At 45.2% G+C, this 252542-nt stretch overlaps 2 protein-coding genes across 2 annotated transcripts; both read left to right on the top strand.

Moving 5' to 3' along the window:
* Positions 1–14548: 14548 nt before the first annotated feature.
* Positions 14549–40558, top strand: ALLC (allantoicase). Its single transcript, XM_082427089.1, is given in 20 exon segments — positions 14549–15737; positions 17977–18027; positions 21307–21432; positions 22063–22183; positions 22432–22800; positions 22803–22938; positions 23183–23265; positions 24101–24135; positions 24139–24177; positions 25365–25466; positions 25470–25485; positions 25488–25496; positions 34005–34051; positions 34055–34160; positions 34569–34642; positions 35643–35693; positions 35697–35751; positions 38382–38479; positions 38483–38506; positions 39509–40558. Coding segments are annotated over 20 exon segments (2142 nt in total). The 5' UTR covers positions 14549–15647; the 3' UTR covers positions 40019–40558.
* A 19-nt stretch (positions 40559–40577) lies between these two features.
* Positions 40578–188967, top strand: DCDC2C (doublecortin domain containing 2C; the record flags this gene model as incomplete). Its single annotated transcript, XM_082427088.1, is given in 12 exon segments — positions 40578–41041; positions 51589–51640; positions 66248–66324; positions 71063–71191; positions 75776–75777; positions 75780–75912; positions 88312–88387; positions 88592–88676; positions 94820–94929; positions 101556–101618; positions 136126–136173; positions 186894–188967. Coding segments are annotated over 12 exon segments (1362 nt in total). The 3' UTR covers positions 187017–188967.
* Positions 188968–252542: the final 63575 nt, after the last annotated feature.

Below are 252542 nucleotides of genomic sequence, written 5' to 3'. Positions count from 1 at the left end.
GGCTGGTCCTCTTTGTGCCCTGCGGACTGGAGCTCAGGCCCCGGTGCTGTTGCTGTAGGTGCCACAGGGGCCAAGGCAGCGGCTCTGCTCCGGGGATCTGCGGGACCCGCTGCACCCACGGGCCTGCGGGCCAGCCAGGCAGCCCTGCCCACAGCCCAGGGCCCATGACCTTGAGCTGGCCCAGGTGCCTGCCCCTCACAGGACAGACAGATCCAGTCCCGGGGGCCTGTGCAAGGGACCTGACCAGGTGGTGACTGCGGTTGGGCAGGGCGTCCTGAAGCCGGAGCTTCTCCAGCATCGCCACGACGGCCTCGGCCCATGCGACTGCCCTCGGTCACCTGGACAGAACTGCCCTGGTTCTAGGGTGGGTCAGGGGTGCCCCGCCCCCCGGGCTCTTCACCGGGGTCAAGTACAGCCCAGGGCAAGCCGGCGCCTCCCTGGGTCTGGATTCCTCGCTCGTAGGGGAGGAGTTGGGATGGGGCCACTTCTGTGCCCTCGTGTCGCCTCGGCTCTCAGGTGAAACCAGAGAGCCGACCCACGTCCCCTCCTGTCGCCGCCTCCGCTGAGCCCTCCTCCGAGGCTCTGTGTCAGCACGAAGCGCAGGAAAGCACGCCGGCCTTTGTCTGCGCCCGGGTCACACACCTCTACAGGACGGTGACGGTTTCAAAGCGAATTTGATAGGACAGGCGCAGCCGGCAGGAAGCCAGAAGCACAGCCGCTAATTGAATCCCCCAGCTCGGCAGGAAGGGCCCGCGGGGTGGGCCGCGGCCCCTGATTTGCAGCGCAGGAGGGAGGCGGTCTGGTTGAAGGGAGAACCGGGATTTATTAGGTGCTGCATCGAGGCGTGACCGAAAAGCTGGTACGCGGGCCGCTCTCTGAGCCCCCGGTGCAGCGTGGGCGGAGAGGATGGGCGGCGGCGGCGCAGGCGCGCGTCCACACTGCCACCCAGCGGCCGCGGGGGGACGTGCACCCGCGAGACGATGCTGCAGGGGTCCCGGGCCCCCTAGGCTGCCCGCCGCACTGAGGCTCTGGGGGTTCGTGTGTGTGTGTGTGTGTGTGTGTGTGTGTGTGTGTGTGTGTGTGTGCGCGCGCGCGCGTGTGTGTGTATGTGTGTGTGTGAGAGAGAGGTATTGAGAGAGTGGGGATCAGTCAGAAACGGAGAAGGGAGACAGATGCAGAAGAACAAAGGGACAAAGGGCAGCAGGGAGGGGAGGAGGGCCCCCCAAGACCCAGCAGTGCCAGACCCTTCAGGGAACACTCAGCCGTGCTCCGTGTGGCTTCTCATCGAGGGCTGAGTGTGACCCCAGGTGGCGGCAGCCATGGAGACGTGACAAACAAAGAGGAGTCGGGAAAAGCATTGGTCGTCTGACCGTAGGGGTCACGGCGAGCTCTAGCATGGGCTTCCACTCCTCGCCCTGGTCCCGGTGCCCCTGCAGCACGGGGCGCCGAGCGGGGTCTCCGGGGGCTGCAGCGAGAATGGCAAGAGGGTGGATCCTCTCGGGCGGGGGACCCGTGGCTCTCCGCCTTCTTGTCCCCGGGGCAGCCTCTGTCTGTCCGTTCCTGCCTCTGTCTGTCCGTTCCTGTCTCACCCAGACTTGACAAACGGCTTCCGCGTCTGCTGCCCTGGGGGTCTGGACGGCACGCCCACCTAATTCCTTGGGGGCGGATGGCAGGCGAGGGCCTAGGAGTGGTCACCAGGGGTAACCCAGTTTAATCTAGCAGATCAGAACCAGGTGGTGTTTCTTAGCTGTAAGCAAGAAAATCGGAGTCTGGCTAATTTAAGCAGAAAGGGAATTTGTTGAAAGCTTTTTGGCAGTTCAAAGGAATTTTGGAAAGACTGGAGAATGTCTTGGGTGCTACACGGAAGGGAGAAGCCCATACACCATGCAGGGCCTGCAGGGTCCCTCTGCCGGAAGCCGGCTGCAGACAGGAGTAACTGCCCTGCACGCCCGCACCGAGCTCCGCATTCAGCATTGGGATCGAGTCTGTTTGGGTACCTAGATCTCCAGGCCAATTATGCGTGTCTGCCCAGGTTGTGCACTGCACAGATCCAGAGGCACCACACAGAGAACATTCCACACACAGTGGCTTTGTATGTGTCTGCGCCCTGGATATGAAGAAGGCTGGGAAAGCTTGCAGTTTGCAGTGTTGATGGTGGGACACTTCACAAGGATGGGGGTATCCCAAGCAGACCATATCAGGTAGCTTAAACCACCCCCAAACTTAGGGACTTTAAACAGTAACTCTGTGTTACCCATTAACTGTGATTCCAGAGGTCAGCAGCTGGGCAGTTTTTCTTGTGGCTACAGGGGCGGCGGAGCGTCCAGAAGAGCCCACCCACTGTAGCCAGCACCTCCCATTAATGCAGGATGCACGATCGCTCTCTCGTCTCCTGGGAAGCCTGGGGACATGGATGGTGGCTCTAAACTTATCCTGCAGGTGCCTCTGCGTGGCCCAGCCCTTCTCACCAGAAATCCTCTGTATCCTGACAGGACTAAGACGGGACCATTTAAGGCCCTTCCGAAGCCCCGGGAACGGCCTCAGAGCGGACTCGGGGCTGCTGCCCCGGGACCACCGCTCTGCGTGCTCCTTTTTCTGAGCCCGCTGAGTGGTCCGGCAGAATGTTCTACAGTGATGGAAAGGCTCTGAATTTGTGCGGGGCCATTGGGCACGTGAAATTTAGCCAGTGAGACAGAGCGTCTACATTTTACATTTCATTGAACTTAAATTCACTTACATTTTAATTTAATTTTAAATAGCTCATGGCTGCATATCAGACAGTACAGCTTGTAGAACGTTACTCTCAAAGTGTGGTCCACAGGTGATTCGCTGCACATGAGCTCTTTGGAGCCGGGCTCCAGGCGTGGACGTGAGGGCCGGGCAGGCTTTGCTACTCTGAGCATCCTCCGTGGCTGTTCCCCATGCCGGGCCTGGACTCAGAGAAGCGGAGGACGACAAGGCCCTCCTGCTGTCTGGACCCACTGGAAGCAGTGGCCCCGAGCACTGCGGCTGCCGCCTCGGGAGAGGCCGTGGGCGACAGGAAATATCAGGATAGAATCACATCGTTAATTTATTGAAACACAATCTGCTACATTAAGAAGCACAGGACGAGTTTTGTTCTTAAGAATTTCATCTGGAAGGGGAGACATGTGTCCCCTGAGACCAGAGGGTCCAGTGGGAGCCGAATGGGGGAGGGCCAGGCAGGTTCTGGAGGGGGATGGGGGCAGCCTCTCCCGACGGTTTGGTTTCATCCCGGAGGACTGGGGTGCAGGGGGGAGCAGGGCAGGCCAAGACCCGGTAAAGAGAACCCAGGAAGGAAAGTGGGAGGGGTTCCCGAGGCAGGAAACCCCTCCAGGCATCAGGGGCTCCCTCGCTCCGGCACACTTGGTGCTCTGAATCCCTGCTCGGTTCAGCCGCTTACGACTTAGGCTCCCTGGGATAACCTTGGCCTCAGTTTCTCCATCTGTGATAACACCGCTCTGCAGGGTGGTGTGATGATGTGTGATCACCTGTGCCCCTCGTGTGTCAGGTGTGGCCACGTGTGTCAGGCATGATCATGTGTGTCAGGTGTGGCCACGTGTGTCAGGCAGGTGCTCAGCTGTCCCCGTCTCACCGGAAGCCCTTCCCCAGACCCCAGGCTCCCAGGGCTGGGACACGTGTCTTTCTTGCACCACAAGGCACAGGTGTGCTTTCTCAAGGTCCACGAGGCCCTTTAACCCCCCTGGAAGCTCTGTGTGCGTCTGCACTTTCCCGGCTGAGGGTCCTTCCCACTCTCAGTCCCCCAGGCGCTCTTCTCTGCTGGGAACCACTGCTGGGTGTGCTGAACACATGCTCTCACGGAGGCCTCCTAGAGACAAAGCCCAGGGGACCCAGGAACCAGGGAGGAGGGGCTTCAGGCCAGGTTGCTGTTAGGAATGGGGGGCGGACAGTGGCACGGTCAGCGACAGTGGGGGGCCCAGGTCTGCCTTGGCCTCGCACAGAGGTCTTGCAGGGGAGCCCTTGGCTTCTCCAGGGAGGGGCCGCTCAGCTTGGAGCTCCAGCTCCCCGCAGCCCTTGTGACATCACACAGGTGAGGCCCGTCCCCGGGAAACTCTGACTCCCCGGCTCGGGCCCCTATAAACTTTCTCCTGCTGGCACCTGAGCACCATGGGACCTTGGCTGGCTAGTGGGAAGCAAGAAACCCGATTCTGAACACTGAACGTCAGGACTCCTGGTGAGCTTGGAGGGCTGTTTATAAACTACTTGCTATTTTAAAGTTGTTATTGCAGAAAGAACAGGGCGACAGAGAGGAATTTATCAGCACAGCAAGCGTTTGACCCCTTTGAGAGGTGACGGTGGGACGGATCTCCGCAGACGTTTGGTGTTGGGGGTGGCTGAACGCCGGGAACGGTGTTTGCGGAGCTGGGAACAGCCCGAGTGTGCTGAGTGGCTCTGGGCTCTGGTCCTGCTCTGCCGGGGTTTAAGTCACTTTGGTTTGTACAAAAACACTAAAGAACTAAGCCCACAGGTGAAATGAAACTTTGTCCCAAAGAACAGCCACACATCCGAGGGAAACTTGAACAAATCCCCAAGCACGTCCACCAGGGATCTCAGTGCTGACCTTGGGCTCCTCCACATCGCTACTTATACGCACTCTAGTTTTGTCCCACACTTGAATAAACTTCTTTTATTTCACTATAAGTCTCACCCTTTTGCCCAGAGGCTTTTTTATTAGCACTCATCACAGTGATGACAAAAGCCACTGCTCTTGAATGGGAATTGGCAGGACAGCCTGGCTTCCTCAAAGGAACACCATCCTCCCACATTTCTTAGACTCACCCCGTTGCACCTTCCTATGTTAAGGCAAATCCCAAAGGAAAACAGCTTTTGACTGTGTGAAACATCAAGATTATGCTTTTTCCACCAAGAGAGAATAATGGCCTCACTGCATTGGAATAACCCATTATAATGCTCCTCGCTTCTGATGACCAAGTTGCAGTTTGCATGAAAAGCTTTAGCATATTTATTAAACATCACAGCCTGGCCTCAGTCACAGCCCCTTTTAGAGGGCATCTTGCTCTTTGCCTAAAATTATTTAAAAGCTAATTTTATTTTATTTTTAAAAATAAATTTATTTATTTATTATTTTTATTCTTGGCTGTGTTGGGTCTTCGTTTCTGTGCGTGGGCTTTCTCTAGTTGTGGCGAGTGGGGGCTACTCTTCGTTGTGGTGCGCGGGCTTCTCATTGCCGTGCCTTCTCTTGTTGCAGAGCACGGACTCTAGGCGCACAGGCTTCAGTAGTTGTGGCACGTGGGCTCAGTAGTTGTGGCTCGCGGGCTCTAGAGCGCAGGCTCAGTAGTTGTGGCGCACAGGCTTAGTTGCTCCGCGGCATGTGGGATCTTCCTGGCCCAGGGATCGAACCCGTGTCCCCCGCATTGGCAGGCAGATTTTTAACCACTGCGCCACCAGGGAAGCCCCTAAAAGCTACTTTAAAATGAACTAGTAAGGGATTCCAGATTTAGACAGATTTAGAAGTAGATGCCATAGGTGGTCTGAGCGGGTGGTCGGGTCTGGGGCCTCCTCCCCGTTTCCCTACAGACCTGGCTGTGCCATCAGTAGAGATGGTGGGGGCCGTGAGCAGAGAGTTTGGTGAGCCCGCAGCCCCTGGGTCCCAGAGCTGTGGACCCCCCACTGAGGGCAGAGCACTGGCTTCCCTGAGACACCGCAGGTGATTAGACTAAACCCACCTGGATCAGCCAGAACTGCCTCCCTCTCATAGGGTCTATGATCTTAGTCACAGCTGCAAACTCTCCTTGCTGTGTAAGGTGACGCAGGCACAGGTTTCCGGGGCTAGGGAGCAACATTGCTGGGGGGCCTTCTGCCCGCCACAGGGCGGACGGGCTGTGCCAACACCCAGGCTTCCGTGCATGTCTTTGTTATTGGGATCACTGGTGTGCCCTGGCTTCTCTCTCCTCCTGGACTCATTCCTTGCAGTTAGGAAGTGTGTGTTTATGGGTCCCCTTATTGAACTCAGACCCAATGAACTAGGGAGTCTGCATATGGGCAAAGTCTGACTGGACACCAGTACAGAGTCCCCGGGCGCCGTGTTTGCATCTCCAGAGAAGACGCAGCACCCCCGTCTGTTTCTGGGGAATCTCAGCTGGCCTCACGTTTGTTCCCTCAATGCCCACACAGCAGCCCCCCTCCAGAGGACCTCTCTGCCCCCTCCCACCCTCCAGCTCCGCCCACCTCATCCTGCCCACTCTTCTCCCAGCGTTCTGTCTTTGAAGGCAGGTGGGTCAGTTTAGATTTTCGTCCTCCGTGCCCAGTGGTACACAGCTGGCCGTCAGGAGATGCTCTGGAAATGGATGGCTGATGAGCTACACAGACCGATGACGGGGTGCCTGAGGCCCGTGGGCGGGACGGACAGATGAGATCCTTGTGGGGGGAAGATGCCGTCCTGCCTGTGTCCGGGGGGTGGTCTCAGGAGTAGGTGGTGTATTTTCTTCTCTCATTTTGTGCAAATATGGGACTTTTTAAAAGGAAAACAAATAAATGCATGATTAAAAGAATGCATTATTCTTTAGAGTTCCCGGAGCGTTTCCTCCGGCTTTGGGGCTGAGGCTGAGCTCTAGGTCCATGGCGGGAGGCGGCAGGGGTGCAGGAGTGACCTGCTCTGAGGATGTGCGTGTGGCCGCCACCCAGTGAGCTGAGAACAGGGGCGACGCCCCCTCGCTGGCTCTTTGACCAATGCTTCTCAGAGGGCAATGCTTTCAGCCTCCAAAGCTGCTGGGGGAAATTTCCAGAGCCTTCCTTCTGCCAGAAGCTGTGAGATGGTGCAGAGAGAACACCCTGCCTGGCTCTGCCACTTTGGAGAAGTGGGCACCAGGCACTGCAGGCTTCTCACCTGGAAAATGACGGAGTTGGGCAGAGTTAGAGACCCCCAGCCTGGCTGTCCATCAGTCCATCCCACGCTGTCGATTCTGCTTCATCTGTCTGGGGTGCAGCCAGGACCTGAGGTTTCAAAAGCCCAGGAGGTGATTCAGAGAAACCGACCAAGTGGAGAACAACTGCACCCTCGAGCCGCTGCCAGCGTGGGGTCCTGGCCAGCAGGCCTTCTCGGAGGCTGTGCACGGACCACAAGGGAGGCACACAGGCGCCTCAGGCTCTGGTTCCCTGGCTCCGGACAGGACGGTCTCTGCAGTGGGTGTGTGGGGGGCAGAACATGACCTGGCTCGTGTTTTTTTTTTTCTAATAAAGTTTTTTAAAAATAATTAATTAATTAATTTTTTATTTTGTCTGTGTTGGGTCTTCGTTTCTGTGCGAGGGCTTTCTCTAGTTGTTGCGAGCGGGGGCCACTCTTCATCGCGGTGCGCGGGCCTCTCACTATCGCGGCCTCTCTTGTTGCGGAGCACAGGCTCCAGACATGCAGGCTCAGTAGTTGTGGCTCACGGGCCTAGTTGCTCCGCTGCATGTGGGATCTTCCCAGACCAGGGCTCGAACCCGTGTCCCCTGCCTGGCAGGCAGATTCTCAACCACTGCGCCACCAGGGAAGCCCCGACTGTTTTTTTTTTAACCTAATAAATAGGAAAGAAACTAATCCCATGTATAATTGTAAGTAAATATTTGTATATCTGGGGTGCAGTCGGGAGACCAAAGCCTGGTCTGTGACCCCCATGTGAGTCGCACCTTCCCGAGAGCTCGGGGACCTGAGGGGCCAGGCTCTCTGTCACAGTGGAAACAGGGGTGAAGGGGTGCCCAGTGACCAGTGCCCCTGGCCCTCCAGGCCCTGCGGCTCCACAGCTTTGTATAATTGGTCCCTTTTTTCCTGTAAGGTCTTTTCTTCCCACACGGCGCCTCCCAGGGGTGTGAACGATTTGGGAGTTGTCGGTGCAGCAGAGAGGCCCTCTGGCCTCAGCTCACACCCCCGACTTTCTCCAGACTCTTTTCCAAGTGGAGAAATAATCAGACCATCGGCTGGGGTCTTGGAACATCCCAGAGCCAGGTCATGGCCCGGTGCATGGACAAGGGCCATGTGGCCATCCTGACGCCCATGGCCGTGAAGCCAAGACAGAGCCCTCGAGCGATGCTCTCACGCCGTCTGCCGGCTGCGCCTGTTTCCCAGACGGTAAAGGCGAGGTGAGGTCACCCTCCCCGGTGAGAAGGTGGCAGAGGTCCCTTGGCGAGCCGCTTGGCCGGGGCTGTGCTGACCGCCAGCTCAGGAGGTGGGGCTGGGAGAGGCCTCGTGCTCATCCAGGGAGGGGACAGGGGCTGAGCGGGGCTGGGAGGTCAAGCGCTGGCCTTCCAGAACTGGAATGAGGCCGCGGTGCGGGTTCCGGGCACCTGCGTTCGGATTGCGGCTGAGGCTCTCATGTGGGTGGGGTCCTCATCATCAGCCCCCAGGGGGGGTGACCCAGGAGAGGGAAGCTCGCGGAAGGAGGACGGGCCCAAAGCCACAGGGCGGAAGGCATCTGTGTGAACAATGACACGGCTCGCCCGGCCCAGGTGGGGAGGAGGGCTTCTGAGGACCACCCAGGGGCCTCACCGTCTGCTGGCCGCCCTCTCGGGAGCCGAGAACTCGCTCGTCCACGGGGCACCCTGTCCTGGGGGACTTAGATGTCGGGGTCACAGAAGGCACAGGAGTGAGGTCATCCTCACTCCCTAAGGCACTGCGGCCCCGCGCTGGGCCACCTGGGACCCTGTCACCCCTCGGGACCCCACGCCCTCTCTGAACACTTTCCAAGACGTGCACATCCTGCACGGTATCCTCACGAGAAACCCCGCATACAGCGGAGGGAGGTTAGCCCGCCGGGCCCCGCAGCTTGGCCCGTGGGCAGGATGGAGACCTGGGCTGTCTCCGCAGAGACCTGCCCGCCCGGGCCTCCCGCTGAGCTCCTCCCCCCGCCCCCGCCCCCGCCCCCGCCCCCGCCCCCGCCAACCCCTACCACCTCCAAGACCATCTCTAAGGCTGGTGCTCCCAGGTCTGGAGCCTGGGCCCCGAGCGCCGCTCTGTGGACTCTCTCATCCTCCTCTGGTTTCAGTTACTGACTCTGGGCCGAGCCTGCCCTTTGAAGGCTTTGCTCGCAGACGTCTCACTCCCGCGCCTTGTGTCCGCCCCCCTCCGCCCCCCTCCGCCCCCCTCCGCCCCCCTCCGCCCCCCTCCGCCCCCCTCCGCCCCCCTCCGCCCCGCCCCTCACGTCGGTCACGCAGGCCTCTGGCTCCTCCCTGTCCCCCTCCTCCAGCCGCTTCCTAAGCGTTTCTGAACGTGCGCCGCTCGGGCATTCACCATGTCCTCCTCGGATTCCTCCAGGATGCTCTCCTGCTCCAGCCTGGTCTTTGTCTGGCCCACCCTTCACGCTGTCTGCGAGGGGGCAAAGCGGACCGTTCCCCTCCTGCCCCCAACGCATCCCTGCAGGACGGCCACGACCTCGGAGCTCTGCTGTTCCTGCATCCCTGCCACTGGCTCATGTTTGCTGCGTGTCTCTCCCTTGTGGGGCCCTTGGAGAATGAGGACGGGGTCTTTTTTTTTTTTAATTAATTAATTTATTTTGGAATGCATTCGGTCTTCGTTGCTGACCGCAGGCTTTCTCTAGTTGCGGCAAGCGGGGGCTACTCTTCGTTGCGGTGCGCGGGCTTCTCATTGCGGTGACTTCTCTTGTTGTGGAGCATGGGCTCTAGGCACGCGGGCTTCAGTGGTTGTGGCACGTGGGCTCAGTAGTTGTGGCTCACGGGCTCTAGAGTGCAGGCTCAGTATGTGGGAAGTTCCCGGACCAGGGCTCAAACCTGTGTCCCCTGCTTTGGCAGGCGGATTCTTAACCACTGTGCCACCAGGGAAGTCCCCAGCACTGGCTCTTATCTGCCTTTGGTCTTTGGTCCTTACAGAGTTCTCAGGAAGCAGATGGTGGGCAACAAATATACAGTGGATGGAAGGTGGTGACAGGCCAGCAGTAGCCGACATCCTACTGATGATTTTTAAAGCTTTTGTGTGATGTACAGTAAGACCGGGAAACTATGCCCGAGGGCCGAATCCAGCCTGTCGCGTTTTTATACAGTCCGAGAGCTAAGAATAGATTTTACACTTTGAAGTGGCTGGAAAAAATCAAAAGAAGACTATTTCCCGACGCATTAAATTGATATGAAATCAAATTTCAGTGTCCACATACTTTCACTGGGACACAACTGCATTTTACCGTTGATATTGTCTACAGCTGCTTTTGTGCAAGAGGCCGTATGGCCTGTTGCACAGAAGTATTTTTTTTTTTAGAGATTTATTTTTATTTATCTAGGCTGTGCTGGGTCTTAGCAGTGGCCTGTGGACTCTCAGTTGCAGCATGCGTGCAGGATCTAGTTCCCCGACCAGGGATCGAACCCTGGACCCCTGCATTGGGAGCCCGGAGTCTTACCCCCAGACCACTAGGGAAGTCCCGAGGCCAGAAGTATTTTGACCCAGAAGTATTTGCAGCCCGGCCCTTAACAGAGCGAATCCGACAGCCCCTGGCGGTGGATGAGCATTGGCTTTGGAGGCTGCAGAGGACGGTTTGAGCTCACTCTCCTGGTCTGGACCGAGCTGGGCTGTATGAGTGTGGTTTCCGTGGGGAATGTGGGGACAGTCACGGCCAACTTGTAAGGAGGCCGTGGGAATTAGAGAGCCTGTGTCATGGTCTGAGCACCGTGCCTGGCGTGTAGTAGTTCTCCAATGGTAGGACGCCAAGTAGATGGCTTTGCAGTACTGCTGAGGCTTTCCTACATTGATGGGAGGTTGTTAAAGCCTTCCGAGACTATTACTGGAAATGGATATTACGTCCAAGGTCCTTCATAAAAAGGGATAAAAATAACGAATGCTCTCCTCTAACGTGCATGGACATGCTTTGCATCCACACACCTGCACCTTGACTAGAACTTTCTATAGCGATGGAAATCTCTCTTCTGGCTGTTCAGTACATACCTGGCTTCTGAGCACTGAATTTTAAATTTCATCAGCTTTAAACTTAAATGGTTTAAATGACAAATGGTTACCATCTTAGCTCAACCATGGAGCATGTAGACACTTCAGCAGCATTAAACCTTGTGCGTTCAGTACCCAGGACTGAGGGTCTCTATTTAAAGGTCTGAATGCTTTGTCTAAATACAGGGTGGTAGAAGAAGGTGTGACTGGCCGAAGAGAAAATGGTGGCTGGATTTCACATCCCCCAACCTCTGCCACCGCTTTGTCTATTAAATCGGGTTAGGAGTTTAATTCTCCTTTGACATTTACCTCTATCCTGGCTCCTCTACAGTATTTCACAAAGGTCTGTTTTTCTTTTATCTCATTGTAACACGTTTTAAACACACTTGAGTAAGCGGGCTCTTAACTGCTAATGGAGCTTTGCCATGAGAATGATAAAGCGTTAAGGTCACTAGATCTTGGAGTAGCTGCAAGGTCCCTTTGTGATGCCTCCGTTCTAGTGAAGCTTGCAGGCTCGGGGAGAGAGCGGATGTCAGCTCCAGGGAAGGCCCAGGAAGATGCTATGGGGAATTTCTGCCCCAAACCAAGTTCATTCTGCCCATTAAGATAGGTGTTTCCAAATGCCAGAGTTCGTTAGGAAAAACAAAGGTTAGCCTTGGAAAGAAATTTCCACCTGTTTTTCAGGTGCTCTTTGATGAATATATATATCTGTATATGTATTTTCATGAGCTTGAGGAAAGCATGTTCAGCCCATCTGAGAAACAGGCCATGTTAAATGGCCCTGCGTGTTGGCCCCGGACATTGCCTGTAACACACGGACGACACGGGAAAGGTTATGCCTGCTTTACACGTCAGCTATAGAGGGCGCTGCTACGCTGACTAATGTGGACCCAAGAAGGGCTTTTAATTCATTTATTTTCCAAATGGAAACATGCATTTCCAGAAGGGAGTGTTCTTTTTTTTAAATTTTTATTTTATATTGGAGCATAGTTGATTAACAATGTTGTGTTAGGGAATGATCTTTTTTTTTAAAAAAACTGCTGAACTGAAGGGTTTTATTGTCTAAATGGAGTGGCAGTTTTCGGAGGGTGGGAGTAGAAAAACCTGAACCAGTGATACCAATATCTTGAAAAAAAGTGTGAAATGCCTTTTTTTCCCCTTATCTCTTTCTCCCTTGAATCTGCAGCCTTTGGTCCACGCATGTCACAAGGACTGTTTGGTGTAGTCCCAGGCACATCAAAGAAAAAGATAAAAGACAGCAAAGATGCAAAAGATGCCCTCCACCCCCACTACTCTCTGGGTGGCAGGGAGGTAGAACGATGCCCGCCCATGTGGTATCGCCTGTGTTGCCATGACACCTGCTTCTCCCATCCAATGGGGTACCGAGCCAGTAACACTACATCCCTCACTCAGGCAAATGTTTGGATGCTCTGTCCTGGGGCATCTCGAGCTCACTGCAACTGACTGAGAAACAAAGTCGAGCCTTTTTGAAACGATGGGTACCTCAAATGTTCTGTAATTAGTTAAGAAAAAGAAATACAAGTCTTTGTCGAGTGTGCATGACTGGCCTGGCCCTGTGGGTTTTGTACTGGATACAGGACAGGTACTGAGCTGTCACGGTTGGGGGCGTCTGAGTGACCCGCCGAGTCTGGGACGGGCCCCCCTCCTGGCCCGGCCTCGCCCTGCGCCTCTGAGCCCCCATTGCCTCGGAGAGGCCGGCAGAGCTGAGCAGAACAGGTGTCGGAGCTCTGACGGCTGCCCCAGAGCATCGTAGGGAGGCTCCGGAAAGAAGAGGCTTGATCAGCTGATGTGAGGGTGTGTGTCTGCCTGGCGGGTTAGTGTTGCCCGTCGTTTGGAATTAAAGGTGGTGATGGAACTTCCCTGGTGGTGCAGTGGTTAAGAATCCGCCTGCCAATGCAGGGGACACGGGTTCGATCCCTGGTCCAGGAAGCTCCCACGTGCCGTGGAGCAACTAAGCCCGTGCGCCACAACTACTGAGCCTGCGCTCTAGAGCCCGCGAGCCACAACTACTGAAGCCTGTGCTCTAGGGGCCGCGAGCCAGAGCTACTGAAGCCCGCGTGCCGCAACTGCTGAAGCCCGCGCGCCTAGAGCCGGTGCTCCGCAACAAGAGAAGCCACCGCAATGAGAAGCCCGCGCACGCAATGAAGACCCAACGCAGGCCAAAAATAAAAATAAATAATAAATTAAAAAAAAAAGGTGGTGGTGGCTCTGTGTGTGTGTGTGTGGTGTGTGTGTGTGTGTGTGGTGTGTGTGTGTGTGGTGTGTGTGTGTGTGTGTGTGTGTGGTGTGTGTGTGTGGTATGTGTGTGTGGGTGTGTGTGTGGTGTGTGTGTGTGGTTGTGTGTGTGTGTGTGTGTGTGTGTGTGTGGTGTGTGTGTGTGGTATGTGTGTGTGTGTGTGGTGTGTGTGTGTGTGTGGGGTGTGTGTGTGTGGTATGTGTGTGTGGTTGTGTGTGTGTGTGGTGTGTGTGGTGTGTGTGTGTGGTTGTGTGTGCGTGTGGTGTGTGTGTGTGGGTGTGTGTGTGGTGTGTGTGTGTGTGTGGTGTGTGTGTGGGGTGTGTGTGTGTGTGTGGTGTGTGTGGTGTGTGTGTGTGGTGTGTGTGTGTGGTGTGTGTGTGTGTGTGGTGTGTGTGTGTGTGTGTGTGTGTGTGTGGTGTGTGTGTGGTGTGTGTGTGTGGTATGTGTGTGTGTGTGTGGTGTGTGTGTGTGTGTGTGTGTGTGTGGTGTGTGTGATGTGTGTGTGGTGTGTGTGGTTGTGTGTGTGTGTGTGTGGTGTGTGTGATGTGTGTGTGGTGTGTGTGTGTGGTATGTGTGTGTGTGTGTGGTGTGTGTGTGTGTGTGGGGTGTGTGTGTGTGGTATGTGTGTGTGGTTGTGTGTGTGTGGGTGTGTGTGTGGTGTGTGTGTGTGTGTGGTGTGTGTGTGTGGTGTGTGTGTGTGTGTGGTGTGTGTGTGTGTGTGTGTGTGTGTGGTGTGTGTGTGGTGTGTGTGTGTGGTATGTGTGTGTGTGTGTGGTGTGTGTGTGTGTGTGGGTGTGTGTGTGGTGTGTGTGATGTGTGTGTGGTGTGTGTGGTTGTGTGTGTGTGATGTGTGTGTGGTGTGTGTGGTTGTGTGTGTGTGTGGTGTGTGTGTGGGGTGTGTGTGTGTGGTGTGTGTGTGGTGTGTGTGTGTGTGTGTGGTGTGTGTGGTGTGTGTGTGTGTGTGTGGTGTGTGTGTGTGTGTGTGGGGGGGGGGGCAGTGGGGTGGTGCTCCCCGCCATGGTCTTCTCCGGCCAGAAAACATCCTGCGAGGATGGAAAAGTTCTCTGTGCCATCTGACACGGGAGCCACGTGTAGCTCCTGGGCAGTTGAAATGCGTCCAGTACAAGGAGGAACTGGAATCGTGATTTATTTACTTGTAATTAATTTAAAATTTACTAAGTAGCCGCACGTGGCCAGTAGACTCCAGGTTGGACCTCAAACTTCTGGACCGGTGTCGCCCTCCAGCTCCCGGGGCCCCGGAGCCCACCCGCCCACGTGCAGTCTCTCTTACTCCTTCTCCTGGCGTCCCAGCTCGGGTGTCCCCTCCTAAAGGGGGCTCACGAGGTGTGTGTCCTCTGTGCCCTGGGAATGCACCTCTGTCACTGCATCTCCTGCTGTGTCTGCGCCCTGCTCTCCGCTGTGAGCCTCTGGAGAGCAGGTGTGACCCCCGCGCGTGGCCCCGGGCCTGGATACCGGGGAGCTCCAGCCACGGCTGCTGGATGAACAAGCGCTAACGGAATGAACACCCCTTAGGCTATACTGACGTGTGCCGGCACTGCGTTGAGAGCTTTCAAATATCAGTCATGTGAGGACATATCTGGGTGGAAATAGTGTTCACTTCCCAGCTGTGTGGTTTGGACAGTTTACTTGGCCTCTCAAAGAGGCATTCTCTTCATTTGTAGGATGTGCATGATACCGAACTTGCACGGTTGTTCTGAGGATTCAAATGAGATAAAATAAATGAACTGTGCATGACAGTATTGTAATCTCAAAGAAATGTTAGTAAATTCCTTCTTCTGTAGTTTTCTTTTCCACCATGAATACTAGGAAGAAACGGTGGGAAGGAGGGGTCACCCTTGGCTCAGGAGTGGGGCGACGTCGGCTGGCCCTCCCTCGAGGCCTCGCTCCATTTCTCTGAATCTGCTTTCTCAACTCAGAAATTAGGGTGCTGGGAGTTGCTGATATGATCTCCCGTTGCTGAGTCCTCCCAGATGGAGAAAGCTCTGTGACTCAGTCTCTGCTTGAGAGGCCCAGGCATCTGTGGATGTCTGTTCCCACCGCGGGGGGCTCCCAGGGCGGGCGTGCTCTGTCCTCTGTCCTCTGTGCCCACTTCCAGCAAGGACCTGCCACCCAGTGGCTCAATCCATGTTTTTTGAAGGTATCCAAAAACTACTAAAAGCAAATTGTTCTTTTCTAAATTAAAATATTTTTTCCTCTTTGAATAATAAACCTTTGCAGTTTGTGGCTGTAGAATCTGAATATTTTATTCTTAGCTACTTCAGATGGAGGCCGTGCGCTAATTCCCTCCCATTTCAGCGTTTGTGCAAAGTCGCCCAGAAGGGACCCTGGAGCTGGCGGGCCTCCTCCGGTTGGAGGCACGTGTGTCGTTTCAACGGCTCAAGCCTCGGTCCGGGGGGCCTGATGGGGGCCTTGCTCGCTCCCTAGGACTTTCTCCTTGCAGGAAGCATGGCTGAGTCTCCCAGGGAAGGAAAAGTGGCCAGGCCTGCGGACTTCACCCAGCTGATTGACATGGCATCTGAGTTCGTAGGAGGAAAGGTCAGTGGGTCTCTCAGGGAGAGAACAAGTACTTAAAGCACCCAGGCCGAGGTTCCAGCTCACTTAGCACCGCAGGGACCTCGAGTAGAAGAGCACGAATCAGGCCGAAGGGCGGCCTCCTCGAGAAAGCCCGTTATTGCAGAAGGCCTCCGAGAACTTCTCTTAAATTGGCGACAGTTATGAGCAAAGGCAGCACTGCCCGAGGTTTAAACAAAAAGACATTTTGCACCTGTGAAAAGAATTCCCCGTCCCTCTGTGCTCTCCTACAGTAGAGATGAGTGGGCCTCAGACTTTAGTAGGAGAATCACGTGGAGAGCTTAACATGGTGTGCGAGGCGCCAGGTAAGGCACAGAGGGAAAGACCCAGGCCTGCCCTCCAGAGCTTACACTCTGCCCGGAGACGGGCAGACCAGGGCTGGCATCAAGGCAGGCCAGGGCGCCGCGTGGGGTGGGGAAGGGGGGACGACCATGTAGGTAATGGTGCCCTAAGGACTCCTCCAGAGGGGAGGGAGCTGGCCTGACTGAGGATGCAGCAAAGGGAGTTGACGTGGGGCGTGAGGGGCAGGAGCCTGGAGGCGTAGGTGAGGGCCCCTGTGTCGAGGGTTTAGGCCCTGGAGCAGGGGAGGGACTCCCAGGTCAGCTCCCCTGTGCTTCGCTCGCTCTGCTACATTCTCAGGGGCAGGTGTCAACCAAAAAAACCCCTGCACAACCTAAAAGTTGAGTTATGTTTTATTTGGCGGACAAAACTGAGGACTTAAGCCCAGGGCGCAGCCTCTCAGATCGCGCTGAGGGACCGCTGTGAAGAGGTCAGGGAGGGGCCGGGATCTACAGGGGTTTTTGCCACAAAGGCCAGGCAGCCGGAACATCAAAGATGACTGTTCATTAAAGAAAACCAGACATCTCAGGTTAATGAATTCAGCCCTTTTCTATGCATGGGAAGAGGCAAGAGTCTGGGCTCACTGGAATCGTTCCATTGATCCGCACCTCAGCTCCCTGGGGCCAGCATCTTGTGCTTTCCCATCCTGAGTCCCCGCAGGGGGCCCCGTCTTCAGGGGGGCGCTGCAGGGGCTGAGGGCTTGGTGGCGGGCATCCTGTGTCCATCCTGAGCTCCGTCAGGGCTCACCGTCTGGGCGGCTGTAATGTGACGGCTCGATGGCCGCGACATCCTTTGCTTACTGATATGGCAGCAGCATTTTTTCATTGCTACAGGTCACACAGAGCAGCGGCCCCACAAGCCCGGTCACAGCTCCAAAATAGCCAGGTCCTCCCCTGCCTTTTAGGTTCTGGCTGGGGTCAGAGGCCAGGACACTGCGTCCCTTCCAGACCACGGGCGTCCCTGGGCCCCAGGTTCAGTAGGGTGGTCAGCAGCCAGTTTACACCTTACTCTCACAAATGGTCTGCTTTTCCTATAAAAGGGTCTCATCTTCAAGGAATTCATGGAAAAGACTCTGACAAGCACCGGCTTCTGGTAACTGACTATACTGCTGAACTGAATGAATAAGCATTTTCAGAACTCTAATGGAAAACTGATGAATTCATAAAAGTGCCAACAAAAGATCAAGATAAAAAAAAATTAATTACATGGGACTGAGTGAACTGATGAGGATGATTATAATTGTTGTGACTTTCTGTTTGAATAAAAAAAAAAAATCCAAAAAAAAAAAAAAGTTCTGCTTCGGGAGTTCCCTGGTGGTCCAGTGGTTAGGACTTGGTGCTTTCACTGCCATGGCCTGGGTTCAATCCCTGGTCCCGGAACTAAGATCCTGTTAGCCTAGCAGCGTGGCCAAAAGAAAAAAAAAGTTCTGCTTTGGTTAAGGAATCACCAGACCAAACTACCTGCAGGGCATCCTCTGACGAGCTGGCTAAGCCACAGGGGGAACCTTGTGCCACTTTTTTTTTTTTTTGCCCTTGCTCTGTGAAAGATTCACAAAGCCCAACGTCCTTTGTTCTTGAAAATAAGTTGGTTTATTTTCTTTCCAAGTGTAAGAAGTTAGCACTTTTGCATCCAGATGGTAAAGGGGATTAAGAAAAAAGGGTGGGAAGGAAAGATTAAGGGGGAAGCAGGCAATGAAATCTAAACATTTAAAAAGCATTGTGGCTTCATTGCATATTGTTTCTCTTCCCCTAGGCAATTTCACATTTTCTTTTTACTGCATCTCGTAATGTTTCACTAGGGAGTGAAATAAAATGGTTTGTAATTTACAGTTATTTTATCCTTACTTCTTTCTTTCTTTGTTTAGATTTTATTTGCAACAGATGACTTTTTTGCTCCTGCAGAAAACCTTATAAAGCTACTGTAAATTGGCCTCTGCAAAGTGCTGGGGTGGGGTGATCCACGAAGCCCTGTTAATTAAAATCTCCCTGTGTACTTGGGCTGGGAGTCACATGATACGAACCAGTGAATTAGCATATTAGACCAGCAGAAAAGTGTAGAAATCAGCCTCCACTCATGCTAAGACATGGCAGAGACAGACGGGGACCTGACACAGGAATTTGGGACCACTTTGCTCTACGGGGGAAATCACTGAGATCTTCCTGTATTTCTCTCTGCCCCACGTGGTGTTCATAATCCGTGATGGGAAGAAAAGTGGGGCAGATCTTGAATTTTTTTGAAAATGTTTTACCTGCCCAATTATAAAAATGTAGGACATGTTTATTAAAAAGAGAAAATACTGATAAATATGGGGAAGAACTGGAACTGCTGGAACACTGCTACCCTGTCCCACCAGTGAGAGCTGCGAGAGTTCTCTCGCGAGGGACGATGGACGCAGGGGCCCGGCAGCGGGTGTGACTGCCGTCAGGTGGGGTGCGGGCTCTGGCCTGGTGATGTGTTTTCTGGCCACCTGGCCACCCTGGTGGCACAGCTGCTCCTTCTGGGCAGGACCCGGCCAGGTCCAGAGCACGCTGAAGTCTGACCCTCTGAGGACACCTCGTATATGCTAACTTACCCGTCGGAGAAAATGATCATAAAATGAGGAACAGAGATGTTGATTAGCTTGCTCTAGGTCACACAGCCGTCATTGTCAGAGCTCTTACGATTTACCATACGTCTATCTTTGAAAAAATTGAAATGCATCCACACCTTGACTTTGCTATTCCACAGACTTACCTTATTTGCACAAGTACACAAAGATATGTAGAAAATAATTCATTCCGGTGTTGCTTGAAGGGGAAAAAGCCAACCTCGATGTCCACTAGTGGGGAACTAGTTAAAGAACCCTGGGGTCTTTCAGATATGGAATGATGTGGCCATCAGAACCTGAGCTGGCTGCCCACGCGCTGGGACAGAGGTCCAGGCAGGCCATGTGTGCAGGAGACATGCTGGAAAGGGTTCACGCCAACTGTGAGGCGGGGTGTCTGTGAGGAGCCGGGCTTGGGAAAGTTGGGGAGAGAGAGAACGGGCCTTATTTCCTATACTCCACTCTAGTGTGTGTGTATATATATATATATATATATATATATATATATATATGTTCTCTCTATATATACACACTTACATATATTCACACTTACAGACCACTTAAGATGTGTATGTATGTATATATACATACACACACACACACACATTCTCTTATTTGAAAAAAAAAGGATATTACAGATAAAGCTAAAGCCCCTTTCACCACCAATCCAATGCCCATCGGCTCCTTCCCTTTGTAGAATTAACACTATGATAAGATTGGCATATTCTTCTAATATATTATGTGCTTTTATTTATTTTTAATAAATTTATTTATTTTATTTATTTTTGGCTGCACTGGGTCTTTGTTGCTGCGCGAGGGCTTTCTCTAATTGCGGCGAGCAGGGGCTACTCTTCGTTGCGGTGCATGGGCTTCTCATTGTGGTGGCTTCTCTTGTTGTGGAGCTCAGGCTCTAGGCATGTGGGCTTCAGTAGTTGTGGCACGCAGGCTCAGTAGTTGTGGCTCGTGGGCTCTAGAGTGTAGGCTCAGTAGTTGTGGCACACGGGCTTAGTTGCTCCGCGGCACGTGGGATCTTCCCGGACCAGGGCTCGAACCCGTGTCCCCTGCATTAGCAGGCCGATTCTTAACCACTGCGCCACCAAGGAAGCCCTATTGTGTGCTGTTAAATACCTATGTCCATATCCATGTATAGAAAATAGTACTGCTCTTTATTTTTAAAAGTATATACATGTTATCGTAAAGCACTTACTGTTCTGCCAGCGCGCTTCCTCACTGGGTACCCGTGAGCCACCATCCACGCCGATGCACAGAGATGGGGCTGGCCCTTACCTGCTGGGTGGTAACGCACCACAAGCCTGTCCTCCGTGGATGCGTGTTTAGGGCGGTTACTTTTTAACTATGGTAACCGTCCTTGTGCGGGTCTCTGCGTGTGTGCAGGCTTATCCCTGGGACTGGCCTTTGGTTTTCTTTGCATTTGAGACCGTATTTGTCACTGCAAGTCGAGTACCATACTGTCTTCTCCCAGCCGCTGTCAGGGAGTGTGACTGCACCTTCCCTCAGGCCCCCCGACCCATCTCAGTCACCATGACAGCAGTAGCAGCACCACCAGAGCTCAACTAAGCCCCCAAAAGCTTGAGGCCTGAGTGGCCTGGGGTTAAGGGGTGGCGTCGCCCCTCTTCTCGCGCTGGGTTCGGGACAGAGCTTCGCAATTCCTTACGAGCAGAGGAAGGCTGGAGTGTGCATGTTGAAGGTGTAATTGGATTGTAATAAAATTCAAAATTCCACCAAGTTTGATATCCTGATGCTGACAGACACTGGGCGCCTCCCGTGTGCCAGGCACCACGGCACGCGCTTCCACGCTCAGGAGGAGACTGAGGCACGGGATGGCCGAGGGCTCCGTGCTGGGCCCTCGCCTGGGGGGCGAGGCCGTGGCCCGCTTGCTGGACCCTCCGTGGGAGCCCTGCCCAGGCCCCACTGGCTGTGCCAGGGGCTTCACAAGCGTTACTTCAACTTGGAAACAGTCTTGGAGGGATGTGCTCACCACTGCTGTTCTCCGGTGAAGCGGTGGGACTCAGCCGTTTGTCTAAGGCTCCACGAGGGGCCGAGCTGAGCCTCCCCCGACCCTGCCGCCGGCTTCCGTGATGTCAGAGTGTTCGCTTTCACACGTGGCCACGGAGCAGCTCGGAGCACCGGGCGCTGAGGGCTCAGCTGGACCCCAGCATCGAGCCTACTCTTCCTCTGACGTCGGCTGAATTCCTGGGTACGTGGTCTTTTCGGGGTTGCTTTGGGAATCCGACTGCCCTTTCTCGCTTTGCTCGACGGCCTTTTGGGAGGCACCTAGGTTGCAGTTGGGAGTTGCACCAGTGATGGGGCTCATGGAATGAATCCTATGTGGTCTTACCTTTTGCTGTCAGTGGCTAATTCTGTGAATGAAGACCCACAGACAAGGAGGACTTCTTTCTCTGAAGGCAATACAGAGATAAGGAGGCACCCCCTGATTTGGAGCGGGTTCCCTGGGCGTGAAGGTGGGGCAGACACCACCGCGCCTGCTGAGGCCTCGCCTAGAGCCCCTGTCTGCACTGCCCATCTGTCCCTTTAGCCTAGGCTCTCGCATGGATGTTAATGATCCACTGTCACACGTCTTTGCTTTAGACGGAGGGCCCAAGTTTTAAAGAACACGAGTGCACTGAGTTTGGGAAGTGGACGTCTGGATGGCAGACCAGAAGGAAAAGGATCCCGGGTAAGATGATACTGACTCTGTTCATTCACTCCTGCAAAGTTTAAAACCAGGGGCTGTTGGAAAGCAGTGTACATTTGGGGTCGATTTTAACCTGGGGCCCTTGGAATGCTCTGTCGCCTCTGATGTCCCTTCTGACCATCAGGCTCTAAGAATTCAGGAGAGGTCGTGCGAGCCCTGGTCATCTGTGCAAACAGGAGGGTGGAAACACTTTGTTAGGAAAAGGAAAAGCTGATGAGGGCCGTGGATGAAGGCTCCTGAGCTGCGCAAACATCACTTGGTACGTGCGTTGCATCTGGCTTCAGCACCGCTCTCTGGAGCAGGTGTTCTTGTCCCACCTGATTGCCATGGAAACAGCCTCATTCACTTAGCCCAGGTCACATCACTGGTAACATAAACTGGGAACTGAGCCAAGAGCCATCCTATCTTCTATGTAACCTTAAGATGCTACTTTCACTCACTGCTACTCATCAATCAAAATACAGTTAAAGAAATGCCTGTAAAAGGAAACCAATCCAGCATTAGGCTAATAACTGGGATTTTTTGCTACCATCTCAAGTATTACAGAAATATTGGCTATTTCTAATTTTCTATATTTCTGTGGTACTCCAGACCTTATGAGATTCGAATACGTCTGGAGGTTTTAAGGTGGGCCTGTATCTGACTGCCAGAAACCAAGAACAACACAGCGCCACATTGATCAAGAGTTCTTAGACTTAGCTGATGCCAAGGAGGGCGTCCTGGCTGGGGCTGTAGGAAACCCCTGCAGCTCGAGATGGCAAAGAACACGATGTTTCTAGGAGACCCAGCTCGATACCGAGCGCCGGCCGAGCTGGGCTGGGTGTTCCCTACACCAAAATCACAGCTAAACTTTTTGTTTGTTTGTTTGTTTTGGCCGTGCAGCTTGTGGGATCTTAGTTCCCGGAACAGGGACCGAACCCGGGCCCTCAGCAGTGAAAGCACGGAGTCTTAACCACTGGACTGCCAGGGAATTCCTACAGCTAAACTTTTTGGAAGCCAATCTCGTCCTTGATTCGCAGTTGAAGACCTGAGACTCAGAGAGGTCAATTTGCCAAAGACACACACAACTCAGGAAATGATAAGTTTGGAATCAGAATTGCTCTCAGAATCCAAGGCCTGTTCACGTTCTGGTCTGATTAGAGTTAAGGATTCACGTGGGGAACGGTGGTCATGTACGGCCACGTCAGGAGAGATCTTGAAGTCACGGTCAAGAATGAACCCACACACGTCTTTCTGTGATGGGAGGAGCGCGTTTCTGGTGTTTTGTTTTCGTTGTCGTTTTGCTCAATCACGTGCTTCGTCTGCCGAATTCAATCTAAGGCAGGTGCTGCTGTTGTTTACGTCTCCAGGTCACGACCGGTGTATCATCCAGCTGGGAGTACAGGGGGTCATCGGGGCTTCGATGTGGACACTTCTCACTTCACACGAGGAGATCACGCTCCTCGAGTGTCGATTCAAGCAGCAAACTTTGAAGAAGGTGCCTCGGGAACCAGTGGCCCTACCCCGGGAAGGAGCATCGTGGGGTGGTGAGGCCCCTCTGCCCCCGCCCTCACACTTCCCACCCAGACAGGCTCAGCAACTTGTCTAGAGGCCCCTTTATTGCCACGGGAGCTTTACCGTGAGATTCCCACTCAAGTGCTCTGTGATTTTTGATTTTTAGCTTAACAGTGTTCTTCGACCCGACTTAGATTTCATTATTCCCACGCTCTGCAAGCCACCCCTCCCCACCCCATGGCGCCCCTGCACGTCACCGTGAGGTTTGGTGAGCAGGTTGCTGGGGCAGGTGGCAGGGGTGGGCTGCCCGGACCGCCCGGACGATGTGAAGCCGGGTCTGAGCCACCTGTGCGGCCAGCGTACCTGCCCCCTTTTGGCTGCCCTGGTCTGCGTAATGACATGGCAGCCATGGGCTTTCCAGAAAGGGTTCCTTTCCACACCCTGGAATGCTGGGCCATGTGACTTATAAGGCTCTTTAATTGGCATCCTCCGAGGTTGGTCCCAGAGTTAATTTTTTAGAAACATGTACCATTAAGTGCATGTCTATACATGTACTTGGGAAACAGAAATCATGTCAGTTAGCAAACGTATTTTGGAAGCACTCTGTGCACAGCACTGTACGAGGCTCCGTGGACATGAATGGGCTCACCTCCTGGAAGACAGCTGGGGAACCCGAAAAGTCACATGATGATAGGAGGGCTGCTCCTTTACAAGCAGGAGTGACTAGTAGACAATGACTAAGATGCCTTCAGCAAGCCCTTCAACTGTCCACGAGTGCTTCTATTTCTGAATCGCCCATGTATCAATTCTAAGGATGCCTTTGGGGGAAGTAGTGTTTCTGGAATTGACTTACAATATTCCAAAACTTTACTAATCAAGCTTTCTGAAAACTCTAGTCATGTGATAAATTTGTTGAAGTTTGACTGAACTTGGAAATGATATTTATTATTTAATGAGCAGATGTACCACCAGATGTTCTGCACCCCTTTTTGAAGTTACCATCGGTAATTTAAATACTGAGGAACTTTAACCTGTGTGTCTGTTACTTTGATCATCTGATACTTTGACTTAAGAAACGATGTCTTTAGTGTTATTTGGCAAAATGAAAATGACCACACAACCCACTAAGAGGGTATATATATTCTCTTTGATTTTGAACACAAACCGTAACCCTAATGGTCACTCTAACTTCAGATAAACAACCAGAAATACCACGAGAAGTTAGGACATGAGCCACAGCCAGCCCTGAGCAGTCTGAAGCCATTGCTGAGGTAGGTCTCCCCAAGGAACGGGGTCTTGTCAGGGGCTGTTAGGACAGCAAGGGAGCAGCCCTCCTCGCCCGGCCACGCACTCAACCTGGCACAGCTCGTGCATGTGTACTTGCCCTGTGTGACCCTGAAGATGTTTCTGGAGAGGTTTGTGCAACCCCTGTACCACGGCCCATGTGAGGTCTAGGGCACTGCTTCCCACAGGGCGGTCTGCTCGCAGGGACCCCGCTGCAAAATGATGCCCGATGAGGTAAATACAGAAATTGACGCCTTAAATACTTTTGATAGCAATTGGACAAAGTAACTTTATGCCTGATGAATTTAATACAATAAACAATTTGGCTTGTGTTTTGGTACATTCTTGTTCTTCCAAGTTTGTCTAGTAATTAATTTACATTGTGTTTTACAAAAGCGCTGATGCAGCGCTGGCTGGGAAATGCATAATGGTAACAACAAATGGGCCCTTCCAGTTGAGGAGCACTGATCTCGGGAAACTGCTGCGAGCTTCAGGCTGACGCATTTACGCCACGGTCCATGGGAAGAGCCCGGGCTTCATGTGAACATTCACATCACGTTCCGGCTGCTTCTTTCTGTGAGCCTCAAGGTGAAGGCATTTGGAGGCTCTTTCCCAGCCCTCCGGGTCCATCCCCTTTCACCACCACCCAGTGGCTATTTTTTTTTTAAATTAATTGATTTATTTTTGGCTATGTTGGGTCTTCGTTTCTGTGCGAGGGCTTTCTCTAGTTGTGGCGAGCGGGGGCCACTCTTCATCGCGGTGCGCGGGCCTCTCACTGTCGCGGCCTCTCTTGTTGCAGAGCACAGGCTCCAGACGTGCAGGCTCAGTAGTTGTGGCTCACGGGCCTAGTTGTTCCGTGGCATGTGGGATCTTCCCAGACCAGGGCTCGAACCTGTGTCCCCTGCATTGGCAGGCAGATTCTCAACCACTGCGCTACCAGGGAAGCCCCCCAGTGGCTATTTTGATCAGGGTGAAAAAAAAAAGCAGGCCTTTATTCTGTTTATTACAACTGAGACTTGATCTTTATTAGTATTTTTATTAAAGTGTTCCATTAGGCATCCATCATTAATTTTTATTCCAAAATGTCCTGCCCTGTAAGCCCCACACGGGCATTAGAATGAGAGAATTTATTGTTGCCTAGAGCCATTACTAACATTTTTATATTTACTGCTAGCTAAAGTCCAGCGACTGGAATTGTTTGGTTCCCATGACAGAGCTTAAACCGGGAAATCCTGCTTCCAGCCACAGTTGTTTTCCTGTCAACTCCCGGCAGAGGTGAGGTCACATACGACTCAACCTTTCCCTGGTAAATATGATGTGGACCCCTCTCCAGCGCTGTGGCTTCTTTAGCTAATGTTAGCAGGTTTTAAAAATACAAAATGAAGTCACCCTTTCCTTCTTGCTCTAGCATTTTAGGGTTATAATTTGCCCTTTTAGTGCGCTAGGAAATTCTTGTCTTAGTGTCCCCATCCATAGGGAGTTAGGAAAAACTATCAATTAAATTAGGATGTGATGGAACTAAGTTGTATTGGGTTAGATATCTCCTAACAACTATTTCACAGGTATATTAGCAGTTGAAGTGCTATGTACAAATAACCCTCATTTTATTTTATTTAACAGCTTTATTGTAATTCACATAACATGCAATTCACCCAGTGTACGATTTAAAGTCTATGTAAATGATATATACATGCAACCACCACTGCAGTCAACTTTAGAACAGTTTTTATCACCTCAGAAAGAAATCTGATACTTTTTTTTTTTTTAAGGCCTGGCACAGAATAAGCATTTAATACTTAGTTATTATTAATGATACTCCATTTTTAAAAAATATTATTTAATTAATTTATTTAGGCGGTGTTGGGTCTTCGTTTCTGTGCGAGGGCTTTCTCTAGTTGTGGCAAGTGGGGGCCACTCTTCATCACGGTGCGCGGGCCTCTCACCATCGCGGCCTCTCTTGTTGCGGAGCACAGGCTCCAGACGCGCAGGCTCAGTAATTGTGGCTCACGGGCCTAGCCGCTCCGCAGCATGTGGGATCTTCCCAGACCAGGGCTCGAACCTGTGTCCCCTGCATTGGCAGGCAATTTCTCAACCACTGCGCCACCAGGGAAGCCCAGAAATCTGATACTCTTGAGCTATCAACCTTCATCTCCCCCAGCCCTATGCAACCACTAAGCTTCTTTCTGTCTCGATACATTTGACTACTCTGAACATTTCATATAAATGGTCTTTTGTGACTGTCTTCTTTTACTTAGCATAATGTCTCCAAGGCTCATCCATGTTGTAGCATGTGTCAGTACTTTACTCCTTTTTTTGTGGCCGAATAATGTTCCGTTGTACGGATAGACACAGTGTTTATTCGTTCATCAGCTGATAGACATTGGGGTTGTTTCCACCTGTTGAATACTTATGAATAATGCTGGTAACATTCCTGTACAAGTTTTTGTGTGGACATATGGTTTGCATTTGGGTATACACCTAGGATTGGAATTGCTGGATCATATAATAACTCTCTGTTTTTAATTGTTTGAGGAATTATCAGACTGTTTTCCAAAATGGCTAAACCATTTTACATTCCCACTAGCATTGTATGAGGGTTCCAATTTCTCCACATCCTCCCAACACCTGTTATTTTCTGAATTTCTGATTACAGCCATCCTAGAGGATGTGAAGTGGTATCTCACTGTGGTTTTGATTTGCATTTCCCTCATGACTAATTACGATGAACGTCTTTTCAGTTGCTTACCTGGCCATTTGCATATTTCTTTGGAAAAATGTTTATTCAGATCTTTTGCCCATTCTTAAATTGGGTAAAAATCCAACGTTATTATTTTATTATTAGTCTTTTATTACTGAGTTGAAGAGTTTTTCGTATATTCTAGGTACAAACCCTTTATCGGATATGTACTTGCAGATACTTTCTCCCTTTCTGTGTGTGTCTTTTCACTTGCTCTAGAACGCCTCCTGAAGCACAGCAGTTCTCAATTTTGATGAAGTTCCACTATGTGTTTCTGTTGCTCATGCTTTTGGAGTCATACCTAGAAAATCATTGTCAAATCCGAGGTCATGAAGAATTACCCCTAGATTTTTTTCTAAGAGATTTATCATTTTAGCTCTTAGATATAGGTTTTTGATCAATTTTGAATTAATTCTTTTATATAGTAAGGTTTCAACTTCATTCTTTTGCATGTGGATATCAGTTGTCCAAGAGCCATTTTTTTTGGAAAAGACTCTTCTTTCCCAGTTGAATGATTTTGGCACACTTGTGAAAAATTAGTTGACCCATACATACATGGGTTTATTTCTGGACTCTCAATATTATGTGTTTATCTTTATGCCAGTCCCACACTGTTTCGACTAACGTTGCTTTGTAGTAAGTTTGGAAGTCAGAAAGTTCGTCTTCCAAATTTGTTCTTTTGGAAGATTGTTTTGGTTATTTGGAGTCCTTACAATTCCATACGCAATTCTGTATTTCAGAATCAGCTTGTGAATTTCTACAAAGAAGACAGCTGGGATTCTCATAGAGATTGCATTGGATCTGTAGATCAATTTGGGGAGTATTGCCATCTTAAAAATACTAACTCTTCCAATCCACGAACATGCGATGTTTTCCCATTTGTTTACATTTCCTTAATTACTTTCAACAACATTTTGTAGTTTTCAAAGTATACATTTTGCACTTCTTTGTTAAATTAACTCCTACATCTTTTATTCTTTCTGAATACTATTGTAAATGGAATTGTTTTCTTAATTTCATTTTTGGATTGCTCATCATAAGTGTATAGAAATACAATTGATTTTTGAATATTAATCTTGTGTCCTATGACTCTGCTGAACTTGTTTATTAGTACTAATGGATTTTTAGTGGAATCCTTAGGATTTCTATAGACAAGATCATATTATCTGTTAATAGAGATAGTTTTACTTCTCCCTTTCCAATATGAACGCCAGCTTCCTTCCTTCCTTCCTTCTTTCCTTTCTTCCCCCTCCTCTCTCTCTCTCTCTCTGTTTCTTAAAATCTCCAGTGCAAAGTTGAAAAGAAGTGGCAAGAGCAGAATCCTTGCCTTTTTCCTGATCTTGGAGGGAAATTAGTCTTTCACAATTAAATATGTTGTTAGCTGTGGGTTTCACAGATGCCCTTTATTAGATTATGAAAGTTCCCTTCTACTCCTTCTTTGTTGAGTGTGTTTATCATGAAAAGGTGTTGGATTTTGTTAAATACTTTTTCTTTGTCTATGAGATTATCATATGGCTTAATAAAATGTCTTTTATTCTGTTAGTACAGTGTATTACATTAATTGATCTTCAGATGTTAAACTTGCATTCCTGGGATAAATCCCACTTGGTCATGGTGTATACTTTTTTGTAATGTGTCGCTGGATTTGGTTTACTAGTGTTTTGTTGAGGATTTCCATGTCCCTGTTCATAAGAGCTATTTGCCTGTAGTTTTCTTTTCTTGTGATACCTTTGTCTGGTTTCAGTATCAGGGTAATACTGGCCTCATGAAATGAGTTGGGAAGTGTTCCCTCTTGTTTTATATTTTGGGAAGATTTTGTGAAGAACTGATATGTATTTTTTGTTTACTAATTCAATCTATTTACTTGACATTGGTCTTTTCAGATTGTCTGTTCTTGAGTCATTTTCGGTAGTTTGTGTCTTGTGAGAATTTGTGCATTTCATCTAAGTTATCTGATTTATTGGTATATAATTCCTCTTTAATAATTCTTCTTACATTTGTAGGTCAGTAGTAATGTCCTCTCTTACATTTCTGATTTTAATAATTTGAGTCTTTTCTCTTTTTTCTTAGTCAATCTACCTAAACGTTTGTTAATCTTTTCAAAAAACTGGATTTCAGTTTCATTGATACTCTCTATTTCATTAATTTCTACTCTAATCTTTATTATTTCCTTCCTTCTGCTTGCTCTAGGTTTAGTTTGCTTTTTTTCCCAGTGTCCCAAGGTGAAGGTTCTAATTTTTTAATATGGGTATTTATAGCCATAAATTTCCCTTCAATCACTGCTTATTGGACACCATAAGTTCTGGCATGTTGTATCTTCATTTTCCTTCATCTAAAAGTATTTTCTATTTTACTTTTTGATTTCTTCTTTGACCCAATGGTTTAGAGTGTGTTGTTTATTTTTCACATATTTGTGAGTTTTCCAAATTTCATTCTCACTGATTTTTAATTTCATTTCATTGTGATTGGAGAACACACTTTGTATTATTTCAACCCATTTGTTTATAACCACATATATGGCCTATTTTGGAGGATGTTCCATGTGTACTTGAGAAGAATGTATATTATGCTGCTGTTAGGTGAAGTGTTTTATAAGTCAACTAGGTATAGTTGGTTTATAGTGTTCTATTTCCTTGTTGATCTTTTCTCTAGTTTTTCTATCCGTTATTGAAAGTGGAGTACTGAAGTCTCCAACTATTATTGTTGAGTTGTCTATTTCTCCTTTCATTTCTGTCAGTTGGTTTCCTTTATGATTTGGGTATATGTTATTAGATGCATATATGTTTATAATCATTATAGTTTCCTGAAGGATTGACCCTTTTATCATTATAGAATGTTCCTCTTTATCTCTAGTAACATTTTTTGTTGTTGTTGTTTTAAAGTCTATTTTGTCTGTTATCAGTAAAACCACTCCAGTTTGTTTGTGGTTGTTGTTTGCATGATCTAATTTTTCCATCCTATTACTTTCAATATATTTGTATCTTTGAATATATAGTGTGTCTGCTGTAGGCAGTATATAGTTAAGTTTTGCTTTTCCATGCAGTTGGACTATTTCTGCCTTTTGATTGTTTAATACATACTTTGTTATTGTTTGTTATTATATAGTTGGAGTTACAGCTACCATTTAACTTTTTGCTCTCTGTGTCTCATGTCTTTTTTTATTCCTCATTTCCTCCTTCACCGCTCTTTTAATTGAATTTTTATAAACAGCATTTTAATTTATTTAGTAATTTTTCCCACTATTTTATTTTTACTTTCTTTCAGAAACATTAGTCTTATATAGCTCTATTTCCATTCCCCCCTTTGGTGGCATTGTTGTTTTACAAAGCACACCTATAAATGTTACAAACCCAACAATACACTATTACAATTATTTACATAATTTTATGTCTTATGAAGAAGCTGAGAGAAGAAAGGACAGCAAGTTTATTTACATTTACTTAAGGTTTGTTATATTCGCCTTCCTATTTATCATTTCTGGTTGTCTTCACTTGTTCCTGTGGATTTAAGTTACCATATGTAGTCATTTTCTTTAGCCCAATACAGCTGTACTCCCAACAACCTCCTTTGTGCAGTTACTGGTAAATATATTACACATAGATCACATTTTTATTTATCAAAAGCCCAACATACAGTATATACATATTATTTTATACTATTGTTTTTTAAATCACTTAACAGAAGAAGGGACAGGAGCCGTGTATTTATACTCTCTCTTACAATAATTATATAATCACCTTTACAGGTGCTCTTTGCTTTTTCACGTTTAGCTGCTGGCCGTGTTACTCTAGTGAAGTCAATTTCACCCTCACAGTGTGAAGCTTCTGGTGCTGCCCCTTGGGGGGCACAACCGTGGGGATGCCCACAGTGACCCTGAGATGACAGTTTGGGCGGAGCTCTCTTTGACTATCTCTTTCCTTAACCACATTCACAGTTAGCTCCACTAATTGCCATCCGATTGCTCTATTTTTTCAACAATGCCCTGGGCATAAATTGCTCCACGTACCAATCCAATTAAATTTGGGTTTCTTTGAAGTGATAGTTTTTGCGGTCAGTGTTTGAGATTTGTTCTGATCCCAGAAAGGCTTCTTTGAGCTCTTTCCCTGTTCTTTCCAGCCAACTGTCTCGCTTACAGTTTGTACGGCAGTTTTATAGTTTTATATATATATATATACACACACACATACACACATATATATATCTGATGAATGTATTAGTCTCAGTCTCCTCTTCCAGCTTTTCACCATCACCACCATTATTTTTGAGGGCACCCTTAGGCTTGAACTTCTCCATACTCTGTTCCACGTGAAGCCCATTTACTGGGAAGAGATTTGGAGCTCTCTGTTCTGGGACCCGCTTGTCCCTGATCTCTGAGCCCTGGCTCTGGTGCTGGGGGGGGTGGGGACAATGGTGCACTTCTCTCTGACTGACAGCCCTGCTTTAGCAGCTGGGTGCTCAGTGGAGGGGGGCAGTAGCCTCAGGTCTTCTTGGCTTGTCTCTCTCAATGTGGACCCCCTGCCTTGTGAACTGAAGACACAGGCGATCATGGCCCCAGTATCTCAGTGGGGCTGTGTGCAGGGTAGAGCCCCGTCTCCCGAGTGGGGGCTGGGTGGAAGGAAGGTGCCCCCTCTTCTCAGCCACACTCACCTGGAACTTAGCCTCGCAACAGGCGGATGGGGCAGAATGAGAACCCTCCTGGGAAGAAAGCCCCCAGCTGAGACCTGGGGACCAGCCCTGCGTTCGTGGCTGCACCTGCGTGGAGGGGAGACTCCACCCCATTGTAGTGGGAGGAGGGAGTGAAGGTGCTGGCCTGGTTCACATACCACAGACTCTCCCTGGTCTTGCTGAGTTTTAGTAGATTTTTGGAATAAATGTGGCTTCATTTTCTGTGTGCCCTTAGGACTATTCCCAGAGACTTTAAGTGGTTGCTTTTCTCCTAATTTTCACGAGCTTCCCTGGGCCAGCAGAGATCCATGTGCCATCATGCTAGAAGTGGATCTCTTGACCCTCACTTTAGATGCAATGTGTTTCTGGTTATCATGCTTTAAAGTAAGACACCAACATGTAGAGACTCGAACACGTTTAGTGATATTGATTGCTCATGGAAACCATCTGTTCTAAAATCAATGGAAGCAACTGAAAGAGCAAAGCCAACAGGAGAGATTTAGGACTTTTCCCATTTGCTAATTCAACAAACACTCATGGTATAGCTGTGTTGAGCCAGGGGCTAAGCACTGGCCGTACAATCACTTCCCAGATGATGAGTAGGGCAGAGGCAACAGAACGCAAGCTTCCTGAAGACGGGGGTCATGTGTCTGGGTTGTCCTTTGCTCACGCCCACTTCCTAGCACAGGCTGGGGGGACAGAGAAGATGCTCAGTAGCCATTTGTTGTTAAGACTGAATTGACAGGCTCCTTGCCCTTACAAAGTGAACAACCCAGGTGGGAGATGCACAAGAAAAATCCTGCAAAAATAGTGATAAGTGTCACAACAAAAGCACTTAGTAAAGCCCTGAGAAAGTTCTATTTGGCAATTTTTGATAGCTGAAATAGCAACTTCATATGTTCAACCCAGTGTGTACAGAGCTTAGGAGTTGAGGGAGGGTCTGAAAAGGTATCGGGTGGGAGCCCTGCTTTGTGGGATTGGTCCTTGAAGTTTCCTGCACACATTAAATCTTGTTCTTGACTGGCAGCCTTAATAGATAGAAGGTGAGGGGTGGGCATGTCTGTATGCAGATTTCTCCTCCCCATCTCCCCCGCTGCACCTTTAACTGCTCCATGAGGATTCTACCTGGATCCAAGTTTAAAAGGGAGAGGAAGCAGTAGGAGACCCCAATGGGACACCTGGGGTGGGGATGGGGTTGCTTTATTGAGGCTTCCTTAAAGTACCAAGAGGCATAGCTAATATTCCATGACAGTTTTGATAAAAGTGAGGCTGGATATTAGTTCTGTAAAGAAGAACCTCATTTTTTTAAAATGTAAAACCAGCTTTACGTTAACAGACATTAACATTCTATACCATTAAAGCAGATCATAACGTTCAATGAACCAGAATAGTGTTGTGAATTACTCTCGCTAGTATATTTTCTTGGGTCTTATGCCAACACAGTCTGGTTTCATTTACTGTAAATATCAAGACTTCCACTGTTCTACTGAAATTTTTTCAGATCACTCAATTTCACCAAATTTTTCAGGTACAAATATATAGGGCTGGCTTCAGCAGAATACTCTGATGAATGATTTTGAGCTTCTATATAAAAAAGCTTGGCTTCCACCTTCTAGGAAATAATCAAACAAATAAAAAGCATTCATTTTATTAGAATCAGATAATGTGAATGGATCTTGGTGGCTATTTTCTGCTCTGCAAACCTAATCTCAGGCTGCTGTGGTTCTCAGCAGCTTTTTGATTTTGAGAATATTAGCTTTAGTATTCTCAATTGCATTGCAAAGCAATGTGTTGTAAAAATAAAAATGTAAGGCTCTCATGCGAATCGATGTAGGATTTAGCAATGCTGATTTCTGGCACCAAACATTCATCTGTGGTGAATTTCCCAATTGCTTTTTGGACTTCCTGGAGTTATTAGTTCAGCAACAACAAAACAATGCAAGCACCTACTATGCGCCATACAAAAAGCATACAAGACAGGGAGCTATTCTGGCCTTCAGAGATTTTATATTCTGGTGTTGGGAGACTGTTATTATCAGGGACTTAAATTAAGAACAAGATCACTTCAGATTGTGATTAGAACGACAGAGTAAGTAAGCAGGGGAGATGATAAAATTAACTTGCGGAATCAGACAGAGGCCGTGGGGGGGTGGGAAGGAGATAATTCTAGAGAGAGGGAAAGCCTTTCTGAGACCACGACACCAAAGCTGAGGCCTAAGAACGGCAAGCAGTCTTTTGGGGAGCTGGAAAAGTTGTCCTAGGACAACGGGATGGCAAGCGCAAAGGCCCTGGGGCAGAGGGCTTGGTGTATTTGAGAACCAGAGCAGGCGGGTGTGGAGAGCTCTGTAGTTTATGATCTGCAAACCGCCACTTTTCCAAGTAGGAATAACTAAACTTTCCTTTCCTTTTCAGATGGCAGAATTGCACGTCTTACGGTGTATGGTACTGGACAAAAAGACTAGACTGCCAGTGACCTTAAAGAACCATTCGACCTGGTGACCATCGTTTATGGGGGTGCCTGTGTAGGATTTAGCAATGCACATTTTGGGCACCCAAACAATATAAGAGGTGAGGCGATGCTGTAGGAGCTGGCTTTTACTTGGGACATCTGGGCGCCGCATTAAACACCCCAATACGGTCTGAATTACTTAAGAGCAAGGGGCCATCTCCAAGCACGAGAGTGGATGAGATCCATCATCCACATATAGGATTTCATGCCTTTATGAGGCGACATAAATCAATAGCAATTTTCCTTCCTAACTTTGGCTTAAGCAGTTGCTATAAAAGGAAAAGTAAAATTTACTAACCCTATGGTTGTATGTGAATGTACTGAAACATTAACTTTACTGAAAATAATGTATGTAGCAATGCTTGGGTGCATGGAATCTGCAATTAATCACACCAGTGCATCCATTCTCACATTTAACATAAAATGGGATGGTCCTGTGATATCCCATTAAACGCTGTTTTTGGTAGGAGTCGGCATGGCAAAGTCTACGGCGGACGGTTGGGAAACAGCGCGAAGGCCGGACAGGCCACCGATACTGGAGGTGAGAAGTGAAAACACCATGGCCTAATGCTTCCTAAAAAGTAAAGGGTTTTTTCATGTGATGTGAAGGCGACTCTTATTTTAGAAACCTCTTAGGCATTTTTCTAAATACTTATTACGTCTCCACGTTTTCCAACTTCCCTACTGTTTCATTATAATATCAGGGCCAGACTAAAGACCCAGAAGGCCAAACTTGCTGCTTAATGCTGGCTGTTCTAATGCATTGTTGGAATTATCCCTCTGTTTTTTTTTTCAGTAAGGAAACAAGAATATCTACAATTTAATGATACAAAACCCACGAATAAATTTGTTGGCTGATCTGGAGAAAAAAACACCATTTCATCATTTCTAGTATCTGTGTATCCCTGGGTGAGACCACTTGTGTGAACCTGTGACAGGGGGCTCTAGAGACAGCCCAGTTGTTTAATTTGGCCAGTAACTGACTTGAGGTAAGGCAGTAAACAAGGAAAGGAAACACAAGACCTTTCAATGTGTAAATCTCACTGCAAACATAATCGTAAACACCCCTTTCTTGGGTTAGTTTTTGTGTCACCCAATGCTTCAGATGTAAATAAACTCTCCTCGCTAGAAACTAGTGTTTGGAGGCAGGTCATATATTGGTATAGTTTTGACCAAAAACATGTCTACTTTGAAAGGTCAAAACAAACTGACCACAGGATTATGGGCTGGGTTAGATTAAGACCCTTTCGTGTATAGCATCCTACCTGAATCTATAATTGACATACAAAATCATATCAGAAATTCATAAAAATTTACCAAGTGCCCAGAAAACTCCTGAGCTGGCACGAGGCATTTACGGAATGATAACAAAGAGGCACTTTATACAAGAAGTAATTTACAAATCAGGTCACAGGAAATACTCTTTTATAGTAAGAAATAACAAGTATTGATACATACCAACATTTTCACATGCTGGTTTTAAGGACTGGTGTCTTGAGTGATGCCAAGCTGGTTTACGTTTTTTTCCTTCTGAATTCCAGAATGAAGAGCATGGTGTTCTCCTGGTTCTGGGTTGTGAATGGGCAGTTTTCTGACTGGCACATCCTGAAGTAATAACTCAAATTGAGATCGATACAAACTATTTCAAAGGTAAATGCAATGCCATGAGGAAGTGCCTTATAATCGGTGTGTTGGTTATAAAGACAGCAAGTTCCTACGGGGGTGGGACTCAGGACAGCGGCTGTGGACCTGGCTTCCACTCGTAGGTGTGCGGCTTTGAGCGCGTTACGTTAACCCTTTGTGCTCTGTTTCCCTCTTTATAAAACGTCAGAGTTGAACTAATGACCACAAAAGTCATGAGATCCTATGATGCTGTAAGGCTTTTCACCACAGGGGCCCTGAATTCCACATGGAAAAAGCCTATGAAACACTCCCTGGTTAAAGTCATGAGAAGAACTGGGTGGGGCTATCCTCTCACGGGGAAGGGTCCCAAGCAGATTGGTGACCATTTCTTCTCTGGGCCGGACTTTGAAGGCAGTGATCTACACATTTTTAAAATTGTGCACTTCCATTAGTAAAAAAAAAAAAATTTGGACAAGTACCCTTAATACTCTGTATTTACTTTCTTGTGAAATAGATACGTGTATCATCATATTAAGAAAGTTCAAAAGAGTTTACTGAACTTTTATAACTGTTAGGTGAAATTTTGATAAGTACTGGGGTGGGTATCTCACGATTGCTTGGCCGTCTCTGAATAAATACAGCAGTTTATACTCATACATTGGATGCCTGATTTTTAAATGTCTTGTGAATCATTATGACCTCACTCAATTATGAACTGTTTCATCAAGGCACGGTATATATTTAAGGTGAAGTTCATCACCAATGGTAGTGGATGTAAATTATTTCAAGAAATCTTGATAATTTAAACTTCTGTCTGGAAGCCTGTGGTTTAGATCTCATTAGCAGTCATTGTTTTCACTTTTCAACATGGCTGACCAAGGGCTCATCCTGAAGGTCAGGAGAAATGTTAGCTCTGCTATTTTCCTGTTGTTCATGGATGTTTGCAAATCATCTCTCGTCATATCCTTTTTTTTTAATTTTATTTTTTTAAATTGAAGTACAGTTGATTTACAATGTTCTGCCAATCTCTGCCGTACAGCAAAGTGTCTAGTCGTATCTTCAATCCATGGTTCTCTGCATGGATAGCTTAAAATCACTTGTTTATTTCTGTGAGGGATAGTTTATTCAAAACCAGGTAACAACAAGCAAATCCACGTAACCAGGGACCCCAGACTGCAATATGCCACGGATACACTGCTGGTGGTCCTTGGGGTATCTCTATCACCACGATGACAGTCACGGGACGAGGGAGCATGCCAGTATTCAGTTATGATATCAGCCACGCAAGGCTTAATATACATATACACACACGTGTGCTTACGTATATTAAAGGATTAGAAATAGTCATCCTAGTGTTCTCCTCCCGCACCCCATGAGCGTGTTCACCCACCCTGGAGACCGCTGTTTCAAAGAGTATCCTCTTCTGCCAGGGTTTTTGATCAGCAGCTTCTCCTCTGTTGATCTTCAAGTCTTAGGGACCCCTATAGAAACTCTCCTCACGACGAGTGTGGGACCCTTTCTCTAAGATCCCCTCACCCCACTGGGCACACGATTCTGATGAAATTCCAAAGAGAGGAGAGAAACTCAGGACCATATATTTTCACCTAGAGAACGCTTAGAAATCCTTGAATACGGCGCCTTTGGTTGCTGCTAAGCCCTGGTTAGTTTAGCTCAGTATTTCTTCCTCTTCTGATTATACGATTTTATTTTTTATATGATGCCATAAGGAAAATATTTTCCAGCCTCATAATAATTTCAGACGAGCCATGTAACAGTTTGCAAGTAATTAAATATGCAATCTAGGAAGCTTACCAAATACATTCACCTTCCAAAGTAAAATGCCCTACATTCAAACTCAAATGCACCAGCCTATTAGCATATGCCAGGCTTTCCTGATTCCTGTGAGAAACACTCATTGATTTCATGAGGCACTCCAACTCCCTCACAAACTGGTAGGTTCCTTCTTTCACATACTTTATACCTTTGCTTTTGTTCAGAAAGAACATTGATCTGTTTTTTTGCTGGCTTTTTTTTTTGGTGCACCGTTTCTGGAAGTACTGCAATACCAGGTCGAGGCATGGAATGGACAAAGCAAGCTCCTGTTGCATCTCCTGTTTACCACAGTCCATGAGATATTATATATCGTCCTCGGAGAGAGGACGTATCAGATATTAAACTGATAAGAACAGATACTACACCTGATCTTAGCCAAAAGGCTGAGAAGTGATTTTTTGCTGTTTTTTTTTTTTTAAACTTTTGGGTTTGTTTGTTTGTTTATTTATTTATTTATTTATGGCTGTGTTGGGTCTTCGTTTCTGTGTGAGGGCTTTCTCTAGTTGTGGCAAGCGGGGGCCACTCTTCATCGCGGTGCGCGGGCCTCTCACTATCGCGGCCTCTCCTGTTGCGGAGCACAGGCTCCAGACGCGCAGGCTCAGTAGTTGTGGCTCACAGGCCTAGTTGCTCCGCGGCATGTGGGATCTTCCCAGACCAGGTCTCGAACCCGTGTCCCCTGCATTGGCAGGCAGATTCTCAACCACTGCGCCACCAGGGAAGCCCCTTTGCTGTTTTTTTGATCCAGTTAAAGAAGCTGATATTCTATAAACCGAACTGCGCTGAGTGCAGAGTGGAGAAGGTCACTGTTTATTTTGTTCCGATAGGCAATTCTCCTGACAGCTGTAGGCTGGATGGCTGCAGCCGGACGACTCAGGAGGAGGAAGACATGGTCAAGCAGAAGTGGGATCTTCTGGGCCATAAGTGAGAGCCACTGCTTCCAGTCACAAAGGTTAGAGTGGTATCTGATCCACCAGGAGCTGTGTAGGCTGGCCCTCCCCCTGGGCCACTTCACTCAGCCTGGATTTCGAAGGATTATGCTACAACCCCAAAACTTCTGCTCAGTTTAACAGTAAAATGAATGAGCTTTTACAAAACGCATCTGCACTTTTTTTTTCTTTTTTTAGAATTCTGCCGTAGATAGCAGCAGGAGGGGTCTACTTTTTTTTTTTTTTTAATTTATTTGTTTATTTATTTATGGCTGTGTTGGGTCTTCGTTTCTGTGTGAGGGCTTTCTCTAGTTGAGGCAAGCGGGGGCCACTCTTCATCGCGGTGCGCGGGCCTCTCACTATCGTGGCCTCTCTTGTTGCGGAGCACAGGCTCCAGACGCGCAGGCTCAGTAGTTGTGGCTCACGGGCCCAGCCGCTCTGCGGCATACAGGATCTTCCCAGACCAGGGCTCGAATCCGTGTCCCCTGCATTGGCAGGCAGATTCTCAACCACTGTGCCACCAGGGAAGCCCTGCATATGCACTTTAACATAATAAAAAGACGGGCTCTGATTTCTCCTACTTTTGCACCTCTAACAATCAAATTTTGTTTTAGACCATCTTGTCGAAGGATATAAACATGGAAAAATGTTTCTGTATTACATTAACTTTTTAGGAGGGGCAAGTAGCATATTTAAAGCTATCAGGGTATGTCCCCCTGTGGGATGGATGCTGAGATGTTCCAGAATCGTTTTTTTTGGATCACAAGGGAGGGAAGTGGTCATTTTCGGGTCAGAGCCAGGGGTGAGGCTTGTTCCCCATAACGAAGGGTGAAGGCCTCCGGCAGACACCCACGTGCCCCCCTTTTGCTTTTGCTCGTCAGTTTGTCCATTTAATTAACTATTAAAAACAAACACCACAGGGACCTGAGTATTCATGTTGGTCTCATTTGGACATCCTTTCCCTATTAGCAGATTGCTATGTGGTAAGCCAAATTATTACCATTGAATAACTTTTACTTTTTAAGGCCCCCAAGTCCAAGCCGATGGGCAGCCTTGGGCGCGTCAGCCCAACTGGTTACTCCAAGGACCTGTACGTCTGCTTCTCTTTTCAGCTAAACCCCGACGCGAGCCACGTGTTGGACAGCCTAATCCAGGACCTGCAGGACAGCATCGCCCACGCGAAGTTCACCGTCGCCCCGGAGTGGGGCGTGAGCCGCCGCCTCCGACTCAAGGGCTTCCGCAGCTCCATCTGCCTCCTGCGGCCCCGCCCGCGACCCCGCAGGAGGCCCGCGACGAGGTCCTCAGGGAAGGGCGGGCTTCAGAGCGAACCTCTAATCCCACGCAAAACCGGGGTGGTTATACAGTGGCTCAGTCAGACTCTTCTTCTGAAGGGTTTTCAGCACCCGAACCTTAAGAATTTTCTAGCAATTACTGTTTTGAAGATCAATATAATTCTTGGTGATGTAATAAAGTGGTCACTTTCACACATTGGTATCTGGCCATGGAGCTTTTGGAAAAATTGGCTGCGGCTGTGAATGGCGGGATTACTTTTTTTTTTTTTAGCAGTACCAGATATTGATATTTATAGTATCAGTATTCTGTGCCTTCAGAGGTATTTCAGCAGGTAATACGTAGCCTATTGTCTTTAAAAGTTTGTTTAAGCCCATCAAAGCCACTGGAAAAACATATTCCTAGAATCCTTCACTGTCCCAGCTCAGAGGACTGGCCTCTCTTCACCTACAACAGGGCACGACTCTCCCAAGGACATACAGGCCCGTGAATTGTCCTTCCCCCAAATGAAGGTGCGTCCTGAAGCTTACACCTTGGCGATACCACGTGCCAGCTGCGCGTAGTATTCCAGTTTCCCCCACGCTCTGGACGGTTCCTGACAATTCCTCCCTGACGCAGTTTTAACTGTCAAGACGGTCCTGCTACCCGCCATCTCGCCACGTCTTGCGCGTCGGAGGGCGGAGGAGTGGTGGGAGGGGTCGCGGTGGGTGCCCAGGGCCGCCTCCCCTGCCCTCCCGCCGCCTTCGCGGGCGCCGCGCCCCGTCCCTTTCCCCAGCTCTGCCGTCCTCACCTGCCCGGGCTCTGATGCGCGTCACCCGGCCCGGTTCTGCTTTCCCCTCACGTGTCCCCTCCCGGGCGGCGGCGCGCTCCGGTCACAGTCGCCGGCGGCGTCAGCGCGGGCAGTGGCGGCGGGGCCCCGGCGGCCTGGCTGTCCGGCGGCGGAGCGCATGGGCGGCGCCGGGCCGCGGGGAGGCGCGGGCTGCGGGCTCGCGCGCGCCGCACGTGCTGGTGGACCCCGCGCCAGCCAGGACCATCGTGGTGTGCCGCAGCGGGGACCCGTTCTACGTGGGCCGCAAGTTCGTGCCGTCGCGGCGCCGCGTGGCCGCCTTCGAGGCGTTGCTGGAGCGGCTGACGGAGCAGGGGGAGGTGCCCTTTGCTGCGCGGCGCCTCTTCACGCCGACGCGCGGGCGCCCGGTGAGCGAGCTGGACGCGCTGCAGGCCGCCGGCAAGTACGTGGCGGGCGGGCGCGAGCGCTTCCGGAAGCTGGAGTAAGTGCCGCCGCGCCCCCTGGCCTCGGTGCCCGCCCCCCGGCTCCATCGCCTCGCTCCGGGGGCTGGGGACCGCGACCCGGGTCTGCCGCGGCCTGGTGGCCTGTCCTGTCCCCGCAGGGCTGGGGTCCGCGACCCGGGTCTGCCCCGGCCTGGTGGCCCGTCCTGTCCCCGCGGGGCCAGGGTCCGCGACATGGGTCTACCCAGGCTTGGTGGCCCGTCCTATTCCCCCGGTGCCAGGGAACACGACCCGGGTCTGCTCAGGTCTGGTGGCCCGTCCTGTCCCCGCGAGGCTGGGGAACGCGCCCCACTTATGCCCCCGCCCAGCGCCGCCGTCCCGTATGGACTTTCTCCGCGAGGCCTCCTCGGGCCGCAGTGCACCCTGCACGCCCCGGACATCGCCCCTGCTCGCCTTGTGGGGAGGGCAGACCAGCTACTACCTCCCGACCCATCAGTATTGGAGAGAATTAGGAAGAGGATGGGCAGAGGGGGCGGCGGGTGTGGCGGTGAAAATAGGGTGCCCAGGGTCGCCTCTTTGGAAAGGTGACCTCTGCGCGAAGGTCTGCAGGAAGAAAGGGAGTGGCCACGCGGAGGGAACCCGGGGGAGCACGCCGACAGGCAGGACGCGGAGGGAACCCGGGGGAGCACGCTGGCAGGCAGGACGCCGAGCTGGGTTCCAGCTTGTCCAGGCTGGTGTCCCGGGACCTGGCTGGGCACGCCTCCTTCCCTGAGGGCATTTACTGAGCTGTGCTGTCGGCCCCGCTCGCCGCTCTCTATCCTGCTGGTTCAGACCCTGCAGAGGACAGGCGCCCGTGATTTCTGAAATCCTGGCACCTGACGCAATGCCGGCCTACAGTACAGCCTCTGAACGCTGGCCTGGGAGCAAGGACACCCGCCCCAGCGTCTGCTGACATCAAGACAGCATCCGCGGACAGATGGCGGCTGTCCTGGTGAGACAGGCCTGTGTATCAACGTCAGGGCCACTCAGGAAGCCATAATGGAAATTGGCCACATTCAGGCTGTCAGTTGTACTTGTGGGTACCCACCCAAAGTGTCAATTTAATTCTTCTTTGTTTAGCTTGAGACTGGTATTGCGTTCTCTTTGAGATCTTACTGCAAATGGGGTTATAGCACACTCTTCTGTTTATACTCTACTTTTCTTCCCCAGAGTACCTCAGTCTTTTGTGCACTTATAATCCTTATAATTTCTCTAAGCTTTCTTGGTAACTGTCATTATACAAATGTCATTGCAACCCAAAGGTATCTTGCAGGTCCTTAACAAAAGCTATCGTGCGCGTCTTCCCGTAGGGCAGCCTCGGGGCTGCTGCAGAGGGCCTTACAGTGTGTGTTTTGGGGAGATAAGAGACAAACAGAAGTAACCACAAAAGAGAAAGCGGTAACCGATAGGACAGAAGCACAGGTTTAATTCTGTCTAGGTGAAGGACCTCAGAAAAGGCTTCCTTTACAAAATGGAAGGGAGAAAATTGTTTTGTTTCTTAATCCTCCCTGAATTCCTGGGCTGCCTTGGCTTCACTCATTTCTTGTGTCTGCCTCTAAAGATGTTATTACTGTTCCTTACATTGTTGTTAACTCTGTTTCTTTTATTGTGAGATATATCATATATACAGAAGAGTGTATACAATTGTATGTATAAAGAATAGTAATAAAGCAAGCCTCTGTGTAAACTACAACCCAGATTAAGCAAAAGAGCGTTACCAGTGTTTTAAAAGCCTCCTACCTCCACTCCCATCCTTTGCCCACAGGTAACCACTATTTTGGCTTATTATCATCTTTTCATAGTAATCTATCCCTGAAGGATAGATTATTTTCAATGTTTTATGTATTTTATGTAATTATATTGCATATATTTTCTGTTACTTGCTTTTTCACACAATAATATGCTTCTGAGACTCATCCATGTTAATAGCATGTAGCTGTAGGTCATTTGTTTTTACTGTTATGTATTGTTTCATTGACTGATATACTGGTTTATTTTATCCAATCAGTTGATGGATAATTTGGGTCCTTTTAAATTTTATGCTAAAATAAGCAACGCTGCTGTAAACATTCTTTTACCTGTCTCCTGGTGCACACATGGGTAAGACTTTCTCTGGGAGAGCATGTGAGTTATCAATTGGTGCATATCCTATTAGTGCAAGCTTATTGGAGTAAAACAGCATTTATTATCTCATAGTTCCTGTGACCAGGAAGTCCAGAGCCGCTTAGCTGAGTGGCTCTGGCTCAGAGACTCTTGTGAGTTTGCAATCAAGATGCTGGCTGCAGTCATATCTGAAGGCCTGACCGGGGCAGGTGCTTGCAGGCTCACTCACGTGGCCATGGCAGGGAGCTTCATTCCTGCCGTGAGCCTGTCCACGGGAGATCTAGCAGCTGGCTCTCCCTAGCGTGAGTGATCCAGGCTGAAGCCACAGTGTCTGTTGTTACAGCTGCTTCTCTGTTGGGCTGTCTTCTCTTTTCCTCTGCCTAGTTATCTCTGTGTGCTGGACATTTTTACTCTTAAAACTTATTTGCAGAAATAATTTGAGGCCTGAGATAATATTATCTTTTGCCAAAGTGGATTTTTGTTTGGCCAGCTGCCTGTGTCATCCCAGTTCACGATCACCTAATAGAGCTTCAGCGTGTGGGACGGTTTGGACTGACCAGGTGTCTGGAAGCCAGTATGCTTCTCACTCCTCAGGTGCAGCCAGTGAGGTCCCAGTTCACTAACAGCGTGGTTCACAAGGACCCCCGTCGTTGGTGGGTCCTGAACCAGTGCTTTTCCTGTGGCCACAAAAGGCTGTCAAAACCATGGTTCACCCTGTCAGCTCTCTGTTCCCAACAACAAGAACCCCTGGACCAAAGTGGCCCCAGATGTGGGCCTCATGTCTTTGGATTTCCTTTCTTTCCTGGAGTGTGGCAATTCCTCACTATCTTGATAGGTGTCTTATGTTTGAAAGACATGTTTTTTAGTGCGTCCGGTTTTATTTGTTTCTTAGTGGAAAGGTTGATTGGGGTTACTTAGTCCATGGTTCCCAGAGCAGAGGTCTTCTCGCCCTTTTCCTTCACGTATATTTTTGTTATGATTCTGTGGATGGCAGTGTCCTTTAGACCATGAAAGGTATTTTTCATTGTCTTCTAACTTGGTGGTTGCTGATGAGATATCAGCTATCATCGTTCACTTCTCTGAAAGTAATATTTTATCTCTTTTAGCTTCTTAAAATATATGCTGTTTGATTCTGGGTACTGTGCTTTAAACGATATGTCTAAGTGCAGATTTATTGAATTATCTTGAGTCTCTGGTGTGGTAACTCAGCCACTGTCTCTTCAGGTGATGCCTCTGTCTTATGTTTTCTCTCTTTGCTTTCTGTATCCGGGTCGATGTGGGTTGGCTTATTTCATTAGCTCTAACCTCCAAGAGTCCCCCTCTTTTTCATGTATTTCTGTCTCTGTCTTTTATCTTTGTGCTATAATCTGGGTACTTTCGCCTAGATTTGATTAATTTTTTTCTGCTGTGTATACTATGCTTCAAACCAATTTATTGAATTTTAAATGTAAATCATTCAGTTTTTCATTTCCAAACATTCTATCTGGTTCTTTTCAAATCCTCCATGTTATTCTCTCAAGTGTCTTGGTCCTGCATGTATTTTAAAGCTTGTCTTTTATTGAAATAGTGTCCTTCTGTGGTCTGTGCCTATAATCCCAGTATTTGAAACTCATCTCTGTTTTCTCTTATTTCACCTGGTTTTCTCTCATGATCCTTTCTGTCCTTGTTAGTTTACTTATTTTTTTGACTGCAAATGACTCCCTTTCTATGGGTTTTTTGTTTTTGAGGAAATTCTTTAAGGACTGAGATAAAGGTGAGATTCTCCAGAGAGGATTTCCATTTTCTTCTCCCAAATGCCAGGAATGCTTCCTCTCCAAAGATACTCCAAATTAAATCAGTAACTTGAGTTTTTTTGGACCACCCAGATAGTGTTATTTTGTGAGTTAGCTGGCTTGTGATTCAAATTCTTAATGGCCTCTGCAAGGATGCAAACTTGACATCTTACTGTTTTTGAAGAAAAATCATAAGTGACAGACATCACGGTTGCTAAGAGGTAGAGAGTTTGGATTAATGCCATAACATTTTAGAGTTACATTTATTCCTGTGCTAATCCTGGTATGTATGAGAATTCACTGACAAGAATGTATTCCTTTGTAGATGTTTGATTTTGTGATTATTTTTTCAGGGTTAGTTGCTGCATGCTACACACTGACTGTGTCCCCCTGAAATTCATATGTTGAAACTGAATCCCTCATGTGATGGTGTCGACCTGAAAAAAATGCACAGTGTAAGAGCTGTGAGTTAAGTTTATTCAGTGTCTCACTGAGGACTGTAGCTGGGAGCCTCTCAGACGGCCCCAGGGAACTGCTCTGGAGAGGGTGGGGGAAGACGGTGTTTCTTCGATCGTAGTGAAGGAGTGTGTGCACTCAAGCACCCATCACAGGAGGAGGTTGCTGCTTGTCCCGAGGAGCAGATATCTCAGTGAATGATTTTCGTGCTTTTCTAAGCATGAAAGATGCAAGAATCCAGGTTCATAAAAAATTTCTTTTTTTTAAAATAAATTTTAAAATTTATTTTTGGCTGCGTTGGGTCTTCGTTGCTGTGTGCAGGCTCTCTCTAGTTGCAGCGAGCGGGGGCTACTCTTCGTTGCAGTGCGCGGGCTTCTCATTGCAGGGACTTGTCTTGCTGCGGAGCACGGGCTCTAGGCACATGGACTTCAGTAGTTGTGGTGCCGGGCTCAGTAGGTGTGGCTCGCAGGCTCAGTAGTTGTGGTGCGTGGGCTTCTCATTGCAGTGGCTTTTCTTGTTGTGGAGCACGGGCTCTAGAGCGCAGGCTCAGTAGTTGTGGCGCCGGGCTCAGTAGTTGTGGCTCGTGGGCTCTAGAGCGCAGGCTCAGTAGTTGTGGCTCACGGCTCTAGAGTGCAGCCTCAGTAGTTGTGGCACGTGGGCTCAGTAGTTGTGGCTCGTGGGCTCTAGAGCGCAGGCTCAGTAGCTGTGGCACACGGGCTTACCCCTTCCTCCAGGTGAGGACACAGCGAGAACACACCGTCAGTGAACCGGGAAGTGGGTCCTCAGCAGACACTGAATATATCGGTGCCTTGATCTCAGACTTCCAGCCTCCAGAACCGTGAGAAACGAATGTCTGCTGTTTAAGCTCCCCCTACCCCAGTCTGTGGTGCTTTTGTTAGGGCAGCCTGAACAGACTCAGACGTTGCATATGCTGGATTCCGATTTCCTACCAGAATCCGGTCTTCACTGTTGTTTTATGACCACAAAAGAAGGTTTCAGCAAAAATTGACTTTAAAATCCTTTTCAACTTATGTGTGATGAAAAGTTTAGTTTTACCCCCAAAGCGTTTCCTTGTAAAATTGGCATGTGCTCCGTCTGTGAGCAGGTGAGGAAGGGAGCTTGCGAAGCACCGACTGTCACGCCTGGGCCACGGTCAGTAAATTCTTTCCTCTTTCTGTGGGTTGAGGCATTTTCTAATAGATCCTGTGAGACTTGTCATTTGGTAGAGAGATTTTCAGTGTTTATTTAAAATGTTTTGGACATGTGGCAGAGATATTGAGAAAGACTTTGAGGTGTTTCTCTTCCCAGATTTCTTAATGTTGATGATTATCTTCTGTAGGGAAAGGAATGTGATCCAGTTCACTGAGCAGGGAGGGGAGGTGGAGTCCCACGTGGTCGAGACCCTCTGTTATTTTGCATTTTCCACGTACCTTCATTGCTATCAAACGGATGGGAGAGATTTGCATGTGAAGTTCAACGTGGAGAGGCGTTTGGATTTCGTTTTCTCCACTACCTTTTAGATCAATGAAGTATGAAATCGGAACCCAGACTTTGGTGAATAAAGCTCTAATTTTAATTTTGTCTTGATTTATACTGGTACCAGTGAGCTAGCACTTGTTGGAATGTATGTTCTGTACTTACTGAGCCATTGAACGGTTAAAATTAATTTTCACCAGCAAATAATCTTCTAATTGTGCCACCAGCAGATGAACTTTGAAGTGCAACCTGTTGATACATTAACCGTCCTGGAGGGTTTCTCATGGTTGTAAAATGGTACATGGAGAAGACAAACACCATAACATCTTCCCCAATCCAATCATCATTCAAACATTTCCTACATTTTCTGGAATAAATTAATTTGAGAAGAGAAACATAATTTTTTCTCTATAAGACAAAATATTACAGGCTAATAATCACTTAAAACATGTGTCCCGTGAAGCCTGGAATTAATGATTTCTTTTGTAGAGAAAGTCATATTCACAACAAAATTTATATCAGGGCATTGTGTGTGTGTGTGTGTGTGTGTGCATGTGTACATGTATGTGTGTTTGTATGTATGTACGTATGTGTGTGTATGTGTTTAGGTGTGTGCGTATGTATTTGTGTGTATGTGTGCATGCGCGTGTATGTGTGTGTGCATGTGTGTGTGTGTATTTGTGTAGGTGTGTGTGTATGTATGCGTGTGTGTGTGTATGCATGCGTATGTGTGTGTATCGTGTGGATGTGTGTAGGTGTGTGTGTATGTGTGCGTGTATGTGTGTATGCATGTGTATGTGTGTGTATGCATGCGTGTGTGTGTATCGTGTGTATGTGTGTGTGTGTATTTGTGTAGGTGTGTGTGTATGTGTGCGCGTGTGTGTGTATGCATGTGTATGTGTGTGTACGTGTGTGTGTGTATGTGTGCGTGTGTGTGTATGCATGCGTATGTGTGTGTATCGTGTGTATGTGTGTGTGTGTGTATTTGTGTAGGTGTGTGTGTATGTGTGCGCGTGTGTGTGTATGCATGTGTATGTGTGTGTATGCATGTGTATGTGTGTGTACGTGTGTAGGTGTGTGTGTATGTGTGCGTGTGTGTGTATGCATGCGTATGTGTGTGTATCGTGTGTATGTGTGTGTGTGTGTATTTGTGTAGGTGTGTGTGTATGTGTGCGCGTGTGTGTGTATGCATGCGTATGTGTGTGTACGTGTGTGTGTGTGTATTTGTGTAGGTGTGTGTGTATGTGTGCGTGTGTGTGTATGCATGCGTATGTGTGTGTATCGTGTGGATGTGTGTGTGTGTATTTGTGTAGGTGTGTGTGTATGTGTGTAGGTGTGTGTGTATGCATGTGTGTGTCTGTGTATCGTGTGGATGTGTGTGTGTGTGTATTTGTGTAGGTGTGTGTGTATGTGTGTAGGTGTGTGTGTATGCATGTGTATGTGTGTGTATCGTGTGTATGTGTGTGTGTATTTGTGTAGGTGTGTGTATGTGTGTGTATTGTGTGTATGTGTGTGTGTATGTGTGTAGGTGTGTGCGTATGTATTTGTGTGTATGTGCGCATGCGCGTGTGTGTGTGTGCATGTGTATGTGTGTGTGTATGTGTGTGTATGTGTGTAGGTGTGTGTGTATGTGTGCGTGTGTGTGTGTATGCATGTGTCTGTGTGTGTATCGTGTGGATGTGTGTGTGTGTATTTGTGTAGGTGTGTGTATGTGTGTGTATTGTGTGTATGTGTGTGTGTATGTGCGCATGCGCGTGTATGTGTGTGTGCATGTGTATGTGTGTGTGTATGTGTGTGTGTGTATGTGTGTAGGTGTGTGTGTATGTGTGCGTGTGTGTGTGTATGCATGTGTATGTGTGTGTATTGTGTGTATGTGTGCGTGTGTGTGTGTATGCATGCGTATGTGTGTGTATCGTGTGGATGTGTGTATTGTGTGTATTTGTGTAGGTGTGTGTGTATGTGTGCGCGTGTGTGTGTATGCATGCGTATGTGTGTGTATCGTGTGGATGTGTGTATTGTGTGTATTTGTGTAGGTGTGTGTGTATGTGTGCGTGTGTGTGTGTATGCATGCATCTGTGTGTGTACGTGTGGATGTGTGTGTGTGTATGTGTGTAGGTGTGTGTGTATGTGTGCGCGTGTGTGTGTATGCACGCGTCTGTGTGTGTATCGTGTGGATGTGTGTGTGTGTGTGTATGTGTGCGTGCATGTGTATGTGTGTGTATGCATGCGTCTGTCTGTGTATCGTGTGGATGTGTGTGTGTGCTCCGGGAGACCCCAAAGAATCGAATTACAGTAGGAAGTTTTCCTATTTACCTTAGGACTCTGTTGTTGGGACTCACAGTGAAAATGCTGCTTCAATCAAACTATGGCGGCTCGTTGCCACCGCAGCCTGTACTCTGACTCTCCTTACCACCCACCTGTACCCGAGGACCGGTGCATAACCGGGAAAGGGGCAAGGTGTGTGCACAGACAGGCACGCCAGAGGAAGAGGAATGTGGTCTCAGAGCCGGAAGTCCTGGGGTGAACAGAGTCCTGGCTTTTCCCATCTGGGAGGCATTTAGCAAATCAAATCACCTCGCTGAGACTCAGCTTCCTCATCAATAAGACAGGGCTAATTAGTATCTACTCCAATAGGGTGTTGTCAGCGTGAAAGGAACACAGTGCTTTGAAATGCCTGGCTTGATCTGGTGGTTGGGTTGGCCTCTTCCTTTCCTTTATTCTCGGGAAGCAACAGGAGGAACATTGCACGTTAGCATCTAGTCTCTGCTTCCAATTCCTGCTGCCCACACCCCCAGGGAGACCCAAGTCCAGCCAGAAACCTCCTGCAGACACCCGGTTTAAAGACTTGGGGCCACTGGATCTCTGAGGAATTACTCGTTCCCTCTTTCCGTTCTATTTCTGTGTTTTTTGGAAGGCAACATTGAAACAATAAATAACATTTTGTGGGGGTTTTTTGGATCTTTTTATGCCTTAATTTCTGTGTTTATTTATGCCTTTCGTTTCCATTTAATGAGAGTAAGTTGTCTCATTTAGGGGATTAATGTTCGTCATCAAGTATGGAATTTGGGAACTTAAGACTAAAATACCTATTTGAAGATGAGCAAAGGGGGCATGGAAGGGAGCTGTAAGCCGAGGGCGTGATTGGAGATTTGCAGGCTCTTTGGTTCACATAGTTTTCGAAGGTTTGAATGGGCTGCCACATTTTATAATGGGGGTGTTCATGTAATATGAAATTTTGCTTTCCATTTAAAAAATAGAGGATTTTCGGGACTTCCGTGGTTGCACAGTGGTTAAGAATTTGCCTGCCAATGCAGGGGACACGGGTTTGATCCCTGGTCCGGGAAGATCCCACATGCCGTGGAGCAACTAAGCCTGTGCGCCACAACTTCTGAAGCCCATGCACCTAGAGCCCGTGCTCCGCAACAAGAGAAGCAACCGCAACAAGAAGCCCGCGCACCGCAACGAAGAGTAGCCCCCGCTCGCAGCAACTAGAGAGAGCCCGTGCACAGCAACAAAGACCCAACGCAGCCAAAAATAAATAAATTTAAAAAAAAATAAATAAAAAACCAGTGTAGTTAAAAAAAAACAAAATAATAAAAAATAGAGGATTTTTATTGTTTAAAAGGACTTAGTTTTATTTATTTATTTATTTATTATTATTATTTTTTTGCTGTGTCGGGTCTTAGTTGTGACATGTGGGATCTTCCGTTGTGGTGCGCGAGCTCAGTAGTTGTGGTGCGAGGGCTTAGCTGTCCTGCAGCATGTGGGATCTTAGTTCCCCGACCAGGGATCGAACCTGCGTGCCCTGCATTGGAAGGTGGATTCTTTACCACTGGACCACCAGGGAAGTCCCAAGGACTTAGTTTTTAGTTGCCTGCATTTCCACAGCAAAACAGTGCCCTGCAATTATGAGCACCTCCACTAGCCACAGTCCCCACCATTCCCTAATACCACCCTTTGCAAGCATCATCATTTACTTGCCCAGCCTCTGTAGGCATCTGAGCTTGTGACTCTTGACTGTATATTAAGTACTTAAAAATGTCTTTTTCCTTTCATCTACCGACTCTTAGCCAATCCTTCTCTGACTGTTGCTAAAACCATTGTCAAGAACAATCTCAAATACATTAAAAAATTGTTTTAAATCAGGAAGAAACCCTAACACATATAAATCTTAACATATTATTTATTATCATTAAAAATATCTGTTCTGTTTTTGAGGCACATGGAAGGCTCTCCAAGAGTCCCCAAGGGTCACAAATTCTAATGGCGGGGCTCATACACATTTTATTCCAGTGGCTCTTTTCAGCATTCAGTGTTGGCAGAATGAGGACAGTGATGGCATTCTGTGAGACAGGAAGGGACAGTGCAGGTGAGAGGGAGCTGGGCGAGGTGTCTGGGGCTCTGCCTTTGGCCAGTGGTGGGCCCTGGAGCCGTTAGTGACCCAGTAAAGTTCTCTTTGATTGGTCTCCAAGGTTCCTCTTTGATTAATAGTGTTGTATGAGGAAAAGCAATGCCACTGAAGGACAGTTTTCCTGGGTGATGCCCACGGTAGCCAGTGTGAACATTTTCCTGCAGTGACATTGCTATTGTATATTGATGTGAGCATCTATGGTGCTCTAGATTTTAGTTTTAAGTTGCTGTGGAGTGGCATATTGTAATGCCAACAAGGAGTCATCTCTAAAGAGGCTCAAATTTTCTATCTAAATATTTACCTTCTAATTAGGTTTTTCTTTCTTTTGCAGTTATTTTAATATAGTTCGCAGCAAACCTGCAAAGATGAGAAAGTTGAAGGAAGTAAGTGTTCACTACTAACTACTAAAGATGGGATAAATTGGATGATTTGGTAAAAATTAAAATGTCAATATTGACTAATTGAAGTTTGATAAAAACAGCATTTTGTAGGGAATGCCTATAAAGGCATGCTGCTCTTGAAGCCGGAAGTTGCTGTGCAAGCTTGTTCTGTTTGTCAGAGCACTTAAGTCACTAAGATGATGGAAGTCAGTAAGAACGTTTGAAGACCACGGTTAGGGAGAGACTCATCTTTGAGATGCAGAGTGCTAGCATTTATTAAGACTTTTTACTCCTCTTTTGTTTTGGGGATTTGGAAAGACAGGTTACAGGAAAAGTTATTATTATTTTTTTTTAATAAATTTATTTATTTATTTATTTTTGGTTGCGTTGGATCTTTGTTGCTGTGCGAGGGCTTTCTCTAGTTGTGGCAAGCAGGGGCTACTCTTTCGTTGCGGTGCGCAGGCTTCTCATTGCGTGGCTTCTCTTGTTGCAGAGCTCGGGCTCTAGGCACGAGGGCTTCAGTAGTTGTGGCACGCAGGCTCAGTAGTTGTGGCTCGTGGGCTCTAGAGCGCAGGCTCAGTAGTTGTGGCGCAGGGGCTCAGTCGCTCCGCGGCATGTGGGATCTTCCCAGACCAGGGCTCGAACCCGTGTCCCCTGCATCGGCAGGTGGACTCCCAACCACTGTGCCACCAAGGAAGCCCAGGAAAAGTTATTTTAAGTTACACGATGTTGAAGCTAATTATAATGTTAAATTTAAAGATTTGCTCTGTGTTCTCAACATTTTTGTACTTGATAGACATTTGAAAGCCTACAAGATGGAACCTTCCATCACTCTGTTCACATCACTTGAGTCTTAGCAAAACAACAACAACAACAACAACAAAACAACCCAAATTTCATATGTAAGTTAAAAGAGATCCACCTTTTAAATAAGCAACAAAAATCAGGTTTGAGCGAGATAGCCTGATGATGATATTTAGAATGCAAGTTGATTTCTACTTTTTAATTTTGTAAATGGACTTTTTGTGGAGTGTTTCGAAAGTGAGCTGTTTTTAGAGTATCTACTTCTCTAAGTGGTGGTTTTGCTATTAAGTTCTCTCCTCTATGGAAAGGAGATGAGTATGTGTCTTAGAGGATTGTTGTGAGGATTACATGATAAACTATACATAACGTACCAGCACTAGATAAGTGTCGGTTCTCGTCCCCCATGTCTTAAAGAAGCAGGGCCTCTCTGTGTCCTTGAACTCCACCCGGTGCTCCAGTAAAGGGCAGTCTAGCAGCTCTTGCATCGCCCACAGGTACCAGCCTGCAGAAGCATTTAGCTGTTTCCTTTGCCTCTGCAATTTAAGGCTGTGCCGTGAATCAAATCAAATTTATTACCTACCCACCTTAGACTGTAACTTGCCAGGGGCAGGAGGGCGAGTTTCCAACAAGAAAGCAATTCTGGCAGTCGTTGAATTTCAGGGCTACTACCTTAATAAATAGAGAGGAGATGGTATATGATTATCCTTAGCACCTAAGTCCCTGCATCCCCCTCTCCTGGTGGGGCGGGAGTGGGATTGAACACAATTCTGAAGAGTACCCCTGGAGGGACTCTGTTCAAGTTTGAGTCTGTGTTTATCCTTTGTCCATGTCAGTGATTTAAAAACATTAGACATGATTATAAGGTAACAGTTAGCGTTTTAGGACAGGAAGGGCACTTCTAGATTATCTTATCAAAACTCCCTGTTTCTAGTTGAGGATGCGGTGATGGGAGAGGGTACGAGGGTACCAGCACTGAAATGCCCTCAGGGACCTCATCCTCCCAGGGTCGGTACTAGATTGCCCTGCACTCATACTAATGAGACTATAGTTGCCCAAAGAGTTTTGCAATTGTTCTTTTGAAATTTACACTCTTTTCATTAAAACAATCTGATTTTACAGTCGTTCTTGCTGAGAAAAATGTCAAAAATGCTGTGCAGAAAAGCTCAGTGAGGAGAGTGAAGATCATTCACAATCCTACCTCCCAAAGATCAGCACTCTGCATTTTGCCATGTCCATTTCCAGTTGTTTTTCTCTGCACAAGTTGCAAATATCTGTCTATCTGTCATCTTCACAGATACACACATATATACAATACATGCATTGATATGTATATATTTACAGAAACGGAATCCATCAATACGTACTATTTTCTTTTTCTTTTTTTTAAACTTTTTATTTTATATTGGAGTACAGTTGCTTAACAATGTTGTGATAGTTTCAGGTATACAGCAAAGTGATTTACATACTATTTTCGTATCTGCTTTTTATTAACTATATCATGACAGTTTAACATAGTAAAGGATCTTATGCCACGTGATTTTTAGTGGCTGCAAAATATTCCATCACGTGACTCTATCATAATTATTTAACCCATTCCCTGTCAACAGACCTTACATCCTTCTTCTTTTTCATTATTGTAACTAGGCATTGGGATGGACCCTGATAGAGCCATCATGATTGTTTATAAAGAAGTGGAGTTACACGCACAATTTTTACCTCTTTAACATTTACTTCCAGAAAGTTTCTAAGAACATGTATTGCTTCCAGTGGTGCCTGGGAACGCCATCACTGCCCTCGGGTGCTGTGGGGTGCTGCACAGTGTGGAGGCCTGCAAGGTGCTTGATGGTCACTACCTCGGCCCCCTCTCCTCTGGTGGCAGAAGTGACTCCCTAAAAGTGGCTTGTGATGACTGCTGCTTGCTATGTAGTATCTTCGCGGACATTCATCTGTGATGTAGCCATCATTGAATGAAATGGGGCCACCACCAGGAGCTTTGACCAGGACACAAGCTGTGGTCCAAGAAATCTGCTGGTTCCATGAGGAGCCCATGAGAGCAGCCTGCAGTTTAGATCTGTGTCCTGCTGTCCCATATGAGGATGTAGAGCTGCCAGTCACGGGGCTGAAGTTCGTCAGTCACTTTAGTGGGTGCCTCTCTTTTGTCCTCCGTACTGCTCACATAACTACTAACTTAAACTCTCTTTGTCACCTCTCACTACTCACTACCGCTTACTAAACCACGTTTTAGCTGCTTTGTGGTTTGTGGGGACATACCCATGATTCGGGAGATAATATAATACTTAATGAGCTAAAAGACTTGTCTTTTTAAAAATTTATTTATTTATTTATTTATTTTTGGCTGCATTGGGTCTTCGTTGCTGCGCGCGGGCTTTCCTCTAGTTGTGGTGAGCGGGGACTACTCTTCGTTGCGGTGCGTGGGCTTCTCATTGCGGTGGCTTCTCGTTGCGGAGCATGGGCTCTAGGCGCGCGGGCTTCAGTAGTTGTGGCACGTGGGCTCAGTAGTTGTGGCTCACGGGCTCTAGAGCGCAGGCTCAGTAGTTGTGGCACTCGGGCTCAGTAGCTGTGGCTCACGGGCTCTAGAGCGCAGGCTCAGTAGTTGTGGCTCACGGGCTTAGCTGCTCCGCGGCATGTGGGATCTTCCTGGACCAGGGCTCAAACCCGTGTCCCCTGCACTGGCAGGTGGATTCTTAACCACTGCACCCCCAGGGAAGTCCGGGGGAGCAGGTCTTAATATCTGCCACTTAAAAGATGAATCCAGAGTTCAAGACAGGTTAAGTGACGTGTACAGTTAGGCAGCTAGTTAGTAACAGAACTTGGTGTAAAACTAGAGATGAATCCGGGATCCCCCCACCCCCTTCCTTGGGGAAAGCCTCATTACTGCACTGTATAACCTGTGCATATTAAATGGGTTTCTTCTGTTTAATTCACAGAATTAAATTACGTGAATTATTTCTGGTGGATACATGAGCGCTCACCTTACAGAAAGAGCCGCACTTTGTGCAGTGGCGTGGGACAGACCGGCTGGTGCCGTGCCGCGTCGGCACAGTGCGGGCTCTGCTGGGGGACCGGAAGCAGAGGGTCAGCGCCACGGGGCACTGGTTCTCCAGGATCTATGCAGAGGGCTGTGGGAACCGATGCCCTGTAGGATGCGCTGCAGGAGGGGGACCTGGCCCTCCGCAGCGCCACCTCATTCTAGGACAGTGGAGAACAGCTTTGCAAGGACTAAAATCTCCCCAGGCCTTGTGGGGTGTCGAGGCCACGGGCAGCCCCTGCTGCACCTGCTCCAGCCGGCTCGGTGAGTTCACACACTGGGCCTTAAGGATGTTTATAGCAGCATGTTCTTTTTTTTAGTAATTGCAAAAACCTGGGAACCACGTGAATGTCCATCAGTAGAGGAACGGTTGAATGATTCATGACTTGTCATACTGTGATTAGATCTATAGGTATTGATCTGAAATAATACCTCTCGGAATGTTGCTGGGATTGAATGAGATGGTGCTGGGCATATTGCAAGAGCTCAGTAAATAGTTGAAATTAATACTCATACTGCCTTTAAGTCTGGGTAGCTCACCCTATCAGAATTTGAGATCCATGAATGCTACCGATTTGAATACCAGTGCAAACTCTTAGAAACACTAAATATACTGTACTGTAAACTTTGGCCAAGTCCAAATGTTCAATGTTTAAGTGTTTTACTAAGTTATTCCGCCTTATTTTGTGACAGTAACACAGAGTAGAAGTACCTAGCTTTTTGTAGAGTACTCTTTCCCAGAATTTCCGTTTTGGTCAAAATATATTAGTGGGGAAATTGAAGACACTGCTCAAGAGACCTTGATTCAGTAAAGAAATTTACTTAAAGTTAATTAGAATGCCATAATAATATACTTCATATAACCATAGAAATTACTTATAAAATGCTTCAATATAATGAATTTGGAATTACGTTTCATTAAACGGAGGGGCAAGGAAAATTAGACTCGAAAACAGTGCTCTTGGGATCTTGAGTTTCCATGACCGTGTCACGTTGATTTAATGAGAAAAATGTCCTTGCTCTTAGTTTAATTCAAGGAGTTCTGTTGTTACATCTTAGAGTTTGGGTGTGTAATGTCAAATTGTATAAATTTAGGCAGAATTTAGAAGACCTCCCCTGTCCTTTTCTTACAGTTCTAAGAACAAATGAGCCCCAATTCAATATTTTTTTTTGCCCATGAGGACTGTTTTCTGATTCTGTCCTTTCAGTGCATTCATCCTGGTAAATAGCATACTAATGGTAAAACAATTAAACCACGAATTTAGACCTTATTTATCTCAAGTTGTCATGGAAGAGAAGGAAGTGAGTCCCTGAGGTGAATTTTCCGAATAACGGCAGTTACTGATGATTCTAAGAAAAAAAGAATTTTAAAATTAACTTTTACTATAAATGTCTATAACGTGTTTTATGTGATTCCCTATCTGATTGAAAAGCAAAGGGAATGAAATTTAACAGCGTTTTGACTCAAGATTTGGCTGAGGTACTTTGCACTGACTGAGCCGATACCCAAGTCCATCGTATTCTCTCGGTGGCCTTGCCATTGGCTCTCGTTTTGAACGGTCCTGAACACATTTTTGGAAGCTTCTGTTTCTGTTAAAAAAATTACTATATAATTCATGCTCGTTGTAGAGAAATGAGAAAATGTATGTCATTTAAAAGGAAACACATAATCCTATCAGCCAGAGATTAGCCACCATGTTTTTCTATATGCTTCTAACCTATGTGGACATATATGCATGTATATGCAGTTGACCCTTGAACAATGCAGAAGTTAGGAGCACTGACCCCCTGCACAGCTGAAAATCCATGTATAACTTTTCACTCTTTTAAAACTCAGCTACTAATAGCCTACTGTTGACTGGAAGCCTTACAGATAACAGAAACAGTTGATAACATACTTTGTACGTTATTTGTAACATACTGTATTCTTGCAGTAAAGTAAGATAGAGAAAAGGAAATGCTGTTAAGAAAATCATAAGGAAGAGAAAATACATTTAGAGTACTGTACTGTATTTATTGATACTGTATGCTTATGTCACCTGTTTACATGAATCGTCTGTCAGTATAGTCAATATTGTCTTATATGATGCAAAACACTGTAGATGTTATACATGTTACTAACACCAGACATCAAAATGAAAAGATAATATGAAAAGGAAATTCATATTTATTTACATGTGTAACGATTCATGCATTGATAATGAAGAAGAAGCAATATGATTGCTTTATGGTAGCCTGGCTTATACACTAATGAATAAATTGTTATAAAAATTTTATGGCACACATTATTACAGTCATATTCATAATACAGTATTGGAAATATTGTTGCATTAAAAAAACCCACTTCCCTGTGATGATCGGCTGATATGCAATTTCTCCAATTAAGAGAGAGAAAGGCCTATGTACAGTAATGTAATTTTTTTTTTTTTAAAATCATTTGCATTATTTTTATTTTTTTTATTTTTTATTTTTTTGATACCTACATTTTTTTTAAATTATTTATTTATTTATTTATTTATTTATTTATTTATTTATTTATTTATGGCTGTGTTGGGTCTTCGTTTCTGTGCGAGGGCTTTCTCTAGTTGCGGCAAGTGGGGGCCACTCTTCATCGCGGTGCGCGGGCCTCTCACTATCGTGGCCTCTCCCGTTGCGAAGCACAGGCTCCAGACGCGCAGGCTCAGCAATTGTGGCTCACGGGCTTAGTCGCTCCGCGGCATGTGGGATCTTCCCAGACCAGGGCTCGAACCCGTGTCCCCTGCATTGGCAGGCAGATTCTCAACCACTGCGCCACCAGGGAAGCCCGGTAATGTAATTTTTTGAAAGCAAAGTTGTATCAATAAAAATAGAAAGAAAGCTAACACATTATTAATTTTATATTAAATATCACACACCTTATGCCTATATAAGGATAGACTAGTATCTACATATATTTTATGCATTCGTGACATACCTTTTTATTGTTTTGATATTTCTAGGCTATGAAGTTTATGAGTTTTTTCAAAATGTCACAAATGTCCAAAAAATTCTCCAATATATTTATTAAAAAATTCGCATATAAATGGGCCCGTGCAGTTCAAACCTGTGTTGTTCAATGGTCACATGTATATACTTCTTACTTTACAAATATATTAATTTAAGCACAAATGAGAGCATATTCTATGTATTATTTTTTATAAATCCCCTTTTACTTAACAATGAATCATGAAATCTTAATATGTCAACAAATATGCTCCTATAATAATTTTTAGTGGATTCAGAGTATTCTATTAAGTGATATATACCATATTTTTTAGCTTTATTGAGGTGTAATTGACAAAAGTGTAAGATATTTAAAGTGCACAGTGTGACGATTTGATGTATGTATACGTTGTGAAAGGATTCCCTCCACCCATCAAGTTAATTGACACATCACCTCACATACTTATCTCTCTCTCTTTCTCTCTCTTTTGTGAGAACACTTAAGTTCTACTCTCTTAGCAAATTTCAATTACGCAATGTGATGTTATCAATTAGAGTCACCATGTTATACATTAGATCCTCAGACCTTATTCATCTTATAACTGAAAGTTTGTACCTTTGTACCGATCTCTTCCTATTTCCCCCACCCCCAGCCCTGGCAGTCATTTTTCTACTCTCTGTTTCCACTTTCTGCCTCCTGCCCCCCAGATTCCACATGTAAGTGACACCATGCAGTATTTGTCTTTCTTTGGTTTATTTTACTTAGTATAATGTCCTCCAGTTTCACCCATGTGTTGCAAATGGCAGACTTTTCTTCTTTTCTATGGCTGAATAATATTCCCCTGTATGGATATAACATATTTTCTTTTTCCATCCATCCATTGGTAGACACTTAGGTTGTTTCCATACCTTAACCATTGTGAATAATGCATCAGTGAATACTAACTGGAGTACATAGATCTCATCAAGAAAATGGTTTCATTTCCTTGTGATATATACCCATAAGTGGGATTGCTGGGTCGTATGGTAGTTCCAGTTTTAAGTTTTTGAGGCATCGCCATACTGTTTTCCACAGTGGCTGCACCAGTCTACATTCCCACCAACAGTGCAGGAGGGTTCCCTTTTCTCCACGTCCTCACCAACACTCGTTATTTGTTGTCTTTTTGGTGATAGCCATTCTGACAGGTGTGAGGTGATATCTTACAGTGGTTTTGATGTGCATTTCCCTGATGACGAGTTGTGCTGAGCACCTTTTCTTGTACCTTTTGGCAAGTTGTATGTCTTCTTTGGAAAAATGTCTATTCAGGTCCTTTGCCCATTTTTAAACTAGGTTGTTTGTTTTTGTTTTTTGCCATTGAGTTGTATGAGTTCCTTGTATATTTTGGATATTAACTCCTTATCAGATACAAGGTTTGCAAATATTTTCTTTCAGTAGGTTGCCTTTTCATTTTGTTGCTGGTTTCCTTTGCTGAGTGGAAGCTTTTCATGTATTAAGTTTGATGTAGTCCCACTTGCTTATTTTTACTTTTGTTACATCTGCTTTTGATGTCAAATCCAAAAAATCATTGCCAAGATCAGTGCCAAGGAGCTTACTTACTCCCTATATTTTCTAGGAGTTTTATGGTTTCAGGTCTTATGTGCAAGTCTTTAATCCATTTTGAGTTGATTTTTGTGTTTAGTGTAAGACAGGGGTCCAGTTTCATTCTTTTGCATGTGGCTGTCCAGTTTTTCCAGCATCATTTATTGAAGAGACTATTCTCTCCTCATTGTATATTCTTGGATCCTTTTTGGAATATTAACTGACTGTATACACATGGGTTTATTTCTGGGCTTTCTATTCTGTCCCATTGGTCTCTTGGTTTGTTTTTATGCCAACACCATACTATTTTGATTATATAAAGATATATTTACAGATTATATTTATAGATTATAAATGCCTCCATCTTCGTTCTTCTTTTTAAAGATAGCTTTGGCTATTCAGGATCTTTTGTGGGTAAGCTGATAATGGGGGAGAGAATAGGGAGAATTGCTTAGAACGATCTTAAGTGGATGAGAAAAGATAATAAGAGTAATAATAGCTGCCTCTGGATTTGCCTATTCTGGACATTTCATATAAATAGAATCATACAATATATGGTCTTTTGCATGTGACTTCTTAGACTTAGCATAATGTTTTCAAGGTTTATCTATGTTGTAGTGTGTATTGATTTTTTATTCCTTTCTATGGCTGAAGGGCATTCCGTTGTATGAATAGACCACATTTTATTTATCTATTCCACATCTGACAGACATTTGGGCCTTTTTGTTTACAGCTGCGCTGGTGGGTGGGAACTGGTCCTCTGTCTCATTCTTGAAGTGATTTCTTTCCTTGTCATCTGAAACCCTGCTCTCTTCTTATTCCCTCCGGTTGTTTCTCCTAAATTTTTCTTGTGGCGTCAGTGTCATTGTCTGTCCTTGGAGTTACAGGGCACTGTCACTTGGATGTCCCAAGGATACCTCAGATTCAGCATGTCCACGTTTGAACTCACTGGCCTCTTCCCGCAAACCCAGTTGTTATTTTGTGTTCCTTTTTTCAGAGAATGGAGCTGTACACTCAACTCCTAAAACCAGAAACCTAGATAATCGTCTTAGCTTTTACTTCTCCCAGGACCCCCCTCCCGCCCCGTCCCTCCTGTGCCTCCTCTCAAGCCCATTCAGTTACTGAGCCCCATGCTTGCTGAGGGCGCCCAGAGCTCCTCCTAGAAAGAGTCGTGTGCCTTCCACCTGGTCTTCCTGCACCCAGCCCATCCCTTTCCAGTTGGATCTCATCAATTCCCTGGTTCAGACACTTCATGGCATGCCTCTTTTCTCCAAGGGGATGGGGTCTACACTGCTAACGGCGGATGTGAAGGCCCTCCTTGATCTGGCCCTGGCTTTCTTCTTCAGCCTCGCCTCTCACCACTCCTCCCTCTGTGTCCAGTGTCTAGTCTAGGCTTTTCCGTTTCCCAAAGGCCTTGTATCCGCGGGGATGTATCCAAAGTCCTCTAACAGGATTGTGCGTATGCTGTTCCTCCTGCCTCATTTAACATGTCTTCCCATCCTCAACGGACTGACTCCTTCTTATAAATCAGGTCTCCACCTAGAGGCCGCTTCCACCAGGAAGCCTGCTTTGTGTCGCTGTGAGGATCGAGTGCGCCCCATGCCGGCCTCCACAGAGCCCTCATCACAGAGCTGCGTGCGCTTGTCTCCTTGTTTACAGATCGCTCGTCCAGTGGTCTGTGTCCCCGTGCCTCCCAGCCCTCCGAGGCCAGGTGTGATGCCGGTCTTGCTCGCCTTCGCGTCTCTAACACTTAGCACAGTTCCTCCCATGGAGGGGTGTCCTCGCAAATAGGGCTTAAATAAATGAATGCAACGATGACCGAGAGTGCCTTCCAGGAGTCCGCAGCCGGGCAGAATTTGGGGCAGGTACTCTCCTCTCCTTGGGTTGGTTTTATTTGTGACCCTGCTTCCGAGTGGGGACTCCTGGGATGGCCAGCAGGCTCCATAAACCGCGTGCTGTCTGCCGCTGTGGGCTGCTTTCTCTGGGGGCCAGCAAATTTGGAGTCACTCAGAGCATCAGTGCCAACCTGTAAATCCATCGTCAGCGGGGAGCTGACATCCATTCTCCGCGGAGCGGGGCACGTAAATCAGCTATGGGCCTTTTTTAAAAAAAAAAATTTATTTATTTATTTTTGACTGTGTTGGGTCTTCGTTTCTGTGCGAGGGCTTTCTCTAGTTGCGGCGAGCGGGGGCCACTCTTCATCGTGGTGCGCGGGCCTCTCACTATCGCGGCCTCTCTTGTTGTGGAGCACAGGCTCCAGACGCGCAGGCTCAGCAGTTGTGGCTCATGGGCCCAGTTGCTCCGCGGCATGTGGGATCCTCCCAGACCAGGGCTCGAACCCGTGTCCCCTGCATTGGCAGGCGGATTCTCAACCACTGCGCCACCAGGGAAGCCCAGTGGGCCTTTTTTATTTGACGTTTTGTGTGAAAAGGGCCGCGTGGATGTTCATGGAGGGCTGTCGGAGGAGGAGGATGGTGCAGAAGGAGCAAAAAACCACTGCTGTCAGCTGGGCTCTGAACTCACTGCAGGCTCCTTGCTGAGCACCGGAGAGCGCGTCCTCTCACTTTGTGTTACTCATATCGCCAGCAAACCTGTAGCACAGGCACTACTTTTTTTTTACCTTTTTCCTTTAGCCAAATTTTATTTTATATTTGTATTTTTTATGGAAGTATAGTTGATTTACAATATTGTGTTAGTTTCAGGTGTACAGAAAAGTGATTCAGTTATACATATTTTCTTCAGACTGTTTTCCATTATAAGTTATTACAAGATATTGCATATTGTTCCCTGTATTATACAGTAAATCCTTGTTGCTGATCTATTCTACGTGTGGTAGTTTGTATCTGTTAATCCCAAACTCCTAATTTATCCTCCCCCTGCTTTCCCCTTTGGGAACCGTAGTTTGTTTTCTATGTCTGTGCATCTGTTTCTGTTCTGTGTATAGATTCATGTGTATATTTCTTTTTTAGATTCTACAGACAAGTAACCTCATGTAATATTTGTCTTTCTGTCTGACTTACTACATATACACCACTTGGATCTGCGTTGCATGCACGGAGAAACAGGTTTAGGGAAGCGAGACAACTTGACCAAGGTCACACAGGGAGAAAGTGACGGAGCCAGTCCTGGAATCGCGGATGACTCAAAATAGGCTCCTAAATGGTATACTGGTGTAGGTTCAAATCTCCATTTTGCCAAAAACTATAATAAAATATTTTTTGTTGGCTTATCATGGCCAGGACGCTTGATAGCTGTGTGTTCTTGGGAAGATTATACAACATCTCTGATTCTTTGTTACCTGGTTATTTTGCCTGGTGATTTTGAGGATTAGGTGTGAATGCATATAAAGGTCTGAGTGCAGTGCCTGACACATAGTTGGCATTCAGTAAACCATAGGCGCTACCTGGGGAAACACACCTTTGGTAGCCTTCAGTGTCTTCCATCACTGAGGTAGATTTGGTTCAATTACCCTGGACCCTTGTTAAAGAGCTCTAAAGCCCGTTAAGTCCTGCCTCTCAGGGCAGGTGAATGACACGAGTCTTGAAACTGTCATCACCATCAGACAGTAACAGAAAAGCACGTTTGCTTGGTACTTCTTTGGAGATTATTATGTGGAGTACAGGGGAAAAAGTCCAAAAGCATGCATTTAATTGCTGGAGTCATTTAATTAGGCAGGTGATATCAGGGTTAATGAATCATTAACATGTAAAAAAGCAATTAGTTCATTGTTTCCATAATTTTATGCAATCAAGCAGAAAACTGCTTCTTAGGGTAGCTGTACCTTAATAGAATTTTGCAGAGGATAATTTCTGTTGTTTTGTTTTCAAACTAGGTCTGCAAATTCACGGTAGTTGTTGATATTCATGGCATTGATTTTGTCACTATTAGTACGCAAGTATATATAATTTTATATATAGTATTACAGTAGGGTAACAATGGATGTAGGTGTGCATTGCCACAATCTTCAATGAGCTCACTTTTTCTGGGATTCTTTCCAGAGTATCAGAGCTGTTTCTCACTTGTCATTCATTCATTCATTCTTCATTCATATTCATGAAATACTTATCAAACTCCTACCATGGGCCGCTCATTGTTCAGGCACTGGGAATACTTTGTTGAACATGACAAACAAGGTCCCTGCTCTCAGGAGGCTTACACTCTACAAGGAGGAATCAATAATAAGCAAGTAAATAGGCACAAAAATATTAGGCAATATCAAGTGCTGTGGTGAACATACATCAAGGCGCGTGATCATCAGGGAAGTCCTCTCTGAGGAGCTGGCATCCAAGTTGACTTCTTAATGCAAGAGGGAGCAAGCCGTGCAAAGATGTGGGAGAACATTCCAGGGTCAAGGTCTTGTGCTTGCGGGAACAAGCTTGGTGCTTAAAGAGCTGGAAAAAGGCAGGCATGCGGGGTGGTGTGGGGAGGGAAGAGGGCAGAGAGGCAGCGGTGCCAGGCACATGGCCGCGTGGGCTAGCTGAGGAGTGGGGACCTACTGGAAGTGTGGGTCTTTCCACCACTGGGGCTTTAAGTCAGAGAGTGATCGTGTCCTGATTTGTGTTTACAAAGGCTCCTCCACTTGCTGTGAAGAAAGGACTGTGGGGGTGGGGAGATGAGTTAGGGGAGGGAGGGGGAGGCTTGGCCAGCGGGGTGGCAGGAACGGGATGGCCCAGGATGCAGTTTTGAGGTAGAACTGAGAGATGGGCTGATGGCTTAGTTGTGGGTGTCAGGCAAGAGAGGACCCACCGGTGTCTCCCAGGCTTGGTAGTTGAACAAGTGGGTCTAGGGTTGTGCCATGTTCCGAGATGGGGCGTCTGGGGACGAGCAGTTGGCTGTGGGTAAAATCAGCAATTCTCTTCGGGCTGTGATCCAACTGAGATGCCGAAATCGTCTCTCTCTCCCTCCCCCCGCCGCCCGGCCCAGATTCTGCGTGTCTGTGTGTGTTGGGAGACTCTCATATTTACTAGACTGTGTATTTATCGTATGTGATAGGTATGGCATTGTGCCTTTTGTAAAATGTTATCTCATAAAAACCCTGCAAGGTGTATCATCCCCATCCCCAAATTAATAAATTGTAGCTCAAAGGTGAAATGCTTCTCCAAAGTCACACAGGTAGTAAGGGGTTGGGCTGGAGTTTGAACCCTGGTCTGTCTGATCCCGGAGGCTGTGGTTTCTCCTCTCCCAGGCCACCCCCCAGACTTGTTCTGCTCCCTCCGTGACTGAGGCTTTCCATGCTTACAGCGAGATGCTGGGGCAGCTTCTCCACAGCGCCTCCGTCTTTCCCCTCTCACCCCCTCGTCCCCTTCAGAAGACAAGGTAGCACCGCTCCCGGCTCCTCACTTAAAACACAGCGCTGGGAAAGCCTGCCTTCTCTGTTAGCGGGCTGCGCGGCTTGCTCCTGCGCTCGTGGTGAGCCCCGAGGGTACTGGTTGGGTGTTATTCTCGGGGAAGGAACCGCTGTCGGTGACTTCGACTCAACTTGGGATAATTCAGTGGACCTGCGCCAACATCAGAGGTTGGCTGGCCTGTCTGTATGTGACTGGGCGGCCTGGCGGGTCAGGGAGGTGCAGGGAGGCCGGTGGGAGGCCCGGGCGGAAGCCCTCTGCCGCGGGGCCCTCCCTTCTGGGCCAGGCCAGCCCTGATGTGAGGAGGGGGGACACGGGGCTGGCGGGGGGCAGGCCTCGGGGACTCTTTCCTGCCTGGGTGTCTGGGCCCCGGTGGGTGTGAGGCCGACGTCGAATGGGGCCCCAGAGCTGGCTCAGCCCCTCAGGCTGGGTTCACAGAAAAGAGAAGAGAAGGGTCAGAACACGCTGGGAAGGCGTCCTCGCCTGCCAGGACATCCTGGCTTGAACCCCACGGCCTGCGTTAGAAACCCCGTCCCGTCTCGGGGCCCCAGCGGAGGTCACCCGGGCTGTGGGGGCATCCTCAGCGTGAGCCACTCGGCCCCGTGCCGGGCGCCTTCAGCAGGGACCTCGCCGCCCCCTGGGCCGCACAGCCCTTCAGCGCAGCCGCCCGCATCGCCCGGGCTGGACTCCTGGCCACCGCCCGGCACGGGGCCCAGCGCTCCCGGTCCGCTCCCGGGTGCCCCCTGCGGTCTCTTAGCGAGGCTGCCCCGCCTTTACCTGGGTTTTGGGTCGAATGCTGTGCCTACTGTTGGTATTTAACAAGCGTTTGTTAGCTTGAACTGAATTGTGAGGCTTCTTTTTTCTTTTTTCAGATCAAGCCGGTGGCACATTGTGACATAAACGTGCCTTCCAGGTGGCAAGCGTTCCATCATTTATCCCGACAAATCATGTGAGTACAGCGGGGTGGTGGGGTGAGAAACCGCCGCTTGTCGAGCTCCTTAAAGACGTTACGCCCCTTCTCCCCCCTCCTCTTCCTCCCCCTTCTCTCTCTGACGCCCACCCTTCCTCCCCGGAGCCTCCTGTATGATTCAGCCTTTCAGGTGCTTCATGTTCTTCCCTCGTGAACCTTGATTTTGGAGAAGCAATGCCGTTGCCCTGCCGCGGCTGCCACTTCACGTGGGGTGGAAGTGCACAGCTTAGTCTTAGCTTTTTATTTATTTTTGCTAATCTAGCCATTGCAGCTGCTGGATGGTGAAAGGAAATGCAGAAGTTATGTTCCCACCGAAGCCCCTTGGCGGGGGAGACGGGCTGTCTGATGCTCAACGCGCCCTGGTCAAGGTTGCCTGGGGGCTGGCTGCCCCGGGAAGCGGCTGGTGGCGCGGGTGTAGGGGTGCCAGGGGACTCTGTCCCGGTTAATCGGGACCCCTCTGTGGGCCGGCCTGCGCTATGCTTGGGGTTGTAGAAAGAGAACACGCTTGACTCAGGTCAAACATTGGTTCAAATCCCGCTTTTCACCTTGTCGGCTTTGTGACCTGCACACGCTTCCTCTCTCTGAATTGGCGTCCTCATTTGTAAACAGGATGGTGACATGCACCTGCGAAGTCCCAGGAAACCCCGCCCAGTGCTCGTTAAGGGGCAGGAGTTCTCCAAATGGCAGCCATTTCCTCCCAATCCTTCATATGTTGTGCCGTTTTGGTTTTTTAGGGATGAAAATCCCTGACTTGAGGTTCCAGACGGCACCTTCCCTCTTACCCGGTTCTGTTCGCAACGGAAGGAATTTCGGTGAGTTTCCAGGGTCCTGGCTCTATGTCTGAGGGGCGGCAGCACAGGCTAGTCCCAGCCGTGGGTAGCAGAGAGCCCACATTCCGACGAGTCAGCCTTCACGCCCCTGCTGACCAGCCAAGGGCTGGGGGCCCAGGAGGCTGGGGACCCCCTGCCAGACACAGCGGAGCCCAGGCTGGGAAGCCCAAGGATGGAGCAAGCATGACCTGCTTATTAGCTACGCTGTTCCTTTCACTTACCTTCCAAAACCCAACCGTCATTTCTTTAAAATACTTTTCCTTAGGCCTCTGCAAGGGAGCCACTCACACGTCTGAGATCCTTCCACTGTGCCTTTTTATACGTCTGAGAGCTGTTGTGAAATCATGAGAGACACAGTATTTCTAAATTTTATGAAGGACATCTCTTTCTGGAGAATGGATAGAAATCTCAGGGAACATTATTGGCTTGTGGGTCCTTTCTGGCAAAGACACGTATCACTAGACATACATTTTTTGGGGGGAGCCTGACCCCCGCTGTCAATGGTTCTCACTTATTTTGATAGACTTTTTTTTTCTGTTATAAACCAGTTATTCTTAAGGCATGTGCTCTATTCTTTATATGGTGTGCTAGAAACTCCACTAGAGGGACCCAAATATCCATCCAAATGCAAGGCCTTTTCTCCCAAGGGAAGACCTGATCATGTTTGCTTGGAGACCTCGTAACTTAAAAACAAACAGAAAATAGTTATGATGGCTTTCAGAGTTTTTGATGTTTGAGGCGAAAGGTGTTTTGACCCTTCCCGGTAAGCCGGGAGCTGGGGTACAGGGAGTGGGGGGTTGCTGAGTGTGAGTTCTGTAGCAGCTGGATGGTGGAGAGAGAAGCTGTTCCCCCTGACTGTCTGCGTATCCTCAGAATTCAGCTGGTCGAGACCACGTTCAGGGGAAGCCGCCAGCCTGGAGGTGGAGGCTCAGGTCTGTGTCCTGGTCTGTCGTTAACTAAGCTGTGTGCTACGGTTAGTGGCATCCACTGCCACTGCCACCACCGTCACCACGTCACCTGGCAAAATCCATTCCTAGATCCAAGTGCTGTTTCCTACTTTGAAAAACTCAAAACATTTCCTATTTAAAAAATTTAAAGTATGTCTTACTTAAAATATCTAAAATATTACCTATTAAAAATTAATGAGCACATTGGGAGGTGTGTTGGCAAAGTTGTTTTATGCCTTTAACCTCTCTTATTTCAAAGTAATTTTTAAAAAGTAACTATTTTTTATGGCGAGAGTAACTTACACGCATGGTAAATATATCCTTTTAAAAGGTATACATTAAAAGTAAATCTTCTGCCCACTTTATATCCCCAGAGGCAACTGTTAAAAGTTTCCGGAGTGTCCTTGTAAGACAGGCTTTGCATATTCAAGGATTTAGAGGCGCATGTATGCTGCAAGCGTTGCTGTGTATCTTCCTTTTTCTTTCACCACAGAATTTAATATGGTTTCTTATTAGCACATATAGATACGTTGTGCTTTTAAAAATGGCTACCTAGTATTACAAAAGCGGTCTGTACATAATTAACAATGATGGGCTTTCACTGTGTGTCCAGGGGCTGTGCGTGTCCATTACTCTCTGTCACAGACTTTCTAGGGAAACAGTCTTTGGGTGTATTTCTTGGGGTTGGTCATCCATCTACCTGGATCGTCAGGTGGAAGACGGGCTGTCTGATGCTCAAACAGCACAGACCTAAAATCTGGCAGAGCGAGAAGGGTCTAGTTCATTCTCCAGCTCAACCGCAAAACTTATGGGGATATGTTAAGTCCATCACTCCCTCTAAACTTGAAATTTCCTAATTTCTTTATTGTTAACATTTCTTTCTTTATCGTTAACAATTTAAAAAATCCTTTTCTCCGTATTTACATGCTTAGTATAAAAAAGTGGACATCTAGAAATGTGTTAAGAATAAAATAAAAATCACTCGTTATCCTTCTCCTCAGAGACAGCCACTGTTAACTTTGAGGGCCGCTTACTTTTAGTTCTCTCTGTACTTGCTGTTGTGTTTTTTTACAGCATTAATTGTATTTGATCATTTTCCCCCTAAATACAAATTCTGCATAAACAATTTTTAATGGCTGCATTAGTTATTATTGTATGGCTGTGCTATGATTTATTTAACCATTCCTCTGCACTTGGACATTTAGGTTGTTTTTATATTTTGGTTTTTGTAAATACAGGCATACTTTCTACTTTGTTTTATTGCGCTCTGCTTTCTTGTGTTTCGCAGGTAATGCTTTTTTTCTTTTACAAATTGAAAGTTTGTGGCCGCCCTCTGTTGTCAGATGATAGTAAACATTTTCTTTTAGCAATAAAGTATTTTAAATTAACGTACGTACATTGTTTTTATAGACTACAGTATAGTGTAAACGTAACTTCTCTGTGCACTGAGAAACCAAAAACTTTGTGTGACTCGCTTTGTTGCTGTGGTCTGGGGCCAAACCCGCGATGTCTCTGAGGTTTGCCTGTGACCCTGCGAGAGACGTTTTTACAGGTTCACATATACGTGCCCACGTTTCCGTGGGTTGGATTTCAGGGAGTGGACAGACTGTGTCAGTGGCTCCTGGTCCCACACGTCTCCGTGTCTGTGTCCCCAAGTCACCCTTCAGGAAGATCGTGCTCACTTTTACCCACGTCAACCGTGTATATGTGTGTGTGTATCAGCCTGCGAGGGCTGCCAGAATCTGCGGGGGACACAGTTCAGTACATAGCAGTGTGCTTAGTTCCCCGCACTCAGCGTGAGAATCTGTATTAAATATCTTAAAAATGTAGACAAAAACACAACATGGCTTTGTCTCCACATTTGTTTCTTGTATTATTAGCCGTCTGTGTTTGGAGAGACTTTTTTGGCGTGCACCATTTAGGAACACGGGTAGGTGGAAACCTTGCAGCAGATCTTCAGGGTAGCGGTAACATCACAGACAGGCTGTGCTACGACTTGCACAGAATGCCCCTTTCGAGGTTTGTTTTGGGGCAGAGGCTTTAAGTATGGAGAAAGGTGGCCTCTGGGGTGATGGCAAGCCTCTTTCCACAGAGCCTTAGCTGAGAAACCTGATTCTTTTTGTTGTGCACAAACGTGTTAACTTAAAATTTATATTTACTCTGAAACAAGAGATGTATTTCTCCAATTTTAAATTATTTACATTTAAGGAAAAACAGCAACAATAAAACAACAGTAATCATAAATAACAAAGTAACAGATTGAAAGCCAGCACTGGTAAAGTTGAGCTCCTGTATTGTTAAATGCTATCCATGACTTTTAGACTTAAAGAAATAGCCTCATATTTTACAATATTTTAATAAGAGTTTGAAACTGTTGCTAAGTGGCTTTGACTCTAACACCAGAGAACTAGCAGCTTTGCCCTGGGTTTTGTGCGGACCCCAGCCGTGTCCCCAGCCCCAGTCCATAAAAATAAGAAAACAAACCCACCAGGACCACAGGGAAGCTGCCTTAAACTGCGAGAGTGAAACCAGCGGTTTCTATTATCCTTCCAGAGGATTGCACGTTGTTTCCTCCGGGACACCCTCTTGGCTCCACGGAGGGGACAGTAGCTGCATTTTTAACGCCAGATTTCCCCGTTTGTTTTCCACATGGACACAGTTTTCTTCCATGTTACCCGTTGTCACGGAGGCGTATTTTTTAAAGAGGAGAGTTTAGTCCTGTTCATCGGGGTGTCTTCTATCCCATGAGGCCGTGTCGCCAGCGTTTCTGGCCCCTCCCTGGCTCTGAGTGCTAGGGGCTCGGGGGCTGTCCTCCGTGGGATGGCGTGTGGGCCACCAGGGGCTGCTCAGGGCTTTGGAATTGGGTATCTTTCACGGATTCCCAGTGTTTTCCCCCGAAGTGTGAGGCCCTAACGAAGGCTTTTCCTTTGGTTCCTGCAGTGTTTTCACAAATGGAAGATTATTTATTCCACCTGTAAAGATTGTTATACCCAAATTCAGCCTGATGGGGTGGAACTGCGTGCTGGACACGATCCGAGAGAAGGTCTTTCCTCTGAGAGGCATTCGAAAGTAAGGCTCTGGCCCAGCTCCGGGGACCCGGAAGGAGGGCTCGTTCTGTGCTTTTCAGTGAGAATTTCCTGCCCGGCCAGCAGGGTCTGAAATGATTCCTCGTGAGCTCTGATTTTAATTCTTCAGGCAGACAATAGTTCTTCAGTCTTTGGGCCATACTTATTTTTAACAAATTCATTCATTCATTCATTCATTCATTCATTCAACAAAGCTTAGCGAGCATCTGCCTCACCCTCGGCGTGGTGAATACAGCTAACAAGGCTGAGATGTGGTCGCCCCAGTCCCCCGGGTCCCCCGTGCCCCTGCCGGGTGGCCAGTGATTAACATTCAGTGAGATGCTCAGGTGACGTCATGAGGCCTCTTGGGCAGGAGAATTTGGGGAGCCATGCAGGGGAGCTGGCATCCGAGTGGTGATGGGGCCCGTCACGGGGGGATGGAGCCCTTGGATGGAGGAGGTGGTGTGCTGCGCTGGCCGAGCAGTGTTGGGGGCCCCACTGGCCTGGACCCCGAATTTGCAGTGGGACACGCTGCAGGGCTGTGGTTTCCTCTGACGCTCGGCAGCCTGGGACGAGGGAGGGGAAGATGGATACACTCGTCCCTGGTCGAGGGTGGGAAGGACCAGCAGGGGAGGGGGTCGGTGTGCGAGTGACTCTAGGGAGGGCCTGGTGGTCTCAGACCCCGGCCTGGCGGTTGGAGGAGGGCGGGAGGGAGGGAGTGGAGGGCGGCAAGGCTGCAGGCTGTAGCGGGAGGTGAAGAAGACCTGGCCTTGGGAACACACGGGGCGACGAGAAGGCCCAGGTCTCGCCACAGGAGTGGGTGGGAAAGCACAGGAGGACACAGACCTTTAAAGCTGAGAAGTCGGGTGATGTGGAGTGAGGCCGAAGGACCATTAGAAGCGTCGCCCTTACGGACAGTGGTGGTCCCAGGCGGCTGGCGCTGGGGAGGAAGAGCAAAAGCATTCAGCCCCTTCTCACTTCTGTGTCAATTAACTGTTTCTCGGGGGCGAATTAAAACGTAAAAGATCTATTGACAGTCAAGAGTTGTGATACCAGCAATGAAAGCGGATGTGTCTGCTAGTGAGCAGGACATAACTGTCGGGACATTTGGAGCAATGGGATACTCGCTAGCCTGGTGAGGGTGGTGAATAACAGTGAACACCAGTGTTCCAGGAGGACAGCTGTTTACGTAGTAGAAAGGACTGTAAGTGCCCAAGTGACTTCAGGATGCAGTTATAAATATTAGTGTTTTATCCTTAAAGAAATAGGGGCAATTGTCTGGAGCAGATGGACTCGTGCATATTTTTGGAAGAAGCCAGAAACAGCAGTGGAATTAATCATAAGTATCACGTATAAAATCACAAGTATCACATAGTGCTGAAAGGAAGAGATAAAATCTTTGTAAGGGAGAAGCAAGCAAGGAAATAGGATATTTAGAGGGAAAATAGGACACTAGATCAATAAGCTTATTTCTTTTTTTCCCTGGACTTAAATTAGTTCTCTGTGGTTGAGTTTAGAAAAAGTACAGAGCTTGGAAATAAATGCTTAGAAAGTACAAATTTTCAATAGTAAGCTTGAAAGGGTGATGTAATATGCACATTACAGGTTTTTTTTTATTATCAACGTACATGTTATCTTTGAACGGAACCGACAGATAATAGTCAACATACGTTTGAAAAGTCATTTGTATTTATCTGTATTTATCATTCCTTAGATAATGTTAATATGCTTCAGTGGAGGTTTCTACTATACCTTTTTCTTGTGTCCGTTAGAGACTTAGCCAAGTTCTCAGTGGTATTAAAATTAGTTGATTTATTGGATAGTTTTGAACTTTCTGGGATATATATATATTCCAGAGAAACCATTAAGATTCTGTGTGGGTCTCTGTGTGAGAGATTATTGCTGATCTTGGTGTTAGAAAAATCTGTTTTTCACAGACGTGTGTTGCGTGCTGATTGCACGGTGGGCACCACGACGCACATGGGAGGCCCAGCCTGGTCCGCTCACCCCCGTTGAGCTTGTGGCCCCGCAGGGAAGGCAGAATCAAACAGAATCACAGTGGAGGGCAGAGTGTGTAGGAGAGGAGCACACCCAGGCGTGGAGCCCAGTCTAGGAATAGCCCAGAAGAAGAGGTTTGCCTTGAGAGCGGGGATGAGTAGAGGTAGGAATAGCCCAGAAGAAGAGGTTCACCTTGAGAGCGGTGGATGAGTAGAGGTCGGGGTGTGCTGGGCTTGGGAGGAGATGCTGGTGCACCCCTGAAAGCGGGCACCCCCCAGATCTGCACCCCGGGTGCTTCTCTCGCCTCACGCTGGTCCAGCCCTGGTTGGGAAATGCAGTGTTATGGGTGATGCGTGGCCGTGAGGCTGGCCAGACGCGGTTCCGGAAAGGAGAGGCGTTAGCACGGGGAGGAATTGAGGAGGAAAGAGGGTGAATTTCTCACGTCCCGCAGCCCTGGGCTCTGTCCGCCTGGCAGAGCTCTCTACCTGCTGGAAGAGAAGGGTGGTGAGCGGTCCCTGCCAAGTTCTGAGACTCTGAGATACAACCGTTTCCACCCTCAAGGTTTGATTCAATCCGCATTTGTCGGGCACAGGTTGGGCAGTGCTGGTGAACCTAAACTCTTCTCTCTGCTTTTTCACCATCTGTGGACTCTTCCAGTTACAGGTCTTCCCTCTTTCTTTCATTCTGTGACACGAATCTTCATTATTTCTACCCGTATTTCTTCCTTTCTACTCCTAATTTAACTTATTTTGGGGATTCTTATTATCTGCTTGATGGCACTTCTGCTCATTTTTATTTCTTAACTTCTATATGTTCTATTATCATTCCCTGCTGCTTCCTGGGAGAGGTCCTCTATTTTACCTTCCAAACAGTAATTTGTGCTTCTTTCTTTATCTCTTATTTCCCTTATTTCTTTTGTAACGTTTTCCACGTTTATGTTAAGTTCCTGGTCCACGTGTCCCAGCACTTCTGCTTCCGGTGGAGTCTCCCAAGGCCCCACCCCCGGCGCCTTGCGGTCCAGCCCCCAGCACCCGAGCTCCGGGGGAAGGCTGTCCTCGAGGCCGCAGCCAGTCCGTCCTGCCGCCTCCCTGGGCCCCTCGCTGCCGAGGGCGTCTGCAGCTCCCTGACTTGCTCCTGGGGACGCTCGTGCCAGCTGGGAGCCCTCCAGGGATGGGCACTGATTGTCCCAAGGTGACAACAGGAGAGGAAGGAAGTTCCAAGCCCTGCTTCTCACCTGCAAGCCCTGTGTTCCACTCCCTGGGGCGTCTCACAGTTGTCCCCTGTCTGGAGGTTCTTCATCTTGGTCCTACAGGGTGACCCGAGGCAGCAGGTCCAGGAGCTGCGCTTGTTAGAAACGGATGCTCAGGCCTCATTTTAGACTCACTGAATCAGAAACTCCGGGACGGGGGCCCAGCGCCGTGTGTGAGCCAGGCGTCTGGTGGTTCCCTGCTCGCTGAGGTTGGGCGGTGCTCAGGGGAGGGAGGTTTGAGTCCTGTGGGTCCCACCTGTTCCAGGTGCCCTGCATCCTTCTCTCCTCTCCCTTCCCGTGCTCACCGCTGTCATTCGTGAGCACGTTGTACACCCTGCGATAGCCCTGCATCTCCTCCCCCAGGTGAGGTGCTTTTCCTCCGTCACATCCCACCCACGATGGCCAGCCGCCTGTTGCTAAAACACAGTGCTTACCCCACACTTCCACGCAAATCCCCACTCACTCCGACTAAATTGATGATAAGCTCCTCCCCCTAGAATTCCAGGCTCTGGGATTCAACGTTCAAGTTCCATGTCTGCATTTCACCCTTCGGTGACAGTCAATCCCCTGTGTTCTGGCTTTTTGCAGAGGCCCCTTCTGCTGCCCCAAAGGCTTCATCCCATCTTCACATGAGGAACTCCTACCTACCCTTGTGCATTTCACCTTAGTGACGCCTACAGTTGCCTTTAATCTTTCTCCTCTTAGAACGCCGACACTTTGCCCTTCTCTGGTCATACTTGCTTTTATAGGCTTTTGTACACTTCTTGACTTTGGGGAAGCAGTGGCTTTCTTATTCATATTTTTTACGCAAGGCCGTGCCTACCTCATTGTATGGTGCCTAACAGATGCTCAGCATTGAATGAATTGAATATTTTCTTAAATACATGAATTATGAATTAATACATGCCAAAAAAGAGTGCAGAATAAAACGTAGACAAACATTAGTCTTTTTGTGCTTATAAAAAGGCATATTATTTGCTAATAAATGCCGGGTTGTTATCCAAGTATTGTTATAACAATATAAGCCAATTTGTATTAATTTTAACTTATTAGTTAAAATTAATTGAACACCAACCAACAGCTTAAGATGTTCTCAGGGCCCTCTGAATACTTGTACATAATTAAAGATATACTTTAATTAAAAAATCTAAAAATGGAAAGCGAGCCTAACCCTGGCAGAGCCGCTCCCGCAGGGCTCCGTTAGCCCGTTTGGGTTACGTTTGCTCTCGGAGCATCAGCTGTCCTGTGGTCCACACACCAGTCGCGTTATGTACCGGGTGCCCCCAGCCCGATGTCAGGGCTCTTAAGTCTCCAGCTCATTCTTTCTGTCTTTACTCACAGATTATTACTATGAATGGGCATCTTCTGGACAACTCAAAGGATTTGCAAGACAACCATTTTTACGTTGCGGCAGGACTGGAGGCCTTCAAGTATTTCCCTTATTGGAAGTCCCCAAAGGTCCCCAGCGAAGCCCAACAGTGAGCACATTTCATTCCCTCCCTTCCTGCTTGGTAAAATTTGCCTTTCCCCCCAGCTCCTCTCCCAAATATGGTCAGTTTAGGTATCTGCTATTTTTCTGTAGTGAAACTTGATATTATCATTTTATATATGATGCAGTTTTTTAAAAAAAAAATATTTTCTTGGCTGTGCCGTGCGGCATGCGGGATCTTAGTTCCCCGACCACGGATCGAACCCGTGCCCCCTGCATTGGAAGTGCGGAGACTTAACCACTGGACTGCCAGGGAAGTCCCTATGAGGCAGTTTTGAATTTTCAAAATCTTTGGCGTGGAGGAACCACTGCTGTTGGATAGAGTCACAAGGACAGTGAGATCCCGTTTTGAGTCTTTCTCCGGGGTTCCTGGGGTCTCAGAGGTCAAGAGTCTAAACGTACAGGATAGAGCTGGCCCCAGGCCACGGTCATGGTAGCCCACGCTCCATCTGGCACAGTTTCGTTTTCTTAATTCGACTTGCTTTTCCTTATCTAAAACAGAGTGTGTGCAAGCTGGCAGTCTCTCCTGGTGAACAAAGCAGTGATTTTTATAGTAGGTCCTGGACCCACGTAACAGGGCACACCCCGGTGTGTGCACCTGTGGATGCGAAGGAATGGCCGGGAGGAAGATGAGACGGTGGGGACTCTTGTCCCGCCCCCTGAGATAATGCGATGGTTGTCCCCGCACTCCCCGGCTTGCAGCTAGGATAGGGCAGGCGAGCGCCAGTAGTGAAGGCACAGTGCTGTCCTGTAGGCTCAGGCCTGGGGGCGCCCGGGGGTTTTTCCCTGGGGTAGAAGAGCCCAGCATTTGCGCTCTGAGTTGCGTCCTGTGTCCTGCGCTGATGCTTACAAGGGCAGAGCAGACTCTGTATGTGCAGAGAGCCCTTCTCATGGCTCCCGGTCCTTGAAGTCACGAGATGAGGTGATCTGGTTACATTCTCAGGGCAGAAATACACTTGACACCTCCTTGGTTTTCAGTGTCTCACCCACCTTGCTTTTCAGGGTGTATCTGTATGAAAAACCTCAGTGTTCCCAACTCCACATATCCGTAGGTCTGTAGAGTCCAAATCCCTTCCTCACTTTCCTGATGTGCTGGCCAGATACAGACACCTGTTTGTGAGTCCGGGGCTCTCGGGGCCACAGCTCCAGATGAGCTCCTGAGTGTCTGATGCCGGCTGTCAGGGCTGGGCCAGGCTCAGCGGAGGGGCGGGAGGAAAGGCTGACCTGCAGGACTGAAGTTCTGAGGTGCACACTGACCCAGCTCCTCAGTTTTGGTCCCAGATGAAGGCCCCGGGATTAGGACTGTGGCTGGGCTTGTTGCCTCTGGGTCAGCCGAGAAGGCAGGCGTGGGGCATGGGAGGATAGGCCGGTGGCCAGCAGATGCGCTCTGCCAGGGGCCAGGCCTTGAGCTGCGCGGGACCCTGCCGTCCCCACTTCTCCAGCGCTGGGGTGTCGGGCACGCGGGGGCGTGTACACACGAGCCCGAGTGTTCCTTCACTCGACGGTCGGTACAGTTTTTAAGGCGGGCACCGAGCACTGCTCCCCATCTCCAGGTCTTGCTGAGACAGGCCAGCCTGTGGGATTTCTCCCCCTTGGCTGCTTAGCCCCCGGGGGTGCGTTTGACCCACACTAATGTCAGGGCTATTTGAGGGCTTGCAGGAGCCCTCCCTGTCGGGCTTCTCTGTCGTGCTCTTATGGTCACTGTGCTGAGAACGAGGTGTCAGTTTTCATCTCGCTGTGGGGCAGGCAGGTGGCTTCAGCCTTGCAGGTGGTAGGCCTTCACCCCACCCAGAGGTGCCCTGCAGGAGCTCTGGGTGCGTATGGGAGACTTGAGGTGCCACGGGGGATACAGTGTCTGGGGGACCTTATGCCTATTTTGGCTCCTACGCTCTTAGGTTTTCTACTCTAAGGCTCCCTTCGTCCTGTTGACAGATGGTGACCCCCCGCAGCAGTGTGATATGCAGGCAAATGCTTAGGTTAGGGTCCTGGCTGCGCGCCTGGTGAGCGTGGCTATTGCCTGACTTTATGGACATCTTAGTCCGTTGCTGATGGTCCTGACAGCGGGGTGGGTGGAGATACGGTGGGGCTGTCGGACTGAGTTGAACGGTTCTCTCTACTCTGTGTCTGCTGCCCCCCACACGAGTTCCTCTGCCTTTCAGTGTGTTTTGTTTCTTCCTGTCGTCTGTTCACGTGTTGAACCCTGACCTGAATCTGCTGGTTGCTTAAATAGCTTTCTCCCTCGCCAGAGAGGTTGGGCTTGGGATGAGCAGGGTCGGTAAGAGGCTGAGGTCCAGTCACCACGCGGGAAGTGGACCATGCAGGTGCTGGTCTGCTGGGGACCCACGTCGGGGAGGCCTTTCCAAACGTGTACAGCGGAGATTGGAGTCGGTGAAGAATGAGATGCAGCACGTGGACCTGCGTGGCCGTCGGGCGCAGAAGGAGAGCGAGAGCTCTGCGGCGGGGTAGAAAGAGGACGGACCTGGTTTGGGGTGGATTTTGGTCTCAGCTCTTCTGCAGATCAGCTGCGGGGCATTGAGTAAACCCTCATGTCCGGAGCCCGGGTTCTTTACCAGTCCCGGGGGAGCAGTAACGCTTGTTCTGCACGTCATCGCAAGGGCTGTGCGACGAAACTGTGTTTGCAAACGTGATTCATCCACCGTCAAAAACTTAAAAATGTTAGGGTTCCCCTCCTCGCCGCCCCGAGATCATATAGAGGCTTTGGGACAGAGGTGCCTGTAAACGCACGGCCTTAGGCCAGACGCCCGCCCTGCCCCCCGCCCCCCGTAAGTGAGGAGCCATTGGATTTTCAAGGGTTTCAGGGAAGAGCCAGGGCCCAGGAGGCTCCAGCTGGGAGCCCTTGGGGACCAGTCCACTCTGGCCAAAGGCGTGGGCGCTCATGGCACAAGCATGGCTTCCCAGGCATCGGGGGTGTGTTCAAGGGCCAGCTGGGGTCCACTTCACCCACCCCCCCACCCACCTACTGGCCCCAGACCTGCCCTCCAGCACCTACACTTGCACCTCTTCCCATTGTCACAGTCTTTGTCATTTGCACACCATAATCACACACACCGGATTACCTCTCCTTTTCTTTGTTAAGAAACGCACTTTTTAAACCTTATTGTGGGTTTGATCTGTGAGAAATGTTTTTATAATGCAAAAGCACGTGTCAACTACACTGGAGCCTGAGCCAAAAGGAAAAATCGATAATACTCATCCTGCCTTCATTTAAAATTTTTATATTTTGTTCATCGTGCATTACTTTTTGCATTTTGATTTTTCAAGTGCTGCATTCAAGTCATGTTTATCTTGATGACCGGCTTGATGACCGGCTTGGTGCCCCCTTAAATTTTGCACCCAAGGCCAGTGTCTCACCTACCTCTCTTAGCCCCTTCCCTGCATCATCATTTAAATAAAGCTTTAAAATACTAAAAAAAAAAAAAAAAAAAAAAAAGATTTCAGGGAAGGAAAGTGAACAGACTTCCTTGGGGCCCTTTCTCCTGAGCCTGGGAGCCGCTGTGGGTGTGGGCTTGTGTCCTCTGGGGACGGAAAGCTCCTTCCTCGTGGTCGGTGCCTCCTGAGGCTGACGCAGCAGTCGACATTTTTGTTCAGGTGTTTTCGGCTGGGCTTCACACGTTTCAAGCTTGACTCTCTTTTGTTTTTCAGAAAGTACACAGACATTGAGAAGTATTCACGAAGAAAGAAAAAAGTGAGTACTTGTTAAGAAGAGATGATGACAGCCATGGCTGACCCTGGTGTCTTTTGTACGGCTGATTCGTTGTGTTGTGCGGTGGAGGCTAACACAACATTGTAAGGCAGCCACGCTCCAACAAAAATTAATTAAAAAAAAAAAAAGGACACACGACAGGCCGGCCCCGCCGTTGTAGAACAAGCTTCTCGGCACAGGCTTACTCCTGTGAACGAGCCGAACAAGGCATCAGGTGTATCCTTGGAGCTCAGAGTCTAGGGCTGGGAGGCACACCGAGGTGTTACTGATGCAACACCGTGAGTGTGGGGATAAAAAGACACACAGGTCTTCTGGCACTGGAGGAGCCAACGGCCTGGCGGGAGCTGGGGGGAGATGTCAGGCAGACTTGGCAACTGGAGGAAGGCACGGAGGGTGTGCTTGTGCTCGTCTGCACACACGACCTGATACTGCAGCACAGAGCACAGGCCGAGCAAGACAGGTAGAAGCCAGACCTTGGCGGCTCCGACGGGCCCTCATCACCTGTTTACATGATGAAAACGTCCCAAACCAGCTTATAGAATCAGTACTTGAGCGGCTCTACTGCGCGAATAGTCATTCAACAAAGCTGTTGAATGCCTACCATCTCCTTCCCGGCTTCCTAGTCCCGTCCTTCTAGAACTCACCGGCCTCGAGGCTCTCCAGGGTATCGATCTGTTCTTTCCCGATATCTGGCAGCCAGCCTTTGGGTTTGCTTTCCTCCAGTTGCAGCCCAGATTTCTTACCCACCACGTATCACCTTCCTGCAAGGAGCTCTGGCTTCCTTACCCCTAGGGGCCACCTTGCCTTCGCCTGCTGAAAGCCTGGCCTTGGAGCCCAGCCCCTCGCTCTGTCTGCACTTGCCCTGAAGGAGCTCAGAGACCCTGCAGGGGATACCACAGCTGACCTGACCCTCTTCACACCGGATTCATGGCCACAATCCTCACCCAGCCGGCCTGCACCTAAAAAGCCTCACTACTAAAAAAAATACTTTTCTGAATAAGTTTTGCTAAATGTTGTTAGGGATTTTTGTACGTCTGTTTATAAATGAGACTAGCTTAGAATACCTCTTTCTCTTGTTGTCTGGCTTTTGGTGTCAAGGTTTTTCTGAATTAACTCTATTGTTATTTTGATAGCTTCGTAGCATTATTATTATTTTTTAAAAAATTTACTTATTTATTTATTTATTTTTGGCTGTGTTGGGTCTTCGTTTCTGTGCGAGGGCTTTCTCTAGTTGTGGCAAGCGGGGGCCACTCTTCATTGCGGTGCACGGGCCTCTCACTGTCACGGGCTCTCTTGTTGCGGAGCACAGGCTCCAGACGCGCAGGCTCAGTAGTTGTGGCTCACGGGCCTAGCTGCTCCGCGGCATGTGGGATCTTCCCAGACCAGGGCTCGAACCCGTGCCCCCTGCTTTAGTAGGCAGATTCTCAACCATTGCGCCACCAGGGAAGCCCATTTTGGTAGCTTCTTGAGCTCAATGATCATTTTATTTATTCTCGATTTTCTCTAAGGATTGCATTTAGTGTTAAGTGTTTGTTGGATGAATGAATGAGAATCACTGAGAACACAAGAATGATAGACATGATTCTGCCCTTGGGGTGCACTCCATCTCGTGGGGACGGACACGTGGACTTATGCCATGACACAGAGTTTGTATAAATGGGTCACGTGCATAGGATGATGGTTTGTAGGATGCGGAGTGACCAATACGTGGAGCTCAGCACAAAGGTGCAGGTCGTGGAGTGTGGTTCAGAGAAGGGGCAGGTAATCCCGGAAGGGGGAACGCCTGCATGAGCGCACGGGATTCTAGTCCCGCAGAGTTAGTCTTTTCTGCCTTCCCCAGTGTTCGCATGAATTTTGAATGATGACTGTTATTTAGCGTGAACAGTGCAAGCTTGAAATCCCATCCTTTCATGGTTTTGGAAACCTCTGAGCACACAGGTAATTGAATCCATCTGCTGAAGCTGTAGTGCGGGTTTACCGCTACCTGCTTGTGTTATGTCCTCATTTCATTGTGTTGTTGTTTTGACTTTGGCTCCTTATAGGTAGGGATGTAATTTTCTTTTCATTATATGTTTAACATTGGTCTAAAATTTGAGCATGTTTGTTCCGATATTGTCTGCATTTCCTTTTCTCTTCTGGAAATCTATCACTGGACAATTAATGGGTTTTGATGATGATATTTAATACTTTGGGGTCTTTAACAGAATGATCACAAACATGGCATAAACTGCAGTGTAAAAATGTGTTATTTTAGAAAGATTAGATCTATCACTGAAATTCTTCTATGAAGTCAGTGTGACAAGAGCATATAGCAGGCATAGCAAGCACATTTTGTTCTAGAAAACGGAAAGTCCTAGAAGAAAACAAAGGGCATTGACTTAGCAAAGGTTGGTGTACAGATACCTGTCAAGGGCTTCATGGTATCCATCGTCCCTTTAGTCAAGGTCTGTATGGTACGTGGATCTCAGAACTGAGTACTGAAGGAATCCTTGCCCCATTTGAGGAGTGGGTTGCGTTGCTGAGAATGGAAACTACTCCACATGCCGGGGTCCTTTGTTTGGCTGCAGAAGCCTGGATTTTAGGATTAGTCACGGCAACTATATTACGATAAATATATTTGTTCCTTTATTTACTTGTTCCCAATTTTCCACTTCTAACTTATTAGACTTTTATCTATTTTCTGAGTGAACCACCTCAGCATCCTTTTGGAAAGTGAGGGGAGGAAATTTAAAAATCAACCTGGAAACCCAGGACTGCCCCTCGATGGGGACATGGCCCTGCAGCACATGAGGGGCTGTTGTGGACCCTTGGTCACCTTCCCATTCTAAGGCTGTTAGGTGGGCAGAGTAGCAGCTCCCTGTATGATCGAGTGCTGAGTTTTCTTTTAAAAAATAAGTATTGTTTTAAGACATTTTTAAAATTGAAGTGTAGTTGATTTACAGTGTTGTGTTGCTTTCATGTATATAGCAAAGTGATTCAGTTATACATATGTATATATATATATATATACATGTATATTCTTTTTTGATTATTTTCCGTTATAGGTTATTACAGGATACTGAGTATAATTCCCTGTGCTACACAGTAGGTCCTTGTTGTTTACCTATCATGTATATAGCAGTGTGTATATGTTAATCCCAAACCCCTAATTTATCTCTGCCGCTCACTCACTATCCTCTTTGGTAACCATAAGTTTGTTTTCTATGTCTGTGGACCTATTTCTGTTTTGTAAATACATTCATTTGTATCATTTTTTTAGATTCCACATGTAAATAATATCATACGATATTTGTCTTTCTCTTTCTGACTTACTTAGCCTAGTATGATAATCTCTGGGTCCATCCATGTTACTGCAAATGGCAGTATTTCATTCTTTTTTATGGCTGAGTAGTATTCCATTGTATATATGTACCACTTCTTCTTTATCCATTCACCTGTCAATCAGTGGACACTTAGTTTGCTTCCTTGTCTTGGCTATTGTGCTGCTATGAACATTGGGGTGCGTGTATCTTTTCGAATTAGAGTTTTGTCTGGATAGATGCCCAGGAGTGGGATTGCTGGATCATATGGTCTAAATCTGCAAGTGTTTTCTTAAATGTACCGACAGTATAAAGCAGAGACTCTTTCCTGACTCTTCTATGAACTGAACACAAATACACACAGAGCTTTTGACCTGCAGACTGTCAGACTTGAATGGAGGCATCCGTTGATGTGTCTGGTGGTCCAGGAAACCTTCATGTGCTGGAGATACAGAGATGAGCTGAGTGTGAGTTTCTGTAGTGGGGAAGGCAGACGTGCCAGTGAACAGGACACAGTGACTGTAACAGTCCTCACCAGGAAAATGGAACCTGTTCCCTGGTTCAGCCCAAGCCCACACATCATCCTGGATCCCACCGGCATCAACCCCTCCCGCTTGCATAATTCCAGTAGGGCAGCAATCCCTCTGCTGTTAAACTGCCCAACTTTCAGACGCACCTGTGTCTCTCCATCAGCACTGCGCAAAGAGTCAGGAAAACCACAATACCTGAGATGGGAAAGTGGGATGCAGGTGGCAGGCTGGGAAGGCAGGCTGGGACCATCATGAGGGCTGGAAGGGCAGGTGAGACACTTGTATTCATAGGGATCCTGACGTCAGCAAGGGAGTGAAATGAACAGATATGCACTTGAGAATCACTGCTAGTGATGGAATAAAATGTACGAACTGAAAATCGAGCAAGAATAGCAATAGCGGAGGAGAGGCCCGTCCTGACGCCACTGTAATGCTCCCAGCGAGTGGCAGGTGGGGTGCAATTGGGTTCAAGAGCTGCCGTGTGTCACTGATTCTGTGACAAGCACTTTCCCCATCTTTTTTTTTTTTTTTCTTTCCCCATCTTTGAGGCTCTGAAGTAGGGGCACATCTTAGGCTGATGGCATCTTGGCCGTCGTGCTGCAGGTTCATCTGTTGTCGCGGTGAACTTGGCCACAGCTGCTCACGTTACCGTCTCTCCAGCTGAGGAGGTGCACGGCTGACATTGCACATGGTGCGTTTACTTGCTGTGTAAATGTCCTCAAAAGGATTTTGCTGGGATTAGGAATTGAAATGAAAGTTATTATATACGTATGGAAAGTCATAAAGATAGAAACAGCAACATGTGCTGTTATTTGTTATTAGTGGGGTATATTCTCCTTCAATTCCATATGTTTTTGCAGAACAACAGCCAATTCTTTTATGGACCCAGGAAAGGGAGATACCCACACATAGCGGAGCTGTCAGCTTCAATAACCTGTTACTGTGTAAAGAGCCATCCTTGGGACTTGCCTGGTGGCGCAGTGGTTAAGAATCTGCCTTCCAATGCAGGGGACACGGGTTCGAGCCCTGGTCAGGGAAGATCCCACAGGCCGCGGAGCAACGAAGCCAGTGCACCACAGCTACTGAGCCCGCATGCCACAACTACTGAGGCTGCGCGCCTATAGCCTGTGCTCTGCAACAAGAGAAGCCCCCGATCACCGCAACTAGAGAAAGCCTGCGTGCAACAATGAAGACCCAACGCAGCCAAAAATAAATAAAAATTAAAAAAAAAGCCATCCTCAAACCTAGGGGCGTAAAACAGCAATAATTTGTTATTTCTCTAGGTTCTGTGGGTTGGCTGGGTGGCTTGGGCCAGTTCACCGGGTTACTTATGCAGCTGCATTTAGCTGGAGGGTCCGCTGGGCTGGGTTGTCTAAGGCCATATCACCACATCTGGAAGCTGGTGCTGGTTGTCGGCGCCTCTGTTTTCCTCCAAGTGGTCTCAAGGTCCCGGGGGGTGGAGAAATAGGCTCTCCCTCGGTGGAGAAGTGCGGCAGGGTACTCACTTTTCATACTGCCTGTGCATCGGGGGAGGGGCTTTGTGGCCAGGGGCAGCCCACCACACTTGTTTGCATTTTGTTGCTGAGATTGGTGCAGAGGGTTGCCTCCCGTGCTCCAGGCAAGAAAGCACCAGCCTCAGAATGTGCAGAGCAGCTCAGAAGAGAATTCCAGGAATAATGGAGGACTGCTCTTTCTGTCCCGTGGAAAAGCACAGGCGGCTTTGAGGCAGAAATGGTTCAGAAGAGCCAGACTCAAGATGTAGAATCTTGGGAGGATGCAAGTAATTTATTTGTTAACTGTCTCCCCTTCCTTTTTGCACAGGTGTGATATTGATAAATATCTATGTCTAAATAGTTCCAAAAGGCCTTTTTCAGGAAGTATAGATAGAAGAAAGAACTTCTAGGTAATAAGGAAGCAGCATGACATGGTTTAAATGGCAGGTTGATTTCTTTATTAGTGACACAGGAAATGACCACGTGTCTTACAATTCTTGGCATTGATTCGGTGAAATGGGAAGGAAAACAATGGGAAGGAGCACGGGCACGTCTAGATGGCCGTGGAGTGTGAGAAAGTGGAAAAGTCAGGGAGGACTCCAGCTTTCCTGGGGCAACACTGGTGGATGGTGGCATCAGGAGCAGAGACCTGGGCCCCCGGGGAAGGAGGAGGAGGATTTAGGTGTTGGTACGTGTGTGTGAGGAGGTGCTTTGTGCTAGATTAGCACACTCACCAAATGAGAGGGAAGGGGAGATGTGCGAGATGATATCCATGAGAAAAGTTTTTGTTTTTGTTTTTGTTTTTGTTTTTTTGGAGCAGAGAAAGGTTCACTGCAGGGCCAAGCAAGGAGAATGGGTGGCTCGCGCTCAAAACCCGCCGAACTCCCAGAAAAGTGTTGTTGATGTCAAATAGAATCCCGTATAACATGTAGTAGAGGACAAACCTGCTCCTGTGTTTGTGTGGGATTATCATTGTGGATTCTTTAATGAGTAAAAAGACGAACCTTCTCTGGATCTAACTGGATGCCTAGGAAGTGGGTGAATCTTATCTACATATTATGATAACAGATTTTTTTTTTTTTCTTAGTAAACCAGTGGCTCCCACCCAGGGAAAGCCCAGGGCTTTAAGAATAAGCGTTCTGGACTCTGACTTCCCCGGTTGGAATCCTGGCTCTGCTGAACCTCTCAGGGTCTCTGTCAGTGAAACGTGGTTCCCACCTTTTACTTCCTGTTTCCCCCCCACCAGGATTTCTGTCATCAGACTTGCTTCAGTGGGCATGAATTTCTAATTTAAGCTAATATAGACACCCTAACAGAGTTTTAAAAAAATTGAAGAGTGAAGCTGTTTGCTTCTTACATCTAGATTTCCATTGAGAACAGAATGAAAGATTTAATCTTGATTTAGCAGAACTTTAAATCACACTGTTAAAAATGCCCATTTCCAAGAAAATGGCAAAGAAATCATATGGGTGCATTTTAACTGATTAGCACACTTGAACCATGTTTGGGATGCAGTCTGCCTTATTTGATTGGCTCAGTTCACTTATTGGTTGATTCAAATATTTGAATGTTGGAACACACATCATCAGGAGGCTGCCAGTGCCTTAAATGGTCCAGTTAACAGGAGCCATGACTCTTTTAGTCCAATGAAAGTAACTGAATGCAGCTACTCTTATTTGTTACATCAAATTCAGTTTTATAGCAACTGCATTTATGGTGCAGTTACCTTCCAAAGAGGGTATCTATTACCTTCCACAGAAGTTAAGGTTAATTTAATAAGTGCTTAAAATTGCATTCATATATTAAAATGAATATTTTAGGGTGCAAGCCTCTGTAAAATATCAGTAAATAGTTAAGTATTGTATTTATATCATACCCACAATCAGAATGTTAATATTACCTACTTCCCTTTGGCTAGAAAGCCCAAGTGTTGGTAGCAGACAGTAATGAACTGAGGTCAAGCATTGGCACCCTACGTGTGAGTGCGTGTGGGGTCTGACGCTCACGCTTTAATAACCGGGTGGAGACTGTGAAGTTGAGCGTGAGGTGAATACTTTGGAACTGACGTGTGCAGGCTGGTGATGTCAAGTCCACACCACAGCGCACAATGGTCAGGCAGTGTTTGTTGCCATCTTCCAGCAGCCTGGAGATGCAGCAGTCAGGTTCAAGTGTCAGCAAGTCTTCTGTGTTAATAATTCTCAAAGCAGGGACTGTTCCATTGGTGGAAGACTTTGACCCGCTTTGGAGCCAGGCCGCTTCCTTGGGAGCCGGGGAGGTGCCTTTTGCCAGCAGGCCTGTCGTTTTCTGCCTGAGGACGGATGGGCTCTGAACTGGCTTTTTATGTTCATCAATTAGACGCTGTCTGATTCGTCCCAGGTTACCTTGGGAGGCTGCCTTTCATGTACCGGAGCCAGATGACCTCTTACAGTGGCATTAAAACAGCTAGATTGATTGACGGGGGCTCTGGAGAAAAATAATATTTCTTAAAGCACCACAGAGAAATAAACCCAGTGTGCCTCAGGTGTATTTTCCAAAAATATTTTTAATAGGAAGAAGGATGAAGGAAATTGAAAGGAAGTACTGTGGCCTTTGTAAATAGAGCCCACGATGATGTCAGAGGGGCTGGGGACGTGAGGTCGGAGGGGAGGGGTCGGAGGCGTGACACTCATTTCCTCGTGTCGGAAAGCAGTGGATTCTGGTTCCCGCTTATCTGCTGTTTTCCGAGAATGGCTGTAAATCCGTGTGGCTCTGACAATTAAAAGACACCAGAGTGTCCACACGTGCCAAGCGCCGGGTGTGTGAAGATGCAGGCCGCCCTGCCTCGGTCCTTGGGGAGCTTTTGGGCAGAGAGAGAGAGTTACATAGTGGAAACTGCAGGCCTGTGGCCGTGGAGCTGTGTACAGAGTGGGCTGGGAGCAGGGCCGGGTTTCTCTGTAGGGAAAAGATGACATTGGAGTTAGGATCCGCAGGTGAGTTTGCCAGACCCCAGAGGAGGGAGCCCTTCTGGAGAAGCACAGGGATTTGGAAGCGCTGGCCTGTCGGGGAACAGCGAGGCGTGTGGGCCCGCAGGTAGGGGCCCCTGTGCCTGGATGCGGTGCTGGGAGTTTGGGCTTCGTCCCGAGGGAAGCAGACCTGGAGGGCCTGCAGAGGAGGTGTGCATGCCATCCCCTCCTGGACCTGTGCCCCTTCACTGGAGACCCCCTCCTTGCCTCCCGCTGGTCCACCACCATTTCCCCACGGCTCTCAGGATGCAGACCTGCCCACCCGTCACGTCCGCCGCCAGCATTTCATGGAGTGCTTCTGTCTGCCCCGCCAGGTTCTAAAACCCTTACTGGGGTGCAGCTCTGCAGACCTCATGACCACCCCAAAGAGGCGGTATTATCAGTCCTGCGTCATCGAGGCGCCCTGGGACAGCGTGGTGGGGTGATGTGCCAGGCGCAGAGCCGCTGAGTGAGGGATGGGAGGCGCTCAGCGTCGAGCACCTACTGTGTGCCAGGTCCGGGGTGGCCAGAGGGATTGTCTAAGCAAGTCTGAGACACCGGGCCTTTGCACAAGGCTGCTTCTTCCCCACCGGCAAGTCCAGGATCCGAGCTCCACCCAGGCTCTTATGTCCCCTTTCCAGTTCCCGTCACACACCTGTGCTGGGGACGAGCTGGGTGTGGGCCTGCCTACACCTCAGGTCCTGTGTATCTCGTCCCACTCGCTAGGTGCGGGTGGTCACACTTGCTAGGTATGTGGGTCTAGTCGTACACTTTGTAGGGTCTTAATGTATTTCTTGGGAGTTTATTACATGTTTTGAAGTGGAATTTGTGTAAATATTTTGTTTTCTTTCTATACTTTTTCCAACTTATATTACATTTCGCTCTGTTTAAATAATTAAGATCATCTACTTAAATGTGAGTCATTTACAGCTGGTTTCAAAGGTGAGTAGGTCAAGATTCATGCAGGAATCAAAGCGCAGTGCAGGGAGTTGGGTCAGAGCCGGCAATCTGCTCGTCCTGCCGGTGGCGTTGGCTGGAGGGACGAGGAGGAGGGACGAGGAGGACGCCCTGGAGAGGCTGGTGGCCCAGGTCACCAACCAGGGAGACAGTGGCCCTGGGATCTGGCTGTGACGCCTGAGATGGGACATGAGTGTGTAGGGTCCAGTCAGGGACACGTAACCTTCACCTAATTTTGCAGAAACACCAAGCCAACCTCAGATTCTTCCCATAAAACAAAAGAAAACAGGCCTGTGTTCTTCAAAAATTCAGTGTCATGTAAGACGAAGAAAGTCTGAGGACTGGGTCCAGGTAAAAGGGGATGAAGGGGACACGACACCTGAACACGATGTGTGACCCTGGACTAGTCTGTGCTCGAGGGAAGGTCCACAAAGGATGTCATTGCATGGAGACCAGATGGAGTATGGATGGCGGATTAGCTAGAAAGCCTGCGTCAAGGCCGATTTCTTGAATGGGGCGACCGTCCTGTGGTTCTGCAGGGGCGTCTGTCTCTGTTGTCAGGAAACCACCCGAAAGTGTAAATAGATCGTGTGTCTTCAGTACTCATCTAAGGGACTTAGCCGTAAATGTGTGTGATTCATGCAGCCTCTTCCTCAGTAGTTTAGGGAAAATACGTGTTTAATGCAAACATGAAGGGAAGCTACTCCTGGCAGCCCCTCGCCTTTCCTTGTCTGGAGAGTGCCAGATTTTCACCTATTCTCTTCCTGCTCTGTCTGCATCTTCCTGCTCAGTGCATTGGATCGGCAGACGTTTACTGAGCAGCTGTTACGATCACTGAACTGAACACACGTACGTATCGAGAGCCTGCTGTTGGTCTAAGGCCAGGAATGTGCGGACGGTGGGCCTGGGCCCTGGAGCTGCGTGTGGAGGTGTTACAGGACCCGGCAGGGGGGCCCTGGAGGTCAGGTGCGGACCGGGATTTGAAGGATGAGGGGTCTGAGGTCAGGAGGCAGGGCAGGGAGGGAGTTCCAGGTGCAGCTGAGCTCTGTAGGAAGGCGTGGGGTGTGCAAAGGCTGCGGTGAAAGGGTGTGAGGAGTGGGCTGTGCAGGCAGGTAGGCTTAGAGCTTGAAGGGCGTTGGAACATCTTCATAAAGTTGGGCCCACTCCCTGAAGTGTTTGAAAGGTGGGCGTGATCAGATTCACAGCAGCCCTGTTCACTTATGCATTCAGCAGGTACTTACTGCGTGCCTACTATGTACCAGGCACTGTCCCAGGCTCTGGGATCCATTATGAGAGAAACAGACAAACACACACAACCCCTGCCCTCGTGGAGAGTCTAATGCCTCATGGAGACAGGTGAACAATGAACGTCATAAATAAATTATCTGTAGGTTGAGTTAAGTGCTGGGGAAAATATGGAGAAGGGTAAGGAAGGGAACTTCTTAGTTTTTTTGAAGAAGGGGATTCCAAGGCATTTTATGCTTCCATATTTTTTTCGTTGTCCTGTCGGCATACGATTCCTCTTGTCTGATGGATTGCTGAGGTCAGTGGTAGGGGAGTGCCCCATTGTGAAAGGGGACAGAACACTGGCAGGGGAGAGAACTGCTGCAAAGTGTCCCAGGGAACCAAGGAGTTAGTACCTACTGCAAGGTCTAACTCTCGAAGGATGGCACCTTCTTTGTTAACTCAGAGAAATTTAAAGTGGGGGGAAATAGGGAGGGAGCCATCAGGGTGGCTCTCGCCGAGAAGGAGAGGCTTGAGCCAACGCTTGACAAGAGGCCAAACCCATGCAGCTCCGGTTTCCCTGGATTTCACAGGAATGAGGTGTTTCAGAATCTCGCATTCCCTTCATGTGCTTGTTAGGCAAAGTATGAGATTAAACAATAGAACTGGTTTAATGACGTGATGCCCGCCTTCACCTGCTGTCCTGCTCCCCCGGGAGTTCTGTTTCCACAGCTCCTGGGGTGACGGGGGCGGGTGGTCCAACCGCGATGGGTGTGGTTTGCTCTGGGCTCTTTGCTCAGCATCCTCGCTGCTTTTGTGTCCTGGTGATGAGGTGGGTAATATGTCCTTGTCACTGTCCTCTGAGTGCTGTTTCAGAGACAATAAAATAAATATATGGCCTCTTTATCTTAGAGGCCAAAGATACGGAAAGTGCTTGTGACAAGGAGATGTGAGTGACACCGAGAAGAATCTAGTAGGTTTCCCGAATCCCAGCCCCCAGCTGCCTCTAAGGCACAAGCACCATATATCATTTTCTGTTTCTAAAACCAGTCCTGCAAAGATCTTGTTTCCTATATTCATGAACACAATTTCAACTTGTAGGAAAGCCTCCTAAAATAGGTAGAAAGATTTTGCTTGGCTCCTATATGTGGTTGAAGGACTATTTTCACACTTTAATTTCCACAGGGAAAAAAACCCTAGTAGTTTGCATAATACACATATAATGCCATATATAAATGGTACAAGGTAGGTGTTTTTAGTTTGACATTTTCTTAAGTGACACAGAGAGCTCACGAGAAATATCTATTTATATAGTTTTGCCTGTATTCATTTCCAAATACTTCAGTAAAGATGGAAAAAAGGAGAACTAAAAAAGAGGGTTTGTATATAAAGATGGGATATATCTGGGATAGAATTGGAATAGAATTGGGATGGTGCTAAGAATTAGTTCATCTTACACTGTGATCTAGTTATGCTTTGTTATTATTGTCTATAGATTTCTTTAGAAATCTAAGTTCCCTTCAGTTGTAACCCAGACACACCTGCCATGCATCAATTTTTTTTTATCAGAGATGCTCCATCCTGCTCTGGTTCCAACAGTGATAGTTTGGTGGTTGTTATGGAAGCGATTTTTATTAGGCTGTAAGGAGTATCTCTAAAGCCGCAGCGACCTCTGCAGACCTGCCTGTCCCCCTTCTAATGCAGACCCTCCTTTCCCAGGCACCACGCGGCCACCTTCATTTGGGAAGAGAATAGCTTCCCTTCCTGGTGAGGTGCCGCCCCCTGGGAGGAGGGAGGGGAGTATTTTTGCCACTTTACAGAAGAGGAATGGAGGCGACAGCGTGGTCCAGTTGGTGCGAGAAGGGGGGCCTCTTGGAGGCACCTGGGTCCCATCCCACTGTTCACTCTAGGAGCATGTGCTTTCCCTGGGCCTTCTCAAAATAACCGATTAGACTCACTGTACGTCTCCGTCCCAACACGCTTTTTGTTCTTCGTTTGTACCTTAGGAGGACCCCAAGGTGAAAGAAACTCATAAATATGACAACATTCCGCCCAAAGCGCTGGATTCTATTTTTATTTTTTTATTTTTTTATTTTTTTAATCCTTTTATTATTCTTTTTTAACAAACGGCCCCAGGGATAGGGGACCAGGGGAGGGGGGAGGAGGGGAAGCGAGGCCCCAGCCCCGCAACCCCTCCCCACCCGCCCCTTTCCCCCTTATATATTTATAATCTATATACATGCCCTGGGGGGGTGGGGGGCAAAGGGCACTCCCTCAGCGGGGTGGGGGCAATCCAGGCTCCTTGTCCCCTCGGGACCCAGGCTCCTCTGCCCTTCGGGACGGCCCTTCTCGAGAAGGTGGCCCCGTCCGCTCCCAATGGATTCTATTTTTTACGCCAAAGAAGGAAAGAAGAAACCAAAGGCAGAACGTTTAATCCAAAGCGGGGCAGATAATGTGAAATTCTGTGTCGCTGTTGGCAATTCGAAATGCTGCCGGGTCGGGAATCTGCTTTTCCAGACCAATTTCATCCTGCAAAGATATGACTTGTAATGATCTGATTTAAAAACCTGACTCGTAACTGTCTGACCTGTTAATAAATTGTTCGGCATGTAGGGCCATGGTAAGGGGAGTAGAGAAGCAAAATTGCAGGGCTGAGGGCGATGGGATTCTCCTACTAGGAAGCCCTCCAAGATAAACGCGGGATTTAAAAGTAATTCTGTCATCTCTGTGGACCTCTGGGAGGGCATATTTTCCCTTAAGGACCAATGACACTGAAAACAGCCAACAAACATATCAACCTTTTGAGGGAAACATGAACATAAAAGCCATCCGAACCCATTGTTCGGGTTTACTTTTTTGAGTATGAGAGACATTTAAAAGATTAAACTTCAGAAGTGATTTTAAAATGAAATAATTTAAAATACACTCCTTTCAGTACTACTCCTATTCTTACTACTGTTGCTACTACCACTAGTATTACTGTTACTACCATTACCAGTACTACTGTTACTACTACTGTTAGTAGTTAACAGTAGTTTCTACTATTATCAGCTCTGACTGGGGGCCAGGCTCTGAAGGAGGTGCTTTCTGTGACTGTGTCATCTGTAGGTGTGACGGATACTTACAAGACTTAAGTCCCGTGGTTGGTCGTGGAGAAGAGAGGGAGATGGCGGGAAGGAGGGCTTCCCTTGCCTTCTCTGCAGCATCTGACAAGTTTGGAAGTCATTTCTCTTAAGCTGTCTTCTCCCTTGGCTCTCAGTACCACACAGAGCGACTCAGGTTTTCTTCTCTTTGCTCCCCGTTTCTTAGCTTCCTGTGTCTGCTTCAGGCTACAGAGCTGGACGTTGCCCTATCGCTTTTCTCTGGCTGCTCCCCCTCTCCTGGCCCTCCCATCCCATGACAGATGCGTCATCCTGCCGTGCACCAGGCGCTGGTCCGGACACGCAGGCGTTCAGGCATGTTCCTTCCATCCTCGGAGCTCACGGCCTGGCAGGCGAGGCAGACGCGTGAGCACAGAGGCCACGCTGTTCTAATCCGCCCTCACGGGGGTCATCACGGAGCCTACTGAACCTATACTACCTGAAATTCTGTAACATTAACAGTAATAGAAAATTTAATCACCGAGTGAAATGTCTTTCTTGGGAAAACATACCCTCCAGGAGTGGCCTGGGCTGCGGGGGAGAGCGTGGCATGCTGGGACTCACATTCCAGCTGTGGCCCTCATGAGCCTGTGACCGGGGCACATTCCTTACCTGAAAACGGATGTCATCGGCGTGTCTGAGGATTGCCATGAGTATTAATACCAAAGGCGTAGATAGAGGAGCCCCTGGGGCACGTGGGTTCCACCCTCTCCTCTCCTCTCCCATCCCTTATCCTCCAGCCCAGGGCTCGGGGGAAGGTTCTTCCGGGACCGGGGGCCGGGAAGGGCAAGAATGGACCCCGTGAGGGGTGGGGAGGCCCAGGGCTCTTGACTGAGGAAAGGGATGGGCTGTGATCGCAGCTTCCCGTTTTGGGTCATCGAGCTCGTCAGTGGCCACATGTGCCTCCTTTTGGATGTTGGAGGCACTGGCTAGCCCACTTCTTTTTCTCCTGCTGTCACCTGTTGCTTCTGATATGGGTGAGGATAAACTTTTCAAGAACCTTGGGATTTTATAGGCATTTAATATTGATACATCCAGTTGTAGTGCTACTTAGATGATTTTGTCTGTCAACCAAGCTGAGTGGCTTACAGTGTACAGATTCAACCCCTGTGTCGTTAAAGCCCGGCTCTTGAATATATTTTGAAGTAATGCATCTGTGTGTCCTTAAAATCTGATGTTGGTGTCTCGTGGTTGCTTTGCGTTTATTTCTAACTGAATGAACTGAGCGCACACTTGTCAAACGTTCACGGTATTTTGTCTCTGGCCTGAGTCCGATGGGGGTGGGACACAGGGATGACGGTGACTCCCAGGGTCTGGGACCTTTGTGGAGACAGTGCAGGTGTTGAGGGCCACTGAACCCAGCACCTTGACTGAAGCAAAATCAAGGGTGGTGGGGAAATGGAGGTGAGGTGGTGTGTGGGTCCCGGGGTCCCTTGGCCAGGCCGCCTGCCAGTGACACAAGAAGCTCCAAGGATGCTGAGTTGTAACTCTGGTTTGGGTCAGAAAAGGTATAACGAACATTGGTCTGAAAACCCTGTCTATATTATTTTTCTCCAGATGGTGACGTGTATAAAGCCCAGACTCCTAACAAGGAAACCCAAGGAGCACCAGAAGTTAAGGAGGCCCCGGACGTGCATGTGGAGGTGCCTGTGGACCAGGTGGGTGGCGGGCCCCGCAGGACTGTGCCCACCTCCTTCTTACTGGTGCTCCGTCAGCCCTGCCTGCGTCTCATCCCCAGCCCCTCCCCAGAGCTCTCCCTGGCCTCTAGAATGTTCTTTGTCCCCTGCAGTTAGCTACTGCTCATCTTTCAGATCCTGTGCTGTGTGTTTTCCTGTCTGCCCATCTTTCCCCCCGAGGCTCTTCTGCTGCCAGGACCCTTCGTAGCACACGTCACAGTTTGTGACGGCATATTCAGCCGTATTTGGTACTGGCCCTTTTCTGCACTAAGCTGTAAGCTCCATAAGAAGGCGATGGTCTGCTTTGCTCACTTCTGTAGCCCCTGTTCCTAGCAGAGGTCCTGGCAGGTAAAAGGCTCTTAGGAATCATCGGTGGAAGGATGGGATGATGGTATAATCAGACCATGTGGTCGGGAATCATGCGTCTGCCCCTTCCTAGCTTCCCGACCTCAGGCCTCGGTCTCCTTGTGCATGCGGTGGAGGCGATGTTACCGTGCAGGTCAGCCTGAGCACCAAGTGAAGTAGTGCACGCGTTAGTGCCCGGTCCAGGGCTTGGCGCACAGTGGGCCCTCTCTCTCCGTGTCCCTCCTCCTGGCCTCACGGAGGAGAGAGGTGGAGTCCTGCGCGGGGCAGGAGGGGTGGAGGGGAGAGGTGAGGGGGAGAGGGGCTGACTTCGAGGCCTGGTGCCTGGACAGGAGCAGAAGCAAAGGGCCCCAGGCCCGAGTCGGAGGCCTGGGTTCCAGCTGGCTCTGCTCCCCCCCCACCCCAGTGCACCCAGCAGGTCTCCAAGGCCCCCGGGCCCCAATCCTGGGCCTCAAAGGGAGTCTGTGCCAGGTAAGCTCCGAAATGCATGACTTTGCCTCTGGTATCTACCTGGAGGCATTAAAGGTCCATTTCCAATTATTGGCTTTTGAGAAAATAATTTATATTCTGTATAAGGTCAGTATTAGCGTTTGAGTCCCATTTTTGTTCCTCTTAAATAAAGTAGGTCCCAGCCCTGTGCTTGCCCCAAATCACAGGAACCAGCGAGCCTTCCTGCTCCTCTTTCAGTACTAATCACTCTTCACCTTGTCATTTATTTTTAACTTCTGCAGTTTTTTCCCTGTGATATGTTTTAAAAATGTCATAACTCTGTCTTCATGTAGTAGCCTTCCACTTCCTCTTGACATTTTGAGCACTTTTCTCATATGTCCTTTTGTATTTCCTAAATTACTAGTAATATTATTCTTTTCCTTGACATGACAAAAAATGACCCAAAGATTTGGTCTTCTCTTAAAACCCGAACTAACAGTTTAAAGAATTTTATAGTAATAATATTAAGACATTTTAGGCAGTTACTTTTTTATACTAAATTTATCATCCACACTTCCACCTCCAACATGAATTATTGTTATTGATCTATTATTGTGTGTTTCCTGGGTTGTACACTGAGAGTGTCTGGCACAGTTTTAAACGGAGGTAAAGTCCTAGTGTGACAAATAGTGTTTCCGTAACTGTTTGGGAACAGTAAACGTAAATTTCCGTTGCTAGCGTATTTGAGTTCCATTGTATTCGCGGCTGTGGAGTGAGATGGATTTCCCCAGGCTGGTGTGTAGTGGGAGGGAAGAAGAGGTTTGATGGGGGGAAGCGGTGTCCACACCACACAACAGGGGCCGCACACCTGGAGACCTGCATGAGAGGTGCTGGCCTTCATTTGTGTTCTGGTGCTGGGTAAGCTCTGGGAGCCACCGGTTTCCTTCTGGAAGGAGGGGAGGATACTTGTTTTCATGCCCTTAGGACTTTCTGGTTCATAATGAAAACGGTTTGGCCTTTATATTAAACTACTTGATTACGGTGGTGCCTTTTCTCATAACCTGGAGCGCTTTTCTCATGCGTTTGAGTGACTGGCTTTAAGCTGTGGGCGTCTCATCATTTCCCGAATGGCTGGTAGCTGCAACATTGCGCTTTCTCCACTTTTGTGTTGCCGGAAAGGTAAAATGTTACAAAATATAACATCCCAACTAGTCAATTTATGAATTTGGAGTCAAACTGAGATGGGCGAAGGGAACCTCAGGAACGAGGACCCCTCCGGGTCCAAGGGGGCAGGTGTGGTTTGTTCAGCCTGTTGGCAGCTGATGACGCCTGTGAATAACAGGGTCGCAGGTCAGGGTTGAGGCCACTCAGACCGTCCTGCAGCAGCCTCGGCCTGCGACACTGCACTCCCGCTGCTGCGTGAAGGTTGAAGTTGAGGTTCGGATGAGTGTGGAAGGTGGGCTGTCCCTTGTTCCTGCCAGGTGACATCATGTGACATCCGCTTTTTCTGTGATGGTGAGCGAGGCTGACTGTGGCCTCCTAACCTTCCCTTCACTCCAGTGCCGAGAAGCTTCCCCCCAGGACTTCTGAGTCGGTCAGGAACTCCTTGGAGCTGTGCAGAGAGGGCAGGGCAGCTGCGTTGCAACACGGGGCAGGGGTGTCAGGTGCTCAGCGGTAAAGAGACGTCATCACCTGCTTAGACTGTTAGTCTTCCTGACGGGCCAGGAGGGCTGTTACCGGTGCCTTTTGACCTGCGCTCTGATTCCTAAGATGCTCCCATTTTTCTGGCTCTGTCTCCTGATTGTTTTCTCTTTAATTTACCCACAGAGTGATACATACTCCCAACCAGATGTGTCACTTTTTCTGTCCTCCTACGTCAGCCACTTGGTTTTCCACCACCTGACACCTCTGCAGTTGATTTCAAAGAGCCGCTCATTTTCCTGCCTATGTTGGAAGGTGCATGCTTACATTCCAGGGCCTCTGGTCGTAAAAGCTTATTCTTGAGAACAAACTTGACATTGAGACCCTCGTAGAATTCTGTTGACACCCATCTTTGGCTCATGAGAGAATCAAGATCGAGGTGCCGGATTAGAGAAGCTGTGCTCTGAGTTAATGGAGTGATGTCAGTGCCTGTATCATGAATGGTGAAGCTCAAGCCACTGAACCCTGTTTGTCCTGAACCAAGCGGTTCCTGAACAGGACGAAAGGCTAAGCTGTGGAAAATATAATGAAAGTGCAAGGGAGAGAATGCTAGGGATTGAGACTCTGGCTGCGGCATGACATTAGAAAGCGTTTTACTGAGGGTCAGCCATGGTGACAGGGACTAAGGTCCGTGGTCTTTAGTCACCTTTTTCCTCTTCTGTGCTGCACTGTCTCCTTTTGAGTTTGCACTTTTAAGAAATTATGATTTACTTTCAGTGCCTTGTTTCTCATTGGCTTTAGTAGCGGTTAATGTATCCCCTTGCCATCCACCGCCCCCTCCAGCCTTTCTTTATCCGAGCTTGAGTGGAGGACAAGGGTGATTGAGTTAACTGTCTGCTTTATCAGCTTTGATTCTCCCAGAGTGTTGACTTTTTACACCAGCTTCTATTTTAAAGTCCTGAGTTATTATACGTCAATGTTAAGGAAACAATTTTTAGCACTTGTAATATGCACAAAAGTGACATCCAGATATTAAGACATTGATGTTGAAGTTCTGTCTGATTTAAGGGCTACATTTGTCACAAAGTAATGTCTTCTGCCAGATTTAAGATTATATTTATTTATTTAATATTTTTAAAATTAATTAATTAATTTATTTTTGGCTGCGTTGGGTCTTCATTGCTGTATGCAGTTTTTCTCTAGTTGTGGCGAGCGGGGGCTACTCTTTGTGGCGGTGCATGGGCTTCTCATTGCGTTGGTTTCTCTTGTTGTGGAGCACGGGCTCTAGGCGCACGGGCTTCAGTAGTTGTGGTGCACGGGCTTAGTTGCTCTGTGGCATGCGGGATCTTCCCGGACCAGGGCTCGAACCTGCGTCCCCTGCATTGACAGGCGGATTCTTAACCACTGCACCACCAGGGAAGCCCCCTATATTTATTTTTATAAGTACTTTAAAAAGAGAAAAATGCCTAGAATTGCAGTCTCTGTTTAGCCAGGACCCTGACCTTTGATCCCTTTTGGGGGAAATAGTTCAGCATCTCTCTACACATGCTCAACTCTATTTTAGCAGAGTAGCTTTACGATATCATCTTGCAGCAGGCAATAAGCAGGTGTATAAACCCCAGGTCTGCAGTTGATGCATGAGAAGGCTTGACTGAAATCACAGTGGACTGAGTCCAGGTCTGACCTCTGCTGAAATTCACTCATTTTCAGGGAGTCCCAGGGAGTCCGACAGGAAGAGAGAGGGCCTTTCCTTAGATTCTCCAGCAGCTACCAGAGTGGTCACCTTCCATTGTACTTCCCGTAATTCACTTCACTCCAGAGACAAGCTAAGAATAAGACACTAACTGAAGTAAAACCAAAATAATGTGGACTAATTAGGAGAAGGTCCGTCTAAATTTGTGTCATCTCTGAATTGTTTAATTAGAAAAAACATAACGCAGCTTTAAAGCTTTGTTACTTTCAGCTGCAGAGTGGCTCAGACTAAGCTCGTATCTGTCCCTGGGGTTCCCACATCAATGAATAAATTAAAAAGTGTAATTAGCACTACTAAGATGCCTTTAGCTGTAAGGAACAGAAAACCTACGGAGAAGTGGCTTACACAATAGGAGACGCTTACCACGCATGCCCTAGAGGTCTAGAGGCTCCCGGCAAAAGCTGCAAAGGTCCCAGAGTTGCAGCCCAGCGGCTTGTGGGGTCACTGAGGGCTCGTCTTCCCAGGGCTCCCCTGCCTTCCTCAGCACGTTGACTTTCGGCCTCGGGCTTGTTTCCTTAAGACGTTACTTAGGCTCTGGGCGGTACACGGAGACACGTGAACATCCACAAGAAGGAGAGAGAGACCGTTTCCTTCCCTGAGACTTCTGCAAATAGTGAGAAAAGTCTTTACTACGTATTGCTGAATCAGTGAACGAGTCAGTGATTGGCATCACGTCAATTATTCTGTGAAAGAACGTGCTTTTAACTTCTCTTTAAGTGCAGTTTGAGCAGCCCCAGCGAGCTTTCTCCGTCACGGTTCCTTCTCTGTGTAAACCATAGGGAGGGAATGCTCATGCAGTCAGGGTCTGAGTTCTCAGAAGGTTTGGGTGACTGAGGTCTGGGCTAATGGGATCGACTGTATTGAACACACTTGTCTACACAGCCGCAGAGCTCAGCGCTGCACATTCGGGGGTCAGCTGGCAGGAGCTGTCGGGTCACTAACATCAGTTCTGGTCACTCGGTAAGAGCTGGCTTCTCCACCCACTTTAGCTCAGGTGTAGCTATGCGACCTGCTGTCACCGATGATGCGTGACACTTCCAGGCAGAGGCATTAAGAGCCAGCGTGGACTTGGCCACGTGCCTTCTTTGCCTCTGAGGTCTTGGAAATAGCAGGGCTCGGAGTCTCCTGGGTGGTTGATGAACGGGAGGCCCTCACCAGCCCACCTGTTCCCACTGACACAGACATGTAATTGAAGGAGCCCCGATGGGCACCTTTGTTTTGGCCCCAGAACCGAACGATTTGCCCCTGGCGTGGAGAGAGGTTCCAGGATACCAAGTATGATAGCTTGTTGCCTTTTGCCGGCAAGTTATGACAACCGGGAGATTATCCACAAGGGGGGTGCGCACACGACCAGGTGGGAAGCAGGACCAGCCAGGCCGTGGTGGTGTCTCTTGGGCTCAGAGGAAGAAGGTGCTGCTCAGGGTCCCCAAGGGCGCGCTGAGAAGTACAGAGGTGTCTGCAGTGACCACTCTCTCTGTTTTACACAAAAGTGATGTACAGTGTCTCAAAGTTTTCTCCAACAATTTTATTAAACAGGTTTGTTACCAAAAGTGGCGTCCGGCTGTTCGCTGCTCCAAAGCCAATTCTCGAGGGCAAAGTTGGTGGAAAGGAAAGTTTGCTTTATTCTGGAGGCTGGCAACTGGGGGTGGGCGGTGGGAGGGTGGACTCGTGTCTAAAGGCCGATTCCCTCACCGCTCACAATCAGGGGGCAAGAGCTTTTATAGACGGAGGGCGGGGGCTTCATGCAGAAACAGCACAGTCGGCTCTGACGGTCATCTTGAAATTGGTCATTGGTGCTCTGACCAGCGTCATCTTGGTTGTTTTAAGTACAGTTAGTCTTCAGTTCCAGGGTCGGTTTGTTCCCATTTCTTTGAGGCCAATTCTCGGAATTGTGGCAGCTTGTGTCATGGCTACAGTCTGGTCATCATGGAGTTAACTTCTCCCACCTGGTGGGGTTTTCAGTGTCTACAAGACGGCTCCCAGGACACGGCTCAGATTATTATCTATAGCCCTTGAGGAGGAACTAAAGGTCCTTGACTCTGCTAATGACTAAACTATTATTATTTTGTCCTGTTGGACTGTTTTCCTTCGCTTTGCATTTTCTCACTTCTCTGATTAAAGTTATTCTTTGGCTAGAGTTTTCCTGCAGACAAAAGGCAGGCGGAGGACATGGAGGGGGAAAGACTATAGGGTCCCGCTCCATTTCAGGCTGGCCCTTGGTTGGAGGAGCCAAAGGTAAAAATGCGGAGCAGACGCAACCTTGGACTTGAAGTAACCACTGCGGAAAAACTGGTGACTTTTCAGCTTTACCTGTAGAAATGGTCAGGAAGTCACATGGCTTCACGCGCTCTTTGGTTCTTTAAAGGACTTTGACACAGGTTTACTGCGACTAAATCTAACACATGGTGTATTTTCTCCCCAGAAACCAGCCGAGATCGTGAAAGAAGAGACACATAGTCACATGCTTAATTTTGAAAGCAACAAGGTGAGTTAATTCTACTTTTATTTTGTACTTGACGGCTTGAGGCTAAGGCGCCTTTTTATCCTTTTAACATGTTGGGTGGAGCTCTTGTTTGATGGAGAAGGGGTCAGAGAGCCAAGTCATTCCAGGATACGAATCAGCATAGGGTTGGACCAGAGTGTTTCTCTTCTGCAGGCTGTACCTCACATCAGGTCTCTTGTGTGCCAGAAATTACAGGAGTAGTTTTCATGGCTTCTACACTGGTCTTTACCACCATTTACAATACTTCCAGTCACAGACTGAAAAGCTTTTTTTCCCAACAATTTTCAAGATATATTTTTAGAGGGGGAAGAAGGAGAGGAAGGAAGGAGAGGGGAACTGTGGCAGCAGGCGTGGGGAGGCTCCGTTGTCCCGGAGACCTTGGACACTGGTTTTGTGGGTTGTCAGTGCTGTGTAGACGGCACGTCTCGGCTGAGGACACGAGCAGCACACGCGCTATAGATGGCAGCATGAGCTCGCGCAGAACGCGCTCTGTGGTTTGTGTTTGTCCAGTTGCTTTACATGTGCCGTCAGTGCAGGAAGCATGTTTCCTCCACGGTACGTGATGAGATTACGTGACTGATCTGTATAAAATATGTGTATTGGGAAAACAGAATTTACTTTTAATTTTTTAATCGAGGGATATTTGACAACTAAAACTTGTATATTTTTAAGGTGTACAATTTGATATACGTATCCACTGTGAGATAAGCACCGTGATCAAGCTAATTAACATAGCCTTGTGTGTGTGTGTGTGTGTGTGTGTGTGTGTGTGTGGTGAAAACATTCAAGACAAAATTTACTTTAAATATACAATTCATGTAGCGAAGAAGCAGACTTTTGGGGGCTAGTTTTTAAGATTCTGTCTCTGGATCTTCTTTTCAAGGTGGTTTCTTGCTTTTAAATTTCTGGCCCCAGGCAGGAGGTCATGTAACACATCTGGGCTATTGAGTCTGTTCTGATGGCAGACTGTGAAGAAATCTGTGGATGTGATGGCGTTGCAAGTGATCCTCTCCTGCCCTGAGATGTGCCCCACCCTGTCCTGGCTCCGCGTTAAGAAGAGGGAGCAGAGTCGGCTCCTGGGTCTTGCCCACCTTGGAAAGGGGTGTTTGTGGGAAAGGACGTGGGCCCTTAGGAAGTTTGTTCGGGTTTTTCAGCATGAAAGGAGTTTATGATCTGAAACAGACAGTTAGAGGAAATAATCTTTCAGACGATTCTCTTTCCTTCCTTATAGTCTTAAATATTTCTGACCAGGAGGAGGTGTCAGGGAAAGGTATACTGTCTGTGTCTGGATGGTTAGGGAAGCCTTAATGTGGAGGGACGAGGCTGCTCACGGCGGCTGACGAGTGTAAGACCGTGTCTGGGGTGGGAAGACGGCGGTCCCGGGGCACTGGGGGTCGAGGGGCGGAAGGTCACCTGCTTGCTTCGGGGCCGTGGAGGAAAGGGTGCTGTTACGATTCAGCCACGGAGTAGCCGAATGCCATGTTTTAATGGAAACATGGCACCGGTGTATTTTGCCTGCATTGAGTTTATACTGTCATTTGGATATCTGTGCACACTGGCTGTGGACATTCATCATCTGTGCTGTGCTGACTTGTTCTGTAAGTATATCTCCTCGGGCCTCTGGGAGCATCTTGTGCATTAGCCGCTGTCATCAGTCAGTAGGCTTAATTTCTTAGCGTGAATCAAAGGGTTTTTCTCAATGCCAGCAATATCATTGGAATAATGGCAAATCCAAGCGCCTCGTTTGCAGATATCTGGGTTAAGAACCTAAGCTTTTGGGGAAGGAAGGTGATAAGGAGCAACTGAGCCTCCTTCTCTTGCCCAAACACGGGTGACTTATGTCGGGCAGAAGGGCTGGATCGAGCAGACGCATCTTCACAGAGCCTTTGCCGTGGGCTGGGCACGTGCTGGCCCCTGTCACTCACGTCCCAGCTCACCCACACATCACTCTTTCAGGTGGTGTCAATCCCCGCTTTATAGACTCAAAACCAGTGAGATGGAGAGATCTGAGAGGGAATCTGCCGCGCCAGCAGTTAGGAGGCAGGGTGCTTGGCTTTGAACCCAGTTTTGAACGATTTCAAAGCGTGTGTTTCCTCCCCAGCGAACCACGCGTCTGATTCCTCAGAGGAGACATCCCCTGCGTCATGCTTCCTGGTCTGCCCCTCCCAAGACAGGTGCTCTGTGATGTTCAGGGCTGGGTTCACGGTGTGTGACTCTCCAGGATGTTTTAGTCCTGTCAGGTCCACAGGACTCCGTCTCTGCTTCAGCATGAGCTGAACAAAAACTTCTCTGGTGTGAAACGCCCCGTGGAGTTGAAGGTCGTCGGCCCTAAAATCTAGCCTATGCTTTTATGGGCTCAGAAAGAGAGCAAGCATTGTATAAGCATGGCAGTAGCTAGTAATACTAATAAAGAGAAATATTACTAATTAACACTTCCTGGCCGATAGGCCACAGTGATCTGTGTCTCTCAGTGAACTGTGGTTTTATTTGGCATTTCACTTGTCTGTTCACTTGAAAAATTGATCCTGTGATATTTATTTGACATTGAATGTATAGATTTCTCAGGTATGTGGCTTCTGGCTTGACCACCTCTCCCAAACAGATCGTGAAATCCTTAAGGGGCTGATATACATCCTTTACGGTGTCTAGGACAGTGTCTTATATGCAGTAGGTGGTTCATAAATTTTGTGGACTTGCTTCACGTTACCTGTGACTAAGTTGCTTAAACCGAAGTATGTGATCCTGGGGTAAAATGGTAATGACCTTGCGAAGTTGTAAGACAGCATATTGTTATGAACATTATTTAAAAATACATATTTTATTTCTGATGTTGGATCACAAGGGTTTCTGTTTCATTTTGTTAGGATTTTTTAATGGTAAACTATATATAGCATAAAATTTGCCATTTTGACTGTTTTTAAGTGTACTTTAAAAAATTCAATAGTGCCATTAAATTCAGGGACATTAGGTACATTTTCAGTGTTGTACAAGCATCACCACAGTCTATAGCCAAGCTTTTTCATCTCCCAAACAGAACCTCTGTGAGCATTAAGCACTGTTTCCCCGTTTCCCCTCCTCCAGACCTGACTCTGCTGTCATTTATGCATTTAAAAAAACCTCCGACCAAAGGAGCTATTTAGACGTAGGTATTAGGAGCAGATCCCACTCACCCCGGCCCAGGGAATTTCAGACAAGCGCATTTATTTTGTCATTATGTATGTCACGGGCACAGAATTGGGTGAAATCAAAATCAAACACCAAAGTGGACCTGTGCTGTGACATTCCTTCATTCTCAGAATGCTTTGAATATGTTAATTACACAGTCAGGACAACTCATCTGACACTTTAATAATATTTTTCTTCTTAAAAAATGGAATGTTACCGACATCAATTAACTAATTTGAAACTTTATGTGAACTTATAAAGATGACATGTGTACCTTTCCCCTTTACCTATTTCAAACTGCGTTCCTGACACACATTTTTAATTAAATTGGGTGCTTGAAAACTGTCTGCATTGAGGTAGACTGCAATTTCTCCAGTCCTTTTAGCGCCTGATTTGTTTGGATCCATTGATTGTAAGGCAGTTTATGTGCAAGCAGCACTTTTTAATTAAAGCTGCCTGCTAAGTTTGTAAAACAATGTATAAAAATTTTGAAAAGATTCAGTCCCTTTCCAAAGGGCCATGAAGATGAATCTGCGGCCCATGTGTTTAGGGCTGTCCAAGCCTGGCAGGAATTCCTGTCTGTGGGCAGGTTTGCGCAGAAGTGGTCCGGCCTCTGGGACTCTAAGCCTTTTAATCTGACTCTGAGATCTGGATTATCAACATTTTAATCGGTTTTTAGCTTTTCCTACCTTCGAAAAGGTTATACATACAAAAATTTCATGGGTAATTTTATGTATTCATGAAGCAAAGAGGGAGAGAGATTGACTTTAATATTTTGGGTGCTTGAGTTTTTCTTCTGTGGAGATTATCTTGGCACTTTCTACCTCCTTTTGTGCTGTTTCCTGTGATGGATTAAGTTTCGTGAAGGAAGAGTTCATTTTACTGTATTCTGAGCGCCTTTCGCGTCGCCTGGCACGCAGGAGTATGTGGTCTTGAATTTGATCAAGCACCTTGAGCACAGGAGGTAACTATTGTGTAGTTGTGGTGGCAGCTTCAGGGGCAGTTTGAAGATCTCTGGCCCAGAGGCGGGCTTATGGCAAAGCCAGGGCCGCGAAGTGATTCCCAGTAGAGAGGACTAAAACTGCAGCTGAATAGTCAGTGAATCTCCAGAGACTGTGTCTTAAGAAGTAATCAAAGCCTCGACCTTTCTTTACAGGAGAGTTAAACTCTCTTTGGAAAATACCATAAAGTCAAAAGACAATCAAAGTATGGAAGAAACTATTTGCAACACAAATTAAATTTTCTTAATTTATATAAAGAGCTCCCTAAGCCATTACTATAACCCTATAAAAGAAAGGCAAATGAGACAAATAGGAAATCCACAGAGAAGAATACAGATCTCCAAAAGATGTAAGAAAGTATATCCATGTTATTCCTAATTAAAGAAATGCAAATAATAAACAATGAGTTTATTTTAAAACTTAGATTGACAATGTCCGGCGCTGGGAAGATGCAGGAAGGCAGTGATGTTTCTTAACAGGGCCAAAGTGTAAATTGGTGCAGCCTTTTGGGAAGGGAATTTTGCTCTTTCTATTAAAATTAAATCCGCACATATTTTTTTTTAACCATTTCCTTTGCTAGGAATAGTCCACAAATGTACTCATAAATAACAAAAAATAGAAACAAATGAGATATTCACCCTTTGGGGTTGGTTGATTCATTTATGCTCCATTCACACAATGGAAAACACTGCAGCTGTAAAAACAGTAAGGTAGACCCATGTGTACTGAGGGTCAGGGCTCCAAAATATTATATTAAGTGAAAAAAAATCAAGCTGCAACCGAGGATATAATATGCTGTATTTGGTATAAAAATACGGAGCAAGACGCACATAAAAAACAAAGAGTTTAGAATGGGAAAGGGGTAGCGCTTGATGAAATGGAAGGGAAAGAGGAGGCACAAGACCGCAGACACGGTAGCAAGGATGGGGTCAAGGCTTGAGACCCAAGTCCTGAGTGATATTTACAACAAGAAAGAACTTGACCCAACCAGGAAGGTGAGAGGAGATAGGAAAGGTTGGGGATTTATCTGACAATATCCTTCTTGCAGATAGTTGATTACTATATTTATTTTTTTAATAATAGGAAAAAGAAGATGAAAGGCTTTATGAAGATAATGAAAGGAAGGCTTGTATCAACAGATTCTGTAGTTTTGTGTTTCCTCTTCTGAAGACAGACCTTACAAGATAATCAGAGGATTCCAAAACCTTGTCAGGTGCTTTTTAGAAATACAACGTCTTTTCCATCATACACCATCGCTCTGTTCCCCAGAGGCAGAAAACGGACTCAGAGGAAAAGAAACGCTAAGGCACTTCAAGCAGGTGGATGGATCCACTCTAAGGGCAGATAAAAAACAGGGCAGGGAAGAGTCCTTTAGGGTCATGCATCAGGTGACTGCCCCCCAAGTCATCTGCCATCAGGCACCCGAGACACTCACCCGGGTTGTCCAGAAATTCAGGGAACCCACACCCTCCCTGCTGTGGGGCTCAGGATGGAACGTGTCCCCAGGGTGAGGGCACCGGCGGAGGGCAGGCTCCCCGTAGCCACGAGGCTCATGGCCCCCCGGGAAGGCAGGGCTCTGGCCAGGCAGCTGGCCCCCCGTGGCCGGCGGAGGCACGTCTGGCTCTGTGGTGTTGCTGTCCAGGAGCCGTGTCCTAGGTAGAGTCAAGCTCTCTCTGTTACTTGTTAAATGATTAAGTGGTCATGATGATTTTTGTCTGAGCACATCAGATTTTATTTATTTATTCCTAATTTCACTTAGATTCCTCATCACTCCATAAAAATAAAACAAAACAAACAAAAAAAACTTGGGCCATAAATACTAATATTTGGGAAGGTTACCTAATCAAAACCAGCACATGGAAGCCACTTGGGGTTTGACATCAGATTGGCCTAGAGCTGCATGCTCATCTGTCACTCACCCTCTGTGACCTTGGGAAAACCCCTTAATATTTCAGAGCCTCAGTTTCCCCTGCTGCAGGTTTGTTGTTCGATAGTTTATAACCAAATCAATATTTTATCCATTATTAGCTCCAGGATTAGAGCTAATATGGATAAAATATTCTCGATGCTATGCTTTTTATTTATGTTATTAGAAATAACGAATCGTAGGAGAATCCTGGCGGTGTCTGGGGAGAGAGCACACACGTGAGCTACAGTTCTGTTTGTGAATATATTTCTAACATGCAGATGTGCACGCAGCCACATAAAAGAGCACAAATGCCAGTTTTAGTGCCTCTATTAGTATGCAGGTGTCCTTTGTTAAGTAATTTTACCTCTTTGCACCTCATTCATTCAATCAACAATTATTTTACCCATTGGCAGGTTTACTTACCTCGAAAGAATCAATTGAGACAATGGATTAGAAAGTTCTCGAAAAGTATAATATATCTATGTTTAAAACGATGTTTATATTATTTATATTTAAGCTAAATAATGAAAGTACATGTTTTCCAACTGGAAAGTAGACACTGGGTTGTTCCTAGTCTGAACTCTTGTTGAAATCAGTGTAGTCAGTTTTACCTGGCATTCTATCCTTTGGAAGGAACTCTCAGTGATCAGCCTGTGCTGGAAAGATCATAGTGTGTGTTCCTGGTGATGTCCCTGTAAATTTAAGTAACATCCACTTGGCTTTTATTTTTATTTATTTTTATTTTTATTTTTTTTAAAGTTGGCTATTACAGATCTTCTAGTTTTTTTTTTTTTTAACTTATTTATTTATGGCTGTATTGGGTCTTTGTTTCTGTACGAGGGCTTTTTCTAGTTGTGGCAAGCGGGGACCACTCTTAATCGCGGTGCGCGGGCCTCTCACTGTCGCGGCCTCTCTTGTTGCGGAGCACAGGCTCCAGACGCGCAGGCTCAGTAGTTGTGGCTCATGGGCCTAGTTGCTCCGCGGCATGTGCGATCTTCCCAGACCAGGTCTCGAACCCGTGTCCCCTGCATTGGCAGGCAGATTCTCAACCACTGCGCCACCAGGGAAGCTCCCCCACTTGGCTTTTAGTGTCCAGTGATTCTCTGGAAAATTTATCATTTGTTTGGTGTAGGTGTTACTGGCTCTTTTAATGGGAATGTTTTACCAAACACAGTGGATGAAGAGTGTAGACTTTGGACACGTGTCAACTGTGTCGTGAACGCAGTTTCACTTCCCTGAGCCTCAGTTTCTTTATTTGGAAAACTGGGATAATTTCTAACTTGTAAAGTCAGTATAAAGATTAGAAATAGTCGTGAAGTGCCATATACAGTGTGTTGAGAGTTAATTATAGCTACTATTATTACTGTTATTCTCCAGTCTCATCATGGTTTCTAGCAGAGGTTTCAGGTCCTGCGAAGCAGGAGTTTGAATTTATATTTTCATTTTTCTCAGCATCAGGCACATATACTCATAATTGGCATTAACTGTATTTTTAAATTGAATTTTCTTCTATGATATCTCATGTTTTAACATTAAAAATACTTTATCAAACTATAAACAATTCATGTTTATTGTAGAATTAGTAGCAAATACAGACAAGAAAAAAGTAAAAACATTGAATTCCTGTTTAGAATCTGATTTCACTTTTGTGTATATTCTTCAAGACTGTTTTCCTTTTATTGTTTTATGTAGCATATTAAAGGGATCGTGACTTTGCTGATAATAGAAAAGTTTATTTGAACAAGCACCATGAATCAATATTGAGGATATTTTTAACATTTAACATTTTTTCTCAATACACTCGGAATGCTGATTTTATTCATTTGAAATAAATTTAAACATTTTGAACAAAGCTGCCATTCACATTAAAAAAAAAAACCAAAACACCAAAAAAACTGACTTATGAATCAGGTGCTTGCATTGAATTCTTCCAGAGCAACGTTCCTAGTTTCCCTTCTTGGGTGTCATCTGTTTTGACCATTTAATCTCATGCCAGCATTAAAAAAGACAGTTTTATTTCTGTTTTACTGGAATATTCAATTTGATTTCTCATTGGTTATATTTTTGTGATTGTAGTGAAAAATTGAGAGCCTTAGGAAGAGTACAGTTGACCCTTGAACTGCGTGGGTCCACTTATGTGCAGCTTTTTCAGTAGTAAATATTACACTACTGCACAACCCCGCCGTGGTTGTTTGAGCCCGTGGATGTGGAACCTCGGATCGGGAGGACTGGCAGCCCTAACCCACAAGTTGTCCAAGGGTCAGCTGTAAACAGTTGGCAGAATTTAGCCAGTAATACATTTAAAAATGTAAACTAAAGTTTAAGTCATGAAATAGATGTGGAATTACTCTGTTTCTATCCTGCATTGGCTGATAATAACTGAAACCCAACATCAACAAAGGACACTCAGACAGCCTGGTGTGCAGGTTGGTGGTCTGATTTTGTTCTGCATTGTAGGACGTAATCAGAACACGTGGACCACTCTTGACTGATGGGCATCCAGACAGGTTGCCATAGTGACAGGTTCTGAATACAGAGTGTGTAAGAAGATGAAATGAGAATAGTGAAATTTTTTTTCAAAGGCTTCAAAAATCAAGCATAATCTGATTCATAAGTGTGCTATCAGTGAAAAAACATTTCTTAGATAAGGTTTTTAGCGTGTATATTCTTTGATTGATGAGATGCTCTGTCACCTTGTAGAGGTGCATTTTGTACGTTTTACGACAACGTTATGTATGATTAGATCAAGTTGAAGTCCCTTCAAATGCATGTTGAAGGCGACATTAGGCCAAACCTCAAAACCTGTTGAGCATTATGTATTAAATGCTGTCAATGGGATGGAAAAATAGTAGATACTGTCTGCTTTTGAAGCATTTATAATTTAGCCCACTGGAAAAGCAAGAGAGAAAAAGTACCCAGCAACACACGACTAGAGCTTACCTCTGTTTAAATTTATTCCTTGGGACATATGTAAACTTCAAAAGATGTATACTTGAGTGTCACTTGTTCTGTTAAAATCTTGATGGTTATAAATTGAAACATTGAGAACATAAGCATAATTTGAGAATCTGCTCTCTAGCGATTGATTTGACAGTGGAGCGCTGAAGATCATTTTGTCTGTAGGGTATTGCCCTAGGCTAGAATTAATGTAAGGCATCCTTCAAGGGCAAGGCTTGTATTCTGCACGTGCGGTGGACTTCATAGTTTAATCTTCTTGTCCAAGAATGCCTTTTAATAGTGCTGGGCTGTCGAACCAGAAGTAGCAGTGCCCAGGTGAGAAAAAGTGGCCAGGGTATCTTCAGATGATGGCTGGCCTTGCCGTGCGTGGGTGTGTAGCCTCAGCCTTAAGTAGGTTGCTGGTGGTCGCTTTCCTCCCTGAGCCCACGCTTCCTTTGAGCCGGGGGGGCCGGCCCCCCATCCTTCCCCTGAAGAAACGCGACTTCTAAGTTTTCACTTCTGGCCCGATCTTCTGCTCTTTTCCTAATGCTGTGTCTCTAATTAGTTTGCGAGTCACCTCTTCCAAGAAAATCTTAAATTACCCTTTCTCGTCATTTCTTAATGCTCTCTTCTTTTGGCAATCATGCACACTATTTTAATCACGTCATTTTTTCTGATTACCCTCCAAGTTATTGTGTGTGTGCTTACAGGATTTTCAACAGCTCTCTCTTGCATGCCTGCTGTTTATTTGTCCTACGAGGTGGCAGCTCCTTCTGTAGGGGCCGTGTCTTCTGTGCAGAGTCTCCCCCTCCTTCTCTGCCAAAGAGCATGAATTGTTCAAAAAATTCTTAACTGAACAAATCTGGGCCTCCTAGGACTAGAATTTGGCGTGAGAAGGAGATCTTGTCCCCTCATAGCTTTTAGTCTTCAGTGTTTCACGTGGTTGAAAAATTGGAAATTTCAAAGCATTATGACTTTGGGTGGAGTCATAATAACAAGAAAATTGGAAAACAAAATAGGACAATGGGTAATTTTGGTGCAATAGAGAACAGGGGTTATCTATCATTGATGAATGCTATGTGCTTATTTTCTTATAAAAAAGTCATGTTCTGTTTTGCATTTTGGTTTTCTTGTCATTATGACTCAACTTCAAATCAAAACCTCATAAGATGAGAGGTTTTGAAAGAAATGGGCTCTTCCTAGCGTGTGTACCTCTGCTTCAAGTTGGCTGCCTAGGCTAGGAAATGGTATACTTCGTCCCAGATAAGATCAGATAAAAAAGTGACTTGCTGATATGTTTCTAGCTGTAAAATGAATGATAAGACAGTGAAACCTTTTAAAAAATAATCAAAGTAATGGTTTCTGTCAATTGACATAAATCATATTTAAGTGATTTAACATACTTAACAAATGCTGGGCTCAGGACATGAGGCATTTTACATTGCCTGCAGCTACTGCTGAAAACACCATTAAGCATCTTGCTGAAATAAAATGCATACCAAATCCAAAACAGCAATTTACTCTTGTTGTTATCAGGCAATCAGTAGAGGGATTTCATTTAATTACCTTGGTCAGAAATGCCAATAGAGCCAGGGAGTTTTCGATCTCACATTGTCTCTCACTCAGGATCTTTGTGACAAAATGAAAACAGCATTGATTCTTTAATTGATTTTTGAAATTCATTGCCTGCCCAGTATCTTTACTATTTTTTTTCTTTTTATTATCTTGATACCACTTTGTCACTACAGCTAAGTGTTTTATTGCTTCCCTAAGAGACAAGGTTAATATCGAACAGCACTGGAGTCTCTAAAACTAAGTGTAAGTCATCAATAATGCTCAGTGGGATACGGTGAATTAAATATTAAGAAACAAAATTTTTAGAGAATTACATGGCTTCAGAAAAATATAACGCTTGGAGTCCTCTATGCATAGGAGGTTCATTTGGATTCAAGCAAAAAGAGAAATGTTCACTGTTGAATAGAAGAGGTGCTTTATCTTCAACACAACTGTAGGTATATATTCTTTATAACACTCTTCATTAATAAAACAGAAGGTATTGAATTGATGTCTGTTAATAGAACAGACGCGAATAAACCAATCTAACTTTTCATACAGTGGGCTCCATCCAAACACTTTTGTTGAATTCATGCCAATTTTAGAAATGACATTTAGGGACCTGAGGAAGGAGATGAAGTGGCTGCAGTCTGGCCTAGAGAAGTAGCAAATGAAACAATACCAGCAAGTTATAAGAGGAACGTGCTCTGGGGACCTGCTGCCCAGCATGGTGATTATAGCTAATATCTGTGTCGTATCCTTGGAATTTGCTGAGAGCGTAGATCTGAGATGTTCTCACCCCACGCAGAACGAGGTGATGATGTGAGGTGATGGATGTATTAATTACCTCGAGTGGGGGAATCATTTCATAACCTATACATCCATTAGGTCATCCTTAGAAAACATGACGCTGTGCAAACTAAATATATACAATTTTTACTTGTCAATCACACCTCAGTTAAGCTGGAGGAAAAGATCAGCAAATGTGGGCCAGTTTCCACCACCACAAGCTTTGGTGCCTTTGCCCCTGGTTCTAGGCTAAGGACTCACGAGGCCCTCCGAGTGCCCCTTTTCCAGGGAACTCAGAATCCCTTTCAGCGTCCGTGGGGCTGGAGCTCCCTGCCGCTATCCCAGCAGCGGCCTGGGCTCCCTTCCTGCCACCCTCCCAGCAGACCACCTGCCCTCTAAGCCGCTGCCTCTGGGCAGAGGGCAGAATCAAGGCAGCGCTCGTAGGATGTGCTGTCACTGGGCTCTCTCTCTCCGATGGGCTCCCGATTTGTTTGTTGACCTTGACATTGTAAAAAGGAAGGAGGGAAAATGAAGCCAGATGCTCAGGTAGGTTCACTGCTCCTCACCAGCCTGTGTTTGGCCGTCCATTTAGTAGTTTGTTTTTCTCATTCACCAGTTGTCCACAGTATTATCTGTTATAGAAAATTGATCTTAAGCAGATGAACAGAACTCTTACTTTGGGCCATCTGCTAGAACCCAGATGAGGACAGCACTGAGATTTTGCTGTGAGCAGACTCTTAATTAAAAGTGTCAGCAGAGGTCCCTCCACGGGGTGAGAGCGAGGAACTTTGCGGAACTTCTGCCCAAGTAGCAGGAACAGGGCACAGAGCAAGGAGGAATGATCCTTCCTAGAGCAGCGCGTGGTCCTCTTAGCCGTGAGCCTGGCCCTGGGATACGGGGCACCATTTCTGTTCTCCATGTGTGGGCATCTCATCACACTTCTGTTGGCCTCAGGTGGAGGTTTTTTTTTATTAAAATAGGACCACATAATACACAAACCATTGCAGTAACAAAAGGAAAGCATTTTATTCATATTTACTTGGTTTTCCACATGTGTTGTAGAGATGCTGTCTATAACTTTTAAAACATATGAGTTATTTTTAATTGTGAGAATTATGTGGTCCATCTACAATGTTTCTGTAAGGTACCAAACAACCTAAGGTTTAGGTCTGTGTAATGTAGTCAGGGCCATAAGTATAATTTTTGGAAACAAAAAGTAACATTTTAAATTTTCATTTCTGGGAAAGCTTAATGAGAAACCTTTATTGGCTGCCTACACCACATTCTGGAAAGGTACTTTTAGGTGAATTTATGACTTAGCTACCTGAAATTGATAGCCATACTTTGGAGGAAAAAATATCTTTTCCCATGAGGAGTTTAGTGGAGAGAAAATCAGATACGTGAAGAGGAAAGGGGCTGGGAGGTCCACGGGCACTTTGAACTGACAAGTGAGATTGTTCAGGGCCCCTTTTATTGATTCCACATATCTTCGGTGAACCTGGCAGCTTTTCCCCAAGAGAGACCTAAGATAGCAGGGTCCTTGGGACTCAGAGCTGAGGTCTGCTTTTGAGATTGCATGGAGGTACCATCCCCGAGACCATGTAATAGTGATTCAAGTCAAGGCGTGTCTCTTATTTATTCATCTTCAGGGTTTGTCTATATTTGAAGGAGGGGAATCCATGGCAGTGCAAAAAACAGTTCTATAAATAAAATTCACATTTCTGCTGTAAATAGAATGAGTAGGAAGGGACAAGCTTTTTTGAAGTTGTAATATATCAAAAAGCAGATTTACACCTTGCGTTGAAATGCGTTCAATAATGCATTTCACAGATTGGTAAATATTGTAGGCACAGAACGTGTATGAATTTTAGCAAGCTATGCGTTTATTTGGGGTGCAGCAAAATGATCCCAAAAATCCTTCAGGTCCATCCTCTGTGTCGGAAGCCTGTGTGACATTCAACATTCTCTGTCACTACCGTCCAAACATGTATCACAAAGTCTCCACACCTATACCTGGTAAATAAGCCTGCGTTAGACCAGCCGTTGACTCCCTGACCCTGCCGTCTGTCTGTGGAATATATTGGGTCTATGGGATCTTCAAATGCTGTGCCAGAAGCACTCCGAGAAATGATTCTTCTCCTGTCCTTTCCTACTACGGCGGAAGAAATGGAAACATCTCTTTGCTTCTTTCAATACTGTAATCTTTGGTAATTTCCCTATTGCAACAGAAGTATTTTAAACCAACTCCAAATCTCCAGTGAGGGTATACTCCATGTTCAGTATCTATTCAGGTGTAAAAGACTCTGTGCAAAGTTCAGACACAGAAAGATGCAGTAAGATGCAGACTTATCACCTGATTCGTGAATTGCTGCTCTCCTGAGTCTGGCAGAAAGGCTGCAGGCATGGGGAGGGAGAGGCTAGCAATTGGGAAGGGGGTTAGGACTGTATTTTTAATGCAAAGTTTCTCTTCTTTCTTGCTATATATAAAAATATGCAATTAAAAAATAAAAAATCAGGTTGAAAATTAAAGTAATAAAAAGCTATCTTCATAGGTGAAGCTGGTGACTTCTTTTTCCTAATTCTTATTCAGAAATTCTCCTTGCAAATGGTGAGCTTGGAAGTTGTGACTGAGTTTATTTTAGGTCTTGGAGGTTTGGTGTGTAAAGTGATAATGGACTCAGGGTATCACTTATAGAACTAATGCACAAGCATCTATTTTTTATAATATGCTTGGTGAATTAAATGGTACTCTATCAAATTTTGATAAATACTTTAGTGTGGTTCTCAAACTTATTATTCTCAGAACTCCTTTATACACTTCAATATAATTGCGGATCACAAAGGGCTTGTACTTACGTGGGTGATATCTATCAGCAGTTACTGTATTAGGTATTAAAGCTGAGAAATTTAAAGCCATTTATTTATTCATTAAAAAATAGCTATAATAAATCAATTTTGCCAGATCCAGGCAGCTGGATCTCATACTTGATTCTGCATCACTTTGCTGCTATATGATATTTTGATAGAAGTAGGTGAAGAATATGTACTTGGAAAAGAGAAGAATGTTTTAAGAGCTTTTTTAAGATAATTGTGGATATTCTTTGATACTATACCAAAACTCGACAAGGGATGATTTCTTTTTTTTCTTTTATTAAAGCATAGTTGATTTACAGTGCTGTGTTAATTTCTGCGGCACAGCAAAGTGATTCAGTTATACATATATATATTCTTTTTAAAATACTCTTTTCCATTATGATTTATCATAGGATACTGAATATAGTTCTCTGTGCTCTACAGTAGGACCTTGTTGCTTATCCATTCCATATATAATAGCTTACCTCTGCTCACCCCAACTTCCCACTCCATCCCTCCCCCAGCCCCCTCCCCCTTGGCAACCACCAGTCTGTTCTCTGTGTCAGTGACTCTGTTTATGTTTCGTAGATAAGTTCATGTGTGTCATATTTTAGATTCCACATATAAGTGATATAATATGGATTTGTCTTTCTCTTTCTGACTTACTTCACTTAGTATGATAATCTCTAGGTCCATCCATGTTGCTGCAAATGGCATTATTTCATTCTTTTTTATGGCTGAGTAATATTCCATTGTATATATGTGCCACATCTTCTTTATCCATTCATCTGTTGATGGACATTTAGGTTGTTTCCAAGCCTTGGCTATTGTAAATAGTGCTGCTATGAACATAGGGGTGCCTGTATCTTTTTGAATTAGAGTTTTGTCTGGATACATGCCCAGGAGTGGGATTGCTGGATCATATGGCAACTCTATTTTTACTTTTTTGAGGAATCTCCATACTGTTTTCCATAGTGGGTGCACCAACTTACATTCCCACCAACAGTGTAGGAGGGTTCCCTTTTTGACAAGGGATGATTTCTTAAAGGTTAGCTGCAATTTGGAATCAGAAACCGTATCAGTGAACTGTTTATTCTTTGTTACATTAAAATCCATTGTAATAATCTTGCACTTTGAATGGATTTTTATTCATGCATGATTTTGCAAGATGATGCATTGGTGATTTGGGAAATATTGGTTCAGTAAGTTATGCAAACATTGACACGGTTAATTATATAATATTTAAAAAAAGATCATATGCAGTAGTATTTCCAGGAATATCTTTAGAAAATACTTTCAGTATTGGGAAGCTGTGAAACACTGTGAATTGTTTTCACTGAAGTCATAACCTTGTTTTGTTCAAGAAAGCATCTGCCTGGTACCCATGACTGAATAACTAGTTTGTCTGTTGTTGGTCCTTTCAAGTAAAGCAGTGTTCCATGAATCTCAGTCTTTCTGGGGATGAAACAACCTTTGAACATTGTTCCTGGCCCTTCCAGCACACGTGGCTGCCACCTGTCACCTCACCTGCATTCATTTACTGACCTAGAATGCTTACTGTCCTTTGCTTTGTGAATAGCTGCACGTGAAGATCTCTGCATTGCCTTTCACATCAGGTTTTCCACACCAATAACCAATATGCACTAATTCCACCCCCTCCCCTCTACTGTCTCATCAGCCCCTGGAGATGTGGCTTGACCCCTGGTAGCCTAGCATTACCTCTCTCATAACCACTCACCCTCAAATTCACCGCTCAGTTCTTCATCTACTCTATCCTTGAAATCGTTGGGAGGTTTTTTTTTTTGACACTGCCTGTCAACCCGTAAGACTCCTCTGTCCCCCAGGAAGACCCTGGTTTTGATCAGCCCGCTCACATCTCCATCCTGGCTCCGCCCTTGGGCAGGGCCTTCGCCTCTCTTCCCTCCCGGTTCTCCTCCTGGTCCCTCACTCTGTAGGGAGTTTACCCTGATGACTCTGGAAATCACTTCCGTTGTGTTGACTCCCATTCGTGTGCCACCTCTGTTTCCAGTCCCTTGTCTGTGATGGGATCTCTGGTGGCTTCAGTTCTTCCAGACCTTCCGGAGCAGGGAGAGGCTCACGATGTTTGCGAGCCCCTGCCTTTCCGTCTGGATGTGCTGCTTCCTCTCCAGGAAGTCACGTCCCAACCCCTACGTTCATCCTCGTCTCCGTCCACGGCACCTTTGCGCTTCCTGTTGCCCAGGCAGAGTCTCATCCCTTGCTCTTCCTTTGCTTCACACCCGTTTCCAGCGGGTCCTTCAGGAAGTTCTTTCCACGCCCCTTGCTCGGTCTCTGTCTCCTGGGGGACGTGGGTCAACTCCTAGCCTCACACTGTTCTTCTGCCTCTGTTTATGCCCCTTGAATTGTGTCACCGCTCTGTTCAACAACTGTATCATCCCCCGCCTAAGTCTCATGGCTTCTGTGAAACCAACCTTGTCCACTCCGAACTTTGGTCATTTCTGAAATCCTGCAAAACTTGCTCTGTATTACCGGTTGTACACGTAGTTATGTGCCGTCGCCTTTGGTGTGCATTTGAAGTTTATTAATCAGCCCCTCGGGATAAGCACAAATTCCTTGAGTATAAAGGCCACGCCTTACATTTCCCTGGAGCAGTGGCGGTAGAGCCCTGGGCGCACAGTAGGTGCTAAATAGGTAATTGGTGATTGGCTGATATTTGACATTTCCAGGAGATAGACACTGAAACAGGGATTAAAATCTCTTGTTTTCAGTCTCTGCAACTGGAATTTCCTCTATTTTTAAAAAGGAGCTATACTGTATTTCCTCCATTCTTTCTTTGTGCTTACTATATTGAAGGACTATTTTCTTCCTTTTTTTTTCCCCACAACTAAGTTTTGTCATTCTGCTTTTATTTTTATTTTTTAAAAATTTTATTGAAGTATAGTTGATTTACAGTGTTGTGTTAATTTCTGCTGTACAGCAAAGTGATTCAGTTATATCTTTTTATATATTCTTTTCCATTATATTATATTTATAGTGTTGTGTTAATTTCTGCTGTACAGCAAAGTGATTCAGTTATATCTTTTTATATATTCTTTTCCATATATTCTTTTCCACCCTCCGCCCTTGGCAACCACAAGTCTGTTCTCTGTACTGAGAACTATTTTCTATTTGGCTTCAGGTGTTGCCCCTTATTTTATTTCCTTCCTTTTCCCCCTCATTTCTGATTTTTAAAAACTCTACTTTAAGGATGACCATAAATCCATGAAGGAAGGACTCAGTAGGACCAGATATATTTTTAACTGAAGAAAGTTTTACAGTGGGAATTTTCCCTTTTGCCCTCATTCTGGTCTCTTAGAGAATTGTAATGTAGTTGAGGAAAAGTCTACCTTCTGTTGACTCATCAGTGACATTTCCTTTCTAGGTCTATTTTGACAAGACTAGATTGTTTTTTAAAAGTTGGGAATATAAGCTAAAGTAGAGATGAATATAACCACCAACATATTTAGGAGTTAGTCTATATTTTTTTCCCCTTTTCAACAATGTGGATAACTGAAAATCAAGGAAATTCCAAGTAACTTCACCTAAGTGAACTGTCCTTACCTCCAACCCCAAGAAATCATGTACAGAGTGGATTACAGGTAATACACCTTTTATTCTTCTTGCTTGCTCTCTGAAGGCATTTTGGGTGGGCAGGTTAGCCCAGGCGTGGCGTAAATAGGATCAGAGTAATCCAGGGTGAGCCCTGGAGAGGTGCCCCTTACATGCTGGGAGCAGGGTCGACCCAGGTTTTTCTGGGTATCAGCTGGGATGAGTCAAACCCCTCCTGGTGGAGGAGGTATCAGGGCATTAGTAAGAATGGATGTGAAGAAAACCCCAATATCTCTATTATCTCCATTCTTAGTCCTGGGCCTGAGGTGGGCGTTTTTGGAGAATCTGTTTCTTCAGTGGTCATGGGAGCAAAGTCAAAAGAGGAGCTTTCTGAGTGCTGCCTGGTATCAGCTGCCAGGGATCCCTGGAAAATGGCACAGAAAGACTGTGTCATCTCATGTCTGTGTTTTCAGCCCAGTGCTTCTGTGAAATGTTTTAGAAAGTATTTTATGACATTTTAAAGCAAGTGATGAGCCTTCTGCAAATAGATTTTTAGTGTTTAATCTTAGAGATGGTGGTAAGGATGCAGAGATTGCTTACCACACACTTTCAGTGATGCCGCAGGCCAAACTGAGCAGTTTTGAGAACAGTTCGGTAAAATGCAAATACAGCCATACCCCATTTATCTCTCATTTTGAAGCAATGATGAGTTTTGTAAAAGTGGTTTTCCATATATGTGATGCCTCTCCTGATAAGCCACGCTTTCTTCATTTTTAAAACCCATCTCCTGACGCGTTGCCATCATTTTGCACACGGCAAGTCTCCTTGCTGTGCTGCTTGACGTGCTCGGAGATGACCGAGTCCGCAGGCTTTTGTCCCTCGCGCAGTGGCTCCTGCTTGCCCGCTTCTTGAGCTCTCCTGTTTACTCTGCTCATTTTGCTGTCCGTGTACACCTAGCAGCTCCCCTCATTCCTTTCTGACACGTGGCTTCTGCTCGGTGGCAGGGAGGGCCCGGAGCTCCGCTTTCTGGAACCGTGCTCCTGGGCTCCAGGCGAGACCCTGAAGGCTTTCCTGCCGACAGAGAGTGTGAACTTCACCACGTGGATTTGGGACACATCTTTTGTTTTTGTTTTTTTTTTGCTTTTAGCTCTTTTCTGGCTGAGTGATGCTCCGGGCATTACACATCTCAGATGAGGTGGTGTTGCGCCAGGGCCCCCGTGACTTTGGGGGCTGTCTGCTCTTTCTCATGCTGGAAAGAAAACTGGTGGTGCAGCTTCTCAGAGGCTCGGATGACCAAAGCCAGAAACTGTTGAGTGGGCTGGCTCCCGAGTGTCTAGTCTTGGGATGTTTTCTTCAAAAGCTAATTGGTTTTTAACAGCGTTACTGGGGTATAACTTACATGCACTGGAATTTGAGGAGTTTTGGCAAATATATACGAATGTGCAGTTTGTGGTGAGTGAGAGAGCTGGGCAGGCTTTGGATCTCAGACCTTCTGCAACTCTCTCACTTCCGACGTCCCCTTAAATTTCCAGGTGCTCAGCTGTTCTGAGCATTGTTATTCCTCTGTGGTCGGCCACCTCCCCCTTCTCCCCCCGTGACCTGGCAGAGACTGATCTGTTTTCTGTCCTAAGGTGTTGCCTTTTCCAGAGCGCCACATAACTGGACTTGTATAGTATGTACGCTTTGGAAGCTGCCTTCTTTTATTTACCGTGATATGCGTGGGATTCATCCCCCTTGTATGTCCCACCCAGTCATCCCTTTTAATTGCTGAGTAGTTTCCATTTTATGGACGGCCTGCAGTTTGTTTATCCACCTAACAGTTGAAGGGCATTTGGGTTGTTTCCAGTTTTTAGCAATTTTGAAAAAAAACTTCTATGAACATTTATGTACTGATGAGGTAAGTATCTAGGGGGTGGGATTGTTGTGAAATATGGTAAATGCATATTTAACTTTGTAAGAAACTGGCAAACTTTCCCCAAGCAGCAGTACAATTTTGCATTCCAACCTGCAGTGAATGAGAGTTTCAGGTGATCTGTGGCTTCACCTGCAGTTTGTATTTTCAATTAGAAAAACAATTTTAGTCGTTTTATACTTGTATTTCATTTGTGATTTGATTTTGCATTTCCCTAATAACTAGCGTTGAGCATCTTTTCATGTGCTTATTTGCCACCCACGTATCTTCTTCTGGCCGTGTCTATTCAGATCTTTTGCCTCCATTTTTATTATGGGGTTGTTTGCTTTTTTTTTCATTGAGTGTTGAGAGTGAGTTCTTTATGTACTCTAGATACAAATGATTTATCAGATATGTGTTTTGCAAATATTTTTTTCCTACTGTGGCTTGTCTTTTCATTCTCTTAACATTGTATTTTGAAAAGCAGAAGTTTTAATTTTGATGAAGTCCAATTTACTGATTTTTCTTTTCTAAATTGTGCTTTTCATGTCATAGCTAAGAGTTCTATGCCTAATTCAAAGTCTTAAATATTTTCCCCTATGTTTTATTCTAGAAACTTGATGGTTTGGTTTTATGGTTCACATTGATGTCCAGGACCCATTTTGAGTGGATTTTTATATGTAGTTCAGGGTGTGGAATGAGGTTCATTTTTTGGTTTTACTTGTGGATGTCTAGCTGTTCCTGCACCATTTGTTGAAAAGACTGTCCTTTCTGCATTTCATTTCTTCTCACATTTTTCATAATCAACTGACCATATTTTTGTTGGGCTGTTTCTGGACTCAATAGATCTTCTGTTGATCTCTGTACCTTTCTTTCCACCAATATTGAATGTCCTTGATTACTGGAGTTTGAACACAGATCATGTGTGACCTCTACTTTTATTCTTCGTTTTCAACATTGTTTTGAGCTATTCTAGATCTTTTGCCCTTCCAAATAAATATTAGACTCAACTTGTCAATTTCTGCAGAAATCCTGGTGAGATTGATTGGGATTATACTGATCGAGAGATCAGGGAGAATCTACATGTTAACAATATTGAATTTGATATACCACGGACATACTCTATCTCTCCATTTATTTAGGTCTGTGATTTTTTAATCAATGGTTTTTAGCATTCAGCATACAGATCTTGCACACATTTTGTTAGATTTATGCATTAGTGTTTTGTTTTTGGAGCTATTGTACATGGCATTTAAAATTTTAATTTCCAATTGTTTGTTACAAATATATAGAAAAACAATTGATTTTTATATTTTGACCTCAATCCTGAGATCTTGGTAAACTCATTAGCTCAAGCTTTTTGTAGATTCTTTGGGATTTTCTACTTAGACAGTCATATTGTCTGTGAATTAAGACCATATTATTTCTTCCTTTCCTAACCATATGTCTTTATTTCTCATTCTTACTTCATTGCACTGGCTACTGCCTCTAGTATGATATTGAATGGGAAGGGAGAAGGCAGACCTGCTTGACTTCTTCCTGATCTTAAGGGGAAAACATTCAGACTTTTATTACTAAGTGTGATGTTAGCTGTGTGTATGTGTAGGTATATGTTTATGTTCATATATATGTAATGTTTCTGTATATATGTTTGTATTGATCTATATCTATATATGTCTGTTATAGATGTCATTTATCAGATTGAGAAAACTACTTTGTATTCCTAATTTGCTGAGAGATTTACCATGAATGGATGCTGAATTTTGTCAAATGCTTTTTCTGCATCTATTTAGACAAACATGTCATTTCCTTTTTTAGTCTCTTGAGATGTGGAGTTGAGTTGATTGATTTTCAAATGTTGAACTAGATTTGACTTCCTGGGATAAACCCCACCTGTTCATCAGGTATTATCTTTCTTTACATGTAGTTGGACTCAATGTGTTAATATTTTATGAAGGAGCCTTGTGTCTGTTTTCAAGAGGCTTATCCATTTGCAGTTTTCTTTACTCATAATATCTTTGGTTTTGATATCAGGCCTCATAAATGTCCCCCAGTGATGTTTTTCTCATGATCAGACTGGAGTTATGGGGTTTTGGAAAGAATACCACAGAGGTGGAGAGCTCTTCTTGTCACAGGGGATATCCATGTGACATCCCTAATGAAATTAACCTTCATTACTTGTTTAATATATTGTTTATCAGAATTCTCTACTGTAGACTTTCTCTTTATCCCTTTCCCTACCTATTTGTAGAAAGCAAGTCACTAAAGCCTCCAAAAGGAGGTGGGGTGAGAATTAACCATCGTCTCCAGTAGGGGGGATCTTGATCTCTATGTATCTGTTCTTTGGAATTCTCCTGTAAGGAATATTTGTTTCTTATCTCCAATTTATTTATTTCTTCAACCATTTATTTGCATAATTATGGACTCCTGTGTGTATATTTTCTACTCTGGTTTATAATCCAATATTATGTTATTTATTTTATTGTTCCAATTTTTTACCCTACCTCTATATTGCCCCTCCCCCTGTCTCTCTTCCCGCTGGTAACCACTAGTTTGTTTTCTATATCTGTGAGTCTGCTTCTTTTTTGTTTTATTCACTAGTTTGTTGTATTTTTTAGATTCCACACATAAGTGATATCATACAGTATTTGTCTTTCTCTGCCTGACTTATTTCACTTAGCACAATACCCTCCAAGTCCATCCATGTTGCTGCAATTGGCAAAATTTCATTCTTTTTTATGTCTGAGTAGTATTCCATTGTGTGTGTGTGTGTGTGTGTGTGTGTGTGTGTGTGTATATACATCTTCTTTATCCATTCATCTGTTGATGGACATTTAGGTTGTTTCCATACCTTGGCAATTGTAAACAATGCTGCTGTGAACATTGGGGTGCATGTATCTTTTCAAATTAGTGTTTTTGTTTTTTTCAGATATATACCCAGGAGTGGAATTGCTGGGTCATATGGTAGTTCTATTTTTAGTTTTTTGAGAAACCTCTGTACTGCATCAATTAACATTTCCACCAACAGTGTACGAGGGTTCCCTTTTCTCCACATCCTCACCAACACTTGTTATTTGTTGTCTTTTTGGTGATAGCCATTCTGACAGGTGTGAGGCGAGATCTCACTGTGATTTTGATTTGCATTTCCGTGATGATTAGTGATGTTGAGCATCTTTTCACGTGTCTGTTGGCAGTTGTTCCTGTTTTGGTCATTGGTGTTCTTTCATCTTGGCTCCTGTGTTCCTTTGACATGTCCCTTTGAAATGTTTTGTTATTTTAAGAATTTCCTTTGTTTCTATTACTACAAGTTTCTCCAGGCTCATCTTGTACTTTCTCTGCCATGGAATCAGCCATTTATCTAAGGAGCCTTGGTTGTATGCTCTCACACTCGCATACACTCACCAAAACTTTTGGCTGAAATCCTCTTACCCCTTTGGTTGGCGGTCTTTTCCTCCCATGCTCTGCCCCAGGGAAGCTAGCGCTCTGCCCTGCCTCTCCTTGGAGGAGTCTGTCTGCCCTTAGATTCCAGGCTAGTTGGTTGCTCTGTGATCCCAACTCTCTGATGAGTTCAGGAAGTTTATAACTGTCTAGATTATCTGACTTTTTCTTGTTGTTAGGATGGGTGTGATTCTCTTTGTAGCTCTTTACATTCCAAGGTGAAGCTGGGTCATTTTGTTATGGGAAATGTTTGGGAGGACAAGATGGTGGTAGAAAACTTGGAATGACCCTTGGGAATCAGTGTGAACTGGGTCCATAAGTCCTGATCTCCAGCTTGGCCACTGAACTGCCCTGAGTTAAGAGTTCAACAGAGAAGGGCTGTACCCTGAAGCCTGACTAGGGGAGCTTATCTGGTCCATGGTGATCTGTGGGCTTTCTTGATCTTGGTCTGGACTCCCAGGCCAGGCCACAGTAAGGCTGGCCCTTGCTGGACCAAGGAGAGGTGGGTGGCCTTCCAGCACGGGCTGTGTGGTTTGGCACATCATTGTTGAGTGCGTTACAATCTCCAGTGGGCTAACCTTTGTTGCAAACCTCAGTTCTCAGGGTCGAGTTGTAGCTGAGTGTTCCAGTCCTGAGGGCTCTTGTTTATATTCAGAGAAAAAAGTATCAGCTGCTAACACTGATGGTTTCTACTTCAGGAAGACAATTCACGAATGTCTTTTAAGAAAAAGTTTCCCTTAAGACACAACACAAAGAAAAAAGGTATGTCATGTAGATGCTGAAGAAATAGAAATGTATATATTTTGTAATAATTCAGCCATGGGTGAGGATACATGTAAGATCAATTATAAACAGCTAGTCAAATTTGTGTCCTGAAAGATAGTTAAAATATGCATAGAACATTTGATAGAGAAAAGGTCTTATTTCCTGCCCCCCATAAAACCCCATAATAATAACACCACCAATTAGAAATTCCTTTCCTAAATTTTTCCGTAACTATTTATTTATAATCACAGTTGTTTAGATTTGTAGTTTTAAAAGTGGTTTACAAAGGGTTTTTTGGCATAGCATATTACCCATGAGGATTAGGAAAATGATATATTACAGTATTAAATGACACAATGCGTTGCAAACTGTAAAAATGGACATGTTAACCATTTGTCTTTTTATTACGTAAGTTGGCTATTTTACAGATGAGGAAACTGAGGCATAGAGAGGGTGAGCATCCTTCCCAAGGTCACAGGGTGATTTCCTACATTACTGAGCTTGTAACGTTGGCCAGAACTCACCCCAGGGTGTGTCTTTCCATCCCAAGGCCTTGAACTGTGGCTCAGATCTCTGTCAATAACCTGTATGCTCTTCGGATGTAGTTTAGTCCTCCAAACAAAGCACCTGCAGCCCTCTGTTCTTTGAAGTGTGGTGATCACAACCCTGTGAGATAGTCGTGTCCCATGAGATTAGCTGGTAGTGAGGATTATCTAACACTGTGTGGCTGTCTCCCCTCTCTTCTTCTGTGGGCTCTATGTGTGAGGACCCGCGATTGTTCCCCTTGAAGAAAGTAGAGGAGGAGTGTTGGCCATGGGAGAGGCTGAAGGGCTCCCTGGTAGCTTGGACGGAGGTAGATGAGCCCCGACTCCCTAGTCCTGTGGGCAGGGGATCTCCCATCACATCTCAATAGCTGACTCCTGTTAGCATTTATACGTGATTAAAATCAGATTAAACCAACAACCCCAAGGGGAGCCTTGAAGGGAAAAGAGATCTGAAAGAACATCTCTAAGGTTTCCTTTGGAAGAGGTGAGCACGGGCATCTTTTTGGACCCCAGGAAGTAGAGCTACCAGGAGCCGGGAAGGATGGCATCTGGGGACCAGCGAGGCTGGGTCAGGGGAGGGTCGGTTGTTTTCAGGCTCCAAGAGGGCAGAGAGTTCTTTGTGTGACGTGACCTTTCATGCTGTTTTTCATCTCTGGCTTGGGAGGAAAGACAGATCCAGGAAGACGGGCTTCCTCGGACCGACCCTGCGTTATGACGTTTTGGGTTTCAGTTTTAAAATTGAATGACAATTGTCAGTGTCCCACAGTCAAAATCTTTCAACAACAATTTCCACTGAATGTGAGGGAAATAGAATTTCCATTGAATTTTGGGAGAATGTGTACCTTTTGATTTTCTCCTCTTCTTGGTAACTTAAGAGAAAACTCATCATCCATAAATGCCAGTAAGATGATCAGAGGAGATTTTTTTGTTTTCACGAAAAGAGTTTTATAAAGTAGACCCCCAGGTATTTAAACATGAAGGTGGTGTTTGCTCCACCGGGGAGCAGACAGCCACTTGAGCCCCAGGTCGCCACCTACTGACCAGAAAGAAACCTGCTGGGGGGTCACACGTAAGTCTGACATGCGTGTCCGTTCGGTTTAGGGTGTGGTCTAACCCCCTGCTTCTCTTTTCCTTTTAGTTGTTTGATTTTTTGTTATTTGACTTCCCTTTTGTTATTTGCTCTTGAGGTGACAGTTCACCCCAGAGAGCAATCTCCGAGGGCAGAGTCGACCTTCCCTTTCAGCCTCTCTGTGCAGGGAAGGCCCTGAAGTCAAGGTCCTGAGTACTTAAAAAAATCCCATTACGTGCTATCGGCTGTTATTGAGCCTTAAGTATATAAAACATATATTGAACCATCTGCTGTAACAATAATTTAAAAATATGCACGGATTCCACAATTCCTCCATAGACATTTCCTTCTGATTTTTATTTTCATTTTAGCACCCTTGCCAGGTGACGACCCTCATTTTACAGGGGAGGAAACGGAATGATTACCTGTCTTGTCCTTGGTGGCAGAGGTGACTGAAGAAGCAGCAGAAATTCAGGCAAAACCACCTCTCTTCCCTCTCTCCCCTGTTGCCAGCGAGGCACTATGCTGGGTGCCGGGCACCGGGGTCAGCTGGGCTGCGGCCCTGGAAGCGTGGGCTTGCGGTGGGTTCGACAGTAACGCCGGCCCTGAGCGCCTGATGAGCGCGGGCTGTGAGTGATGTCAGGACCCCTCTGGTTGTTTTCCAAGTGGCCAGGCTGCCTCTCGGCTCTACCCGACAGCTCTGAGTTTCAGTTACAGCCTCCAAGGCCTCCGAGCAGTGTTTCACTCAAGCACATTACACCGGGCTGTTGGATGGAGTTAAGCAGCCAATCCGAGGCCGCCAGAAACCGTGGCCCAACACAAACATTTATTTGGGGGAAGGGAATGAGCCTATTTCACACCTCGCTTAACAAATGTTACCTTCCCTGCTGAATACTCTTGGCTGTTAGCCATCCATCCTTATCAACTTCTGTAGAATCAGGTGCTTAAAAATCTCAGAATTCTTAGCAGTGGCAACACTGTTTCCAAAACACTGCAGTATCTTATATTTTGTGAGAGTTTGCAAGTTTCATTCTTCTAGGAGAATGAGGCAGTTTTAAGTCCCTGAAGTTTAATTCAAGTCAGTAATACTTTTTTTTTCCTCACTGGGAATAATTTTTGGCTGTGTTCTAGTGCAGTTATTTTTGTTTGTTTTTGGGAATTGGGAAGTGGAGGGATATTCAAAGAGAAGGAACCAAAGAATCAGAAAAACAAATCAATTTTCTTCCACTGTGATTTCCACCTGCTTTTCTTTGCTTCAGAGCGTTGTTCATTCACAGGTCCAGGGGCAAAGTCCCAGGAACAGCACGATACTGCCCAGTGCCCAGGCTGCCTGGCTTATAAATCCCTTTTTGCAGTGTAGACACAGGTGGGTCTCCTGGCCGTGTGATTCCCCTGGGTGCTGTGAACCCAAGAACCATGAACTATAGCTTGGCCAGGCCAGATGCTCATTCTAGAAGACCTCATTACAGGTCTCTCTCTCTCTTTTTTTTTTTTGGCTATGATTTTAGTCAATCTGACAACTTAGGAATTGTTAAAAATGAATTTTTAACATTTGTTTATGATCATAAATTAGCTTGGCTCTCTGATGACCTGTTATTGTCATTCAAAGAGCTGCGAACAGTTGGTGACGACTCGGGTCCAGGAGGCAAGACAGGACCCTCTCAAGAGTGGGGAGCACAGACCCAGTGGTGGCCTGGCCTTTTTGCTCAACATCTTTTTAGTTCAAAGCACATCGTGGCTTTGCGGTGATTTTCCTGAGTGCTGTCTGTTTTGACAGCCTCTTCTGACCTGTGGTAACAGTTGGTTCTAACCAAATGAATCATGAGGGTTTATTCTTTAATCCTCCTTTTGTTTAAATCTTTGGGTGAAGCTGGGGACTTACTTGCCTGAGCCAGCCTTCTCTTCGTCTTCCCTGCTGTTTGCATGGTTTTCATCAGAGGGGCCCTGAGCAGAATGGTGGCTCTGGGTCTCAGGGCCCTCTGCCCTCCCCATCTCCCCCGCCAAGGGAATCTTTCCCCCTTCTTTTCTCTTCCCGTCAGGTGGCCAGTGGATAAAGCCTCTGCCCTTGGGAGCTGTTACCAGTTATTCACATCACACAGTGAGAGGAAGCCGGTGACTCAGCTTCCCCTGTTGTCAATGGAAGCCACCTCTTCTTGGAGGAAGCTGACTGTTAGTAAGTAGGTGTGGGAGGCCCAGTAACTGAGTTCTAAATTCAGATGCTCTGACAGTCACCCCACGCAGGCTGTGACAGCCTCCCTGCTCTGTAGGTCAGGATGCTAGCCATGCAGGAAATGATTCCACCGAATATGCGCCTTGTTTCCCCCAAGGATGAGGAAAACCGAAAGAAAACCTGACGGTTGCTGTTGGCTTGGCGGTCCGGGCCCCGATCTCGCGCTGTGAACGCTCACATGCCCGTCAGCACGTCTGAACGCGTCTGTGCATCCTCACAGGTGTGCGGTAGGCAGTAACTGGCTAGTTGGTGTTCCTTTTGCTTCTGTAAATTATGAGCGCCGTTATTTGAGAGGCTCGTTTTTGGCAAGTCCATTTAGAGATATTCTGTGATCCTTTACTTAGATGTAAAATAATGCTTGGGTTTGCCACAGGGGACAAAGCAGAGTAAGCACTGAGCCTGCATCCCATGCCTGCTAATAGCCCTGGACCCGCTGCGTCGACCCAGACCGGGTGCAGGGCCCAGGGGCTCATTGATAAGAGGAGGTGGTGGAGTCAGATGCTCCTGTAGGTTCGGAGTCGCGCTGAATTTGTGAAACCCGCGTGGGGTCTGCTCTTCGCGTTACCTTTTCTAGACTGATTAGTGTGAGCGGAGAGCTGCCCATCCCCCTGTGCTGTCGCCCGTGCTGAGGCTGGGAAGAGAGTCCGGGAGGTCCACCTTGGGGATAGCAGCCGTGGGGACGAGAGCTCAGTGGTCACTCGGGCTGGTGGTGGGACTGACTTTAATTTGCTGGAGGTTGTTTGAGTTTTGAATCCAGAGTCTTTGCCTTTAGACAGAATGAGTTCCAAATAATTCTAGAGAAAAGTGTTCACGTTCTTTTTTCTCCTTGGATACTTTCCTTACTACTGAAACACAAGTCGTTTATGAGAATCTAAAACCTCTCTCTCTTTCTCGTGCTAGTGGAGCTAACTCATCTCCTGTGTAGCATTTGATCTATATGAAGCCCTTCTCCAGTCTCTTAGGCTAAATAATCTGAGCCTGATTAAATGACCTTTTGAGTTTTATAAACATTGTTTCTTAGCGATTATAAAACAAGTTAGATTTATACGGCAGCTTTCCTCTTTAGAGATTGAAGACGATGTGCTGTATTCATAGGGGTGCATGAAGAGGGGTCATTTCCTTTGCCTTCCTGGTAGCCAGAGCGGGTGTGGGCTTTCTCCTGTCTGTAGACAGCCCTCCTCCAAAGTGGTCCTGGAGAAGCTGTCAGAGGATAAATTAAAATTGCTGAGAAGATGCTAATATGTAATTATTTAAAAATTGTTTTAAAAATATTTTAGAATCGAGAAGAAGCAAAAAGGAGGAACCGAGCATTAAAATGAACCGTGATAATTTAACTCACCCATGTGTGCCACGGACAGTGTAGTAGACCCAGGGCTCTGGGGACACGTACCAGCCTCGCCCCGTTACCTGTGGTGTCCAGAGCTAGTCATTTCACCTCTCTGAACGTTATTTCTCTCACCTTCAGATTCGACAGCACATGTTGTGATGCCAGATGAGAAAAGTAATCTGAAAGTATATTGAAAACTCTAGAACTGTACGCAAATGCAGGGTCATTCTTTGTTCTTCACCTTGCTCTTCTGAAGCATCCCCGAGTCCTCCACACCTGTTTTACTGTGCTGTGTAGTGGGGTCTCGGCTGGGTGTGCGCTGCACCTTCATCACCGCCCTACTCTCGTGGCCAGCCATTTCTGTTCACCTGATTTTTAAAAAAAATTATTTATTTTATTTATTTATTTTTGGCTGCATTGGGTCTTCGTTGCTGCGTGCAGGCTTTCTCTAGTTGTGGCGAGCGGGGGCTACTCTTCGTTGCGGAGCATGGGCTCTAGGTGCGCGGGCTTCAGTAGTTGTGGCACGTGGGCTTCAGAAGTTGTGGCTCGCAGGCTCTAGAGCGCAGGCTCAGTAGTTGTAGCGCACGGGCTTAGCTGCTCCACGGCATGTGGAATCTTCCCGGACCGGGGCTTGAGCCCATGCCCCCTGCGTTGGCAGGCGGATTTTTAACCACTGCGCCACCAGGGGAGTCCTGTTCACCTGATTTTGGCTCGTCCTCTAGTTGACATTTTACCGTTACTCTGCGCTAAATAAGTGTTCAGCTTGAAACATCTGCCAACATTGAATGGCCCAAGAACGCATCTTATCTGCTTTTACCATACACTTTTGTTGCATTTCTGGGTAAATTTTATAGGAATAACACCTATAGCATAGTGAGTTCTCATTTCTTTCAAATGAGTCTCTGATATGTTTTTATCAATATGAGTAAAAGAAGGATAAATAGCTTATAACATGATTGAAATTTAAACTAGGGAAGGACCTTAAAGACCCAGTAGCCAATCTCTCCTTTACAATTTTTCTTCTTTTGGGATTCTAGTCCCACTAATACTAATACACAGTGTGACTGTGAACATGACTTATTTGAAGCCTTATCTGAATCTTGTTTTTTCATGTGCAAAATAAAAGGTAAGCACAAGGTCATTGGTTTTCAGTCTTTGAAAGAAGACATCAGAAAACTTTATAGTAGAGAAGGCTGACAGACACCACCTACCCGAGTGATCAAGGTTCCTATCACCAGTGATAAAGTGATGTTGATATAATATACCTCTTGGTGTTATGCAGTGAGAGGGCTCTTGTGTTACTCCCCCAAATCCATAACTCCAGTCCAAAATGAGAAAGTATCAGCTACACCCGAATTGGAGGACATTCTACAAAATACCCAACCAGCACTCTTCAGAAGTGTCAAGTCATGAGAAATAAAGACTGAGAAACTGTCACAGTTTGGAGGAGATTAGGAGAGAATATGAGTAAGTGCAAGGTGCTATCTTGAATTGGATCCTGGAGCAGAAAAAGGAAATTAGTGGAAAAACTAGTGAAATCCAAATAAGTCAGTTAAATAGCATTGTCCGAATGTTAATTTCAGTTTTTTACAAATGGACCGTTGTTATGTAAGATGTTCACAGCAGGGGAATCTGGGTGAACAGTATATTGGAACTCTCTGTACTATCTTTGCAACATTCCTGTAAGTCTAAAATTGTTTTAAAATAAAAAGGTAAAAGAAACACCAGAACTTCTTTTTCCCCAAGTGGAAAGGGAAAAAAGGAACTGTTTGGTGGAAGAGGATGTGGGTGGGTTGAAATCCGCACATTCAGCCTTCCCTTTGCTTCTTACTGACGTTCTCCCACCGGTCTCCCGAGACATCTCCGAGGGCCAGCAGGGCTCCAGGGAACACAGTGGGAGTACAGTTTATTGACCAACCTCTTAAGGGCCTTTCAGCTTAAAAAACTATGGCTCCAAGTCTTCCAAGGAGTAATATTTGAGCAGTAATAGAACTCAATCTAGTTAAATTTTTCTGATCGATTGACCCTTGGGTTTGATAACATGGAAGTCATTTGCAGCATTAACAATAGATTGTTCCTATAGAAAGATGACCTCGAAGCCGGATAGGAGTTAATCCAAAAAATGGGAGGAGTGGAAATGGAGATGTCCAGCACAGGCAACACTTCCTGGGTGTTCAGGCTGGAAGGGGCAGCACAGACTGGGGCAGTAGGTAGAGGTGGACACGTGGTCAAGGTTGGATCCCTTTTTTAAAGGTAGTGGGTGTTCCAGCATGTTTGTCCTGATCTAAAGGGGAACAAACTGATGGTGCAGGAAAGAGAAGGGATAATTGCCAGGAGGATGTGCTTGGGTAGGTAAGAGATGTGACATCCGTGTACAGTTTAGAAATAGGACAGTCCATCCAGAGTGATGTGCAAAGTAACAGAGTGTATGGATACAGATGCTGGTGGGTTGAGAAGTGCAGGGGCGGGAGCCTGTGGGAGGTCTGTCTGATTGCTTCTGTCTTCATACATAGACACAAGGTCATCAGCTGTGAATGCAGAGGGAGGGAGTGGAGTTTTGAAGAGAAAGATCATGAGATGGTTGCTTGGAAGAGCAAGCTACTGAATGGACCCAGGGATGGTATTAGGGTTATGCTGTAGAGCTAAGGGATCCTGGGAAGTTAGTGATCATGAATCAAAAGAATGAGTCTGGTGATGGACTGTAATCTCTGGGTGGGATGAGGAAGGAAGAGTGCCCAAGGTGGGAGAGGGCCAGAGGGATGGCGGCAGGGTCAGTGGGGCGGGGCGGGTGATGACCAGGTAGAGGAATCAGAGTTGGGGCATTAAAGGGAGAGGGCTGTAAGGACGGGAGGGTGGAGCCGAGAGGGGTTAGCATTCTTGGTAAGGACGAGGTCTAGGGTGTGATCGTGGGAGTGGGTAGAGTGCAGTATCCTTGGATGAGAAGCTGTGATTGGAAGGTGGCCACTGAGCTCCCCCAGGATGATGACAGGGGTTATGTCAGAGGGAGACACAGGAACCACGAGCTAGGGTGGTCCGGAAGAGGAGGGCGTGGCTACTGCAAGGACAGGGAGTGGGCGGTAGCGAGGCTGAGGGCTTTTAGGGCTGAGGAAGGGATGAAGCCTGGAAATGCCCACTTCCAAGCACGTGAAGAGTGAGTGAGCAGCCTTCGCTCAAGAGGGCTACTGGGGAGACCGTGTCCTCAGGGGGGTGTGACCTGGGTAACCTCTCCTGTGGGGCGCTTTGAAGTACGCATACCTCCGAACCAGCAATCTCCATCTAGGAGTTCATCTTGAGGCTATAAAATCAGAGATAAATGCTGATTTTATACTCCAGACTTCATTTAGGTTACAACATACAACAAGTGGTGGGTCTATGACTTAAATTTATTTCCATTTGGGGAGGTGCTATTCTCTATTTTCCAAATTTTCTATGATAAGCAGCACATTTGAATACAGAAAATTAGAATTATTTTAAGAATAAAAAGACTATACTGGTTGCAGGAGAACTCATTAGGGTAATCTGTGATTCTAGGACTCCGGTTGGGATCTTCAGACCACTGTCAAAGATTTTGTGAATTCAAACTACTTTTTGATTTGATATGTAATCCCCTAAAAGGACTTGGTAAATGTCTTTGCTGATTTATCTAAAAACATGCCTAGCTCACAGAGAAATCAGATGCCTACGTAATTGTTACCAAACACAAAAATTAAATGCTGTCTAACTTTGGGTTTCTGACTTTCATAAAGTAATTACACCTTAAACCAAAACATTGGATTTATTTTCACAAATTTGAGCCTGACATCTTAATTCATAACTAGCAGCTGCCGTAGATTCTGGCAGTCACAAAAATAAGTGGCAGTGAGGAAGAGGTTTCAAAGCAAGTATTGAATACAGTACTTAACAATATGTTCAAATCACATTATACTTTATTTATTTATTTATTTATTTATTTGTTTATTTATTTATGGCTGTGTTGGGTCTTCGTTTCTGTGCGAGGGCTTTCTCTAGTTGCGGCGAGCGGGGGCCACTCTTCATCGTGGTGCGCGAACCTCTCACTATTGCGTCCTCTCTTGTTGCGGAGCACAGGCTCCAGACGTGCAGGCTCAGTAATCGTGGCTCACGGGCCCAGTTGCTCCGCAGCATGTGGGATCTTCCCAGACCAGGGCTCGAACCTGTGTCCCCTGCATTGGCAGGCAGATTCTCAACCACTGCACCACCAGGGAAGCCCACATTATACTTTAAAATGGGCCTTGGGGGAATTCTTGGTGGACAAAGGCAGTGGTTTTTCTGATGTCATCCAGCTGTTGTGATTCTTGGTGCCTTCTGACCTCCCACGATTGTCATCAAAACCAGCCTTCTCCTGAAACTGTGAGTTCTTGTTGGTTTTTTCTCTGCTCCAGCTTTCAGATCCCTCGAGCTGCTGCTGCTGGCAGTCTAATCTCTCCAATCAACTCTCCTAACAGCTTCTCGCATTTCTTCTTCTGTGACTGGCAGCCCCCCGCCCTCCAGCTTCTCTTGCTTGTCATTTTCGTCTCACTTGCCAACATAACAGGTCTTCAGAACAGCTTCAGTCTAGTTATTTGGCTCCTGGGTTCGTTTTAACTGAAGTGCATATTAACAAAAATATTTCTGTGTTAATTATGTCAGTGGAAACGACACACATGTGTGTTTAAGAGCATTTATCTGCAATAGAACAACTCTTTTCATGCCATGTTGGTGAATCGGCAGAGACTCCCACAAACTTTAAAATGCCTGAAATCAAAGCAGAATTGTCAGATAAGAGGTGAAATGGGTGGATCTGCAGAAGTTTTATTGCATTTATTTATGCTGTGCTTGTGTGTACTAGTGCCTTGTATCTTGCAAGTACTGATGTAAATTACACATTTCTAGGTTTAGTGGTTTTCACTGTAGACTGAATATTATATTTTTACTGCTCTTTTCTGTTGAGGTTTTTGATGAGCAGCTGCCGTGGAAACTGAGCAACATTTTCTGGATGTTGGTGGGCTACACCCAACACCTGCACTTTACAGTTTGCCGGTCAAACTGGAGAGCCCCTGTTACCTATTACACCTTGTTATGGAGCGAAGGAAATGCCACAATATTCCCCCTGACTTCCCACTGGGAAACTGAATGAGGGGGGAGTTTAAAAAAAAACTTAACTAAAATATGCTTTTTTTTCTTAGAGGAAGAAAAACAAGAAGATCAAAATTCTGTTGCCCCATAATCTCAGAGGCTACAACTGGCATAACGTTGGCCTGACTTCCTGTGTAATAAATGCAGGACCGTACTTGTACCAAAATGGCCCTAAATGCTGTCTGCCCTCCTCAACGTGCTGACATTCCGCTAATTCTTTTAGCTGTAGATCTCACATCACAATCTCATGGTATGTAAACCCTTTGGTCAGTGTATTAATATTAATATCTGGGTTTTTCTTTCTTTTTTTTTTTAGCATCTCTCAAGAACCTCAGCAAGAGTAAGAAAGTGGTTCCGTTTCCTGGTAAGAGAGCGATTATCGTGGCCATTTATGGGGCGTGTGTGAGACAGGCACACGCCTGCTGTGCTCACTCTGTCCTTGTCAGTTACCCCCGAAAACGTGTGCGGCGCCTCCACTGGGCCACCACCGGGACTTCCATTTGAGGGCAGATGGCTACGCGGTCTGGCTTTGAACAAAAGCTTGCCCTTTCGTAACTGTGCCCTGACCTCTGCAAACCCTCTTGCGTGGCACCGTTTTTAGGTGAGTTGACAAAGGAAGGTTTTTTTAAAAATTTTATTTATTTATTTTTGGCTGTGTTGGGTCTTCGTTGCTGCGCGCGGACTTTCTCTAGTTGCAGCGAGCGGGGGCTACTCTTCGTTGCGGTGTGTGGGCTTCCAATTGCAGTGGCTTCTCTCATTGTGGAGCACGGGCTCTAGGCGCGTGGGCTTCAGTAGTTGCGGCACGCGGGCTCAGTAGTTGTGGCTCACGGGCTCTAGAGCACAGGCTCAGTAGTTGTGGCACACGAGCTTAGTTGCTCTGCGGCATGTGGGATCTTCCCGGACCAGGGATCGAAGCCGTGTCCCCTGCATTGGCAGGCAGATTCTCAACCACTGCGCCACCGGGGAAGCCCCAAAGGAAGGTTTTTACTCAGCACAGGTGACACTATCCGTCAGCCAGTGGTTCAGTCCAGGCGGAATTTGCATTGTTCAACTGTACAGTTATTTTATTGCATTTGTCTTTATTAACATTTTGTAAGAGAAAAGGAGAGAAGAGAAAATAAAAACTTGAACTTGGGCTAAGACGGTGCAGGTTTCAGACAGGAGACTTCAGACAAATATGGTAATTCTTAGGTGCCCTGAAGTGACACATTTTTAGCCATATTTAGGGGCTTATTGGATTATGGGTTCAGTTCTGAAAGAAAACAATACAGAACAAGTATGCAATGCCGGAGACATCTCATCGGCCATTGCATTTAAAAGGCAAACTGAACTCAGGGATGTTTGAAATACATTTTATTACATACCAATGCAGCAACATATTATTTTACATTAATGTTTAATGCAATTTTATATTAAATAGTAGGGTGATCTGTTATTCATACAAGCACACTTTAATATCTTAATACCATTTTTAATTTTGCACATTCTAATTTTATATGTCTTTAGGGATGCTTTATGTGTGGGACTAGGGACTGCTGGTCCCTTTATTATTTATTCCCTTTTTTTCATTTATCGGACATTTTCTGAGTACCTTCCACGTGCCAGGCTGAGCTGGGTGCTTGGGAAACAAAGATGAATAAGACACAGCCCCTGCCCTCAAGCAGCTCGAGGTCTAGTAGGCGAGACAGGCTAAGCAGAGGGTCAGCCTGCGTGTGGAGGGAGCCTGTAGGGGGCGCTAGGCTGGCACGTGAGCAGTGAGCAGCCTCAGATCTTCCTGGGGGTTTGCAAAGGGCAGTTTCAACTCCTCTTGCCTCTCACCGTCTCGGCCTTTCATTTCCATATAATCGTATAATACCTTGTGACAGTTCTCAGTTTTTCTTCTATAATCCCCTTTTTTGCTCTTTAAACTTCTTGTGATAATAATAAGTGTCATACCACATGCACAGTTTGCCTTCCTCATTCATGGATTCAACCGACAGCGGATCAAAAATATTTGAAAAGACATTCCAGAAATTTCCAAAAAGAAAAACTTTAATCTGCCACGTGCAGATGACTATTCACATAGTATCTAACCATATTTACAACGTTCACGTAGCATTTACATTGTATTAGGTATCATAAGTAGTCTAGAGGTGATTTCAAGTTTACAGGAGAATGTGCCTAGGTTGTATGCAAACACCATGTCATTTTATGTAAGGCACTTGCTATCCGTGGGGCTCCTGGAACCAGTACCTGCAGACACCGAGAGACAACTGTGCGTCAATTTTTACAGCTCACTGTGTGCTTTAATCACTTAGCACCATAATCCTACATTTCTGAAGATCCACACTTTCACCCGTATTTTTCAAGAAAGAAATAACTGAAACCCAGGAAGGGAAGGTGATTTGTCCAAGATTATTCTGAAAGTAGGTAGGGGAGCCAGGACTCAAGTGTCATTTTACCGTTCTTTAAAAATGAAACAAAATAGTATGGAGCTGCTGACTCTGAGCTCGGCATTGATTGTGGAGAGAATACATATGAGATAGACTCAGCTTTGTTGTTCTCAAGAAGCTTGTTTCTATCGGGGTTGGGACCCAGGTGTATAAACAGACAGAGGTTTGTATTGGCTACCCTGGAAATATCCCGAAGAGAGAATGGCTGACTGTCTGGGGCCAGGAGAGAGGCTGCAGGGAACGATAGAAGATGTTACAGAGGAGAGGGTTGCTCAAATGCCTCGTGCCTTCACAACTCAGGAGGAGTTTGCCAAGGAGGCAGTGCTGAGAAGGGGTGCGGGGCAAGGGGTCTGCATGTGCAAATGCATGGAAGAGCGATGGCACATTGGGGGGTGCAGCTGGAACAAAAAGAGGGTGTCAGGGAACAGTGCGAGGGGAAGATGGAGACACAGGTGAGGCTCGGCGCCCAAGGTCTGCTGTATCAGTTACAGGCGGTGAGGCCAAGTTGTAATAAAGGTGTCAACCCCAAGCCTCAGTGACTCGACACAATAAACGTTTATTTCTCGACCACACAAAGGCTGCTTCGGGGTGGAGGCTGTCCTGGGTGTCTCCCCTTCCAGCGGTGACTCAGGGGTCTGGATCCTTTGTGATGCCGCCATCTTCCAGAGGAGAGGAGAGACAGGAGGTTCCATCAGACACTTACCCGCTCAGCCCAGAGGAGGACTTCACGTTCACAGCCCTGTGGTCGGGCGAGACATTTGGCCCTGCCTGGGTGCTAGTTGGCTGGGAGCTGTCCGTGGCAGCTCGACACTAGGGCAGGGGAGCACAGTCTTGGTCTGCTGGTCGTCGCTGCCACGCCCTTGTGTGTCACTCGAAGGGTTTGGTCTTTATCCTGTAGATAATGTAAAAGCAGGGAGATGATGTGATCAAACTTATGTTTTAAAATCATCACTCTGACAGCGGGAGGGGGAAGGGAGAGGTAAGAGCGTTACATGCACCCACACATTCCATCTATTAGATGGTGGCGTCGGGACCGTGGCAGTGGGGCTGCATAGGGAGAGACAGTTTTCTGGAAGTAGACCATATTGACCAGACTTAGCCACAAAAGGGATGTGAGAGATGAGGAGGAAATTGGAGCTGGGGTTTCTGGATTGGGGTCTGGTGTTACTCCTGAGAACAAGAGGAAGAGCAGATTTGGAGTGAAGGGAAGAAGTCGGGTACCTGGCTTCTCTCAGATTCTGTGAAGCTCCAGCTGAGGATGTCTTTCCATGTGTTGTTTCAAACGGCGGTGTTTTCAGCTTTTAGGAGTATCCTCTGATTTCCTACAACAAATGGCATTTATCTCTGTAGGATGGTGTTGGCATTGGCGAACATGGTCTGGCTGGCGGAAGGTTCATAAGTACACGATAATCTTCCTGCACTTGAGGGCTGGTTCTTCATCTTGTGGGTGCCTCTTCTGGAAAACAGTGCTCTGGATTCTCCTGCACTGGTTCTTTTTTATTTTAGTAAAAGTGCCTTCCCTACCTCAGTGACTCGTAGAAAAAGTAAGAGTCTTTCCAGTGGTTTTTAAATATGTAAGCAACGAATGGACTGTATTTCTAAATGAGAGTAAAAGTGATAAGACAAGTAAAAGCACATTGTAAGTGTAATATCCTATGTGAAAACTATTTTATTTATTTAATATTATTACTGTCATTTTGAAATCAATGATACAGTAGCAATGCTTGTCATTTTATGATTTATTTCACCTGGTTTAGATGGCTACTATGTTTATTGGTGATTTTGTTTTATTTTGTTTACTGAAAACAAGAAAAAGAACCATATGACATTCTAGAGGAAAAAAATACACCTGTACTACTAGACAGCCCAGTGAAAATAGAAGACCAAAGAGAACCACCAATGAGACAGCAATCACAAGAAGAGTCATCACCAAGACAACCAGAAGTACAACTTGACAAACAAGAATTGCTTAAACAGTCATACTTGGGACAGTCATCTGATGAACAGATACCTGAGAAGCAAGAATCATTTGAACAGCCATCCCTGGGACAACCATCCCAAGAACAGATACCCGACAAACAAGGACCCCCTGCACAGCCATCCTTGGGTCAAGCATCCCAAGAACAGATACCTGACAAACAAGGACCCCCTGAACAGCCATCCTTGGGACAAGCATCTCAAAAACAGATGACTCAGGGAGAACACAAAGAACAAAAAATACCATGAAAACAAAGTATCAGCCATAGTTGTGAAGAACAACAGTCTGAAGCTAGAAAGGATTGTAAGGCAAATGAAAATGAAATTAAGCCTTTTTTTCACATTATGCTGAAGAGGTATGCTAGTAGAATATTAATATTAATGAATTTCATATTTTGGTGCCCAGACATAAAGTTTTAAAACAATGATTAAGACTAAATGTATCTGGAATTCCTCCTTCTGTTCCCTGAGTGTAAAGCTGGAAGTGGAGGGGTGTGGTTGATGAGATTTGATGGACGTTGTCACGGGACCCAGATCTTGCCTTTTTCTTAGAACATCACCCATATCTGGCATTCCAGAGTGACTCAGCCATCCTGAAAATTATACGTATTTACATAGTTATCTATAATTAATTATTCCTATTTAAAAGTGAATTAAGACATAATTATTATACATATTATATATAAATCCACACACAAACACATCTACTTTATATATACATATACATACATATACATGTCAGAAATAGACAGTAGAACCCCAGGGGATGGTGCATTTTTGGTGACGAAGGGAATGGACTTTCAAGTCAGACCACACAAGTCTGTGAACTAGGTCTGTGTCTCATCCATAAATTGGGGCTAATAATAATGCCTAACTCATAGGTTGTTGGGATAGTTGAAAGTGGTAATGTTTATTCCTGGATACATGTGAGGCACAAAAAAAAGTTAACTATACCGTTATTTCATTTTGGTGGTTGCCTTTTTTCCATTAAATGAGGGACGACAAGCAGATTATTCTACCCAGAGCTTCTGCTATATTGCCAGATTTGACTCTTAGGAGGGTTAACTGTTAAGCTTCTCGACTGCCAGAACAAAGATGGCAACAAAGATTTCAGGACTGTGAAGGTCTAGTTAAAATCATACCAGTTCTTCACCATCTGTTAATTAGTAATACAGTGTTGGCATGTGGAAGGAGAAAGGAACGCTATTATTTCACCATATTTATGGTTTCTTGATTTATTGTTAGACTTGACCGTAGCATTTGTTACACCTTACGGAGGAAATTGTAATCAAATGGAAACCATCTCCATCTTGTCTTTAGATTTTTTTCAGTTAATTAATACATTTCTGGTGGAGAACCCATCAATTTTGATCTGGCTCCATTCTTACAACATGTTTTGGTGCGTGAAAAGGAATTTAGAACTGCATTTCTCATTCTTTTTTGCCTGAGCCCTCTGTTCCAGTATCTGGTGTGTGTTATTGTGGGAAAAGGATGGATTCGGGGTAAGAACCTCCGGTCCAGTCCAGATGTCACCCTTTATTGACCCAACAGTCTTGAGCATTCACTTGATCTGGTGTCTTCTGTAAAATGAGAAGCGTAATATTAGAGCTGGGAGCAAATCCAGAGATCACGGTGTTTACAGCAGACATTGTACCATGAGGTCACCATAGAGATTAGTTAGTAGGCCCAAAGGCACATGTGACCTGCGGCTTATAGATAACAGGGCAGGACTTGGACTCATGTTTTTCTTTCTCCTTTAAAATTTATTTTTTTAGTTGCAAATCCACTAAAATACTTAATCTGCCTTAGTATGGAATTACTGTATGGCAAATGAAATTAAACTCTCTAAAAGTCATAGTAATATTCTGGTGTAAGATAGATTCTTTTTATTTTAATGGATACATAAATACTGCTTCATTTAAAATATTGCATCTAGATGATACCCACATTTGGGGCCTAATTTTAGAGTCATCTGGTTTCTGGGGGATGGATTATGTATCAGTATGTAATACTGAATCACCCCCTTAGGGATTAATTCAGTATTAGTCAAACAAAAAAATTCAGATTCAAACAATGCCAAAGCATCTCAGCACATTTAAGGATAGGAGCTGGGGGTTGGGAGGGGAGAAGGTGGAGAAGCGGCAGGAGGGACAGAAAGGGGCCTCTTCAGATCAACTGAAATAAGGTGACCACTAACCCTGAACTAATTTCAAAATCATTTCAAAATAAATTTTCAAGGTTGTTTTCTGCATCAGTGCCTGCCTGGCAGAAAACTTCTGCCTGGATGCGTTGTGATTAGTTTTTCTCTAATACTGTAGATCCTGGACTCTCAACATGACAGAGATTGTGGCCCAGAAAATCGCCCAGAATCCAGACTTTACAGAACTACCAGCTCTTGTGAGAACTGGGAGTAGAATGTGCCCAGATCACAGCTGTAGAAAGTTTTTCCTCTAACCTGCTTTTTTATGTTTTTCTGATGGCCTGGGAGTAGAAATCAATAAATTTTAAAAGTCACCCTTATATCCACTTGAAGTCAATTTTTCTTCCATCATGGTGCTTCCATCTCACATACGGACAATTTTTTTTTTAAATAAATTTATTTATTTATTTATTTATTTATGGCTGTGTTGGGTCTTTGTTCCTGTGCGAGGGCTTTCTCTAGTTGTGGCAAGCGGGGGCCACTCTTCATCGCGGTGCACGGGCCTCTCACTATCGTGGCCTCTCCCGTTGCGGAGCACAGGCTCCAGACGCGCAGGCTCAGCAATTGTGACTCACGGGCCTAGTTGCTCCGTGGCATGTGGGATCTTCCCAGACCAGGGCTCGAACCCGTGTCCCCTGCATTGGCAGGCAGATTCTCAGCCACTGCGCCACCAGGGAAGCCCCCGGACAATTTAACAGCAAGAAAATCATGTCTGGGGTGAAGCTGAGGCCCCAAGCAGTAGGGTCTCCTCAAAAGCTAAAGGTGAGGGTTTTCCAGTGGATTCCATATTGTTCTGATTCCTTTTCTTGGTGATATTTCTTTTTAGTAAACATTTAAAAGAGTGAAATGTGGTTCTTTATAATTAAGTCTCACAAAGATTGTTCAGAAAACCAGAAGGGTTTGGAATAACCTGTGCACATTTCCCCTAATGACTTTTTTTTCTTGGAATGTGTATTGGAAGGTATGGTTTTATTTTTATGCAACTTGGAAGTTCTCACAAAGAGGTACCTAGAACCTCTTGTATGTGAGGTTCAAAGTATGAAAATGTTACCTAATAAATGATTAATTCCAAACAAAAAGAAAAAAAATACTAAGCCACCTGGGAAATGGATTTTAAATTCTATTTGCTTATTTTTATGAGAAAATACCCATGTGGCTAAGTGCAAAGATTTAGCAGTTTTCTTTAGCAAAGATTTTAATTTTAGCAAATAATGTAAATGAACATGGGAAACATATTTCCCTTTTACAGAAAGAAAAATATGGCAAAAGAAACTATTTCTGATTCCATTGAGGTAGCACAGGTTACTTTGTACACGAGGAGTTGCTTTTTTCTTACACTTTTAAGATTCTCTCTTTGCCTTTGGCTTTTGATAGTTCAATTATGATGTGTCTAGGTGCATAGCTCTTTGAGTTTATCCACCTTGGAGTTTGTTGAGTTTAGTGTTCAGCTACTGATTGGACAGAGATTCTCTTAAGCACCTTGATTCAATACATCCCCAGCCTTTTCTGAGGGGCTTCATATGTGCATTGGGTATCCCTTCAATACTCCAGCAGGGAATTTACAACTCTGCTGTAACCTTCCCTTCCTGACCAGAGCCTCAAGGTCAGACAGAGGTGAGGGTTTAGGGTCTTCTCAGGTCTTTCCTGGGCATGCACACAGCTCTGCACATGTATGTGGCATTCTAGATTCTCAGGAATATGTCAGAGCTTTACAAAGCCCACTATAGATGTCTCATTCCCTAGTTTTTTCTTAAAACTAGAACTTAAAATGTAAAAATTTTTTGGCCAGCCTCTTTTTAGTCCCAGTTAGCGTTGCCACATCAGGCTGCTGTGATGTTAAACAACTGCCACTGATTGTTTTTGACAAATGCCCAGAGATAGGGCTGTTTATACAGAGTGAGCTCCGAGTCAGGTCAGACAAAGAGAAGCCTTGAGAATGGAGCTTTTTTCGGAGCTGCCAGAACGGTCAGATAATGACAGATTTCTGGGTATGAGTTTTGGGGAGCTCCAAACCCCTTCTGCCTTCTCCAGTGGGTGCTAAGCTGTGGTTTTCACAACTACCAAGAAACAGTTGTGAGGTGATTCTTTTTCAAGGCTACTGTTGAGCTGGAGAGAGGGAACTAAGAATAGGTCAGGTTAAAACGTCACAGAGTTTGCTGTTCCTACTGAATAAATGCTCCTTGGATAGCTACAACCCTTTGATTAATTTCTAGAGTCCTGAAAAAGTTGATTTTGACCCTTTTTGCTGGTGTTCTCCTTACTTTTATGAAGAAGTGGACTTTTGATGGTCCTTACTCTGCTATTTCAGAAATGCTTGTCTTGAGGCATTCTTGACATGGCAACTGGTGGGAATGCAGATCGTTCCATTTCTGCACCTGCCATATGTTTTAAATTCTGTTCTCTCTTGGTTCATACAAATACAGAGAAGCAGATCAGCAATCCCATACGGCCACTGGACTGGGGAATGGCATGTCAAGTTCTCTCTCTTGGGAGTCCTCAATCTCTGTGATTGGTACATATGACAGTCTCCTTTATTTGACTTTGGGTAGATGTGGGAAGAGACATTATTCTTCCTCCACCGCAAGGGAAGCAGGGAAGGAAAAGCTGAAGCATTCTCCTTTGAGCCAGTGATTAAGATGACCGTATAAATTTATTATCTGAACTAGGGTACTTTTGATAATGAGAAGGGCTACTAAAAATGATTTAATATATGTATGTGTAAGTAAAGTGAGAGAGAGAAAGAGGGCTGGAGAGAAGAGAGGAGAGAGAAAGAGAGAGAGAGACACACACACACACACACACACACACCCAGGCTCACACGTGCACACACACGCACATACAGATTTATTGACCACAAAATTAATTTTATCACATTGCTGCATCTGAAGATGGTTTTATTAAAAAACAAGTTTTGAAACTTTTGAAAGCAAGTTGTTATATAAAATAAGATATATCCATGTGCATTAAGACAAAATAGGGGTTTTTTGATATTGATGATCTGAACTTAAAAAAAAGCAGAATAACCACTCTTGGTATATATTCATGTGTGTTAATTGCATTCCTAAAATTATATTTATTTAATACCATGTCCCTGGAATTTTTCAAAAAATATCTGCTTTTAATATGGTGTAATTATTTTAAATTTCGTATAAAATTTCCTTTAATATTCTTCAAAGTAATATTTTGTGGTTAATAAATTTGAAATTTCTGACACCTCCAATTTAATCTTCTCTACATACTGTTATATTTTTAATTCAGAAAATACTCTCTCTAGAGGTGCTGAGGGACCTGGTAATCTCATAGCAAATTTTGCTAAGGTGAAAATTCTCATTGCTATTTTAAAAATATTAAAATTGTAAATATTTCAGGCAAATATTTTTGTAGTTATTGTCTGTTGCTTCCAGTCAGGATGTCTTTTGTTGACAAATATTTTTACAAAACAAAACTCAGCAAAGGGTTGTTTCTATTGATGATTCTTTTAACGTTTTGTTAAAATTATATGCTGCCTCTCAATTTTATGTTATTGTGATAAAAATACAAATTAATCCAATTAAAAATAGGTTCTTCATAAACTTCCTACTAGTTGAGATACTTCCAGGCAAAATTATAGAATTTCCAAATTAAGTCGTCCACTTGAACTCTCGTCATTCAATATGTTGAATGCCTTCTTTGCTTTTTCTTTTTTTTTTTGGCCGTGCAGCGTGGCATGGCCTGTGGGATCTTAGTTCCCTGACCAGGGATCAAATTAAACCTGTGCCCCCTGCATTGGAAGTGTGGAGTCTTAACCACTGAACCACCAGGGAAGTCCTGGTTTTAAGCTTTTCCCCCCAAAATTGCAAACTTGCAATTCTATGAAATATAGTTGCAGTTGTATAAAATAAGATTGAAGGCTTTATTTGGCTCTATTTGTTGGATAATCTGATCAAAGCTTACAACTGATTTTGAACAGACAATAACCAAAATTTAGAAAAATTTGAGAAATGTTTACTCCACTATGGATTAGAAACAAGGTAACGAAACATGTTTTGTGTGCGGTGCAGATCAAGAGTAGTGGAGACCGTGGGTGAATGCTGGGGCGCTTATCTGTGGAAAATGCATGAGTTTGAAGCCCAGACGTTGTGTAGGTGACCCTGGCTTCAAGCCTCTTCTGCTTGCTTCCTGGATCTCGGATGTGTCCGGGTAGGGTAGAGAAGTGGCCCATCTTCCCTCATTCTGAAATAGGCAGCTCCCTTTAGTTGGCTCCCTGGTCATTTCCTGCAGCCCTTCTGGGGCTGTCCAAAGGGGCACCTTGTCATTTCATGAAGTATTAGTGATGTGGCAATCAATTCGAACAGGTGGGCACAAGTTGTATCCAGAAATGGCGTCTTGGCTGGAAGAATGCTGCCTATCACCAAGATGATGGATTTCTTTTAAGCAGTATCTCTGCTTATTATTTATAAGGTGCATCCTAGTATAAGTCACTGCTTGTAACTCAACTGAACAATTGAAAAGAAAATTCAGGGAAGGCTCAGCTTTAACTGTACATCATGGACTCTTTGGATGTTGCGTTTGTCCCTCCAATTCTGCCCTTTAAATGCTAAAATAAAATGCTTAGAAAAGAATACGAGACTTAACTGTGAACTCTGAGGTTTAGAATGGTCTACCCAGAGAATTTTTAAAAAGTTAAGTGTAGTGTGTTGGTGGCATTGTTCACTGGTGACACCAACAGGCATTAGTTTGAATAAAGTTTGCATCTCGTATTTCTCAGTGGGAAAACAAGGTCACATGCCAATGAAGCTGAATTCCTTCCTCAAAAAATACACATAGGATATTCAGAATTTTAAGAATTTGAAAATCGGCGAGCTTAAATTTTTTTTCTTAATCCTCGAGTGTCATATTCTGACGTATTTCTGGAATTCTGCATAATGGACAAATTCCAGATTGCAATGGAAGAAGAATCAGGGGACACCCACCTCCCCGGGGCACACATGCTGGTGAGCTCGCTGGGAAACTGCAGCACCTAGATGCAATTCCTTTTATTTTTATCTAAAAAAATCTGACCAGTGAAAACTTAGAATTTTTCATGCATCACTGATTTGGGGCATGTTTTCATTTTCCCTCCCCCCCCCCTTTTTTTTTTAACACAAGATGTCATTGTGTGATTCTTTCAGCAGATCAGAGCACAGCAAGGAAATGGGCCTCTGGCACCCTTTCCTGGGGCAGGAGCCATTGCTTCGTGCTCTCTGAGAGGAAGGATGCGGCAAACGAATCACCTAAATGCCCGTGAAGCTCAGGTCCCCCTGCTCCGGAGGGCATCCCTCTCTGATGTCGCAGGTGCACAGCATGCACCTTCGTGGCACTCAGGTGTGCCTCTCTGAGGAGTTTGAGGACACAGGGCAGAATGTGAGGTGGGCTTCCCTGGTGGAAAGGGTGTCGGGCAGGAGAGCGGCTGCAGGGCTGTGCCAGACCCTGCAGGACTGGACCTCCATGTGGTCTGATCTGCTGATTTTCTGTGGGTTTGTTCTTGGCCAGGGCCCCAGGTAAGCCCGCCCCCCCCCCCTTTACAGGAATGTGAGTTAATTCTAATTTTAGATGACTTTTTTTTCTATCTAGTTTACCGCCTAAGATTGCTAATTCTGACTTTCAGTCTGCCATTTGACACCAGTGGTGTGAGTTGTTAATACAGACAATAAATTGACAGGCAGGAGGAAGAGCTGGCCCTGGTCGGCTGGCTGACGTCTCTGGAGAAATTTCTCAGGCCCCGCCTGCTGTATAGATCAGCACCAAGACTGAACAGCGGGAGACAGTAAATCCCGTCATTCCATTTAACCTTTCCTACCTTAGCGCAGTAATTTCAGAAGGCTCCAGAGAGGCAGGGTAAGACTATTTCTAGAGGAAATAACTTACCAGAGCAGCTCCCAATGATCTCCTAGATGGAATTTGGAATTATGAGTCTCCCTGGCTTACTCGAGTATTGTTGGCTCTGAGGCTGTCTCGTGGGACCAAGCTTCATACGGTATTTCCATGGACACTGTAGTCGAACTGCAGCAAGCAAGAAGCCAACGGGCTTTCCCTGGTAGTGGCAAACCAGCCCTTTATTATTGCTCATATTCTGAAATATCACAACATACAAATAGTTAATCTTTTGAGACCCTTAGAAATGTCAGATCAGAAAGTCAAAGATCGAAGTCTACATATAAGTCCAGCCTGTGAGCTGCTCTGCACACGTGCCTAGTTTTGCTAATGGAAAAGATTTTAAAAACATTTGCTCTCAAAGTGCCAGCAGTGGTATGAAGTAGGGCATTTACGTCCATGTGACCCCCAACACAGCCAAAAATAAATTAAAAAAAAAAAAAAAAAAAAGAAACCTGCTTAGTCGCATTGCTAGCAATGAATGGCAGGTGCCAGCAGAGCTCCTGTTGCTGCTGGGAGGGTAGCAGCTATTTAACTGTGCTGTTCACTGCTGCCTCCAGGGCTGGGGACCACGGCCAGCACGTGCGAGCCCTCCAGACGTACTTGTTGAACCAGCCCCTCCCGGCAACATCCCAGTTCTGTGACAAGACCTAGCTAGAGCCTGTTGCATAACGTGTTTGCGTCTCCCGAGCCCACATCAGTTGAGGGTGAAGAAGGGATACCAGAACCTTGTGGTGTTGCTGCCAGAGATCACGGTCAGCAGGAAGTTTGGAACCATCTTTTTTGTTGGTAATCCATCACACTGGGTGAGGTATACGTGGAACTAGCCAGGTGTGCATAATTAATAACCAGCACCAAGGGACATTAGGAAGTCCTTGAAACTACTCTCTTTCCAGTTAAAACAATAAGACTGTTCGCTCACAATTATATTGATGAATCCTGCTTCTCTGCAAGACAGGCACAGGCTAATTGGCCTTGTAACAATTACTCAAAAGAGAGATCCCTCTTCTTAAATGACATCTAGCCCCGAGGAGGGCCTGGGGGGAGGGGCGGCGGCTCCCTTTGTTCTTGCATGTGACCCCCCAGGGACAGTCTCCTTGGGCTTGTGTCCTCCGGCTTTTCAGGGAGGTTGGTTTTCCTAAATAAAGTAGGGAACACATATTTCTTCCCAATTATATTTCATCTCCAGCCAGTTTCTGACAAGACTACTATTCACCTTTATTTTTCCTCAGTGTAGTGACCTAATCATGGGAAGAAAACGCCACATTTGATAGTAGTAACTGTGATTGAGATCGCGTTTATTCAAGGGGCTTGGCCTGAGCAACAAGCTAGATGGTCATTTACCAGGATGGATAAAAGCAAAAGGAGATAAAAGATAAAAGGAGGGAAGAGCAGGTTTGGGAGGGGGAAAGGGAGAATTAAGGGCTCCATACGTGTGGACAACACCAGCATATAGATGCTGAATCCCTTCCCTGACCGTTTTTCATGTCTACATTGACCTTGACAGAGAAATTTCATTTAATGGTCCCTGTTCTGTAACTCTTAATACAGTGAGGGAATTAAAAAAAAGAAGACTGAGCTTACTTTTCTCTCCGCCAAACACTGAAACAATGATCTTTTCTGTCACCATCTCGATTGTGATCTTGTTTGTTTTTTATTTCGAAAGATCTTAGAAGTATCCAAAATGATACAGTGTCTGAGAGTCGGGCAGCCCCTGTGCGTGGGGGGATAATTGTGCCGCTGAACATGAGTTATTTTCTTGCCGTGAAGGGTTAAGATAAAAGCATCAGAGCAGCTCTGTTCAGCCCAAGAATTTCCTTTTGCTTAGATTCTGAAGAGCTGCAGGTCACTGAGAGAGGTCTGTCCTTCGAATTCTCGAAGCTGACAGGTGCATGTCTATAGCCATGCTGAGAAGTCCTGTGAGATGAATATCAGCAGAGGTGCAATTCTGGAAAAAGGCTCTTACTTATTTGAGGGAAACTCTGTGTGGTTCTCAGAGTGAAGTGGGTAACCTGTCTGTTAATAACTGTTTATCAGAGCCAAAGCTGGGTTAGGTTTGGTCCTATGTACTTAAGTCAGCAAACTGCGGAGGATTTGGCCACTCCTGCCCCGTGGTCTGTAGGCGGGGGTGGGTTGAGAATTTCACTAGTCCTGGTTTCATGGCCAATGAAAAATTAATGCATTTCAAAACCCAGTATGATATCACTAACACATAGTTTTACTTGAAAGAATTCAACCTTGTCTGAATTATCTTAAAAATCTGACTACAGTATTATAGTGCTGACATACATTTTATGTAGCATTGGACTTGTGCGACAATACAGTAGGCAAAGTTTCATGTTGACGTGCATCATCTGTAATTCTGACCATTTATGGGGCAAACCATCATTCTATCAATTGCCAAGTAATAATTAAGTCCCACCTTCTCCCAGTCTCTAGTTGCAAGAGGAAGGGGTGGGGTGTGGAAGAAAAAACAAAGAGGAAGTGTGTGCAGAATATCATTATTGATCTTGATGGTCACCAAATGTACCCTTTTTGTCCAGATGTTTTCTATTTTTTTCGAAGAATCTCTTTACAGTATTTCTAACTCCGTGCTCACCGGAATTCCTGGATTATGGTGATGTATGTATATCGATGGTTAGTTAGCCCCCAGGCCCTTGTGGAACCCCTTGAGAATGCTCCCATCTTTGACAGCTTTTCTTTTGGCTGAAAGGGATCAGAATTCTTTTGGCAACAACAAAGGCACGCCCACTACCTGGTAACTCTTTTGTGTATGTGGTCACTTTTTAGCCAAAAGGATGCAAAATCTTTCTGGGATATTACATTAATGATGGATGATGCCATAGTCTCAAGGTACAAGAAAATTGAAACTCTCTTGGGTCATTGAATTTTTATCAAGTTCCGATGATATTTAAAATATTTTCACATCATTTGCTTAATCTCTTGCTATGCCAAGAACATTTACAATTAGCCTCTGATTTTTAGCAGTTTTTTTCAGGTGAAGTATTTGTGGTTCATTCTTTTTCATAGTGTATCTTAAATAGATATGACCTATCTAGCCAAGATTTTAAAGACTCCTACATTTGGTGGTTTGTTTGCATTGCTTATTTCCACCTGCTATTTCAAATGGCTGAAAATCAAATGTGGAAAAATGCTTAGAAAGTGTAAAAGAAATGTTAAGTGACCTACCAGAATCATGTAATGCATTGTGTGAAATATTTAAAGGGTGAAAAAAAAGATAACCATAAATATGCTAAAAATGAAACTCTGACCTGAATGCAATTTTTAAAAATGTGTTTTTTGTTAACATTAATCTTTTAATTCATTTTACTGTGTTTGCAGCACAAAAATATTTCCTTAAATTAAAAATGATAAAATCTATGGTACATTGTGGGCCTTACCACTCGGCACGGAACCCAGTTTGAGCAGCTGAACTGGTGGAAGTTGTGTGACTGTTCAACTGTGCTGATGCCAAATCTGGGTAAAGATTATTCCATTGGCTTAAAATTTGGGGAATAATATCTAGGTTTATTATAATGCCATATTTTAATTGTTTTCTGTCAACTTGAGTGACACACACAAGGAATTGCATCCATTGGAAGAATTTTGAAACACTTACAGACCTGTGAACTGGCCACCAATTCCGAGTACGGAACATTTCCATCAGCCCCCAAAGTTTCCTGGTGCCCTCAGTGGTCCATCTCCATGTGGTCCACGCCTGGCCCCAGGTAACCACTGATGAGCTTTTGGTCACTAGATTGTGTTTTTATAAATGAACTGTACATCATGTATTCTTTATGTTTTGTTTTAGATGTTAAGTTTTACAATTGCTAATAAAATGTGTACTTTTTCAAAAAACAGTTATTTGGTTATGAACCTGCAAAAAGAACTCTCTTCATTAGATGGGAGAACGCGTTCGCTCTGCACGGGGGTCCCTCTCCCGACAATGTGTTCATTTCCTAGGGCTGCTGTCACAAAATACCACAAACTGGGTGGCTTGAAACAACAGAAAATCATCCTCTCACAGTTCTGGAGGCCAGAGTCTAAAATCAAGGTGTCGACAGGGCCACGCTCCCTCTGAGACTCTGGAGAGAATCCTTCATTGCTTCGTCCATTTCTGACGGTGGCCGCCAATACTTGGAGTCCCTTGTTTGCGTCACTTCAGTCTCTGTCTCATGGAGTCCTCTCCTGTGTGTCTCTGTCTTTACTTGGCAACTCCTCTTCTTACAAGGACACCAGGCATTGGATTTAAGGTCCACTCTAATCCAGCATGGCCTCACTGTAAGTGATCACATCTGCAAAGACCCTGTTTCCAAATAAGGTCACATGCATAAGTACTGGCGGTTAGGACTTGACCATATATTTTTGGGGGGGGACACAGTTCAACCCATAAGAACCAGTTATGTCATTGGTCCTAGGATTAGACATATCTTTGGGAATGCCCATTTTGTAAATGTATTTATTTATTTTTGGCTGTGTCGGGTCTTCGTTTCTGTGCGAGGACTTTCTCTAGTTGTGGCAAGCGGGGGCCAATCTTCATCGTGGTGCACGGGCCTCTCACTGTCGCGGCCTCTCTTGTTGCGGAGCACAGGCTCCAGACGCACAGGCTCAGTAGTTGTGGCTTACGGGCCCAGTTGCTCTGCGGCATGTGGGATCTTCCCAGACCAGGGCTCGAACCCGTGTCCCCTGCATTGGCAGGCAGATTCTCAACCACCGCGCCACCAGGGAAGCCTGGAAATGCCCATTTTAAATGATACCATGTGGAAAGCCTGAAGACTGACAGCAGAGGTTTCAAGGACAAAAGGCAAGAAAGGCTATAGATTGAGTTCTTGCTGATATGTAAAGATTCCAGTAACAGTAAGACTGAGGCCAAGAGTTCAGCTGCTCTGGACAAGCCACCTCTTCCTCCTGGCCCACTGTCTCACAGTGGGCGCTGCTGATGCAGAACAAATCCCCCATGACCCAGAGGCTGGGCCAGGCAGGGGATTAGAACAGACCCGTCTGAGAGGAAGACAATGTGGGAGCCACACGTACAATTTCAAATTTTCTAGCAGCCGCGTTAGAAGACGTGAAATGAAACAGTGCAATTAATTTTAATAATATGTATTGTATTTAACCTCATAGACCAAAATAGTCTCACTTTCATGTCCAATCAATATAAAATAGGAGCGAGAAATTTGACTTCAAGTCCAGTGTGTAGTTTACGTTTACAGCACATCTCAGTTTGGAGGAGCCATGTTTCAAGTGCCCAATAGTGACGTGTGGCAGTGGCTGCCATACTGGCAGTGTGGTGTTACAGCGGCCATCAAAGTCTTGCTCTTTTGGGGTGAGTGACTCGTGCCATCTTTGGACGTCAGTGGCAGGACGCCTCAGTGCTGTGAAGGTTGAGTGACTGAGCCGGCCTCTAACAGAGTGATGTATGGTGTGACCGTCTCCATCCCAGCGGTGCACCTGTCAGAAAGGAGGTACCATGATGGTGATGAGGAGGAGGAGGGTGAGGGTTTGCGATAAGGAAATAGGCTGGGAGCATGTATATTGCTCGCCGAAGTCATGCCTTTCAGAGATGGGGGAGTCTGGCCAAGGCTCATGCTTTCTTGGGCCTCGCCTACATCCTGCTGCCCTCTTCACCTGGGAAGTGAGGGGGAGGCCTGGATGACCCCTGACGTTCCTTGCAGCACTAGCACTGCACAGTGATAAGTGTTTACACCATCTTTGGCCCAAAGGCTGCACGAGCAAACATGCTGTTTGGCAGTAAGTCTTCCACGCTCACAACAGCTGGGAGTTTGGGATCTCTGCATTTCCATAGCTTCGGTGTTTGGCTGGAGGAATGATTAATGATAAAAGCAGAAAACAAATGGTCTGAAATCCAGATACCTCAGCCAAGTCTCACATGGCTAGGTCCCAGTAGTTATAAATAATAAAATAATGACATCACTCTTCTCTGTGATCCAATATGGTGTGAAAGGAAAATAAATTGCTTATCATTTGCGAGTCCCAGCTATATTTTATGTTGTTTTACTTCTTCTCCATGTGTTTTTCTCAGTTGCTTCGACACGATGAGGTGTATTCCTGTCGGTTTTACCCCAGCGTTCAGCCTAGAAAACATTCCTCGCCTCACTTACAGATACATTTAATTCGCTTTTCCAGTTGCTGCAAACGCTCAGAACACAGTCGGGACTTAATCACCCTGATCCCCCCATGCTGGTGACAGAAGGAGTGTGGGTGCCTTGGGGTTTAGGTACTGGGCCCCTGAGCCCTAAAAATGGAAACTTTGGAAAGTAAGCCTGGTGATGACACGGCTTAGGTAGAGAAATGCAGTCTAATGCACGACATTCAGCCATTTACTTGAGTCTGGTTGAAATAGTTGATCAGACACAGGAGCTGTTTGCTTTAAAAAGGCCCTAACGTCCTATGGATTACTGAGTGCAAGTCTTAGCCATTCACCTATTCATCCACACGACTGCATTCAATAAATGCCACCAAGTGCCAGGCGTGGGGCAGGTTAGGGGGAATCAGACCCGAATCAGAAAGTGTTTTTGACTGTCACACAGAGTGAAGTAAGTCAGAAAGAGAAAAACAATGATCGTATATTAACACATATATGTGGAATCTAGAAAAATGGTACAGATGAACCGGCTTGCAAGGCAGAAATAGAGACACAGCTGTAGAGAACAAACGTATGGACACCAAGGGGGGAAAGTGGCAGGGGGGAGGTGGTGGGATGAATTAGGAGATTGGGATTGACATATATACACTAGTCTGTATAAAATGGATAATTAATAAGAACCTGCTGTATAAAAATAAATAAAATTCAAAAATTCAAAGAAAAAAAAGGAAGTGTTTTTGTCTTTAAAGACTCGTTTTTCTGTCGGTGGGAACGCACATCAGCAAATACAGCTGCGCTTTGAACAATGAGGGGTGGGGTGCTGATCCTCTGCCCAGTCAAACAATGTGTATAACTTATAGTCACTGGCTGGTCCAAGTACCCGAGGTTCTGCACCGTGGGTTCAACCAACTGCCGTTCCGATGGTGTAGACCTGTATGTATTTACTGTTGAAAAGAAGTCGCGTGTAGATGGACCCGTGCCACTAAACCCACTTTGTTCAAGGGTCAGCTGTGCATGTTTTCGGACCTGACAGCTCAGGTGGGTGGGAAATGTGTGCGGCACAGTGCAGGGTTCCCTGCACGTTGACTCTTGTCATCCGCGAGTCAGCCGAGCCTCCTCTGCTCTCGCATCTTCTCTCCCTAAGATGTTGTGGAGGAGGAGCTGCGTGCCCACCTGTACCCGGGCGGTGGTCCCCTCCTCCTGGGCGCCTTCACCACCGCTGTGCGTGTCAGGGATGGAAAACACCCGGTCTCGCGCCACTTTTCAAGGCAACGAGAGGACACGTTAAGGGTACAAAGAGGAAGTGATTTTCTGGGCTATAGAAACACCTTTCTGATATTTTTTATTAACCCCCAGCATTCTCACCTTAACACCGGGGCAGTTAAAGTGCCAGCCTCCCAGGCTTCGCGAGGATCGCGTGAGCGAGTCAGACAAGCACAGGCCCACGACCTGTGGCGGGCGGATGTCCATTTCCAGGATTCCCTCACCCGTGGTGCCCACCAGAGCCTTGGTCCTTTGTTGGAGAACAAATACGCTTTGCGGGCATAGGGAGAACCCTGAGAGGTTCCCAAACTGGAGGCAACTTGCTCAACCTTTTGTTAGTGGGACCGCTGGTCTGATGGAAGATGCAGAGAATCAGAGAAGAATTCTTTTGGTAGAGGTAAAGATTGGTGATTCCTTAGTTGGTGAATTATTTTGAAATGAAACCCTGATCATTGCTCATGACACTCACTTTACCTGCCCTCTGGGCTCGATGGTCGGTCTTAAGGTGCCTCAGACTAGGGTGCTTTAGGGCAAGACTGTTTGCGTCTAGGACTTTCCCGCAGGATTTTGGATATTCTATTAAAGGGAAATCTGATGCTTCCCTTCCTCGTGCTAATCCTGCTCATTGGTAAACTAGAGAAACTGGCTTCTGTAGGGACGCGTTATCCTGAGACCTCCGACCAACTCTGGGCTCATGGTTTCAATTCTGTATTGGTTTTAAGGACTTACATGAAAACACATACATAAGAAATCCATAAATAATATGGAAATTACTAACATAAACTGTTGAAAATCTTCCGAGTTCAGCCCCCTTTGTCACTTCACACAACTCCCCGGTGTCAAACTGGGCAGCAGTTTTCAGAAGCGGGCCTCATTGCAAGTACTATGCACCTTTCCTCCTTGGGTTCCTCCAGAGAAACATGTATTTGGATGGTTTTGGTAACTGTGAGAAATCTATTCATCTATTGGACCCCTATATGTTGGGTAATCATGTTCTTCACCCACCTTGTACCTGACCTTTAACTCATGAATACTTAAGTCCGTATTTTGATTTGCGTTTTCTTGATGATGAATCTTTCACTGAACTGGAAAACAGCAATGGTAGGTAATAGAGAATCATTTCCGTGTTCTGGATACAGATCCTAGACCACGGCAATAATTAGTCTTATTGTTTTCAGAGTGATTGTGCTGAGTCGATGATGACTATAAATTCCTCTAAGGGCTGCGAGAAACTACAGCTAATGGTGTTGAAAGTGATTAGTAAACTGGAGAAGTGCAGCGGGATTGGTCTAATAAGTGTGCAGCTAAATTAAGAAACGTCCTTTCTTAATCCTGCTCCTTCTGTCATTTTCACCAAATGAGACGAGAATAAGGATGCCAGACGCCGAGGTTCTTAGAATTAACAGGTTCAAGAAGGAGCAATTCAGGTCTCACCTAGTGTGAGAAACTGGGATGGGATTTGTTTCTCAGAGATTTGGGATTAATCGCTGACTCCTTGCTGATCCCTGAATACGCCATGTGCTTTGCTCCCTCTCCACCTTTGCTCCTGCTGTTGTCTCTCTTGGGAAGATCCTTTCCCCCTTTCTTTGATCGAAACCCACGTACCTTCTGGAGACTCTTGTTTGTACTCCGCGGGTTTTCACAGAGCCTGTCTGACCGGGAGTGTGAATATCTCCTCCTGCTTCCGAAATCTTTCTCTCTTATTTCTACCCTGCCCAGTGGAGACAGGGTTAGAGCTGGTGTGAACATGGGCGTCCTTGGCAGGAGGTATGAGTCACTTGCTCCTTGAGTGACCCCTCACGGTGCTCACACAAAGGAAGAGCCCTCAAGGTGTGTCCACTCCCATCACGCCCCCCTTTCCACAGTCCTCCTTATCTATCAGAGTCACTAGGACAGAAGGGGGTCACCCATCCACCAAAACCCTATGACCTGACGATTGGTAGCTGATTCTGTTTCTGAAGTCCTTCTGATTTCTTCTGTTTCTAGACTAAATGAAGGGTGATTATGGAATAAAGAAATGGCAAGAAATCAAGGGAAATTCCTTCTTTTACCGTCATGCCAACCAGATAGTCTTAGAATAATTGTTCCCATTTGGTGGGATGTAAGCTCCACAACCTTGTGACAGGTTCACGTGGGGTAAATTTCACCAGGTGAATTTTATACTTAGAGACCGACCTGCCACTGTTGTTTGTTTTTAGCAAAGATTACAATCATATATATCTCACCTCAGGACTTTGCCCATGGGATCTTATTATTTTTGAAGCATGTTGAGTATAAATATTTTTAACGCAATTGTAGTTAATATCCTGGAAGGAGAAAGTATTTCTTCATTAAATGGCCCTAAAATGACTAATGATCACATGGAGGGAAATCTATCACCTAAAAATAGCTCTAAGTTTATTTTGGAAAGATATGTAAAAAATTAAGATGTAGAAACATAAGAGGTATAATAAGATGACATTAATAAAACATTTTTAAAAATCTTGGATTTTTATCTTGTTTTGAAGCCTCATAGCCTGTTTTCCTGGGATGCAGAGCACACAACAGGAAATAAATAAGGTACAAATAGATATCATATTTGGAAGAATGAAGAATTAGAGATGGTAATCTACAGTTTTCTAATAATTTCCATAGACTTTTAGAATTGAAATTACATACGCAGGAAGTAACTCATAGTAAATATTTCTTCTTTTCCTGTTTAAAGTAAGAAAGTGGGTTTGGGATCTGTTTTTGAGCCCAGGGAAAATTTAGCATTGACTAAAAATGGGAATACAGAAAGCCGGGTATCATCAGAAGCAGACTATTAAGTAAAATCATGGATAAGTTGATGCAAAATGAGATGGAATCAGAGGAAATGGCATTGTTGGGCAGGAAGTAGCCAATCTCTATTACTAGTTGGACCACCTAGGGAACAATGTTAAAAACTGGGGAGGGGAAATAGAAACCAACAAGGACCTACTGTATAGCCCAGGGAAATATACTCAATATTTTGCAATAACCTATAAGGAAAAGAATCTGAAAAAAAATGTGTAAATGAATCACTTTGCTGTATACCTGAAACTAACACAATATTGTAAATCAACTAGACTCCAATAAAAAATAAATCAATTTAAAAAACTGGGGAGGAGAAAACCTGCCTCAGAGAGCAGTGTTGTGACGGTGCAGAGATGCGCTGGGAGCCTGGCTAGATCACCACACCGCCGAGCTGCCCGGAGAAGATGTTGCCCCCCTCATCCTGCAGCTCCAGGAGATGCTCAGACAGTGAACAGGGGCCCTCAGGTTCACACAGCCCTGGGGAAGCCACTTCTAGCCCTGCCTTGTGCACGTCCTCCGGGGCCTTCACCTGTGCAGAGACGTCACGCTGGCCTCCTGTCCTCGGGCCCAGCGGGGTGAAAGCGGTGGGTGAGGCTCTGTCCCGGCAGTTACGGGTTCCCAGAAGAGGCTGCTTTTGTGGCTGAGAGGAGAGGGGGGCAGGGCAAGCTGTGTGCATTCAGTGACTTGCTCTCATTGTCTGACACGTCCTCATGGAAGGTCAGGCACAGACGCAAGTCAGTCTTCTGGAGCCCAAGTCCCTTTATGCCTGTCGTGTCCTGTTCAACCCACAGGGGAAGGACCTGGCAGGCCTGTGGTCCAGGCTCTGTGCATCTTCCTGAAGAGCTGGCTGTTGGCACCTTCTGTAGCCCGGCCGTTTGCCTGGGGTGACAGAGTGCAGTGGTGACAGCCACTTAGATCCCGTTCAGATAAGCCTCGATTTGGTGGAGTCAGAGCCACCCTGGCTCGGTGAGCCCCCAGCCCTCCCCTGGGCTGGCAGCTGGGGTGGCAGCTAGTGTAGTGAGGGCTCCAGCCCCAGGTTTTACCTGGACCCACCTGAGAACCAGCTGCAGTCACGTTGGCCCTCTGTCCCCGCTCTGGTCCACGTGCTACCCTTCCTGGATGTGATTTCTGGAGTCGCCTCCTTCCGCGAGCTGAGACAGCACCAGTCACCTGCTTCTCAGTCCCAACCCCTGCCTTGCCTCTCTCATGGCCCTTACCTGTGGGATGTTCAGGAGTTAAAAGGCTGTATGTGCAGGAAACTCGTTCTGTAAGGGAGAGCAAGTTGAGGTAATTTGGGGCCCCAAACACCAGCATCGATGCCTGAACTCTATTCCTGGGGGGGGCCTGGTATTCATCGTCCTTTTAATGAAAGCCTCTACCCAGAAATCTGGAGAGTATTCTAGCTCTGGGGCCTTCAGTTGCAAACAAGCTATGCACAACATATCAGGAGGGTGTTTTATTTAAAAAAAAGGCAAATCCTCCAACACTTCATGTGTAACTTATAAGTAGGTTAAACTACCCAAGTCCCATAGTGTCCCCTAGTTTCTCATGACCCACAAAGAGCATCTCTTGGCTGAAGAGTATTCTCATCCTGGGAGTGCCTCTCTGTGTCCCTGCAGGCTTGGACCTCTGCTGTGGGCAGGTTCTACTGCGTCTTGATGCCCCTAGAGCTGGCTTGTCCTCCCGGCTGGAACTTAGGGGAGGCTGTCCCCGTTTTATTGCCAGCAGGGCTGGAAGAACAGCAGGACGGTCGCGAGGCAAGTCCCTTTGCGTAGAGGGTCCCAGACAGCCCCATGCGAGTAGCCGGGTGAGGACCACCTCTGGGAGGGATGGAGGGCACATCTAGGGCATGAAGGCCTGGAAGGTCCTTTATTTCTTTTACTTCTTGTCACATACGTTTTAGGAAGTAGTTTGTTTGGTGACTGCTACATGGTCCTCTACGAAGCAACCACTAACAAACGTTGTGCTTGGGTTTTAGGGCGAAGGTCATATTTAAATGCTTGCTGGGGGAGTGTGGCAGCACGTTGTCTGTTATTAGTGGGTATCTGCATGCACACGCACGTGCACATGCACAGTATGGTACTCTCACCATCAGAAAAGATCTTTCTTTGGACTGATTAGCAGTTTTAAACAAGGGCAGTGGTTCCAGAGTGGGCAGGCTTCAATAGTCAATATTTTATTGCTGAAAAACCAACTCTGGCCTAAACCTGCCCTAAAAGTCAAGGAAACTACAGCGAACACCTTTAGTTAATGACTTAAAAGGACCCCAGAAGACTAATGGTAGGACACAGCTTTCTCACACCCACCCTGTACCTTGCCCCACTTGGCATTTATAATAACGCTATGAGAATATAATGCTAAGGAAGATCGCAAATGGATTAAAGTAAAAAACTAGTTCCTGTTGCACGTTCAGGGTCCGGAAGGGGGCTCATTTGAGCAGAGATTACAGATAGTGTACAAGGCCCCTTGGATGGGGGCTCACACAGGTTTGTTGAATGAATATTACATGCGAGGAGATGTGCATCACTGAGCTATAGACCTGATTCTTTTGAGAAATGCGTAGAAATTATTATCCAGGAGCTGCCGTAGAAAACCATGGGGGTTATATTATTACAATGAATAAGCAAAGTGTAAACACAGTGAAGGGTCATGTCATCCTCTGTGCCCTTAATAGACCTTGACCTCTGGATTCTCAAGGTTGACGCTCCTGCTGAAAGAAGCTGACTGCAGTGAGGGGTTCAAACACAGTTTTACACCCTGTCTGACTCAGTTTGGCCACCAGTGGGAGAGGTCTGCCGTGTACACGCTGCGTGCTGCTTACTCGCGACCTGGGAGTGGAGCAGAATGGTTAGCTTTTTACATAAAGAGTTGGAAATACTAGAAGTTGTTATTTGAGTTCTCCCCAATATTGTATTTCTTCAACATAAGGCTATCCTTAGATGCAGCTCGCAGCGACTACTTCTGCAGTATAACTGGCAGAGGTCCACTCCTCCTTTCTCAGTTAGAGTCATTTAATGAATAAAGAAAGCACCCAGAGATTTCTGTGTATTAATTTTGTATTTTGCAACTTTAGCGAATTCATTGATGACCTCCGGTAGTTTTCTGGTAGCATCTTTAGGATTTTCTGTGTATAGTATCATGTCATCTGCAAACAGTGACAGTTTTACTTCTTTTCCAAGTTAGATTCCTTTTATTTATTTTTCTTCTCTGATTGCTGTGGCTAGGACTTCATTGATGACCTCCGGTAGTTTTCTGGTGGCATCTTTAGGATTTTCTATGTATAGTATCATGTCATCTGCAAACAGTGACAGTTTTACTTCTTTTCCAAGTTAGATTCCTTTTATTTCTTTTTCTTCTCTGATTGCCGTGGCTAGGACTTCCAAAACTATGTTGAATAAAAGTGGTGAGAGTGGACATCCTTGTCTCGTTCCTGATCTTAGAGGAAATGCTTTCAGTTTTTCACCGTTGAGAATGATGTTGGCTGTGGGTTTGTCATGTATGGCCTGTATTATGTTGAAGTAGGTTCCCTTCTCTGCCCACTTTCTGGAGAATTTTTCTTTTTTATCATAAAGCGGTGTTGAATTTTGTCAAAAGCTTTTTCTGCATCTATTGAGATGATCATATGGTTTTTCTCCTTCAGTTTGTTAGTGTGGTGTATCACACTGATTACTTTGCGGATGTTGAAGAATCCTTGCACCCCTGGGATAAACCCCACTTGATCATGGCACGTGACCCTTTTACTGTGTTGCCGGATTCGGTTCGCTAGTATTTTGCAGAGGGTGGGTAAGACTTACAGCCTGAAGCGGGATGGCTGCGGTGTGCTCGGCTGATCAGAGGGGTAACTCCAGCTCCCTCGTCGTTTATATTTGCCATCTCCTTTCACAGTGAAGTATCCGAAGGCCCTGTTGGTGTTGAGGTTGAGACTCCCCTCTCTGTCCGTCAGAACTTGTCTGCAGGCTGCCTGCACAGGGCTCCCAGCCACGAAGCCTGAAGTTCAGTTGATCTTAATAGAGCTTTAAGTTCTTTGATCAGAGCCATTACTGTTGGAATTTAGGACATAGTGTCATGATTTCAGTGAGGTTTTTAGCACAAGCGCTTCACACTGTTTGCATCAGGCAGAGAGAAAGCCATGTGGGACTTACTGGCTTTCTTAGAAAAAAGGAAGATAAATGAAAGTCCCGAGGACCAGAAGGCCTGGGGACTCTGTCCTGCTGCCAGGCCAGCCTGGGAGGACAAAAGCCGCTGCAACCAGCAGATGCGTCCCTCACTGGCCCTTGAGGAGACACAGACACTAATGAAATCAGTGAAGAGGAAAGATAAATAAAACAGCCCCCCATTACCGAGAGATGCCGTGAAGAAGCAGAGAAGGGCTGAAAGGGGTCTCGCAGGTGCGTCTCCCCCCAGAGCATCAGGGTCACTCTTGAGAGGCGGCGGCCGCAGCGGAGCCCGCTCAGACTCGTGGTGGCGCGGTGACACGTCACCTCGGAGGCTCAGGCACAGGCCTGACTGAAGTGATAGCCCTGTTGCCGTGTGGTCGGGGAGAGAAGCAGCCCTTCATGTTTCTAGTACGATCTGGGATCCAGTCCAAACAGAGCCAATATTATAGGTTCAGGAAAAAGGATTTTGTTCAAGAAAGAGAATCTGGCCCAGCTCAGTGGCAGTGCCTGGGTTCTACTTAAAATGCCATGATTCTACGGGGGTTTGCTTGCTGAGAGACCACGGCGCACTGTCTCCTGGTTCTCTGAGAGCGTGAACGTGGCTCATTCTGAGGGGCCGCGAGTGTGAAACTGCGTTGGAGTGCACGACTTGGTGGGGAAGGAAAGGAAAGCAGCACAATATTGACTTCATGTTTACATGATACTGTTTCTCTCTATGTCGGGTTAAATAAACTATATCACTAAAGTGAACTGCATCTCTTACTCTTTACTTTCCGAAATGTGGCTCCTAGGACATTTAGGATTGTACCTGTGGCTCACGGGGTGTTTCTGCTGCTGGCACCGCTCCAGGGACACTTGCTTACTTGGATGGAGCTCAGAGGCTGTGGAGGAGGTTGTCCTGGAGGCGGCTCTCCCTCCTCCCTCCTTCCTCCCATCCTCCTTCCCTCTCTTTCTCTCTCTCTCTCCCACCTCTACCCTCCCTCACTTTTTTCTCTTCTCCCCCATGTTTTCCTAGGATCACCCTGGTTCCTAACCCAGGCTAAGTGGACGGAATTTAATCAATGTGGTCATTTATAAATCTCAGCATTTCCCGGCAGGGGTGTTGCTGGGAGGGCCTTCTCAGCCCTGGGGTTTAGCCTGGTCTGATGGGAGAGTCACCAAGGCTGTTGAGGGGCTGGGAGGGGCGGGGGGGGGACCTGGAGGGGGCTGGGAGGGGGCTGGGGAGGGGTTGGGAGGGGGGTGACCAGAGGGAGACCCTCCGTCCTCACTGCTTGCTCCCCTTATTCACAGATTGTCTGCTCTCCGTCCAGCCCTCCCGGGAGTCACTGAACCCCACATCAGACTTCCTTGTCGCATACCCATTACAGAAGTTTTAGGAACTTCAAGGCAAAAATGAGAGTGTCAGCTGCGTGCCTGAGTTTCCCGGACCAGCTATTAGCATTTTGCCTTAGAATTCAAGGTCACAGAAAACAAAACACGAGCAGAAAGAATTGTGGTTGAATGGGGAAGTGAGTGTTCCTTCACTGATCCGTTGACTTTACTTTGTGTATCAAACCTTCTGAAGTTTAGCCAGTCTTTCAGTTGGGGTTTCGATATTCTGGAATCCCCAAACCTGCGTGAGCATAGGGCTTTGGGTCCAGGACTTACTGGTCCAGAAAATGGTAAACTCCTTATAGGCAAAGAGAATATACTTTCCCAGTGATGTCTGCAGCTCTTAGCAACATTCCTGGTGTATACTGGGTGCTGAGTAAATGTTGGCTGAAAGGAAGCTGTAGTTAAGATCTGAGTAGTCATTACAGTAGCGCACACACGTAGGTCTCTTTTAGTGTAAACTTCTCTAAAAGAGTCAGGGGTGACATGCTATGGTTGAGGGACACCGTCTAAATGGCCACACAGAATAGAAGCCAGCAGATTTGCATGTGACATTCGATGTGATGCCTTTGTGACTTTTCTTACCAGTTTTATCTGAATATATGCCCCCAGCAAAGGAACGACTGAAAATAGGCTTTTACCTCATCATCATATTGCAAAGCACAGGCATGAAATCCCAGGGGCCATCAGTAAGCAAGATGGATCGGGGAAATGAACCGTGAGATGAAAATGGAAACCCGGGACCTCCTCTCACAGTAGGAATTTGCTATTTAATGTAAAAACCTAAATCACAAAGCAAGGGGCAAGCCCTAGTAAACAGATCCCACCTCTGAGCATGCCAGCTTTGGGAAAGCGACCCCTGGAAGGCGGCTTAATGTGGGCGAGTGAGTCGCTGCTCTGCCTGGGGAGCCCCGAGCCCTCTCCGCCTGCTCCCCCGGCGGCCCCGCCAGGGACATCCGCTCGCTGCGCGGTGACCTCGCACGTTGGCGGCAGTGACCTGCCCCCCTTGCCTTCCGGAGCCCCATTCCCCATAGTGCATCGACCCAATTACATCTTCCAAAATATAAATGAGCTTCCATTCTTTTCACTCAGTACCACGGCTATTTACAAATGGAGGAAGTTCTTCCAAAGGTCATGACCTCCTGGTAGACTGTGTGACCTTTGGCTTTCTGCTGTCATTCCAATGTTAAGACCCCGTGGGAGTTCAGTGCCCTTTAAAGCACAGTGACTTTCTAATCCCTGGAGAAAGCTTGGCTCCTTTTTTTTTTCTTTTCTTTTCCCCTTTCCTTTCAGGCAGGATCACAGCATTGTAAGGGATGCTGTGCTTTCAGGGTATCATTCTCTTTTTCTCCACATGAACTGATTTTTTTTTTTTTTTTCTCACTCCTTAGATGAATGTTCCATCTGCCAAAGACATTTCTTAAAAGCATTAAGGTGCATCTGTGTAGTGTTAATTTTTGAAAATGCTTTGCCTTCTGGAACGCCCTTTCCTGCTCAATCGATAGGACGACCTTGGCTCAAAGGCTTGGAATATTTATTTCCTTGGGGTCTTTGTAGAGAGTCCATCACGTTACACGAGCACTTTGAAATTCAGTGTCATAGTTTACTCTCATGACATGAGGTCCGTCCTGAGTTTCAGGATTCATCAGGACAGTGGATGCCAGCTCATGATTTTTATGAGCATGTCTAAATTGTACCTGAAAGAAAAATTTGATACTAAAACATATTTTAACTTACTTCTTACCAATTACATTGAGATTGTGGTAGAACCTGGATGATAATTGTAGGGTTGGTACTGAATTACTTTTTTCTTTGGTCTGATTTTCCTGATATATATTATGTTGGTAATTCCTTGTTTGTGAACGAGGGGGAAATACTTTTTTCTCCACCATTTCTCAGAGAGCTGTTTTCCAGTCTGGTCAAGTGAATTAATGAGGGTCTGACCTCCATCAAGTCTGAATTTATGTGCACTCAAATGTGAAGACGCTGGAAAAAGACACAACAGCAAATCCGCATGCCAAGGCACGCCAGAAAATCTAGGGCTTGGTTTATTACTTCTAAAAAAGATAGATCGGGACTCTGAAAGTTAATCGTGTACAAACAGAGCATGATGCTAAATTCCCCTTTCTCTGCTTTTCCTGACTCAGCGGTTCCCAAAATCATGGGTCACAAATAGATTTTAGGTTGATTTCATTTGTATCTCTGCTTCCATCAAATTAAAATGCGACACCTTCAGTGCCGACGTTTTATCCTCTTTGGGGACCAAATAATGGACTATCATCAGGGTCTCAGCTGAGAGCCAAAGGGCAGGAACTTCCTATAAAGCGTGGTGTAGATGAAGGGTGAAGTAGTTTAGCACTGGAAATTATCTTGTAATCCAATCATTCTGGTTATTGGAAGGGTGGAAAAAAAATGTGCCCGTGAAATGAGCCCCTTCTTAATATCTAAGCATTAAAACAACAGTTGAAAAGTCAGTTAAAAAACCTGTTATATACTTTAATTTCCTGTTTGAAATGGTGTGAAAAATAAATCAGTCGGTGGTTGGCGTGGGTGCAGCCTGCAGGTGGGATGCACGGCTATGAACTTGGTACATGGGTGTGAACACGGCACATGGCGCTTCACCCTTTCCCTCCCGTCTCTCAAACTTCCCTTCGTATTTCGTTTCTGGAATTAAAAATGTTCTTTGTTCTACATTAGCCTCTTATAGTCTTATAAGCATAATTACCAAGGCAGTTAGTGAAATTTTAGAGAAATGGAAATATTCAACTGTAGCAAATCTATTCTGCAATTTGCTTACGTAGGAGTGTGTGTGTGTGTCTGTAGTTTTACATTTATATATTTCTGAATAGGTTTCCCTGCAGCTTTTATAACCAAATGGCACAATTCTGAGGAAAAAAGAGGATTCTTTTCCTTTGCATAATTTCCATCATCCTAGGCACTTAGGGGCCTACACCTTTAATAGAAATGGCCATGAGCTTGTGAATGCAGGTGACATTCGTGATGACAAACATCACTTCATATAACCAATCCTGGTCACGCTTGCCATTTATATCAACCAGTAGTTTCTTCTTTATTTCTGTTGTTTTTCAATGAAACTGAGATGGCCTCATTACTGAGGGCTTCCATAGTAATTAGGGTGGGTAAGGAGGAGCCTGGCCATGTCCCAGATTCACAACAAGGGTGTTTGCAATTATCTGCTGTTTCTTCACTCGCCGAGGCCACACACCTGGGGGCAGGTGCGCCGCGCCAGGCAGTGCGTCAGGCACGGACATGGCCAGGCCTGGCCTGAGCTCCCGGGGGCACGTGCTGGCTTGGCAGGACCTGGTGGGCTTCTCTTGGAGAAATAGACACAGAATGTAAAACTTGGTCCACGCTCTTAATTTTTGCTTATGCAGCTGTGGTCTGACTACTGATCTGTGAATACTATTTTGTGAGTTTTTTTTTTCTTTCATAAATTTATTTATTTATTTTTGGCTGTCTTGGGTCTTCGTTTCTGTGCGAGGGCTTTCTCTAGTTGCGGCGAGTGGGGGCCACTCTTCATCGCGGTGCGCGGGCCTCTCATTATCGCGGCCTCTCTTGTTGCGGAGCACAGGCTCCAGACGCGCAGGCTCAGTAGTTGTGGCTCACGGGCCCAGCTGCTCTGCAGCATGTGGGATCTTCCCAGACCAGGGCTCGAACCCGTGTCCCCTGCATTGGCAGGCAGATTCTCAACCACTGTGCCACCAGGGAAGCCCCCTTGTGCGTTCTTAAGGACCAGTTATGTGCCAGGCCTGTGTTGAGCGTTGGAAGCAACTCTGTAAAGTTGCAATGAGGACACAGTATGGGCACAGGTTTAGCTCAGGGTCTCAGAGTCTGCCTGGCTGGGTTCGGAGCTCAGCTTCACCGAGCTAAGATCCGTGCACCTTGGGCAAGTGGTTTCACCTTCCTGCCCTGTGTCCACCAGTGAGATGGAAGTGACAGCTGTTCTTTCCTCACTTTTTTTAGTTACACTAAATGTAGCTCACTGCTAAGATTAAATGAAAATAGTGTCTGGCCGACGTGAGGGCTTCGGGCATGTTCTGTGCAGTTAGAGAAGATGGTGACGACCTACAGAGGAGCAGCCCTTGCGCGCCCCGAGGGCCCATCCTCAGCGTCTCGGCCTGTGCTGGGCACACGGCAGGGGTTCACAGCTGTCTGTTGAAGGAAGACATAGTCCTTCTCTTGAAGAGTCAGGGTCTGTGGAGACGTCCAAGCCCGACCTTTACAATGACCCGTGAAAACGACTAATCTTGCCGTCTTTTAGATGAGAAAATGCAGGTCTGCCCCTCCTAGAATGTAAACTGAATGTAAATGGCAAGGATCTTGTCTGCTTTTTTTTGAAGCTCACGGATCCCAAGTGCTGACACAGAACAGTGTAGACAGTGGGTGCAGGTTCTGCTCTCCGACTTGGCGGGGACTCTTGCCAAGCTCTCTGGGCTCTGAATCCACATCTCCTCCCGCGACGCTAAGTCCCTGACCGAACAGCAATGACGCGCAGGGTCAATGATGGTGAAATACAAGCGTTGTGACCTGCGGTCATTTTGCAATTTCCTCTTTCGACTTAGCCTTTTCCTGGGAAGAGTCAGGTGTCCTGACCTGTTCCTCAATCCCCATCCTCCCTCCCCGCACACACCCTCCTTAAATCAACGGACAAGATGTGATTGCCAGGTTCCTACGTAAATCTTCCCCATCCTGCCCTGTCTGTCCTCCCTCCCTCCCTCCCTCTGTCTTTCTTGCTCCCTTCTTTCCTCCTTCTTCTCCCCTCCTCTTCCTCCTCTCGTCCTCCCTGCCTCCTTCCATCCTGCTCTCTTTCTCCCTCCCTCCCTTCTCCCCTCCCCTCCCTTTCCCTGCCCAGGAGCTGAGCCCTGGAGACTGTTGGCTAGCAGCTTCCTGGTAACTGTTTTCCCTGGTCTGGGGCATCTCTCCCCGCACAGTGCTTGCAGGTTGGTACTTGGCCAAACCCTCTAGGGGCCTCTATGTAGGTTTCTGGAGCTCAGCCTCTGCCCAACGCTGTCCTCCCAGGCTCCCTCTGCCTCCTTGCCTGTGGTCTGTGTTCTTATTTGCTTATTTGTCTGCGAGCCCTGGGGCTGGAGCAAGTGCTGGGGCTCCTGGAGGGGAAAACTCCTCTCTGTGTCTTTTCTATACTGAAGATTTTTTAGAGCAAATCAGATGACCACAAAAAATTATTTCTCACATACAGGGATTCTACATCTTCACACTAAGAAAACTTAGAAAGACTTGGAAAATTTGGAGAAGGAATAGTAAGCAAATTGCTGAATGCTAGAATCAGAAGGCACATGGGTGACTGAGTCACAAGCAGGCTGGGGTCCAGAGAGGAATTTTCAAAACACAGCTTGCCAGCAGTACCCATCTCTGTTGTCAGTGTCTCAGCGTGTCTAAAATGAGAGAATAATTAGGAAACATCACCAAATAAGTGACATTTAAGCATTGGTTATAAAATAATGCAAATTCTACCTTCGAGTTGTTACTGTGATTCCTTCTGCAATTATGAAAATTGCTAATAGCTTTTACTTAATGTGGAGATTATTGTAATTCTTTACAAACTTGACAAATTAAAAATGGTTTTTAATAGGAAAAATAATTATGAAATGGAAATATGATACTTATTAGTGATAGGTTCTTGTTAAATGAAAATGTTAGTTATCACCAGTGGACGTAAGATGAAATGCGTTCCACAGGTAAGGCTGAGAACGAGCCACTTCATTTTGGGCAATACCAACGAAACTTCCAAGGGCCTGGGAGAAATGCTAGACATGAACAAAAGTAGCATGTGTGATTTTGAAGGGAAGGCAGTGAAAGGGAAAACTGTGTCCCTGTGGGAAGAGCCCCAGAGAGTAAATTATGGTTGCTATAAAAGTTAGAATGGAGACGTTTCTTTTTTTTTTTTTAATTTTTAATTTATTATTTATTTATTATTTTTATTTTTGGCTGTGTTGGGTCTTCGTTTCTGTGCGAGGGCTTTCTCCAGTTGCGGCGAGTGGGGGCCGCTCTTCATCGCGGTGCGCGGGCCTCTCACTATTGCGGCCTCTCCTGTTGCGGAGCACAGGCTCCAGACGCGCAGGCTCAGTAGTTGTGGCTCACGGGCCCAGTTGCTCCGCGGCATGTGGGATCTTCCCAGACCAGGGCTCGAACCCGTGTCCCCTGCATTGGCAGGCAGATTCTCAACCACTGCGCCACCAGGGAAGCCCTAGACATGTTTCTTAATCAATATATTTAAGTTTCCTTGCTTTATGGGAAAGTTTGGTGGTTTTGTTTTTAAAATGTCCTATGATACTGGGATGTAAGTGGCCAAAATCAGGTTGACTTTTGATGGTTAAACCTTAAGATCAAAACAGAATGGAGCGGATCAGAGATGGGCCCAGACGTAGAAGAGCTACCCAAAGAAACTGCTGCCTCAGCCCCCATTCTGCTCGTGGGGCTGGTGGCCGGACACCGCCGACCCTCGGCTCCCGCCTTGTGGGCTGGTTCCCAGCATCCTCCTCCAGCATCTCCTCTGGTCTCCTGCCCAGCTTTGGGTCTGACTTTCACACTTCATCTGTCACCTTGAGCTTGGTCCTTAGGTGGACTCAGCCTTCTCGCACTGGCTGAAGCCGGTGCCACGGTTCCAGACCTCCGGTTCCTGAGATGGTGACCCTGAGCCCCTGGCCAGAGTGTTTAGACTGTGGTCACGTTGAAATAGGCTGGTAAACAGGTGGCTGGTCACCATGGAAACAGTAAAATGGAGAGCCACAGGCACCCCGTCTGCCGCAAAGTTTCTCCACTCCGTCTTCCAACTCTTTCACTGAACTTAAAAAATTCCCGCTTTCCTAGCATTAACTTTCAAGAGCTATTTTTGTTCTCAAAATATTTGTTTTCCAAATCTTTAATTCTCCACATATTCCTTTTAAGAAATTTCTTTAATGGTCTGTTTTATGGTTGCACTATCTTTTCATGTTCTCTGATACTCGTGTCTAGGTAACTTGGATGTGGGAGGGGCCGGGTCAGACCATCCTAACTCATGTCTGGAGAGCCAGGCGTCCAGTCTCAGAGGAGAGTGAGCTCTCGGGTAGAGATGGACACTGGCATTGTGTGTGTGTCAGGTGTGTAGATGGTGAGCGAAGCTGTAGGTCTGGATGAAAGCACCAGGGAGAAGAGATGCGGACTTAGAGTCCAGATGTGGCGTGGAGGAGGCCGAGCCCTGGGGGAGATGGGAGGAGGGCGGGCCACGGAGCCAAAGGAAGGGGGGCTTCAGGGAGGAGGCATTGCTGCCTGGTCACACACGGCGAGAAGGGAAAACTCCCCGTCACGTTCGGTAAGCAGAAGCCACCGGAGGTGGACCGATGGGTGGGAGTGAGGGGGACGTAAGGAAATGCTGATGGTTTGTCTGTGAGGATGAGGAGGGAGAGGGCTCACTGCCAGAGGGCTGTGAGCCTGAGGCATCTTGCCTTCTTGCTTTTGTGGTTGGGAGACAGCGCGCCTGGTCAGACTCTGATGGAAGCTATGTGTAGAGGAGAGGGGAGGGATAACTGAGTGCAAAGCTTAACTCTCCACAATTCTCACAGTTTCCTGGTGGATTTTCGAATATTGCTGCTTGGCAAACTTACTCCGGTGATTAGGTGACAATGTTCGTTTATGGATCTTGCTAATACAATGTCTTATTTGTAAGATTAAAATAATCATGGTGTTTGTCTCCTGCTTGTGCATGTTCCTTCCAGCTCAGTACCGGGCGCTCTGTGGGTCTCACTGGGCACCTGAGGAGAACAGCGCCCAAGTGCAGCCTTTGAAATAGTGGTGGTGTGTCATGGAACGCAAGTTTGTGTGCCTGACGCACACCAAAACGTTGGGAGTCGGGAGCAGAGAAAGGTTCATCGCAGGGCCACGCAAGGAGACGGGGTGGGGGGGCGGGGCTCGTGCCCAACAAACCTGAACTCCTTGAAGTGGTTCAGCAAAGCTTTTTTAAAGGCCAGGTGAGGGAGCGGTGTAATTGATTTTTGCAGGCTTCTTGGTGTTGGATCCTTTGTTCTTGCATCCATCCACATAGGTCAGGTCACCATGTTCCTGTAAACCTCCAGCAAGACAATGTTATTCTCTGTTCTGCAACTTTTTCTCTCTCTATGAATGGACTCTTAAAGGTCAGAGCCCTGATAATTGGCTCTCCTGTATATTTCAGGCTCTAGGCAACATACTTTTACAAAAGGTGCAGAGACAGCATAACTAAGCACAGGCAATAGAGTGCAAGTGTTAAAAGGAGAAGGAGCAGGTCTAATATGGGGTCAGATTTGTTCTTCTCTGTTACAGTTAGTCCTGGGCCAGTACCCATTTTTTGGTGATTAAGTGCTGCTGAATTCTAAATTCTTGAGAGTGTTTTTATCTAACAGATAATAATGCAAGATATGTTTAACACCACCACGGCCCTGCTGAGTGTGTTTCCTTGAAAAAAAAAAAAGTAAAACAAAACAAACAAAATACTCCTACGGCACTAAAATGGAAGCTCCTTCCTCTGTCTTGGGTGAGGCTTAGGGGGCTATCAGAGCTTCATTCTCATGAGGACAAGAGAGTTCCTTAAGATACAGTTCCATTTGATTTTTCTCAAGGGTGTATCTTCCATGCTAAGTCAAAGGCAGTCAGAGTGGGAACCAAGCTACAATCTTTCCTTGCTGGTCTAGTTAAGATTTTTCTTTAATGCATGCCGATAATTCATTTCTTAGAGAATTTCATGCTTTGATTATCGTTCCCTTTAAGCTAATCAGGAAAATCATGTACTTTAGAAATGCTTTGGAGATTTTTAAAAAATATTCAGGCTATTTCCTTAATAGACTGGGTCATCATTTAACTGCACGCTGTATCCATGGTGGCTGGTCTCCAAAGATGACTCCCAGCAACCCTGGCCTTGACATCTTTTTAGCAGTGCCCTTCCATGCTGAGTCAGAGACTCACAGTAACAAACAGCATGTATGTCACTGTGCCGGTCCCAGGGCTGGGCCTTAAGAAGTCTGGGCGGCTCTGCTTTTGGGCTATTGGAAGCCTCGAGTCATCATCTAAGAAATGTAGCTACCCAACAGGACCACGTGGAAGGCCCACATGGAGAGGGAGGCCCTGGGATTCCGTGGGGAGAGGAAGAGGCCCAGCTCTCCCGGTGTCCCAGCCGAGGCTCCAGGGGGGTGATGGGTCCATCTCAGAGGTGCCAGCCCAGCTGAGCCCCCAGGTGTCTGCAAGCACAGCCGAGCTCACCCGACACGACAGGGCCTCCTGGCTGTGCCCAGTAGACCCACAAACTGTGGACAATACAAGATGGTTATGTTTGAGACCCCTGAGTTTTAAGGGGAGTTATTACACAGTAATGGGTCACTTTATAAATGTACATGCACGTGTGCATATATATGCCAGGACCTATATTATTGGATATTTTAGCATGTTGATCTTTTCAAAGGTGGCCACACTTGAAACCACAGAAGATACCACGTGATCACATAATTTTATACTTTCTTGGACTTGTCTTCATCAGGGAGAGCTCATAGCAAAATAGTGACTGGATAGTTGAAATTTTTAATACCTTCCCATTTTTCTCCTTTATAGATGATTTTAAAGAATCCCTTTGAAGTCTCTGATCTTTTCATTGAACAGGGAGTGGCTATGCTCCCCTGAGGCTTGATGGGTGGACCTGGCCTTGGTCAGTGATGGAGTCTACAAAGGAAATGCCATCTGTCTGCCTCTCATGTCCTGTGTTTTAGTGCTGTTATTTATTGAAGTGAATCACACTTAATATTTCTCAATGAAGGTTTAAAGAATATAATTTCTTCAGAGAAAGTATCTACATTTCCCCAGAATACTAACAGCACAGCTCTGTCTAAAAAGAGATCATTTGACACCTGTTCCGTTGCCGCTAAGTTCAGACGGGTAGTCACGTGCCCATTCACAATGAAGTTCTGACAAGGGCAGGCATCTGTTTGTCACACTGGGCTTATTATATGATGCTTTACTTTTTCATTAGCAAATTACAGTGAATAGGTAATAATGCACGTCGTCATATGCGTTATATTGGCATCCGTAACAAAGGAGGCTTGGGAACATTGTTCCAGACGTTGCCAGCTCCTCCAAAGGGACCCTGGCTCTTCAAATGAGTGGACTGATACAAAAAAAGGTGAGATTTTCTGTTTCTTGCCACAGGTTGAGTAAAAACCATCTAGAGGCCGAGGACTGAGATGGCCAGAGTCTGTGTTTTATTCTTGTCTGTGTTCTGGGGGGCCCGGGGCTGGGATTTCCATGGGTGTCAGTCGCCCCTTGGACCCCACAGCAGAGCTGCCCTAAGGGTTGACACCCCGAGACCCCGACGTGGACTCGTCTTGTGTTCCCGCATCCTGCACTCTCTGCTTTCTGATGTGGGTTCAGTTTTTAGCTCCGATTTACCAATGACCAAACTGAGACTCAGAGTGATTAAGTAACTTCTTCAGAGGCACACAGCAGGTCAACGGTGGTGGAGTCTGATTCTTAACCACTGGGTTATTCTGCCCCCGGGTGGTACCGAAGCTCCGCAACAAGAGCTAAGGTCGCCTGCTAATCCCGAACCCGTGTATCACACGACGCAGGTGAGACTGTGAAACGCCCAGGCCCTAGTGGAAGAGCCCACGACCTGAGCGCTCCGTCTAACAAAACGCTGAAGTGCCAGCGCGTCCCTTGTCACTTCTGACCCAGACGTCCTCCAGGACGGCAGGAGGTATAGGCTGGCTGGATCTGGTCAGATACTGTCACCGGCTGTGCTCCGGGCTTCACGGCTTCAGAAAGACAACTTTGGAATTTGATTTCTAAAAACAAAACCATGGAAAAGAAAACATGGTTCTTCCTTACACTGAAGTAGGAATATAGAAATATGCACATAGGTTTTTACCTTTAGAAGATTTACTTCAGCATAAAATACCCGACAGGATCGCTTCACCTGGGCCTTAAGAAACTCCAGGCCAAGGAATCAGTCAGACGACCCCACAGCGCTGCTTACTTTTATGTGTGCTGAGGGTGGGAGGAGTTATGCCCTCCGCTCCACACAGCCACACGCACGTATACACCCTGCACACTCACACACGCCCACACACACGTATACACCCTACACACACACACACCACACACACCCACACACATGTATACACCCTACACACTCACACACCACACACACCTACACACTCACACACAGGTATACACCCTACACACTCACACACAGCCACACACACGTATACACCCTACACACTCACACACTACACACACCCACACACACGTATACACCCTACACACTCACACACCACACACACCCACACACTCACACACCATACACACCTACACACTCACACACAGGTATACACCCTACACACTCACACACACCCACACACACGTATACACCCTACACACACACACCTACGCACTCACACACATGTATACACCCTACGCACTCACCCACACACACCTACGCACTCATGCACCCACACACACCTACACACACACACATATACACCCTACACACTCACACACCACACACACATGTATACACCCTACACACACACCACACACACCTACACACACACACCACACACACCTACACACACACGTATACACCCTACACACACACCACACACACGTATACACCCTACACACACCACACACACACACGTATACACCCTACACACACACCACACACACACACGTATACACCCTACACACACACCACACACACCTACACACTCACACACCACACACACCTACACACACACGTATACACCCTACACCCACACACCCACACACACCTACGCACTCACGCACCCACACACACCTACACACACACATACACCCTACACACTCGCACACCACACACACACGTATACACCCTACACACACCACACACACCTACACACTCACACACCACACACACCTACACACACGTATACACCCTACACACACACCACACACACCTACACACTCACATACCACACACACCTACACACTCACACACCACACACACCTACACACACGTATACACCCTACACACACACCACACACACCTACACACTCACATACCACACACACCTACACACTCACACCCACACACACCAACACACACACCACACCCTTACACACACACCCCACACGTATACACCCTACACACACCCACACACACCTATGCACTCACACACCACACACACCTACACACTCACACCACACACACCTACGCACTCACGCACCCACACACACCTACGCACTCACACACACGTATACACCCTACACACTCACACACCCACACACACCTACACACTCACACACCTACACATTCACACACCCACACACACCTACACACTCACACACACCCCACACGTATACACCCTACACACTCACACACCTACTCACACACAACAGCCCGTAGTGGGGACTCCTCAGAGCTCACCTTCCGAGGAGAGGACCGCCCTCCATCTTCCCCTTTCCTCCCCGAGTCCTGCCATGCTCCCAGGCAGGGGGCACAACACCCACACAGCTCTCCCTCCTCCCGGAAGTGAGCTGTCCTCTTAGAGGGGATTCTCAAGAGGAAGATAATATTGGCCGGTTAAGCAAATGTCACAGTAACTGCCACAGAAAGGGGAGCAGAACTGAGCCATTGCCAATGATCATGACAAAGGCTGGTCCATTTTGTTTGAGCCCATTTTCATGCTGCCGTTATCGCTGTGTCTTTTAAAGGAGCGAAGGCTAAGTGTTGATTTACAGGGACAAACAGAATAGACCAGGAGGGCTCAAAGAAACTGTTTTGCTCCACTGGACACATAATACACATTTAAAAAAAGATCCGAACCTCCATGTACACATGACAGATGGCAGTAATTTCAAGAGCGCTGCTGCAGCCAGGCTATCAGGTAGCTAATATGCATTTTTAAAGTTTTCTAAGTATGTACTCTGATGATGGATGGCACCTGACATGTAAATAATCTCTGTTATGAAAGCCCTTAAGTGCACTATGTAAATTTGATGTTTATTTTTTAGCGTTCTGGAGCCAGCCGTGGTCTCATTGTGACTCCTTTGTGCTGGAAGAATGGCCCTGCTCACACCGTGTCAGATCTGCGGGTGGGTGCTGTGGTGTATTATGCGCTGATTTATGACCTGCTTTTCAGAACAACCGTGCCATCCTCCTTTGCCTTCGAATGCTGGCTCGATGCTTCTATAAACAAAGAACACATATCCAAATATCGTCCCTGTCAAATCAAATTGTCCAATATGGAGATGTGTGCATTGTAACAGTATATCCAGAGGGCTGGCTGATAAATAGGGAAAGGTTTTGACAACTCTGGAAAGAAAATGAAATTGTCCAATGCGGAAACAGCAAAGGGAATAGTAATCAGGATGCATTTTACCGTAAATGCATTTTCTTTTCTTGTTCAAGACACACACCAGCCTCTCACCATAGCTCACCTAAAGGTGCCTTCGGTGTATGGAAAGCAGCTTACTGAAACGTCACCCACAGGGCACACTCCAGGTATTCTATTGTGATTTTCTGCCACCTCTCATCACAGATTCCAGCCTTCTGTCTTCATGACAATGTGATTGCAATAATGCCTCATCCATGGTACATTATGGCTAATTTCATCTTTCCAATATTATGCTTATCACACCACACCTTTGCCTAAAAACCTCAATGCAGATTTCGCACAAAAGGTGAAGTTCATATTCCTTCACTTGGCCTTCAAGACTTTTCAGAATTGGAATTTGAAATTCTGAATTTGATTGAAATTCAGAATCAAATTTGAATTTGATTTTTCAAGCTCATCTCCTATCTCTCCTATTTGCCGAGCAGTTTCACAGTTACACCCACCTGAGCACTGGAAGAGAACTTGTGTTTCCAGCATCTAGGCTGGTCTCAAAGCTGGATGTCCTGCCTCTTTTTCTTCTTTTCTACATCCTCCAAGGGCTTGCCCAAATTCATTTTTGACCAGTATTCATGTTTGAATACATGGAGCGTCTATAATGTACCCAGCCATGCTGGATGTATGGAAGAAACATGTACAAGCACACACACACATATACACACCTCCATAGGGTTGAAAAGGAGGCAAACACAGCCCTTGCAGTTTAAATAAGAGATATGCTAATGGCCTCGTGCTCCCCCAGGGAGGAAGTGTGGCAGTCTGTTTTCAAAGCTAAGGAAGATTTTAGAGAGGGTTCTGAGGGATGAATAAAAGTTTATGCGGAAGACCAGGGTGAGGAAGAATGGTACACTAGGCAAGGGAAGAGCGTATGCAGAAACACAGACAGTTGAAGGGGGTGGGGTGGAGTGACAAAGGATTCCTTGGAAAAGCTGGGCGGGGCAGTGCCCTGTCCTCAGGGCCTCAGGTCAGGCTAAGTAGCTTGTCTCTGTACACAGCAGAAAATGATGCAAGGGTTTGAGGCAGAAGAATGACCAGTTGGAAAGTCAATTTACATGGCAGTGGGAGGGAGGAATCGGAAGTGGGTGGGGTTGGAAGCAGGGAGTGGATGACGTCTTCCCAGTGACGTGAGTCTTCCCTCCCAGCTCCCCACACTTGGGTTTTCCTTTCCTAAGTCCTAAGATCCGAGTGGTAGTACCATTCACTTGGCAATTAATACTGCTTTCTCTCTTTTTCTGTCTACGTAGTTGTGAGATGATAAAGAATAGATATTGGTCTCTGCCCCTGACTCCCGCACAAGGCTCCTGAAACGCTTGTAATTTCCTGGGTGACAGGAGTGTCTTTTGTTCTAATGAGCTGACTCTGGGTTGCTCCTGGATGGGGGCTGGTCACAGGAAAGACCTTCCCATGATTAGAAGCTTGGGATTTCCAGCCCCGCCCTCCATGTTCTTTTGAGAAGGGGGAGGGGCTGAAAATGGAGTTTATGATGGATCCTGCCTACGTGATGAAGCTTCCAAAACCCCCCGAAGTACAGGGTTTGGAGAGCTTCTGGGCTGGTGGCCACATGCATGTGCTGGGAGAATGGCCTGCCTGACAGCGCAGGGAAGCTCTGCCTCTTCCCCGTACCTCTCCCTAAGCATCTCTTCCATCTGGATGTTCATCTGTATCCTTTATCGTATCCTTTAATAAACTTGTAAACATAAGCAAGTGTTTCCTTGTGACCCGTGAGTCACTCTAGCAAATTAATGAAGCCCCTGGAGGGGGTCTGGGAACCTCTGATCTATAGCCAGTTGGTCAGAAGTCCAGGTAACAACCTGGACTTGCACTTGGCGTCCTGATTTGGAGGGGGTTGTTGGGACCTCCCAGCTTGTAGCTGATCAGCTAGGGGCACAGGTAATAACCTGGGCTTGAGACTGGCACCTGAGGTGGTGAGGGGCAGCCCTGTAGGGCTGAACCCCTAAGCTGTGGGATCTGGGATCTGATGGGATCTCCAGGTAGATAGTATCAGAATTGAATTAAATGGTTGGACACCCAGTTGGCGTCCCAGAGAATCGAACACTTGGCAACTAGAGGTGTGTGAGTGTGGTAGTAGTGTGACACACAGGGAAGAAACACACACAGTAGGGAAGACTGGGTTTTTCCCTATGTAGGAAGGAAAAAGTTGAGTTTTTCCTTTTTAAAGACTTTTCTTTTTGCTTGCCCAGTTAGCTTACAGTTATTAGTGGCAACAAAGACAGCACTGAGTATAAATTCCATGAGGTCAGAGCTCTGCTTACTTTTGCTTTGTATGGCGTCTTATACAGTTCTATGGAAACAGCTGATTCTAAAAATTATTGTGGTTGAAACTAAAGTCAGGCTACTTTGGAAAACTCCCCGCCAGGATAAAATAATATGGGATTGTATTCAATACTAAGGATTCTTTAAACATGTATGCTATTTGGAAATTTACCAGTTCATCATAAGGCATCAGTCACATCTAAAAAGAATGTAAAATAAAAATGTAAATGTAGGACTTCCCTGCTGGCACAGTGGTTAAGAATCTACCTGCCAATGCAGGGGACACGGGTTTGAGCCCTTGTCCGGGAAGATCCCACAAGCTGCAGAGCAACTAAGCCCGTGTGCCACAACTACTGAGCCTGTGCTCTAGAGCCCGCGAGCTACAACTACTGAGCCCACATGCCATAACTACTGAAGCCCGTGCCCCACAACTACTGAGCCTGTGCTCTAGAGCCCGTGAGCTACAACTACTGAGCCCACATGCCATAACTACTGAAGCCCGTGCGCCTAGAGCCTGTACTCGCAACAAGAGAAGCCACCGCAATGAGAAGCCCGTGCACCGTAATGAAGAGTAGCCCCCGCTCGCCTCAACTACAGAAAGCCCGTGCGCAGCAATGAAGGCACAACACAGACAAAAATAAAATATAAATAGATAAATAAATTTTAAAAAATGTAAACATAAAAAATAGAAATTGTTAGGATTCTTATGAGAGGTGGTGATGCAGGGAGATATTTCATTATATCCTTGCATTTTGACATTTTAAATGATTTGAAGGTCTCTAAATCTCTCAAATTTTATATATCAATATGAATTAAACAAAAACAGCAGTGGAAATTCCAGTGCTGTAACTTTCTGAATTGTTTCATAAGCTAAGAAGCTTGTAGCTGAGCTTTTCCTGGGTGGTGATGCCATTTCTGCCTTTCTCTTGCTCACATCTTACAATTCTTAGGAGGAGAATGTGTTACGAACTCAAAGCGTTAAGGTAGTTTGCAAAGAAACAATAGAATATGATTTGGTCCTGCATGCTGGGTGGCAGAGAAACATGGAAATGACATCATTTGGAAGAGGATGTGTTGAAGTTGGAGCTCGAAGACCCAAGTGTGGCTGCTTTTCCGGTGTTGAGTCAAGGCTGATGGACGTTTTCTGACCTCAATTCTATTGATACCCATGTGTCATGTGTGTGGGTTTTGCTGGTGTTGTTTTAAAAGATGGTTCCACTGGTCACTCACACTTCTTTGGTCCTGGGTCCCTCTTAGATGCTCCCACTCAGAATTTTTCCAGTTGACTGAGGTGTCAAAGCCTTAATTTTAGGTGAGCATTTTCTTCCTGTGTCCAGAGGCTGTGCTTTACTTTGTTCCCAAGTATGTTCAGTTTTTTAAAGAATTTCCCTGAGGAGTGTCACATGCTCTGATGTATTTTGTGTTCACAGTGAGGTCAAGAAGCCAGGAAACTGTAGCCTGTTTCCAGGTAGGCATTTGTTGGAAATTGCCTTTCCATCTGCCTTTATCACATTCCCATATGTCTGGGCATGTATGGCTTAATGATACTATCCTGTTTCCTCCAGACCTGGCTGTAGAGTTCTTTATTTAGCTGATGAGACACTGTGTTTAGCTTCTTTCCCTTAAAATTGTTTGTGAAGCCTCTGTTCTCTATGTATTCTGGCATCTTTCCTCTTTTCTTCTGCCAGCCGAGACAGATATTCCTCTGCTCATTTTTTATCTTTCAGACAGAGGAAGATAACAATGTGTAGCCTGGTCCTTATGAGGAAATGTATCCTGTAACAAGAATGAAGTTTAGCAACAAAATGGAAAACAAAAAGACACATATTTGATCTTTGGATTTTGAAGAGAGAAATAATAAAAGAACCCTCCCAACACCACTCTGACTGTACAACCTTGAGTGTGCCTGTCCTGAGCCTCAGGTTTCTCATCTATGAAGTGGTAATAATAATAACCTACTCCATAGGGTTGCCATGAGAATTAAATAAGAATTAAGTAAGGTAATTTAAAATGCTTTCACATTTCTGGGCATACAGTGAGGGCTCAAGAAAGAGTTGATGTTAGATTGAATTTTTTTCAAGGGGGAAAAAAATAGGAAGACCGAAATTCACCTTTCCTTCAATGCTTTTGCATCATTACAAGGTGAAAGTTTTCAAACATATGCTTAGGTACAGTTTCCACTAATATCTAAGAGGCCCACGTGTCAGTACAATAGTGATGTGGAAAGTGTGGTGTGACGTCCACACTTATCAGAATCATTTGGAATGCTTGGGGGAAAGACACATTCCTCGTTTCTACCCCAGGTCTACTAAATCAGAGTTGCTTATTAACTAACAGTAAAGTAACATAAACACCAATGTTTGAAAACCAGTGCAAGTCAAGGATTGAGTCAAAAAAAAACTCATATAAAAAATAAACAGTTCCATCTCATTAACTAGTGTTCAGTGGAGATATTTTAGGGAGGCACTGAATCTCTTGCTCGTATCCCTCAGATGACATGGAGACCCCCCAAGGAGGGTGACAGGGAGATCCCCACAAAAGAATGCTACAACCCGTCAGATGACATCAAGACCCTCAAGGAGGGGAACACAGTGCTGTTTTGCCATACGCATACGTGGTTGAAACGCCAGTTCTCATGGGTTGTCCATTTTATTGATGTATAACTGTTCTTAGTAGTCTCTTATGATCCTGTGCGTTTCCGTGGTGTGGGTGTAACTGCTCCTTTTTCATTTCTGGTTCTATTTATATGGGTCCGCTGTCTTTTTTTTTTTTCTTGATGCGTCTGGCTAAATGTTTATCAGTTTTGTTTATCTTTTCAAAGAACCAGCTCCTAGTTTCATCGATCTTTTCTATTATTTTTGTCTCTGTTTTATTTATTGCTGTTCTAATCTTTATGATTTCTTTTCTTCCACTAACTTTGGATTTTGCTTCTTCTTTTTCTAATTTCTCTGGGTGTAAGGTTAGGTTGTCTATTGGAGATTTTTCTTGTTTCCTGAGGTAGGCTTGTATTGCTATAAACTTCCCTCTTAGAACTGCTTTTGCTGCGTCCCAGAGATTTTGGATCATTGTGTATTCATTTTCATTTATCTCCAGGTATTTTTCGATTTCCTCTTTGATTTCTTCAGTGACCCATTTGTTGCTTAGTATAGAACATGTTTTTTAACCTCCACAGGTTTGTGTTTTTCTGCAGTTTTTTCCCTTGCAGTTAATTTCTAGTCTCATAAGTTTGTGGTCAAAAAATATGCTTAATAGAATTTCAATTTTCTTGAATTTACTGAGGCTTGTTTTTGTGGCCCAGCATGTAATCTAACCTGGAGAATGTTCCATGTGCACTTGAAAAGAATGTGTATTCTGCTGCTTTGAGATGGAATGTTCTATATAAATCTATTAGTCCAACTGGTCTAATGTGTCACATAAGGCCAATGTTTCCTTATTGGTTTTCTGTCTGGATGATCTGCTCTTTGATGTAAATGAGGTGTTAATGTCCCCTACTATTATTGTGTTACTGCCAGTTTCTCCCTTTATGTATGTTAATATTTGCTTTATGTATCTAGGTGCTCCTATGTTGGGTGTGTATATATTTACAATGCTTATATTTTCTTCCTGGATTGATACCTTTATCTTTGTGTGATGTCTTTCTTTGTCTTTTGTTCCAATCTTTGTTTAAAGTCTATTTTGTTTGATAAGACTATCAGTACTCCAGCTTTCTTTTCATTTCCATTTTCATGGAATGCCTTTTTCCATCTCCTCACTTTCAGACTGTGTGTGTCTTTCAATCAGAAGTGTTTCTTGTAGGCAGCGTAATATGGGTCTTGATTTTGTATCTATTCACCCACTATATATCTTTTAATTAGAGCTCATTACATTTAAAATAATTATTGATATGTATGTACTTATTGCCATTTTGTTGTTTTCTTGTTTTTGTTCCTTTTTTCTTCTTTTGCTCTCTTTCCTTGTGAGTTGATGACTATCTTAGTGTTATGTTTGAATTCCTTTCTCTCTTTTTGTGTATATCTATTACAGATTTTTGGTTTGTGGTTACCATGAGGTTTATCTCTCTATATCTGTCTATCTAGTTGATCTCTTAAGTTCAAATGAATTTAATGACCCTGAATTGTTAACGTCCCGCCATGTTTAATGCTTTTGACCTCATGTTTTACATCTTTCTGATTTGTGTATCCCTTAACTACTTATTGTGGATATAGATGATTTTGTCTTTTAACTTTCCTAGTAGCTTTACAAGTAGTTAATATATGACCTTTATTTTATATTTGCCTTTACCTATCATATTTTTCCTTTCATAATTTTCATATTTCTAGTTGTGGTCTTTTCTGCTTAAAGAAGTCCCTTTAACATTTCTGGTAAAGCTGGTTTTGTGGTGCTGAACTCTTCTAGCTTTTTCTTATCTGTAAAACTCTTGATCTTGCTTTCAAATCTGAATGAAAGTTTTCCTGGGTAGAGTATTCATAGTGGTAGGTTTTTCTTTTCATCACTTTAAATATATCATGCCATTCCCTTCTGACCTACAGAGTTTCTGCTGAAGAGTCAGTTGACAGCCTTATGGAACTTTGGAAGTGGCTTCTTGGGCTTAGTGCACACTCGTTGACCAGGAGAAGAGATGGTTTTTCCTTTTTCTGTATGAGGCCCTGACCCTGCGAGCTTCATTTCATTAACCCTGGGCCTCAGTCTCTCAGCGCTGTTTTGCTCTGGGAGCCCCTGTTGGAGCTTGACACCGTCGCTTGGACCACAGCCTGGATTGACCTTGCAGTTTCGTTTAGAGGAGGACAGATATGCTCAGAGTGGCTCCTGTGCTTCTCCACATGGGAGTTGGATTCAAGAGAGATTTTGTAGCAGAAGCTGTCAGTTGGCACTGGTCCAGTGTGCGCCCTGATGATGCGATGGAGATGAGGGTGAGGAATGTGGTGATGCGGAGGCGTGGGATGTGCATGTGTGTGGCTCTGCGTCAGCCCCAGCTGGTGTGGCGTCCACTTCGTTCTCTACAGAGCATGGCACGACTGGAGCTTTAGGGAACGTTCAGATCAGCTGGCCCACTTGCCAGGACAGGAAACTGAGGCCTAGACAAGGAAGTGACTGAGCCAGCTTAGCTGCAAAGCTGATTGCAGCCTCTGAAGGCTTTCCTTCCCTAATCCAGTCATTTCCCCACTGCAAGTCGTTTTGAGTTTTTCATGGAGTACTTGCCCTTGGTGGGGGCATAACTTTAAAATCCCTGTCAGCTGGCATCTCTCACGTTCCTCTTTATATTATTTCCTCTCATTGACTTTGTGCATGAGGTCTAAAAATAAAGTATGTATTAATAATTATAAGTATAAATAAGACTACATTAAAAATTATCATTCCCTTTCTACCTGTCTTGTGAACATGGAATTAGGACCTATGTGATACTCATTGAAGTATTGCTATTCTTTTTTTAAATTGAAGTATAGTTGATTTACAATGCTATTCTTGTTACTGTAGTAAAAAAAAAATTTATACATTTAGTTTACAAATGTATAAAATATTTATCTCATTTTTCCTTCTGAACTCCCTCTTTCTACCTTATTCACATTCATACACAACGTTTACTTCCCTACCTTAGAATTTATTAATCTCTCCAATGAGTGAATTGGGTTGACAGCACAGATTTATTTAAATATTTGTACATCAGTATGGCTGCTTTTTAAAAATTTTAAATGTTTTTTAAGGTGTTAGTTCATCATATGGCATGATCCATTACAAATAAGCACTTGAAAGAAAACTGGCTGTTCCAATTTTATATTTTTTATATATATATATATATATATATATATATATATATATACACACACACATGATTTGGTTGACATATATATCTTGTAGTGGAAAGAGAATGATATTTTTTAATACAGTCTTATTTATATTTATAATATTAATACCTATTTTATTTTTAGACATATATCTTGTATATCTATATCTTGTGTGTATGTATCTATATCTTTTATATATATATATATATATATATATATATATATATAGTCCTAAAGCCTCTATATATTAGAAAACAGGTTCATCCACTATGTTCTAAGCAACCGGCAACTAAATATACGGAAAACATTTTTCTCCATGAAACTACAGAGCCACGTTATTACTGGATAAGGCATCCCAGGGCTTCCCTCTTTAATGTCCTAATTCTATTTTAGAGTCAGGCAAGAAATATTTCTGAACTTCCTGGGTTTATTATAAGAACACAGAAGAATTCTTTTACCCACTTCTTAATTCTTGGGACAATAGTTCATGATAATTTCGAACACTTGAACGTGAACCATTTTGAAGCGTCCTGTCGAGGGGCTGTGCACGTCCACTGACGCTGTGTCCATGACATTAGCCAGTCACCTTTCACAGGGAGGGCGGGGCGGTGTCCAGAGCTGGTGCTGGTCTTTGTGAGACAGCATTTGTAGAGCCCTTTGCCAAAGTCCCGGAAATGACTCACTGATATAGTCAATTCAGAAAGATATACCATTCAGGAAATAGTAGTAAATTTGGAGAATTAAATAGGCCCCATTCATAACTAAAAACCTGAATTACTGTACTGATGAATTTCCTTCCTGAAACCTGGAGGCCGATGCCCTGAGCCACGGGCTGCATCTCCTCCCATTTTGTCTGTTACTTTTCTTGTTATGCAGCAGGTTCCCGTTTTCTCAAACTGAGGTTACTCCAGCTCATTCCCTTTCGTTTCCGTGTACACCTTTTGATTGTTCTCCTACAAAAATATATTTTCACCTATTGGCTAGAGAGGAATTTTTACTGTACTTCTGTGGGCTTTTTGTCAATTAGATTAGAAAACAATAAGGAGAGAGTGAGAAAAGATTTTTGTCTTGCATTTCACATGTCACAGATAACAACCCCAGCACCCATTCCATGGCTGTATTCAGCTACAGGTGACACTGAACATTTACTCAGCATTCTATCCTCGCCCGGAGACGCTCCCTGGATTTCTCAACTCTGTCTGACTGGCTGAGGTCAGTCTACCCAGTGCTTTGAAGTGCTGCAGTTTACAGCTGGTGGGCAGGGCGCTGGGTGCCAAGTTCTTTGAAAGCGGGCACCGGGTGCTTTTGATTAAATATAGAAAAGCTAGCTAGAAGCCTTGGAATGAAATTTGAAAGGAGACCTCCAAGAATCTTTCAACTCTCTAGTGCTTTAATGTCTTGAACAGGTTGAAATTAATGTAAAACCTGAAATGAGAAAACGAAAGAGCCTGAGGATTCCATGGAACCGCGAGGAACACGCTGTAGCCTCAAGAACCAAATGGACAGCCTTCAACTTTTCTCTGTCGTGAACACTCACAACCCCCTTGATCTGGGACGAGAGCCTGGTTTGGGGGATGCGGTCACTCTTATTCCCCGGAACTGCTTCTGACCATGCCAGCAAGAGGGCTCTTTCCCTTGATTTCCTATAAAACGTATCATCTGTTTTGCTCAGAATGGTGGGCTCTTCCTCATCTGGCCACATGTCCACTGTCACTCAGAAACCAGCCTCTGGGGTCTGCATGTGCTTTGACTTCCATTGTAAACTGTTTTCATCTCCTTTTCTGTTTCTCCCCATCTTTCTCGTCTTCCAGGCTCTGGACCACAAGCACATGAGTCAGATTCCTGCTTTCCCTGCTCAAGCATAATCCCTACAAGCCCCAGGGATGCTTGCCTGGCTGGGCAAGGAAGCAGAGCCGTCTACCCTCAGGGCAGGGCTGGCCAGTCTAACTCCTTCAGCCCTCAGCATACGTATCTTACGGCACTTTTCCATTTTCTTTTTTTTTTTACTTTTCCATTTTTTATGTGTGAAATGGTTTAAGTACTTAGTGCCAGTCAGATCCCAGAAGACAGAGCAACTGTTTCCTACTTACTCTTATGACTCCCTGAGCCTCTATTTTCTCATCTGAAAAATGGAGCTAATAATACCTTCCTGTCTACCTTGTAGGTTTCAGGGAAAGCTTGAGATGAACGGGGTTGGGGGGGGATGGGGTAGGGGGGAGAACCTCCTGAATTGTAGATGTTGTACAAACATGAGGTGCTAGTGCTGCTTTGTTTTTGGAATACCGGGCCCAAGTCCACTCAAAGTGTTTGCTCTGGAATCATACTAAAAAAATTAACAAGAGATTCCCTTGATAGGATTTTCTGTTTCAGAAAATAAATATCATCGTTTCGAGAATATTCTCTGTTAACTACATTTTTTGAGGGCTCACAAAAATGACGCAAGGTAGAAATATGCTGATTCCCTAAAATACTTAGAGAATGGTGTATTCTAATTTACCTGATTTCTGGCTAACTGGCTAACGGAGAATCCCTTTCTTTGAACCTTATTCTTGAATCTGTAAAGCCCTCAGTTGAGTTTTTGAATTGGAGTAAGTATAATATATAACATGAATCTTTGATGCTTCTCATCTAAGATGAAGAATTGCTTTATTTAAAAGTATTAACTGCTGCTCCTGCGGCCACACTCCATATTCAATTAAAAGATGTTGGTTGAAATCCAGCGACTATGGGGTCTCAGCTCTGATCATTTGTAACTTATCTTTTTTTTTAAGGTGGATTTTTTAAATAATGTTTTTATTTGGAGTGAGGACACCTCACAATGAAATGCCACACATATTACTTTCGTGTTCCCTTTACCTCCCAACTGGAATAAGCAAATCACCCTCTTGTTCCCGGAGGGCAGGCTCAGTGTGGTGAGGGGAAGAGACCCCAGTGTTGCAAATGCCATAAACTCGTTCTGCACAGTGAGTCTGGTCAAACCGTTGGTTAGTTAAATCAGAACAAAGAGCACAATTTATTTTGTTTTGACTTGGTTACCATTTGGGGTGAAGTCATTAAGGAACAAATTTTGGAATAGTTGGTTCTTTGGCGCAATAGTCTTCAACCGGGCATGCCTTAAGATTTGGAAGAATTTGATCTAAAATGAAAATAATGAAGTTCTGTGCGACACCAAGTTCATAAATAAAGTCTAGGAACCGCAGCATCCCGAGACTCAATGCCTTTGTCACGGGTACGATTTATACGTTTGAAACACAGCCTTTCTAATTTAGTGGTAAATACTGGAAGCGACTTGTTGTTTATGGCCTCTCTGCTCCTGCTTGAGCTGCGGTAGGAAGAGGGGGGAGTTCTGTAGAAGCATAGCTGGTCGAATTGGAGGAAGGCTTGCAGCGATGCTGACTCTTAGACAGTAAACTGGGGCGTGGAGCGGAGGAGAAGGCACCGTTTGCTGGGTGATGACGGGGCCGAAGCTCGCAGCCGGGCGGGCACAGGGCTCAGGTCACTGAGGATGCTCAGAAAAAGAGAGACAACTTCATCCAGTCCTCACAGCGTGTGATGTGAAGGAAATGACCTCGTCTTACAACGAAGACCTTCAGCCTCACTGAGGTCAACATCTTGCCTGAGGATGCCAAGGTTACAGCCCGCAGTGGAAAACCAAGTCTTTCAGCTTCTTTTAGGGTTTGTTTGTTACAGCTGATTTCCCCAAATCATCTATAATGGAATTATGAAAGTGCTAGTTTACTCATCACAAAAGTGGAAGGTAACGCAGCTCGACCAAGTTATGGAACGATTGGCCAGGGGAAATCAGGAGAACTAAGTACACTCTTCCGTGTCCTGAGATTAATTGTGGATGTGTGCAAACAGCTGTTATTTGAATCAACGTGCACAGGTCAGGACTTTGTGATTTGCACTCAGCTGGTCACCTGGGCCCTGGACGGGGTGGTGAACCCAGGCAGAGTCTTTTAATTCCCTTGTAATTCATTGATATCTGGCTAGGTCACCTTGGGCATTTGGAAGAGGATTCAGGGCCCCAGATATTTTTATTTCTTTTTTAGGGGCTGGTTTTGGTGCGGAAATCTCTGTACGTCTGTAGGGTGTTGTATAATGTCTATCGTAACATCTAGTATCTTCTAGTTATTCAGTAAAAATCTGTCAAATAATAAAATACATGCTCTTAAATTTTTTTTCTGTGTAGATAGTTGAATTGAGACACTGCGATTGGTAAATTTAATTGGCCACTGGATGTCGCTGTTTACCCACCTACAGAGGATCAGCTCTTTCCACCCGCCCCCCCCCCCCTCCCCCCACCCCAAACCTGGTCAGGACAAAAGCCTCTGGAAGCTGCTCCAGGTGCAGAGATTTCAAGCTTGTTTCTCGTAAGTAACTTGTTTTCTCTTGGGAAAAGAGCGAGTCCTGAGTTATTCAATTCAGGATATTTTCTTCTCACAGCAATTTAGATGGAGAACTGATGTGTTTTCTTTTCTTCTGTCATCACCCCCAAAGAAGTTTTCTTTCGCTAACACAAACAAGAGTTATCTTGCAACTCATCTTGGAAACAGTGACATTAGTTCATACAACACTGTGAAATTTCATATATAACTTTCATATGAAACTATTGAAGGCACTTGGAATAAATTCCCACCTGGTTAGTCTCAGCCAATCCCCATCATTGGTGCAGCGAGGGTCCCTGGAAACTTGGGGTCATTCTTACTTTCTGGGGCAGTAAAAAAAAAGAGATTTGTATTCCACTGCTGCCACCACCATTTGTGATCTGTGTGACCTTGGAGGTGTTACTCAATGTCTCTGATCCCCAGTATCCCTTGCCCTTGGGCAGGCCTTCCAATCCTACCTCCTAGGGTTTGGGGGCCGAACCAAGTTCAAACTGAAAATTCCTTAAACTTCCTTCTTTCTCTGGGGCTCTCTGTTAAAGTCTGGGTTGATTGGATGGATTTCTTAGATGGATTATCTAAGAAATATCACATTCCCTTTGCTCTTCCCTAAAATGGTCTAACATAACCCACCATGTCTTTATAACACAATCTAGTATGCGTTGGTCCAAATAGCTGGAATTCCCAAGTCGGAACCTCGCTGTGAAAGGCATGCATGTAATGGACTGACTTATCTCTATTATCTTTGTGGATTTCACTGCTGTAGCACAGAACTAGAAAAGGACAATCTTAAGATGAGAAGGAGCCTAGGGCTTATGTAATTGAGCCCCTTTCTTAATGCTTTTTACTCTTACTCCAGCATTCCATGGAGAGCCACAAAATGGGAGGTTTTTCTTGAAATTTCCGTAAACTGTAAGACCAAGGATGTGAATGAGAAAGACCTGTGGAAAACAAGAAGCCCACTGTGACAGTTTCTGGTTACTGCGTCCCCTGCCCCCTTTCCTCCCCACTCCTTCTCTGTAAGACTTGTGCTCATCCACACCGTCTGCATGGTCCACAAGATCCACAAGATCCACACCGTCCACGTGGTCCACAAGATCCCCAAGATCCACACCGTCCATGTGGTCCACAAGATCCACACCGTCCATGTGGTCCACAAGATCCACACCATCCACATGGTCCACAAAGATCCACAAGATCCACACCGTCCACATGGTCCACAAAGATCCACACCGTCCACATGGTCCACAAAGATCCACACCGTCCACGTGGTCCACAAGATACACACCGTCCACGTGGTCCACAAGATCCACACCGTCCACGTGGTCCACAAGATCCACAAGATCCACACTGTCCACACCGTCCACTCCACCCAAACTGTCCATGCCATCCACACCATTCACATCACCCATACCACATCCTCGACTTTAAAGTGAGGAGAAAAAGATCACTTCTGTTTCCTGAATCAACGTATTCCAGATGGAGTAACAACAGTAGGCACCATTAATTGAATCCTCTCTCTGTGCAGGGCCTATGTCAAGTCTTGTATTTCCACAATTTCATTTGACCCTCATTGCAGCCCCATGAGCTACTCTGAATGATCTCTAATTTACAGGTGAGAAAACTGGGGCACAGAGAGGTTAAAGGGCTCGCACAAATCACTTGGCTAGTTACATAGCACAAGCTGGTTGAACTCCTGCTGGCTCTGACGCCTTTGCTTTTAGCCACTCAACTGCTCACAGATATGATGGTTACAGTTTTATTAGAACCACCTGATGGAGCTTGGTTAAACTTGTGAAAAATAAAAGACACAACAACGATGGCCTGCTTAGTGTACTTGTGTTTAACCAAAGCCTCCGATGAGTGGCAGGCCGGGTGTATTTGTGTTGGGGTGTTGAGAGTGGTTATCTCTGCGAATGAATATATATGAAAAGAGAGCAATCCTACTCATACGCTTTAAAGGCTTAGCTCGCGTCTAGGAAGAGAGTTTGTGAATATCTGGGTTCATTAGAGGTGGGGGGTTGCTGCCATTTGTAGCGGAAGCTGCGTGTTGATTGCCTGAGGGCTTCCATTAATGTTGATTTAGGAAATGCCTACCGTGTTTACGCTGCTGAATACTCATCCTCGTTGTCATTGGAAATATGTCAGTGTGTACTGAGGTGAGGGCGGCGCTGGGATTTCAGGGACTTGGGGACGGGCAGGTTCCGCGTCAACTTGAACTTTCCGCTCGAGTCTTAATTGCTTCTTGCAGGCCATCAGACATTCCCTTAACCTCCTCTTTCCAGGAACTCTTAGATTTTTGTCGACTCTGCTGTCTTTTAAACGGCCAGGAGGAAGGGAATTTTCACAAGGCTTAGGAGCTTGGTGCACAGGTTAGAAGCATTGGAATTGCACCTGGAGGAGAGAATTCATTTCTGCATTTATCCTCAAGGACTTATGGAAACCTTTAAAATGGAATAGTTGGCCAAGTCCAGAGTGAGGGAAAGAGCCATAGAACACTGTTCAAGAACTCTCTTGGGAGCGTAGCCTACAGGCAGACACATTCGACCCCATCCTTCTCTGGACGGGTGGCAGGAAGGTGGGCTTTTGGGGGCACAGGTTCTAGTTTCTCTGCAGGACAGGTGCAGGGAACCCGAGTGGTGCTGTTGTGCCCCTGACAGTAGAGAACCTACGGTCCGGCTCTACCATGCAATACTGGGGTGGAGCCAGCCTAGGCACTTAAACCTCTTGGCCCCAATTTCTTTACTTCCAAAATGGGCAGATTCCTATTTTAACTACTGCCCATGGTTAGTGGAGGAATGAGATATTATAAAAATGTGAAGAACCTAGAACATTTGAACATCTGCATAAATTTAATGGGCATCACAGCGTCTTTTGGAGGGAAACACTTGTAGTTGGATGGAACGTTGATGCCTTCTTACAGCTTTGTGACGTTAGCCAGTCACTTATTTCTGAGCTTCAGTAAAATGAGTCTCATCTATAAAATAAGAATAACGAAACCTACTCCTTAGGGTTACTATATGTGGAATACTGTACACACAGTTACTTGGTACACAGTGTGTACTCACATCATGATATCTTCCTTCCTTCCTTCTCCCTCCTCTGTCCTTCTTATTAATTGATCCGTCTCTTGGAGAGGGAATTAGAGAATCTGATGAAGCGTGGGAGTGTGGCTCCTATTTATAGATCATTAATTCATTGGCCTTTGGGAAAATTGTTAATACTGCTTGCCAAATCACTTGTCTTTTCTCAATCTGCAGTTGTAATCCTATTTTCCCAACATAATTGGTTAGATATGTTCATGTGTTTTGACGTGATCTGAAGAAACGATGGAGCGTATCACAACATTTGTATACATAGCACAGTTTTTCTTGCCCAGGAACTCTAAGATAATTCAAATATTTGTTCTGTTTTGATGATTAATTATTTACCGTTATTATCAAAAAGAACTTGTGGTTATTTCCAATGAATGCCAGTAGAGAATACAGGAAAAGAGAAGGAAGGGGACTTCCCTGGTGGCACAGTGGGTAAGGCTCTGCACTCTCAACGCAGGGGGCCCGGGTTTGATCCCTGGTTGGGGAACTAGATCCCACATGCATGCTGCAACTGAGAGTTCACATGCCACAACTAAAGAGCCTGCGTGCCGGAACTAAGGAGCCCACCTGCCGCAACTAAGACCTGGCACAACAAAATAAAGAAATAAATAAATATTTAAAAAAGAGAAGTAAGGAAATAAATAGCAGAAAAGTGGCAATAATGCACCAAGAATTGGCTAGCAGAGGATCACCTTTCTTGAATATCATGTTCAGCTCTAAGCTTCCTAGCACTGTGGGCAAAACTGGGTAAAAATAGTCAATAGGTTTTGTGTTTTTCATTGTCAGATGAAACACCCCTAACTATGCTTTTCATGAAAGCCAACTTTTTCCTGGCATAAGTTCTAACATGATTCGTGGAGAAACTGATGATAATAATGGGTAATGGCAGCTTTTTTAAAAAAATAATTTTTAAACTCTTCTTTTTTTAAATTTATTTTTTTGTCCCCACCCCTGCAAGGCATGTGGGATCTTAGTTCCCTGACCAGGGATTGAACCTGCGTCCCCTGCACTGGAAGCGTGGAGTCCTAACCACTGGATCGCCAGGGAAGTCCCCAGTGGCAGCTTTTTGAAAGAGCCAGGATCCGCCATCACTTGGCTTCCCGTTAGCCTAGAGCATCTTGTGTAAAGAGGAGCTGGGTGAGGGAGGCCGGCCTAAGGGGTCCAGGTGCACAGTCCCTCCATCCAGGCGTGGGGCCTCAACACTTCCTGGGTGGGAAGATGGTGCGGACAGGCAACTTTGCTTGTTCAGTTTGTGGACGATTCCAGCCCTGAATGTCTTCTAATCCATTTGATCCTACTTGCACGTTGGTTGGCCTGAGACACTTCATCTGCGTGGAGGCTGAAGAGGAGAAAATTTGGATGTACTTACTTAGCTTCTAAGATGGAAATCCACAGACATCAGAACGCTACGTGTAAACCACTTCTGTTCGATTCGGTTCAATTCAGTTTACTGCCACACTGCTGAGTTTCAGTCAGTTCAGCTGCCCTCAGCGAGCTCCTGCTACGTGAAGGAGGACAAGCTGGGCCGTAGTGGGGACGCCAAGGTGATGGAGGCCTGGTTCTTGTCCCCGGGGCATAGCCTTCTGGCTAAGGAGACGGACGCACGCACAGCTGCCTATGTGGAGGAGAGAATGGAAACAGCGCTTTACGTGGACCCAGGGCAAGTGTCGCTGGAGCAGCTCAGAGGAAGCAACAACTCTGTGGCAACATTCTTTTCAAATTTATAGCGATAGGGTACCCTTCGGTGTAACGATCCCTGCTCCGTTATATATTATTGTGGAGTTTCCAATTATGCTATAGTTTAAAAAATATTTTTTCCCGAGGGTTAATGTTTACATTTACAAATGTGTACAGCCTAACTAACAGTTTAAATGGAAATTTTAATGTAGTCTATGAATTGTTGGCTCATTTGCATATTTTATCAATTCACCATCATCCTGGGTTGTATATAGTGCAGTAATTAGAAATAGAAAGGACTGTGCATTTTAAAATTTTCATTTCAGGATGCAAAACACTAGTTGTTTACCTGCTGCCTTGTCAGTAGCATGTTGTGCTGCGTGTGTGGTTAGGGGCGAGATATTTTGGGGACTTTAAATAAACATATACATGTAACATAAGGATGCATGAGGTCTAGGACCAGCTGACACTGCAGAGAACACGCCAGCTGCGGGGTCAGGGCTGCTGTGCTCTGTCTGCTCTCTGCTCGCTTTCCTTGCTGTTCTCATCGGCATTCACTCTTCCCCGTGTCTTGGTTCAAACTCAGAACTGCAGGCCAAACAGCTGTGTAGCGTGGACGCTGCCCTGAAAACCTGAAGCGTGGCTGCGTGAACGCTTCGTCCAGGTAGACATTCCCAGCGAAGGCGCGCTCAGGACCCAGTGTGTTCTGTGTACAGGAGGTGACCCATTCGGAGGAATGTCTCCAGACTGCATGCAAGAACTGAGTGTCCTGCCTGCTCTGGGTCACTATTCTCCTCTTTGTAGATGGACTGGCCAGTGCACGTGGCCTCCACACACGTCTACAGTCCCCTCCGTGAACGTGTGGCGTGCTGTCTGAGTAGCGTGACACCGAGAGGAGGCCAGGTTCTCTCTGCTGGCCGCACGTGGATGCAGACTCCTGACCCCAACGCGCCACAGCCCAGCGTCTTGGGCTGTCCGGTCCTACCTCCTTTAGCTCCTCAGCTGCCTTCCTGAAAGACCTCGGTGCTGCTTTCTCACCAGGTGGGCCTTGCTTCTCTCCAACAGCAGCTGCCCTGACCAGCTGCATCTCCTGAGCCTAGAACTGGGCCTGGCACTTGCAAGATGCTCAGCGTATCAGCCAGGGCAGTCTGGATTATGCCACGTAACAACCCTCACCCCCCGCCTCAGAGCTGTATTTCTCGCTCAAGCACGTATCCCCACCTGGTGGGCAGTGGCTCTGGAACATCACCTGCCATGAGGCCAAGGGGAAGGGGAAATGGTGAATCCTGTCTTAGTTTTGAAAGGCATCTGTCTGGAAGAAACACAGCTACCTCTGCCCGTACCTTGATGGCCAAAGTGAGTCAGGTGACCTTGTGCAACTTCAGAGGAAGGAAGCACGACCCTACATTTGTACAAAAGGGGAGAATCGGACGTATCCGTGGGCAGCGTTGATTTATTACACACTCAACCTGGCTATCAAGCTGGACAGACTGTGAAATAAATGTCTGCCGATGATTATGCTGATACTTGCTCCTACTTCATGTAAAGATAATAACATCTCATGAGATGAAGCTCTCTCGATATAAAGTATAAGCCCCTAAAGACCTAGGAACCTTAAAAAAAACCCATAAAGCTTGTCTAGCATGATTCCACTTTAGTCATGAAAGTGAGTGACTTGCCCAGAATCTCCAGGCCTGGCCTCCTGGCCGACGCCCAGCAGGGGGTTGTTGTCACCTTCCTCTGCGCCCCTGGGAAAGCAGAGGGGGGTCTGATTCAAACACTGTGCTGTTCACGCGCCTCCCCTCGGGAAGCCAAGCGCTGTGGGCACCCACCAGGGCACCGCTGTCCTTGGGCTCGCCCAGGCCAGCTTCTCCTGTGAGGGTGAAAGAAGAGAATCCGCATAGAATGCTTTGTTTAGCACTGGAATAGTTAGTGTGTGAAGGCGTTGGCTTATTGTTACTTCTTGTGCCTGTTGTTAGAGGTGGGACTGGGTTCTGAACTGAGGCGCCTCTGGCCTGGTGGGGAGGGGCTGGGGGCTGAGTGATGCTTTTCTCCAGGTGTTGCACTGAGTCACCGACAGGTCGTGATTCGTCTTCTTTACTGTTTGAATTTTAGTCTCTTGTGTTTTCCAACAGTGACACTTTGGAGTAGAGAAGGAAAGAGAGGGCCCAATGGAGCTGGAGAGAGCCAGGTAGTGGAGAGGGGTCGGGGCCCAGGGGAGGTGAGAGGACGGGGGCACAGGGAGAAGCTAGAGGCTTGAAGCGGTCTTGGAACCAAAGACACTGAAGGGCTGAAGGGCTCCCGGTCACATGGGGATGGGCAGAGCCTAGGAGGAGACAGACACAAGGGAGGGAAGGCGCTCAGACAGACCTCACCATCGCGCGTAAGTGGCAGGTACCTCCCTTCTCAACAAGCTGAAGCTGGATGGCCGTTTCTGCCGCGTCCCCCAGTGTGTTCGGCGGATGGGTTGGGGCTTCTGGGTCCCGTGCTGTCCTGCCGTCTGGGCCCAGCCTGGTCAGGAGGCATCCTTACCTCCCTCAATTTGTACTGATCTCCCGAAAGAAAGATGCCCCTTGAAGAGAAATGATACCATGTTACAAAGGAAATCACACACTACTGTACATAAATAGGTAATCAACAAGGCCCTACCGTACGGCACAGGGACCTCTACTCAATACTCTGTGATGACCTACATGGGGAAATAATCTGAAAAAGAATAGGTACATGTATGTGTATGACTGAATCACTTTGCTGGACAGCAGATACTAACACAACGTTGTAAATCAACTCTACTCCAATATAAAATAAAAATTACATTAAGAAAAAGGAAATCCCAGCTTCCAGACAGCCTGGGACGGGCTTCTCGGGGGTGCAAATGCAGTGCCACTGCAAGAGAAGCAACAACCGCACTTAGCGAACACCTGCTGGTCCAGGAGTTGGGCTCAGTGTGCTTTTCCTTCTTCATGTCTTAATTGTTTGAGTTTTTAATCCTCATCATCATGGTAGTAATGAAGATGCCAAGAAAACAACAACCGCCATTGAATGAACTCTTCCTCCTCTGTGTTTTGTCTTCTGTCTTCATAGCGATGAGGTAAGGCGGGGGGTGCTATTCAAAAGGGGAGAGCAAGGCTCAGAAAGGTCACTTGAGTTGCCCACAGATACGTGTCTGGCAAGTCTCCTGATCCCCAATGTAAATTGTATTTATTTAGTCTTCATTCTGAAGGAAAACAAAATTTCCAAAAAAGAAATTTTGTTAAATCCAAAGTAACCAAAGTCATGGCTTTGTTTCATTTATTTTTTCATAGCAGACACATATAGCTGTTTCTTGCTTTAATCCCTTGAGCTTCTGTGAACATTTCCTGGGTCAATCAGTCAATCTGTTTTCTGAGCAAAAAAAATGTATGGCAATTCAGACATGAAAATGCCTTTTTTGTTTCCTCCAAATAAAACTAATGCAATGTCGCAAGTACTTCCTAGCTAAAACATCTCTCTTACTTACTTAGTCACGATGAATAGATTTCTGTTGGAGCCAGGCTGAGCTCCACAAGATATGAAAGCTCTTTATATAAGTACATCCTGACCAATAAGCAGCCTAATATATCTTAGAACCATTGGAAAGAAACAAATAGAAAAGAAGAAGAAAAATATTACAAAATGTTATGGAACAGTTTGTGCATTTCCTCTCTGTCTTCAATCTAGCAGCATGTTCTTGATCTAAAAGAAATATCACCTTTCAAGTTTCCATGTTGTCAAATTATTTAAAACTCCACAGCTGGGAATCCAGAATTGTGTGTAGGGTGAGGGGTAGATTTTTCTGTTGAAGCACAGTGAAATGAGCTCGTGTGTAGATCGCCGGTATGAAGTTTGGATTATCTTTAGGCCTTGTCAGATACGCAAAAGAAAAGGGCAAACCTGTCTTTGTCTGGATAAATCAAATGACAACCAGAGGACATAGGATGTGAGTGCTCAAAATAAGATGCTGTTCTTCCTTCATAAATGTTTTCTCGGGGCAGCCACGTGGCAGGCACAGGCCTGGTGGTGGTGAGGACAGGACCAGAGCCTGAGGTCTTGGACAGAGAGATGGAGAGACTCAGGTTGGATGCTATTTACAAGTGCAAATGGCCTGTTCACGGTTGGAAACTGTATTGATGGGCATAGAAACAGAGGCATTTCTGCTGATTTACAAGCCAGAATGCAGACAGGCTTACTCTTCCAAGCATCTGACCATCTCTGCTGCAGCAGCTTTGCAGAGACTCTGGCCGGGACATGGGGGACTCAGTTCTGCCCTCAGCAGCCCAGCTCTTGCAGGGACGAGGCAGGAGCAGTTCTGGCCACCTCACTGTGTGATGCCACCTCACGGCCACTCCAGGGCCCATTAGACGTTGCCCTCCTCTTTCCATCTGAGCAGGACACGCTTGCGTAGAGTTGCTGCGGTGGGCAGTGATTTCTGAGGCCAACACCTACACAAATTGCCACTCTCCAGCCTCCAAGTTGTAACTCCTCCCTTCTGTGTCCACCACCTGCTTCCTTAACTTCCCTGGACCACGTTGGGTTCCTCCCAGGTGTGGCCAGGAGAGCGCCGGCGGGCACTTCTGTCACATCTGCCGGGTCCTCCCTGTGTGCGGCCCCAGCTCATCTTGTACCTACATACAAGGTGGGCTCATTTAAATCTGACGACAGTCTCATTGGGGGGCGGTGTTTATCTTCCCCTTTTGCAGATGAGCAAACCAAGGCTCTGAGAGAAATGAAGTGACACGTCGGGTCCGCGGCAGAGCAGGACCAGGATCCAGGTCTGGAATCTGGCCCAGAGGACGGAGTCACTGGAGGAGCCAGAGCTGTGGGTCCGGACTTGCATCCCAGCTCCGCCACCTCCCACCAGCCTGGGGCCAGCGTCTCAGCCTCTCCAAGCTTTGCTGCCTTGTCTGTGGAGCAGGATGGACGCCCCCCGCCTCCGCCATGGGATGCCGCTGCCCTGTGGTCCCATCTGCATCAGAGACAGAGCCCAGCACGGGGTGGCATGAGGCCTTTGTCTGACAAACGCCAGTTCCCGTCTCCCCTCCACATTCCTCGTTCTGGTGCCCACACGGGCAGAGGTGGAGCAAACAAGTCACACTTACTGTTAGAATATGGAATCCACGTTGGCGTTTTACCCAACAAATTATTTACCCACGGGGACAACAATTTTTAGAGAGTTTATTCTGGACATGGTCCCAAACCTGGAAGAAGCCAGAGGGATTCAGGACAAAAGCAGGTGCCCCTCCAGCCTGTGGCACAGCCGACATCATCCCCGCATGGGATGGGGCTCCGTGTGGTGCTCAGTGTGATGTCCTCCCTCCCACACTTGCCCCACCTGTGTTTCGGCCAGGCGCGTCCACAGACCCACCGAGGGCGTGCAGGCCTGCGGGGCACACGGGTGGGTGCACGTCAGCGGACGCCCTCCCCCATCAGTCCCCCTCAGTCCTTCCTCCAGCGACTCAGAGCAGCAAGTGCCACTACAGCCTCGAGGACAGTGGCTGAGGGGTCAGGGGAGAAGGGGAGGTGAAAGAAGGGAAGGAGGACCAGAGGGGTGAGCTGAGTGAGGGCATTCGTGACCGGCAGGCATGAGACCTGTGTGTGCGTGTGTGAGTGACGTCGGGAGGGGAACCAAAAAATAAAGATCCCAAACGACTTTTTAAAGGAAAGCCACTGCTTTCAAGAACCTGCTTATTTGGAATCGCCAGCCCTGGCGGACGTAAAGAAAATCCGTCCAGTTTACCCCTGGGATCACGGGTTGACGCTGGCTGGTAAGAGGCAGCCCTGGGTGCCAGGATGCGTGCCGTCTGCTGGAGCTGGGCAGCGCTGCCTGGGACACTGCCCGAGCCCGGGACTTGATTTGGGGCTTTGAGGATCAAACTTGCACCATGTGCGGTTGAACTCAGATATCAAATGTGTCCACGGCTCTGAGGCTTTTGACACTGTGACATCCGTCACTGTTGGTGATGGGTTCTCGTGTGTATATCAGGATACGTGGTCAACCAGGGCTGCAGAGACGGCAGTTTACGAAAGCAGAGATGCATTTTCCCTTTAGAAATATCAACAGCCCACGTTGCCACAGGAAAACGTATCTGGGGTAACATTACCGGACCTGATGCCCCCCCTGGTTCCTGCCCACGCAGAGACACCACAGATGGTGATGGAGTAGGCTGTCTGGTACAGACAAACACAAGGGGTTGTTTCTTCAAAGTCACTTCTTTAATTTGGAACTAAGGACTGAAAGCAAACTGCAAAATTTTAATTGCAAAAAAGAGTATGTACGTGTGCATTTGATCATGATAAAATAGGGGTGTGATTTTATGTACTCAGTTCCATTCAAAAAACCCTTGGGGTGCTTCTGAATGTGCTGGGTCCTGTGATATTCAGGGGGGATAAAAAGAAGGTCATAGATGTGACAATAGGGAGGACCACCTGCAATCCTAGTCATGGGTAGGTGTGCAATCATTACACTACTCTTCCAACTTTTCTGGATGCTTGAAAAAAATTTTAAATTGAAGACTAGAAAATAAAGGAACATTGTTTTTCTTGATCTAGGTTTGGGGAGGGATGAAAACAAAATTTCTGTGGAGATTTTGTAACCATAGGCCTTATGTAGGTTTGAGATTTGAATTTATTGTCTCCGTGATGTGGGAATCTGGACTGAGAATTGAACATGAAAAGTAATACAGGCTGGCCAGGCTGGTGAAATGCCCGGCAGAAGGAAGCATAAACCTTCTGGAGACACACCTCAATGAGGGTGCACAGTGTATCAAGATGAAGCCACATACAACAGGCTCACAATCCACAATTACAAAACACGTCAGCATGACCAGGGTCAAGCAGGATCTGCTCCTTAAGATGATTAAAATATAAAAGTCAACGGGAGCTTTAAAAACACAGTGAAACATAATAAGTGAAAAAAACATTATGAAGCTAGCATAGCAGATATGCAAAATAAACCACATAACTTTTAGAAATAAAACATAAGCTTAGTAAAACAAAAAAACTGATTGGGTTAATTACAGTGAAATGAAACAATAAATCCGTGACCTGAAATGTGAAGCTGAGAAAATTACAGAGTACATTGTAGAGCAAAGAAGAGATGGAAGATACAAGAGAGGCTGGGACATTGAGGGACCATGAAAGGGTCAAATACACATAAGATGAAATTCAAAGCAGAGACAAATGGAAGGAATATTGACGAGTATACAGTATAAAAAGAACCATAACAACTCAGATTCCATGATTTCCAATAAGCCCAAAGCAGCCTGTAAATCTGCATGTAGATACATTGATAATGAAACAGCAGAACACCAAAGACAAAGAGAATTTTAGAAGACAGAAAAGACCAGTCACCTACATAAAAGGACAGCAGAGTGTCAACTGAAACAACAGAAGATATGACAAAGAAAATATCTTCAAAGTGCTAAGAGAAAATAATGATCAACTTAGGGCTTTATACAACGGTAAACTACTATTCAAGAATGGAAAAAGATAAAATATTTTAGTGTACTTCTTAGAAAACATAAAATTTACCTGAACTGAGACAAGAACAGACAATTTAAATATACTTTTAACTTTAAAGGTATTGTATCAGTAGTTTAAATTTATCCTAAAACAAACCACCTGCCCCAAACACTAAGCCTAAGGACAATTCTATGCAGGTTGCAGCAAACGTTCAAGGGATACGCATTCCGATTGTGAGAGCAGAATAAGAAGAAAAATGTGCCGGTTCATTTTACGTGCTCAATATTACCTTGATGTCCTATCGAAAAAATTATATACTAATCTCTTATGAACATAGACTGAACTTTCTTAAGTAAAATATTAGCAAACCAATTCCAAAAGTGTATACAAAAGTACATTCTGACAAAGTGGGATTATCACAGGAATGCAAAGACACTTATCATTAGGAAAAAATATATGTAACTCAGCACATTTCAATGACTAAGTGGGAGGAAAACATATATCACTTCAATAGATACAGAGAAAAGGATTTGGTGTGGTGTACATTGTGATGGAAAGACGTTGGAAAGATGTCCACATTTATTCCCAGTTCAAAGCAATTCTATTAAATGTTCTGCAAGGTTATTTTTTTTCCCCCAGAATGTGCCAAGCTGATGAAAGCAAAGGGCTGAGAATGTCGTTCTTGTTATGATGGTTGTGATACAAACCACCCCAAAGCTTGGTGGCTGCAAGTCTTTATTTTACTCACCAATCTGCGATCTGGGTGGGGTCTGGTGGGGGCGGTTCATCTCCCCTTTCCTTGGTGTCAGCTCCAGGGCTCAAGACTCACGTTGGGCACCTGGGCTGGGCAGATGCAAACTGCTGAGCACTGACCCAGGTGGGGCTTCCGAGCACCTTCCTCTCCATAATCTTTCTATGTGGTCTCCCCACCATCGGGGTAGCTGGACTGTCTATATGTTGGCTCAGGGCTCCAAAGCGTGTGTCCCAAGAGATCCAGGCTGAAGCTGCATCCTTTCACCATCTAGCCTTGGAAGCCACAAAAAGCATCATTTCCACCATTCTCTGTGGTGGGGTCCATCACAGGATGCCTCTTAGATTCAAGGGAAGGGAATGTACACTCACCTGTCGGTGGGAGTGGTGTCAGTAACATGTGGAGTGTGTGTTATACTGTCAAGCTTTCCTATCCATGAACGTGGGCATTCTCCTCTACTTATTAGGAGTTTTATGTGTTAGAATATATCATTTCAAAAAAGATATCATTCTCAGTAGTCACAAAAAGACCACAGAAAAGATGACCAATGTCTTTCAATGCCATTTAATATTCTCCATAAAGAACTTATACATCTTTTGCTAGATTTTTTTTCTTTAGGTGTTTTTGTTATTGTTGCCATGGAGAATTATAGGTTTATATTTTCTAACATTTATTGCTGGTTACAAAAATGTCGCTGACATTTACATATTGATTTCTCGCCCAGCAAACTTGCTAAACTCCCTTAAATCCTAATAAATTAACTATTCTTTTAGCCTTTCTATGTACAATGTTCTTCCTTTTCCATCCTTTTATCTTTTCAGTTTTTTCTTTTCTTCTTTTTTTATAGTTCAGTATTGAATAGGAGTGGTGACAGTGAGTATTCTTATCTTATTCTTGCTCCTAAACGGAATGTTTTAAACATTTTCTTGTTGACTTTTCTTCCAAGCAATTGTTTTTAACATCCTCTATTAGTTTATTCCTTGTTTGCTAAGAATATTTATCTTGAATGGCTATCGAACTTTATTGAATTATTTCATCACATCTATTGGATAATCGTTAGTGTTTGTCATTTATTTTGTTATGAATCTATTAATGTCATTAATTACATTAATAGCTTTTTAAATGGTAGACGAATGTTGTATTCCTGGGATAAGCTGATTTGGTCATAGTTTATTTTTATTTTCCTTTATTTCTTATTTCTTTATTTCCTTTTATTGTCTTTTTGCACTAGTTAGGACTTCCAGCATGATGTTAAATAGGAGTGGTGAGAGGGAATATCCTTGCTTTGCTCCTAAACTTAAGGAGAAAGTGTCCAGTTTCTCACCATTAAACATCATGCTAAGTGTATTTTTTTTTTTTTTGTAGATGTTTTAACAAGTTGAGGAAATTCCCCAGTAATTTTGTTGAGAAGCTGAATGGTGGTTGGATTTTTGTCAAATGCTTTTTCTACATTAGTTGATATATGGTCATATGATTTTTCATTTTTAGCCAGTTGCTATGGTGTGTTCCAATGATTTATTTTCAAAAGTTGATCCAGTCTTGCATACCTTGAGAAAATTCATTGGTCTCAGTGCATAATTCTTTTTATACTTTATTGGATTTGACTTGCTGATATTTTATGGAGGCTTTTTCATCTTTGTTCATAAGGATCTTGGTCTGTAATTTTCCTTTCTTGTAACGTCTTTATCAGGTTTTAGTATTTGGGTAGTGCCAGTCTCATAGACTGGGTTATGAATGTTTCCCTCTGCTTCTGTTTTCTGGAAGATATTGTGGAGACTTGGTATAATTTCTTCCTTAAATATTTGGTAGAATTTACCAGTGAATTTATTTAGTAGATAATAGACCTATCCAGATGATCTATTTCAGCTTTGTGGACTTAAGGACAGTTTGTGTCTATCAGTTAATTGGTCTATTTCACCTAAGTTAACAAATTTGGGGTGTAAAGTTGCTCATAGTATTTCTCTGTTATTCTTTTAATGTCCATAGAATCTGTAGTGATGGCCCCTTTATCATTTCTGGTATTGGTAATTTATGTCTTCTCTCATTTTTGTTGTTAGTCTGACTAGAGTTTTTTTTTTTTTTTTTAAAGATTTAATTTTATTTATTTTTGGCTGTATTGGGTCTTCATTGCTGCATGTGGGCTTTCTCTAGTTGTGGAGAGCAGGGGCTACTCTTCGTTGTGGTGCATGGGCTTCTCCTTGCGGTGGCTTCTCTTGCTGCGGAGCACAGGCTCTAGGCGAGCGGGCTTTAGTAATTGCAGCATGTGGGCTCAGTAGTTGTGGCTCATGGGCTCTAGAGCGCAGGCTCAGTAGTTGTGGTGCATGGGCTTAGTTGCTCCGCGGCACGTGGGATCTTCCCGGACCAGGGATCGAACCCATGTCCCCTGCATTGGCAGGCGGATTCTTATCTACTGTGCCACCAGGAAGTCCCTGACTAGAGTTTTATCAGTTTTATTGATCTTTTCAAGGAACCAGCTTTTGATTTTGTTGACTATTTTTCCTGTTTCATATTTCATTGATTTATGCTCCAATTTTTATGACTTCTTTTTTTTTCTGCTTAAACTGCTCTTCTTCCTCTAGTTTCCTAAGGTAGAATCTTAGGTTATTGATTTTGAACTTTCTTTTTTTCCTAATATGTGCACTTAATGCTATAAAATTTCCTCTAATCCCTGATTTACTGCATTACAGAAGTTTTGATAATTTATATAATCATTTTTGTTTAGTTCCAAATGTTTTAAAATTTCTCTTGAGACTTCTTTTTTGACCTGTGTGTTATTTAGAAGTGTGTTGTTTAATTTCTAAATATGTGAGGATTTTCCAGCTATCTCTCTGTTACTGATTTCTAACTTAAGTCCATTGTGATCTCTGAACATATTTTGTATGACTTCTGTTTGTTAATGTGTATTCTACAGCTCACAATGTGGCCTGTCTTGGTGAATATTCCAAACTGAGCTTGAGAAGAATGTGTGTTCTGTTTTGAATAGAGGATTTTATACATGTCAGTTGGATCAAGGTGATTGGTAGTGTTCTTTACATCAGCTCTAAATTTACTGATTTTCTGTGGAGTTGGTAGATCAATCACTGAACAAGTGGTGTTGAAATCTCCAACTAGACTTGTGGATTTGCCTGGTTTCCTTGTTCTATCACTTTTTACCTTGCATATTTTCATGCTCTCTTGTTTTGTGCCCATTTCTTTGGGATTGTTATGTCTTATTGGAGAATGTTTTACTTTGTCATTATTCAATGCTGCCTTTGATTCCTTAGAGTTTTCCTTCCCCTGAAGTCTACTTGCAACTTCTGTGTGACCTTCTAACTTGATGAACATCATCTAAAAGGTAAACGTGTTTTTCTTCATCGGTTACTGGGGAAGTTCAGAACTGCTCCATTTTAGTAATTGTGAAACGTCCTAAGCATACATTGTAGTACATCATTTTTTCCCTCTAAACTGACTATGGTAAAAATATGTGCAGTTAGTAGATTTTTTGCCAAATAGAATCTCATCATTTTGTATTTCTTAAGCTATTTCTAACAGCTTCTATGGAACAGGTAGGGATTTAAACAAAAGCCAACCAACAAACTATGAAAAAAGTAAAAGGCACCCATATATAGTCCTATCTGTTCGAATCATCTCAATGCTCTCATATTCCTTTTCTGTCTAAATTTGTGGCCTTGGGCACTGTCTCAGTCTGCTCAGTCTGATATAACAAATACTGCAGACCAGGTGGCTTAAACAACAGAGATTTATTCCTCACAGTTCTGGAGTCTGAAACCCAAGATGAAGGTGCCAGTATATGCAGTGTCAGGAGTCAGGGCCAGTCTCTCTTCCTGGTTTTAAGATGGCAGCCTTCTTGTTGTGTCCTTACATTGTGGAGAGACAGAGAGACAGAGAGAGAGAGAGAGGGAGATCTTGTGTCTCTTCCTCTTTTACAAGGGCACTAATTCCATCATTGGGGCTCCTCCTTCATGACCTAATCACCTCCCAAAGACCCCACCTCCTAGTACCATCACATCGGGGGTAACGCTTTCAACCTACGAATTCTGGAGGGGGACACAAGCACTCAGCCCATAGCTGACACCTACAAATAGTCTCTCACATCAGCACATCAGGTTACTTTCTTGCTGTCTCTTCAAACCCTAGCTCTCTCCCTCCGTGTGGATTCACCTTCACTCTTCTTCTCCCTCCTGTCACCTGCTTGGTTTCCTTGGCATCTTGCCTTCTGTCCCAACATTCCAGGTCAACTGGATTAGGAAAATATTTCTTAGTTTAAACACGATTACTTTGTTTACAAGCGGAAGTCTATGAACATATTGACTATGAATAATCCTTATGATGACAAATGCTGAAATGCAAGCGTATTTGTGAATGCAAACAAATGTCAGCAAGGAATGAACACAAACAAATAATTAATACTCACCAGGGTAAATAAACAGGACTCTGTAACATTTCTGATTGGTTTTCCTCCCCGCGGACATGAAGCTCCATTTACCTTTTGCTGCTCACTTGTACACATTTGTACACAAGCAGGTAGAGTGGTCCCCTGGTAGTCTGCAGTGCTTATGAGTGTGGTACTCCAAATAAGTGCTTTTGCTAGATGATTAAAACCTAACTTTTTGGTACTATACTCTGTATCTACTTTTTTTTCTAAGCTTTCTGCTGTCATTTCTATTTTCTCCATGATTCTTTTCCTCTTATCACCCTCTCTGGGAGCCATATAGTCAGGTTTACAAGAATTTTTAAACATTGTCTCTGATTCAGATTTATGATATTTGAAGTCTGCTTATTTTCAGTCCTTATTAGGACAATTTTCTGGTTAACTGGCTCAGCAGAAAAGGAAAGGGATCTCATATTTAGAAGGTGAATGAAACCACCTCAAAGAAAATGTGGATCCTTGGTTGGGCTTTGTTGACCTTTATTTCTTATTCTCTGGCAGAAATAACTCAGCCCCCTGGGCTTTGGGAAGACTGGGCATCAGAATTTCATGGTTCTAATCCTTGCGGTCTCACTGGATTCCTGTGATTTCAGATAAGTCACCCTTTTTCAAAAGATGGCTAATCATGCTGCATTCACCTTATACGAAAGTTAAGTAAAAGTACCAGGCAAAGAATTGATAGTTTAGAACTTGGAAATATCAGTTGTGTTCACATTAGGCGGTGGTTGATAGTTAAGAGCCTTGACCAGGGGGCTTCATGTATTTTTGTCCATGTACACTCAAAAATAATTTAGAAAAATTATGCATCTATACATTTTTAGGTTGAAATCTAAAATTTTTCATTCACCATAAATTAAAATATTTACAGAGGAATTAGTTTCCAGGGTCTGTAAATATGAACATTTGAAAATACAACTATTATATAATACTTTTCTTTAATGGAATCTGAATACATAGAAATTTGATACCACCAGATGATTTAAAAGTCACATGAACAGTTCTCTCCTTTAATTAGAAATATTGCATATTTTTTCCTCCTTGAGCTCATAATTCCAGTGTATTTTCCCCCTTAATGTAATACTTTAAAGAACCAAAGTGTTTTATTGATCATGCTCTCCTATTTCTTTACAACAAATATATGTGTATGGACTGATTTAAAAAAATTTCCTTTGACTCTAAGCCTGAAAGTATTAAAATTTTTTCTGAAATTAAATTATCATCATAACAATTATTAGTGCCAAATTGCTAAAATATCTAAATATATTAATTTAGTCACTTATTAAATATAAAAAGTCAAGTATAGGATATGCTTCTATTAACTGATGGGTGTGCTGTTTTGTTTATTTTTCCCACTTTAGTTCATGTATTCATATGTAATGTAACTTATTGCTAGAAGACAAGAAGACTCACCATCAATTCTATTCTTATTTACTCTTATTATAGATGTGAATAGTGATAAATGTTGTTCTCAGAATTAAATTGATGAAAATAGGAGTTTTTTTTCACAGTAATGCTGTTCCCCTCTCTGAACTCCTTTTCAGTAAGAAGCCAAAAAATTACATAATTGATGTATTATGAAAGATATAATGATGTATCGACTAACGTCAATGAAATCCACCTTTAATTTTGTTGAAAAGAAAGACTTGGAAAACATCTGACTTGAGGTAGGATTCCTTGCCTTATGATTAGAACCATTCACTTTCCCGGGCCTTACATCGATGTTTAGGACTGCCCTCTGTCTGACCCCTGGAAGGTTTTCCATCTCAGTGGGAGAGAGTCATGCTTTTCTTCCATAGGTGGGATAAGAGTATTGTGAAAGGTCTGATGGAAAACAGAGCCACGGGCTTGATCTCAAGTCGATACATATTAAGAAAACCCACGTTCAGAAGTTGAAGGTTTGAGAATGGAGTCCCTCAAATGCATCCATGCCTGTATACCCTAAGGAAAGTCTTTAGGTCACCTTGGTTGTACATTCAGATATCTCAGAGTGTTTTCAAAAATACCAGTGCCTAGGTTGCAACCATAGGAAAGCTGATTTCATTGCATTGGGGTGGTGCTGGATGTATTTTTTTATTGAAGTAGTTGATTTACAATATTGTGTTAGTTTCAGGTGTACAGCATAGTGATTCAGGGTTTTTTTTTTGCAGATTATATCCCATTATAGGTTATTACAAGATATTGGGTATAATTTCCTGTGCTGTACCATAAATCCGTGTTGCTTATCTATTTTAGGTAGAGTAGTTCAGGATGTCTTTTAAGGAATGCTCTCCAGGTGATTTTAAAATGCATCCAGGGCTGGGAACTCCCACTTAGATTCTAAGCTCTGTGAGGTCAAGAACCTGGACCCACTGCTCAGGTGTGCACCTTTGCTGATTTGCCTGGTGTCTGGTTAATAAACAAGGATGAATAAAATCACCAACATCAATACACAGGCAGGCACTAGGGATTCACATGTAAAGCACAGGCTGTTAACGGCTAAATGGTCAGGAGTCAGGAGACTTCAGGAAGGTAGGGAGGTAAGCGGGGTAAGCAGGAGTAAAGACCCGTCCTGGTTGCCGAAACCTGGGGCTGATGCCGGAGACACATCAGCCTTGCTTGCCCTCAAGTCCTTCTCAGGGGAAACCATCTGCACCTGCCCGACCTGCAAAGATTGGGACAAGAGGACCGCACAGTTTCACCGGCAGAAGCATCGCTCAGAAGATTGCCAGCTAGGAATTCACCCTTTCATCTGTCAGTCACAGGAAGGCACTTTGTTCTGGGCTGTGAGAAACATGTTATCTGTGATGTCAACCTTAGGCATCAGATTTTCTGGGGTTTCAAATATCCCATCTCGTTGATTCCAAAGGACACTCTTCACTAGTTAAGTAAGCAAACATTCGTTGTCTACTCTGGTCCTGATGCTGGGTAAACCATCGGTGGGCGATATGCTCCTCACCTTGGCTTGGAAAAGAGTCCCCTCTTGCTTAGTTATACACACGGAGGGGTTCCTCTTCCACAGGAGCACTTGTCCTGGCCGCAGGGGGGCCCGGAGAAGGGGGAGGCGTGGAGTAAGGGTGCTTCCTTCATCCTCATCAGGCACCCCAGCTCTCTGCATCCTCAGCCGGACTCCACGCCTATCACTCGGACCACCTCCTCCCAGACCTTCTCCACTTCTTTATGCCTCTTTTGCTTGGCTTCACTGCACACATCTCTCCATAAGGTTATATTATGCATCTGCTATTTATTTATCTATTTACTTATAAGTGTCTCTCCAACTAAAACGTAAGTGTCACAAGGCGGGGACTTTGTTTTGTTCATTGCTGAGCATCAGATGTATGTTGGGTGCTCAGATGTACAGGGAAGGGAGGGGAGGTGGGAGGGGAGGGAAGGAGGGAGGTGGGGAGAGGGGTGCGGGTACTGCGGGGGCCCAGGTGCCGTCCCTGTGGGGCTGGACCTCTGCCCCGGGCAGCTCTGCTGGCAGCGGGACCACTTCAGGGGAACTTCTAGGAACGGCCTTAGTTTTTTTAGGACTCCTGCCCCCTCCTGGACTCCTGGAATCAAGCCCATTCAATGCCGGCCTTTCAGAGCAGGAGCCGCTGGGAGCAGATGCGGCCCTAATGCCTTCCTGAGGTGAGGTCTCCTTGCCTGTTGGCACTTCTATTCCTCAGTCCCCTCCTCTTACCAACCTCCCCTCCCCACCGTGCAACGTGAGTGCTAAACCTCTGGAATCAGCCACAGGACTCACTGAAATCAGCTAGATAACGTTCTGTTGTGGCAGGGACTCTTTGTAAGTTTGTCACCATCATATTCGTGAAACCCACTGCGAAATCTGGTTCTAGAAGAACGACTTGCTGTGACTTAATAACCAAGAGAGAAAGGTCAGTTTGCAAAAATTAGCAGACTAGTGATCCCATGCTAGGTGTCCCATGGTTGAAGGGGCCTCCATCGATTTGCTGTCTCACAGGCTTCATTACTTGCACGTGCAAATCATTATCCCCGTGGTTGATGATGCCGGCGCACATCTGGAACCCGTTAAGCAGAGGGCCAGGGGTCACGGGTCCGTGCAAGCTGCTTCATTCACTCTCAGTCTTGAGCCCACAGATGGTCCTGCTGCGGAGTGAGCATCTGTCCACGCCAAGACGCTGCTCTTTCAGGTTACAGAAGATGAAACTACCTGGCATCCCAAGGTAATGACCACTAAGGCTTTGTGAAAGCTTGGAAGGAATCAAATCAGAGAGCTAAGCTAGCGGCGGAATCAGGTCGTCGAGGAGTTCAGCCTCTACTCTGCTTTCGTGTAGGAAAAACTTTCAGTGTGGGACTCTCTAACTTCCTTAGGCTGTCTCAGCCCTTTCAAATTTCTTTTCCTCGTATTTTGACTTCTTTGCTTTTCTTCGTATTTTGTATCTTTGCATGAGCTCTGAGGGCGAGGGAGGCTGCAATTATCCAGTACTAATGTTACTAATATTTAGACAATGACGTCCCAACTTATTCAGGGATATTCACTATCCCAGGTGACTCTACCTGGATCATCTGGGAAAGAATTTCTGAAAAATGTTTTCTTCTAATGAGTCAATGAATGACTCACATAATCACTAGTAACACTTACTCTTAGAGTAATTGTTACTAGTAGCTGTTACTCCTTACTAGTAACAGTTTCTCTCACGATCAGCATGGTGCTTGGTGAGCACCTCTAGGGCCCGTGGAACGTTCTTACAAGTGAGAGCAAGCATCCACATAGGGGCTGCACGGAGCTCTCACCTCTCTTGTGAGATGCTCACCAGCTCCAAAAGCAAATGTGATGTATACTTATATTTGCAAACTAGTAATTGCATCTTGTAGGGACATGCTCATTACCTTTCAAGCAAATATGGTATTTTTATACCCCAAACCCAGAACACTAGGCAAAGGGTTAATGACCATATTTCGTGCTGGTCCCCAAGAATCAGCCTTCCTTTTCTTCTTAGCAGCTGGTCTGCTTAGAGATGTAATGAGATGAATGCACATACCTCACAATTCACCCTTGTAACGTGTTCAATTCAATGCTTTCAGTATATCACAGTATTAATTTTTAAACACTAGGTAAAATTAATATAAAATTTGCCATTATAACTATTTTTTTTTTAAAAGGCACTTTTTTTTTTTAAACTTTGGGTTTATTTATTTATTTATGGCTGTGTTGGGTCTTCGTTTCTGTGCGACGGCTTTCTCTAGTTGCGGCAAGTGGGGGCCACTCTTAATCGCGGTGCGCGGGCCTCTCATTACCACAGCCTCTCTTGTTGCGGAGCACAGGCTCCAGACGAGCAGGCTCAGTAATTGTGACTCACGGGCCCAGTTGTTCCGCGGCATGTGGGATCTTCCCAGACCAGGACTCGAACCCGTGTCCCTTGCATTGGCAGGCAGATTCTCAACCACTGCGCCAGCAGGGAAGCCCCCATTATAACTATTTTTAAGTAACATTAATCACATTCACAATGTTGTGCCGCCATCACTGATATCTCTTTTCAAAACATTTTCATCCCCCCAAACAAAAACTCTGCCCCCATTAAACAACACCTCCACTTTACCTTCTCCCTGCCCGCCTGGTAACTTACAATCTGTTTTCTGTCTCTATGAATCTGCCTATACTAGGTATTTCACAGTTGTGGAATCACACAACACGTGTCCTTTTGTGTCTGGCTTGGTTGACTTAGTATCATGTTTGCAAGGTCCAGGCACGTTGCAGCATGGATCAGAACTTCACCCCTTCTTATGGCTGAATAACACTCCAGGGTATGCACAGACCAGGTTTTGTTCATCTCTTCGTCTGTTGATGGACTCTTGGGTTGTTTCCACCTTTTGGCTATTGTGTATAGCACAATATTGCAATGAACAAGGGTGTGCAAGTCGGCCTTAATTTTTTTTTTTAATTATTTTATTTTATTTATTTATTTATGGCTGTGTTGGGTCTTCATTTCTGTGCAAGGGCTTTCTCTAATTGCGGCAAGTGCGGGCCACTCTTCATTGCGGTGCGCGTGCATCTCACTATCGCGGCCTCTCTTGTTGCGGAGCACAGGCTCCAGACGCGCAGGCTCAGTAATTGTGGCTCACGGGCCTAGTTGCTCCACGGCACGTGGGATCTTCCCAGACCAGGGCTCGAACCCGTGTCCTCTGCATTGGCAGGCAGATTCTCAACCACTGCGCCACCAGGGAAGCCCCGGCCTTAATTTTAAGGTCAATAGTCATCAGCACGAGAAGAAGGATGTAAGCTGCCCCTTACATCCTCGTGCTGTTGGCTGAAGGTCTTCCACTTGTGCCCGCATCACCCCCCCACCCCAATGCTGTTATAAACACTGCTGGTGAAGCACAGTCTTGGCCCTCCCACTACCCACCGAATGAGCTCACAGCCTCAGAGTCCTGTCGGTGCGGTTCTCCGGGCAGCAGTGGAAACCAGCTAGCGCCAACACGCAAGATGGAACTTATTTCCACGTGGAGTTTAGAGAAATTGTAAAAATATAGAAGGAACATCCAAATATCATGGGCTTCCTGATAAGTTTCTTCAAAGAAAATTATTTCTACCTTCAATTCCTGATATTACATAGATTCCAACTTCGTAAAACCTCAGTTTCTAAATTTCCTGCTTAGCGCCTCCTAACATATAACATTTAACATGCTAGCAGTTCTTAGGGGTACATTGGATAGTTGTAGTATGCTATGTAGTTCTTCACATCTATTGCAAAGACTTCACCAAACCAGTGATTTCCAAACCATATCACTAACTGAATAGCTCTTAATATATGTGATTGTTAGGCAGGAGGAGAAGATGAATAGGCAGGGTACAGAGAATTTTTAGGGCACTGAAAACATTCTGTAAGATACTAGTGTGGTGGATACATGTCATTATAAATTTGCCCAAACCCATAGAATGTCCAACACTAAGAGTGAGCCCTAAAGTGAACTATGGACTTCGGGTGGTAATGCTGGGATCGTATAGATTCATCACCCTTAGCAAAGGTACCATCTGGTGGAGACGCTGACAGCGACGGAGGCTGTGCGTGTGAGCTCAGGGGGTTTATGAGAACTCTGTCTTCCGCTCAGCTTTGCTGTGAACCTAAAACTGGTCTAAACAATAAAGTCTATTTTTAAAAAAATCCGAAGATATATATTGCACAGAAAAAAATATATAGCTGTCCAGAAATGTGGACTAATTTTATATATATATATATATATATATATATATATAAAACACCCAGGAATCTGTATGTATGTATTATATATATATCTTTATAATTATATTATATGTTCATTTTTCAATTATACATATATGACATAGAATATATTATTATATACGAATAAAAATTGTATACACACACACACAAACACATACACTCATAAAAACTAAATTCCTCAATCCACCAGGCAACGGAATAGACCCCCGAGAATAAATGGGTTTTCAGCAGCAAGAAGCCAATTGGGGGTGTCTTCAGTAAGCTGAGAATTTGGAGAGGAAATACTATCTCAGTCTCTTCTCTCCCACTTGCTTCCTATTGGTTATGAGGCAAATGGCCCTTCAGTGCACACTATTCAGATGATTCGTCCAGGTTATTCAAGTGAGTGCTGTGTGTGCCCAGCCCAGTGGGGAGAGTTGCAGGAACCCAGGGCTAAGTCTGTGATCGCCTCTCCCTCAAGCAATGTGCACACACGGCAGGCGGTGGCTGATGCCTCCTGCCAACTTCCAGACAACAGGCTAGTTGTCAGGAAAACAGAGGCGCTGTTTGGAGAGGCTCACGCTCGTCCTTCCTAGAGGTTGAATATGGTCCCAGGGGATGAATGAGGGTCCTGGGATGTGGCTTAAGAGTCAGCCGCCACCAAACGTCCTGTTGGCTATTATTACTTTCTTTCCAGATCAAAGACTCTGTTTTGGGGACAGCAACATAAGGAAACATTTGGAAATTAGCATTTGAAAAAGTATGGGAGTTAAGGTAAGAAGTTCTAGATCTGAACCAAATTTCTGACACAGAATAGCTTCTCCAATTTACCTTCATGTATTGATTCTGACTATTGCTCTGACTATACTTTTATGTTTTTTTTAAATTTAAAAATTTATTTATTTATTTATTTATTAATATCTTTATTGGAGTATAATTGCTTTATTATGGTAGGTTAGTTTCTGCTGTATAACAAAGTGAATCAGCTATACATATACATACATCCCCATATCTCCTCCCTCTTGCGTCTCCCTCCCACCCTCCCTATCCCACCCCTCTAGGTGGTCACAAAGCACCGAGCTGATCTCCCTGTGCTATGCGGCTGCTTCCCACTAGCTATCTATTTTACATTTGGTAGTGTATATATGTCCATGCCACTCTCTCACTTCGTCCCAGCTTACCCTTCCCACTCCCCGTGTCCTCAAGTCCGTTCTCTACGTCTGTGTCTTTATTCCTGTCCTGCCCCTAGGTTCTTCAGAACCATTTTTTTTTCTCTTTTTAGATTCCATATTTATGTGTTAGCATACAGTGTTTGTTTTTCTCTTTCTGACTTACTTCACTCTGTATGACAGACTCTAGGTCGATCCACCTCACTACAAATAACTCAATTTCGTTTCTTTTTATGGCTGAGTAATATTCCATTGTATATATGTGTCATATCATGTTTATCCATTCATCTGTCGATGGACACTTAGGTTGCTTCCATGTCCTGGCTATTGTAAATAGAGCTGCAGTGTACATTGTGATACCTGACTCTTTTTGAATTATGGTTTTCTCAGGGTATATGCCCAGTAGTGGGATTGCTGGGTCGCATGGTAGTTCTATTTTTAGTTTTTTAAGGAACCTCCATACTGTTCTCCATAGTCACTGTACCAATTTACATTCCCACCAACAGTGCAGGAGGGTTCCCTTTTCTCCACACCCTCTCCAGCATTTATTGTTTGTAGGTTTTTTGATGATGGCCATTCTGACCAGTGTGAGGTGATACCTCATTTTAGTTTTGATTTGCATTTCTCTAATGATTAGTGATGTTGAGCATCCTTTCATGTGTTTGTTGGCAAACTGTATATCTTCTTTGGAGAAATGTCTATTTAGGTCTTTTGCCCATTTTTGGATTGGGTTGTTTGTTTTTTTTTGATATTGAGCTGCGTGAGCTACTTGTAAATTTTGGAGATTAATCCTTTGTCAGTTGCTTCATTTGCAAATATCTTCTCCCATTCTGAGGGTTGTCTTTTCATCTTGTTTATGGTTTCCTTTGCTATGCAAAAGCTTTTAAGTTTCATCAGGTCCCATTTGTTTATTTTTATTTTAATTTCCATTTCTCTAGGAGGTGGGTCAAAAAGGATATTGCTGTGATTTATGGCATAGAGTGCTCTGCCTATGTTTTCCTCTAAGAGTTTGATAGTGTCTGGCCTTACATTTAGGTCTTTAATCCATTTTGAGTTTATTTCTGTGTATGGTGTTAGGGACTGTTCTAATTTCATTCTTTTACATGTAGCTGTCCAGTTTTCCCAGCACCGCTATTGAAGAGGCTGTCTTTTCTCCATTTTATATTCTTGCCTCCTTTATCAAAGATAAGGTGACCATATGTGGAAGGGTTTATCTCTGGGCTTTCTATCATGTTCCATTGATCTATATTTCTGTTTTTGTGCCAGTACCATACTGTCTTGATTACTGTAGCTTTGTGGTATAGTCTGAAGTCAGGGAGCCTGGTTCCTCCAGCTCCGTTTTTCTTTCTCAAGATTGCTTTGGCTATTCGGGGTCTTTTGTTTTTCCATATAAATTGTGAAATATTTTGTTCTAGTTCTGTGAAAAATGCCATTGGTAGTTTGACAGGGATTGCATTGAATCTGTAGATTGCTTTGGGTAGTATAGTCATTTTCACAATGTTGATTCTTCCAATCCAAGAACATGGTATATCTCTCCATCTGTTTGTATCATCTTTAATTTCTTTCATCAGTGTCTTATAGTTTTCTGCATACAGGTCTTTTGTTTCCTTAGGTAGGTTTATTCCTAGGTATTTTATTCTTTTTGTTGCAATGGTAAATGGGAGTGTTTCCTTAATTTCTCTTTCAGATTTTTCATCATTAGTGTGTAGGAATGCAAGAGATTTCTGTGCATCAATTTTGTATCCTGTTACTTTACCAAATTCATTGATTAGCTCTAGTAGTTTTCTGGTAGCATCTTTAGGATTCTCTGTCTAGTATCATGTCGTCTGCAAACATTGACAGCTTTACTTCTTCTTTTCTGATTTGGATTCCTTTTATTTCTTTTTCTTCTCTGATTGCTGTGGCTAAAACTTCCAAAACTATGTTGAATAATAGTGGTGAGAGTGGGCATGTTCCTGTTCTTAGAGGAAATGGTTTCACTTTGTCACCATTGAGAATGATGTTGGCTGTGGATTTGTCATATATGGTCTTTATTATGTTGAGGTAAGTTCCCTCTATGCCTATCTTCTGTAGGGTTTTGTATCATAAATTGGTGTTGAATTTTGTCAAAAGCTTTTTCTGCATCTATTGAGATGATCATATATGATTTTTATCCTTCAATTTGTTAATATGGTGTATCACATTGATTGATTTGTGTATATTTGAAGAATCCTTGCATTCCTGGGATAAACCCCACTTGATCATGGTGTATGATCCTCTTAATGTGCTGTTGGATTCTGTTTGCTAGTATTTTGCTGAGGATTTTTGCATCTATGTTCGTCAGTGATATTGGCCTGTAGTTTTCTTTCTTTGTGACGTCTTTGTCTGGTTTTCATATGAGGGTGATGGTGGCCTCGTAGAATGAGTTTGGGAGTGTTCCTCCCTCTGCTATATTTTGGAAGAGTTTGAGAAGGATAGGTGTTAGCTCTCCTCTAAATGTTTGTTAGAATTCACCTGTGAAGCCATCTGGTCCTGGGCTTTTGTTTGTTGGAAGATTTTTAATCACAGTCTCAATTTCAGTGCTTGTGATTGGTCTGTTTATAGTTTCTATTCCTTCCTGGTTCCGTCTCGGAAGGCTGTGCTTTTCTAAGAATTTGTCCATTTCTTTGTGGTTGTCCATTTTATTGGCATATAGTTGCTTGTAGTAATCTCTCATGATCCTTTGTATTTCTGCAGCATCAGTTGTTACTTCTCCTTTTTCATTTCTAATTATGTTGATTTGAGTCTTTTCCCTTTTTTTCTTGATGAGTCTGGCTAATGGTTTATCAATTTTTTTTTTATCTTCTCAAAGAACCAGCTTTTAGTTTTATTGATCTTTGCTATTGTTTTCTTCATTTCTTTTTCATTTATTTCTGATCTGACCTTTATGATTTCTTTCCTTCTGCTAACTTAGGGGTTTTTTTGTTCTTTCTCTAATTGCTTTAGGTGTAAGGTTAGGTTGTTTATTTGAGCTGTTTCTTGTTTCTTGAGGTAGGATTTTATTGCTATAACCTTCTCTCATAGAACTGCTTTTGCTGCATCCCATAGGTTTTGGGACGTTCTGTTTTCATTTTCATTTGTTTCTAAGTATTTTTTGACTTCCTCTTTGATTTCTTCAGTGATCTCTTGTTATTTAGTAGTGTATTGTTTAGCCTCCTTGTGTTTGTATTTTTACACACTTTTTCCTGTAATTGATATCTAGTCTCATAGCGCTGTGGTCAGAAAAGATACTTGATACGATTTCAATTTTCTTAAAGTTATCGAAGCTTGATTTGTGAACCAAGATATGATCTATCCTGGAGAATGTTCATGAGCACTTGAGAAGAAAGTGTATTCTTTTGTTTTTGGATGGAATGTCCAATAAATATCAATTAAGTCCATCTTGTTTAATGTCTCATTTAAAGCTTGTGTTTCCTTATTTATTTTCATTTTGGATGATCTGTCCATTGGTGAAAGTGGGGTGTTAAAGTCCCCTACTATGATTGTGTTACTGTGTTGCTGATTTCCCCTTTTATGGCTGTTAGCATTTGCCTTATGTATTGAGGTGCTCCTATGTTGGGTGCAGGAATATTTACAATTGTTATATCTTCTTCTTGGATTGATCCCTTGATCATTATGTAGTGTCCTTCTTTGTCTCTTGTAATAATCTTTATTTTAAAGTCTGTTTTGTCTGATATGAGTATTGCTACTCCAGCTTTCTTTTGATTTGCATTTGCAGGGAATATCTTTTTCCACCCCTCACTTTCAGTCTGTATGTGTCCCTAGGTCTGAAGTGGGTCTCTTGTAGACAGCATATATATGGGTCTCATTTTTGTATCCATTCAGCCAGTCTATGTCTTTTGGTTGGAGCATTTAATCCATTTACGTTCAAGGTAATTATCAATATGTATGTTCCTATTACCATTTTCTTAATTGTTTTGGGTTTGTTATTGTAGGTCTTTTCCTTCTCTTGTGTTTCCTGCCTAGAGAAGTTCCTTTAGCATTTGTTGTAAAGCTAGTTTGGTGGTGCTGAATTCTCTTAGCTTTTGCTTGTCTGTAAAGGTTTTAATTTCTCCATCGAATCTGAATGAGATCCTTGCTGGGTAGAGTAATCTTGGTTGTAGGTTGTTCCCTTTCATCACTTTAAATATGTCCTGCCACTCCTTTCTGGCTTGCAGAGTTTCTTCTGAAAGATCAGCTGTTAACCTTATGGCGATTCCCTTGTATGTTATTTGTTGTTTTTCCCTTGCTGCTTTTAATATTTTTTCTTTGTATTTAATTTTTGATAGTTTGATTAATATGTGTCTTGGCGTGTTTCTCCTTGGATTTATCATGTATGGGACTCTCTGCACCTCCTGGACTTGACTATTTCCTTTCCCATATTAGGGACGTTTTCAACTACAGTCTCTTCAAATATTTTCTCAGTCCCTTTCTTTTTCTCTATAGTTCGACTGTTGGTGCGTTTAATGTTGTCCCAGAGGACTCTGAGACTGTCCTTAATTCTTTTCATTCTTTTTTCTTTATTCTGCTCTGCAGTAGTTATTTCCACTATTTTATCTTCCAGGTCGCTTATTAGTTCTTCTACCTCATTTATTCTGCTGTTGATTCCTTCTAGAGGATTTTTAATTTCATTTATTGTGTTGTTCATCATTGTTTGTTTGCTCTTAAGTTCTTCTAGGTCCTTTTAAACGTTTCTTGTATTTTTCTCCATTCTATTTCCAAGATTTTGGATCATCTTTACTATCATTACTCTGAATTCTTTTTCAGGTAGACTGCCTATTTCCTCTTCATTTGTTTGGTCTGGTGGGTTTTTGCCTTGCTGCTTCATCTGCTGTGTGTTTTTCTGTCTTCTCATTTTGCTTCACTTACTGTGTTTGGGGTCTCCTTTTCGCAAGCTGCAGGTTCATGGTTCCCGTTGTTTTTGGTGTCTGCCCCCAGTGGCTAAGATTGGTTCAGTGGGTTGTGTAGGCTTCCTGGTGGAGGGGACTGGTGCCCGTGTTCTGGTGGATGAGGCTGGATCTTGTCTTTCTGGTGGGCACATCCACGTCTGGTGGTGTATTTTGGGGTGTCTGTGGCCTTATTATGATTTTAGGCAGCCTCTCTGCTAATGGGTGGGGTTGTGTTCCTGTCTTGCTAGTTGTTTGGCATAAGGTGTCCAGCACTGAAGCTTGCTGGTCGTTGAGTGTAGCTGGGTCTTAGTGTTGAGATGGAGATCTCTGGGAGAGCTTTTGCTGTTTGATATTACGTGGAGCCGGGAGGTCTGTGGTGGACCAATGTCCTGAATTGGCTCTCCAACCTCTGAGGCACAGGTCTGACACCCGGCCGGAGCACCAAGACCCTGTCAGCCACACGGCTCGCCTAGATTAGCAACCATGGGCTTCAGTTTCCGTGTGCTCTCTCCTTTTTGTAGTCCTCAAAGGCAAGCCCTGACTAAGCCCAACTCCCATCTTCCTTCTGACTCCCTATCTGGTAGCCCCTACGGTCCTTCTAATTCCTTTAGCGACTTTGAAATTGCTATACTTTTATCTTTTTGAGTCTCAGTTTTTCTTACCTGTAAAACTGGCATAATTATACCTGCTTCAAACCACCTATGAGGACATGGTAAAAGCCAAAGAGATAAGCTTTGTTACAGTTCTTATAAGGTAAAATAAGGGGCTGTTTTTGTTGCTGATTGTACAAATGAGTGCTGTTTTCTAGGTGGCACAGATGAGGTGTCTCGTAGTTTCCTCTGTGCCCAATTATTTTTAAGTATGTGGAAGCCTGTTCCCGGGTAGTTGTTTAGCAACCCTTGAGCCATAAATATTTCTTGTCTTGGACTCAATCATCTGTGTCCTCAATCAGACCATAACAACAGAACTGGGTAGCAAAACCTCTGGTCTGTTTTTCAAGATCATCAAGCCCCTTGTTAGAGGGAGCTTCTGCACTCTTTGTAGACTTTGGGTTTAAATCAGTGCGTTTTCACTGATTATCAGTACATTTTCACACAGCCATTATAGGCATTCTTGTGATGTGCAGTTAGACCCTTAGGGAATTCATTTGTACAAGATTTAAACTATGCAACAATGCTTATTTTTTGCTTTAACTTTATTGTGTTTAAAAAAATTATATAAATAATGTGGGACAGTTCTAACAATACTGAAACTGAGAGAAGAAAGTAACTATCCCACCAAGTGAGATTACCCTTATTAATATTTCAGTGACTACCTATTATACATTTCTTTACATACATATTATAATTTTACATCAATGAGATCATATAATCATACATTATTTAAAAGAATCTTGGACACTTTGTGAGGGTTTATTTTGGCTTGATGTTGCTTATATCAAATGAAAGGAAGAGTACTAAGTATTGGCCAATCATTATCTTAAAAATACCAAGGATCGTTATGATTGCAATGTTTGTCTGACCCAATCTCCTCCCTGCTGGGAGGTCTACTGGGCCATCTGCTAGAGTAGCTTGCAGCTGAGGTTTAGTCCAAACTCTTACTCAGCAGCTGTGCAATATTTGGAGAATCATTGAGTGTTTCTGGACTTCAGATCTTTAGTCTAAACATTAGGGGGTTGGGAAGAGTAATCTCTGAGGTCCCTTCTCGCACTATTCTTCTGAGAAAGTCTGTTTTGGCTGCTTCACTTGTATAAAGCTCACTTTGGGTATATGGATGTATGGCTGAATGGGTGGCTGGAGGGGAGGATGGTAGATGTATGGATGGATGGTTGAGTGGATGGTTGCATGGATGGTGGAAGGATGGATGGATGGGTGAGTGGATCGATGAATTGATGGGTGGTTAGAAGGTTGGGTGAATGGATGGATAGATGGTTGGGTGAATGGATAGTAGAATGGATGTATGCGTGCATGAATGGAGAGGTGGATAAATGGATGAATGGGTGGATGAATGGGTGGGTGGGTGGATGGATGGATGGATGGATGAGTGCAAGGATGGATAGGTGGATGGATGGATTGATGGTTGAGTGGATGGGTGGACGGATAGTTGAATGGATGTATGCATGCACGGATGGATGGGTAGATAGATGGATGGATGGCACTGGCTAGTGCTGATGGTGCCAGTGGGCTCTGGTGACTTCCTGTCCATGGATCCTTTTTCCTGTGGAGGGTGAGTACTGATCTGCCTTGTCTCAGTGCTTGTACCTCAGTGTCACACCAGAACACAGCACCATAGACAATGATGCTTATGGCTACTATTCAGCCTCTGTGCTCTGGCACTGACTCTTATTTTTCCAGGGAGGTGATATGGTGGCAGAACATAAAGTCTGGTGCCAGAGTAGTCTCAGGCCTCCTCCATGCACTCTAATGTTACCTTGGACAGACTACTCTGACCCTCAGTCTCTTCATTTTTAAAACAGGAATACTAATCTCCTCCAGGGTTTTTATAGAAGGATAAATAAAATAACATTTGGAAAGTACTTGAAAAATGTTCAGAAATGATTAGTGGTTTTCCTCTCTCTGTTCTTCAGAATAGGATGTATATTCTGGTCTCCAGCTCTGTTGGTCTCCCAATGGATCTATTTAATAATCTCCTTTTCTTTAGAGAAGATGAAGCGAATAACAGCAGTCACACTTCTTTACCAAAAATCATTTAGATTGGATAAGAAATGTTTACAAGTTCTTCTTGCTATTGAAATGTCATTTTGATTAGATCAAATATGCTTAGTCTGGTCTCCTTGGAGTAGCATTTACTAAAAGAAGCCTTAACTATTAAACATTAGTCTTTGAATTTGCCTCTTGGTTGGATGTTTTCAACTCAGCATAGTTTTGGCCTATGATTAAGACTTAGAATTCAGTCTGATTATTACTTCCTTATTCTTAATTTGAGAATATTGCTTATTCTCAAGCTATTTTGCCTCTGATGCTCCCTAGTAATTTTCATGAAACCCAGCAGATCCCTAAAAGAAGACTCATATTATTCCCAGAAGATGTCTAGGTGTCTTTCATGTAGCCATCCTGAATCACTTTTTGTAGAAAGGAAGCTGGATTGGATAAATAAAGGTAGGTTGTCCTGCTTTAATTTTCAGATTCTTTCAAGGTCTTCTTGGCTCCTTTCCCAGCCTCTTCTCCCACCGTATTTTCCCTACACCCTATGTCCCAGAAACAACAGTCTGCTTCGTCTTCCTTGAGTCCTTTTGAAACTTCCTGTTGTCAGCCTGGACACCCTTCTCTGTGTTCTCCCCCCTTCCCAAATTCTTATCTGTCAAGAACCAGCTGGTTAGCACACCCTTGTCGCAATTTCCCTGACCACCAGTAACAGTTTGTCACACGTTCCCAATTTTTTTCTGTTCATTGACTTTTAAGCTAGTGTGTGCTTCAGTCTCCACTGCACACTTGCGAGCTCCTCACTCAACGACGGGGGTCATGTCCATGTCTCTCTGTATTCCTGCCACTGTCCAGAATGATGGTGATATGGCAGATAGTCTTCAAAAGTGTTTGCATTAAACTGAGGGGAAAGGTACATAAGGTCCTGTGATGTGCAGAATAACAGTTCCCAAAAGATACCCACATGCAATGCCAGGACTCAGGGTCCACATTAAACTAAGACTCAATGTCAAAGCACACGTCCCGGCATGTGCACTGAAAAAAAATTATTTTAAATATTTTGATTTAAAGTTAGTTTTGAAAATAAACAAAATTGTGTGTGTTTGTGTTTGTGTGTGAAGCACAGGTTCTAAAAATAAAGCCAGGAGATTTTTCTTAGCTAGCAAGCATGTATAGAATCCCACCCTCCCTAAGAGGTGGGGACTTATCAGAGTGCTCTGGGTTTTATGTGAGATTTTAGTTTATGAAAAGGAATAATAGATTAAGATTATTATTATTATTATTTGGGGAAAATGTCATGAAGCCTGGAACCCCTGCTAGAGAACAAACTATTTGGGGTCATAAGGGTTCAGAATAGGCCTCCCCAAGATGTGTCCCTCTTGGCATGAGGATTATTTTGACCTAAAGGCAATCAAGACCCTGCAGGTTCAAGAGAAAGTACTGCCCATCCCTTAACTACCTAGAAGAATTTAAATTGGGGATATTTTCCCAGAAAAGAGTTACTACTGGAGATAAATTCCGTCCAAGTGGCCCCAGCTGTGTGGCAGGACAAGCATCTAATTACCCGACATCTGCTCTTCTGCTCACGTCCTGTGAACGGCCCTCCTGACCTGGCAGCCCCAGGCCCCATCCCATTCCTTAGCTCAGGATGGCGTATATACCCCATTTTAGCTTTCTGTCTCTGACCCTCTCATGTATGCCAGGTTCCCGTATGTGTGAAGTTAAATTTGATTTTCTCCTGTTAATCTGTCTCATGTCAACTGAATTCTTAGACCAGCCAGAAGAACCTAGAAGGGTAGAGGAAAGTTTTCTCTCTCCCCAGCTGTTTGAAGATAAAAAGTTACTTTAGGCTGCTCAGAGGTGGAAGGAAATGATGGCTTTTGAGAGTTTAGATAATAAGGAGCATTACATCAAGGAAAAACGGACAGACGTGGGCCGGGCTGGGGGGCTTTTAAGCTCCAGTGCAGCTGCGGCCTCACCTGTGCAAGATGCTGAGAGGATCTTGGACTGAGACGGTGCGGGAGGTGACCTGTGGAGACAGGCTGCTCCCTCATTATGACGCCCCATGGAGAGAGCGGAGTCAAGTCCAGTGACATGGACGGCTCCGTCCATCAGAGCACAGCGTCTCCCCATCTGTGAGAAGCTCGCTGTGACGGGCGTCTCGGGCCACCTGTGAGTGTGACAGAGGGTGCACTCAGAAGCTCTGGGGCCTCGGTGCACCCTCCCGCAGACGCTCAGCACTGGGGCCCAGGCTGGGCAGCCCCTTCTCCTGCCCATGACAGAGCAGGGGGGGTGCAAAGAAGAGCAATTTCTACTCTTTACAGAGATGGAGGGGAGAGAGTCCGGGTTCCTCCTGCTGCCCCCATACCCGGAGCTTTGAGGTAGGTGATGCCACTTGTGCTTTCCGAGGGCACAGGGACGCGGGTGAGACAGCTCAGAGCTCAGAGACTTCAGACAGGAGGAAGATGTGTCTTCAGGTGTGTTCATCAGGGTTCTCCAAGAAGCAGAACCAATAGAAGACATCTGTCTATCTATCTATTTATCTATCTATCTATCTATCATCTATCTATCTATCTATCTATCTATCTATCTATCTATCTATCTATCTATCCATCCATCCATCTATCTACCCATCTATCATAAATATAAAGAGCTAATCACAGCATTTGCTCCTGTGATTACAGAGGCTGAGACACCCCAGATCTGCTATCTGTAAGTTGGAGAACCAGGAGACGGTGATGTAATTCAGTCCGAGGGTGGGAGAAGACCTGTGTCCCAGCTGAACAGACAGGGGAACTCCTGCCTCTGCTTCTCCTCTCCCCAGGCCCTCACTGGATTGGATGAAGCCCCTATCTTGGGGAGGGTCATCTACTTTACTGAATCCATCAATTCAAATGCAAATCTCATCCAGAGCAACCCTCACAGACACAGCCTGAAGTAATGTTTAATCTGGGCACCTTGTGGATAAATTTAACCATCACACTATTTCAGACTTAAAGTGAAGTCAGGGGCCATGGTTCTTCAGGAGACGAGGATAATTATCAAGTTTATTTCATTCTCGGGATTAATGATCCGGAGCCACACGGGAAGAGTGGCCCCCACTCAGAACACGCGCTCATGTCAGACTCGAGCTTCAAATGAAGAATTAATTTGAGTCTCATGACAGCTGGAGTAGATGGTAGTATTGCCTCCAATTTCCAGATGAGGAAACCAAAGGTGAGAAGTGAAGTGACTTACAAGGTCTCATTGGCACTGAGGGGCCGGGCAGGCATGTAAACCCAGGGCTCCTGACTCCAAATTCTGTGTTCTTTCCCCACCCCCTACGACCTCTCCTTTCCATCTCATTGATGAAGTAGAAAGCGAAGAAGAAAGAATCCCGACCGCGGGCCTTTATGCGTGTTTTGCTCGGGTGTGTTTGGGTTACCTCACTCTGCTCGGTCAAGGATGCCCTCCTGAAGGAGGTGGGTCGCTCATCGAGTAGGTTTTACTGTGAAAACAACGTTTTGTTTTTTTTAACATCTTTATTGGAGTATAATTGCTTTACAAGGGTGTGTTAGCTTCTGCTGTATAACAAAGTGAATCAGCTATACGTATACATATATCCCCATCTCTCCTCCCTCTTGCGTCTCCCTCCCACCCTCCCTATCCCACCCTTCTAGGTGGACACAAAACACCGAGCTGATCTCGCCTGGGCTATGCGGCTGCTTCCCACCGGCCATCCGTTTTACATTTGGTCGTGTATATAGAAAACAACATCTATAACCAAGCTCCTTTGCTGTCAGGAAACCCAGGAGCAGGCAAGTCAGGAAGAGGCTGCTCAGACCCTTCTGTGTGGTGAGGATGCAGCAGGCTGCGGGGGGACCTTCTTTCTCGGGACCTGCTTTCCTCCCGCGGCCCCGCCTTCCCTTCCCTCTGCGCCCAGCAGTCAGGTCACGGCTTCTCAGGGCCCGCTGTGCGTGCAGGTCAAGTACAGCCCTGGGTCAGCACGGCCTCCTTTGCCCCTGGGGGCCTTCCCTCACCAGCCTCGGCCCCGACCCCGGGCTCCGCGGAGCCTGTGAGGACTGAGGCCGTGTCACAGGGCTGGCGCCCACGGGTTCCTTCTTGACGTCCCTCCCTTGGCTCGGAGCACCCGGCCGCGGCTTTGTTAGTCATGCTTGTGTTCCCATAGCCGTACAGCCTGCGGCCCAGAGCAGGCCCTCCATCAGCGCTTGATAAGTGAATAAACTGATGCAATAAAAACAGTCTGTACTTCCAGCCATTCGGTTGGAGAAACTCAACGACACGCGTGAAGTGGCGGGGGAGCGGCACCAGGTTGTAAACCTGCGGATGGAGCGCAGGTGAGTCAGAGGAAAGGCGGGGTCGTGGAGGGTCGCGGGCAGGACCTCTCTGTGCGAGGGGTCAGGAAAGAGGGCGGCAGGTGTGGGACGTGTTGGGCGTGCTGCTGCCCCAGGGGACCACGACCTGTGTGTGAGGGCGGCGTGCCGAGTCCCTGGTGGGAGATGACAGGGTCACCAGGAGGGGCTGGATGGGGCAAGGCTGAAATGCCAAACGCAGAGCCCAGGGTCGAGAGGGAAGAGAGGTGAGAGTGGTGCTGGGACCCACCAGGAGGGTGTGAGGGTGTGTGGCCACCTGCCAGGGGCAGGATGCCCAGCTGGCCGAGAGTGGGCCGGGTGACATGTGCTCCGATGGCTGAGGGCCAGGCCTGGGGCGGGCAGTCCAGGCGAGAGAGAGAGAGCAGAGGCCCAGGAAACAGAGGAACAGCACGAAGGGAAAATCCTTCAAGATAAGTATTGGGAAATGCATTCCGTGGAACTTTCCTTTCCTATCGTGAAGCATAGTTGACTACTGTTTGTCTTGCAGGTGTTGAAACTGTTTTCAGTTTTCTGTGTTAGGACCCTTCCTGCAGAGGCCCATTAGTCATCATTTGGTGAATGGATTAGACGCTCCTGGGAACCCAAACGCTCCTTAGCTGATGCAGGCCAGGCGGCTCCTCCCACGTTTGCAGAGGCTGTCCCGGCCGGCCGTGGCCCACGCTGACGCATAACTGAGCGGGGAGAGAGTTCTCCCACTGCCGGCTTTGGAGACTGGGAAACAAGGTCACGTTCCCGTTCTCTGTTACGCAGGTATTAGGTACGGGTAGCAGGTGACTCCTCAGACCTCCAGCCAAGCTAGTCTGCTCCTTGCCCCGTCCCTGCAGTGGCCTCCGCCTGCCTCGGCCAGTGGCTGCCCCGGCCTCCTGCAGGGGGAGGACACAACTGCCAGAGCCCCTGCAGGCCACCTCTGCGCGCTGGCAGAGGCGCTAAAGGAAGTTTCCCCGCGCCCGTGGTCCGCCCCTATGCAGTCACTCTTTTAACCAAGTGCTCGTCTGCAAAGTTTTATAGAAAAGTGGCAGAAAGAGCTCTTCACAGTGCTCTCGGGCAGCTCGCCTGCCCCCTGCTGCATGACCACTGACCCAGGACTCGTGTCCACCTTTCCCACTGGCATCAGCACACACCTTCCCGGGAGCCTGCAGCCTCGCCTCAGGGCTGAGCCTGCAGGGTAGGGGCCGGCGGTGGTCTGACAGCGACTTCTGACCGATTACGGCAGAGGGCATCCAAGCCTATACTGCATTGGAGACAGTAATTACATTTGCCGGTTTAGTTTTTAGTCAAAATCCATTTTTCACTCTAATTTTCATCTTATGCACGTTGTCATAAATGGAAGGGAAAAAAAGACTGCCTTGTCAGAATCACTGAATCTTCCATAAAAAGAAAGTCCTTACCTGAGACAGTGTCCGCTCATAGAACAAAGAATGGGCAGAATACTTTAGCCACCAGCCTTGGAAACATGGGTAGGCTTGCCCTCAAAATGATGGCAATGGGAACACTTTTACCAATCCGCGTGTTTCCTTATTTTTAAAAATTGCGTGGATAATATAAGACTGATGAAAATTTCTTGCAAATCTATTACACGCTGATGAATTTCTGTTCCAGTGTGATATTGGGAACCAGAGAATCCCAAATATTCTCCCTAGAATTTATATCATCAAAGCCATTCGACAAACAAATTCTCAACTTGCCATTTGGAAACTAATAAAAATAATTTTTAATGTATGTATTACTTTGAGCTCTACTTTTTCTGTTTTTTAAAACTTAAAAATGCTATTTTCTCTTGGCAATGATGTGAACAGGTCAAATATTTAAATACTTGATTGCTTTCTATTAAGTATCTGGGCATGCAGTATTCACTTGGATACTTAAAATAATAGAATGATGAATAATTTAGTCATGGGATGTGTATATCAGCATTTAACTAATACAGAGCACATTGAATTTCCTTTTGATGAGTGTCAACTGATAAAAATAACCACATTTACAACCGTAATTTTGGAAGCTGCCAGGTGATCATTAGAATCTATTCTGGTAGCATGAAACCATTTGGACACCTTCCCCCAGCCTCCCATGCTTGGCTTCAAGGGAGTAATTCAAAACTCATACTTTCATTTCAGCATATGTAGCCCTAAAATTGTGTTTTACCGTGGTTGCCTCTTACCTGTATCATCAATCCAAACTCTTCTTCATTCAGATATCCTGCAGATCTGGCCCTTTTATATGATCTCAGAATTATAGAATGCAGACTCTGGAAGGATCCTTACATCTAACCCACACCAGTAATTTTGAAAGCACATCATAAACAATCAGCTCCAGGTCATACACTGGTTGGTAAAGCTGATAATGTGGAGGGAAGCTGGGAGTCAGCTGCTCAGCTGAACCTGTCTTTTCCAGCTGTGCCCTGAACGAGGTCTGCGTAGAACATGCTTTCAGAACCACTTCCTTAGACACACTCCCTGAGGCCCAGAAAGAGGAGGTGAATATTTTTTATGTATTACACAGGAGAGTGTATTTAATTTTAATGAAGTGATTCAACCTGGTAGACTTGGAGAAGAGAAGTTATAAGGTTCTTTTTATTGAAATATAGTTGACTTACTATATTATGTAAGTTTCAGGTGATTTGACATTTGCATACATCATGAAATGATTGCCACGATAAGTTTAGTAACCATCTGTCCCCGTACAAAATTTTTATAATATTATCAACCATTTTCCTTATGCTGTATATTGCATCCCCTTGACTTATTTATTCTGTAACTGAGGGTTTGTACCTCTTAATCCCTTACACCTATTTCGCCCACCCCCACCTCCCTCTTTTCTGGCAATCACTCATTTTTTTCTCTTTATCTATGAGTCTGTTTTCATTTTGTTTTGTTTGTTTTTTAGATTCCTCTTATAAGTGAGCTTATGAGGTATTTGTATTTTTCTGTCTGACTTATTTCACTTAACATAATGACCTCTAGATCCATCATGTTGTTGTCACTGGCAATATTTCATTTTTTATGGCTGAGTAATATTCCATTATACATATATACCATGTCTTCTTTATCTATTCATTTATTGATGGAAACAGGTTGTTTCCATATTTTGGCTATGGTAAATAATGCTGCCATGAACATTGGTGTGCATGTATCTTTTTGAATTAGTGTTTTTATTTTCTTTGGGTAAATACCCAAAGTGTAATTCTGTCTGCATGATCCTTTGATGTAAGTGGGGTGTTAAAGTCCCCTACTATTATTGTGTTACTGTCAATTTCTCTGTTTATTCATGTTAATGTTTGCTTTATGTGTTTAGGTGCTCCTATGTTGGGTGCATATGTATTTACAATGGTTATATTTTCTTTTGGATTGATCCCTTTATCATTGTGTAGTGTCCTTCTATGTCTCTTGTCACAGTCTTTGTTTTAAGTCTATTTTGTGTGATAAGAGCATTGCTGCTCCAGCTTTCTTTTTGTTTCCATTTGCATGGAATACCTTTTTCCATCTCCTCACTTTCAGTCTGTGTGTGTCTTTCAGTCAGAAATGAGTTTCTTGTAGGCAGCATAATATGTGTCTTGTTTTTGTATCTATTCAGCCACTCCGTCTTTTGATTGGAGCATTTTGTCCATTTACATTGAAAGTAATTATTGATATGTATGTACTCATTGCCATTTTGTTTATTTTTTTCTTGTTTTTGTAGTTCTTTTTTTCCTTTCTTCTTCTTTTGCTCTCTTCCCTGGTGATTTGATGACTATCTTTAGGGTTATGTTTGAATTCCTTCCTCTTTTTTTGATATCTATTATATATTTTTGGTTACCATGAGGCTTATATCTATCTTTCTATCTCTCTATCTCTGTCATCTATCTATCTATCTATGATTATATAAAATAATCATATACATGATAATTTTAAGTTGTTTATCTCTTAAGTTCAAATGTATTTAACAACCCTGCATTTTTACCTCTCTCCCATGTTTAATGTTTTTGACATCATATTTTACATCTTTCTGTTTTGTGTATCTCGTAACTAACTACTTACTGAGACTATAGATGATTTTACTACTTTGTCTTTTAACCTTCCTACTAGCTTTATAAGTGGCTGATCTACTACATTTACTGTTGTTTGCCTTTGCCAATGAGATTTTTCCTTTTGTAATTTTCACATTTTTAGCTGTGGTCTTGTCTTTCCCACTTAGAGAAGTCCCTTTAACATTTCTTGTAAAACTGGTTTTGTGGCACTAAACTCTTAGCTTTTGCTTGTTGGTAAAACTATTTATCTCTCCTTTTAATCTGAGTGATAGCCTTGCGGGGCAGAGTATTCTCAGTGGTAGATTATTTCCTTTCAACACGTTGAATATATCACGACACTCCCTTCTGGTCTGCAAGGTTTCTTCTGAAAACTCAGCTGAGAGTTTTATGGGAGTTCTCATGTAAGTAGCCAGTTGCTTTTCTCTTGATGCATTTAAGATTCTGTCCTTATCACTTTTACCATTTTAATTATAATGTGTTTTGGTGTGAAACTCTTTGGCTTCATCTTGTTGGGGACTCTCTCTGCTTCCTGGATTTGGTTGAATGTGTCCTTTCCCAGGTTAGGAAAGTTTTCACCTATCATTTCTCCAAGTAAGTTCTCTGCCCCTTTCTCTCTCTCTTCTCCTCATGGGACCCCTGTAATGTGAATGTTAATATACTTGATGTTATCCCAGAAGTCTCTTACACTATCTTTACTTTTAAAAATATTCTTTTTTCTTTTTTCTGTTCATCTTGGTTGTAGGGTTCTTAAGAGAGGAATAATACTTTTATTTTTGTATTCCGAGCATTTTGGTAAATTTCTACCCAACAAGAGGCATTTGATGAGATGGAAGAGTGAGGGAGGGGGCAGTGAATTAGTGGATTGAAGGAAGTCTTAGGACCATGGACAAGGTCATAAATAACCAGTGTAGACAGACTGAATGCAAAAGTTTCAGAGGGAAAAAAGCATTGATTTGGAGATGGAAGCTTGTATATATTTTGTAAGGGAGGGAGTGGTTTCTAATCCCCATAATTTAATGACCCAGGACCCACAGATGGGGCTAAGGAATACAGCCTTGTCCAAGAGTTGTGTGAAAATGTCTTCCTAATGTCAGTTTTTCTGGACTATAAGGCAAGAAAGCACAGAGCAGCAAGCACATAGGCATTTTTAGATATGCACCCTCTCACATTTTCAGACTCATTCATTCCCAACCTGTTGATGTTGAGGACACTGTGTTTTCAGTTTGGCAGGTTAGATGCTGGGGGATTCAGGAGAGCACAGAGGAAGATCAGGGTCATCCAAGAGGGGTAAGGAAGTGGGATGGACCCAGAGTTTTCTCTACTCCTAAATGTGGAGGGTTCTTGAGAAAGAATTTTAGGAAGGTATGAAAACCTGGCATACCCATTTTGCTTTCCCTATTGAGTGTGGATGAACGTGCCAGGTGCACGTTCTATAATGAGATCCTTTCACTTGAAGACTGGAGAATCTGGGGAAGAAGTGCCCACAGCTCATCACCAGAAATACTTGGGAGGCAGGCCCATCAAACAGATTCCTGGGCCTTACCTCCAGGAATTCTACTGAGCTGGGGCCCGGGGATCTGATGTTTAAGAAGCTTCCCGGGGTATCCGAATGACTAGCCAGGTGTTTTGAATGGAGGAGTGCATTCTACTGAATATTCCTTTTTTCTCCCTATGCCCATTTGTCATCCTGCACCGTGGTTCTTTAGCACATCAGGTGTTGGAAGAGCATTAGCTGCTCAAGTGTCCCAGAATGTCACTGGGGTACTTAGGGGTTGCTGGTCTCAGCAGAACGCCCATTGCCAAAGAGCACATTTCCTTAGGAAATTGCTCTAAAATGCCCTCCATCACTCTGCCACCTGAAATTATTCCTCTCCCCGATCCTGGGACACATCGATTTGCCAAGGCCCTTTGCTTTGTAAGCAGTAGACTGTGACATTCAGGGGTTCTTTAGTACACGGTGGAGCCCACCCTGGCCTTACCAGGCTGGTTGCCCTACTGGCCTCGGAGGACCACTAGTTCCTCCTTTACTGTCCACCATGGAAACCAGACAGTACTCTTGCCTGTCACCAAGAGCTCCACTCCACGTGGCATTTAAAATCCCTCCAGATAAACCTCAATTAAAGGTTTGCATGTCTGTTTATGGCCTATTTACTCAGTCTATTATAAGTATTCATTTGGAATCATATACATTTAGACTAGAAAAAAGCTCAGGCATTATGGCGTCCAATTCCTCTTTTATAGGAAAACGACCCAGAAAGAAGAAGTCTCGACCAAGGAGACCTGTGTGTTAGAGCAGAGCCCAGAATCAGGACCAGCCTACCCCTCTCACTGCCTGGTTGCAGACTCAGGTAATGAACTGTTAGTAGATTTAATATGATCACCTATGAGAAGAGCCTTCTTTCCTCCGTGTCTGTGAAAATCTGGAGGCTGAGCTGATCAAAACTGCTGCAGCCTCAGGCAAAAGTTCTCAATTCTGACAGCAGATATCATGCTCTGTGATGTATCCACCGGCAATATCTTCACCACCTGAAATGGTTTTGGCAGAGCATTTTATCCCATTTGCATTTTATCCCATTTCTGGTCTGGAGCATCTTTTCAGAAGAAATTCAGCTTGTTCTACTTGCTTTGAAGGACATGAGCTCTGGCGAACTGAACAGGGATGGGAAGAGTGGGTGTGTGCTGGTCCTTCCCTGGACGTGTCCTCGTCATTGAGGGGAATTCACGTGGCTCCTGTGTGTGGACCCACCACCAGCGGGTCTCAAATGAGGGAGTGAAAACCACACCTCCTGCCCCTGTGCTAAAGGCTACCTTAAATCTCGCAGGTGCAGAGACAGGGGGCGAGGCACCCAGGGGCTCTGAGGACTCATGGCATGTAATCGACTTCACAGCCTCAGTATTTTTGCCATTTCAGTAGATGAGGTAACTAGGGCTTCGTGAGTATAAATGATGCGCTGGTGAAAGCACCTGTTTCCGAACCAGACTGAGGGCTCTGTCACTGATCAGCACCCTTTGCATTGTTTACTTAATTTAACACTTGGTTTCATCACCTGTCAAATGGTGTCATTTACAGAATTAAGTGAGATAATATATGCAGATCACTTAGTACAGTGCCTGACATACAGCAAGAACTCAACAAATCATAGCAATGGGTATTATAACAGCTGTAGACCAAGGGTAGACCCCTAACAAGTGACGTCTGCTTGATTTCAAGTAAAAATAGTTCACATTTCTAGAGCATTTACTCCATCAGGTATCATGATGATTATTATTTATGAATGGTTTTGACCTTTCTCAGTGCAAGACCACAGATAGTTAAAACCCATATTTTGCATCTTTTGCATCTACCAAACTCATCCCTCAAAATTCCATATCTGTCTTTGAATTGTACCTCATTCTCAGTGGCCTCTTCTACATTAAAAGGTGAGATGAATTTTCAGTCTTTTGACATGTTTTATACCCATGAGTCAGTCTCTTCTTATTTCTCCAAGCAGCTGTGTGAGATTGACTTAGGGAACACACTCTCTGGGTGGGGAATGGAAATGGTGTGTGGTACACATACAATGTAACATGCAAATGTTACATGCGGGAGAGTGATGGTGAACACGTCTGTGAGGTGTTATTAAGAAAATCCCACCAGCTCTTGTTTCCTGGGGACTGGTGAGGGCTGCCCTGGTTTGCAATAGCTCTGTTTGTTGGAAAGTTCTTCTTTACGCTGTGTTGAATTGCCTTGTGACAATTTTTACCCACTACTTCTGGTCCTGCCTTTTGACACAATATGGAAAATATTGAACCCTTTTTATCTGACAGGTTGTAGTTATTTGAGGATAGGTTTCCCCTGAGTCTTTCCTTTCCAGCGAAATGGCTTTGGTTTGCTTAACTATCCCTCAACGGGCACCCTGGTTTTCCTGTGTGTCATGGTCTCATTTTGTGTGACATTGTGGATATAATTGAAATCCCCGATATTCCCTGGTTCAGTCCTGAATAGGACTGTTTCCCTAGGTTATTTAGCAATAACAAAGCCTCTAAATTTTCAGGGGCTCACAACAACACACCGTTCTCATTCATGTTAAATAAAAATATTCACCAATATTTTGTTCTAATAGTTTAAGTTTCTTTTCATTTATAGTTCATTTGGCCATTGAGAAGTTATTTCATTGTATAATGTGAAGGTGGTATTTAATTTTATTAGTATTATATTTTTTACCTGTGGGTAATTGTTATGCTAACACTGTTTCCCAAAGATTTGTAATACTTCCTCTATTGCACTCCAAGAAACCACATGAGTTAGTCTGGGACCCTTTTTGTTTGTACCAGTGATCTATTTGTCTATCTCAATTATTCTTAATATCTGGAGGGAAAGCTTCAACCTCATTCTTCCTATTCAGAATTTTCAGAGTTATTCTTGAACTTTTTATATTTGATCTCACCTTTAGAATCAAGTTGTCAAGTTCCATGAAAAATACTATTAGAACAACCTTGTTAATTTCATTTTTCCCCCCACATCTTACAGATCCTTACTTATTTTTTTCAGGTCTGCTTTATTTATCAATTTTGGATAGATATGTGTCAAATTTTCTCATGATTTTTTTTTTTTTGTTATTCTTTGTAATTCTGTCAGTTTTTCCTTGATATATTTTGAAGTTGCTGTTAGGTGCATAATTGCTATATCTTATTGTTCTACTGTTTTATCATGTTTTTTTCATGACTTTCCATGCTTTTTTACTTATATTTTAATTTTGATCCTTAATTTTACTACATTGGCTTTCTCTTGGTATATTATTTGCCTGGTTAATCTTCATCCATTTCCTACATTTTCTTCCTTTTCTGTGGGTTTATTATCTTTGTGTCTTTTGTAAACATCTTAGTCCTGAGTTATAAAGTAAATCCAAGTTGATGATGGCTTTTTAAAAATTTGAATTTTTTATGATTAATGACAAATTAATTAATTACTTCTAACATCTTATTTTACATAAATATATTTTAACCAAACTACTGTAATTTTTTTCTCCTTTGCTAATTTTTTTATTGTTATTGCTATAGTTTTTAAACAATTATTTTTATTTTATTTATTTTCTTAAAACGTATCAGCTGTATTTCTACCTTTTTAGGGTACCTTTGCATTTTAACATAATACTTAATTTAAAAAATCTCTTAGCCTGATTTATCTATCAAATATATTTTCCCATCTTATCTTCTTTGTTGCTGTTATTTGTAAGTTGTTCCATATTCTTAACACAAAGTTTAGTTTTTAAATGATTGGTTTTCATCTAATAATTAAATGGATACTAATATACTCTTCCAAGCCATGCACTCACTGTGGTATCTTATATCCCACTTCCTCCCTCTGTGTCCACTTTTCTTCTCGTTAAATGTCTGTTTAGGAAATCTTTCAGCAAGAGTCTGTAAGTAGCCACTCATCTTGACTTCTGCATATTGAAAGTGCCTTTTTTTTGTTCTTTATATTAAAAATAGTTTAACTAGGTATAGAATTTTATGTTGAAACTATTTTCCCTCAACCCTCTGAAGATTTTAGGCATTTATTTTTTACTGATGACATTTCTGCTGACAATCTGATTGTCATTGTTTGGAAGGCAGCCTGTCTTCCCTGGAAGATTTCATGATTTTCTCACCCTTAGTTTTCTGAGGTTTCACTTGAATATACCTTGATATGAATTTATTTTATCTTATAATGCTCAATAGCTGGTGGTTTTTCAATCTGAAGATTCTCATCTTTGATTCTGAAAAAAAAAGCACTTGCTTTTGTCTTTTCAAATATCCTTCTTGCAGATTCTGTCTTATTTCTTCTTCTGGAACTTTTTATCAGATGAGTTTTGGAACCCTTTAAACTTTCATCCACATCTCCTAATTGTGCTTTCATTTTTTTTATCCCATATTTAGGTGAATTACTCTGAGGTAGCTTTAACTTTTACTGGTTATTTCTCTGAGATATCCAGTCTAGAGGGTATGCTACTTTCACAAAATTTTATTTTAATGAATATGTTTTACATTCTCAATATTTCCAGTTGGTTCTTTTTCACATCTGCTTGTTTTTATCTTAGTTGTTTCTTAAATTCTTATTCTACTTCTATGGCTGTTATGCCTTCCTTTACTTCCTCAGGATCTCAAATATACTTATTTTACATTCTCTTTTGTATTGCACTTTTATTTGCATTTTGTTTACAATACTCACAGTCTGAGTATTGATATTTGGGCTATCTTTCTTAGTATTCTTTTGTTTTGTTTTTTGTCTTGAAATTTGAGTTTCCTACTCTCTCTTTCCCCATCTCCATCTGTGCTTACCCCTCCCTAGATGTTTTGTGGTTCTTTCTAATCAGATATCAGAACTGAAGGGACACAGAAAGTGGCCAGCTTCATGTTCTAGTCAGAGCAATCATGAATGAACCGGGTACATGGCTCAGGACCTCATGCCTCAGCTATATCTATTCTCCCTTTCACCTCTCAGGTATGAATTATCATGTAAATTACAGCCACAGGCAGTACTTGCAGACTTTTCTCTTTTTGTTTCCAGAGCGAAGCAGACCCATCCCAGGAGCCAAAGCATCCGCGTTGGTGCTGGCCCTTCAGTTCATGCCAGGCAGTGCTGGTGCCTGTTTGGTACCTGCTTTTTCATGTGTCTGGATGGACGGCTCAGCAGATTCATGGCTTTAACCCTCTTCATCACCCGATGTCTTCTTTCCTTTCTAAACTATGGGCGTGTTTCTCTTAGGGTTGAGTATGGATAAGTCTTTATCATAAAAAAAAAATTTGGCTTGGCGAATAGTCATTTTAAAGATTGAACTCAGTGCCATCTTGAAAACGAGCACAACTTTATTTTTATTTATTTTTTTAGGAGTCATGTCATGCTGCTGGCTCTTGCCAAATTTACGGTTGAGAGAAATCCCTAGACCTTTCACAAATTAAATGCTGTCGACACCAAATTTCTTCTAATCCTGCACATTGTCCTGTGATGTTGGAACTAGATGTGCTATGACATTTGTCCTTGTTCCAGCTTGATACTGTGTTTGGAAATCCCATGAGTTTTTTAGCAGACACTCCAAGCTCTTTGAACCACAGGCTCTGTGTCTTTGTAGGACTTACAACTTGGACAAGGGCAGGGCATGAGACAGAGCCCTGTGGCAGGTCCCCCAGAGACTGCTTCCCTGGTCCACACCAGTTGGCACCTCGGCACCGTTTGAGTGTGTTTTTTCCGTGGACTATGTATTCACTCACAGTGGAAATTTGCTAAATAACTGAGTTATGGAGGCAGGCAGTGTATTTGCAATAAGGATATGAATTTCAAACTTGATTGTGCCACTTATTAAGGATTTGACCTTAAACAAGTTGCATCATTTTCTTCAGCTTTCGATTTTCTCTTGTAGCAAATGCAACTTACAAAACAGAGGCTCGTGAGGTCCCAGTGGAGTAATGGGTAAAGCTCCTGGCACACAGCGGTGGTGAAAAGAACTGCCCTCCCTTCCTGCCCTTCCCTTAATCAGCCCCCACTGCGTCCACCACATTTATTCATTTTGTCTCCATGCCTTGACTCAGCCAAGGACTTGTTTGGAAACTTGTTAGGTTTCTACATCCCTGGAGTGATGCTGATCTGCTAGTCTCTTAGTTTCTAGTGATAGGTCAGGGTCCACCTAGATCTCCAGCCTGCACAAAGGAAGCAGCATTAGCAAAGGAGCAGAGAAGTGATGTAAGTAGGGGATGCTGTGTTGTAACGCGGCTGGAACACAGTGGGGTGGTAAGGGAAGCTGGTGTCAAGACAGAAGGGCCTCTCAGGCCAGGCTAAGAAAGTATAACTATCCTTTGGGCCATGAGGGACCAGCGCACATTTTTAAAAAGGGAGTGATGAGGTGTGGTCAAGTTGGTGTCAGTGTGGGTTTGAGGGGGAAGGAATGAGAGCGTGAGGACCTCTAGGTAAAAGCACAAGATGGCTGAATTAAGCCAGGGTCAGTGGGGATGGAGAGAAGGGTCGAGAGGTGACTCAGGATGTACTTTCCTGGGTTAACATCCATAGAACTTGGTGACCAAGCGAGCACGTGGGGGGTGAGCGACAAAGAGTAGTCAAGAATGACCTCGAAACTTCTTGCTTGGGAAGCTTGTTGATGGATAAGATGATGGATAAGATATGGGTTCGCCAGTGTGGTCCTTGGACCAGTGGCAACAGGGTCACTGGGCACCTGCTGGAAATGCCAATGCTCTGGTCCACTCCAGGGCTACCTAATCAGACACTTTGGGGAGGGGACCCAGCGATTTGTTTTAACAAGTCCTCAAGGTGATTCTGATGCAAGCGAAAGTCTAAGAACTACCGAGATAGGTAATGCAGGGGAAAGAGCAGGTTTGGGAGAAAATAATAAGCTGTTTGATTGTGTATTTTGGGCTTTGAGAAAACTGTGAAGCGTCCAGACCATGCCTGGCATGCAGTTATTACCTGACTAGTGACTAAAAGAGATATTACATTTTTAGATAGAAATTTGCTAGACCCAAGTGTTTACGTTTTAAGGATTAGTTCATTTTTCTAGGATTTCTAATCATTTTATTTTCTCAACTGAAATAATGTGGGATGATCAGTTGAATAATTTTGATACATTGCAAAATTTCTTACCTTGAACTTCAGTTAGAAAAGATATAAAAAGAAGAGAAAATAGAGCTTTTATTTCCTTAAGCATAATTGAAGTGCTTGATTCAAATAATATTTGACTTTCCATCCTGGAAAAAAAAAATATGTGAAACTGAACTTTAAAAACTGCCTCTTGAGCAAACGGGGGATATTTCTTCCTGACATTTCAGAAGGATATTTACACCCTGGTGCCATTGCACATTGTAATTTTATAATTGCACATTATAATTGCACATTCTAATTACATGATCACACATGTTATGCTAATTATATAATTAGACTTAATGATAGCAATTGTGCAAGTACATAGTATCAGAATCAAAATGAATGAATTAAAAAACCAGGGTACACATGAGAATTATAACTTTGTAATATAATCCTCAAAAAATTTAAAGCGGCTAATGGTCGTTTCAAACAACATATGAATGGAAGCCACCTCCTCTGTTGGTTATGCTAACTACTAAAATTTTGCTAAAATTTGATAAAAATTAATGTAAGTTGTAAAATTTGGAAGGAGAATGAAAAACAGAAAGATGGAGAAAGAGAAGCAATTGTAAGAGTAAATAAGATTTTAAACAGAGCAGAAACAGTTCCATTTTTATCCTTATTCATATTTTCCCTCCTGCTCTGACAGCCATCAAGATTTTAATCATATCGGAATTCCTGGGCTTTTGTCATTTAACTGCCAACTTTAAAATTCGGTGAATGGGACATTCACTGTAATTACTGTTCTCTGGAAGTTCCTCAGGATTGCAAATCTTTAGATGGTATCTCGGAAATGTTGGAATGTTTATTTTCAAGAGTTTCAACTGATCTCCATCCTGGGAAAATAAAAGTTTGCTAATAGTTGTTCCTTTAATGTAGTGATGTGATCACTTTTGCTTATTTTTTAAGCCCAGGGTCTTAATGGAGAGAGAAACCACACAGACTTTCTCCTTCCCACTGAGGGCTATGATTCCCCGGTTATGAAATGACTGGGAAAGGGGGCACATCTGCCTCCAGGGGTTTTTCCAGCTGCCAGCTACAGAGCACAGAGATGGAAACTTCATTTCAAAAAAAGGTAATTTTAATTGCATGTTCTCCTGAAGATTCACCAAAATGGCTGGTTTAATTTCCCAAGGGAACCTATTTCCTCCCGTCACAGAATATGGAGACTGTCTCCTGGCTGACAGAGAGCGTGGATTTATTCTCTCTCCTTTGGGTGTGCAGGAGGAACCTGGTGCTGGCAGTTACTGCCTGGAAAATGAACGCACAAGATTCCTCCTATGATTTATCCTTTCCTCATTAGGTTCCCCAGAATATCTCACGCCTTCTGTCTTAGCCCCTCATTTGTCCTGAGTAGATGACGGTCCCTGCAGCTGGCAGGCTGGAAAGGGAACCAGCATCCCCTCTGCAGGCTGGTCATTATGCCACTGCAGCTCGCTGCTTTCCGGCTTGCTTTGGAAGGTCTGCAAGCTCCTGATGGCAGCCTTGGCCTCTGCTGCTTCCAGGGATGGCTGAGCCCAGGCTTCTGGGAAACCTCACAGCTGTAGCAGAAGTGTGACCCTCAAGCATCCCTCCCCGTCCATCCCCCACCCCCCAGTGAGGTGCACCCCAGGGTCACGTGCTGGCTTGTGATAAATGGCACACTTCCTGGAAATGGAATGTGGGGCTGCATTTCATTTCCCACCCCCTGAATGTGGACAATGTTGTTCCCTGTGCTTTGGGTAATTCTGTGTCTGGGTGCTATCGCCATTATGGTTTTGATGATCAGAGTATACGAATCCTGGGACTGTCACATGCCTTGGGGATTTCCTGGCCTCGTAGATTTTATACATCTATGGAGTCATATTCATTTTCTTCCTGTAATTCAGAGTGATTAAACCCACCTTGTGAAAAATGTTGAAATAGGATGTTGTGAGACCAACTTTCGGTTATCTGGAGTATCTGCTGCATGTGAATTAGAAAATTTTCGAAGACTAGAACCTTAGAGAATATATATTACAGAGGCTACACTTTATGCAAGAGGGGCTGCTTCTTAGAACTGATAAGTGATCGTTCGAGGAAGGAAGAGCCATAAGCCACGTCTTCCTAATTCTAATTCGGTGCCGTCTCTGCGAATCCACCAGTCTGTCTCCCTTGAATCGCGTTGGTTCATTCACTCATGTACAAAGCGCTTATTGAATATCTGATGCTATGCTGAGCCTCGAAGGAGAGCAAAGGTGAGTGAAGTGTGCCCATCGCTCTGGATCTTGTGACTGATCAGAGATACGTAGGCTGCATCTGAGTCAGACGAGGGCCAGGACGAGGTTAGAGAAACGTGGAGTGAGGCTGGGAAGGAGGACGGGCTCCCAGAGGCTTAGGAAGCAGCAGTTATTTGAACTTGGTCAAGAGGAGGGATAGGATTTCAGGGTCGGCTCAGGGGACATTCGGGGTGGTGGGCAGGGGGGAGGGGGAAGTGAGGGCAAGAGTCCCGGCCGTGGAAAGTGAAATCAATCAGAACCCAGCGTGACCTGAGCCGGAGGAATCGTCAGAGGTGAGCTTTGCCAAATTACGGAAGTCTCGCTTTGGGGTTGAGCACTTTTACTTTGGTCTGGAGGCGAAGGGGAGCCGCTGAAGATTTCTGAGCAGGAGACGGAAGGCATCAGAGGTGTTATTTGGAAAGGTGGGTCGGTCTCTGGAGCATGGATTGGGGTGGTGTGGTGTGAGTCAGGAAGGTGGGTTCCCATCACACCTGGTTCCCTGTTCTACTCCTTCCCCACGGTTCGTGATCTCACACGTGACTGACAGGCTCCTTCTCTCAGAATTTCCCTCTCTCCCCCCGCCTCTTCCCCCTCCCTCCCCTTCCTCTCCGTCTCTCTTATCTGTTTATCCCACCGTTTCCTACAGAGTCCCGACCCCAAATGTTTGCCGCACTGAGCCAGGTGCGGATGACGTTGAGAGTGGGTGCTGAGTGGAGCAGAGAAGGGCCCCCCGTGCTGATTCCCCTGAGAAGGGGTGGGAAGGCTTCTTGGGAGACCTGCCTGTCCTCCTGAGTCTTGAAGGAAGAGGGCTGGCTAGTTAGATGGACGGGGTTTGGGGCAGGAAGACATTCCAGGCGAGGGAGCCTGGGGTACAGCCAACAGCAGCAAGGGTGCCCACCCCAAACACACAGAGTGCAGAGCGGGGGTTTCCTCGCCCACAATGACGTCTCCTCCAGCCTCTGCAGGGGCACAGAACAGCCCAGAACACAGCCTCATAACCTGCAGGACTTGACGCAAAAGGCACCTGCCCAGAAAGTCCCATCCAGACCACCTTTTCCAAAATTCCAAAATGACCCTCATCCGGGTCATTTATTTTACCTGCTCATTTATTTTTCATGTAACATTTCACCTTCTAACATATTATAGAAGCTACTTTGTTTGTTTTTCGTTTTTTTTTCTTAACATTTTTACTGGAGTATAACTGCTTTACAATGGTGTGTTAGTTTCTGCTTTATAACAAAGTGAATCAGTTATACATCTACATATATCCCCATATCTCCTCCCTCTTGTGTCTCCCTCCCTCCCACCCTCCCTATCCAATCCCTCTAGCTGGTCACAAAGCACCGAGCTGATCTCCCTGTGCTATGAGGCTGCTTCCCACTAGCTATCTATTTTACACGTGGTAGTGTATATATGTCCATATACACACTACCACTCTCTCACTTTGTCCCAGCTTACCCTTCCCCCTCCCCGTGTCCTCAAGTCCATTCTTTAGTAGGTCTGCGTCTTTATTCCCATCTTGCCCCTAGGTTCTTCATGACCATTTTTTCCTTTTTTTAGATTCCATATATATGTGTTAGCATACGGTATTTGTTTTTCTCTTTCTGACTTACTTCACTCTGTATGACAGTCTCTAGGTCCATCTGCCTCACTACAAATAACTCAATTTTGTTTCCTTTTATGGCTGAGTAATATTCCATTGTATATATGTGCCACATCTTCTTTATCCATTCATCTGTCAATGGACACTTAGGTTGCTTCCATGTCCTGGCTATTGTAAATAGAGCTGCAATGAACATTGGGGTACATGACTCTTTTTGAATTATGGTTTTCTCAGGGTACATGCCCAGTAGTGGGATTGCTGGGTCATATGGTAGTTCTATTTTTAGTTTTTTGAGGAACCTCCATACTGTTCTCCACAGTGGCTGTGTCAGTTTACATTCCCACCAACAGTGCAAGAGGGTTCCCTTTTCTCCACACCCTGTCCAGCATTTAGTGTTTGTAGATTTTTTGATGATGGCCATTCTGACTGGTGTGAGATGATACCTCATTGTAGTTTTGATTTGCATTTTTCTAATGATTAGTGATGTTGAGCACTCGCTACTTTGTTTTAAAATGTGCCTGTCTTCACCCACCTCCTTCCTACCCCCTCCTCATCCCCCCATCAGTAGAACATAAGCTCCAGGAGGGAGGGGTCTTTGTTTTGCTCGCGGCTGTGTCTGGTGCCTGCAGGGAGATCGGGTGCGTAGTCCGGGCGGATGGTATTTGTGGGGGAATGAAGGGACTTCTGCCCGTGCTGTGGCGTGCCCTCCGTCACCTGGGCAGATGCACTGCCACGTCTGCTCCTCTCTCTCCTCCTGCCCTGCGCGGAACTCGCGTCCTCTGAGCCACCCTCCGTCAGACTTCACTCCGCCAGCACGTGCTTCTCCTCCGCATCTCCAGCTCCTCCTCACTTTCTCTTGGGTCCTTCCCTTCCACTCACCATTTAAAGTAATTCATATCAAAATTCCAGTTAGCTTTTCTGCAGAACTGACAAACTGATACTAAAATTCATATGGAAATGCCAGCGACTCAGACTATCCAAGATAATCAACACAGTTTTAAAATTATGCTTTTGTGACGCTCTTTTTTAAGTCAATTCGGAGAAGAAAAGGGTAACAAAGTGTATCTATGCCAACTGTTGCATTTATCTATCTAGTCACCTTTACCGGTGGGGTTTTTTTTTTTTTTTGGTAACTTTTTTTTTTATTGAAGGGAGGACTCTTTAAATTCTATAGTGCTTCACAGTTTTCAAAAATTTCACATACATGATTTCATATAATCCCATAATAACGCTTTTTTTTAATGCACTACCCCTATACTGCCCCTCCTCCCTTCACTCTCCCCACTAGTAACCACTAGTTTGTTCTCTATGAGTCTGCTCACACCCTCTCCTGAGCCTTGTTCATGACCGTGAGCCCAGCGTAAACTAGAATCAGGAGGTTGGAAGGCTTCCCCCTCCTGGATCCCCACTTTGGGACCTCGTCCAAGCCCCTTGGCCTCGTTTCCCTCATCTAGGGGATCAGAGCCCTGGACCAGAATGATGGCCAGCCCCTGACACTGGTTCCGTGGCTCCGAGGGTCCCAGAGACGTGCAAGCTGGCCAGAGACCCACAGAGCTTTTGCCAGAGGAGACAGCGGTCCCAGCCCTGGGGCTGGAGCAGGTGCACATGCCCCCGGGTTTAAGGATGTTCTCCAGAGCGCTTCCTAAACCCCACCGTGCACACACATCACCCAGGTCTTGTGAAAGCAGACTGTTTCAGTGAGTCTGAGGTGCGGCCCCAGGCTCGGCTTTTCTGCGGTGCGATGCTGTCCCACCAGCCACACTTGGAGCAGCGAGGGTGACGCAGAACCGGGGAGTGATTACGGCGGAGTATATGGGTGAAGGTGGACGAGCTTGGCGTTTGCGCAACAGGTCATTGAGGGGCATGCGTGCCAAGCTCAGAGCCAAGGCTGTGGGTGGGAAGATGACAATAAAGCAACCCGTTCCCTGCCCACCTTTCCCTACGTGAGCGACCTCTGGATTCTCTTTTCTCTGCAGCAGCTTCCTTCGCTGTGGGCCTGCGCTTGCTTCTCCCGAGCGTTTAGGCCCCAGTGGGAGCCTCCCTTTGCTCTCATTTTCTGGAGCAGCGAGCGCAGGGCACCTACAAGTTCTGGCCGGTGTGTCCGATGCTCTAAAACAACGTAGTGAGAAGACTGTGCACAGTCATAAAGCAGGCGATGGGCCAGCAGAGCCCCCAGGCCACCACGGACAAAGAGTTCTCGTTTTCTATGTTTCATTCACTTTTCTCCTTAGGCCGGCTGGCTTTGACCCTACTTACTGACTCGTATTTCAGTGCAGGATGGGCGTCTCACCTGAGTCCTTGGTCCTACGATTGCTCCCTACGAGTGAGCTTGGAAGGCAGACACCCTGTATCTGTGATCTGATAGCTCAAGAAAAAATGTTCATAATCTTTAACTTTGTGAATTGCCTGGGAACAATATCTCTGTCTTGAATTTGATGGCTTTGGCTTTTTGGCCAGGATTTTCAGGCGGGTCCCGGGTCCAGAAAGAGCTCTTTGGCTGTTTGCTTGTGGCATCAGGTTCCCCCGGGAGCAGGCTGGCTCCGGAGTTAACATGGGGTCGAGTTAATACAGAGCCGTCACACCCGTCCTGGCCTCTGCCTGAACCTGGAGGCTCCTAGGGGGCTGTGAGGGTGGGCAGGAAGCTGGCAAGTGCTGCTTAAATGGGCGTTTCTGTTGTTATCGTGAGAGGGAGTGTATACTTGGTGACAAAATAAACTGTAACAAAATATTGCTTCACTGCTGGAGCTCAAATGCACATCACTGCATTCCTTCTCTCTTCAAACGGCTTGATTTACGATCTGTAATATGTTCTATTTCTATACACCATGGATCTACATGACCTAATATAGAATGCATGTATATATGTGTGCATCTATGCATATATCCACACACGTGTATATAGGTAGTTGCTGGGTATAACATTATAAAATGTATGGTTCCTAATACGATTCCACTGTAAGATTTGGGCATTGGGATACAGTACACAAAGTCAACTTTGAACATGAGGTAGGTACAGATGTGGAAATTCTGCCTGAATGAAAGCCACATATTTGCGTAATGGGGCAGTCACTGGGAACCTCAGGAAAGTTGTGCCCTGGTGTGTCCCAAGAACTTTTCTTGGGTTTCTCCCTGTCCCTTTGTTGGAAAGATATTAAGTGGGTTTTATGGTGAAGTTTTTGAATGCTTTTTAAGTATATGAAACCATTATATTTGTGGAATTTGTGTTCTGCGGTTCTATTATAATTATAATGGATGGATTTTAAATGATAACTGGAATACATAATTTCAGTAGATCTCTGTTAAATATGTCACGATGCTATGGCTACCCTGTGTCCAATCTTATCCCTAATATGACAAATATCACTGTCATCATCACCATCACTTCTGAGTTCCTACTATATACTGTTCAAATTTTATCTCATTTTGTATGTCATCTCATTTTAATTTTTTTTACCTTTAGTGCATTCTTAGGAAGCAGACATAATTGTAAAACTCTGCCTTATGTTTGTTCTGTGTCTTAAACTACCCTGCAGAGGACTACCCTCTCAGCAGGTCATCGGTGAAGATTTAATGAATCAGTTGAATGGGCACAGAGGCTAAAATTCAGTGATCTCTGCTTATTGGACACTCCCCCAACCTCATCACACACAGCCATACTTCACATCGACCTCCTGGCCTCCCGAGATGAAAAGATCAGTGTCAGCTTTCAAACACATGGTTGTAAGTACCTGTGTTGATTAACCGGATTCCAAATACCTGCCATATTTAGAGCAGCCTGTGAGGACTGTGATATTGACACTCACCTTCGTCTTTCTGTTTCGAATCTGTCCTGGTCCCTCCCTGTGATTCTCAGGCCGTTTCTCTAGTTCAGCACTCAGTAACCAAAGCAGCATGTGTCTACAGCTCCCCAGGGGAGAACATGTCACAGTCTGCTGGTTTCACTTTGGAAAAGATGGCGCTTAGGATGGGCTGGCAGGATTCTGGGAAAGAAAGGGGGACAATGGCACGTCTGTGCCCCAAAGAACTTGCTAGAGGAGTGTCAGGTGACAGAGGAAGATGGTGGCCTTAGGTCTGACACTGGGTCACTCCGATTGGGCTGAAGAAAAGCTTGTGCCATTTAATATGTGATAGGGGCAAAGGAAGCACACTGGTGGCTTAGGTCGATTGCGCTGTGAGCATCTTAGCCAACGCATTGACTGCATTGTTGTGTCAGCGCTGGGGCAGCCTCTCTGAGAGGGAGGAATTGACATTAATTAGGACAACCCCGTCCTCTCATGCAGTGATAGTTGACGTTCATAGCGATGACCCAGAGGACCTCCAAGACCAAGAAATGCCTCTTGCATCATCAAAGAAAATTAAATTATGTTCTGTAGAGTTTGATATTGAGGTTACTTTTGTAATCAATAAAAATCGGCAGCTCACGTGGCTGCACATTAATTCTCTAGTACATTGAAGCATGTATTTCTCACTCTGAAAAGCACATTTCCGCACCAATCCGTAAAAGTAGCTCTAGTTCCTAAGGTTGTGGTCTGAGTGAATATTCTGTTGCTTGGTTCCTGATTCTCTTGTGGTCTCATTTTATGCCCTGTTTGTAGCTCTCACCCTTTTCCTTATTTTCCTTCCACCTTGAGTTGTTCCCCACGTCCTGGGAGCCTGTGATGAAGCAAGTCCCTAAGTGAACTAATTGACAGGGAGGTGCAAGGGGGAGACTTTGGTTAGAGGTGGAAGTCCTGGTTTGACTTCTCCTTGTTGCATTTGTGCAGCTTTAGATAAAACAGCGACTCATATTTTAGGGTTAGTTGCTCTGTTTGCCGAGGAGGAATGCAGTTCCTTTGCGGTGTGTCTCCTAGGATCTAACTATACGATGCCTGTGAAAGCAATTCGTAAACCCTGTAGCTGCCAGGAAAATGACTAGGATTGTCTCCTGAGAGTTGCTTTATTGTACGTGTTCTCTTCCCTACTTTTCGCCCCTTATCTAGAATGGTTTGGCAGCTGCCCGAGAAGCTTCCCTGATGGGAAGGCCTGGAGGAAGACTGACCCATCTGTTTGGGATTTTGGACTAAGGTCAATTTCAAGGCTGTGTTTACCAGTTGATGTGTGTCATGGGATTGTAAGGCAAATACCAGCATCAGGTCCTGGGGGAGAACGTTGAGGTGATGACAGAAAAGCTTGTTCAAGACATGTGTTCAGCGAAGGGGGTCTGGACGGGTATCAGGGAGTGAGCATAAGAAATAACAGGGAACCTGGGCAAAGCAAGATGAAGGAAGGTGTGCTGGAAGGTGGTCTAAAGACTTCCAGAGGGTGAGAGGTGCTGCAGGCCTTCATGTGGGTGGTTTGAGCCTAGGTAATGGTAATGGGCCAAGATAGGCTGACATCTCTGTGGTGGGATTGGAGGATCTGTCCCAGAGTGGGAAACAGAGCTTGAGATGGGCAGGGTCACAAGAGTGTCATAGGAGATTGTATAGGGTGTCGTGCACAGAGAAGCACCTTGAACTAAGCAGAATCGTCACTTGGGCTGTCAAGAGGCCGCAGCCTAAGACTAGAGCAGAGGGGAAAGTGGTGACCAGAGCCAGTGGCTGTGGAGCAGGAGGTCGGCAGGTCTGAACTGGTGTGGGCTGGTCATCATCAATACTGAGCCGCATTTCCTACACTCCCTTTAAGGTCAGGATAGTGCACTTCTGCCGGCTTGGACGTGATTCTCAAAGTTAGCAGGATTTAGCTGAATACGAATAAGAAGAATTTTCCTGCTACCTGGTATTCTATCATTAAAGCACAAGTTCATTAAAAAATATTTTTAATTTTTAAGAGTCGCTTTGAAATGCATTTTGTTTTTCAAGTTCCTCATATCACTTTCCGAGAAGCTCAAATGAAACCAAGAGGGATTCAAGATTGATGTTTAGGGGGTGAGGAGAGAGAGTTAGGCTCAAGAAGGTAGAAAAAGTGTTGCTCATTTCACACAGTCATTTTGGGGAGGGAAGTCACAAAGGTTCCCATTTAGGACTCTGATATCAGTGGCCAATTTGTCAAAGCACAAACAGAATGTAGCCTTTAAGGTTACATCCAATTCTAGGGTCCTGTGACTCCGGAAATGAGCGTATTGAATTATTATCATCTCCCCAGACATGAGTCAGTCTCCTTATATACCACTGGAATCTCAGACTGATTCAACTCATCTTCGGCTGATGTGAACTTATATAGTAGCCTCACTGGACAGATCAATAATTCTAAAACCAGTTATTTTCTGGTAAACTGGCACCTCTCCCAACTTCTCTAGAAATGCCTTTCCTCAGTGGTTTCATATCTTCTGAGTAACTTGTTTTTATCTCTTTAACAGTGTGATTTGCATAAATGTGACTCCTAGAAATATAAAAGCCATATTTTTGTCCAGTCTTAGCAAGAATATAAACCCTTTTAGCATACATTTTTGTATGCTTTACTACTAGTCACATTTCATGCCCTAATTTTTCAAGAACAACAAACAAAACAAAACCCACCAAAAACCCATCTAGTTTGTTTTATTTACCTATGTCTAATTTAAGTTACCTTCTTGTATTTAATGTATCCCTTAATCACTAAAACTTTTTTTTGGAAAGAAGTCAATCAAGCAAATATGAGCAAACATTAGAGTCATAGGTAGATCCCAAATAGACTTAAATCATCATGGCCATGGAGAGCAGTCCTGTAATATTTACCACCATAGATTCAAACTGAATAAGCAATGCATTCAAACATGACCATGCAGCACAATCACTTGAGTAGCACTGAAGTAATTCATTTTTATGTTTCTATTTACTTATTTTAAAGCTATGAAAATAAAAATAATTCACAAACATACCTAAAAAATCAAACTTTACCAAATGGCTTATGATTAGGATAAAAGAATATTCCCTTTCCCAACTCGTTTTACACCTCAGACCAGCTTCCCAAAGATAACCACGTTTAACTCATTTCTTTTGGGAGTTTCCTTCTGATTTCTATAAAATATGCTTTGATTGGTATTTCTTAGTTGATTAAGCTTAAATGTAGTCAGTTGATTTCCTGCTACAGAAGAGAATTTCACTCTCTTTCAGCCTTCACTTCTCCCTTCTATCCTCTAACGTAAAACTATTTTGGGGAATTCCGTGGCAGTCCAGTGGTTTGGACTCTGCCCTCTCACTGCTGAGGACCTGGGTTCAATCCCTTGTTGGGAGAACTAAAAGCCCACAGGCTACGCAGCCAATAAACAAAAACAAAACAAAACAAAACTATTTTACCTAAATCAGGATTTACTATATAAACATTATTTACTGCAAGATTGAATTGTGTACTAAATTGCATTTTACTTTCTATACGGCATTTTGCTTTTCATCAATTTTCCCGTTTTTTTTTTTTTAACTTAGATGATTTTCTAGCCTCAGAGTGTTTCTTAAAACTCTACTGTGTCACCTGGGAGTTTTCTCTCAGAGCCCTCCACCCTCCTTCTCCAGTCTGAGCTGGTTACTCCCCAGATCTGTAGCACAGTTGCCTTCATGGACCTCTCTCAAAGAATTCCATGGCTGGTTCCCCTCTTTTCCTAGATTTTGTTTCTTCCTTTTCTTTGGCTCACTCCCTGTGTTTCTGCAGTCCATCCTCCCATCTCTCACGAGATGTATTGCATAAGAATTTTGAGTCATTATGTATCTGAGGATGTCTTTTTCTGCCATCACACTTGACTGATAGCTGGGTATAAAATTCTAGAAAAAAGGATCATACCCTTAGAATTCTGTAAGTACTCTGTATTATCTTTCCTCTTTGGTGTTACTGTTGTCATATTACTGTCATTCTGAATCTTGTTCCTTTGTATGTAGTTTTGTTTTCTCTTTGGGAACTTTTAGAATCTTCATGTTATCTTTTGTTTCCTAAAATTTCACATAAATGTGCTTTGTTATTCTGTTCCTATCTCCTGTTGTGTTGAGGTAAATGATAGATATGAGAAGCCTTTACGATAGAAGACATATTCTTCAGTTCTGTGAAATCTTTGTGGAACTTTCATAGATAAGTTTCTCTATAACTTTTTCTTTGAACTCTTTTTCTGGAACTACCGTTAGGTGGTGGTTTGTTTGCATTGATTCTGGGTCTCTTATCTTTTCTTTCCTTATGTTTTCTGCCTCTTTGTCTTTCTGCTTCTGGAGATATGCACTTGACTTCATTTCTGACTATTTACTGATTATTTTGTGGCAGTCACATTTAAAATTTTCAAGAGCTTTTTCTTGCTGTCATATTGTTCCTTTTTAAAAGACACCTGATCCTGTTTTTGTTTTTATTTTAGTTGTGGATTCAACATTTCTTTTGTCTCTTTGACGTATAAGCTATCAACTTGGATAGTAGTCAGTTATTTTTGTTGTTATTTATTTGTTTTTGTTTTCTTACAATTCAGGCATTGTCTGTTTCCATTCTTTTGTTTATTAAATTAGATCTTTTTCTATGATTGGTTTTTCTCAAATGTTTGAGGATCCTGGTTGTTAGTGCCAGGATTGACAAACGTTTTCTGTTAAAGGCCAGATAGTAAACAG

The sequence above is a fragment of the Balaenoptera physalus genome (genome assembly GCF_965194825.1).
Source record: "Balaenoptera physalus genome assembly, chromosome: 15".
Classification (NCBI taxonomy): Eukaryota; Metazoa; Chordata; class Mammalia; order Artiodactyla; family Balaenopteridae; genus Balaenoptera; species Balaenoptera physalus.
The sequence above is the reverse complement of the archived record's forward strand: the minus strand, read 5'-3'. Positions and strand labels throughout refer to the sequence as shown.